This window comes from Gossypium hirsutum, chromosome D09, assembly GCF_007990345.1.
Source record: "Gossypium hirsutum isolate 1008001.06 chromosome D09, Gossypium_hirsutum_v2.1, whole genome shotgun sequence".
NCBI classification, from domain to species: Eukaryota; Viridiplantae; Streptophyta; class Magnoliopsida; order Malvales; family Malvaceae; genus Gossypium; species Gossypium hirsutum.
In genome coordinates, this window is record NC_053445.1 from 46,276,636 (window position 1) to 46,530,673 (window position 254,038).

Genomic DNA, 254,038 nt, shown 5'->3' on the forward strand with positions numbered 1-254,038 from the left:
GTCTAATTAACATGTCAAGCTTGTAAATCATGATGAAAATATCAATAATTTTACTCATGGGACTGTGGTTTTTAAACTAGAAAAGAGAGGGGGCTTATGTTCAAGCCATTTATGTATATAGACTAGATTTTAAATCTTATCTAAGTATATGGACTAATAACATTTTTTTTTCTAATAACAAAAGAAACAATTAATAGCATGTTTTAACCCCAAAAAAATAATATCAATAATGGTAGCCAACTTGATTAGGTTAAATGTCATTTGATAAATGATCTGTAATAACCATTTTTAGCCATCTATTAAAAGCTAATAGCCGTTACTCTAGACTACCATAATGTTAATATCATATCACAGTATTTGTTCATGTAAGACGTCAATTATAGTCAACCTCGTGTGAGAGTAGTCTAATTAACATGTCAAGTTTTTAAATTTTGATTAAAATACTAATAAGTTTACTAAAAAGGTTGTGACTTTTAAATTAGTAAAGTAAGAGGCCTTATGTTTTAACCATTTAAGTACGGAGACTAACTTTTAAATCTTATCTAAGTATAATGACCAATGACATATTTTTTTTTATAATAACGAAAGAAACAACTAATAGCATGTTTTAACCAAGTAAAAAGAACATTAATAATGTCATCAAACACGGATTGAGTTGAGTGTCATTTGATAAATGATCTGTAATTATCATTTTTAACCATTTATTAAAAGCTTATAGACGTTGCTCTAGACTATCATAAGGATAAAAGTATATCATAATCTTTTTTCATGTAAGATGTCAATTATAGTCAAACTCATGTGAGAGTATTCTAATTAACAAGTCAAGTTTGTAAATCTTGATGAAAATACTAATAATTTTACTGACGGGGCTGTGATTTTTAAACTACAAAAGTGAGAGGGCTTATGTTTTAGCCATTTAAGTATATAGACATAATTTTAAATATTATCTAAGTATAAAGACCAATAACATAATATTTTTATAATAACAAGAGAAAGAACTAATAGCATGTTTTAAACAAATAAAAATAATATCAATAATGGTAGCAAACACGGATTGGGTTGAGTGTCATTTGATAAATGATCTGTAATTACCATTTTTAGCCATCTGTTAAAAGCTACTAGCCGTTACTCTTGACTACCATAAGGTTAATATTATATCATAGTCTTTCTTCATGTATAATGTCAATTATAGTCAACCACAAGTGAGAGTGGGCTAATTAACATGTCAAGTTTGTAAATATTGATGAAAATACAAATAATTTTATTGTTGGGGCTGTGATTTTTAAACGAGAAAAGCGAGAGGGCTTATGTTTTAGCCATTTAAGTTTATAGACTAAATTTTAAATATTAGCTAAGTATAAAGACGAATGCCATATATTTTTTATAATAACGAAAGAAACAACTAATATCATGTTTTAACCAAATAAAAATAAAGTGAATAATTGTAGTCAACGCTGATTGGGTTGAGTGTCATTTGTTAAATGATCTATAATTACCATTTCTAGCCATTTATTAAAAGCTAAAAGCCGTTACTCTAGACTACCAAAAGGTTAATATCATATCATAATCTTTCTTCATGTAAGATGCCAATTATAGTCAACCTCATGTGAGAGTAATCTAATTAACATGTCAAGTTTGTAAATTTTGATGAAAAATACTAATAATTTTACTGCCGAGACTGTGATTTTTAAATTAAAAAAGCAAGAGGGCTTATGTTTTAGCCATTTAAGTATATAGACTAAATTTTAAATCTTATCTAAGTATAAGGACCAATAACATATGTTTTTTATAATAACGAAAGGAACATTTAATAGCATGTTTTAAATTAGAAAAGCAAGAGGGCTTATGTTTTAAACATTTTAGTATAGAGACTAAATTTTAAATCTTATCTAAGTATGATGACCAATAACATATTTTTTTATAATAACGAAAGAAACTACCAATAATATGTTTTAACCAAGTAAAAATAACATTAATAATGGTAGCGAACACAGATTGGGTTGAGTGTCGTTTGATAAATGATCTGTAATTACCATTTTTAGCTGCCTACTAAAAGCTAATAGTTGTTACTTTAAACTACCATAAGGTTAATAGCATATCATAGTTTTTCTTCATGTAAGATACCAATTAACATGTCAAGTTTGTAAATCTTGATAAAAAAACCAATAATTTTAGTCATGGGGCTGTGATTTTCAGACTAAGAAAGCGAGAGGGCTTATGTTTTAGTAATTTAAGTATATAGACTAAATTTTAAATCTTATAAGACCGATAACATAATTTTTTATAATATTGAAAGAAACGACTTATAGCATGTTTTAACCAAGTAAAAATAACATCAATAATGGTAGCGAACGTAGATTGGGTTTAGTGTCGTTTGATAAATGATTTGTAATTACCATTTTTAGCTATATACTAAAAGTTAATAGTCGTTATTCTAGACTACCACAATGTTAATAGCATATCATAGTTTTTCTTCATGTAAGAGTTCAATTATGGTCAACCTCGGGTGAGAGTAATTTAATTAACATGTCAAGTTTGTAAATTTTGATGAAAATGCTTGTAATTTTACTGATGGGGCTGTGATTTTTAAACTAAAAAAGCAAGAGGGCTTATGTTTTAGCCATTTAAGTATATAGACTAAATTTTAAATCTTATCTATGTATAAGGTTCAATAACATATATATATATGTTTTTATAATAACAAATGAAACAACTAATAACATGTTTTAAGTACATAAAAATAACATCAATAATGGTAGCCAACGCGGATTAAGTTGAGTGTCATTTGATAAATGATCTGTAATTACCATTTTTAGCCATATATTAAAAGGTAATAACCTTTACTCTAGAAGCTAATAGCCGTTACTCTAGACTACCATAAGGTTAATAGCCTACCATAACTTTTCTTAATGTAAGATTATATGGTGGAATAGTGAAAATGCTATACTACTTTGCTTGGTTCATTTGGTCGAAATGTAATATTTTGATGTTTGGTTGATGTAATGTAAAATTACCTAGAAGCGTATTTTTATTAAATTGTGCTTGTTATAGAATTTGTTTTTATAACAAGTTTAGATCATTTAATATTTTTCAATCTCAACTTTCATAAACATGTGATACATTATGATAAATTGTTTCGTATGACATGTTATATATTAACGAGTGAATATACGATATTGAAATAAAAATTTATAAATTATAATTATTGTCTTAATTAATAGGTGAAAATATAAATATTTATGTTAGAGTTGTGACTCAAATTTTTATTAAAATAAAATGTAAGTGGCAAAATAAGGGAATCCACAAGGGTGAAGGCCGAGGTTTCCTTCCTCTGTTTGATTTTGATTTGAATAATGTGTTTCAACCTTACTACATTACTTCTAGTAGATGTTGATTAGAATAATGTTTTCTAAACCTATAGACGCAGACTATATTTCTTATAATAATTTGAATTCGAAATTGTAAATTTTCTTCTTTTCTGCCCGTAGTTTTTCCACGAAAGGATTTTCATGTAAAATCAGCGTGTTATAGTTTTCTCTCTTTTTTTGCTATTATCGATTCTATTTTTACAATTTAAAATAAATACAATAATTATAATTTTAAAAATTGACCTTTATTATTTGACTGTTAAGAAATAGGAGAAAATTTTATTTTTAATTAGATTTGAAAGTTTTTTTGGAAAAAAGTAACAAGTTTACTAAAATAATAAAAACAAAAGATAAATTAGTCCCAAATCTAAGATTACATCAATCATATTTGATGAATTGAGATTTTGACATATTAACATTGATTAAAATGCAATGTAATTTTAGTTTGAAATGGAAACTCACCCTTTAATGTTACTCATGGCCCTCCAAAATTGTTTACACTTTATTTAAATACTTTCAAAAATATTTTAAAAAATTAATCGTATAATAATAAATCAAAATTGAATAGACAAAGAAATATGTGGAAACCCTAGTTGGGAAAGGGATTGTATCCCTGCACTGCCAAGTGGACAGAATATGCATGACAAATGTCTGCAATGTTGGTGAACCATAGCCCCCATGTCGTGGCCCTAAGGCCATTAAGAGAAACTCGTGAATTCTGGGATTTTATTTTTTGCTATAGATAATTAGGGGGAAAAAATGCTTAAATCTGAAACTATCGAAAGTAAGGGAAAGAAAATGGTGAACCTCTCACATGTTGCTGCAAATGCTTCCACTTACCTGGCTTCAACTCTACCATGGACCCTACACTCGGTGCCCGTGTCTTTCACCTTCCTACCCATTCGCGTTGTATACTCGTCCCGCTTTTTTTTTTTCAATACTCTCTCTCCTTTTTTACTCTACATATACAAATCCTTCCCCTATTTTCCCCCTATTTCTTTTATGCTCATTTGTTGACAGTTACTACGCCCTTTAGCACTCAGTTATTTGGTTTCGTCTCATACATTTTCTTTTTTCTTTTTCGCTTTTTTCTCTTTGGCTGGGCCCGATCTCTGCCACAGCCAGCAATATCAACAGGGCTGCAACTGCTTATTATATTAATTCTTACCCATAAGCGCCGAGCTCCCTACTCTCACCAAATGCTCCCTTCTTTTCCCTTCTAATAACCTCTCTTTGCTGCATTTCTTTGGGCTTTTTCTTTTCTTTTTTTCTCTTGCGGGTTATGGCGGAGGTTTTGGACGACGGTAAGTTTTGGCTTCCGTCCCAGTTCTTAACCGACGATGGCTTTTTCGCTGACGGAGTTAAGACTACCAACAATACCAATAATCTTAAAGATGGGTTCGGGTTAGAGCTTGATGGTTCCAAGTCTTTGTTTCCCTTTGAGATCCCCGGTGGGTTTGGGTCTCTCGGGTTGTCTCCGGATCTAGGTTCTCCTGTTGATTCTGTGCTGGGTTCAACTGAAACAGAGAGTGATGAAGATTATCTCGCTGGCTTAACTCGCCAAATGGTTCACTCCACTCTCGAAGACGATTCCCGCCGAAACGACCGCTCGTTTGCCGCTGAAAATACCAAGGTTAGTTGAACTACTAAAAGTGAAACTTGTTGAGTGAAGTTGTTTGTTAAGTGTTATTTCTTATTCTGTTTTCGGTTTTTGCTTTGATTTTTAGGGTTGGGTCTTGTCCAGTTCACCGCAGTCTACCCTATGTGCGTTACCGAGCGGTTGTGGTTGTAAGCAAGGCTCTAGTCGTGCAAGCCCGAACTGTCAATCTCGAGTTTCGTCGCCGCCGGGAACCTGGGACTTGCTTTATGCAGCGGCCGGTGAAGTGGAAAGGTTGCGAATGAATGAAGAAGGGTATGGTGGATTCAGCAACAGAGGCCTTTTGGGTCCACCAGCTAGAAAACCCTCTCCAAATCTCGATGTTTCTGGGTTTTACACTCAACAGTCACTTTCTCACAATAAGCTGCGGACCACTCATGTAAGATCCTCAAAACAGAGTTTTCAGATTTTTTTCACTGCAGGATATTAATATTTTGGACTTCTTTGTTGCAGTTCCAGCAACTGAAGCAACAACAGCTAATGAAGCAACAAAACGCGTTGGCGTGGGGAGGATTGAAGCAGCAACAAGAAAACCATGTGGTCCAAAACAGAGGAAGGTATGCCAGTAGGACTTTAGGTTTGGCCCCATCTGCGTGGCCCCCTCTGCAGCAGCAACAGCAACCCCAGCCACCGAACGGGTCGGGTATGCGGGCAGTTTTCTTGGGCAATCCAAATGGGAAAAGGGAATGTGCTGGAACTGGTGTTTTCTTGCCTCGTCGCGTTGGAAGCTTTTCTGAACCTCGCAAGAAGTCAGGTTGGTATCCATTTGTTAATCTTTTGTTAAATAAAAGTATAGTTCACTCAAAATTTCATATAGATCTGATACGTGTAATCTTATTTTGCAGCTTGTCCTACTGTTTTGGTTCCAGCTAGAGTGGCTCAGGCCTTGAACTTGAATCTGGATGAGATTGGGGCTCAACCCCAGCCTCAGCACCCTCGGTTCAACCCAAGCTTCACTTCTGGTAGCAATAGTACTTAATTGATCCCTGAAATCCGAATCGATTCATTTTTGTTTATATCCTTTTTAACTGTTTAGTTATTTGGTTTTTGGATTTGTATGTAATTGTAGATGCTGCTGCTTTGAGGCTTCGAAGTGGGGGAAATTTTGTTGGAAATCAAAAGCAGCGGAGTTTGAGGCCACAGCAAGAGATGAGTCATGAAGTTCGTTTACCGCTGGAGTGGACTTATTGACTCAAACCTGCATGCGGTGGTGGCTTACTAATTGTTGGTTCTCTTGTTTTAAACGTTTTTTTTTATAGTTTAGAAATTTTAAGGTTAGAAGAAAGAAAATGGGAAGAAGTTTGATAGTTTGCTATAGGGAAAATAGTAGTATAGTGGGTATATAGGGTTTAAGATGGAAAATGGGAATGAAAAAGAAAGGGTTGGTTTTTTGGGGTTAGGTTTTTAGGGTGAAGAAGGAAAATAAAGAATTTTCCAGTTTCAGTGATGGGTACAGCACAAACCAGCAGCTTTTGTTCCTTTTGGTTGGGGCTGGGCTAACTAGGGGAGAACAGTGAAAAAGTTCAATGGGGGGGGGTGGTTACTCTTTTATTGTAATTCTGGCGTTTGGGTCAATAAGTTTTTGAATTTTGTTGGAAAAAGAAACGAAATGTTGATGAAATGAAAGGCTTCTTTTTTTCTCTGCATAGCACATGGGGGTGTTCAGATTTATTGCCATTCGATTTGTAGAATTTGTTGCCCTTTCCAACCTGTCCAACCAACTGCATTGCTGTTTAAAGTACCAAAAAAGGATTATGGATTTGTCCTCCATGAGCTATAAATTTATCTAGGATTGAAGTGGTCAAACAACAACAGAAAAAGTTTTTCAATCTATGAACTTTGTCTTTGGATGTTGGAATTTTATCTATTATTAATAACAATATTAATATAATTAGAAGGATCTTTTGCACTCCCCAAGGTCTGGCTGTTTGGATTTTCATTTTCTAATCACCATTTTCATTTTTTAATTAAAAAATCCCACTAGTTTTACTTTTAATCAAGAATAAGATAAATGAGGAGGAATTTTCCTTAGGAGGGAAGCATAAAAATACATGATGATGGAAGTGGACCAAAGCGTATGGGTATTTTGTACACGTGTCCAACATTAAGGTTACCTTCACTCTTTTGTGATCTTTTCCATTCCACTTTTATTATTATCTCGAGTGGCAGAGATATTTTCTTCTTGCCATTTGCTTTCTTTATCAAATTTCAAAGAGGGTCTTGGAACTCGTCCCTATTGTTGCAATCAATGCGTGGGCATGGCACCGCATTGCCACCATGCACCAGCTGCAGCTACTGCTGCTATCGAATCTTTGGCTCGAGTCATGCACCTTCGTGTCTCAACTCTCATCCCACATGCTGCCCACTACTTTCGCTTACGTGACGGTTTTTTCACGCACCCAAGTTTCGCGTATGTTACGCATGGTTGGTTCATGTATTTTAGGTCGGTTCATATGTCCTTTCTCCTTACTGCTCTTAATGCTGCTAATATTGTGCTGCTTCTGATTCTGTTTCATTTTTACATGTGGTGGGTTTTGGGGTGTTTGTTTGACTACTTCAATATGTTTGCTGAATTACCCTACAGATTCTTGTTTTGCTTATATTTTCTTCATCACCTAAAAACCAATAACGACCTTTCAATTTCATCCATGCTTTCTTTTTTCTTCTCTTCTTTTAATCCCTAAAAAGTTGTACATTACATTCCACTGTTGATATCAAATCTTCTTGTGATTTTTATTTTTTGCTTTCACATCAACTCAGTCTAATCTTTGGCTTGTAGCTATAGCCATTAGCCACCCATGAATAACAGTGGCTTTAACATTTATTGGGCAACCATTTGAAGGACTCTTGGTAGTACACGCCTCCCCCATTCCTTTGAAACATTAATGAATTTGGAATGCATATCTACCTTAAAAAGCTATTGCATTAGCTAAATGTATTGCCCTCTGACTAAGAGCTGGATCGGCGGATAGAACATAAACCGACCCCATGTCAGTTGCCTATAAATGTGCCCAGGTTACGGCACTGTACAAGATATTTGTAATATACTGCTTACTGAACCCAACAAACACTGCTACCATGGACCACGGCCTACAATTTAGTTTAAATGGTATAATTTATTTCAGTTTAAATCCAAATTCGAGAGATACAAATTCTTCTACCATTGTTTTTACAATATTCAAACTTGAAATTTCATTTAAAATGCATCAAATGTTTTTATTAGTCGTGGAAAAATAGGTTAAATAATTGAATATCAAGTATCCTAAGAAATTTGGGTGGAAATTATGTGTGCGCAAAAGGGCTGAGGAAGGACCACCCTACATCTTACAATTTCAACGGTTTGCTCAACCAACCAACCAACCAAACCTCTTATTTGGGAGCTGTCGACACAACATTGAAGCCAGAAAATAGACAAAAATGTAAAACCTTAATGGAAAATAATGGAGTAGGGTGATGGTTTTATTGGAAGGGTTTATTGCTGACAGATAAGGTGGTCTGATCCTGTCAACAACAACACAATGTTTATACTAGCGTACGGCTTGGTTTCATAGCTCAATGGGTTGGACTTAGTTGGATTAGGCTACCTTACATTTATTTTAAGGATAAAATTTGAATATAATATACAGTGTTATTGGTTCCATACAATTCTCACACATTATTATTTTATCTTTACATATTGCATATCCAAAAAAATTATATTTATCAAATATAAAAATAAATTGAGACAATTTTTTAAAATATATACAATTGAATAAAAATTAAAATTTTATGTATATAATTATACCAAATCAAAGTTTACCTTTAAAATTATACATTGAATTTTTTAAAATTTTACCAACTAAGTTGGTGTTGTTGAATCAAGTTATACCAAGCTCAGCCAAAAGTATTTATAAAGCAAATATAAAAATAATAAAAAAATTATAAAAATATTAAAACTTTTTATAAATTTGTAGAAATGATAAAATTTATAAAAACTTATAAAGAAATTCTAATGATATTTTAAAAATATACAAAACTAATAAAACGGAAAACATATTAAAAAGATTTAAATTTTAAAATTCATAAAAAACTTATAAATATTACCAACACTATCTAGCACAATTCTAATAAATTATATAAAAAAATTGTAACAAAAAAAGTCACTTATTGCTCCCTCATTTTAGAAATTAAACCCCTAAAACCAAAATGAATACATGATATCAGACCAATTGTTAGATAAAGAGAATAGTCATTAGATCGTTGGGGTCATTTTCTTATTAAATCAAATGTTCTTGACCTTCCACGATAAAACGACAATTCTGGGGCACTCTCCTTTTTATTGATACTTATAGTTTGGACCTTGAAAAGTTGAAATTTGTTTACTAAGTATTGTATGCTATAAAGTATTCTAGGTATGATTAGATACTATAAAACCAAAATTTTATTATCCAGCTATTGCAAATATTAACATATGTCAACATGAAATATTTTTAGAACTATTCTCGTTATCCAACGGTTAGATTGATACCACATGTTCATTTTGATTTTAAGTGTTTAATTTTCAAATAAGAAATCAAGAAATGCCTTTTATTATAATTTGTAAATATATATATTTTTATAAGTTTTTATGGATGTTTTTTTTAGTTTTTACAAGTTTATATAATTTTTTTTAGTACTTTTTATAAGTGTTTACAATTTTATCTTTATAAGTTTATATAATATTTCTAGATAATTTATAATTTTTATTAGAAAAATACATTAATATTTAATAAAAATATATTTTGATGTCTCAAAAATTTATTATTGAATGTCAGAAAACATAAGCTTTTCAATTTTTGGCATAGAGAAACCTATATATTTCCTCGAAAATTTTATATTTTTGCGGATTTTCTTTTGATATGGAGAAAAAACATTGGGATTCTTGCCTTCACGCAGGAAGTGGCTAGTCATGTTCTACTTTCTTTTTTGTTTTTTAAACCTTTTCCCGTAAGAAACAAAACGTTTTCTTCACTACATTCTTACTCCAATAAAAAATGCATCTTTTAAAAAAAAACACACCTGTAGCTGTCTTGTTGCTTTGCCTTTTTTTAAATCTCTGTGCGTATCTCTATATTCCTCGCCTGCGTTTTTCCGTCTTTTTTAGATTTAGTTCATCCTTACGCCGCCTTTGTCAAAGCCCTTTTTATTTTCTGTTTTCCTTATACTTACACATAACCACGTTTGATAGTTCATAATAATAAATAAATAAATTATAGGATGTTTTCAATGAAAGTGTGGAAAACGGTAATTACATAAACAACTACTTATAATGTATTTTGTTTCTTTTAACATTATCCATTAAATATTTTATCTCTAAGAAATTTTATTATTTATAATTATAAAAAAATCGTACTTATTTTAATAAATACACTAAACAAATTTTATAACTTAAATTCAATAATTATTTTTTAATTTATCAAATATCATTTTAATATATATTCATTTTCTCATCTTAATACCTAAACATTTTTTTATCACGAGTGTTACCTATACTACTTTTTTATTTTCCTAAAATAGTACCTACGTTAGTCAAACAAAAAAAATAATTATATACCACTTATAATAAAATAAATAATTAGATATCAAAATATGAAAAACGACATAGTTTAGATAACTTAAAGAAAAAACACCCTTGACTCCAAACCCAACAAGCAAGCCTAAACTGTTGGGTTCTAACTTGAATTGGGCCGGGTTAAAAAGTATTTAGACATTTTGGATCATTTGATTCTAAACAGGCTTTGACTCAATTAAACACCGAGTCAAATTTGAACTTTCTTTCGTAATAGAAACTCAAATTAATGGGATAAATCTTAAAATTATACGTGAACTTTGATTTAATATATAATTGTATACATGAACTTTAAATTGGTGCAATTATGCATGTGAAACTTCAATTGTGGTCCAAATGTATATTTGAAACTTTAATTTTGATTTAATCATACACATTTAAAGAAATAAATACATCAATTTATTTTTATATTGGATAAATATAATTATTCATGTATGCAATATATAGACATAAAATGATGTTATATCAATAATTGCATTAATAATTTACAAGAATTAGATCAAATCAAAATTTCATGTATAAAATTGCACAAAATCAAAGTTCATGTATACAATTGCACATTAAACCATAGTTAATGTATAATTTTGGTATGTATCCCTAATTAATTAATTTAAAATTAAAAAAATCTAATTTTACTTAAAAGTCATGAGATAAATGATTAGATTATATATGAATTTTATTTTGGTACAATTATACATAAAATTTAGATTGTAGTTCAAATTTATATAGGAGAATTCATATTTGATTCAATCATACATATTTACAGGAAAAAATACATTAATTTAGTTTTATATTTGATAAATATAATTACTTATGTATGCAATATATAAACATAAAATAATATTATATCAATAATTGTGTTAATAATTTGAACGAATTAGATCAAATAAAAAATTATGTGTAAAATTGTAAAAGAATCCAATTTTATATATAAAATTATAGATTAGGTCAAAATTCATATATAATTTTGAGGTTTATAAAAAAATTAATTATTAATAAATTTTTATGAAATTTATGGGTTTGTTCTTTGAGGGCCGATTTCCAAATATTCACCTCCATTTTGTCCGACTTTTACTAATACGTCAACTTAAATGGAAATTAATCTAGTTGGAATTTAATATTAATTTAAATAAAAAATAGAATAAAATTCGTTTTTATCCCAAGTTTTATAAAATTTAATTTGGCCCCAAAATGAAATTTTTGAATATTTATTTAATCCTTAAAAATAAAACAAAAAATTAATTTAATCCTATAATAAATAAAAATTGCAAATTAGGCCTAGACCCAATATAGAAGCCCATTCTCGAAGATTTTGAAGCCTAGTCATTGTAAGAATCATGATAAAGCCTAGACAAGGTTAACTGCGTACAACTACGGACTACCCCTCTTTGTACGCTTTGTGTGAAATAGGTTGTGTGCAATTGCAAAGAGGTACCGTGTACACTCTTATCCTACTATTTATTTATTTATTTTTATATTGAAAACCAAAACAAAAATCTATAAAAAATGAATATTTACAAAAACAAACTTTGCAACTACGACTTTAATCTGGAAAGTAAATAAACTTCCCAATAATTAGGACTTTAAATTGCAAAATAAATAGATTTAATATTGGATGTGCACCATAAATAAAGAAGCTGTTAATTAAAAATATAATTATTTTTTAACTCCACAAGCAAAATTAAAAACAATATGTAACATTGCTTTCAATTTTATTTTAATAAAAGGCCCCTCAAACTTACTACCCGACCAAAGTATATAATATAATATAATTAATTATTCTTATATATATATAAAATAGTCAATAGTTAAAAAATAGAAATTAAAATAAATAAAACCAAGTGACGAATAAAGTTTTGGTATGAAAAAAATCGTTTTTTGTTGGTATTTAATAAAAATGCATTGTTGTTCCATCCAACTAACATTGGTCGGAAATAAAGTATAGAGTCAATTAATCCCTTGTTTGTTGTTGCCGCGGCGTGCTTCCAGTTATGCTCTTTTACTCTCACTATTTAATGGATTGTTACTTTCCAATTTCCTTTGCTTCTTCCAATTACTAGTGACATTAGCAATGCTGATGGTTTATTTTTTCAATGGCACTACTGGAGCTGATTGATTTTGTTTTTGCTTAATAAGAAAAGAGAGAAATTGAGAAAGTTAACCATGAAGTAAACAATAATGATAGCATAAATAACGGCTTAAATGTTATAATGTAAATCGAATAATAAATACCTTCAGTTATTGTTTGAATAAAATGCCAAAATCTAAATGTTATTATACTATTGTTGAGCATGTTAAACCATAGACAAAGTTGTCAAATTTAACAGTACGAAAAATTGAAAATCAACAAAGTTTTCTAAACACTCGAAAATATTACCAGATAGAATATATACTTTTTTGTTTTGTTTTTCAATGCTTAGGGACATTACGTTAGTTGGTATTTATAGTGGTGGTTCTTCGTAAAAAAAACATTAATTACACACTCCACTTTCTCACGCAATAAAAGTAAACACGTGGGAGTGACCCCACGAAACATGAGAATGTGGGAGTCAACATAATAACCATTCTAACATTGCTTGGGAAAAAATAAAGAAAGAAAACTCTTGTAGGTGATGTATGGGGAAGTGAAAGACGAAATGAAAATGGATGGGCAGGTGAGATAATAATGTAATTGTCATTGTATTTAATAATGGTATCCAACCCTTAAAAAGGATCTTCAACTGGATTACAAAATCAAGTTTTTTTTTAATCGATGATTAAATTAAAAATTAACAATCTAATTTGAAAAAAGCCCAACATAAATCCACAACCGGTCTCATTTTCATAGTAATAAAACAAACCCAACGGCCCGTTTTTGGTCTGAATTAGGTGAGGCGAAAATAGCCGCCTAGACGCTGCTGGGCTGGCTATACTGGCCCACTCGCGTGCCTACCATTAATAATAGTATGGCGTCAAAGCTGGTGCACTAGTTAGCGGTTAGCACCTCATCTTGCTATGAAATTTCAACATCATCAACGGCTACGATTGGTCCATGATCTTCTTGTGAAGTGATCAATGATCGAATATTAGCTGACGGACTTTGTTGCGGCATTCGCCTGGACGCTTGGAAACATCAACGACATTTGGTCAACCACTCTTGAACATTCGCGAATTCCCGGTAATTATTTTAATTTTTTATTTAGTTTAATGTTCACAAGTTTTAATTTTTGGGTTCTTTTTTTCGGGTTTAATTTTGGTTACTAAGAAGAGGAAATGGAGCGACTTTCAAACAGTTAATTACGACTGTTTAGTTGAAATTAAGCTTAAACAAACTGCGATCATAGTGTAATATTGTTCAAATATTCAGTTAACGATGGCGTCAGAGGAAGATACCGAGCAGAGCTATGTACCGCAGAAGAAGAAATCGGAGTCTGAGGATGACAAGAGGTAGCTTTGTTTCTTCTTCAACCATATTTTTTTCGAACTTTTAGGAAAATAAAACAATACGGTTTTTATTTTGGGTTTGTAATTAATAGGAGAAAGAAAATTGTTCCTGGAAGCCTAATGAAAGCTTTGATGAGACCTGGAGGAGGAGAATCAAATCCTTCAGATGGTGATCAGGTTATATCTTTTTTGTTCATAATTGGATATGTGAAATGCGGATTTTTTTTTTTTTTTGCATTTGTAATAGAGAATATATAGTTTGAAAAACAATACAATGGGTTGAGTTGTGAATTGGTAGTTCTTTGTTTTCTTTTCTAATGTTTTGTAGATTATATATCATTGCACGGTTAGGACATTGGATGGAGTTGTCGTTGAGTCAACGAGATCAGAACATGGAGGTGAATACTAAGCGTTTGATTAGATTTAACTTTGAGGGATAATTTTGCGCCCTTGCTCTCTGGTGAATTGTGGAGTATTGAAGTTGGATAAGTTGGTCTTAAGTTAAAGAGTGTGCATAGTTGAATTGTCTAATGGTACTTGCTTTTCTAGAAAAAAAATGAATTGACATTCCTTTATGTGACAGGGAAAGGTATTCCGATAAGAAACGTATTGGGCAAGAGCAAAATGATATTGGGCTTGTTGGAAGGGATTCCAACAATGCTGAAGGGTGAAGTGGCAATGGTATTGTTGTCTTTGTAGTTCACTGAACTATATTTGTGTTTATTGCTCCAAAATTCTTTACCAAAAGTGAAAATAAAGGAACTTTGATTTCTCATTTCTTTTTATTTCTTAAAAGAATCTGGTGACATCTCTTGTTTCAGTTCAAAATGATGCCTCAAATGCACTATGGGGAGGAGGATTGCCCTGTTCCAGCTCCTAGTAGTTTCCCCAAAGAAGATGATCTCCATTTTGAGATTGAGTTGATAGATTTCTCCAAAGCCAAGGCAAGAATTGCTAAAGTTCAAATTTGCTATTTTTCTTTTTTGTTGTAGCATTTTCGCATAATGCAATTATTATCCCCTTACACAATGTGTATTCAGTGTTCCCATACATGCTTTCTTAGTAATGCCATTAGCATTCATATCATATTTTGAGGAGCTGGTGATATCTAGATGTTATTGATTAATTCGCATGTAGCCTATTTTTAGTTCTAATGGCTTGTTATTTTTTGCTGCCCATTTTCAGGTTGTGTCTGATGATTTGGGGGTTTTAAAGAAGGTAAAGTGCCATAGCAGCGCTTACATTTTGCTAGGAATATGGTGCTAGATGGAATTAGGAAGTATGCAAGGAAGATTGGACCATATTCCTAGTTTTTAAATTTGCTGTCAAATTTTAATGCTTTGCAGCTACATAGTTCATTATTATAATCATCATTTTTGGTTTGTTGTACTGTTGCTGTTTGGACTTCATTCTTTCCTTCATACTTGCACCATATTTATTTTATTCTGAAAGACATCACCTCATTAATACTTAATATAATTAGGTGATAGATGAAGGACAGGGTTGGGAATCACCAAGGGAACCATATGAAGTAAAAGCTTGGTAAACTTTTTCTCAAGCCTTTTTGTATTCTTTTGAGTGCATTGCACTAAGCTTTCCAGAATGGTTTAGATCATTTGTTAGATGTATCTTATGTGAACCTTTCAGGATTTCTGCAAAGACAGGTGATGGGAAATTGATTATGTCACACACTGAAGGAGAACCATATTTCTTTACTTTTGGGAAATGTGAGGTTGGTGATTTATGTCTTCTAGAGTTTTTTTTTTTTAATTAGTCATCCTGGTTTTCTTTATCTAATCACGCGCTTGTTCTATCCTGCTTCGTGTTGTCATGCTTAAGCTACTTTTGATATAGATTTTGTTCTTGATCCAATAATATTTAGGTACCTAAAGGTCTTGAGATGGGAATAGGAACAATGACACGGAAAGAGAAGGCGGTAGTTTATGTTACCAATCAATACTTAACCCCATCTCCTTTATTGCCCATGATAGAAGGCTATGAAGAAGTTCATTTTGAAGTTGAGCTTGTCCACTTCATCCAGGTAAGTCATTGCTCTGCTATAGATATTTCTCATGCATATGTTTAATTTTGAATTACCAAATTATGGATGTAAGTGAGCTCTAGAGTGTTTGACTTATAGGTGAGGGACATGCTGGGAGATGGTCGCCTAATTAAACGACGACTACATGATGGAAAAGGTGCTGTTTGTTATTTGGTTAAATATTGCCATAAAGAGATAGCTTTGTTAAAATCTCTTCAGTTTTCGCTTCCTTATTCCATGCGAGATTCATTCAATGAACAAATCTATTGTTGACATATCATTAGTTATGCTCATGTGACATTGTCATTCTATTTGTTCACTCATTTGAAAGTTTTATTTGGAATTACAGTTTCTACACTCATTCTTCTTTGATGGAAAGATACCTAGGATGATGCTTAAAATTATGATTTTCATATCTGCAATTTATGTGCTAGTTACCGATTCCATTTCATATTCCTGTAATTGTGTCTGTCTGTCGGCAATCCTCTTTGTGTGGGTGCGTGGATGATGATTTTCTTTGTTGTTTGGAACAATCAGGGGACTTTCCCATGGATTGCCCACTTCATGACAGTCTTTTACGAGTCCATTACAAGGGCATGCTTCTTAATGAAGAAAAGACAGCATTCTATGATACAAGAGTTGATAACCAGGGCGAACCTTTGGAGTTCAGTTCCGGAGAAGGGATGGTAAGTTCTCCCTATAAAGTTGAAAAGGTTTTGTGGATTCTTTTATCTTCATCTTGTTCTAGTTGAAAATCAAAATGTAATATCAATACCAATTATCCAAATTGCTTTGATCAAAATTACAATGTTAGATTGAGACTGTGCCTTGGATCTTGTGAACTTTTATTTTTCCTTACAGGTGCCTGAGGGATTTGAAATGTGTGTCCGTTTGATGCTACCTGGGGAGATTGCTCTTGTCACATGCCCTCCTGACTATGCATATGACAAATTCTCAAGGTTGCTCTTTTTATTTATTTATTTATTCTCTTTGAATATTATTATTTAATTTTCTTTTTTTGTGGATGACCAATGTACCTTGCTTCCAATTGTATTAGGCCACCTAGTGTTCCTGAAGGCGCTCATGTTCAATGGGAAATTGAGCTTCTTGGTTTTGAGATGCCAAAGGTAATGAAGTCATCTTATAGTAACAATTGGTTTTAGGCAGTGTTATCTGACATCTATTAAGTCTTGACTTTCATAACATTCCAGTTAGGTCCTTCTGCCTATAAACAATTGGTTTTAGGGTGGATGCTTAACATAATATCAAAGCTCAGGTGTGTTCTGTTCTTGCTTTGGTTAACTACCCCTTGTAAGGCTGTCCGCGTGTAGGCCCTCGTTGAGATGGATGTGAGAGGGAATGTTAAGTGGTGTTATCCCACATCTTTAAATTGGGTTTTCTGTAGGCTTATATTCAAGTTAGACCCTTCCACCTATAATTAATTGGTTTTAGGTTGGATAATATAGTCATTACATTGTCATTGTGCACTAATATTTGTCATGACAAATAGTGCATCCTAACTCAAATCTTCATTACAGGATTGGACTGGTTTGAACTTTCAGGAAATAATGGATGAAGCAGAAAAAATTCGAGTGACGGTATGTGGCATATTTTATGTTGCATTCTTCCTAAATGAGCCATTGTCTGGTCGTACACTTTACAGCCCCATTTCCATGTGTATGCTTGCAAGCTGTTGTGGTGATTCATATTAATTGTTTAATCTTTTGTTTTGTTGTGCTGTAAGACTATTAATTTGAATATTTAACCATTTGTCTGCAGGGTAACCGACTCTTCAAAGCGGGAAAATTTGAACTTGCCAAGGCAAAATATGAAAAGGTAGTATGTCAACTGTTTTAAATAGATCTTATATCTCCTTTGGGATCATGAACTATGTTTTAAGCATCAACCAAATATCTAAGCCCAATAAGAACAATTAAAAGAAATTGGCCTACATTGTGGTAAACAATTATGGTGATAAATGATAGAAAAACAAAATAAATAGCCCAGATCTGAAAACCAAGCTTAACATCCAATCCAAATGAATTGGTAATAGCTATAGGGTAAGCCTAAATACACTTTATTTAGTAGATGTTCATGTGAAATCAGTGAAAGTGTTTTCTACTGTGGTACATTGAAGTTCATATGTAACTCAATTCCATGTGTTGCTTTATTTATAGGTGCTTCGGGAGTTCAATCATGTTAATCCACAAACGGACGAGGAAGGAAAAGTGTTTTTAGACACAAGAGTAAGTTTCTTCCTGCTCGTGGTAACTGAAAGAATTTATCCTGTCCTTTGATCTATCAGTTGGTACATGATATTAGATAGCTGTTTCTGGATACTATTAATTTCTACTTTCCTGATTTATTGCATGAAGAATTCTTTACATCTGAATGTAGCTGCGTGCTTCCTCAAAATGGGAGAATGCAGAAAGTCCATTGACGCATGTAATAAGGTTTGTTATGACTTTAAATTGAAACTCTTTATCTTTCTCTCTTCCATTAGGAAGAAATTTTTGTGATTTTATTGGTGTTCATGTGAAGAGATGCATATTATTATCATAAATAACCAAAGGTAAAATATCATCTTTCATGCAAGAGTTAAAGGATATTCAAATTAATCAGATTGTTACCAAATAACGTGGTGATTGGTTTCTCAACTTCACGAGGAAAATTTTGTGTACATCTAATTTTGAGGTTTAAAGTTGAACTCAGGGAAGAAATAAAGATAAAAACAACCAACATAGTGGATCAGGAAAATGCTTTGCCATGAGCTGCTTTCTGTTTGACTTGTTTACGTATCTAAATAATAGATTGTTTGAGGATAGGCCATGGATTTGGTGATATTTTTTATTTAAACTATGTAGGTTTTAGATGCAACGCCTGTACATGCAAAGGCACTATACCGTCGTGGAATGGCTTACATGGCAGCTGGAGATTTCGAGGAAGCAAGAAGTGATTTCCAAATGGTACTGTAAATCTTTAAGCTTAGTGCACTCAAACTGGATTCTTGACCAATCTAAAACCCTGTTTCTGGATACTATCAGATGATCAAAGTTGATAAGTCATCAGAACCAGATGCAACTGCAGCTCTAGCAAAACTGAAGAAGCAAGAGCAGGTGTGTTAGTCGGTGATATGCTTTGTTTTCCATTCAACACAGTCGAAACATGGGAACTCATTATGTCTATTTGTCGAGTTTATGAGCAGGAAGTAGAGAGGAAGGCTCGGAAACAATTTAAAGGATTATTTGACAAGAAGCCAGGAGAAATTGCAGAAGTTCAAGTTGAAGATAGAGCTGGGGGTGAGATCACTGGTGAAAACCAGAAGAATGATTTGTCGGCGCCATTATTAGAAAGAGACGATTCTCAACATTGTAATGAAGCTGATGGTGGTCAATATGGAATGGCCTGGTTTTACAGCTTGTGGCCTCCTGGGAGAAGAACATTTTCAGCTCTTGGCCTTGATAGATGTACCATACTCTAAGATTCTAAGTTTCTCAGGGAAGAATAAAACTACTAGGTATAATTTTAGAAAAGAGCAAGGTTTCTTCCTGTCTTTCAACTCTTTTCCCATAGTTTTGTCAATCGAGTTGTGTTTCAGAGGTCTCTGATTCTTCAAAACTTTTAACTTTCTCTTCTCATATCGTTAGAATTGAAACCGAGGTACCAAAATTTATCAATAAGAAATGTGAAGGGTATCCAATGATCTTCTATATTTGTTGCAACGTATGTCATATGTGAATATTCTTTATCGCAAATTTTTTAAGCCTTCAAGCAGACTTGAGATGACAGACTGATAGTTGATTTTGGTATTTGAAGATGTAAAATATTACGGGGGATTCCATTAGAAATATCTTGTGCAATACTCAAAAGGGAACCCTTTATTTATCTATTACATGCACACATAATTCATGGGTAAAAGCTTTTAATGAGCACCGTTCACAAAGAAGTTGGTGGAGACGACACAAATTTCACAGAGCTTAATTATATCCTCGATCTTAGCAGCTAAGGCTGTAAAACCGGTTCCTTTTACGCCATCTTGGCAAACTCTAGTGGTATTTGCAGCATGATACAGACGAGCAATCATGGGATTGATGATCTTATTGTAAAGCAAACTGCTAGCAATCCAAAGGTCCTCCATGGTGTTCATGTTAGAATCCCAACATATTTGGAGAAGCTCTTTGGCCTGTAGAGGGTTCTTTGCTACTGGTAAGATGGAAGAAGAATCATTAAGTAGACTAGCTATGATGGTTCCGGCTTCCAGAGCTTTTATCTGTGCCCAACCCAAAGTGGTACTGGCGATCCTTTCCCCGGATAATGGCGGCTTTGGGACTATGGTATTGACGCAATATTCATTGTGGGATGTGTGGCGGCAAACCTCGTCAACGAGGGCTGTACCTTTCAAATGCTTAAGTCCGTATGAGGGATGGATGATGACCACCAAGGTCAGTAGAAAGAAAAGCTGAGGGGGGAGAAGTCGGGCCATTTCTTATTCAAAGTTGTTTGGGTCATTTTAATTAAGCCATAAACAGACCTTTTTAAATAGTTAGAAAAACATGATTTGGGGGATGATTCAGTGTCTCAGTTCATTACAACTTCTTCCAACTTGTTTAATAATGTCGTAATTTTTGTAACCGTTTCAGGAATATATGGCTTGCAAGTTCTTCATGATACTAAGGTATGGAAGATTATCATCTTGAAAAAACAAATATGATAGAAGAATTGAACCTTACTTCTGATATTAGTACAGACTATGAAAGTGATTAGATATTTCACTATTTTGTATGAGTCATAAAAATAAATTTATTTGTTATAAAAAGATATGAGTCAAAAAAGTAAATTTATTTACTCTCAACTCACACAAAAAATGCTTTGGCTCAAAATTCTGTTATGAGGACTGGCTTCTTTTTAATTTATCGCCCATAAATCTTTTATGGCAAAAGCCCATGCCCAATGATAATGACATCAACATTAATCCCATCATGTACATTTTTGGTTATTTTTTAAAATTAAAATCCTAATTTATCCAAAGCACGTGTTTAGGTTTTAATCTTTTGTCATGTATACTTCGCTTAGTTAATGACAACTGTCTTCATGTGTCAAATTGGGTTTAACCAAAATTTTAAGCTTGAATTCAACTAAAAAAATTGACATAAAATTTTGCTCAAACTCGATCTAGATAAAAATGCTATCATTATTTTTTTATGCTGCTATACTAAGGTGATATTGCTAATGTGGAAAATATATTTTTTTAGAATAACAAAAGTCTTTTCAATCACATTTTTAAGTCTTAAATGTCTCAAATTAAAGAGCTCGCGAGCTGTCTACGGTGCTTGTGTCTGGCACCATTCTCTCAAGTGATATCATACACCATGTTATAGTGTAAGAAAACTTTTCGTATTTGCATAATTAACACTGACCTTATAATATTTGGGTTCATAGTCCAAATAACTCATATTTTTAATTATAAAAACTAATATAAAATTAATTTGAAGAGAGACTTATGCTAGGTTGTATCTCTTTTTATAATACGTAAATTAAATAAATAATAATATACATTTATAAAAAAGATTTTATAAATTGTTTAGTAACTTTCATAACACTTCTTATAAATAATATATACATTTTACTTCTAAATTTATTTTTTATAAATAAGTTATAATTAAAAAAAGGCTTTAAATTTTTTTATGAATAAATTATTATTTTTATAATATATAGCATGGAGACATAGATAAGTTGTTGTCATGCTTTTTGGTCGTAAATTTTTATAAATAAATATATTATAACATTTTTTAACAAGTAAAATAAATTTTTAAATAATATATATTTTTATTAAATACGTAAATTATTCTTATAATATAATAAAATTTTGGCCATAACCACCCCAAATAGTTAATGTTTATAATATAATTTTTATAACTTGTATAAAAATAATTTTAAGATTAGATTTGAGATATGTGTAATTACTCAAAATTTTACCCCTCTTCTATAAAAATTGAAAGTCTCCAATTACATCAAATTAAGTGAGAACCATGTGATTGCAGTAATCACTCAAATACGCCATTATTATATAATTATTAGGTGGCTACCTTAAATCTCTCTCATCAGCTCAGCCAAATATGTATTTTTGAATTTTTATAATATAAATAGTATTTAATTTATCATACTAAATTATAAGAGCCAAAATATATATTGGCACTATTACAACAAAAGCACTCATAAGATTATATATATATATGATTCATAAAGACCTGGTCTCATTCCCTGCTGTCATTGTTAAGCAAAAGGGAAACACGAGATTACTGGACATGGATCTGAATGGTTCTTTTAGGGGGGTGTTTGAGCTCTTTCTTAGGAACTGTGACGGTGAGCACCCCCCGCTCCAAACACGCCGTCAGCTTATCAAGCTTGGCATCCTCAGGCAACCTGAAACGCCTTACGAACGCACCGCTGCTGCGTTCAACGCGATGCCACGTCCCGCCGCTCACTTCTTTCTCCACGCTCTTCTCCCCGCGAATGCAGAGAACTCGCCCCTCCTCTACTTCCACCTTCACCTCGTTCTTCTTCAGCCCTGGAAGGTCCGCTTTGAACACGTGAGCTTCCGGGGTTTCCTTCCAGTCTAGCTTCGTAAGCTCGAACCGTGATTCGGGCGAAGCAGCCGCAACCAAGCTGCTCCCGCCGTGCAGGACTTCTTGGAACGGATCCCAAACTGCTTGCTGCTGGTAGTAAGGCTCGTAAACACTGTGCCCACCGTAATACATACGTGGAATCATGGACATAGCTGTAAAAACAAACTAGGCAAGACGTGTAGATTATGTAAGAATACTCAAATGCTATTTTGCTATGAGAAAGAGGGTAAGATAGAGATGCATTTTTATAAGGGAAAAATGAGATATTCTTAAATTGATGCGTAATTATACAGTGGGTTTATAAATTTATATTGTAAAAATTGAATTACATATCATATTCACTCAACTATCCAGAGATCTGTTACAACTTTTGTTATTTTTAATTTATTTTGTTTTTCACCTTTGATATTAATATTCACCTCCTTATTTTTCATTCAAATCATTTATTTCCTTTTTAGTAGCCACAAAACGCATCATTTTCATTTTTTTAAAATCCTATTTTCTTACGGGATAATTTACAAGAAAAAAATAATAAGAATAACCTAATTTTGGATTGATTAACGGAAAATTTATTGTCTGTGCCTAAATTTATATATTGACGGTGCATGTAAGGGCGACGCTAGAGGCATCCTAAGTTTTAACCCTAAATTGATAAATTTTTCATTTTAATCTCTTTAAAAATAATTAAATTATAAACTAATACAATATAAATCATATTTTAATCTTCAAAATTTTATAATTCAATTTTGTGCTTAAAAAAATAAAATAGTGAGCGTGAAGATGTTGGAGACAGGAATAAGGAATCCTCTTTAGGGAAATGGTGCACATCCAGATGGAATTTTATCCATGATGAAGGGATTTAGACGAATATATATACTTATGGAGTTTCTGTTGCGTGGGGGGGAGTAGTCATTTTCAGAATATATTTGCATTACTAACAGTTCCTCAACAAAAGGGTGACGTAAGGGACATTGACGCCATGCCATTGCCATGTTCTGTTCTCAACCTAATTTGGTCTAAATTGGGTCTAAATGTCACTAAACAATCCACCATGAGAAAAACCAATGAATGGGCCGTCACAGTAATGTTTAAGCTTTTGTGAAGTCCTCGCAACCCCGTGGGCGTTATGTTGCCACGCACAAATATCAATCTCTTATTTTTAGATTAAGGCTTGTTTAGACTAACGGAGCATCTCAACGGAGAGTCTGAATAGAGGGATTTGATAGTTTAACAATGCTTTTAAGAAATATTTTTGGGATAAAAACTGTTTTTTTTTAAAACATTTTTTTGAAAAAAAATTCCTTAAACGTCAAAAATTGACTAAATGCAAAAATAAAAATTTTTGAGTTTTTGTCAGAAAAATTCTTTGTTAAATTAGTCTTTAGACGATGCCAGCTTGTAAATGAAATCAATGATTAAACATGCAAAAACCTAAAAGGTATCCAACCAACATTAGTATTCCAAGGAGAAAACTTATAATATGAAACAAAGAATAAAGGATGATATTAAGTACCTCACGGTCCACGTACCAAATAAAAACTCTCCGACTAATGAAGTAAACAATTGCCGATTCATCGACAGGCTTAGGGCCTCCTTCACATGACAAATGTCTTAGGTTGGGCTTGCTTAATCAAATCTTCTACAACCCAAAAATAAACAGAAAAATCTTTTAGTATCCGACATGCTCAAAACAGACATATGAATGCGGTTGGATGGGAGCCAATAATACTACAATGCTGGACTTCTTCATGAATCTTCCTCTCATTCAATGGATAACAGCTTGGAATACCAATCAATTATTCCATTTTTATTCCAAGTTTTTAACGTTTATGTCTATCAATATATTCATTATAATGGACTTTTGTTGAACAAGTTGCATACAAACTTGCCAAAAGTCATTCAATGCTATACAGTAAACTTTATTTACTATTAATATCGAAACTATTTTGGTAAATATTAATCATATTAGTTATTCAACATTGGATCGAATCGAGTCGAATTGAGTAAAAAAATTTTAAGTTAATCGAATTAATAGATTTTATTTTATCATCCTAACTCGATTTGAAATTATTTGGAATCAAGTTAAGTGAAATGAAATTTAAATCGAGTCGAATTGAGTGAACAGGTTCAAATTAAAATAAAAAATTAAACATGTCAAACTAAAATCTTTTTATAGTATAACTAATTTGAAACTATTTATATTTGAAAACTTTTTCAAAGCAAAATAAGAAAAATAAATGAGATACTTTAGTATGATAAACTTGAATCATTAATTAACTCATTTAGATCCCAAAATTATTATTTTAGAAAAAATTTAGACTAAATCATCTAATTGGGTAAACTTGGTAATTTAAAGATAAAATTGAACCAATTAGAAAATTGATAATTTTAGATCCTGAGAATTAATTATTTACAGGGCTATTAATCAACTACTACATTTTTCTCTGATTATTTTAATTGTAATTTTAGTCTTGTTATAATCCAATCCTTTAGCTGATAAGTTAGTTTAATTCGACAATTTTATGGTTTGTAGCGAGACTCTTTAATTGCATATGTTCTCTTTGTTAATTCTTCATATCATCTAATCTCCTTTAGGTTCAGTCCTTGAGATACTTTTTGTTCCATTGAAACACATAAATATTACAACTAGACCAATGATACATGCAAAACACCACACTTCACTTTATTTATTTACAATTTTCTCAGCTCAATGTACATATATCAAAGTGCGATTAGTTGCAGAAACTTTAACGATTCACCTTAAAACTTTTTAAATTGAGAAAAGAAAATGAAATGATGTGATGCTTGAATCTCACAAGAAACAATTTGATTGCATCTCTTTCTAGTGTTGGAATTCCGGTACTATTGAAGCTAAGATTTTTAATTAATTAGCCAGTTTCAAATGTACTCCTAGGTGTTGTAGCAAAGCTGCGAAACCGACAGCTAAATAGACTGATGCAATTCATGGGTAATGAATTCTTTGTTTTCTTTGCTAAAAGGAAATGCAATAATATGAATAAAGAAAATGGGAAGTTGATTACTTGATTTCCAAATTAGTGAAACCGAAAAGAAGATACGAGTTGTGTTTTTGGGACTAAATATTTTTAACTTCCCATCTTTTTATCAAAGATTTGAACTTTGAGGTTGAATGTAAAAGAAGATTGGAATAGGACCATCCAAAAAGATAGAAAGAGAAAATGATTCCAATTAAAAATATGGTTTTTTTTAAATAATATTCCGTCAATACGGACAATCTTATTTAATCTTTTTGGTTTGGGGTAATAATTCCTTTTTTAAGTAAATTTAAAAAATTTAATACGCTAAAAGTTTTTGTTTTACAAGTATATTTGAAATTTAATCTTTATAATTTTATTTTTAGAGATTTAGTCCCTCTACTCTTCAAATTTAAAAAGTAAAGTTTATTTTTTTAACATTGTTAATATTTTTCTATTGAATTTGTTATTGTGACATTTTAATTTTTTTTTAAAAAAAACCTTATTTGATATTCGTATAACAAAAACAATGGCATTATAATAAATATGAATTTAATAAAATATTTTAATGGTGTTAACAAATTTTAAAAATTCACATCACCATTTTAATTAGAATAAAGTATTTAAATTAAGTAATGATTAAATTTTAAATTTGAGAAAAACACGGGAATTAATGATTAAAAAGGTAGAGAGATTAGAATTGAGATTCGACCATTACCTTCTCATGTTAAAAAGAAAACACATGTTAGGGCCTTCATTTTATATGTAGTAGTATAGATTATCTAAAATAAAATGGTAAAAATGTCATTGTAAAATTTAAGAATATCAACCAAGTTATTAATTGAAAACAACAATTAATCAACCAAGTCCCTTTCATGTTTGTTAACTCCGTGTTTACTTTTATAAGTTTTATTTTTTTTATAATATTATAATTTTTAAAATTTTGTTAGATTTTTAAGAATTATTTTTTTAGTTTCTTAAAATGTGAGAAGAGCATCCCATGTTTAACGACCAGCATTGATCAAAGTTACTCGAGCAAGCACCTTGTTAACAGATCATCTAGTTCACTGAAAACAAACACACATTTAATTACCGTGTTGTTATTTTTTCTTTTTAACTTTCTCGTCATTATTTTTTCTTACTAGTTATCGTGCTATTATTTTTCACATGTAATTGTCATGTCATAATTTTTTTTCACGTTACCGAAATTTTGAGGGAATATTTTCCATTAAACATAAGTCAAAAGTATTTTAAAACATAATATTAAACTTAACTTTCAATGTTTATATATTCTATTAATTTTATTTTATTTTAGTTAAATTTAACACTTAGTTCTTTTTTAAAAAAAGTTAAATTACTTTTTTAAATGAAAATACTAATTAAAACATTAATTTTTTTAATGATGTTGACACGACAACATGTGTGGCAATCTACATGTATGTCATTCTAACATAATACTATTTGTCTAATATGTCCCATCAATTAATAATTTTAAAATATAAAATATTCAAAAGTTATAAATTATAAAAAGAAGTTCAAAAATTTAGAAAATAGCATGAAATAAATGTGTATTTGCTATACGAGCTGCCAAGTTTAAAAATTTAACGTTTTAGTCAATATTTTCGTTAAATTTTTTAACTCTTTTTCAAATATTGAAAGCTAAATTTAGCTTAAAATAATAAAATGCCAAATTGATAAAAAAAATATAAACATTGAGAGTTAAATTTAACATTACGCTTTTCCCCCCACATTTTGTGGGGCCAATAATGTCTTTGCCCTTTCTACGTGAGCGTAATTAAATTAAGATATATATGTTAATTTTATTAAAAAAATTCATCCAATTAATAATTTTATTAAGCCCTAGGCTTGGTTAAATTGATTTTAGGTTGAAAGACAGGTCTATAGATGTTTGATGGCATCCTTAATGAAGTTTTAAGAGTCCTACATCACGATAAAGTTAGTAGTGTTTTTGCTTAAATTAATTTGATGTAATTTTTAAATTATTTTATCACACGAAGAAAAAAAAAGCAAAATAGTAATAACACTAACTAAAAAAATAGAAAGTAAATAAGAAATTGGAATAAAAAATAAAAAAATAAAAGAGAGTTGCATAATAAGCACTTAAAAAGTTGGTAATTGTAGCAAAAAGAATGGATTGAATGTATGTTACAGATTTGTGTGAGGGGCAAGGTGTAAATGAAAATAATTGCGAACTATTTGTATAACGTTCGTTTAATAAATGAACGAACACGAATAGAGGTGTGTTCGGTTCATTTATTAAACGAACAAACTCGCTTATTGGCTCGTTTATAAGCTCGTTTATTTATTAATAACATTTTCTTATAAAAATTCCGTTAGTATATATTAATAAAATTATATTGGTTTGTATTTTTTCGTTTATAATATTTATATTTGACTATTTTATATCTAAACAATAGATATGTGTATGTATTTATTGTTTGTTTGTTTGTTTATTATTTATTAACATTGTTCGTGAACATGTTCAATTATATGTTCATGAACATATTCGTTTAATGTTTGTGAACATGTTCGATTAAGTTAAATGAACATATTCGTGAACATTAAACAAACGAACATGAACACATAATTTTAAATACACAAACATGAACATAAATTTAAAATTCTTAACGAACACAAACTGAACACGAACAAATTTAAAAATAAACAAACGAGCATGAATAGAGGTTTATTTATTTAAGCATGGTTCATTTGCAGGCCTAGTGAAGTGGAGGTAGCAATGTATGTTGATATAGAAAATGTGTGATATTTTTTCAATTTTATTTTAATTGAAGTTTAATAATGAAACTGAAATTATAACAATTAATTTGTTAATTAAGTATTGCAAACGTAAGTTTTAATTGTTAAGGTTTTTTTTTTCCTGAAACGTAATTACTAAAAAAAATATAAAAGAAGAACCATTATGATCTATTATTTATCATGATATTAAATTTTTTAAATTTTCTAACATTTGAAATTTTAAAAGGTGAGTTTTTTTTTAATTTGAAAATTTTAAATTTTAAAAAATTAAGTAAATGTTGAAATATTATCTATGTGCATGTCGGATCAATAAAATTAAAAACGTTAATTTTTTCATCCACCGTGAAGTGGTTTAAAAATATATATATAAATTTAAAACATAAAAAAATACTTAAAATAATATTTTTATATGTAAAATATTTAGCGTTCGGAGGAGCAGAAAAGACAAATATTAAAGTCACTAATTCACGACTTTATCCAATTGCCTCATGCTTAGGCTGAATTTGGATAAATAGAACGTCCAAAGTCAAATTAATTTGATATTAATTAAGAAATAAACAAATGCATAACTTTTTCTACGGAAATAAATAAAGTATTGTTATTTAATAAAAAATTTACAAGGGGTGATTAAATAATTATTTATTTTTTAAACTTTTTAGTATATATTTGGCAGTTTCTTCACATCATTTGTAAAACTAAAAAATTACACCATCAACTTATTAAATAATTAACATATATTAAACAATTATCCATAAACAAAATATATAACTAATAAAGAGAATATTAATTCAAAAACAATAAAGAGAGTAAATAAAATAATTATCAAATAATTATAATTGTCAATCGGAGAAATTATTTTATGAAACTTTCTCACCACATCATCCATGGCTCCTTTCTAATTATTTAATGACATTTTAACAAATTTTTTCATGTCATTGACACTTAATTTTAATAATTCTTTTACCTTAGACCTCGAACCTAGTATCTTAAACCTTAAATCTCAAGTTTTAAACCCCAAACCATGAATCTCAAACCTAAACACTGAATTCTAAACCTTAAACTTGGGATTCGAGATTCAAAGTTTAAGATTTTAAGTTCAAGGTTTAGGGTTCAAAAATTTGAGATTCAAGATTTAAGGCTTAAAGTTCAAAACTCAAATTCGAGGTTCAAAATTTAAAATAAAAAATCATTAAAATTATATGTCAATGATATAAAAATAATAATTGAAATGGTCGATAAAATAATTACAGTTGAGCACAAGTGATTAATCACTTTGTTAGCATCAGAATGACCTTAAATTACAATTATGATCCATATTACATGACATAATTAAAAAAATATAATTGATACAAGATATCACTTAAATTTAAAATCTCGAAATTTTAAAAATCTCAAAATTTTTTATTTTCCTGTTTTTTTAATTATAATTCATCTTAAAAATAAAATAATAATAAGAAAAAGAGCAAAGCGCTTAGCCTATAATAATTAATAATTTAGAGAGAAACAGTATAGGAAGAGTCCGCTGTTGTGGACCTGATAGTGAAAGGGGTGGCGAGTGGGACCCACGTTTATACATCGGGATCCGCACACGGGAGGAAATGGTCTCCAAAGTCACAAAAAGCGGGCCCACATTTATAGCAAAATCCCCCGCCCCGTCCCCGCTTTTTTTTTTAACCGTACGATCTAAATTATATAACGTCAACCTTTCTCACTCTCACTTACACTTCCCCCTTTCGCTCCCCAACAAAAAAAGAACTTGATTAGCCGCGGTTTTTTTTTTCTCCGCCACTTGATTGCTTCTTTTTTTTTCTGATCAAAATAATATAAGCAAAATTGATATTTTGTTGAAGAAGATAAAGATCGGTGATTGCTTTTGGTACAGAGATATATATCATTTCATTTGTTCCTTGTTCTCGATTTGAGGTAATTCTTAATTCTTTGCTTTGCTTAGAATCTACGTTTGAGTTTGTTTCTTTTTTTCTGGCGTTCGGGATTTTCGCCGACTTGCTTCTCTTCCGCAATCGATATCTTTTTCTAGATCGGCGAGGTTTTCAAGGTTTTCCTCGCTTTCTCCAACCTGCATTGCTTCCATTCCTAGCTGGTAATCAATTATTCTCTCCCTCACGCACACCTTTTTTATTTGATTAATTTCGCTTTATGTTTTCATTTTTCTTTTCTTGTTTGTTAATTAGTGCTGTGTTTGGTTGCCGGTAAACAAGAAGGGAATAAAGAAAAATAAAGGAATGGTTCTGTTTAAGTTCTTTTGTTGTTTTATTAATTTTGTTTCAGCTGAACTTTGTGACCGATGTTAGCTTTTTATCTCGACATTGGAAAGAATTCTTTCTTTCTTTCTTCTTTTTTTTTTTGGTTTTATCTTGCATTTTCCGTAAATTTCTCAACCGCTAAACGGAGGCTGGCTTCTGTGATCCTTAATTAGGATTCTTTATGGATCTGTGAGATTCTTTTGTTTTGGACTTGAATCAAACGAAGCTGATTGTGTTTGATTGTTGTCCGTAAATTTAAGTACGGTAAAAGAAACGTCGTTAAGAATATAGAATCTTTCTTGTTCTTTTTCTAGAGACCATAGTTGATTACTAGACCTAGAGATGGACTTCTGTTTAAATGATAAGGAAAAAGATTACATCTTTGGGACTTTTTCAATGGCAAATGACTCTGATCACTAGTGGTTTGTTGCATTTCTATTGATCGGTTGCCTTGCCTGCTGAGCTGCCATAGATTCTAATTACTGAAGCAGAACTAATCTTTTCTATTGATCCATTGATTTTGTGTTTGTTTTTTTTTCCGGAGGGAATTGGACTTATATCTGGGCAAATAGAAAAGATAAGCTTGGATTTGTTTGACCCTGGATGATTCGGATAAGATTTTTTGCTGCATTTGTTGGCCATTGATGATTAGAACAAAATTTTGTTTCAATAGGTTTTGAGAGGGAACTTGGCATGTTTTGTTAACATGACTTGCAAAAATAACAATAAATTTAGTACATTATGTCATTTATACATATTCAGCTATAATTCAATGAAATTGGTGAACAGCTCATGTGAGAAACTAAGTTTTGCAAATTTGCAGCTAACATGGGGCAGTAAAGCAAAAGAATATCATTGCCATTTGATAGAACAAAAAGCTAATGAATAATTAGAAAGTTTGAGGGACATGGGATTTGGTTCAAAGTCAGAAAGGAGTTCAAACCCACAGCAAAGTTCAAAGACAGGGAAGGAGAAAGTTCACTTGCCTCATGCAGGCCTGAGGTTAAAGAATAATGAGAAGTTAAATGTAAAGAACGGTATTACTTTTCCATATGGTAATCTGCCAGGTGAAATAGTAAAAAATCAAATTCAAAGCACCTTGGTTGAAACAAAACCTTTTGGGAATTGCCAGGGCCAGCATCTCAAGAGCAAGCCAACAAAAGAAGATGAGCTTGTTAGGTACATGTCAAACTTGCCGGGTTACCTACAGCGTGTAGACAGTTCAGATAACCTTCAAGAGAAGGCATTGAATGTCGGAGTTCTGGATTGGGCACGTCTAGAAAAATGGAAGTACCACCGAAAGCATATCCCAACAATAACTGGCAATGATGTATCATCCACAAACACCATTTTAACATCGAAAACAGATACCAAGTCCGCTTCCTTTTCTAGTGCTGTTACCAAGGTTGCCTCTGCCAATAAAAGTAAGCAACACTCTTCAGCTTCCTCAAGTCCTACCTCACCTCAAAAGGGTGGCATTCCTCGAGGTGCAAAACCATCTACTCCAAAGGTTAGACACTATCAAGATATTGATACTGCTTCCAAGAGTACCTTGGATCAGCAGAAGAAGACATCCAAGAGAAATAAATCCTTTGGCAAAATTCATTCCGATGTAATTCTTGAGAAGGGGAAGAAAAAAGAGTTAGATCAGAAAATCACTCCAGAAATGGGAAATATGTCATCAAACATGAGTAACCATGGGGTCTCACCTCTGCCAAAGGAAACTGCAAGTGTTTGTAATGGTGGAACGAAAAAGAGAGTAGAGAAAAGGCGGGAAACTGATGTAAACATAAAGGACTTGGATCAAAAAAGCACTTCAAATCTGGAGGCTTCTTTGTCAAAATCCAGAAGTTATGCAGCTCCACTGGGTCCTAGCAAAACACTAAGTGCTGAGAGCAACAAAACTAAGAACAAAGAGATGGAGGAATCCAAAATTGATCTTACTCATCAATTTTCCCCTGGTGAGCGCAAGAACGTTGTTCTTCTTCCAAGATCTGCCCGAGGCAGCTTTTCTGAAGAACTCCGAGATGGGACTTTGAATGACGCAAAACGGAATAGCTTTTCCTATGACCTACTTCAGAAGGATCATTTTCTGGAATTATGTTCTGATGTTCCTCATTCTTGTCCACTTCCTTCTGGAGTTGAGAGGAATCCTGAAACTAGAATTATGGCACAAGGTCTGAAGCCTTCTTCTGATGCATCTAGTAGGTCTGTGTTAAATAGCACAGGAAATATAAGATCTCAGGGCAAGTGTTCTGCAGAGAACAAGATCAAGTCTCAGGATGCTCATGTTGAAACTTTAAAGATACTGGAAGAAGAAATGGCTGAATTGACTACCAAAGGAAGCAGAACTAGCTCACCAAATCGCCGTTTTAGTTTCAGCTTAAGTCGTCTGAGTAGAAGTTTCAGTTTTAAGGAAAGTTCTGCAGTCCCACAAATGAACCCCGGTTATGTTTCTGTCAAGTCTGGCCCAGTGAGGTCTGATTCTTCTGGTTTTCTGGATGATATGAACAGAGATAAGTTGAATGGCCATACCAGAACTAGATCCAGCCCCTTAAGAAGGGTGCTAGATCCACTACTGAAGTCCAAGGGCTTAAATTCCTTCCGATCCACTGACACTGTTCAGCCATCAAAAGGAGGCTTGAACTCCTCTAATCCAGGGACCGTTAATACAAACGAATCCTTTCAGGCAGAAAAGTTGGGGCGATCAATGATTAAAGCTCTTCTAGAGGTTGCAACAAAGAATGGACTCCCACTGTTCAGATTTGTTGTCAACGATGGCAGTAACATGCTTGCAACTACCATGAGAAGTCTAGCATCATCTGCCAAGGGGGGATCTGATCAGATTTATGTATTCTCTTCAGTTAGTGAAATTAAGAAGAGTGGCAGCTGGTTAAGTAAAGGAAACAAGGATAAAAAATGTGGCTATATCTACAATATCATTGGACAAATGAAGATTTCGGACTCTCATATTTCAGATTTGGTAAAGGAGTCTGTTCTGTTCAGCGTGGAGCAAAGACAAGCAGATCAAGCATCAGCGAAGTTTACGCCAAGTACTGAGCTTGCTGCTGTTGTCATCAAAATACCTGGTGAAAGCAATGTACAGCAGGTTGAAGATATAACGAATAATGGCTCTACAGAATCTTTGGCTACATATGGATGCACTTGCAACTTTATAGAAAATTCGAGCTCCAATATTACTACTGCCATACTTCCTGGTGGTGTCCACAGCTTGCCTAACAAAGGAATACCTTCCCCATTGATTGACCGGTGGAGATTTGGTGGATTATGTGACTGTGGAGGTTGGGATGTTGGTTGTAAATTACATATTCTCTCCAACCAGAACTGCAGTTGCTGTAAGAATTCAAGGATGTATCAAGCATGCCCGGATCCCAACCATCTTGAACTTTATCCACAGGTATCCTCTTTTCTTTTTCATTACCATTTAGTTCACCACCGTATCATAATGTCGTTTGAATATCTAAATTAGTTCCTCTTTTGTACTTGATGCAGGGAGAAGCACAACAGGACATGCCTATCTTCAGCTTGGTTCCACATAAAAATGGAATCTATGCAATTGAGTTCAGTTCATCAATCACTGCATTACAAGCGTTCTTTATCTCAGTAACAATTATAAGTTGTCGGAAATCCTCTGGTTTTCCGGAATTTGGTGACCTGCCTGAAGGAAAACTTATAAAGGAGACAATGTTGAATGGCAGCCTTGGGATGGACAACAAACAAACCGTTGCCCTTGGAACCATGCCTGCAAGATATGCTCCGAACCCACCACATTCCCCGGTTGGGAGAGTATAGTTTCAAATGCCGGGACCAGCTTTGATTTTTCAGGTATAGTTATCAAAAATCTCAAAGGGTACAAAACACAGGGATGCCATGCTGAGAATCAAACCATTCATGAGCCATACAGGGAATTGGATTTGGGTGTAGACTTATTCAACATGGTTAATCATGATGATTTTGTTAAGAGTTGCACATCATCAATAGATCACTTGTATAAAGGAAATAATATTGGTAATTCATTATATACCGTTCACAGTTTTAATCAAGTGGGGTTTTCGTTTTAAGGTCAACAATTGCTTAGCTGTGTTAGCACTTAGCACAAACCTTTTAATAATATGCTTATGAAATATACCAATCGGTTATTTTCTTGCTATGATCATTGGATTGAGTAATATAAATGCACTTATTCTGAATGTAAAATCTTAAATTAATATTGATTTCTGTGTATGAATACAAGTAAACTAAAATGTAATGGTCAATTCAATAAAATATAAATTGTATAAAAGATTTTGCCACGTCTTATTATTTTTTTTAATTTTTTAAAATATAACTTAAAAACACGACACTTAATGGAGTTAAAACTTTCCACCAATGTACCAAATACTTATCCAATACCTTCTATATATATTTGAAGCAAAGATCAAACTTGATGTGATTATAAAGCAAATTGACTACCATCATATGAACAATGTAGACCACCACAGCAGCTAATCATTTTATTTCCAGATAATATTGATATCGGCAATGCATTAAAGAAATTATTTGCAAACATCCACCCAAATTACGAGGGAAAAGAAACCCAGACTTGATTGAAAAGGAAATGTTCACAATGTGTTCTACAGATGATCTTCCAAAAAGAAAAAAAAGAATGTATATAATAGGAGTACAAAACATAATGATAATGAAATATGATTCACAAGTCAGCTTGAGAAGCATGGTGAATGCATATATACCATTCACCATTAATCCTCTCAAACACATTTGTTACAAACTGTGCCCCCCAATTGTTACCTTTTGTTGTCTTCACAAATTCCATGCATGTAACATACCCGAAATCTCCTTTAACATGAACCCTAACATTTTTCAGCTCTATTTCTAGCGGAAATTCATAGTTCATCCACACAATTTCCCAGCTTTCCATTATGAAATCATAACCAGATATCCCATTTGCCGCTGGGTGCACGCAACAAACATCATCTCCTTTCGCCCAAAGGTTCTGCATTGTGGCTAGATCCCCTCTCCTAAAAGCATCATAAAACCGCGAATTTGCTGCCAGTACAGAAGCCTTACTATCCTCATGTAGGACTCGTAGATCGTCCCTGATTTTTGCTGCTTCAGCATAGTTTTCTTCCTCGATGGCAATTTGTAGGTCCCTCTGTAAGGTTTGCTCATCCGATATGATGCTTTCAGCACTCAGGTTACCCTCCACGTCATCGCCTTCGGCTTGACAAAGCATCGACAGTAGCACATGTGGATTTTGTCTGAAGGGTGCTGCACTAAATTAATCAGCCATTAGAACTATCTCAAACTCAAATCCCAACAAGAAAATACATTGGTAGAGTGAAGAAACCTAAATAAAAGTAAAATTCTTCCAACAAAATATATATATCGAAGAACTCATTGGAAGCTAAATATGAGTTCAATTCCAAATGTAGATAACCAACTTCACAATTACTTAATTTATATGAAAAAAAAACCCTCAGAAATATAATATATTCAGATAATTTACAAAGCCAAGAAACTCACGAGGTCTTCCATTAGGCAACTTGGAGAGGCACTGACCCGGAAACTTGGTCTTGTTTCCTCTTGAAGCCTTAGCTACTACCGTAATGCATGGCTTTGGAATTGGAAGTGGTTGAGACAAGCAACGAAGTCCCTGAAAACAATTAGTGCTTGAACATGGCATGCAATTAACATTTGCCTATACCAATTAAAAGAAGATTAAGGATAATTTAGTTGTAAATATCTCTGGAAATAAACAAAATCCCCCCGCCCCCGCCCTTTTATCTCAAGCAAATGGGAAATTTTCATCATTCATCATTTCAAGAATTCATTTTTTCCCAAATGAATAGATATATATATATATAAAAAGGTGATCTCAGTTGGAACCATATCTATAGGATTTGAATTTAAGAAATTGAATGGGGTTATTAACTAGATTAAACAATAAAAAAATGCCCATTTGTTCAAATTCAAGGAATTAACAGCAACTAAAACTTGAGCGAAATAGATTACAAAAACAAAGACACGTAGGAGTAGGGAAAATAAAATAAAACTTACATTGTAGCAAAAGCTAGATCCTTGGATTGCCATGAAAGTGAAACCCAAAGTTACTTACATAGAAAGATAAATATAAGAGAGGGAGGAAAGAAATATGGGTCTTGGGGTTTGAAAGGTAAAAGGGTTTTGCTGTATTTGCTCTATCTTGTGTAGGATCAGGACAGGCGCGTCTGGAAGCAGAAAATGGGAGAATTCATTATGGAGGGCATTTCATGTATTAGAAAATGAGTAAAAGGTTATGGGCCTCAAAGGTCCAGTTGAACATAAACTCAGACATGGGCTCCCTGGATTCACTCGACAAAAGATAAGCTAATGTAACAGACCTGGGTTTTGGGTTCACATAATTGAAGCCTGTTTGGTGGAATTATATGGCTCAAATTGAAGCCTACAGAGTAGAGGCTATGATGAATCCAGGAAGAGGAAGGCGACATTTGTGTTAGGTAATTGAAAGGTGCCGCTGTGTATTTGGTATTTGGCAATTGGTACCCACGCACTGCAAACAGGGAAGGGGAAGCAACAAACAAATTAGCCATCAAGCGAAGTCAGCCCTCCTTTCATCTGGAGTTTCCAGGGAAGGGTCCCCCACTGGCCTAACCCTGATACCACCCAGCAGCCTTTCTAATTTTGACATGCTTTGGAGCCTAGTTTAGGCCTTTGGAATAAACGATGCTTCAATATAGGGTTTAGGGTTTAGACTTTTTTTATCTAACCACCGTATGGTATAAAATTCAGGAGGTCACTCTAGGCTCCCAGCTAATTTTAATTTCTCTCAAAATCAATGAAGTGATTTAGTTTGTAACCTATTTAAAACTGAGAAAATAAATAAACAAATGAATATAATGTTAAGTATTTTGTTATCACATGTTACACCCTGCCATTATTGCTTGGAAGATAGACCTTGAGCTGTAGGACTCTTGTGAGAAAATTTGGCTTATAATTTGTCTACAAGTGGACATACTCATTAATCATCATATTAAGTCTAAGATCGCTCATGACACGTCTTAGTGTTACTTTATCGAGGCATATGGCATCAAGCCACTTGCTTCTAGCATACTAATAGCTAGTGGTGGAGTCAGGATATTAATCTTGGAGGGGCCAAGCTAAAATTAGATATGCTACGTAACAATCGATTTAAACACAAACAATCGGTTCAAAAGAAGCAATATTCCAATATAACAATCGATTTAAACATAAACAATCGATTCAAAAGAAATCATATTCCAACATGACAATAGATTCAAAAATAGTATTCCAACATAACAATCGATTTAAACATATAAACAATTGATATAAAGAAGAAGAAGCAGTATTCCACCATAACAACCGATTCAAAAGAAACAATATTCCAACATGACAATCGATTTAAACATATAAATAATTTATTCAAAAGAACTAATATTCCAACAAGACAATCGATTTAAACATAAAAATAATCGATCCAAAAGAAGTAATATTTTTGAGAATTTACAAAAGTCTTAAACCTTGGGGGGCCATAGTATATCTACAAAGAGCTAAATTGCAAAAATTTTAAACCTTAGGGGGCCATGGCCCTCCACGGGCCTCTACTAGGCTCGGCCATTGCTAATAGCAATTGAGCACATGGAATGTTGAGACAGAACATGACAATTATATAATGCCTTGAGTCTAAGGAGAGACCTAAGCAACCCAAATTCTTTTTCTCTTGACCTATCCCAAGCCTTATCATCTCATTCCTTCTCCCAACTAATTCAAACATTATCTTGCAGTTCTTTGTCTTGTCTTAAACAGCGTGAACCACCCATCTTCACGACACCTCTTGTATCATAATACACAAACACATGTCCAACAACAATTATTTTTTTTTCTTTGGTATAACTACAAGTGTTCTCGTTTGTTTTACGATTTAAGCCTGATACTATTCGGCGCTAGGATGGTATTCAAGTAAAACTCTTTCAACAATTATGACTTCAAGATTCAAATTCAAATTCAATTCAAATACTTGGATAAAATGTCCATTAAGACTTCTTCTAATCAATTAGTTTAATTTTGATTCTACATATTAACAAAAATATTTAACGCCAACTTCCATTGTGATTGTTTGTTTATATTTTAATTACTAGAAATCCTATTACATACATATGCGTGTGAAAATTACGGATTTAGAACACAAATGTATATTTAAAAATAAAATAAATAAAATAAAACATTATAAAACATTATAAAATGAAGCTATAGTTGAATGGTAAACTTAAAATTTTACTATTACAATTGACCTAGGTTTAAATTCCATCATTTTCATATTTTTATTAATTTATTTACGTATAAAGATTAAATTACCTTCAAATAATATAGTTTATTTTAAGGAATTAATTAAGGAATTTTTATTTATATTTATATGATTTCTATGTGTCAACAAATTATAAAAACAAATAACATTATTCTAGATATACTGTATGAACAAAATTTATTTATTTAAAAACAAATAACATTATTCTAGATATACTGTATGAACAAAATTTATTTATTTGTAGACCACCTTAATTTAGTGGGGCTAATTAGAAGAAAAGGTTGATTTTAAAATTTAATTAGAAAATTAGGTTATTTTTTCTTAAATTTAAGGAAATAGACTGATTTTAAAGAGAGACGAAATGGTTAAAAAATAATTTCTCATATATCGACAACTCCACTAGTGTCGTTGAAAGACAACAATGCGCGCGAGCATTCATTCTGAGGTTAATCGAGGGTCTTCTAATGCCAAATAAATCTCAAATTTTGGTACACTTAAAGTGGCTCCTACAACTAGTCAACTTAAAAGAAGCAAGACGACTCAATTAGGGATCAATTGTGTTGGCGACATTGTACCGAGAGATATGTCAGGCAACAGAAGCACAAAAATTTAAAATCGATGGTTGCATACTCTTTCTTTAGTCATGGGTATGGTACCACCTACCATTTTTACGTCCCCGAGTAAACACCCCTTATGGATTTCCACTCGTAATAAGGTAAAATTCATTTAATAATATAATTATCATAATATTTTTTCATTATTATATTTTTGAAATAACATATTATTTGAATAGATGGAACAATGACGTGAGTCATATGGGTATACCAGACGAGCTCGAAGATATCCGATTACTGTTAGATCAACAATCAGAAGTCGAGGTTTGTTTTTAAAATTTTTAATTATATAATATTTACATAAGGATTTGAAATTTAATATTAGGTACATAATAACATTTATAATTTCGTCACTAGCCTGGTATGTGAAACCGAACCGATGGGCCAATCAGTGGCAGAATTGGACTGGTTGGGCTGTCATTGTCCCAGACCAAACCGACTCGAGGTGCCGTGAGAGTGTTGCACTTGTAATGGCACCATCGGACCCTACGGTGCCGGTGATGGCGACATTATAGTGGCCAATGGGTGGTCCTTCGGCGGTTGAGCAATAGAGGAATCACACTTCTACTAGGACTCTACCAAATAATTTGATTTCAAATTAACTATTCCAAAAATAATAATATTTTAATAATTTAATATTAAATTAAATTAAATTAAATACTTATTTTGATAGTATTTTATTAATTTAATATTAAAGTGATTATCTTAATATTAAATTTAAGTTAATATTTATCTTGTAGATAAGTATTCTATTAATTTAATATTAAAATGATTAATTTTAATCATAGTTGAACTCTCTAAACTTTCTCTTTATAAAGAGAGCCACGAGTCATTATTTTTCACATACTAAAATTCAAGAGAAAGTTGTAAAGAGAAAATTCTCTAAAGAAATTATTTCAGAAGATTTCTAGAGATTTTTTTATTTACAACTTGGTCCAAAAGTTTAGAGAAATTACAAAATTACCTCATTGGTAATTTTGTGAATTTTTTTTATTCTAAACGATACCAATTGTAGTTTTTAGGATAACGAATAAGACTACTCGGCCGAAGCGTTCATCTTAAACGAATAAAAAAGGTACAATTTTGATTAAGTGATTATTACTTTATATATCCAACACTTTCACTAACCTTATTTGTTTTACATAAGCACCACATTATGCACCATTATGTCATGCATCAACACCTTCTCCAAGTATATTTTTTGCACCAGCTCCATCCCCAAGACCATATAACATGCCACTATCAACAATAACACCGATGTATCTGCCATCACCTACAATTCCAACATTCTATCCATAACTGGATTATTTGACACCATACACTTATTCGACGATAGTGCTGCAACTTTAGCATCATTGTTCTTTAGAGGTGGGTTATATTTGCAACCACATATTAATACCACAAACAATATACGATATGAACCTAGGACACAAATGCACTCTAGCATGGAGGAACGAGATGAAGATAAAGATCAAGAAGACGGTGGAGGTCAAGATGAAAATGAAGAAGATGAAGAGCTGGAACCCTAACTACGGCAAAATCCTCTTCGTAACTGGAACCCACTAGGTTATGGCACACATTCGGGCCGACGATGCTAATGAATTTTTTATTTTAAAAGTTTCTCATATAAATGATCATTTAGTTTGTGGACAAATTAGGTATTCTCCTCAATGTTGCCCCCAAGTGTGGACATGTTGGCTTACTATGCTCTGGGTTCCTACAATAACTACATAACCTTGGTTGGTCTATCCTCTCCCAAATGTCCATATTGTCGTGTACCCGAGTAGAATTAGATCGACCCGACTCGCGTTTCGGCTTTTTCTCCATCGTCATAATCACTTCCCACTGAAAGTCTTCTTGTCCCCACCTTTGACACAAGTTCCAAACAATGAGGCTAAGGATACTACTTTGATAGAGAAAAAGAATAAGTTGATGATATTGGTAACCCCCCTTTTCCCTATCATTATGATATAAAACTTATGTATAGATTTTATAAAGCATTCTCTTTTGATGGTATGAAACTTGAACTCGTTACCGCATAACCACTGCCAACTAGGGGCCCGAGTTATACTTGAATTTGTGACTGCATAACCACCATGTTAAACTAGCTTTATTTGATGAATTATTTTGATATAACAAATAAAAATATTTTTGAATAAAATTTGTTTTTAGACAAAGAAATTATAAAGTTCAAAACATAAAATTAATTTCAAGATTTCCAAATATCTTAGAAATTGTTTTGAACTCTTGGAAAAAATTTGGTCAAAGTTCAAAAACGGCTTAAACTCTTTTAACTCAATTGAAACATTTTTAAATTGATTGAAAAACTTCTCCCTACAAAAAGTATCAATATCGATACCTATTGTATTTTTTAGCGATAATGTTTTAAGCTTCGAAGTTGAAAAATATTGAGCAAAAATCAAAAGTATCGATACTTATCTGTAAGTATCGATACCTAGACTTTTTCTATCGATACCTTAGCTAGTATTGATACAAACTTTGGATTCTGACTTTGAGATTTTTGAACAATCACAAAAAGTGTCAATACATTTTATTAGGTCTCGATAATATTTCTTTTGTATCGTTGTAAACCAACTTTAATGGTCACTGAATTAGGCATTAAATGCTAATAGTATTGATACTCGTAGAAAAAAGTATCGATACCTTTTGTTGCAAGTGAATTTAATGATCTGGTATTTTCATCCCCAATGACTCTATTCAATTCCTCAACAATCACAACGGTTGGAAATCAATTAGAGGGTATAAATACTAGATTCTAAAGGTCCTACAACAATAAGTGAGATTATAATAGATCAAATGCTTCAAGATACAAAAAAATTCCATTACCAATCACTTTGTGCTTCAATTCTTTATCTTCTTCTTGTAAACACTTGTGAGCATTCATTGTGTTTTCTATTAGCTCAAGTGTTTTCTTTATATTTATGCTTAATTGGCAAGCATCCTAATCTTATGAGGAATATTTCTTTGTTTGCTTTTTGTTTCTCTATGAGAGGGTTTGTGTCTTAAGATTTGGATACAAATTTTAAGGGAGTTGTAAGGTTAAACCATGTCCTCAAAGGTTGATCAAATTAGTGAATTTAGGAAAATCCTCAGTTGTGGAAAGCTAAGGTAGTAGAGTAGGCAATTGGGGCCGAACCATTATAAATCATTGTGTTCAATTTTTCTGTAAATCAGATATCTATTTTTGGGACTCTGTTTTTGTAAATTGGACCCTTAATTATTTATAATAAATATTTACGAAGTTAGTTGTGTAGTTAATTAGGTTTTGGTTAAGTGAATTTGCATGAATTAAGAGTAATTAGGTATAAGGACTAAATTGCATAAAGGGTGAAAGTTTAATTATAGATTAAAGAATAATTAAAAGGACTAAAAAAGCAATTATGCCATTTTTTTAATTAATGTGGCGGCATATATATTATATTATAATAAAACAAATAAATAAAAGAAAAAAGAAAAGACAAGCAAAACGAAACAGAAAGGAAAAGAAAGAAAATAAAAAAGGGAAAGAAGGAGAAAGAATGAGACGAAGGGCCTTAAGGGCTTCAAAGTTTCAAAGTTCAATTGGTTAGTCAATTTAGTCCCATTTTCTTATAATTTTTATATTTTTGAAATCCAAGTGTTAAATACTACCCGAATCATGTCGAAATTTTAGAAATTATTGAGTTTTTAAGTGTTGTTAATGTTGAATAATTTTAATATTAGAGATTAAATTGATAGATTTTTAAGCTAGAAATGAAAAAGGATTGAATTGTAGAATAAATTGTAAATTTTGAGTAATAGGGACTAAATTGTAAAAAATCAAAATTTATGCATTTGAGTGAAAATAAGGAGTTAAATTTAGTCTAAAGTGGAATTTGTATGAAAATAAAGAATTAAATGTGAAGAATAAAAGTTAGTCTCGGTTTAGGGACTAAATTGGAATTTAGGAAAATATTGAGTAAAAATTAAAATATTCAATATGAAATTGAATTGTGTTGTATTGATGAATTTTAATTGTTTTAATTCCGTAGCTAACGTTATACCGAAATCCTTAACTAAAAAGGGAAAAGATAAAGTCGACGAGGAATAGCTCAAAATTTCCGGTTTGTATTTCTATAATCCGAAGCTAGTTATTAATTGTTGTAATTTTTATTTAATATATATGGTAAGTGTTGCGGTGAGTAATTGATATTTTGATAATTGATTGAATGAATTGAATTAGTAGATATATATATTAAAGGGATTGATTTTTGAATTGAAATGAATATATGTGTAATTATGTGATTATATGAAAAATCAGTATTGGATATTGATTATATCTTAAATGTGAAATTAAACCCTATTAATTGTATTGGGCTGAGTCAAATATAGATGGCATGCCATAGGATTGGAAGAGTTCAGGGATTTCTTCGACTTTGAGTCGATGAGACACTAAGTGTCAATTTATTACTTCGAATTTATTCGATGAGACACTGGGTGTCAATTTACTTTGGTTTTAACCGATGAGACACTAGGTGTCAATTTAATACTTTGAATTATCCGATGAGGCACTGGGTGTCAATTTACTTCGGTTTTAACCGATGAGACACTAGGTGTCAATTTAATACTTTGAATTATCCGATGAGGCACTAGGTGCCAATTTGGTGTGTTTTGGTTGGATCCGTGTATCCGTCCGAGTCCGAGTCTGAGTCGTGTTAATAGGGGCAATTAAATGAAATGACACTATAATTGATATTGGATGATATTGTATGTGAAATGAAAATGAGACAATAAATTGAAATATGGATTGAGACACATGAATTGTGTATTCATGAATTGGATATGGAATAAACAATATTGTTGTTTAAATGATATGTGTATCATATTGTGAAAAGCTATTATATAACAAATGATGAGAATTGAGTATGGTATGAAATGATGTATTTATGAATTGAGTGTTGCATGATTGATGCCATTGTACGAATAAATATGGTTTGATATATGAATAACCATTTATATAGCAATTGTGTGAATTAGGATATTGTTTACTAAATGAAAAATGATAGTTATGATACTAGACATTAATATGTCATTATAATTTAATTGTGCCTATTATATTATCTTGTTTTTAAATATTCGGATTATAAAAATACCACTGAGTTTTTACTCAACATACGATTTTGTTTTCCGTGCGCAGATTAGGTACAATGATTTTGAAGAGTTGTAATTGAGGTTGTGAGCATCTTTCTCATCACATCTCCAAGTGCCTAGAGGGTATGTTTCAAAATTTTGAATAGAATGACATGTACTTAGAAAGATCAAGTGTGTTCCAAGTAGTAGGGACTAAAATATGAGTTATATAAAAAAAATTTATGTTCAAATATATTAGTGATTAGCCAAAATCACTTTGGCACCAAATATAATATTCCTATATTAGGTTCATTGGGTCGAACCGGGTACAGGGGTGTTACATTTTCTATCCTTTCTTTCAAGTTTTCACAAAATTTTTAAAAGGTCAATTCACCCCCTATTGGTTATTTCTAGTGATCAATCGAGCTAACACACTGTCAATTGGGAGCACGAGTTTCAATGCAACACCTTATAAAGTGATGGTGCACTCCCCGCACGAGAAATAAAATATATAGGTCTCCAAACGCCACCGCATCACCGTGAACTCAAAGATACCTTAAAATTATCACAATATCTCCCTAAAATACATACACAAATAAATCTTTCTCTCGAAATTTCCAGCACCCAACACGAAAATTTTTGTTGGAAGGAAGAAAACACGCTTTGTTGAATGCATTTTCTATTTATCCCTTCAAAATCAAACCATTTCCCTAAATTTGAGAAAAAAACCTAATTTTCTAATTAAATTCTAAAATCAGCCTTTTCTACTAATTTCCCCTACTTTAGTGCATATATATATATATAATTAATTAAATTTATTTTACTTTGAAGGGTAGTAAACTAGTCCCATTATTCATTCATCCCCCCCTCCAAATTCTGACATCATATATTTTAAATTTCGAAACTTTATTGACTTTTGGATTCATAATTTGTCACGCGGAACAGGTTTTCAACTGTAAATAATCCTTTCCAAGAAAAGTGGCTTAAATCAAAATATTATCTGCTAAGATAGGCTTTATTAATTACTATTTCTCAACAATCACATCCCCACTTGACACTACTTTATATCATCTTAAATTCTTTAGCGGGTAAGTTTAGGAGTTAATCACTATCTTCATCTGCACACTTAATTTCAAAACCACTTCAAACTCATTGATGAAACCATTTTAATTTAAAAATCACATCTAAATAATTAATTTCCACTCTACCAAATTTTAAAAAGAAGAGAAAAATATTTATATGAAAAAATATAACCATGTTGTATTTATATAAGCTTTGCCATGTTTGAATTTATGTCAATAATTAATTAGATACCGGTTTAAATAGTAAATGACTTAAAAACCTTTCAATTTTTTGGCTTCTTTTATACTCGGGGTTTTGTGATTGTCCCTCTCAATAATATTGTCTTCAAGGTTCGAACATGAGTTTTCTCCTTAAAAATGCAATGTGCCTTATTACTGCATCAAACACTTCTTAGTAAAACTGTCACTTTAAAAAATTAACACATCTATAAAAAAATTGATATGAAAACCAAACGTGGCTATTGTTGAAATGGTATTATTAAAGAGAAGGAAGATTTTGAAGTATTGGGTTCAAATCTTGTATGTATTTTTTAAAAATTGTATATAAATAGATAAAAAATACCTTCAAATTTATATTTATGTTTTTATAAAAATATTGAGATTTTAACAATTTCACAACTAATTCAAGACTTTAAGGATGAGACTAATTCAGTAAAAAATTTAATTATGATATAAAAAATATTTTTAACTTTTTCATAAAATTTATAAAATCAATTCAAACAAAGAATAAATCTTAAAAGAATGCATTATAATACTTATATCTAAGCTATTAATTAATAGCCCCAAATCTTCAACTTATCATTTGAATCAAAATTTCATTAACCTTTTATATAATTTTTTGCATTGTTTTTTATTCACGTTACTGTGGGCTCTAATATTAATATATATATATTACAATATGTACAATAATTTATTTGAATCTCTAACTTCATAAAAAAATTATTTTAATTTTTTATTTAATTTTTCATCTCTTTTAATCCTTAAATTTCTGAATGAAAAAGTTAAAAAATATTAACTTTATTGATGTGACATCATGTCAGTAATTAATTAATTTTTAAAGTTTAAAAAATTAATAAAATTTTAAAAAAATAAAAATAATTAAGAATATTTAGAAAATATAAAAAAATTAAAAGTTTTTTTTAATTTTTTAAAAATTAATTGGTTCCTAACGTGATACATGTGCATGCCACATTTACAGATGTTAATTTTTTAAATTTATTTTAATATGATTTGAAAAAAATGTAAATTTAAAAAATTAAATAAATAACTAAAATGTTTTTTTTAGGTTTGTTTTTGGGTTAGGTCCGGCCATCGCCTCGCCTGTAGGTACATTGTTTGTTTTGATTTCATTGTTTTGTGGAGCCGTTAATTTGCAACGGTTTGCCCAAAAATGCGAAAAAGGAAGATCCCACCTTGAATGTGGAGAAGGGGCGGCAATAACGACCATTGACTATTGACTGCCTCCCACTATTCCTTCCCTGCATATTTTAAATAGCCACAGTTTCTTATTTGTTTTTTATAGTATAGTTAAAATACCATAAGCCAATTGAATATTAATTTAGTTGTATAATGATAAGATAACAAGTTATATTTTATGAGGATATTATTTTCTCTGTCTTTGTTTCATGTTACTTGTTTATAAGTAGTATTGAGGCTCAATTTTATTTTATTACCATTGTTTGCATCAAAGTCGGTCCACAAATGTTAGCTTAGTTTGTATTAAGTCATGCATGATAAAGTTAACTTGTTTGCTTGAAGTTGTTAACATCATTTTTGTATTCTATCTACAAATCTCTAAACACTTTCATCAACATTGTGCATTAAGTGTACAAATCTCTAAACACTTCCATCAACATTATGAATTAACACTTACTGACAAACAATTTTTGTTATGTTGCGTCAAATGTCAGTATCATGTTAACAATTAATAGTTGCTAGGTGATGAACATAATCAATTAAAATGTATCGTGCAATGATTATGTATATTATGCAATTTTCAAACATATCATGTAAATTACAATTCGATGAAAACAACACAAATATGTGTCTCACAAATGATTCGGATACCATATGTTGGGACATTAGAGAATAGTTGATGTAACGGAATTTAAAAATATGACAATCCCTCGCCATGGAGCCATGTGCAATATAATAGATCCGAGGAGATAAAAAATTCAAAATATTTCTTTTTGAGTGGAGGATTTGAGTCTAATAGAGTATTCTCAACTCGAAAAATGAATTGCAAATGCAACCTTTTCGATCCAACCTTTACTATATCCACCCAATCAACACGGTTGAAAGTCCGGTGAACTTTTCAAAAAGTCATCTTGAAAATAATTTTGGGTGACTTAAAAAAAAATGGGATGACAAAGTTTTATTTTTTTCAAATTGTTTTGAATAATGAAAATAACGTTATGAGAAGATCAAAGAGATTTAAAAATAAATGTAATATCTTATTTTCTTTTAGAATCCTATAAGATCTCTTTAATCAAATTATTTAAATATCTTATTTAAATGATTTCAATAAATAAGAATTTTCACTAATTAAAACTACATCAAATATGTTTCTTATACCCTCTTAACATATGTGTCATGCACAAATATATTTCGTGCCCAATTGTAATCATGTTGAATTAAATTTATTATATGAACATTTCTATATAGATAATTTCATATAATTAATTTAACTTTATGTGACAGATTGACATAATCTTGATTTTCTTTGGATCTCAACTATTCCATTATTGGGTGTGACCTTGTAGGGTCCTATAACATTGATAATAAAATTAAAATACTTCCGTTAGGCCCGTAATATTAAGAGAGGGTGAATTGATATTTTGAAAATTCTTTACAAACTATTCCAAAATAAAAGAACAATAGAGAATAGTTTCGACACTTCAATTTATAGTGGTTCAACCTTAATTACTTACCTCCATTACCTTAGCTTTCCACCACTAAGGATTTCTCAATTCACTGGTAGAATTGATACCTTTCAAGGCGAAGGCATAACCTTTACAACTCAACCTTTTTCTTAAGGCTTAGATAAAACCTTTTCCTCTAGCTTCTATGGCTAAACTAGAACCCTTTTTAGTTTTTGTGGCCTAACTAAAACCCTCCCAATTTATAGTTGGTGATATGAAAGAGAGTAAACAAAGATTTAACAAGAGAAAATGAAATAAAGCTCTCAAAGAAATGAAACGAGAGTGATCAAAGATCTAACAATCAACTCCTAGAGATATATATATATATATAAGAGAAAATGAAAGAATAAAGAATTTTAAGGCTTTTCTCTTGACTTTGTTGCTTAAGGATGTTTCTTTTGTGTCTTGATGTGTCTTTGAAGTGTATTTATACCAAGGAATAAGTTTGTGGACGTTTATGGCCGTTGGGGATTATTTAGAGCCGTTGCAAGCATTAATTTCGGGCTAAAAATGTGTTCCTATAACTTAAGTCTCGATACTTATCAAGGAGGTATCGGTACTTGATATAAAATTAATCATTTATAGCTATTGCAGGGCTAAGTCGTGAGACTTATAGTCCCAAGTCTCCATACTTGCCTGGAAAGTCTCCGTACCTTTCCCCTCTAGAAAGTGTTGTTATCTACTAACTTGCAGGTATCAATACTTAGACCTCAAGTATCTATAGTTGGCTACCAAAATGCCTTGAAAAACATGTTAAACACCTTAAAACACTTTGATATTGACTAAAAAATATTTGGAACATTATGAAACACATAACATATTTTTGAGTTTTTGCAAGTCATTGAAATGCTTTGAAAATGTTTGATAAAATTTTCATAGTTTCAACAAATGACTTAAGGCTTTAAAAGCTTGGGACTTCAAAGCTAACAACTTCTAATATTACAAACAATGAATGACATCTAGCAATACATCACTGATGCTCGAGTTGCAGGAAATTATGGTTCGAAATAACCTTTTCGTGATAATGTTACTATGTAGTCCATCATTTTGTTCATGATGTCAATTGAACGTGAGTCTTGACACAATTACACTATTATAGCTCAATCTTTTATTTATTGAATCTTGAATAAACTAATATATACAAATAGTTTGATATCTCATATCGACTAATTTGATCATGATCATGCATTTTTAATCTAATTCTATCAGGTGGCCCAAGATATTACTCCAATTATATAGGAGAGACAAATTATATCTCAGCCACTATTATCCCACTACATAGTTTATGGTACATACAATAACAATCTATTTAGTACATCTAGCCACAAAAGACGTTTATCTGCGTCAAAATAAACGACTCTCGATGTGGAAACTATGTGACCTCAAGTCTAAATATCACATAAATTAATATCACTATGAGAATTATTGTGATCATTACATAATTATCTAAGAAGAGTTCTCATAGTAGGTCAATTTAGTACATTGTTCTTCTAACATGTATCCATGTGTTGACTTAATATCCAATATGCATGAAAAATTCTTATCATCAATCAACTGCACAGTAGCCTAAACATATTATTGTTATCCCGATTCACAATAAATCTTGGCTAAGAATAATTTAATAATAATCATATTATTTAGGGACTTTATTATTAATCTATTTACTTAATACATAAAAATAATAAGTGAAATAATAATGGGAATACTTGTATGACAAGGTAAATTATTATGATATTATAATCATATTATAATTAGTCTTTGGACATACTCCAAAACATAGAGGCAAACTCATTAGTGAATAGAGTTAAAAAATAGTGTAATATTTCGTTCTTCTACAGAAATAGAATACAAAGCTTGACAAATACTATGTTTGAATTTTGATACTATATGGTTAAATTCGCTACTGAGCAAACTAGGGGTTTCTCTATCATCAATTTCGATTGTTTAGTATGATTATACCAGTAATGTTGTGCACTTTGCTAACTCAATATAGCATGCTCGTATAAAACATGTTGAACTCGATTTTGTGTTTTGCACGAGAAAAAAGTCATGAAGAGCTAGTTCGAATCAACTATGTGCCTACTATTGATCAGGTGGTTGGTGCCTTTAACATTGTTAATTTCATTAATTTTATTCAATATTGTTAATTTTATAAATTCACAATATATCATCAGGAAAGTGTTAAGTGTACCAAGTGTGTTAATGTAATACTTGCCAATGTATATCAAACATTGTAAAGTAACTCTCCCAACAATGATTACTAACAATTACGTATAAAAGAATCACATTTCATTTAAATCATAACACATGGAACATCAAACATCTAGATGCATTTAATTAATGGAATGTGGAATTATGAGTGATAATAATACGATATTACCAATAGTGCCAAGATTTGAAAATATATAAGATAATCTCATTATCACTTATTTCTTAAGTAATTTTAATTACTTTACTAAAGCGACATTTGTGTTAGTTTTACCCTTTCTTTAATATATTTCATGAACTACCATTTTGTATATTATTATCTTAATTTTTTTCTATATTTTTATGATAAGTTTTACTCCAAGCATTTTTAATAAAATTTCTCATTCTTATTTTTTTTATTAAAAATGATTTTGAAAAAAATACTTAAATAGTAAAATTTTACCTTTCAATTAAATAAGATAATGTAATTAAATTATATAAAAAAAAAATAAAAACAGTCATATATCATTCATTTGACCCTATTTAACAATAAACAAAATAACAATCTACAGGGGCGAAGCTAAAAAAATATTTTTAGGAGACCGAAATTAAATTGTAATCTTTACGATAATAAAAATGTAATTTTATCATTTTAATAGCCTATATCTTTATAATTTTTAAAAGATTAAATCAAATTTTTATTATTTTTAGGGGGACAAAGTGAAATTTTACATTTATTAATTTAAAATTTTAAAAATTTCAAAGAGCCTAAATGAAAAAATTTCTACTTTAGGGGGACTGGGACCCCTGCTAGCCCCTGGTTTCGCGCAATCTATACATAATTAAAAAAATTTAACATTTCCTTTTTACATAGAATTAAGCAAAGTCGAAACTTGAATTATTAGGACCCAAAGCACATGTTTTAAATGTTAATAATTTTTTTTCAAAAAAAATCAAGATGAGTAGCGGTTTCAGCCATTTCAATAACCTATAATCTATAATATTTATTCAGTGTTGAGTTAGTATTTCTAAATGGGTCGCCAACTCAATTAAGAAAATTATAGAATGCCTTCCTGTAATTAAAATAATTTATATTATTTAAAGGTATTTTAATCTTTTCATTTTAACAAAAACTAATAAAAACATGCATATGATATGATTTAAACCCGCACCAATTGCATTAATAAAATTTTAATTTGTCATTCAACTAAAGTTTTATTTTAATATTTTTATACATTTTAATTTAATTATGCAAATTTTATTATCTCCATCAGTTGTATATTTATACTCAAGTCCACCGCCCACCAACTCAATTAGGAAGTTATGAGAATGTTTTTACGTAATTAAAATAAGTAATACTATTCGAAGGTATTGTAGTTTTTTTACTCTAAAGAATACAATAAAAATATGTATATGATGTAATTTGAACTCACGCTAATTGTATTAGTAAAATCTTTAATTTATCATTTAGCTAAAACTTTATTTTGATATTTTTGATATGTTTTAATTTTTTATTCACACTTCATTACTTCCATTAGTTGTATATATCTATACTATCTATAAAACCTCCGACTGAGTTGGTATCACGAGTTAATCGGGTGCCAACTTGGTTAGGAAATTATTACTATACCTTTTTAATAAATGATTACTATTATTATTTTGATGACATCTTTATCTTTTCATACTTTTATATCATTTTTAAATAAAAGAATTAAAAATTAACATATTTAGGAATTAAACTCATATTTAATGGAGTTAATTCTTTACCGCTACACCAATAATAATTCTTAAATAAATTTAAAGAAGTCAGCTTTTAACATAAAATGTTTTCTCTCACTAAATTTGTAGTTTCCACACGCATACTCATGTGATAGAATTTCTAATATATATTAATGTATTAACTGAGATAGTCTCACCCATTAATCAGGTCCTAACTTAGTTAAGAATCACCAAATACTCCTTAGTTTTATAAAAATAAAATAAAAAATATTTTGAGGGCATTTATATTTTATATATGTATTGATATATAAACAAATGAATGCATATAAACATGAATAATGAGGTTTAAACCCAAGATATCATAATTTTACTTATATCAAGTTTACAATTTCAAGAAAAATCACAATTAGTTTTTATGTTAATTTTACTAATTGAGTCTTAGTTTGATTGGTATTGTCATTGTTGCAAATGCAAAAGAGCATGGGTTCAAATATGTTGAAGCTTGATTATTTTTCTATTTAAGGGTTAGTGAGAGGTTATGATTTTTTTTGTATTCTTCTTGTCTATTTTTACGGTTCATTATTATCCCTTTCAATATCATTTTTTAGATTCAAACAAATATACTGCAACGTATTTAAATATTAAAAAGAGATTATAAATTTTATTTATCCTCTATATCTATTTTTAGAATTCATATTCAAAGTCAATAATAACAAATTCAAACTTAGATCTCCCATAATTATATTAACACTTGGATGACTATTCAATAAAAAAGAAAAAGCAAATTAGAAGAGAGTAATGGTAAGCAAGAAATGACATAATGACAGACAGACAGACAGACATACATACTGGCAAAAATAACAAAATCTGAGTATTTGCAGTTTGCACATTCACAGTTTGGCAGTTGGGAAATGGTCGAAAAAGAAAAGAAAAGAAAATGGAACCCATCTATCAATCAAATGGTGCGTTCAACATGGCATCTCCACGTGGATTTGTCCCCTTTAATCATTAAACTTAATCACCCTCTAAACCTCAAATAATCCCCTCTGACAGTTTCTTTTTCTTTTTTTTTTTTAGAAAAATCAAATCCAACCGTTCAATTAAATCGATTGAAATTGTTGATTTATATTTGGCCGGAAAATTGGAAATTGAAAAAAGGGCAAACCAGAGTTTCTGCTTTCTGTTTTTATTATTTTTACAATTTTGATTTGTTAAAACAAATTTTTATAAATGTTTTAATTGCTTTTTAAGTTGTGTATTTTTTTAAAAGAAAAAATCAGGCAGCTCAACTTTGAATTTGATTTTTCAAAATTTGAAAATCGTAAGACGAGTCAAACAGAGACCCAAGACCACGAGGCTGCTTCATAATTATCGTAAGCCGAGACGCTCGTGAACTGCATATTTACCCGAAATTACAGGCCGAAAACGGAGCTCACAATGGATGGACGTGTAAAATCAAAGTTCACTGCCTTTCCAAAGTCCAGTAAGTAAGTAAAAGTTAAATAAAGAAAAAGCAACAAAATTTATGAATTACCGTTTCTCCCGTCTCTTTCACTTTCGTAATAAGGTTTAAATATACTTTTTCAACCTTTAAACTTAAATTTTCTGATTTAAAAAATTAAGATTTAATCGATCAGGCATTCAAATTTAACTTGTAAATCTTCTTAAAATTAAAAATGATTCAATTTTAAGAGTTGAAAGCGTACAGGGACCGAGACAGAATTAAACCACGCAATAATAGTAGGAATAGGCTAATAGCGGTGAAAATATTTAAAAATAATTGAAAATAAAAGTCTCATTGTAATGTCCTTCTCCGTGTTCAACTCGCGTCGCGTTCTCTACTAGGAAAAAAAAATTAATAATAAGCGAATCCATAACCCAAAAAGAAGATACACAGGGATAAATCCAGCGAAAGTGTTTCGCAAAGTTTTTTTTTTCAAAGAAAAGTTTCCTTCATATTTATATCGAAGCTGAAGAAGCCTTAATTCAACACTTTATTCCCTCGTTCATTTTCTTTGTCTTCCTTATTTGTCGATCTCGATCGAGGGATCGCGTTGTCCTTGATGATCGCTTGAAGAATCGATAAGAGGGGCGTCGATTTTCAGTTAATTATTGGTGGAAGGAAATAGAAGCTTAAATAAATTTCGCCCACTTAAGTTTTTTTCTTTTTTGGCGGCGGTTAACTTGTTAAGGTTTTGGGTAAAAGGGGATTTTTCTTTTCAAAAGATCGAGTTGTTTTTAGTTTTAATGATGTTAGCCTTAACTGCTGGGTTTTGAAGTGCTATGGACCTTGTTGTTACACCGCAATAAAGATGACGCTTTACATTGGTCGCGAAGCTTCAAAGGTTTTTTTCTCTTAGTTTACGAGAAATGAAAAGCATAAGGGATTTTTATTAAATTGTGAGTATTCTTTTATTTTCTTTTTTGTAGTTATGGAAGAGAATTTGTTCAGAGACAACTACAGAGATCAACCTTCTTCTTGATAACTGGAAATACCTTCTTGCTGGTCTCATCTTTCAGGTTTCATTTTGTTCAAATTAAACCCATTTTCTATTTTCAGTATCTATTTCGTTTGAATAATTAAAAAAAAATCCAACTAGCGAACTTTTTTAGCGTTTTAAGTATTGATGGGCAGTGGAAAAACTAACATTTTACTCTCTTTTCTTTTTTTTTTCTAAAAAAAAAAAAGTGAGTTGCTTGTTTTGATTGAAAAATGGTAGGATCTGGTAAACTGTAATGATCGTAGTTTCATATACTTGGAGAAACGGAGCTTATGCCTTTAGCATAAGATAAATCTCTAACGTGGTTCATACAGATAACGCTGCTTTAGCAACGAAAATTTTCACCTAAATGGATTTCATGGTCTACTGATTAAGCTTTTCTGTATAGCTTAGTGTTTTTATTTTCCAAAAAAAAGTATGCTTAATTTATGGTCATTCCATAACTAGATTGTGTCTTCTGTTCTGGGTCTGAAATGTGCATTTTTTACCTCTGCAGTATATTCATGGTCTAGCTGCTCGAGGAGTTCATTACCTTCATAGGCCTGGGCCAACACTTCAGGATCTTGGGTTCTATATTCTTCCAGTAAGAACTAGTTTTGTTTTTGTTTTCGTTTTTGCTCTTTGATTATCTCTATTATCTGCCAATTGTTTGGCGAAATGCATTCTTATATTTAATTATCTTGTAAATTTAGGAGCTTGGGCAAGATAAAGCCTACATCAGTGAGACTGTGTTCACCTTTGTCTTTTTATCATTTTTATTGGTAAAGTTATCTTGATACTGTCCTTTTCTATTTTACTTCTCTTGGGGTAGTCCTTTCACTTTTTTAGTACTTGATATTGCAGTTCTCTTATTTCAGTTCTGTTAGCAACATTTATTTCTCTGACTTCTAACATATTAATGGATATTGCAGTGGACTTTCCATCCATTCATCTTCAAGAGTAAAAAGATCTACACTGTTCTTGTTTGGTGCAGGGTGCTAGCATTTCTAGTTGTGAGTACTGATGCTTAGTTTCTATTTGTTCTGATTATATGTGCACCTAACATAGAGTCTTGTTCTAGTATTACCGTTTTCATCAGTAATATGTCTAATAAAACTGAACTCATTGCTGAAGACTACCTGTACTAATTTATCTTGATAACTTTTGAAACATTGAGCATTTCTTCAGTATTTTACTTAGAATTGTTTCTTTTCTTTGTTTATGTATTTGCTGCAGGCTTCTCAGATTCTCCGAATCATCACATTCTATTCTACTCAGCTTCCTGGACCAAATTATCATTGCCGAGAGGTATAGTCTTGAAATTATATGGGAGCTTGCCCTTACCTTTATTTCTACATTTTGAATTTTATGATCATATATTAAACAACTCTGTTTTTTGTAGGGTTCTAAGCTTGCCAGATTGCCAAAACCAGAGAGTGTGTTGGAAGTCCTCTTAATTAATTGTATGTCTGTTTTGTTGAAATTTTCAATTATTGCTTTTAAAGATAATGGCATGTTTTTGTAATAAATATTTTGGCTGATTTGCTTGTCAAATTTGCAGTTCCTCGTGGTGTAATATATGGTTGTGGTGACTTGATTTTTTCATCACACATGATCTTCACCCTGGTCTTTGTGCTCACCTATCAAAAATATGGCACTCGAAGGTAAAAGAGATAGCTTACTCTTTTTACTTGATTTTAGCTATTAGCCCCCAAAAGGAAAAAGAATTAAATGAATATAAACGTTGGTAACACCTAAAAAATATTGTATTGAATAGTATTCTTATAAACTTTTTTATTCGCAATAGCCATGTTTAGATGTGGTAACGGGCAATGCATTCTAGCTTGCTATGTTGACATACATACGTGTAAATAATCGATAGTTTTCTGATGGTATTGTTGTCTAATTGCAGCTTCATAAAGCACTTTGCTTGGTTGGTAGCTATTGTTCAAAGTCTCTTGATTGTGGCATCCCGCAAACATTACACGGTTGATGTAGTTGTTGCATGGTATGGAGTACACTTTTGAAATTTCTATCTATGATCGATATTTTATTTCTTTTCAATTTGGTTTGACAATGGTATAATTTTTCCGCAGGTACACTGTTAATTTAGTGGTATTCTTCATAGACAAGAAACTGCCAGGTCTGAATATTCTGTGATCTTATTGAACTTTCGTCTAATCTTATTTCAATTGCATAATGTTCTAACAGTAAGATATTACTGCAGAATTGCCTGACAGAAGCAGTGGAAGCTCACCAATGTTGCTACCATTGAGCACCAAAGACAAGGATAGTAAAACCAAAGAAGAGAACCACAAGCTCTTGAATGGGAATTCTGTAGATCCTGCAGATTGGGTATAGTAATTTTATTTGGTTAATTCTTTGAATACCTTCATGACAATATCCAAATTAGATTCTCGTATTTACGTTTCCTTCTTCATTTGTTTAGAGGCCGAGAACTCAAGTAAATGGCAAGATTCAGGAAGATGGAAATGGAATCCATGATACTGCAATGAACGGGGCATAGATGATGGAAATTACATGCTGTCACCGTAATGGGGCTGCCTGCTTGAATCCTTTATGTTTCTTCCAAGGCTGGCAAATTTGAATTTGTAATCATAAGAAAACTGAACCTTAGTGCAGCTGTAAATTGTGCAGTCCTCCTAAAGTGTGTTTGTTAAAACCATCATCAGCATCAACATGTATCATGGAATTTCCCTATTCTCTCTAAACAAATGTCGAATTGGTGAAATATAATTTGTTGGTCTCTCTCAATGCCGAAGGCCATTGAGATAAGAATGCTTTCAATTGACTTGAAAATCTTTATGTTTCCCATTTCAAGATAGGATTTTTGGTAGGGACTTGGGCCCTTTAATGTTCATATAGCAGTGGCAGCCTGGCTTTAACAATAATTACTTCAACAAACTAAAAAGACCGATATCGCGTTGGCAGGATCTGATTCTAATGTAAGCTAATGCGCATTGCCTGAACGTCCCCGAGCGCCAGTTGTCTACAGGCTTTGCACCCTCTTTTTAGTACACTTTTTTTATACGTTTGGAAGGTACAATAATGTGCCAGGGAAGGCTTATTTTTCCTCCACACAACCAAGCCAGGCTGCTTATGTTTTTTTTTTTTTTGGGTGTAGGAAAATCTTTTCCTATACTTTAATTAATTTAGTATGTTTATTTTTTACTTTTTGAATTTTAAAATTTTGATTCTAATCAAATAATTCATTAAGTTATGCTATTTTTAAATTTTGATATGACAAACTTATTATGTGTAATGATCATGTCAATTTGTTATTTCCACATACTACACACATAAATTAGTTAATAGATTTAACAACCGTTATTTGCATTAAGATTAAAAATTTTAAATTTGAGAAATATAAAGAAAAAAAATAATTCAATCGGAGAACATTAACTAAATTTACAACTTTGTGTAATACGAGATTAATAGTAGAATTTGGCCAAATAGATTTAGTTGCTACCATTTGATTAGGAATAAAATTTAAAAATTTAAAAAGTACAGGAACTAAATCAATGCAGAAAGCATAAGATTAAAATTAATCAAATTAAAGTATAAAGATTAAATAGAATACAATGACTAATAGCAAGATTTTGCCCTTTTTTATCCAATCATACTTTCGGCAACGTTTAACTGCAGCGTATTATAGCCAACGAATCTCAACGGAGTTTAACAATTATCCAACCGTAGTGCTGTAACCTTTTTCTTCATAAAAATATCATGAAAGATTTTTGTTTTAAGAGTCAGAAAATTGTCAAATTAATTTTTATAAATTAGTACAAAAAGTAAATTAGTACTTTCTGTAGAAATTAGTGTGCCTGGCAAAATAACTCGACAATGATATGTGACATGTCACACATGTAGGGATCGTTTTTAACTATAGAAATGGATAGAATTTGTAATAGAAGGATCAATTTACTCTTTAATCTAACAAACATACATTTATTTACTTTTTTTAGTAAAGAAAAAAATACAATCTAATTTCTAATATAGTTACTTCTATAATATTTTAGGGTGAAGTTAGAACCATTTCATGCTCCCAGCTGTATGCTTAGGTTAAATCATATTTTCCTCCTTGTATTATATTTAAATTGAGAATTTAATCTATGTAATTTAATTTTGTATAATTTGTATTTTTACTATTATTAATATTAAGATTAGTTTCAAATCACTAACACAGTAAAAAGAACTAGTTAGTCAGCTCATGTGATTTGTTTTTCTGGAAGTTAAATTTTTTTATGACTACAAAAAAGTTGAGGTTTGTTAATTTTAGATTATTATGTAAGTAATTAATGTATTTTTTAAAAATTACAAAAAATATTATTTTAAATATTAAAAAATTAAAATTGTTAATGTAGCATATATGTGGGCTACCATGTGGATGTCACATTAGCAAAGTTAACAAATTTATTTGAAGGTAATTTGACAAAAATACAAATTCAAATACTAAAACAATATTTTTTATAAAGTTATAAGATAAAATAAGCCATTATGCCTGAATTAAACTAGAACAACTAAATACTCAAATCGAGTATTTAAGCTCATATATCCATAGTAGAGTTTGAAGGGTATGGGGTAGAGTCGAGGACAAGTTGACAGCAAAGAGGCCCCATAAATGTTGGGTGATATTATAAGCAAAGGGGAAGTGGTGTGGGGGATGTGTGAGTAGAAAAGCGAAGCATGCAGGGGCGCGATTAAAGCTATGGAAAAGTTGGTCAATAAAGAGAAGAAGCAACAACGGCGTGTCTGATTTAGAGAAAAAGCAAAACAGCAGGCTGCAATTTTCATCATTGTTGGTTGCATAGCATTGCATGTCTCCTTTTGCATGCTCTCCCCGTTGGGTCCTCTTGAACCCTAAGTGGGTGCTTCTAATTATGTCAGACATGGATGCTCTCTTTTCATCCTTTTATTTTTATATTTATCCCTCGGCCGTTGGTGCAATATATGTGATCCATCGCTGCTATTATGATAACGGTCCGAGTCTTGAAAATAGCAATATTTTCAATATTTAACTCTTTTTGAACCATGTGTTTATATTCATATTTAAATAATATTCAACACAAATTTCGAATATTTTAATCTTGTAAGGAGGGCATGGTTAAATTGCGACATGGACCTTTATGTTTTCAGTTTCATATGAAATCTTGTGCTTAAATTATTTTTTTATTGGTTAAATTATTTGATAAAAGTCAGCAATTTAAGGGTTATACTTAATTTTAAATTAATGAGTGAATTTTTAGTACACTGTCACTAAATTATAACATGATATCTCACTAGTGATATAAAAAACAGTAAATGACGAATAGCACATAAATCCTAAGCTCAAAACCCTAAATCTCAAACCCAAAAATTTTTAAATTTTAAATCACAAACTTTAAACTCGAAAAAAATATAATAATGATAACTAATATTTAATTATGATTAAATAAAGTTATTAATATTTTTTAAAAAAATATGTTTTTTTTTTGTCTTATCCAAGACTCATGTGTCTTGTTATTATTCTCTAATGGTGTAGGAAACTCATGCACTAATAGTACATCAAATATTATTCCTTAATCAATTATATTTTATGTTATATATCCTATCTAAATGGACTAGATCCATTTAAAGTCTAAACAACAGCCTAAATGCACTTCGACTCGATAAGGGCACAAAGCCTACACATTGTTATAGGCAAGATTTTCAGAACTGGACTGGTGTCGAATTGGTCAAGTTATCAATTTGTCAGATCGATCAATACAGTTCAATTAAATAAATCATTAGAAAATATTAAAAATCTAGTTCAACCGTTCCTATGTCAACTAATTTAATACATTTATGTAAATCGATACCTCAACTAATTCTCAATTCGACCAACCATTCCAATTAAGTTCAAACAAGGATCTTAACCTATCTAGTGATCCAAACAACTTCAGCTCAACTAAGGCACATAGCTTGTCACGAGTCTAGACTCAATTTGATATACTAGCGTAAGAAAACGTGACGTGGCATCAGTAAATTCCCTCCTCCAATAGGGGGAAGGTTCTACATAGCCTTCCTAACTCAGCCGAAGTAGCAAAGAAGAATGAGCAACTAACGTCCCTAAAAGGGCAGGATGCTGCAATGTGCAATCATGGCATGTTTCTAATTTCTTCTTTATCAATGCTAAATTGTTGTATCACTCAGGCACTTGATTCAATACATTTAACATTTTTTTTTATCAATTCTTCATTTGATTACTGATTTAAGTATCAAAAAGTATTTTGGAATACTAACTCCAACATTTCTTAATTCATTTATGTTTTGTAAATTTTTATCTATATAATCCATAATTCAACCTATGATCCAATTTGTCATTAAAAGGTATCAACACTACAAAGATACTTCAGATGAGTGTTTTTTTCCTTAGACTCTTCGATACAAAGTTGTCATATTAAGCGACCAACCAAATTAGGCCTTTGAATGGGGCTCAAAAATTCTAATTGTCTTTTCCATCACAAAACTATAATCCAAGCCATTGATACAACAACATGGAGGTCATAGTTTCGAGCGCACATTTAAAAATTTGGGGAAGACTATTGGTATTACTTGATACGATACCTACTTTTACTCATAACACCTTCTTGACCTTTAGATCGAAGAAAAACATACTCGAATCAACATCCTCTTCAAGGTTGGCACCATGAGACTAGTAGGGGCCTAACTTTTATAGCCCTTTAAAATTTCTAAAATTTTAAATTAGTACATAGTAAAATTATATTTTGACCCCTAAAACGATAACATTTTAATTTTGTCTTTTAAAAAAGTATTAAAATAATAAAATTATATTTTAACTCTGATAAAAATATACAATTTAATTTTGTCCCGATTTCACCACCAATGCTCAAATCCGATTGAGAATCAAACTCGTTAATAATTATCATAATAATTTATAAATGGTAATAAAATCTCCTTCAAAAAGACATCCACCTTTTTTCCTTTGATTATGGCTTCTTGGAATCACATTATTTAAATTCCGAAAAAAGAAAAAAGAGTGAAAAAACAAGAGGTTGACGAGTCAAATTACACGACAATTTCGCTTCATTGTCAATGATCACATGCCTTTCCACCATTTCCTACAATCATCAATGGAGTCTATAATTTCAAATTTTCCTAAAGAAATTGTTTTAATAATATCAACAATCATTTTCTAGATGATCATGCTCACATACATAGTCATACAACACTATTCTTGTTTTCATGGTGGATTTGTCATGCAAAGTGTGTAGAATATACAATATATTTTCATTTCTCACTTAAATTTTTTAACAAATCAACCCATCAACTTTGAGCCAAAGCAGGAAAATTTAACCCAAAAAAATGGTGAATTGGTCTCTGTCAAAGCTAGATATGATCTAAAGACCAAACCAACCCACATACTCACATAAATCCGCTTCCCACGTCAGTGACCAGACCAGACCAAACTATACCATCCTTTGATCTTGTCAAACTTTTACCTCTACGCGTTTGAAGAACACTGTGTTTCTGAATCTTTTTTACACCATTAAAGGCCAAAGAATATTTTCAAAATGACCCTCTAATCATAACATATTTTCCAGAAAAAAACCACCTACAAAGTTGAAAACAGAATGAGAGGGAAAAGGGAACTCAAATGATGAGATTGCAGAAAAAGCTGAAAAACTCAAAAACAAAAAATAAATTTAAAAAAGAGCTTTTTCTTTCCTTTTAGAATCGGTTAGATAATTACTTAAAAGCGAACATTTTTATTTTGCTGTAAAATTTCCCATTTTTATAGTAAAGATAGGGGGAAAAAAGGGAAACTTTGGATTCACGACGATCAGAGTTCGGGATTGTTGCAGAAATGTACGGAATCTGATTATTTGACTTTCCGTTGATTCTCCGTCTTTTGATCGTTTGACTTGAAAGAAAAAAAAAATGGGAGCTCGTTGTTCTAAATTCTCTATCTGCTGGTTTCATTCTCACCTTAAAACTTCTGTCCTCGAATCCTCCGATCTCGGTACTGCATTTTTTATCTTCAGGTTCTCGTTCTTTGTTAAAAAAAAGCTTCGTGTTTTTTTTTTGGAGTAAAAAGTTAAATGAAATGCAGAGAATGGGGGCAAAGGTGAGAAGAATGCATGGCCGAGTTTCGGTGAGTTTAGCTTGGAGCAACTCAAAGTTGCTACGTCTGGGTTTTCTTCCGATAACATAGTGTCGGAACACGGTGAAAAAGCTCCTAACGTTGTTTACAAAGGGAAACTCGACAATGACCGCTGGGTTGCCGTTAAACGGTTTAACAAGTTCGCCTGGCCCGATTCTCGCCAATTCCTCGTCCGTTTAATTCATTTCGCTGCTCACCGCTTCATTTTGTTTACTAACTGTTTGATCATTAAACTGAGTAAAGATTACTTTGAAATTTTCATGTTTTTAGGAAGAAGCCAAAGCTGTTGGGAGTTTAAGGAGTGAGCGGTTGGCAAATCTGATCGGTTGTTGTTGTGAAGGCGATGAGAGATTGTTGGTCGCCGAGTTTATGCCCAATGAAACGCTGGCTAAGCATCTTTTTCACTGTAAGTTACTCAAAAGTGAAGCTTGGGATTGAAGTTAATGAAAGTTACTTACAGGGTTAATTTTGTCAGGGGAAAATCAGCCAATGAAATGGGCAATGAGGTTGAGGGTGGCACTCTACTTGGCACAAGCTTTGGAGTATTGTAGCAGTAAAGGAAGAGCTTTATACCATGATCTCAATGCTTATAGGATTCTGTTTGATAATGTACTTATTAAGTTCAAGATTTTGCTTGTAAAATCAAATGACCCTTTGATTATGATTTCTGAATTGGGTTTTTTTCTTTGGTAAAAGGATGGTAATCCCAGGCTGTCTTGTTTTGGGCTCATGAAGAACAGCAGAGATGGCAAGAGTTACAGTACAAACTTAGCTTTTACACCACCTGAATACCTGAGAACAGGTTAATCATGTTCAAACCACTCATTTAATCTTTTATTTAAGAAATCTATTTCTTTGAATCTAAACTCAAAGTCTGGATGTGCTTCTATGGCAGGTCGAGTGACTCCGGAAAGTGTCGTGTATAGCTTTGGAACCTTGCTGCTAGATCTTATGAGCGGCAAACATATTCCTCCCAGCCATGTAAATTCTCTTTGTCATAGCATTATTTTTTACTCCAATTATGATCTTTATGTTACTGCAAGAGAAAGCTTGGTGATGTGAACTTAAAAATCAGTGTTTCATTCATATTGTGAATCTGGTTGTACCAGTTTTTGGTTGGATAATTAGAATTTACTGTTATTTGTGCTCTGTGATATGATTTCTTAAGTGAGTTAAAGGTTCTGCAGTAACTGCATGCTGGAGATGAAGATGTGATGTCAACATTTGGATGCTGTTTGCTTTTAGTGTATCTTGGTTGAATTATCCATGGTATTTTAGTTTGTTTGCTTCGTTATAGGCACTTGATTTGATCCGCGGTAAGAATTTTCTCATGTTGATGGATTCTGCTTTGGAGGGCCATTTCTCAAACGAAGACGGAATGGAGTTAGTGCGGTTAGCTTCTCGCTGTTTGCAGTATGAAGCTCGTGAGAGGCCAAATGCCAAATCCCTCGTCATATCTCTCATGTCTGTTCAGAAGGAAGCAGAGGTACATACAATAATTGCTGATTGAATTAAATACTGCAAATTCATAATCTCCAACCATTAATTCTGTGCAGTTTGGTATCTCCCCAACTCGATGTCTTTCATTATTAAGGATTTATGTTTTGTAAACACCATTAAATTTCTCATTAATTAGATGGAATTTTGCTAGGTACCATCATATGTGTTGATGGGTATTCCACATGGAACTGCTTCTTCAAAGCAGCCATTGTCATTGACACCTTTTGGAGAGGCTTGCATGAGGATAGATCTGACTGCTATACATGAAATATTGGAGAAGATGGGATACAAAGACGATGAGGGAATTGCTAATGAGGTTTGGTAACTCTGTCCTCGATATTCTACTTTTATGAGGTGCAAAATACCTTGTAGGTCAAGGGGCAAAGGACCATTACCCGACTTCTTTGGTTATCTTGAGTCTACTTATCTTGAGTCTACTTTTATTTTTACATGTTTAATGTTACTTCACCTATCATGTAATTTGTATGCGAATTCTCTGGTTCCTTTCAGCTTTCTTTTCAAATGTGGACCAGCCAAATGCAGGAAACCTTGAACTCCAAGAAACATGGTGATACCGCTTTCCGAGCTAAGGATTTTGCAACTGCAATTGATTGCTACACGCGAGTGAGTTTCTCACTTACAAATCTATACTGCTTGTGATTGTTGCTCTATAACAACGTACTGAGTTCAATACTGCCTATTTGAAATAATAGACACCATGTTTCAAACGCAAGGAAACAAGATCATACTACTGTTCATTCGATTTTCTCAGTTCTTTTTTTCTCTTTGCACTAACAACTAGTGCATTAATATGCCATAGAAGAAATATACTTTTTGATGGTTTGAACAGCATGATAAATAGACTGAAGATGTTGACCGTTCTTATGTAGTTCATCGATGGCGGGACCATAGTGTCACCAACAGTCTATGCCAGACGCTGCTTGTCCTACTTGATGAATGATAGGCCCCAAGAGGCCCTTGCAGATGCGATGCAAGCCCAGGTGGTGTCGCCACAGTGGCCCACTGCTTTGTATTTACAAGCGACTTGCCTGTTTAGCCTAGGGATGGAAGGTGATGCTCAAGAAACCCTCAAAGATGGCACCAACTTGGAAGCCAAAAGGAGTAAAAACTGAAAATTGTATAGGTTTTCAATTTGTTTTATTTAATTTCTCTTTTTTTTTTCTTCTGGCTATTGTATTTATTCTGGGTTTTCACCGCATTGCAGGATTCTTCAATGTTTTTATGGTTGGTTTTTTATATTTAACGTTTGTTCAATCTCCCATTGAAAGGACAATAGCTCCTGCAACTCAAAATGGCTAGCTTAGGTTAGATTCTATAAGACAATCACTTCAAACATAAAGAAAACAACTATCTCACTGATCACATGGAAAGGAAAATTTGGTTAAATTTTCCCACTGGATATTTTCTTGAAATCACAACCGTGTTTAAATGCAAAACCCGATATAACAACACCCCACACAGCCAGAGCATAACCATCAAGAGCTCTTCTAAAACCAGATATGGTGGTCGTCTACTAAAGCAAGATAACACATCTTTGGTAACTATGATGAATGTGCATAATATAACAAGCTTTGTACACGTATGAAGAAGAGAGATGTATATAATTCCTATTAACCACCACGAGAGTCTAGGCTAATTCCATTGCTCATCATCACAGCAACAAGTTTCCCCAGGCTCCTTTACAGTAATTCTGTTCCTTTTTTTTTTTTTCCTTCTTTGGATTTTGTTTGACAACTGCGCGGAAAGAAGTTTTAGGATGACGGTACATTGAAGTGGAAGAGCCATGATATGACAAATGCAAATACCATGCAAGCGAGGAGAAAGTTGAGGAAGCGATGACCAAGCCAGAAGCTTCGAGACTCTGTATAGGATGCTGCTCCCAAGACTGCAGTGGTTGCAGTGGAACTGTTTGTCTCGTTTGGTTGCTCTGTCGACTCGACCTCGTTCACTCCAACTACGTTCCGTGCAATAGAATGACAAATTTCACAGGTCCTAAATGATTTAAGCAGATTGAGTGAGTACATAATACAATAATCCACAAAAGAAAAGGAATGCATTATCAGTTACAGATACAATGATTTGATATACGATCATTACACTTTACATATCACTTAAATGCTTTAAATACAAGAATCTATGTATCACATAAATTATTATGATGTCATTGTATATAAAGAATCATGCTCCCGTGTAAAGATAACAAGTTCATTCATTGTTCTAACAGCTGAACGTTAACTTGGATATCATAGTTGACATTCTTCAATTCCAAATGCCTGTCTCTTTTGGTATGTGATTACATCAGAAAACACTTTGTTGCCTATGACCTTTCATTTGCAACATATAAGACGGATACCTTGTAAATTCTTATCCAAAACCAGTAAACTTAGATGATCAATAGAAGAGTTGTATTAGGAGCACAACAGATCATTTGTTAGAAAGTTCTAAATCCAATCTAATCAATTACAAAGGTCAATGATGGAGGGACCAATTAACCACATAATTGGAACTTCGATGGTACAATAGCTAGCAAACACTGTTCAGTTCACTGCAATCGTGGTAGTCACCGTGTCAACAATTGTTTCGCCAATGCAGGCAGGCATGAAGTGCAGAACATGGCAATGCAAGATGTGCTAAAACTTTAGAATCAAGGAATTCCTTGCACCAATGGTTTGGCACCTAAAATATCACTAATCCCTAATCATGTCAAGCAAGAAATCTAGAATTTGCAATTGCGAATTAAAAATTCACAAAGTGATGCACCACCAAACAATGATCATCAACCAAAAATTAGATAATGCATCAATAAAAGGTCAAATCCCCACTTTCCTACATGGAAAGAGAACATAAAGTAACAAAAAGAAGAAAAAAAAAGAAAACAAAAGAGAGATTCCTAAACCTAAAAAAAAGCACATAACAGCACAGAATCGTCGGTGTAGTTAGACTGACAAAAGAATCGTCTTAGTCTTTAGCTTTATTTTCAACCTCCTTTATAAATCTAATATCCATCCCACTTTCTTTCACATTAAGCAAATTTCACCTTTTCACATGCATATTTTCACCTTACACCTTATTTTTTAACTAGGATTGTAAAACTAACATCTAAAATAATCCACCTTTTTAACTATCAAGAAAGAGTAACTCTCAATTCCCAAGTCCAAGCAATCATCAAAAGAACAATACATAGAAATCTCAATTATGATCCATGAAAAAAAAGATGGTTTTTTACTAAAAAGTTAACAATGTTAAGAAAATTGAACCAGAAAAAGAGAAAAGGGTTGGGAATTGGAATTGTTTTAACTTACTTATTTCCTCTGATCTTAAACCATGCTTCAGCACAGTGTTTATGAGCAGCAGCAAGGTCATCCTTGCAAGAACAACCCAATTCAATAGGGGCACCAGATTCATGGCTGTTGCTCTCTAAACCCAAATGGCAAATTCTACAATCTTTCTCAACTTTGGCCAAATGCAGCTTGAGTTCATTAGCTCCACTTGGGGCCCGCACCTCCACCGAGCAATCCGAGGCCGAAGACACCCTCCTGGAATCCGAATCGCCACCAATCTCGCAACCGAAGCTGTACTCATCGTAAGAACCACCCGTGGTGGAATAAAACTGAGAGTAGCAAGATCCCTCGTCGGCGTCCGAGAAGCACACGCTAGCTTCGCCGGTGCTGACTTCGCTCTCGTTCCGGCGGTGAGTTCCTTGCTCTAAATCGATATGGGACATCTCTAATGATGACATTTTGGAAAGACCCAGAAGCTGAAGAGCATTAGCAGGCTTAAAGTTTCAAGCTTTGAAGATCATCAAGTGTTTCTGTACTCAACAGTCTCAAAGTTCAAGCTTTTGAAAGGGCTTTGAACAGGGTTCGTATAAAATGTTAAAATTTAAACAAGTTACAATTGGATTAGATTACCCTTTACCTCCATTACCCTTTCATTAAACAAGAAAAGTTACAATAAAATGGAAGAAAATAAGGACTGACACAGAGAACCAAAAGTTGAAAACATGGCAAGCTTTTACAGAGCCATGGCTTCTCACTTAAGAAAAATGCATAGAAAAGAAATATAAAGACAGAAAGAGAGTGAAAGAGAAGCTTAAAGAGGAGAAGGGGTCTTCCGTTCAAAGCCAAAAAAAAAAAAAGAAAAGACGGAGAAACAAAGTTGTTGGAAGATTTGGTGTTGGTACTTGAGGATCTCTGTCCTAAGCAGATTCTGTACATCCGATGGTATCAATATAGTGATGTGTGAATCTTGAAGATAATCAGGCGGTTAAGAATTGAGGTAGGCATACTCCATATGAGTAGCGCAGTCCTTTTCATTACAATAGAATTTCGAGGTTAACAAACAAAATTACATGTCGGAAAATTGCCAATTTCAGTCTTTTTTATTTTAATATTTATTGGTGTCTCTCTCTTTCTCTGTTTCCATTTTCACATATTTATGTTGGGTTTTTTTAGGTTGTATTGTCGGTATTTCTTAAATAGATATTTTAGCATTTAAAACTTAAATATAGAAACGAAACTGTAACATATTCATCACTTGGCTTTTCCATCTTTACAAAGCTAATAAAAGTAATTACTTCAACTCCATTTCCATCTCTAAATTCTGTGCATCGATTTGACTAAACTTTGATCGCTCATCTTCTCAAGCAAAGGGAACAGTGATGATGATTTGATGTATGGAAGGGTAGACTGGAGTAAGCCTGCATGGAGTCTGATAAACATGCGAAACATCTGATAAATATGTTACAAGGCAGCGGTTTGACTGGACGAGGACCACCACTGACTCACGGCCTCACGCTTATATGGTCAAATTCTAGTCTTGGTCCTTTTATTAAGTTAAAATTCGAGGTTTAGTCACTATATTTTTAGTTAATCGAAATTGTTGTGCACAGCCCCCCACACCCTTAATTTTTTAAATTCTTTTATTATCCGTTTAAAAACTTATATGATTACTTATATTTATGCTAAAATTATGGGGTTAAATACAGAAAAATACTGATTTCTTTTGGAAAATTATTGGATTCGGTCGATTTTTCTAAAATTTACTTGATTAGGCCGAAAAAATGACACGTTTTCAATGGACCGACAGGCTGGAAGTGTTTTTCATAACGGGTACCCCACACGCCAATGGTCAAAAACCCAACGGCTCCCCTACCCCCAACGACTATTTCAACGGCCATTTAACCCCCCTAACGTCTCTTTTTTTCCCTATATAAACCCCTAATTCTTTTTCTTTTTCAATTCAATCTCAACTCAACTCTCTCTCACATTCTCAATTCTCCCTCAAATCTCTTTTAAATGTCTCTTAATTCTCACTCAATTTTTATTCCTTTCTCAACTCTCTTTTTTTATTAAAATTGTATTAAGGTTTTTTAAATTAATTTTGTATTACAATTAATTTTGTATTTATTGAAATTAGTAATGACAAAATCTCTAATTTGTTTGGCTGACAAACACATTTCAATCGATCAATTGCAAATGGTAATAATTTTTATTATTATATTTAATCTAATCTAATTTAAATATTTTGTTGTTATATTGAAATTTAATATTTTGTATGGTTTTTATATATAGTCGAAAGAATGAATTTTGGAGATGTATATTCATAATCTACCCGCTCCTCTATCGTTTTTAATTGAATCATACTTGAAAGATGCGGGATTTTTGCACGTGGCCCGTATGAGTATAGGTGTGAATTGGACCCCACACTTATAAGTGTGTTGGTGGAAAGATGGAGACCTGAGACACACAAATTTCATCTTCCATACGACGAGTGTACTATCACACTTGAGAAGTCCAATATAAATGAGTAGAATTACCTGACTTCAAGCTCCACCAATAAGAATTCATCAACTTTTGAAGGCCATCACAAATGCTAAGTGGAAGCAAAAGACACTCATGTAGTAGACTGGTAAAGCTTGAGTGATCGGTTTCAATAGAATCTCCTTACCGTCCCGTGAGAGGAGTCCGTCCTTCCAATTGAAAAGACACTTACAAAGCCAATCCCAAAGAAATGAGAATACCTGCTTCTTGTTTCACCCAATAAGAAATGAAAGGCCTAAATAACAACTATGATCAAGAAACGCAAAAACTCCCAAAATTGAATGCACCGTTTGCCTAACACTTGACAAAATGTTCAAGCTAAACATAACACCTGACTTTTACAGATTAATAGCTTAAGCAAAAGCAAATTCATATGTGGCTAATCTACCGAAATTTAATATGTCAAGTTAGGCTCTCTAAAACATTTAATGAGTTTGTTCTCAAACAGTTTACAAGTCTTTTTTATACTTTTCATTGATTTTTAGTTTTAAAAATCGTTTTTATTTAGTTTTAGGCCTTTTGAGGTCCAAATTGGCAAAATGGTGCAGTTGGGAATCTAATGGTGCATTTGAGTTGGTGTAAGAAGATGACAACGACCAAACCTTAAGGAGAACTACTTCTGATATGGGTGTTGTAACACCCTTAACCTATATCCATCACCGAAACAGGGTTACGGAGCATTACCAGAATATACAGATCAAATACAGACATTTCATATTTTTAACATTCATGTCAGAAATTATTCATAAAGCTCCATATATGAGCCCTCGAAGCCCAAAACATAAATTAGAAACAAGTCAGGACTAAACTGGGTACTCAGAGAATTTTTCGCAAAATCTCAAAAATTTTCCAAGGTGCAAGGGACACACGCTCGTGTGGTTATGCCGTGTGGGCATTCGAAATAGGGCACACAGTTGTGTCTCAGCCTGTGTCCGTACCCGTGTAACTCTCTGACTTGGGTCACATGGTCAAGTCACACGCCCGTGTGTTAAACCGTATGAACATGAAAATTTGCATTAAATAGGTGCAGGGGTCACACGGCCAAGCCACACGCCCGTGTGCCAGGCCGTGTGATTAGTTTTGAGCATTCTGTTTTTAAATTTTAAAGATGCAAAGGACACACGGCTAAGTCACACGCCCATGTGCTAGGCCATGTGTCACACACGGCTGAGACACACGCTTGTGTCTCTGTCGTGTGGACAAAATAAGGTCATTTTCAAGCCTTATTTCTCACCCAAACTTGTCTTCCACCTACATTAACACTTAAACACATTCTCAGTCCAATATAAAACATTTGAATCAAACCAAAACCAAGTCTTATGCATATCATATCATCTTATATAATTAAGTAACCATGCTTAACAATTTGATCACTTACATATATATTCATATTTGTACCAACTATACCAACTCAAGCCATGTTACAATTTGCCAATTAGTTAACCATCAATCAATTATACCAAAACACATATCAACCATAATTAGGTCATATACTTATATATATCAAAAGGTATCAAACATAAGCCATTCAAATGGCTAATCACAACAAAACATTTACATGCTATCAATGACCAAGTTAACCTATACATGCCATTATACCAAAGTTGATTTAATAAATATACCGAAAAATGGCGATTGATAGTGTGATGTGGCTCCGACCAGCTTCCAACCTTAACAAGCTTCCAGGTTACTATAAAACAGAGGAAATAAAACAAAGTAAGTGTAACAGCCCGATTTAGACCCTAGACGACACAGTGGTTTAGAAACCATAAATTTGAGGCCGTAAAATTATTTTAATATTATTTTTGGTATTTACAGCATATTATTTGATATGTGTGAAATTTTCAAAAAGTAATTTTATCGATTGGTTGGTTAATTTGATAAAAGGACTTAATCGCGCAAAATACAAAAGTTATATGCTATTTGTTAATATGCTATATTGCTATGGCTTATTAACCATGAAGTCCTTTTTATGAAAATGGACCATTGATATGGTTAATGGACAATAATGACCATCCACTAAGTGTTTATAAAATATATTAATTAAGGTTGAATAAGTAATTTTAGAAATAAGGTTATTATTAAATAAAACAAAGTTAAAATATGCTTATATTCTTGCATGTTCAACCGAATATAGAGAAAAGAAATAAGGTTTGAAGCTTGGTTTCGGCACCTTTAAATCTTGATTTAGATCAAGAAAAGAGGAGATCGGATTTGGATCGGGGAAAAATCAAAAATTTTTGAATAGTCGTCCAGTTCATTCGTGTCCGTACGAGGTAAGTTCATAAGTAAATAAATATTGTTAAATTCAAAAGTATGTGTGTTATATGTGCTGAATTGAATTATAATAAGTATATGTGCATATGTCGAAATGAATTAAGCACTGGAGAACTAGTTACGAGGTTGAATCGATTGAATTATGACATTCGAAAGCCCTGTACGAACCATAGGAATAGTATATGATACATATGTCATGACATAGGATTCCAATATGAGTTATCGTGTAATACCACGTCTGGGACGTTGGCGTCGATTTGAGATTTACGTGTAAGACCATGTCTGGGACATCGGCATCGTATACGATTTGTGTAAGACCCTATCTGGGACAGTGGCATCGATATTTGATTACATGTAAGACTACATCTGGAACATTGGCATTGTAAGAGCTTTTGAGCTATCCGAGTATCCTTATTGATTCCGAACAGTTCAACGGGCAATATCGAGAAATGAATGACTATATGAAAGTATATCTGATTCAGGTACGTACGAAGTGTATATGATATTCAAGAATGAAATGTGAGTATGTTTCAAATGATGATATGTGAAATACATGACAATGAATGAAATGAATGTATATAAATGAACGTTGTGATACATATGCTAATTATATGAAATTGTAATGAAATAAGCTTAATTGTATTCAAGAGTTCGAATACCATGAAATTGTGGTCCTATGTTTCAAACATGAGATTTATGAAACATGAAACATGGTTTTGAGGTATGCTAGTTTGGTTTGAAAGATGATTAGATAAATGTTATTGATCAGGTTAAATTATTAAATATGTTATGTATATGTGAAAGAGTTAAATAAGCATGTTTTGATTTGTTGGTTATGTGTTTTGTATGACTGAATGTGATATATTTGAATGAGGAGTATATATGGTTCGAACAGTGGAATTATGAAGCATGTGTAATTTGACTTTGATGTATGGTAGTTAATTTGAATTTTGAATTGATAAATGAGATTGAAATGGTTGAATCTTAAAGCATGGTTTATATGTTCATTGATAAATAAGGTAAGTGAAGTTGTGTAATATGACAATATGGATTATATGAGAAAAGTGGTTGTATATGCGTATGAGATTAACTAAATTCAGTCTATTCGAATTGTAACACCCCTAACCTATATCCGTCGCCGAATTAGGGTTACGAGGCATTACTGAACAAACACAAGCATCTCAAAATCAATGCATATTATATATATTATATATATTTAAATATAATAAGCTTGGTCTATTATAAAACAAAATGCAAAATTTTAAACTTCTCTCTTCTAACCATTTTTAATAAACAAAGACATTAAAATCTAACTAATAAAAACATTGCAAACTAGCAAATCCATAAGAAAATAAACCATTTTAGTATGGCTATAATAATCGTATACAATAAAACAAAATACGACCTTCAAAACATTTATCTAGTCTATACATGTAACAGCTAGATTCTGGGTCTAGTCGGAATAGTGGTTTCGGGACCACAAATCCGACGAGAGAAAATATGATTATTATTATATTTTCATGGTCTACAATTTTACGGAAAAATTTCGTAAAAATTTCGTTCGAAAATTTCGACGTTTGGGCACTCAACTTAGTCAAAAGGACTAAATTGTAAAAAGTGCAAAAGTTGAGTTCTACATGTTAGAAGTGTCTAATTGTTATGAAATTATAAATTGGGGGTCCTTATATGGTAATTAGACCATTAGTTAATTGATGGACAAAAATAGACATAAGAAATGGGTGAAATAGATTTTTTTAAATGGGGTCATTTTAGTCATTTAGTACTAAAAAGAATTAAAAAGGGAAAAAGATGGCAAAATGTGCTCATCTTCTTCATGGTGAACGAAATCAGTAAGGGGGAAGCCATAGTTAGGGTTTTTAAGCTTCCAAGCTCAATAATCAAGAGAGACAGGAAGATTATCTTAAACGAGGAAAAGAAAAGATAGTGGAGTGAATTGCAAAATTACGATATTTTGCACCGAGGTAAGTAAACATGTGACTTAATGTATTATTTTGATATTATTTGATTTGTGTTGAGATTTATTTGAATATAAAATAAATGTTTGGCAAGATTCCAAAAATGTTGTTAAATTGGGAAAGGTGGTAAGGGGTTGCAAAACACGGTTTTTGGTTGAACACTCGGAATAGGCCGAAGCATATTGCATATAAAGGGGTTGCTGTGTGCTGATTCCCCGATTCATTGGTGGTTGCTAAGTGCGGAATCCACCGATAACGGTTAACATTCCGAGTGTTCAACGAGTAAATTGGGAAGGTGAATATTCATATATGTGGTGGACAAGTTTATGGGAGAGATATTGGGTTTGATACTTAATCAACCCATGTATAAGATGGGAGGAAAATCAAAAATACAAAAAGAGACAATTTGAATGCAAAACTGTTTTGAATGGCAGCAGTTGGGCAACTATGAAAAATCACCATAAATGGTGGAAAATGAATTAGAGGTTAAATAATATATGAAATTGAAGCTGAATAAGTCTATTTTCATATGAAAGAAATAGAGCAAGCAAAAGAGTTTTATTTTTGGAGATATTTGAATTTTACTGAGACAGGGCTGGATTGATTTCGAAATCCCCTGTTCCAACTTTGGAAAATCACCAAAAATTCTAAAAAAATAATTATGGCTTGAAATCTATATTCCTGGATTCCTTTTGAGTCTATTTTTAATAGAAACAAACTAGAACATTGTTTGAAACTTTTACAGAGAGTTATGTGAATTTTTGTAAGGGGAGGTCAGGACTGTCGGGCAGTGAAACAGGGGAAGATTTAAAGAATAAACTGTACTAATTGGCTTGACAAAAAATTCTGAAAATTTTATGATAGAAAGATATATGGGTCTAGTTTCAGGGAAAATTTACGGAATTCAATTTGGAGCCCTGTAGCTCCAGATAAAAATAAATTAGTGGTCATGACGCAGAAAACCAGCTTGCTGGAAATTACACAAACAATGAAATTTATTTGTGAATAAATTTATACTATGGTGTAGTCATGTGAGAAATTTATTTATTTGTCATATGTTTACTTACTAAGCTATATGCTAACTCGTTTTTATTTTTCTCTGGATTATAGTGATTTCCATCAACTCGGAATTGGGACGGAGTCAGACAATCATCTACACTATCATCCACGTTTGGGTATTTTGCTACTAGTATTCCGGAAATTATGGCATGTATAGACGACTTATGTAATGGGGCGTCACCATGTAAATATATGTTATGGCTCGATTTAAAATGTAGTGTTTATTAATGGTTAAATTGTGTATGTTTATACAACTGAACTTGGTTGGAATATTGAATTGTGTTTGAAAACTTGCAGGAGGTTTAAGCAAAAATAAGCAGAAATGCTGTCGAAATTTTTTTTAAAATTTTGTAGTACCTCATACTCTGTTCCGATCAGGAATGCGAGTAAGGGGTGTTACATTTTAGTGGTATCAGAGCTATGGTTTAGTCGGTTCTCGGATCAATAAAATGTGTGAAAGTCAGTCTATACATGCCATAAATATATTGTGATAGTGTGATGATTTCTGACAATTTAAAATTTTGTTTTATATAGTAAATGGACCCTGACCGAAGTGTGGCAGATGATGTTGAAAGTAACGCGCCGGCTCCCGCACAAGGGACCGCGCATGAAGAGAGTAGACATGAGACACATGGACAGGATGAGGCTCGGGAAGCCTTCCACCGGATGATGAGTGATTGGTATACAGAATATGTCCGTGCAAATCCGAATGTTTCACCTCCTCCACCCCCTCCTATTCCTCAACCGGTCCCCGTAGCTCCACGAAGTGCTGAATTGGTGAGATCAAGTAAACCACCCGTTGACAGAATTCGAAAGCATGGGGTTGAAGATTTCAGGGCTAATGTTGATGATGATCCGAAAAAAGCCGAGTTTTGGCTTGAAAATACTATTCGGGTATTTGATGAATTATCTTGTACTCCTGAGGAATGTTTGAAATGTGCTGTATCTTTATTGAAGGATTCGACATACCGTTGGTGGAAAACATTAATATCGGAGGTTCCAAAAGAAAGAGTTACCTGGGACTTCTTCCAAGAGGAATTCAGAAAGAAATATATAAGCCAGCGGTTTATTGATCAGAAACGCAAGGAGTTTCTCGAATTGAAACAGGGCCGAATGTCGGTGGCAGAATATGAACGGGAGTTTGTCCGGCTTAGTAAATATGCCCAAGAATGTGTACCTACAGAGGCTATTATGTGTAAAAGATTTGAAGAGGGGCTAAACGAAGATATCAGATTGCATGTTGGAGTTTTAGAGTTAAAAGAATTTGTGGTATTAGTTGATCGGGCCTGCAAGGCTGAAGAGCTGAGTAGATAAAAGAGAAAGGCGGAGATGGAAGCTCGAGATGTAAGAAAGAGGTCAATGGGCAGGACATTTAAATCCCAATCGAAGAAGTTTAAAGGGATGGATCCACGACCAACTGGTTCAGTTGGGTATTCACGCAGAGACCGAGAGAGATCATATTCCGGAGTTAAAACTCGAGCTACCTTAGTGGCAAGTGTGAGCAATGTAGGAAACACCAGACCTGAATGTCAACAGTGTGGCAGACGACATACTGGTGAGTGTTGGGGATTTAAACGAGCTTGTTTCAGGTGTGGTTCTCAAGAGCATTATGTAAAAGATTGCCCTGAAAGAATAGAGGAAGAAAAATTACAAAGAACTGGATCGGGTGATATTGTCAGTAGAGGCAGACCACCGAGAAATGTGGGGAGCAAAGCCAGTGGTAAAAGTGTGGTAAAAGATGCAACTGGAAGATCAGAAACTAGAACGCCTGCCAGGACTTATGCCATACGCACTCGAGAGGATGCCTCATCTCCCGACGTGATTACTGGTACATTTTCTCTTCATGATATTGATGTTATTGCTTTGATTGACCCTGGCTCTACTCATTCATATGTATGCGTGAATTTGGTATCTAGTAAGAAATTGTCTGTTGAAAACACTGAATTTGTAGTTAAAGTATCAAATCCTTTAGGCAAATGTGTCTTAGTCGATAAGGTTTGCAAGAATTGTCCCCTGATGATTTAAGGTCACTGTTTCCCGGCTAATTTGATGTTGTTACTATTTGATGAGTTTGATGTTATTTTGGGGATGGATTGGTTGATATTGCATGATGCCAAGGTAAATTGTAGACAGAAAATCCTTGAATTAAAGTGTGAAAACAGTGAAATTCTCCGGGTTGAAACAGATGAGCCGAATAAATTGCCTATGGTGATTTCGCACATGTCTACTCAGAAATGCTTGAGAAAAGGATGTGAAGCTTATCTTGCTTATGTGCTGAATACTGATATAACTGGGTCGAAGCTTGAATCAGTGCCGGTAGTCTGTGAATTTCCAGACGTATTTCCAGAGGAATTGCCTGGGTTACCTCCGATTAGAGAAGTTGAGTTTTCTATTGACTTGTTACCTGGTACTGCACCGATTTCTATTGCACCGTATCGGATGGCTCCGACTGAGTTGAAAGAATTAAAAGCTCAGTTACAAGAGTTGATAGATAAAGGATTTGTGAGACCGAGTTTTTCTCTTTGGGGTGCTCCTGTGTTATTTGTGAAAAAGAAGGACGGCTCTATGAGACTTTGTATTGACTATCGTCAGCTCAATAAGGTGACTATAAAGAACAAGTATCCTTTGCCGAGAATTGATGATTTGTTTGACCAATTAAAAGGGGCAATAGTGTTTTCCAAGATCGATCTGAGGTCTGGTTACTATCAGTTGAGAGTTAAAGAGTCTGATGTGCCGAAAACCGCCTTTAGAACGAGGAATGGACACTATGAATTTCTGGTAATGCCTTTTGGGTTGACTAATGCTCCGGCTATTTTTATGGACTTGATGAACCGAATTTTCCGGCCGTACTTGTATAAGTTCGTGGTGGTGTTCATAGATGATATTTTAATCTATTCTCGGGATGAATCTGAGCATGCAGAACATTTGAGAACTGTATTACAGATTCTGAGAGAAAAGAAATTGTATGCTAAATTCAGAAAAAGTGAGTTTTGGCTTCGTGAGGTTGGATTCTTGGGACATATAGTTTCAAGTGAAGGTATTCGGGTTGATCCAAGCAAAATTTCAGCAATTGTTGATTGGGAACCACCAAAGAATGTGACCGAGATTAGAAGCTTTCTGGGCTTAGCTGGGTATTACAGACGCTTTGTCAAGGGATTTTCGATGATTGCTTCTCCTATGACTAAGTTACTACAGAAGAATGTCAAATTTGAATGGACCGATAAATGTCAGCAAAGTTTCGAGAAATTGAAGGCATTGTTGACTGAGGCGCTAGTGCTGGTGCAACCTGAATCATGGAAAGAGTTTGTAATTTACAGTGATGCATCGTTGAATGGTCTTGGGTGTGTGTTAATGCAAGAGGGCAAAGTAATGGCTTATGCTTCAAGACAGCTGAAACCGCATGAGAAGAATTATCCGACGCATGATTTAGAATTGGCTGCTATTGTTTTTGCTTTAAAAATTTGGCACCATTATTTGTATGGTGAAAAGTGCCGAATCTTCACTGATCATAAGAGTTTGAAGTAATTGATGAGCCAAAAAGACTTGAATTTGCTGCAACGAATGTGGCTCGAGCTAATTAAAGACTATGAGCTAGTGATTGATTATCACCCCGGGAAAGCTAATGTGGTTGCTGATGCCTTGAGCAGAAAATATTTATTTGCTTTGAGAGCTATGAGTACGAGATTAACTTTATCTGATGATGGTTCAATTTTGGCTGAATTGAGAGTTAGACCGTTATTTCTTCAGCAGATTCGGGAAGCTCAAAAGAATGACAATAAATTGCAAGCCAGAAGAGCTCAGGGTGAAGTAGGCGTTGATTCAGATTTTCAAATTGGTTCAGATGACTGCCTAATGTTCCGGGACAGAATATGTGTACTGAGAAATGATGAGCTAATTCAGACCATTTTATGTGAGGCACATAATGGTGATTTATCAGTCCATCCAGGTAGTGTGAAAATGTATAATGATTTGAAGAAGTTGTATTGGTGGCCGGGCATGAAAAAGGATATCTCGGAATTTGTATCAAAGTGTTTAATCTATCAACAAGTGAAGGCTGAGCATCAAGTACCATCGGGTTTACTTCAGCCGGTAACGATTCCAGAGTGGAAGTGGGATAGTATTACGATGGATTTTGTGACAGGATTGCCTTTAACTCTAAAGAAGAAAGATGCTATTTGGGTAATTGTTGATAGATTGACAAAGTCAACCCATTTTATCTCGATACGCATTGATTACTCACTTGACAGGTTGGCGGAATTATATGTTGCTGAAATAGTGAGATTACACCGGGTGCCTAAATCTATTATATCGGATAGAGATCCGAGATTTACTTCGAGGTTTTGGATAAAGTTGCAGGAAGCCTTGGGTACGAAATTGAATTTCAGTACTGCGTTTCATCCGCAAACTGAGGGGCAATCAGAAAGAGTGATTCAAGTTCTTGAAGACATGCTCCGGTGTTGTATTTTAGAATTGGAAGGCAGTTGGGAGAAATATCTACCATTGGTTGAATTTGCTTATAACAATAGCTATCAGTCAAGTATACGAATGGCACCGTATGAAGCATTATATGGGCGTAAGTGTAGAACTCCTTTATATTGGACTGAGCTCGGTGAGAACCGGATTCATGGAGTCGACTTGGTGAAAGAAACTGAAGAAAAGGTGAAAATAATCCGTGACTGCTTAAAGGCTGCTTCAGATCACCAAAAGTCGTATACGGATTTAAAGAGGAAAGAAATTGAGTTTCAAGTAGGTGATAAAGTGTTCTTGAAAGTATCTCCATGGAAGAAGATTCTGAGATTTGGTCGTAAAGGCAAATTGAGTCCACGTTTTATTGGACCATATGAAGTTATTGAAAGAGTTGGTCCTGTAGCTTATTGGTTAGCTTTACCGCCGGAGTTGGAAAAGATACATAATGTATTTCATGTGTCGATGTTGCGACGTTATCGTTCAGATCCTTCACATATAGTTTCTCATACAGAGATTGAGGTTCGACCAGATATGACTTATGAGGAGGAACCGATAAAAATTCTGGCTCGGGAGGTCAAACAGTTAAGGAATAAAAGTGTAGCCTTAGTGAAAGTGTTGTGGCAAAAACATGGAATGGAAGAGGCTACGTGGGAACCGGAGGAAATTATGAGGAAACAGTACCCAAACCTCTTTTCCGGTAAGATTTTTGGGGACGAAAATCCCTAAGGGGGAGAGTTGTAACAGCTCGATTCTGGGTCTAGTCGGAATAGTGGTTTCGGGACCACAAATTCGACGAGAGAAAATATGATTATTATTATATTTTCATGGTCTACAATTTTACGGAAAAATTTCGTTCGAAAATTTCGACGTTTGGGCACTCAACTTAGTCAAAAGGACTAAATTGTAAAAAGTGCAAAAGTTGAGTTCTACATGTTAGAAGTGTCTAATTGTTATGAAATTATAAATTGGGGGTCCTTATATGGTAATTAGACCATTAGTTAATTGATGGACAAAAATAGACATAAGAAATGGGTGAAATAGATTTTTTTTAAATGGGGGCATTTTAGTCATTTAGTAATAAAAAGAATTAAAAAGGGAAAAAGATGGCAAAATGTGCTCATCTTCTTCATGGTGAACGAAATCAGTAAGGGGGAAGTCATAGTTAGGGTTTTTAAGCTTCCAAGCTCAATAATCAAGAGAGACGGGAAGATTATCTTAAACGAGGAAAAGAAAAGATAGTGGAGTGAATTGCAAAATTACGATATTTTGCACCGAGGTAAGTAAACATGTGACTTAATGTATTATTTTGATATTATTTGATTTGTGTTGAGATTTATTTGAATATAAAATAAATGTTTGGCAAGATTCCAAAAATGTTGTTAAATTGGGAAAGGTGGTAAGGGGTTGCAAAACACGGTTTTTGGTTGAACACTCGGAATAGGCCGAAGCATATTGCATATAAAGGGGTTGCTGTGTGCTGATTCCCCGATTCATTGGTGGTTGCTAAGTGCGGAATCCACCGATAACGGTTAACATTCCGAGTGTTCAACGAGTAAATTGGGAAGGTGAATATTCATATATGTGGTGGACAAGTTTATGGGAGAGATATTGGGTTTGATACTTAATCAACCCGTGTATAAGATGGGAGGAAAATCAAAAATACAAAAAGAGACAATTTGAATGCAAAACTGTTTTGAATGGCAGCAGTTGGGCAACTATGAAAAATCACCATAAATGGTGGAAAATGAATTAGAGGTTAAATAATATATGAAATTGAAGCTGAATGAGTCTATTTTCATATGAAAGAAATAGAGCAAGCAAAAGAGTTGTATTTTTGGAGATATTTGAATTTTACTGAGACAGGGCTGGATTGATTTCGAAATCCCCTGTTCCAACTTTGGAAAATCACCAAAAATTCTAAAAAAATAATTATGGCTTGAAATCTATATGCCTGGATTCCTTTTGAGTATATTTTTAATAGAAACAAACTAGAACATTGTTTGAAACTTTTACAGAGAGTTATGTGAATTTTTGTAAGGGGAGGTCAGGACTGTCGGGCAGTGAAACAGGGGAAGATTTAAAGAATAAACTGTATTAATTGGCTTGACAAAAAATTCTGAAAATTTTATGATAGAAAGATATATGGGTCTAGTTTCAGGGAAAATTTACGGAATTCAATTTGGAGCCCTGTAGCTCCAGATAAAAATAAATTAGTGGTCATGACGCAGAAAACCAGCTTGCTGGAAATTACACAAACAATGAAATTTATTTGTGAATAAATTTATACTATGGTGTAGTCATGTGAGAAATTTATTTATTTGTCATATGTTTACTTACTAAGCTATATACTTACAACTTGCTGACGATCCCCGAGCTTGAAGCTTGATCTAAAGTCTATAAAACAGAGAGAGGTAAACGAACAAAGTAAGCTTATATAGCTTAGTAAGTCTATAGCATAACTAAAATATATATATAGAAGTCATATAATTTCCAAATCAAATTCACTGAAATCATAAATAACACAAATAATTATTATATTAGCATTTGCTGTCCTTAAACCATTTTATTTATAATCAAATATATATACCTGTCGAATGCATACATCTGAATATATGTATACAGATACATCATATGCATATAACCGATCATATATATATATATATACTAAATAAACATTATAACCGAATGCATTTGACCAAACATGTATATATATACTTATTGAGTGCATTTGCCGAATATATATTTATCAATTGCTTAGCAAATGCATATACCTATTGCATATATATTTAATATATGCATATACCGAATGCACATATATATATTTAATAATTGCTTAGACCGAATATATATATGCTCATCAATTTAATATAACCAAAATCATATGACTGAACATTTGTATACTCATCAAACACATGTAACTGAAAAATAGATCGAACGTTTATGTATTCATCAATTCCATATAATCAAAATCATAGATATATCAATTGCATATTCTCACATAATTTAAACAGATTCACCGGCACTTAGCCTGCTAGGTTTTAAAACCTGATTCGGTACACCGGCTTTTAGCCTGCTAGACTTATTGTCCGAAATGTATCACCGGCATTAAGCCTGCCAGACATATAGTTTGAATAATTTCACTAACAATAAACCTGATAGGCACTGAGCCTGAAAATCTCAATTCACAGAAGTTGTTACTCATGTTCGAACTATATTTGTATATACTGTCCATACATAAAAATTTAGCTGAATAATTTATAAACTATATTTTTAAACCACATAGATATATAAAGATCAAATACTAAATTCAGCTAAATAATTTAATTATACATTCGTACACTCACATATATATATACATATAACTTAATAAATTAAATTCTACTATTAAAATCTTATCATTTAACTTATATCATACCTTAAGTAATATACATTTACTAATCGAATCACTTAAATTTATATATATTTCATAACATTGAAAAAATCAATTCAAAGAAAATATATATCATACATTCTAATACCTTATAGATAATCTAAGCTAACAATTTCATACCTTTAATTCAATACAAAAATTTGTACATGTATATACACACATATTCGAAATTACATATACATACATAAGATTCATACCTTTAAATATATTCAAGACTTATTCATGAGTATACATATATATTACAACTCACGTGTACATATATATACACATTCATACCTTTAACCAAGTCCAAGGGTTTATACATATATATGCTTATATATATATTCGGACTTTATGTATACATATATATTATATATATAAAAACCTTTGATTAAAAACAAGTATTTATACATAAATATATTTTCGAACATGATACATATATATATACATATCATTCATACTTAAACCAAATTCAATCCATATACTTTCAATTTCAGCTCATCAAAATACAATAGATATACATGCATATATATTGATTTAATAACCTCAAATTGCTAATAGACTTACCTCGTACGTTGAAAAGTCGAAACCAGACGATTAATTGACAACTTTATTTTTTCCCCGATCCAACTCTGATTTCTTCGATTCTTGATCTTAATTTGAGCTCATTAATGGCCGAACCTAGCTAGGTTTTATTTTTTTTATTTTTTTCTTGTTTCAAATTCGACAATAGGAAGATGATGATGAATTTATTTTCTTTTTGTTTTATTTAACATATAATAAAATATATATTTTTGGTTTACTATTTTAACCTTATTTAATTTAATTATAAAACATATAATACAAGGGCAATGTTGACCATTGCCACCCACTATCATCTAAATGGCCCAATTTTCATTTAAATCCCCCATTTTCAAAAGACAACAACAATTAGGTGCTTTTAAGATTGACCCTTAAATTGTTAATTTTACACGATTAAGTCATTTTCTTTAATCAGTCATTCAAACGATAAAATTTAAACATGGAAATTTCACACAATCAAATTCATACATAATAAACTCTCTAAATAATATTAAAATATTTTTTTGACTCAAATTTGTGGTCCCGAAATCACTCTGTCTGATTAGGGTCAAAATTGGGCTGTTACACGAATTGAATTATATATGTTACTGTGATGAATTATTTGCTTATTGTAATGCCCCGAAAATTACTACAGTAAGAAAGTAAGATAATATACTTGATATAGTAAAATAAGGAAATAAAGTGATAAAAAGGGTAATATTGAGTTATGTCAACATTGAGAAGTATATTCTGACATATTAATTCAAGAAAGGATTAAATTGTAAAAGTGAGAAAAGTTTTGTTGCCCAAGAGTAAATACTCAAAATTTGAGGGGTTAAAGTGTAAATACAAAAAATTTAAAGGACTAATAGTGTAAATATTTTAGGTTAGAATAATCTAGAAACTAAGGAAAATGGATGAATTAGGACCAAATTGAAAAGGTGAAGAATTTTGAGGGACTAAATTGCAATTTTATCAAATTAAGTGATGACTCAATGATGGAATTTAAAAAATTTATTAAGGGCAAAATGGTCAAATAGAGAGAGAATTTTAGAAGGTAATGATGATGTTTGTGATATTTTTAATTAATTAATTAGATAAATATTATTTAATTAATATTTTATTAAGATTTTTAGTATTATTTTATTATTAAATGATTAATATAAAAGGGAGGAAAGATGATGAAAAATCATCATCTTTCCATGCAACCAACGTTAGAAGAGAAGAGAAGAAAGAAAATTTTGCTTTCTTTATAATTTGGTCCTTTCACCAAAAATTCACTATTTTCACCTAGAAATCAAAAGAATTTCCATAGCTTCCAAGAGAGAAAAATAATAAGGAGACAATGGGGAGCTAGAATGTCAAGTTAGATTCAAGAAATAGAAGCTGGAGGAGAGATAAAATCAAGTTAAAGTTTGAAATCAATAGCACAAGGTAAGAACATCAAGATTTCAATATATTTTTAAGTTTTTTATTGTTGAAAAAGCATGTAAATGATGTTATAGTAGAGTTTTCTTAAATAAAGTCTTATGTTCTTGATACATTAGTGAAGGGAAATAAGTGAAAATGATGGGAAATATTATAGAGAAAGGGAATAAGGGAGTTATAAATTTAGTAATCAACATGTTGCACTAAAACAGTTTTGGATAGCAGCAGTAGGTTAAATTTGAAAAATCACCATAAAGTGTGGAAATCGAATTAGAGGATGAAAAAAATATTAAATTAAATCTTATTAAGTCTAGTATCTCATAGAAGAAACGGTGTAAGTAATAGAATTGGAAATCATGAGATATAATAAATTTTGTGAGACAATGTCAGAATGAATTCGGGTTCCCCTGTTCTGACTTTGGAAAATCATAAAAAAATTGAATAAAAATAAATAGAGGCTTAAATTTATATGTTTAAAATTCAGAATGAGTCTATTTTCAATAGAAACAAATAGAAACATCATCCAAATTCTGTACAAAGAGATAATTAATTTTTAGTGAAGAGGGGTCGGAACTGTCAAATAGTGAAATAGGGGAAACTTTAAAGAATAAACTGTACTTATTGGATAAACCAAAAATTTTGAAAATCTTATGGTAAGAAGATATGTGAGTCTAGTTTCATAGGAATTTAGCAGATCTTATTTTGGAGTTTCGTAGCTCAAGATATAAATAATTTAGTGACTATGACTCAAGTGGACAGCTTTGCATTAATATATAAATAAATGGTGGAATTATATATAATGTTACATATAAGCATATTATACATTAAGGATGTGAAATGGAGAGGAGGAGGAGGAAAATAAATGATTATTCAACTAGCATGAGTTCTCATTAAAAATAACCAATTTGCATGTTTTAGGTTCGAGGACTAAATTGAATAAAAGTATTATTTTAAGGGTAAATTGGTAAAAATGTCAAAAAGTGACCAAATTGCATGAAATGAATTGTTTTATTATTTAAATTAATAAATTGAATGAAATATTAATTTATATCAAGATTGGGTGGAAATTCGAGGAAAATGGAAAATTACCAAAATGTCCCTGAATTTTGGTATTTCTGCAATTTAGCATGGTAAGTTCGTGTAACTTGAATTATATTCTTAGATGATTGAAATATATATATTGGATTGAGAAATTGATTTGAATTGTGAACATGAGAAATTGTGAATTGAATGAAATGGAAATGAAGCTTTGAATTACATGAGTAAATATCGGGTCTCGTAGGCCCTATTGGTTATGAATATAATATTTCGAGGATATGTTGTAAAGAATTATAAAAGCACGTTAATAATTTAAAAGTTTTAATTCAGATGAAATTTTGTAACTCGGTTTAATACGTATGCAAATGTATGTCTTCTAGTAATGCCTCATACCCTATTCCGGCGTCGAATACGGGTAAGGGTTGTTACAATGTGACATCGCCAGATTCGTTCATAACGTTTAGACCGGGTTTGGGGTGTTACACTTATGTCTTACTAAGCTTTCAAAGCTTACTTTGTGTATTTTTCTATGTTTACAGAGTTTTGGAGACTTGCTCAAATTGGAAGTCATAGGAGACCACATCATACTATCCAGTTTTCGCTTCGGTAAATAAATGCTTTGAGTTTTGGTTATGTGGCATGTATAGGCTAGTTTTGATATACTGGTTTTGGAATTTGTGTATATATATAGACATGTGAAAATGGCTTTATCATGATGTTAATGCTTGTGTGTATTCGGTCATATCTCAAGATTATTATGGAAGTATGTTTCATGGTGTATATATGTGTGGTATTTGGTTATATGATTCGGTTTGAATAATGAGTTAGTTGATGGTTGTGTTTTGCTAAAATGCATGAGTTTCTATAAACTAAGTTTGGTATAATCTATGGCTTATATATTGGCTGTTTAGGTACGGCTGGTGATGGCAAAGTATGCACATGTTTTATGCTTGAATGGTTGGTCATTTAGGTTCGGTTTTTAAATGACTCATTGGATGGTTGAAAAGGGTGATGTCTAGACATGACTTTAGAATGCGAACTAGGCATGATATGTCTATTTATTAGTGTTCGAAAATGGTTCAAATTGATATGTAATATGCGCATAATTTTGTAATGTGAAAAGAGATATATTTTGGTAATATGATAATGCTAGTTATTATCTATTTTGTTAATGGAAATTAAGTCGTGGGAAATGGTCGAATTGGTATAATATACAAATGTGTAAAGCTTATAAATTTGGTATACTTGATTCGGCAACTGGGTTTAGGAATAGCTATTGTCACTGTAGCATATTGCGCATGAAATTATAATGTATTAAAACTATATTTGATCAGCTGGTGATATTTGATAATGACCTATATTTGGATAATTAATAGGTCATATAATATGGATTGGTTTGACTTGATTTGCTAACGCACTTAGGTTTATGAAATGATACATTTAATAATTAGCCATTGAATTAGATGTATACAAAAGAATGAGATGAAATATGTGATTGTTATATGGAATAAAATATATTTGATTATATTTTAGGTATTTGAATACCATGAATAGGTCGACATATGCTTTGAACATTGAATTTATGAAGCATAAGAAACAGGATATGGATATATATTAGTTGGTACGAATATTTGAATAAGTAAATGGTAATGACTTGGTTGAGTTTCAGAGCATGGTTTGTAATGCGAATTTGGTTTATGTGATTGAGTGAATTATGGCTACTTGGTTCGTGAATGATTCATGATTTATTTAATTGGATATGTGATATATATATGTAATGACTTGACATTTCTGAATGATTGGTGAGATGTTATTTGAGCTTGAGAATTTTGATAAAGAAGTTGATAAAATTTTATACATGAATTTTAGTAAGTGATTGTTCAAAATTTTTTTTTGTCCGGTAACGCCTCGTAACGCTAATCTGACAACGGATATGGGATAGGGGTTTTACAGTAAGCATTTAATGCTTAGTAAGTTCGTATAACACGAATTAACTTACCATTTAATTCACATTTAAGGTAATCTAACTAAACATGTTCAAACCAATTTGGCCAATTGCCTAAACACATATCCTCATCAAGCATGTTAGTCATGTAATTCACATATATGAGCTCAACAATAATCAATAATCAATTTCCTTATACTTATACTTATACTTATACTTTTCACATCAAGTATTCATGAAACTTGTACAAATAATATCCTTATATTTCAAATATATACTCGTAACAATTCATCTCAGATTCATATTATTCCATATCAGAACTTTGCCCGTTGAATCATTTAAAATATCGATGGATATACGAGTAGTACACACTAGGTGTACAAATTTTGTATTCCGTTAATTCATTTTCGGGAATGCTCATACGAGAACATAAACGGGAAACTCATGTGAGCCATGTAACGGGAAGCTCCAGAGAGCCATTAGCGAAAAGCTCATACGAGCCAATATCGGGAAGGTTCAAGCGAGCCAATATCGAGAAGCTCTGGAGAGCCAATTAATCGGGAAGCTCATTAAAGAGCCTTTAATTGGGAAGCTCCGAAGAGCCATATATCTGGACGCTTATAATAGCTGCGGTGTGTCCACAACACATGCAAAATCACAACTGATCGGGATGCTCCGAAGAGTTATTAACGGAAAGCTCACAAGAACCATTAACGGGAAGCTCATGAAAGCTAATAACAGGACGCTCTTTCTTGTTATGGTGTGTCTGCAACATATGCAGGACCACAACCAATTCGGGAACCCTGTATTCATCGAATCTCATTAATCCAAACGGGAATTTATTATTTATTGGGCATTATCGGATATGTGATCAATTTCATATATATATGACATTTATATAATTTACATATACAACATTAAATTCAAACATACAAATATACATAATTTAGTTACACGAACTTACCTCGACAATTGTACATTGATTTGTTGTCTATTATTCCGACACTTTTTCTTTTCCTCGATCTAATTCCGTATTTTGTCTATCCAGATTTATACAAGTAAATTTAAATCAATTTAATACAATTCATATTCAATTCAATTCAATTCACATCTAAGGCAAAATTACCATTTTGCCCCTATACTTTTATTTAATTACGATTTCATCCCTAGGATCGAAAAATGAAATTCATGCAATTTAATCCTTATTTCAAGCCTATCCGATTTTTACATGTAACATTATCAGCCTATGTATTTCATAAAATTTAGAATTTTTCCATGAATTTTACATATTTATAATTTAGTCCCTAAATCACAATTTCATCAAAATTCCCTTTACAAAAGTTGTTTATCTATCAACAACCTTTCATTTTCTACCATAAAACTTCATAATTAATGCATACTCATCCATGGAAAAACCCTAGTACTTTGATAACTTTACAAATTAATCCCCGAGATAGCTAAATTAAGCTTTTACGATCTCGGAAACATAAAAATCATTAAAAACGGGACTTGAATACTCACCTAATTGAGCAATATAAGCTTTTATATTCTTCAAGCTTCAAACTAGTATTTTCATGTATTTTTATTTGGGAAATATTATGAAAAAGATGATATTTTGTTATTTAATCATTTATCATATTTTACTATTTCTACTTTCCAATTTAGTCATTTTCTTTATCAAATTTTCCATTGATGACTAATCATACTTATCTACTAACTCTTCTTAATGTTCTATTTGTCATATAAGGACCTCAAATTTTGAATTCCATAGTTATTTGATACTTATAGCTACTAGAACTCAACTTTTGCATTTTATGCAATTTGGTCCTTTCCATCTAATTAAACATGTAATCGGTAAAATTTTCTTAACAAAATTTTCATACTACATTCCTATCATAATGCAGACCATGCAATAATATTAAAATAAATTTTCTTCCGGACTCGAATTTGCTGTCCCGAAACCACTGTTCCGATTTCACTGAAAACGAGTTGTTATAGGTGTCGCAACACTGATGCTAGGATGTCACAACACTGAGCCTCCATTACCTCAAGGGTGTAAGACTTCAACAAGAAATCAACTTGGAGCAAACTGTCGAGGGTGTTGCGACATTAAACCCATAGTCGCGACACCACGCTTCCAAGATCGCGATACCACTGCTATTTGTTAAAGTGAAGAAGTCATAGCCACTGATAAAGATGTCGTAACATCAACTAGTCCATGTTGCGACATCAAGAACCCCTAGAGCCAAGAGCGTGCCACTGTTATGGGTGTCGTGTCATCGTTGCTTGATGGGCTGAAAAATATTACAGAGGTAGTTTTATATCCAACACAAATCCAAGTCAACCCATACACTCCAAAGGTAATTTTGTAAATTTTAAGGTTGAAATTTCTGTTGTACAAAAGATACTTTTGGTTGTCAACCTTAAAAGATGAACCTTCATCTTTATCATCTTTTTAGCTAAGTAGTTATTATCTTCATCATTTTTAGGTTTTAGTTCTTTACTTTTTTAAGCTTAGTGCTTGTAGTTGGTAGTTTTCTCCGTTTTTACTGTAGTTTTTCTTTTCTTTGCACTTAAATACACAAACTCTACTTTGTATTTTGATTTCTCTTTGAACCCTTTAATATATTTCAACTTTGTTAACCTTAAAAAGTGTAAAAATATTTGCTTTAGATGTGTTTTATTCTTCATTATTACTGTTGTCATATTCTCCAAAGAACTCATCAAGAGTCACTAAGATTTAAGATTTCTCTAACATTGTTTTTTATACTACTTTCGTGAATCATTTGAGCATGTATTTGACTGATGTTGTTATGTTGATGATGGATAGTAGCCAAACTTCATGTTGTTGGTTGATGGAAATGTTGCATGATTAGTTTTTGGGTGAGGGACTAATTCATAAAAACTAGACTAAATTGAATAAACTTTAAAACCTAGAATTGATGCTTTTAGGTGAACAATTAAATAGGTAAAACTGAGAGGAGAACCTATTGGGAACCAATTTGATCGTCCCGTTTTAGTTTAGTGAGATTAAGAGATAAATCAGACTAAATCATTTAATTAGATAAAATGGTAACCGAAAGGTAAAAATGAACCAATTAAGAGTTCAAACCTTTTAGATTCCTAATCCAAGAATTAATTAGCAACATGGAAGTCAACCGGTCACTTTAGCTCTTTGAATTATTTTTTTGTACACTTTTGATTATTTTGCAATTTAATTATTTTAGGTATTAGATAGCATAGTTAATCATTGATAATGATTTGTCGTATAATATTTAATGAGTAGCTAGCTGGACTTCTTGTTTGCATGCATTTTTATTGTTAATCACATTTTCACTAAAACTCTCTTGGGTTCAATCCCAGAAATACTTAATGTTCTGTTGTAACACAAAAATATTACAACTGACCTATCACACTCATAATTACTATATTTCTGATTATATTTGTGTCGATTCTCCTTACCTTGGTGTACGCACGTCAAGATGTGGTCAAAGACTTGCAAACGCTTCACAACACGAATTTCCAACTCCTCGGCCCGAAAAAGTAAGGAACTATAATAGGAGATGGGAAACAACTAGGCTACTACAATAAACCGAAACACCATGCAGCTCCCCGTGAAGTTCCGTGTAACATCCACGTTTTAACTCAGGGTTAGGTATAGTGATGGATCAAGTCAAGAATTAGTATAAATATTTTTTGAAATATAATAAATAGGAATTTTGAGTATTAAATTAGGAAGTATATATATCCAATAAAAAATAAAAAATACTCTTTAGATAGGAAATTTTAAAATAGATACATTGATTTAGTTGAAAGAAAAAAGAAATTGTTGCGGCCAAAGCAGGAAAAATATTAAGTTAAGAGACATATAATAGTAAAGGAAAGGAATGAAGGATTAAAAAGAAATTTAACCAAAGTGTTGTATGAGTCATACTAGGAAACATGAAAAATGAGAAAGGACAAAGTGATAATTAGCCAAGTGGATATTTATTAAGTGTAATGATGATGGGTAAAAATAAAAAGATGGATGGCTTAAGGACTTAGTAGCAATTTGACCATTTTAATTAAAAATGTGAGATATTTTAGTGGAATGGTGTAGAGAAGTGGAGAAGTGATGAAAATATATCATCTTTTCTCAACATAAACCGTCACTACTTAGGGCCAGTTCTTCATTGCTTTTAAAAAGTGCTGTGGAAAAGTGCTTTTGAGAAGTACTTTTGAAAATTTTGAGTGTTTGATATTGCTGTCAAAAAGTACTTTTAAAGAATAAAATGTCCATTTTAGACATGATATTATAAAGTAACAAATATGTATTTAAATAATGTTCAAATTAGTTAATATTATGATATTTTAGCAAAAATATAAAAAATAATTTATTATAACTTATTGTTAATATTTTAATATATAATATTAATTTTAAATATTTCTAAGTAATTAGTATTAATTATTTATTAAATTTAATTAGAATATATAAACTATATTTAAATATTTAAATATAATAATTAAATATTTGTAATTAGATATTGACACAATTGTATTATTATAAAAAATATTTTTTATTTTTAATTAATGCTTTTAACACATTTGTATTACTTTATTTTAAAATGTATTTGAATATATAACTCATATTAGATATTAACATAACATAGAAAATATAAACATAACAAATTAAAATATTACATATATTTGGATTGAAGTTTTAAAAAGGGGATAATATTTATATATAAGATATAAATACTAAAAATTTTACAATAGCATTTACAATTTTAAGTGAATTCATTAAACTAGAAGCTATAGCATCTCTTGTTAGTTCCATTTTAAAACCAGTAAAATTGTTTGATTCACCGTCATCATCACTATCATCGTCGTCGTCGTCGTCATCATCACTTTCTCGACCATGCGCATTTTCTGAATCAATATTATTCTCATATGCCCAGTTAATATCTTCATATTCCATAAAATCTGCATCATTTCGACCGACATGTTTTCGGATAAAATTGTGTATCGTCATTGTAGTAACAACGATCATCGTTTGCTTTTCAAAACTATAACTTGGCATATCTCTTAAAATGGCCCATTTTTTTTCAAAACACCAAAAGTTCGTTTAATCACACTACGTAATGATGAATGTGAATGATTGAATATCTCTTCTTTACCAGATATCGGTCTACCTCTACGAAAGTCAGGTAAATGATATCGCTGACCTCTATATGATCCAAGATAACCTTTCATTTGAGGATATCCAGAATCAACAAGATAATATTTTCCTACAAGTCATAATATAACAAACAATTAATTCAAGAATTTTTTTTATAAAAATTATCAATTAAAGAACTTATACTTTATTATTTAAAAAATCACATATAAATAAAATACCTAACCATTTGGTGGGTGCGAAAATTTGTATTTTGGATCTCGAATAACATCAAGAAATATTCTAGTGTCATGTGCCAATCCTTCCCATCTAGCCATGACAAATGTGAAACACATATTAAAATCACATACTGCCATAACATTTTGAGTCGGGATACATTTTCTTCCAATATAGGGAATTTGTTCATTTGGTGGAAGAATAGCCGCAATGTGAGTACCATCAATTGCACTTATGCAATCCTGAACAAATAATCATATTACTCTCGTGCATATTTTTAGCTGGCCAAATATATCAAACTATAATAATATAAAATTAAATTTTAACCTTAAAAATGCGGCATATATCTAGAATCTTTACGTATTTGTTCGCGTATTGAGCTAAAAAAAGGATCTTCAGGTGCAATTAGATCAGTGGCCATCCTTGAAACTTTCTCAAGCACATTTGCAAAGTGTCGACTTATTGTTGATCCAAACCTTTGAAATCTTTCTCGACATTGGGAAACTTTTGCTCCGGTGCCCAAGATGTATAAAAAAATTCTCAACATTTCACTAAAAGATATGTTTCTTGAAGTTTGCAAGTTGTATCTTTTCTCCAAAACTCTCAAAACAAACTTGTGAATATCGTTTTTGACATCCTAAAATTAATCATACAACGTGATTCGTGACCATCAAGGATCTCTCGGATTCATGTCTCACCTGACTGTTTTGAATCCATGCATGGTTGCCTCAATATATACTTCTCGTAATATAATTGCACAGAAGAAGATGCAATAACAAATAATCGGTTAAAACATTCTATGCGTTGTAAAATCTCTTTCTTTTCTCTTTCTTCATCACTTTCATCACCGCTGTAATCGTCAACTACACTCATCACCTATGAATAAATTTACGTTGTAAAATCATATATAAATAACAATTGATAACACTAATTTAATAAAAATAAGTAGAACATAAATTCATTATCTAAAGACCAAACATAAACAACTATTAATAAAACTAGATTACAGATAAATAAGTAGAACATAAATTCAATATCCAAAAACCAAACATAAATAACTATTGATAAAACTAGTTTAGCACTGTCAGCTAGTCACATAATAGATATCTTTGCACCCTAGAAGATCAGAAAATTTTCAACTATCATCCATTTTCGTCTTAAGACACAAAGCTCTAATCTCGGGATTAATTGATAAAAACATAATTAGCTTGTCCTTATTGAGCAGTAATTTAAGTGCAAAAAAGTATAGCGGACTAGCTTCTAGAACTTCTTCCGACATGCTGTCAAGCATTTTGACTGCTTGTGGAATACCATATGGATCCATAACAGGAGTCAAACTAGATGTGGCTTGACTCATATTGTCAGCTGCACTGCATAATTTTTCTATTTGACTAGATAATCTTGCAGCCCCTCCAATTTGCTTTGAGGATTTCTTTCTTTTAGTTTTAAAACGTGAACTTGATATCTCAGGGTTTTTTCTTTTTTGACCATTTCCATCAATTTGAACATCATTTGAGATGTGAACATCATTTAAAATGTGAACATCATTTCTCATATTTTCTTCTTCATTCTCTTTAGGTATTTCGTTGTTAACATCCTCAAAAAAATCACTACGGAGTGTACCAGAAGAAGGTGCCTATGCTTTATCACCTGTTGCAACTATCCCCATGAACATTTGGTCCAACTTCGCTTCGAATTCAGGATCAATGCCCGATGTTCTAAATTTTTTAGCTTCATGCACAACCTACATATAAAATGATAGTTTAATAACAGTAATTATCAATAACCTCATAAATAAGGAAAAAATAAAAAATATTCAGAATTATTAATGTACCTGGAGCCTACTCTCCCACCAATCATCCGATGCATCAACAGTTCTTTTTATAGGATTCCACCCTAGACTAGTATCTTCGCCTTTAAGTTTCTTCCAAGCTTTCCATTCTTTTTTTAGGGCATCCCACCTATTTTTAAGTTGTCTTTGTGAAAAACCCTTGCCCGTTTCTTTCTCAAAGGTGGTCATTATTTTTAACCATCCATCTTTTTTGAAATGAGTACCAGGCCTATTGCCTTTCAATATCTTTTTAATACAAATATCACAAAATATTTCAGTCAATCTCTTATCCCACATTGCTTTCACTTTTTCATCACTAACTTCAACTGCCGAAGTACTCATCTATTGTGTATACGAACAGATTCGTTTCAGCCAGTAAAGCAATTAAGAAAATCAAATGTCACATAAGTATATTTGTTTACATATGTATCAAAATTTTAACTATACGCATGAACAAATAACAGTAAAAGATATGTATGTCCTTATTCTAAGGGAAACGTCTATTTTTTGTATCAATTAACTATTTAAAAAATATTATGGGTGACTCTATTTTGATACACTCTCCCACCATTAATTAATAATAATAGCAGAATATACACATTAGTGTTATATATAGGTATAATATTAAAATAACCAACAGAACTGACAATGCTACTCAACAAAGAAAGAGAAAGATAAAAGAAGCAACTTTTGCTCAAGTAAATGGAGTTTTTCGTATAAATATTTTGGGTAAAACTTCTTGCTCAAAAACATGGAAAAACTGTCCATTGCATAGTAAATGGAGTTTTTTCGTATAAATATTTTACTAGAGGATTAATATAATTTTTCATAATAGATTTATTATCATTAATAGAGTTTTAATAAATATAATATATAATCCTTGTCGATTCATCATATTTTCTTAATTTCCATCAAATAGGCATCAAAGCTTATGTTAGAAATTGTTTTTAAAGCTATGATTGGATGCCCAGTGTTCAAGATGAGGTGCAGACTGAAGAATTGTTGTAGATAATACAAGCTTTGTGACAACAAAATGACGTGCATATTCAAATGGGCACGAATGGAGGTTCCACTTATAACCCTTGTCTTCATAGATTTTGCAAGAGATGAATTGGAAGAACCCTAGAATTGAGTGGTCGATGAGTAAAGATCAAAAGTGGATAATTTTCATTGGAAGGTACACGTTGAAGAATATTAGGATTGGAAGTCATGGTAGAAGTTTATTTTAAGTGAAAACCTACGGTTGAACCTAGAAAGGTTATATTTTTGAAGCTGTAATTCAATGGTGGAACAGAGTTGAGGAGCAACAATCACGTCAATGAAAGCAGAAATTCAGTAGTTTAGAACCAAAGAGTACTCAAACCGAATCAAATTATTAATAAATCAATTTAGAATAATATAAAAATCAATTGGTTTTTCTCTTTTATTCCTTCAATGTCTATATTTTTCTCAATAACCTCATAAATAAGAAAAAATAAAAAATATTCAGAATTTCCCAAGACATCACCAACAGTAAAAGAAATGTGAAAAAAAATGGAGTTACCCAGACGAAAAAAAAGATAAACTCACCGGCGGTGGGGAGAAGAGGAACAAAGAACCAGAGGCTTTTGAGAAGTGGAAAAGAGGAACAAAGAACAAGCACCAGCAGAGGAACAAAGAACCAGCAAGCAGAGGAACACCAGCACCAGTAGAGAACAAAATTTGGAGGAAAAAGGGTAGCCGTCGGGAACACCAGCACTAGCAGAGAAGAACCAGCAGAGAAGAACAAATGTGTGGTATGGCTAAAAATGTAAAAGAACAACCCAAAAGTTCTTTTTAGCTGGAAAAGCTAAATTTTTCTGCTTTTCATCTGCTGAAAAAGCACTTGCAATAAGTTAAAATTTTAGTTCCAAATGAAATGGGTTCTTTATTGCTTTTGATGGAAAAGTGTTTTTTCATATAAAAGCCCATCACTTAAGCATAGGAGAACAGGGCCTTAGTCATCTCCCCCCCCCAACTTCCATCCAACTTTTCTTTTAATTCCCTACATGTCCTACCATCATAGTTGAACCATCCAAGCTTCAAACTTTCATTTTTCTTTAAAATTTCCATAGTAAAAATTAAAGGGCTAATGTAAGAAATGATGAAATTATCATACCATACGTGTTTATTTTTATTAAATAGTATAGGAAAGTCACTTGATTATTTTTTTTAACATATAAATGTTATATGTTTTATATGAAATTGAAGAGAAAGAAAAGAAAGGAGAGGACCTAATTAAAGAAAAGGGAAAGAGAAGGCTAATGAGTGAAGGAAGAAGAAAATACATCATCTCAACCTTTTTGTTGTAAGTACAACAAGATTTTTAAATTATTTTTATTTAAATACTTATATTGTAGTATGAAATTACTTAGAATAGAAATGTAAAATATATGTTTAAATTTGTAAAAAAAAATAGATTAGATTATGAAATTATAAAATTATAAAATTTGTAAAGAAAATTATAGGTGGAGAATATGAAATGGTATATTGTTTGAACACTAAGTAATGATGTGGTGGTAAAAGTATATGTGTGAAAAAGGTGTGATATTTGTGATTTGTGAAATGGGGACTAAATTGTAGATGATGGAGAAATGAGAATTTTTTTCGAAATATTTATGTAAAGTATTTAAATATATGAAATTCAGCTTTAATGCCTAAGTAGACGGAATTTAGAACTACTAAGATATTAGTGACATGCCATTAAGGGACCTTAGCGTGCTCTCTGATTATTAGCACATTAGTGCTCTCCATTTAGCACATTCGTGCTCTCTGTATAGCACTTTAGTGCTCTCTGTTCAATAGTGCATAATAATGCACCTCAATATTTGTTTCGTATATCCAATATATTCTATAAAGTCTACTTTGGGCTAAGAATATGAGTTCTACTTTGGGCTAAGAATATGAGTTGTGAACAAAAAGTGAATCACCAATGTGTTAAGGTAAGTTTGATAACTTACAAAAAGGTAAGTTAAATTTTTATTAAAGCAACGCATAGCTGAAGAAACTTATATGTGTGTAAATATGTATTAATTGAATAAGTTTAAAATATTTTGTTATGATTCATTTACTTATTTATTCCTATAGTGCTTACTAAGTCTTCACCGGCTTAACGCGTTTATTTTTTATGCGTAGGTACAGTTAGACTCGAAGAGGTAGAATCGGGTTAGGAGATCTCTCATCTCATCACATCCTCAAGAGCTTCAAGAGTAGGTACCATATTTTGAATTAAAATGACATGTAGACCAAATGTGTTTCCATGTGTTAGGGACCCAAATGCAAACTCTTGAAATTCTATTTATTTTGGGTTGCTTGAAGTATTTTGGTCTATATGAAATGAATTAGTGAAACTATAAGTATGTTTGCAAATGTGGTTTGGTAAGTTAAAATACTATGTATAAATGTTTAAATTAAACAATATTTAACCAAAACCGTTTTGGCACTAAATGTAATAATCTTATACTGAGTCCGTATGATTGGACAGGGTATAGGGGTGTTACATGCCGCTTGCCTAAACAAGAAACTAAACCCTTCCACGCATAAAATGAACAAAGAGAGAGAAAGCGAATCAACTTAATGGAGACCCCGATAAGGAATAATTGGAGTATTGGACAAAGCCAGAGTATTGAACAGTAGTAACGCACATCATAACCCATTAGATCCAAGAAAATTACAATTAAACAAATAAGAATTAGTAATTTAGTGATAAATTATCATTATCATATTATTATATATCAATTAAAATGAAAATTAACACTGTAAATAGATGCATTACTTTCAAGCAGCACTTAGAAAAACAAAATTTAGTATCTCAAAAAGAATAAAATATTAAAGTACAAAATACTGAGTCATGTTGAAATGGAAATAGGATAGGGGTGAAAGGTTAGTTCAATTGATGCTGAGGCAATTTTAATATATTTATACTTTAAATTAATTTTATATTTATATTTAAATTTCAAGGAATCAAAATTCAAACTATGAAGTTTGATGTTGATATAAAATGATACATTAAAGTAAATTATTAAAATTTTACATATGCAACATTAATAATAATATTTAAATATCATTTTTTATTGAACTAGAATAAATTTATGTATTATTTGTAATATTTATAATACATAATATTCTAAATTAAATATTTTCAAATTAACAGTATGTTCGATAAATCATTGAAAATAAAAATTTTCAACATTTAATATTTTACATATGTTTGATAATCATTATAATTTTTTACTTAACATAAAATTTTAGACAAAAAAGTGTTGAATAAGATAAATAGGTAGGTTGTTACTTATGTAGAAAATATTAAATTGATTTTATTTTATTAAAAAATTGAAACGCATTAACTTTTTTTTAAATATTGAAATATTTCAATTTATCATATTTATCTTTTATCCAAAACTATCCAAAATAAAAAAAATAGATTAATAAGATAAAAATTTAAAATAAATAATATTTTTAAAATAAGTATTTATTTTTATCAAACAATAAAATTATATTTTGTACTTATATATTATATTTACTAATTTACTAAACAGTTTTTTAAGATAAATTTAGCACTTATAAAATTTAGTATTAAAAATTTAGAACCTAATTTTTCAACACTCAAAATTTTAGTTTATTAAATGTTCCCTAAATTTTGAATAGGAGAAAATTTAAGTTGTAGGAAGTTTAAAACGTTAATACTTTGGAATAATTAATTGCATCAAATTAAAGTATAAAGATTAAATTTTAAAGTTTAACATAATAAAGGGACCAGGATTAAATTTTACTCATTTATATTTATAGTATGATCTGCGTTTGCGTGAATAACACAAAAGCTAGTGTATGGAATTTAGGATGTAGGCAAGTATATATATACGCAAAAGGAAATGAGGAATAAAGAAAAAGAAAAAGAAAACCACAAAAATTAGAGAAAAAAAATCCAAATGGAAGAGTTTTGCAATAAAGCCAACTTGGGAATGTAATGACAATAAGAATATGATAAAGATAGGAGTAGAGAGTGGCCGACGCCGTATTAAGAAAACGACAGCCTATTTTTATATTTTTAAATATAAATCAAGAATAAGTATCATTTTATTAATTTAACCTGTATTTCAATATAAAAATATATATCATTACTTTGTATTTGAATGAGAATAATGCCTCATTTATCTACCAATTGCTAATGTAATTGTGGGAAATCTGGAATTGAGATTTGGGGATATTGTCAGAATTAGATTAAATTAATAGGATGAATGGATTGAATTGATAAAATATAAAAAGTCTATTCGATGTTGGATTCCATTGTTGAAAATTTGGGTAGTGCCTACTTTGGATCCAAAGGCACATGTTTATTTGCAAATAAAGGCAAAATGGGTCAGTACAAATATTGCAATCTAAGTAGAGGTTGAAAGGACTTTTTTTTTTTCTCATTTTTCAATGTATTTGTGCTGACACTGAAAATTATTTGCACTCAACAACACCCCAAAAGTAACAAGAGTCAAGTAAAAACCGTTTTGGATCGCTTTCAAGTGTCAAAAGTTGAATCTGCCGTCCCAGTTCTGCAATCTCCACATAGAAACCAAAGTGGAGCAAGTGAAAAAACAGGGTGGGGAGGTGGTGGGGGCTGCTAACCATGTTGTTGTTCAATCTGCCATCTTTGTTTTTCCTTATGTTTTCTTTTTTATATTTGCTTCTTTTTGTCCAGGGAATAGTTTCTTTTTGAGCTGTTAAAGTAGAAGACAAGCATCTAACAAATTGACCAAGAATTCTCTCCCTTTTATTTTTTGGTCTTTAAAATCAATAATATATTATAATAACTCAAAGTTGTACCTCAATCATCTTGAAATATTTTAGAGCTTATGTATGAACATATGTATTGGTTTTGGTTTGATGATGAATCATTGTTAATCTATTATTTCCTTAAAGGTATTCCTTGGTGGTTTTGTTGAAACACAGCAGAGTAGGCATAATCCATCAAGTTTGACGGGGTCAATTATAAAAACAGGCAAATATTCAATTCATTTTGGTTAAACAAACACCAAATAAAGAAAAAGGATCCCTTAAGTGCATAAAGTTGAATCTTTCTATTCAAAAACCATCAGAATAAGCACTAAAACGGACTTGATAGGTATTCAGAGTTAGGCACCACATTCTGATAATTCACATTTGGTTTCAATCAGAAAGCAGCTCTGCAAATGCAATACCACATGTTTATCTCTTTCAAGCAGCCCCCTAGCATGCGTATTTTTCAGGGTTTGAATCCTGGAAAGATTAAAAGGGCATTCCCTTTTTTGCCCTTATTTTTTCTAGTTTAAGTCTGAATCACTGAAACCTGAAAGGGTACATCAACATGTTTCTTTCACTAGCGATGGACACTCGTTATTAGTGAACCAGATGTCTTCCACTTCTATATCAGCTCCCATCACCACCTTTAAAAGCCATTCAATCTCATTTGCTACCAAAGATAATAAACATAACTGGCCCTAATTACCTGTTTCAATCTAACATGACTAAAACATCAAAGAAGCTTTGTCCTACACCCCGTGTTAAACTTTGGCACCGAAGGTCATTCAAGCACTAAATACCATCAATTCACCTTGGTGACTACTTGTCATGTCCCATGTTCTCATCAACTTTCTGCAACCTAAATGCCATAGAGTCCTAGTTCAATATGAATCACAATTAGAGGCTTTTCCCACTATGACTTATTCTAGGATAAGCCATGCCTCTGCCACATACTAATCAGCCAATGAGTTATTTATTTGGGCAGGCTTAAGTATCAAAAATAGTCCTCATTAGTAGGCAGAGATGTCACCATTTATTGTTCTAACAAGATTAGAAAATGAGATGGGTGAAAGATATATACATATTAAGATTGTTTTGAGGCTCTCAAAACAAACTATACTAGATCTAAAAGCAGGCCCAACAAAGACTGATAAACGAGGCATTAGTTTTTCAAGAAGAGAATGGTAGAACAGGATTATAAGGCCAACATGGATACTTGGAAAGATATTTAAGATGCTAAGAAAGTTAAGGGAAATGTCAACAGAAAACAACTACATACGGAGCAAAAACGATGACTAGTAGTAATTAGATTGTAAATCAATATTTTCCAAGCTTTATCATCAATTCATGCTGGTACAAGGATGTTAATAGGCATTGTTTGTAAAACGAATACGTAAACAAGCTCCCCTGCATCAAACTTATCAGCCACTATGTCCATTTAAGCATCTAGGTCAAGCATAGCAATGAACATGAAACAATTGAGCCCTTCTTATAATTCAGTACCATATGGCGATTACCTTGAACACAAGAAATCAGGATCCCATTCCAGCATCACTCTCAAGCTAATTTGAAGGCCAAGACTACCATCTTTCATAATTTTTTTGACCACCTTCTCTCGACTTAGAAGTAGAGTTGCCTCATATTCTATGTTGACAGCAGGTTGGTCATAGTGCCCATAAACTTGCTGTTTCTCTCTTCAATACGTAAACGATCGCTCATTTGGCTCTCCTCAAAATGTCCCATGTGCACTTGAGATCTATGAGATGTACCAGCAGTTGCATCATCCATTGCCCTGACGCTGTTATTTTCCAATCCACTTTTCAGCCATGCAAGGTTGCTTATATCAGTGGCTATTGCAGCCAACTCGTAATTTGGAAAAGATGGAGGTTCTGAAAATTCCACAAATTCTGGCCCCAGCAAAGACTTTTGACCATTTTGAGTTCCACAACAGCCATGACCACAATGCAGAGGTACTAAACGATCAGTGTAAACTCCTTCAAGCAATTTGCATGTTCCAACATCTGGCTTTGATGTTTGAATGGAAGGGCCTAGCACCGGAACTGGCCTTGAACATGGTGAAACAAATTCAGGTGCATCCATGTTATTATAAACATTAAAAGCACTGATACGGGCCACAGGACGGAAAAGAGTTGGTAGTTCAATTAATTCATGGTTAGATTGAGTCCCTGTTAGTGCTTTGCCCTTTGATTGATTATCTAACTTTTCCGAGGAGCTTGCGTCTTTCCATTCCAGGGATCTGAAAGAACTGTCCTCCGCACAAGACAGAGTTTCTTCAGATGATGCCTTGGTTTTGTCCAAGCAGCCAGCATCTTCCATCATATTTGCAGATTCCGTGTTTATTCTACCAAGATCCATGTACCGGCGCCGCAATGTGGAATTCCAATGATTTTTTATAGCATTATCTGTTCTTCCAGGTAGAAGCCTTGCAATCACGGCCCATTTGTTCCCATGTACTGCATGTGCTGAAATAATCATCCGATCCTCCTCATCTGCCACAGACATGATGATCAGTTCCATTTATCAGAAAGAAGTACACACACTCTTGTTAAAGTGAAATGTTTATAAACCGAAATGCACAAACTAACTAAAGAAATGCAAAGTTATGTTTAAAGGTAAAAAAAAACTTATAAAGTGAAAGTTGCAAACTAATACTGACTGCTGCCATGTGAGTATGAGTAGAATGTTCATTGACACTTTCTTATATGTAATGACACTTCCCCAAGTTACAAGCAGTTTCTCTAATGCTCACCAAAATTACTGCCATTTCCGAACAACTAGACTCCTGCCCAATTTCAACAAGACACATGTGATTCAAGATTTGACATTAAAAGGCTAACTACTTTGTTTCAATTTGAACATTATCATCTCTGTTTCTCGATTGAACCAAAGGTAGAGTGGCAAAGGACTTGTGTTTAGGTCTTCAATTGACACCAGCCCTAAAGTCCAACCCTTAGTAAAAGAAAAAAAAAACATCTTTGTTTCTCTCAAACATTTCCCTAAAATCTCCCAAAAGTACAGCATTGAGAAATTTTGGGAATTGACATGATTGGTTACTTAAAGCATAGTTCTTAGGAGATTGTGGGTTCTAAACACATTTTAAGAAAAAAGACACTAAATTTTGCTAATCATTAGATGGCATAACTTGAACATCCAAAAGCAAAGTAGTCTAAAGTCTAAACTTGAAACTGTTACACAAATCTAACATGCAAAAACATCCGAGCAGGTACTAAAATTTAAGAAAAATAGATAACCAGATCGACAGATCGAAAAAAACAAAACAAAGGTGTAGACTTGGTACCAGTAAATGGCTTGCGCTTAACGGCCGGGTCAAGCTGATTACACCAACGAAGCCGACACGACTTCCCAGAACGACCGGCGATTCCACGCGCAATCAAGCTCCAATTCCTCGCCCCAAACTTGCTCACAAGTTCGCTCAGAATCGCATCTTCCTCAGGGGACCAGGGCCCCTTCACTCGCTGTTTACGCGCTCGCCCTCCCGCCGCCGAATCGTCGCGGCTTCCACAATCGCCCCCTTCGCCGCCATCTAGGGGTGGTGGTGATGGGACGTTGATTTCAGCAACAGTGGTGCCGTTGCCGTTATCAACGGCTTCCACTTCTGTTTCCATTTAGTGGTGAGAGTGATGACGGTCCCCTCGAGTACCAGACTTAACGGCAAAGAGTCTTTGTTACGTGAAAAATGAAGTGACAACTTAGAAACAGATTTTATCGAGCAAAATGTTGTTGGGATCTTTCTTATTTGACAGTTTTATCCTCCAAATTTTTTTATCTTGACGGATTTGTCCTACCTTCGATTCACTATCAAATTCAAAATCAGGGTTTTCTTTTTCTCAATTGCCCTTGAATTTAGAAATATCTAAGAATTAAAAAAAATTGTTCCCAAATTTTACATTACTTGAACTTCCCCTTCGTTATAGCAACATGCTTTTAATTCCTTTTTTTTTTTTGACCGAAAACATGCTTTTAATTCCTTGTTAATGGCTTTGAGGGCCAAAAAAGGGAGGAGGATAAAAGGGAGGGGCGTTTTGTAATTTGAGTCTGATAATTCGGACAATTCATTCGTAAAACATAGTAATAATAAAGTTGACCCTGGGCTGGACAAGCACAGCACAGCAGGGTTTTATTATATTGGCGGGAAAACAGAGAAGGTAAATGGCAATGGGCCAAGTTTCAAATGGGTTGATCATGGGTCAGTGAGCTTGCGTCTCATCATGGTTAACCACACCTTCCATGCCCATTTCTCGGATAACCTTAGATTAATTTGTCAATTTTATTTTGATATAACCACACAATATGCCATTTTTTTCTATTTTGATACTTAAATTGTTTTTTTTTCAAGTTGGTACTCATACATAGTCAAACTTTAAATCTATTTAAAAAAAGCTTAACTCATAAATTAGTATCTAAATTATACTTTTTTTTTCTCAAATTGATACCTACATTTTTTTTTGCCATAAGTGGTACCTAAATTATTCTTCCATCACTTATTTTACACCAAATTGTTATATCCATTAAAAAAGTTTTCATTGAATAATAGATTGTTATGTCATATAACCTTTTAAAAGATGATTTTTTATTATTATTTTCTTTTGCATGATTTTTCTCTTTATTTTTTTTCTTCCTTTATAATGTCTCACAATATCAATGTCGAAACCGTTTTTTGAAAACAAAATTTTGGTTGTCGACTTTAAAAACGAAAATTGGAGTCGCCACCGATCCTTTATTAAGGTGTGATCGGCCCACCTTAAAAATAATTTTGGTCTGCGAAATTTGAGAAAATAGGTTCGGGAGTCAGTTACGCACGAGGAAGGATTAGCCCCTCGTAACGCCCAAAATTGGTACCAAATTGATTTTTTTTAATGTCTTGGTGTCGAAAATTTGAAAAGATTTTAAAAGGAAACTTTTTATTTCATGAATGAATCAAAATAATAAGACATTCTTATTTCAAAGAAATAAAACACCACACCCAGTGAGTTAGGGCACAATGTTTTTAAATCTTCAAAATACTCGAATATTGTCTTTTGTTTTTGAAAATTCTTATTTCGAGAAGAAAATGTCATGACCAGTAAGTTAGGACCCAACATTTTGAATTCCCGAGAATAAGCTTTTATTTAAAATTTGCGAATTTATTGCAAAACAAATACTTGGCTTTCTAAATTCATCGAAAAATAATCGCAATCCAGTAAGTTAGGACACAATCTTTCCCGAGAATCATGAATGCCAAATATTTTGGAAATTTGTAAAAATATGATGATTTTAATGCTTCGATAAAACCCAAAATATATTTCCCAAAAGGTATGTCAAAAGTTAATGTATAATAAGAAACAAAACTTTAATTTAAAAAATACATGAATAAGCATTTACAAAAATATATATACAAGTACAATTTGCAAATATGTGCATGCATTTATTTGGCTCACATATACAAGTATACATATAAAAGCAGAAATGGGATATATAAAAAAACAAAATAAAAATGCATGTATTGAAAATAAAATAAAGGTATAAAAACATGCATGTGGATATGTTTGCAGAAAATATAAGTATGCATGTATCGGTAAAACACGAAAATATATGTATAATATACAAAAGATAATTGAATATGTGAAATGATAAAAAATTTTATAATGGTTTTTTAAAATGGGAACACGAGTATATTAAAAAAAATACCCATGTTATAAAGCGTGTATGTATATATATATAGTATAAAGTATAAAGTATAAAAAATAAGGAGAGTAAAAAAAACAGAAAAAAGAGTACGTGTATATGTAATATATGCGCAGAAAGCTTAGAAAATATATATTATTTAAAGAGCATGTGTATGTATGTAGGCCTAATAATTATAATATATAATATTATAGTAATAAATAAAATAAAACAAAATAATAGTATGGCATTATTGTGATAAAACTAAAAAATGGATTAAATTGAATTAAAAACGAAAAAAATGGGGGGAATTTAAATGAAATTTTAAAAAATAGGACCAACTTGAATACGCGCATAACAGTGGAGGACCAAAAAGGAATATGCCCATTAATTCCACGGCGCCGTTTCAACGCAATCTGTGAACCTGGTCAATGGACCAAATTGAAACAAGCACGAAATTTTGTGGCAAAATTGCAAACGCGCGAAATACTGCATTTAAAATCAAAATAAAATAGGAGGGACCAAACACGAAAATTTCCCACCTGACGTCAGAGCGCGCGGATCCTCCCCTTCGGGTCGGGTCACCGCGAAGGTCAGGCCTGGGAAAACGACGCCGTTTTGATCTGTTATTAAAACAATTTTAAAAAAAAACCATTTCATCAGATTGAAAGGAAAAAAAACAAGGTTCCCCCCTTTTTTGCTCTGCTAGGGCTTCGCACCCAAACCCCGTCGCACTGCCATTCGCCTGGCCAGCGCTCCAATCATGACGGAGCCGGCTACCAGGTAAGCGCTCCCCTTTTCTTTTTATGTTATTTCCTTTTCTTTTCTAAATAAATAATAATAATAGAAACAAACAGAACAAAAAATAGCGAGGAAAAACAAAGAATCCCGATTTCACCTTGAAAAACAAAGGATCTGTACTTTCAATGTTCTTTTTCTATTTTCTTGTCTATTTCTCTGTGTGTTTTTACACTAAAATCTGTTGCAGGTTCGTAGGAGACGTGTACAGCGTGTGCAACGTTTGCGGAGGTGCGCGAGGGAGAGCCAACATGCAAAACGTTGTGTCGTTGGGGCGAGGCGGCTGCGGCGCTAAGCATACTGCTACTAGGGTTTCTGAAGGCTTGTTTTGGGTCACATTGTATTTGGGCTAGGGTCTAGTATTTAGGCTGATTTAATTTGGGTTTTGTAAAAACTTGGACTGCTTACTTTTTTTGTTTTGTAAGGGCCCGGGTGAATTGGGCTTATTACAATCAATAATGCTTGAAATTTGCCCTCCGAAGATCGAGATGTCAACAATTAATTATGTTTTCGAACTTCATCGCCTACTTCACTTGTTAGGATAAAAAAAATTTCTTTCATTAATCAAAACCAATTTTTTTTCAAACCGAATCAACTAGTCGGACTGAGGACCGACAAGGTATCGATCGAGAAATTGGGATTGAACCAATTGATTCATAGCCTATATAGACAAGTTGAACTGGCTAAAAAGCTAGTTGAACCTACTGAATCATTTTTCTTTATTTTTTAAATATATATATTTTTAATTGTTATGAATATTTAATGATATATTTAATCAAATTGGACGAATTGATCAAACCAGAAAGTGGTTACTTGACCAGTCGACCAATGATTCGATTTTGAAAACATTGATCAAAGCATGAAGCCCAAAATGCTTACACTTAGAGAAAAAAACATGCTTTAGTGCCAATAGTACTATATTATATTTCAAACTTTGATCCTTAAATGTTTTATCGGCCAACTTCACTCCTTAATATTATCAAACATTCCCGATTCAATCATTTGGGCGTTAAAAAATCGGTCAAGATAGTCAATTAATCATAAATTGTCACATATCATACGTCGACATCGTCATTCAAGAAAAATCTTTTAAAAATATTTTAAAATATAAAAAAAATTACAAAAAAATAGAAATAAAATTATAAGAATATATAATTTAAAAAATAATTTTTTAAATTTTTTTTAAAAATGACAAAAAATATAGAAGTATTAGAAATTGTAAAAATTTATTATAAATTTTTAAAAAATAGTAAAAATTATTGTATTTTTTGAATAAAATATACCTTAGATAATCACATTTAAAATATAAAAAATTGGTATAAATATTGTATATAGATAAAAACACAATTAATTTTTATAAAAATTGTACCAAAGCTTTTTAGAATGGTCAAGCACTAATGAAGGTTTCAACTTAGAGAAAAATTGTAATTTAAATATCACTTGTGATAAGAAAATGTTGAATACCAATATGGAAAAAAAATATAGTTTAAATACTATTCTGTGAGTGAACTTTATATATATATATATAATATAACGATAACTAAAGCATTCACATAATACTTTACTAGTATCAGCAGCGGAGAGCAATTTTCAGTTTCAATCGAAAAAATCAACTCATTTAATTTTTTTTATTTTGATTTTGTCGAGTGGGACGAGTTGGTCGATTTTGACCTCGGTTTAATTGGTTAATTCAATTAATTATCAATTTTTTAATATAAGAATCAAATTAACAAAAAAAAACTAACTTATTTTATAATGTTATTAAATTATTTAAAATATATTTATATTTTATAATAGATATATAACCATATAAACCTAACCTAATGACCCATAAAATCTAATTAAACCTAAATCAATTAAACCCAAATAAAAATAAAAATTAAACAAAAAAACTCAAAAAAAAGCTCTCAGCATTCATTCCCTTCTCCAAAACATCCCCGACATTTCTAGCAAAAAGAAAACCCTAAACCACCATTATACCGTTCGTAGTCATTCTGTAGGAGCTTCACTGTTGTTTAGCTTGGGGGTACATCTTTCTCTATTTTTTGCTTGTGGGTTAAAAAAAATGTTATATTGTACCAACTATGATTTGTTCTTTCTCTATTTGTTTCTCGTGGGTTAAGGAAAATGTTGCACAACTGTTATTGTTATACCATATGTCAATATAGAGTAGGAATTATCGTAAAATAATAAAAAATAAAAATAAAAGTACATAAATTTTACGTAGAAAACTTTTATCGAAAAAAATCACGGGCAAATGAAGAAAAATTCACTAATATTAAAAAAAATATTAGAGGTTTTTGTCTATGCACAGTTTTGAAGGGTTAAACAAGTGTTTTTTTTATTTTTATAACCAACATCTTTTAGAAGAAGTATAGTCCTATACGGATTCAACTTGTGTGGCAAGGTCTGTACGGGCAGAGGTGTTCGGCCCTTAGACCTTCGCCCCCAAAAATCCCAAATTTTGCCTCTTTGTTTTATTTCTTTAAAAAATGAGTTACACATCGAACTTTTTAGGTCACATCAAACGAGATTCGGATCACACAACTCTAATAGTTCTTACTCGCAAGAGCTTCACCGCCGTTTAGTTTGTTTGTTCATTATAAGGGAACAAAAAAGGAAAAGAAAAAAATTTGGGCTAGTTAACTCCAAAAACCAACCGTACCGACTAAATAAAAGTCGGTTCCATTTGATCATTTTTTCAATTAAAGTTGGTCAAATTAATTTTTTCATGTTAAAGTCGGTTTAAAAAAACAACCACCAAACTAATTAATTAACCTAATTGTTCTCTCTTAAGTATCAGAACATCTATAAATATAAAATAGAAATAAAGTATATTTAATTTTTTAAAAAAATAAATTTATAATTAAAAAGTTTTTAAAATTGTATTCCACTCAAAAAAATCATTAACCATGGTATATAAAGTGTTGTGATCAAAGGGAAAGAGAAAAAAAAAGTGAAAGCCAGTAAGAAAAAGATTTTTTTTTATAGTTGTTTATGCTAATAAACAATTACTATCTATATTTTCATTACTTTTAAAGTATTTAAGGAATTTAGTTGATTTAGTTGATATCACTTAGGTTATGTTTGGTAGGATTATTATTAATTTTATATGTTTTAGTGGTGGATTAGTTATAAACTACATTCACATGACTTGTTTGTGGCAAGGAGAATGAAAACATTTTACTTATTTTTAAGAGGACTTTTTTTCTACAAAAATTATTATCTATCTTTCTAATTTCAAGTTTAAATTTATACAAATTATTTTTTACTTTATCTTTTATAAAACATATATAATAAATAATTTTTTATATTATTACATTAATAAGCAAACGTAGTATAATTCATACCAATCAAAATTTATCATATTAAAGATAGATATATGTTGCGGTCAGATATATATGCAATAAAGTTAGTTAATATATGGAAAATTTTATTTTTACAGAAAATGTACATACATAAATACAATACTATAGCTAAATGTGCTCTTTAATTAGGAAAAGAAAGAAAATATTAATGGATGTAGGTAGCTAAGTGTGTGACATGACTGTCGGTTGAAATCTAGGTATAAACCAAACTTTAAAACTTTGGGTAGAAAATAATTTAAATATGGAATTGACAAGTCACTGGAAAAGAGCTGAATCATCATCTAACTAAACACTAAGGGTGCGTTTGGTTCGCTGTATTGGATTAGAGGTGTATTGGATTAGAGATGTATTGGATTAGAGGTGTAATAGCAAATCAACTGTTTGGTTGAATGTAATGGAATAGAGGCGTAATAGTAATCTTGTATTTGGTTGAATGGAATAGAGGTGTAATAGCATAATAGAAAAAACTAAAATGACTAGAATACCCTTAGCATAAATTTGTTTTGGTAAATGATTATTGTTATTGTTATTTAAATTATAATAAGATTATTATTATCAATAATAAATAATTTAATCATATTTAAACATAATTATTATTAAATATATTTTAATTAAAATATATAATTTAATAAAATTCTTAATAATGAATATTCTTATATTAATTTACTGAAATCATAATATATGATACTGTAAAATATAAATTAACATAATTATTATTAAATATATTTTAATTAAAATATATAATTTAGTAAAATTCTTAATAATTAATATTCTTATATTAATTTACTGAAATCATAATATATGATACTGTAAAATATAAATTAACATAATTATTATTAAATATATTTTAATTAAAATATATAATTTAATAAAATTCTTAATAATTAATATTCTTATATTAATTTACTGAAATCATAATATATGATACTGTAAAATATAAATTAACATAATTATTATTAAATATATTTTAATTAAAATATATAATTTAATAAAATTCTTAATAATTAATATTCTTATATTAATTTACTGAAATCATAATATATGATACTGTAAAATATAAATTAACATAATTATTATTAAATATATTTTAATTAAAATATATAATTTAATAAAATTCTTAATAATTAATATTCTTATATTAATTTACTGAAATCATAATATATGATACTGTAAAATATAAATTAACATAATTATTATTAAATATATTTTAATTAAAATATATAATTTAATAAAATTCTTAGACAACTGCCAGATAAATATTAGTCCAGGAAAGTTCCTCAAATTCCAATATTTACAATCCTTTCCAATTTTCTCAATTGCTGGAACCTCCTTTATATTGTCATGGTACATGCTTTCCTGGTTAAGTATGGTATCCATTGTTCTGCAACATTAGTAGATAATGTTCGATACAAAAAAACATGTTAAATAACATGTCACAAACTATATTAACATTAAAAAAAAGGCATACTAGGATTGTTTGTTCCCCTGGTAACAACTAACTGATGAAAACTTTTGGGGTAAAACCAAAAAAATATGTAAAATATAAAATCAAAGGAGGGAAAGATAAAGCTCAACATCTGATGTTTGGTTGTAATGGTGGCCACCCTGATATCATTACAGTTCAAAAAAAAGTGGGATCATTGTTACAACTATAACAAGGCCTTGATTTAAGTGAATCCGAGTATTGAACCGAGTTCTAAGAATCACAGATTCACAGGTGGGGTTTTTATGTCACTCTGTCTTGTCTTCTTCCAAATCACCATTAGAGGATGCTCCATTGCTGCCCTGCGCCGTTCTAGTTTCCGGTACAGTTCTAAAATCTTTTGAAGGTGTTGGAGAGGGTTTTATAAGTGTCAAATTAGTATCATCTTTGTCAAAATCTTCATTTGCTTCACCAGAGTAAGCATACCTATTAAGATCGGAATAACAAAACGGTGAACTATAAGAAACTGCAAAGACATTGAAATAAAATTCTCAAAGATCAACACTGAAACTAAAATATGCGGGAAAATCAACCACAATATAAAACAGCCATACATCTTTAAATTCCGTAACACAGAGGAACTAGCTACAAATTAAACAAGTAATCAAGCCTACACAGACATCTCAAGTTGCCGAGTTTTATCTTTATTAACGATCAGGAAATATCTTAAACAATTGAGGGTGTGAGTATGAAGTTTTTTCTTCTTTCATTTTAAATGTCCATAAAACAGTTCATAAACAACCGTAGTAGAAAAGGAAAGGCAGAAAGAGAAGCTTAGGGCTCAATAAGTTAGATATTTACCGCGTAGAATTCTGAGAAGGAGCCCAAAGAACACAGATGACACATAGCAGAGAGAAAGATAAGATTTGCCAGAAGGCTGGGATGATCCAAGCATTCTACCACTGCTCGTTGTAAACATCATTTGCCTTGAAGTAAATCTGAAAAGGCAGAGTTTCGCAGTTGTAAGGTGCAGCAGGTTTTTGATAATGATGCTATTTCTAAAATGCTATATTTTCATCACACTATATGTTGCAGTTTTTGATTACTCTACCCTATACTTCCCATCATAAAGATACCAGACTACACTTAAATTGCTAGCATGTCCTTTGCTTTCTTCTACATTATATGCTGAAGTCTATTGATAAAGCAGCCTAAAGAAAGCATCAAAGGTAATAGACTTGATTTACCTCGTAGCAAATCCAACCGATAGAGACAATAACTGCTACTGCCAATGCATTTGTGAACTTCCTGTATATATCCAGCTTTGCCACCATCCTTTTAGTCTGTTGCATCCATTAGTGAGAAAATTTCATATATTGTTATTAACTTGATCTGCCGATGAAGTTGAAGAAAGAAAAAATACCTGAAGTTTATTTAAAGTTGAAGAGAGAGAAGTAAATATCCAAAAAATGAAGAAGGCATCTAAGATTGCAACCAGAAGAACCAAAAATAGTCTTGCCTTTCCAGAAAGATCACTCACAGCACCAACATTTTCTACTAGCTCAAGAATTTCAGATGCCAGAAAGAAGGTTGCTCCAAGCATGGTTACCTTTAAAGTAAGGCCACCAAGAGTAGGTCTCACAACACCATAACCCATGGAAACCATCAAAATAATAATCCGTGCAATTGTACGTTTAATAGTATCAAAGGCGACTGCCCACATGGTGATTCCAATAGGCCTGGTTCCACTCCCATTGAACTCAGCGTAATCAAAATACCAAAGAGCCATCTCAAGCATGCCAAGGGTTATCACTAATGTTATAAAATTTTGCAAAGGAAGAAATTCTCTCCAAAATCTTGCATATTGCATGAACCAAAAGATTCCGAGGATCACAAAAACGAGGGACATGAAGCCATAGAAGTTCATCAGAGGTGCCATTCTACCAGACAGATAGCCAGTAGGGTTTTTCCATACAGTTTTCCCTTCAACAATCAAATCTTTAAGATTTAAATCACAGTGAATGAAGTACAAGTTATACATCCCGGTTTTAGTAATTTGTATAGATTTTAATGGCAATGTTGTAACCTCATCATCTTCACTAAATGAGATGCCGAACACTTTAGGCCAACCAGGATTCTTTGTGGAAGGGCGATGAATCATTTCTCCTTCTGGACAGACACCGAGTTTTGCAAGATCTGCGGTGCAACAAACAGCTCTTTGTCCCCCAAAAGCTGAACCCCCAATCGCCTCTCTATCTTCCACCTAAAAAACGATTGCTTGGATCAAGTGTGAGCTAAAGTTAGAAGATTCTTTGGGTCTACGGAATGTAATTTTCTCAAAACTATTTCAAGATTTAGCCACAAATTCAGGATGCAAAAAAAGGCGAAAGAGGAAAATCTTCAATGTTCCTTAGCTTTCAAATACTAAATACATGTCGACAGCAATTTAAGAATGTACTAAAAAATAACCTTTTTTTTAGCCTCTCTAATAGTTAGTACTAAGTCAAAATTGACTTAAGCAGACCACTGAACTAAAGAAATTTCAGCAAGATTGAGAAAAAAAATAGATCTTTCATTCCTTTAGGTTCAAAAAGTTTGATATTTTTGTTTCGTTTCACTCAACATATATGAACTTCAAATTTGTCAGCACTGTTTCAACTCAAATTCGTTTTGCCACCCAATTCTAATTCACTAGATCCTACCAATTCTCAAATCCCACACAATTCAAAACAAAACCCCACTAAAATTATCAGAAAATTAAAGAGATCTAAAATCTATAATCAGCAGATAGTTCATTAAAAATGTGAACTCCAAATAAGAAAGAAAAGGGAAATCGAGAAATTACCGGACGAAAGAGTCACCAGCAGTGGGAGTTACATTGTGGGTGTCAGCAAAAGAAGAATGAACATTTCAATCGAGGGAGCAAATCGGTAGAAAAGAAAAAAAAGAAACAGAGGGAGCAAATCGGTAGAAACTGGAGCAAATCGGCAGAAGCAAAATGAAGGAACAGAAGACGCTTGGATTAGAAATCGGGAGGGTAAAACAGGGAGGTAAACTGAAGCAGCACCTAAACTGAGCAAATGGGAGGGATTAGAAATCGGTGGATTTCACCGATTAGGTCAGTAATGGTTTAGCCCTGTAATAGCAATACATTGAACCAAACAACGGATTAGAGGCGTAATAAGTGGGGTCCACCGATTAGCCAATACACCCAACCAAACATAGTGTAAATGGTCCTGGTGGTGGTTCATTTTCATCTTTGCTTCCATTTGATGCTCACATGATATAATCTTGTCAATTTTCTTTTACCCATGAATAGGAGTAGATATCTCCCTTCCCCTTCTTCATTGTTTGTCTCTATCTCTATGGTTCAACATTGCAGAGGTTATTTACTTATTTGGTTGTCACATACATTATGATTGGATGAAAATTATTTGGGTAAATTGCATTACTCGTTATCTAATAATAAATTTACTTTTTAGTTATTTAATTATAAAAAATTATAAAATAGTCACTCAATTATTTATAAATTTCTTTTTTATCACCAAACTATGAAAATAATTTTATCTTTTTTCATCACCGACTAGCTAACGATGGTAGCTTTTGAAATTAACATAATAGTAACTTTAACTCTCAATATTTATATATTATGTCCATTTAGTCTTGATTCTAAAAAATTTAACACTCAACATTTACACATTGTGTAATTTGATCTTTTTGTAGTTGTGTTTTTTTTTTGTGACCCTTTCACTTAAAAATCTAAAAAATAAATTTAACAACTAAATTTAATTGAAAATATACAAAAAAAACAGAAACACCCAAAAATCTAAGATAATAATATATTTTATCATTCTTTTAAAATTAACCCTCAATATCACTAAAAAAACTAAAAAAAAAGAGAGACCAAATTACATCATGTATAAATGTTGAGGATTATTATTTTTTAATAATTTATCATTATTAAGGGTTAAAGTTACTATTATGCTCATTTTAAAAGTTGTTATCTTTAGTCAGTTGGTGATTAGAAAAATAAAACAAAATTAAACAGTTGAATGATCATTTTATAACTTTTCATAGTGAGTTGACCAAATTTTTTTACTAATAATTAGATGATTAAAAAATTTTATTAATAATTTGGAGACTACTAACATATTTTACCCAAACAATTTCTCTTATTATAGGAAAAAATGTATTTTTTGTTAATCTAATTACAACCCAGAAACATATGTAAAGATGGTAGAATACAAGCATGTAGGCAAGTGTCTTGATTTTCAAAAATGAAAAATTGTAATTTAGTCTCGTTACAAATTATTAAATTATAAATTTATGATAACATTTTATTTTAACTCTTTTAGAAAAGAAAAAATCTCTATATTTTTTTAAATATAAATTTATAAACGATAAAATCATGTTTTAAACTCTAAATAACTTATAATTTAATTTCTAAAGAGTTAATTGAAAACCAGCCAAAAAAAACCGATAGGTTTTCAAATAACAGCCAATAAAGAAGCAGTGGTCACAAGATTCATTTAAGACCTCAAAAGCCAATGGTCCCCTCCCCTTCCATGTTTTCAAATTCCATGCACAACCCTATCACAATGCTTCTAAACTTTGTTGCATTATGCAATTCGTTTAATTTATTCTTAAAATTTTTAACGGCACATTAAATATAAACTTATATATTTTAAAAACAAGTACGATTAATGAATGCAAAGGTTCCTTTACCCACCAAAAATCATATCATCCTAGGGCTTGAGTGAAGTCATTAATGCAACGAGTGACTGCCAACCCTTTTACTCAAGTCTCCTATTAAATGCTGCTGAGAGAGAGAGACAAGAAGGGTCAATTTCCAAGCACATTGTTCAACCTTCTTTCCAATTCTATGTTTCAAATAGATACTAAAACTCAACCTTCTTAATCATTAACAATGAATTCCTTCAATAAGATTGTGTGAATAAAATACCTATTTTCCATTTAATGATTTAATTTAAGTGTAATTACCGAAATTTCAAACCAAAAAAGAAAGATAAAAAGTTAGAGGCTTAAAGCACGCCGATTTGTTTTTTTTAATGTTGGTGGTTGGGTTTATCGACGCCTGACCCTTCGCACGTTAGAAAATGGTCCTTCTCTTCCAACAACAGAGAATCTCATTCTTTTCCTCTTGTTAAAATAAAGGCTAAATTGTTTTAATATTCATTCAATTATAATTTTTTTTATTTTATATACTTAAATAAAAAAATTATAATTTAAGCACATTTCGTAATTTGGTGATTTTGATGACTTCTATTAAAATTACAAACGGTAAACTAATGTGGCAGTTAAAAAAATAATACAATAACAATTTTAACCCTTAATTTTTACATATTATATCAATTTTATCATGATTTAAAAAAATTAACTATCAAAATTTACAAATAATATTCTAATTCTAAAAATAAAAAAAATAAAAAAAACACAAATATTTTCAAAAATAAAATAATAAATTTTAACACACTTGTCTTCGTTTGTCAATAACCACTCCTTCGCCATGTCAGTCCGGCCGCCTCCGGTGTTTATCTCTCTCTTTTTATTCATCTTTGTTATTTCTTCTGTAAAGTCTGATGGATTGGAGATATTGCTCAAGTTTAAGTCCCCAGTAGAAAAGTCAGATTCTAATGTATTCAGTTCATAGACACGGGAGCTCTACATGTTACTTCGGCGGAGTTGTTTGCAATTCCACTGGATTCGTCAACGGAATCAATCTTCCCTAACAACAAATTGTTATTTTATTTTATTTAATATTAATATAAAATTTAAATTTATTATTATATTTTTTAAAATATTTATTTTTATACAACAATATTTTTTATTTTTATTTATTTTTTAAATTTATTATTATATTTTTAAAAAAATATTTATGTATTTTTATATTATAATATGTAAAAATTAAACGCTAAATTTTTTTTATTATATCAATATTTTATGTTTAAATTATAAAAATTTTATTTTAAGTGCCTAAAATAAAATTTTTTGATAATTAAATAACTATTTTTATAATTTACTCTAAAATAAACAAAAAAAACAATTGAAAACAAAAAGGGAAATTGAAAGTGGAGTATTTTGGCTAGAATTGATAAAGACCTGAGAATTGTGACACTTACTTTTCACAGGCCATTGTCTATGCTTTGACAAAACATTTATCTTTCCTTTTTAACCTCCTTTTTTGTTGTTGCGCTTTAACACATTGGTAACTCTTCAATCCAACAAATTCCAAATTTACCCACATTTGTTTCCAATTTTTTAATTTACACCCGAAATGATTTGGAAGTTGGAACTAACAAAAAAATGAAATCTGGGGGCAAAACACCATTAAAAGTCTCTTTTTTTAAATTTACCGAAATATGTTCGGTATTTTATTATTTACCGGAATGGCCTTTTTCCTCGAAAGCGCGTCCACGTCAGCGCAATGTCAGGGGACGTGGCAGAAAAACACGTCCTTGAGGGCGCGCTTTGCCTACGTGGATATAAATCACTCCCTCAAGGGCGCGTTTTGCTGCCACATAAGCGCTCCATTGGGGACGCGTTTTGCCCGTTTCTCCCACGTTAGTTTTTGGGTTTTTAGGGTTAGGGTTTTTAGGATTTTTAAGGTTTTAGAGAAAAATTAAACGAATAAGGGATTAGGGTTTATTAATTACATTAATTATAATTTTTTCAAAATTGGATTAGGTTTCGTGTTTATGGTTTTTTAATAAAAAATCAATTAAATTAGGGTTTAGGATTACGTGAGTAATTTAATTAAAAATTTATTAAGGAAATTGCTCCCACGTGGACGCGTTTTTGATACAATAGGTCCTGAAAAAATAATTTCGAGTTTACGTTTCTGAGCAAATAGTATAAAAACGCTTCAAGCAGGATGCTTTATAAGAATAATTTCTGAAATCGCTCTCACGTGGACGCGCTTTTGCTACAATAGGTCCTGAAAAAATAATTTCGAGTTAACGTTTCTGAGCAAATAGTATAAAAACGCTTCAAGCAGGATGCTTTATCAGAAGAATTTTGAAATCGCTCCCACGTAGACGCGCTTTTGCTACAGTAGGTCCTGAAAAAATAATTTTGATTGACGTTTCTGAGCAAATAGTATAAAAAACGCTTCAAGTAGGATGCTTTATCAGAAGAATTTTTGAAATCGCTCTTACGTGAACGCGCTTTTGCTACAATAGCATGTTTGGGCTAAGGCTATAAATGAGGCAAAAAATGTTCTCAGATTGCATAAGTTACAGCAAAAACAATTTAGAGAGGCTAAGAATGTTAGAAATTAAAGATGAGTGAACGTATTAGTGCTGTTATTTACTATGATGGTGAGGTTTGTCACACCGAGAACGGTGTTGTTTTTTATCAGAGAATACAGTACGACTGGTTATGAAATAAATAAATACCGCTTTCACGAGATGTTGGCAGTTTTGCGTTCAATTAACAGCAAAGGCGTGGACTACCTTTGCAACATACGTTTCGAACAGTGGGCACAAACATACGACGGCGGCCTACGATATGGTCATATGACCTCAAACCTAGCTGAATGCATAAATTATGTTCTAAAAGGAACACGCCATCTACCGATAACATCGGTTGTGCGAAAGACATATTTTCGTTTGGCGGCGCTATTTCCAAAGCGAGCAGTGAGTTATGCAGGCCAGATGCAGGGAGGCCATGTATGGTGCAGTAAGGTAGTGCAAGAAATTAACAAGGCCAAGGCACGGGCGAACACCATGCACACAGTGTGTCACGATCGAGACAACTTATGGTTTCGCGTGACAGAGTTTGACAGACCGCACCAAGGTGTTATTGGCGGGTAATATCGTGTACACTTGCGAAATAGGACTTGCGACTGTGGGATGTTTGATGCACTTCGTTATCCATGCGCTTATGTAATTGCAGCTTGTCAGAATCTCCGTCTGGATCCAATGAGCTATGTCGACGAAGTGTACAAATTAGAAAATAGATACAACGTCTGGAGACACGTTTTCCCACCGGTCCTAGATGAACATAAGTGGCCGCCCGTATCACTTGCTCCTTTTAAGCTGTTACCGGATAGAGAATTGCGTCGCAAATCGAAGGGTCGACCTTGCTCGACTAGAATACGTAACAATATGGATATCCGAGAAACAGCCGGTCAAGGCAAGTTGTGCGGATGGTGTAGGAATCCAGGTCATACAAGCCGATCATGCCCAAATCGCAATAGTTGAACGTCATTGTAAACAACTTTGTATTATTAGGAATATTTGCCTATTTTGTGAAATGAAATAATGTTCCAAGTGTTCAACATATTGAATTATTTAAAATATATTTTTATTATTAAGAATATTAACTATTTTGTATTTTATTACATCAAATAATATCAAAATATTCAAAATAAATTATTTTGTATTTTATTACATCAAATAATATCAAAATATTCAAATTAAACTACTTTGTATTTTATTACATTAATATAAACTATTTTGTACAAATATTTTAAAATAAAAATCAATTTTTGTGCCCACCAGATTCAATGCCACATGGCGGTTGTCGACGGTTACGCGCTGGATTCCTTTTTTGTCCAGCTTCCGGCGGGGGTTGTGGTTGCTCCGGTGGGGATTCTGGTTCATCCGGTTGGGGATCTGGTTGTCGGTGTTGGGACGATGAGCCACCTTGATAGAATAGTGAATGTGGAGGTGTTTGCATCACCAACGACGAAGGTGTTTGAAACTCATACGGTGATGCGTTTAGTAAAAAGAAAAGTTTTCCGACGGCCCCTCTTGCAATCCCTCCTGCGACGATGGCCTATACATCGGCGGTCCAATCAGCGTAGTCGAAAATGGAGATGAACCGGGCCATTGGCTCTAACCTTCCATGAGACTAGAAAAAGGAAACATATAAGGGTTAGGATACATAAAAGGGCTAGGATACGCACCTGGCATCATTTGAAAAGGCTGTACCGTGGGTATCGTCGGTTGAACTACTGGGTCGGGTGACTGTGTCAATGTTGTTGCTGGGCTTGATGAAGTTATGGGCGCTGATGATGGGTCGGGTGAATTTCTAGGCCTTGTTGATGGGCATGTGTCGTCGTCCATTCTTCTTGGATTTAAAGGGTCACGTCATTCCCTTTGGACACGCAATTGTCGCTGCCTCTCCTCTGGCGAGAGTAAATACGGCTTCCTATTGATCCTAAACCATGGCATATATTCCAGCACGCACGCTAATTCTGGAACGATGATCGATTTTCGAGTAGGTATATAGTCATACCGATCTTCCCACATTTGGATGTAGTGTGACCAGAATCTCGGCCAATCCGTATGCAATTGCCGTAGGTCGATTTTGTGATGATCATCCAACACCTCAGGTGCCACGAGAATCGGTTGTCGGAATCTAAATTACCGTAATACTCTGTTCGACTGGTGCATCTCCACAGTCGCAAAGTTGATCAATGGGACTTTCACATGCCAACCGTTTCGATTTTGGAAGTACTCATCCGAAATTACTGCCCGAATTACCGGATCCTCGTATGGTGTCCATTCAAACTATATGACCATTATGGAAATATTAGTTACGTACTAAATACTAAATACCAATCGACTATCTCATTATGGAAATATCTATTTTATTTAATACTTACTTATGCTTTCGACCGTTGGTCCAATAGAAGCCATATATCTTCAAGAGAGGTAGGTAATCGAGGATAATTGCCGGATGGTTCCACCTAGTTAAATAAACTTTATAGCATACTATTATTTTTAAAAATCTACGTAATAATTGTAAAATCTAATATAAAATTTACCTCGTTATGAGTGGAATGTATATGGACGGTACACTCGAGGACGTAAAAATGGAAAGCGAAACCGTGCCCATAACTGCAGTAGTGACAAGCAACCTCCGATTTTTGCTTTACTCGGTCGCGTCGCCCCACACATCTTTCGATATAATGTTGCCAACACGGCAGACCCCCAACTCAATTCACCAGCTACTCTAAAATTAACGAGTTTCAGCAGCCATCTTAGATGTACGAGGTTCCGTAACAAGTCCTGCATTAGATGACCCCCAATTATCTGAAGAATGTATGCCCGAGCATTTCAGATTCTTTCTACTTCGGTTGAATCATCATCCGGATCCGGGAATGTGTCTCGTAACCAGCCCATCTCGATTTGACCTTTGTTAATTTTCTCCAGAATAGCGCCCAAAAGCTCGTAGCACACCGCTCCCCAATCGCCAAATTGAACAGACCCGGTGACTGGGTACCCGTCCACCGGTAATCCAATTGCAGATTGACATCTTCCAAAGTGATAGTGCACTCTCTACATGGAAGATGAAATGTGTGCATCTCGGGTCTCCACCTCTCAACCAATGTACTGATAAGTTTCGGGTCCAACTTGCATCCCAAGCCTACCGTCGCCACGTGCCAAAAACCCGCTTCCCGCAGATAATTCTCTACCAATGGTGATGGAGGACCATGCAATTCCAGATATAGCATTCCAATATCCGATCTACAGACTTTTATAACAAATAATAAATTAATACTTATTTAAAAATGCATAAATAAAAAAATCTTAAATAATATTTAAAAAATAACTTTAACACTTACCATTTTCATTTGTTCGACGGATATGTGCTTGTTATCAAGACGAATCAATTCTCCGGCCATTGCTAAATTCGTACAAATTTTTACGATTTAAAAAAAATTTAAAAAATAAATTTTTTTAAAATAATTAAAAATAGAGATTTAAGAGAAATTTAAGAGAAAATTGAGATTAAATATGGATTTGAGAGAAATTTGGAAGGAAACTGAGAGCAATTTGAGAGGAAATTGAGAGAAAATTGAGAAAGGATTAATTTGTGAAAAAAAATTAAGGGGTGGGGGTTTTTATAGTTTTTTTTTACCGTTGGAGGGGGCCAACAGTAAAAAAAATGACCGTTGGCACTGTTCACGCGCGGGAAAATGCGTCTATTGGGACGCGCTGACGTGGCAACAAAACACGTCCACGTCAGCGCACTTTCTGTCCACGTGGACAAAGCGTGCCCTTGAGGACGCGTTTTCTTGTCACGTATCCTGACATCGTGCTGACGTGGATGCGTTTTCGGGGAAAATGGCACATTCCGATAAATTTTTAAAAAAAAAGGGTTTTACTTGTATTTTGCTCGAAATCTGGGTTTTTAGATAAAATTGTAAATTGTCAAAATAAAAATAAAAATGAAGTACAATTTGAGAAGTTAGAAAAAAAAGTAGCAAGTGCAAAACTGAAAAATGTTGATTATAATAATATTCCCTCAGTCAGCAACCACTTGCAGAGGGAGAAAATGAAAAGGAGTTGCAGAAACGAGTAAAGTTTGTATTTAATTTTCACAACCTCCAAACCAACCTCTAGTTTCTTTTCTCTGCTGCTTCTTCACCCATAACCCTAATTTGTGAAGGGAATCATCAACCGGCAATTTCTAGCAGTCCAACCAAAACGAAGCTTCAGATTTAGCTCTAAACCTCTAACCCATTTCAGCAATGGCCTCATTCACCATTCCCATGTACTTCTTCACTGCCCTTATCCTTTTCCATTTAAAATTCGTTGCTGCAGTACAAAGTTCCTCCTTTTCCTTCAAAACTTTTGGTGAAGATCCCAACTTTGAGTCTAAGATTGCTTTATATGGGGATGCACATGTTGCTAATCATGGCTCTGTGATTCAACTCACTAACTCTGTGAAATGGAGTGCTGGGAGGGTCATGTATAAGAAACCTATCAAGCTTGTTGAAGGTAAAGTTAGGAACTTTGCTTCTTTTTCAACCTACTTTTCTTTCTCAATGTCACATGAGAAGGGTGATGGTTTGGCTTTTGTTATGGTTCCTAGAATTTTTAATGTTAATGTATTGGGCAATAGTTCGTTTGGGATTTCCTTTGGGTTGAAGGAGAAAAGTAAAAGGGGTATTTTTGATGTAGAATTTGATACCTCCAAAGATGGAAAGTATGGTGATTTGAATGAAAACCATGTGGGGATTGATGTGGGTAGTCTTGTTTCAGTTAAAGTGAGAAATTTATCATCTGTCAATTTGGTATTAAACAATGGGGAAAAGTTGCATTCTTGGATTGATTATGAGGCAACTTCAAAGAGACTAGAGATTAGGTTGAGTGAATCTAGTAGTACCAGGCCTAATGAACCATTGCTTTCACACTCAATCGACTTGGCCACCCTGTGGAAGGATGAGGAAGTGTTTGTGGGCTTAAGCTCTTCAAATGGGAACTCTTCTCAGACATGCTTTATTCACTTGTGGAGCTTTAAGCTAAGGCAGGTTCCAAATTGGATGCATTCTCAACCACTTGATCCTGAGGCTATTTCAAAGAACCCCAAGCCTTCAACAACGGCACACAAGAGTAGCAATTGTTTATGGAAAGTGCTTGCCGTGTTCATCTTCGGTTGCGCTTGTGGAGTGCTGACAGCTTCTTGCCTGCTATATCTATGGACCACACTTGGTGCTAGGCGTCCGGTAGCGCCTGAAGAGTGTAGTGTGCACCCTGTGGAATTTGAATACAAGAAAGTCAAAATAGTAGTAGACGAAGTTGTCAAAGATGACAAGAAATAGATGTTTTATGTTGTAAATTGATCATCTTTTTTTTTCTGTAATTGTAGTTGCAGGTTTTGTGTGCGCTTGTAGCTGATGACCAATTGTGAAAAATGTAACTGTTTGTTAATTAGCGTTTAATGATGAAAGCATTGAGATTTACTTATGTTGCTTGTCGTAGCCTTAATTGTAAATGCATGATTTTTTAGCAAGTTGTGTAAGAAATCTGTAACTGTGACCTGAATTGAGGAAACATGCATGAATTAGACAAAGAGTGGTGTGAGCACCTTGTGGATTTTGAATACAAGAAAGGCAAAACAGTAGTAGACAAAGTTGTCAAAGATGTTTTTTTTTTCTTTTTGGTAATTGTAGTTGCAGGTTTTGTGGTGCTTGTAGCTGGTGATCAATTGTGAAAAAATATGTAGCTCTTTGTTGAGATTTATCTTAAAATATAGATTGCAAAGTTGCTTGTTGTAACCTTAATTATAAATGCATAAATTCCAGAGCAAGTTGTGTAAACAAAACTATGAGCGTGAGCTGAATTATTGTCTCTGGAAGTATATGCCACATGCCTATCTCGTGGTTTAGGTAGGCTGACTTACATATGTGCTTTATTTCGTACTGTTAGATGATTGATGCTTTGATTTCACATTTAATAATAATGCCTTTGTTGGCATAGATGCTCTTGATGGAAGAAATGAGTGAAAAAATGAAAAACAAAATTTTAGAAGTTCTTTTGGAGGAAATTAAATGAGAGAGGAGAAATTTTCACCATAATGCATAAAAACAAGTCCTTTCTATTTTATAAAAAAGTTCATTTTCTTTCCTCAAATTTTTTCTATTTTATAAGCAATGAAGGGTTCAACTTTTGCCTTCTCTCTACATACACATTACTGAATAAAGCCTTGGTGAAATTTGCAGAATAGTGAACGATTTATAGCATTTTTGTACTAATAGATGGGAGCTGTCGATTTTCTGCAGGTTGAGCACATTTTGATGACAGACCACCTATGTTTCTGTTTGATAACATGAAAGGCTCCAAAGGATCAGGTAATTTGAGAGATTGTTTGCCAAGTCCATAGTTTAGATTAGATTGGCTTATATATGCTTGCATATGTCATTCGCACTTGAAGTTGGAATATTGAAAGAAGAGGGCTGGAATTATTAATATTGGCACTTGAATTCATATTGCATACAGACATCCAATCGGTAATTGGTATTTCTTTTAGCATTGTTCTACATTGAAAAAGCTATCTATATAGAACCGAACTAGTCTTGATACAACTCCTCTTCCTCCTCATACTCTTCCTCATCGTCTGCAGTTGCATCCTGGTACTGCTGATACTCCGACACCAGATCATTCATGTTGCTTTCTGCTTCTGTGAACTCCATCTCGTCCATACCTTCGCCCGTGTACCAATGCAAGAAAGCCTTTCTCCTAAACATGGCTGTGAACTGTTCACTCACACGCCTGAACATCTCCTGTATCGAAGTTGAGTTTCCAATGAATGTTGATGCCATTTTCAACCCATTCGGAGGGATATCGCACACTGTTGATTTGACATTGTTTGGGATCCATTCCACAAAGTAGGATGAATTCTTGTTCTGGACATTGAGCATCTGCTCATCGACTTCCTTGGTGCTCATTTTGCCCCTGAACATAGCCGATGCTGTAAGGTACCTTCCATGGCGTGGATCAGCAGCGCACATCATGTTCTTGGCATCCCACATTTGTTGGGTGAGCTCAGGTACAGTTAAGGCTCGGTATTGCTGCGATCCACGAGAGGTAAGAGGCGCAAAACCGACCATGAAGAAGTGAAGCCTGGGGAAGGGAATGAGATTCACAGCGAGCTTCCTAAGATCGGAATTCAGCTGACCAGGAAACCTCAAACAACATGTTACTCCAGACATTGTAGCAGATATCAAATGGTTCAGATCTCCAACTGCACCAACAAGCAGACCAAACAAATCATTAGTTCAATCCACATTAAAGATTAAATGAAACCCAGAAAGGAAAAGCATGTTCTTACAGCTAGGAGTGGTGAGCTTGAGAGTACGGAAGCAGATGTCGTAGAGAGCTTCATTGTCGAGAACCATACACTCATCCGCATTTTCAACAAGCTGGTGTACTGATAAAGTAGCATTGTAAGGCTCAACCACTGTATCAGAGACCTTTGGAGATGGGAAAACAGAGAAAGTAAGCATCATCCGGTCCGGGTACTCCTCTCTGATCTTTGAAATTAAAAGAGTTCCCATTCCTGATCCTGTGCCTCCACCAAGCGAGTGGCAAACCTGAAACCCTGCAAACATACATACCAATAGAATCCTAAGAACACATACATGGAAAGAAAAGAAGAAGAAAAGAAAAGAAGAAAGCTTACCCTGCAAGCAGTCACAGTTCTCTGCTTCTTTTCGGACAACATCAAGAACGGAATCAATGAGTTCAGCACCTTCGGTGTAATGGCCTTTAGCCCAGTTGTTTCCAGCACCGGATTGACCGAAGACAAAGTTGTCTGGTCTGAAAATCTGACCATAAGGACCAGACCTGACACTATCCATGGTACCAGGTTCAAGATCCATGAGGACAGCCCTGGGAACATACCTCCCACAACTAGCTTCATTGTAATAAACATTGATCCTTTCGAGTTGAAGATCAGAGTCCCCATGGTATTTCCCGGTGGAGTCAATGCCGTGTTCGGCACAGACCATTTCCCAGAACTTAGCCCCAATTTGGTTACCGCATTGGCCTCCCTGGATGTGAAGGATTTCACGCATTTTCGGGATTGAATAAAACACGCAGTTAGAAACAGAGATTGAAAATAAAGAAATGAAGAAAGGGAGCGGGGCAGGTTAGAGAGGAGGAAAGTGGGGGCGGAGGGACGGAGCTTTTATAGAAAAAAGTAGAGGTGTTAACGGTAAACAAATTTGTGGGGTTATTTTTGAATTTTGAATGACCAAGCGGGATCTATCTATACTTGCTTTTGTATTTTAATTTTCTTTGCTTCTCTTTTCAAGGATGATTAGGGCTAGTTTTCCTAAAGTTTTTTTAGAAAAATTACTTTTGTAAAGTATGGGAAAAAAATGTGATTTCTTAAAAATTGCAGTTGAAAATTAAAATAATTTTTTAATATGATAGTAGAAAGTAAAAAATTAATTAAGTTACATGATATTTAAATAATTTAATATAATGATACATGAAATATAAATTAATATAATGATAAATGATTTAATATAATTTTTTGCAAAATTAATGATATATAAAACATTTCAAAAAAAATAAATATAATAATAAATAAGATTTAAATAATTTAATATAATGATAAATGATATTTAAGTAATTTAATATAATGATATATAAAATATAAAGTAATGCAATTTTTTTATACATTTTAAATAGTTAATATAACTAAATGTTTTTTTTTTTGGATAATTTTCTGTATTAAACATAAAAACCAAAGCAACTTAAATATTAAGCTTGAGTAGAAAAACAAACTAATGAATTACAAAAAGCATAAAAACTGCTTGTATGCCTATCCCTATCGATAAAGGAACTAGTAATTTTGGGTGGAACATCAAACACCTGCAGGTTAGTTTTTTTCCATCAAAGCTTGCTTAGTTAAGCAATCCCCAACCTGATTATACTCCCTCGAAATATATCTTAGAATCCAATGATTTTCTTGAGACAAAATATTGCAGATTCACTTAATCAAAGCTGAGTTGGATTTAGTAGAAGAGCTGCCGAGGATGCTCTTGACAACTTCTAAGCTATCAGTCTGAATAGTGACATGAACATATCCTTTGCGTTGGATAATTTTAAGACCGTTGAGAATGCCCCAAAGTTCCGCCATCAAAATTGAACATTTGCCCAGGAAGCGATGATATATCCAATTTCCTTCCTTATCAAGAACAACTCCCCCTGCAGCAGCAAGACCAGATCCCAATTGCACTGCTCCATCAGTGTTGAGAAGAATCAAATCCTCAAATGTATGCACTTCCATAGGGAGTTGAATGGATCCGTTATAAGCCTTACGCGGTACAGAAAAAAAACTGAATCGCCCAACTATAAGTTCTTTGAATAATCTCCTTTGAATTCTAAGGTTTGCCTTGAAAGATGTATAAGTTCCGATTTTTCCAAATGCACCAAATAATCAGACCATAAAGACATGCCCAGCTAGCTCCTCCCTCGTGAACCAACCTATTCTCCTACAAATTAAGAAAGAACCAGTCCTGAAGAGAGAAAAAATTTGGAAGAAACTTACCTGGGTTAACTTGGAACCAAACATCCTTAGCAGCCGGACAATCGCGTAGAATGTGCAAAATATCCTTTGTATGAGAACCACAAATGGAACAGGAGGGATCATCCGAAAGACCCCTTCTAACTCTTTCAACATTATTAAGAACTCTTCCTTGTAAAATCGTCCAAATGAAAATACGAACCCTTTGGTGACCAGGAAACTTCCATACATATTTCTACTTCTCATCTACCGGATAAATTACACAACAACTAAGTAAAAAATTACACTACAACAACTTCTTAATAATAAATTTTTTTTAAAGAAAGGACATTTACAAATACCATTTAAGCTTTATATTTATGAGTATATCTCGGAGCTATTATAAAGTTGAATCAAATCAATAATATATAAATAGGTAAAAAACAAGAAATAATTTGCAATTGCACATGATAAAATTGAGGACCTAAACATACGCAATTGCATATAGTGGAACTCGAATCTGGATACTCAAGATGTCATACTTAATAATAGTTCAATTTCATAGTGCAGGTATCACATTAAATTTTTTTAAAAATAAGCTTACTTATCGACAAATTCATCAAATTCTGAGAGTTATTTCTAAAACACAAGAAAGAAATTGTAAAAATAAAATATCAAATTTCAAGTTTGTTAAATATCTTCGTTTCGAATTTTCTGAATAAATGGTAACAAATCTCATGTTTATGAGTTGAGCCATATGACCACACTTCTATTCTTATATTGCTTTGACATTATTAATTGATGGTGCATGAGATCAATGCATCAATTATTCTCCTAAATGCAGTTTAGTACAAGTTATGGTCCCATGTTGTAGAATTAGCACTAACTAACTATTCACATGACAGCCAGCTAAACCTACGTGCAACAAACACATGGAAACCAGCATTAGCCAACTGAGGCAATTTCTAATAAAACTTCATCTTTATTCTTTTAGAGGGGAAAAAAAGAGAAAAACAATGGTACAATCACCACGTTCCAGGTCATATTTGTTTTTGAATGTTATAAAATTTCAGTGCACATGGTGAAGGATCTAAATCTAGTACTCAACAGACCAATAATCATTCCAAAGTCAACATCCAGTTCCCCAGCAGTTAGTAAGATCGAAAAAGGGCTTCTCAGCATGCTGCATGCAACTGCACATGGTTGCTACAATTTCCTAGTTCGATAGTACCTGCAAAGCCTCAAATTGATCCTAAAACGAAGATATAAACAATGCAAAAGATGGATTCCATTTAAACAAGATATTGGTTAAATATGGACTTTTATATCTAATCTTTAATCAAATGCAAAATACAAATCATGTCCAAGTGATTAATGTGCCCGTGAGTGATCAAACAAATCAAGTTTTGATGTAAATCTACAGGAAAAAGCAGGCATTGTTCATATAAAAAGTGAATGTCAACTGACAAAAACACTAATTTATCCATTAAGAGTGAACATGTTAACCCTTACTGTAATTGGACTAATAAACATAGCTCTAATGCTATTGAACTTAACCTGAAAGAGACGTATATATATGCAGTGAACATGTTACAAAAGGTCTGGATCTCAGAATGGAACATCATCTTCAATCCCTTGAACAGGAAGTTCGGATAGATGATGCCAGTTTTGAAAAGTAGCATCATGGATCCAATGCAATCATCTCACTAACCATTGTAACATAGATCAACACTCGCAAGGGTTTCGATTTAAGCCGACTACCATAACAAAAGAAGAAAATTGAAGTTATTAGTGTTACCATCATTTCCTTTCAAAGAAAGTATTATCAGATTGGTAAGACTATGAAAGTAGCATCTTTAATCCAAAGAAAGATTTCGGAGAAAAGAAAAAAAGATCTCAGAGAGAACATGCCCATTTTATTTCTTGTGCGACAATCAAAGTGCAAGGATAATTCTTTTAGTATCTCCTTATTGATGCCCTGTTTTAAAATCTAAGTGCCAAAAAACAAAGAAAAACATACCAGTCATCCACTACTGTTATTCATTCACAACATGCAACCATTACCCCATCATTACATCAGCTTGATTTGCCTACCTGATTTCTGGCATCATGTTTGGCCATACACACGATATTTCTGTCTGGTTCACTTTTTGTTAATAAAGTAGAGCAGATAGAAGACTACAACCGCGACAAAGTTAGGCAAAGTTGAGTAACTGTGAATAAAAAAAAAGGACCTTCACATTAACATGGTAGACTCTTTCCTGAGAAAATTTTTAATAATAGTTACCTTTTATCGGTGGATGTCAAATGCCTCAAGTGTTGCACCCCATCCTATTAGTACAAACTGTCAAACAGGAAAAATGACATCCATGTATTAACCCAATGATCTGCCACATTAGCCCTCGTTTAGTAAGGAACCTACCTTCATTCAGTATTGCTAACGCATTGCAAAGAACAGCACAAAATAAGGTTTAAGTTCTCAAATTCGGTACAAACACTGGGCCTCATATACAATAGTGAGAACTCAAAACTTCTTATTGGATTGGGGTATAATAATATCTTGCATTCCCTGTAAAATACTAGAAGGTGCTTGCAGTTGTTACTCCAATTATTGTGTCTACTTGTTGCAACATGATGAACAACAAGTAGTCGACAACCTGAGAGTTACTTGGAAGTTTCTGACTTTTGTATTTATCCATATGTTTTTCTGTAAAGGAAGCTTGATGCAGCATGCTTTAGAACTTAGAAGAGTCCCAGTTCAACTACATTTCAATCAATCAGGATGAGTGTCACATTGGATAGGCTTTTGGATTGGGTTAATTTTTCTAGATAAATCATCTCAGTAGTTGATGATACGTCGAAGCTACAAACCCTATTTATCAAAGCTTCACTTAAATGAGATTTAAGAAAAATAGAAACCATTTCCAGTATTAGGAACTACAGAAGTGCATTTATCATATACCTTTTGAGTGTTTTTGGTTTTGTAGAGCTACCTTCAATTGGTAAGGTGAGTTGAGTGAGTGAATTCATTCTAAATGTACACAAGTGAGGCCGCAACAGTTGAGTGATGGGTCGAGCTTAAATCATTGATTGTCTTGTGGTTTTATAGTGGATTTATCATATACCCTTGGATATGTCCTGTTGTTTCTTACATGACCCGAAAATTAAGGCCCATAAAACATGACCCGATAAAGTTTATCAGACGAAGGACAAGGAACGAAAAACCCCAATGGATAAACCCTACAAGATTTGAATCAGAAGAATGGCATCACTTCTTCAACTTCCTCACTCTTTCTCACCATTTTTAAACTCCCAGAACCCAAGAATTCAGTTTCTAAGTTCTGCGAAGGTAGTAGCTTTACCAAGAGCCTCAGCTGAAACCAACGGAGCCGTTGAAACTCCAAAACCAACTCGTCGAGGCAGGAAAAAGAAGCCAACTTCATCTTCCCCAGAAACTCCAACAGCGAAGAGAACAGGGCGCAAGAGAAAAACCCAGACTGAAAATGGCTCAGTTGAATCCGAAAGTGAGGGAGAAGAAGAGGAGCTATCGGATTTCGACGATGGCATGGATTTTCCGTACGATGAACCTCCTTTGATCTGCTGCTTCGGCGCTGCACAGAAGGAGTTTGTACCCACAGTTCGAGTGAACGAAGAGCAGATGCACCCGGACAAATACTCCACCTGGAAAATGCTTCAATGGGACCCACCGGAGTTCGGGAGGGCTCCAGGTGGGCCACCTTCCAACGTGGCGATATCCCACGTTAGGCTTGGAGGGAGAGCTGCATTCATGGGGAAAGTTGGGGAAGATGAGTTTGGCGATGAGCTTGTTTTGATGATGAATAAAGAGAGAGTGCAAACTAGAGGTGTTAAGTTTGATGAGAGTGTAAAGACTGGGTGTACTTATATGAAGGTTAAGTTTGATGAGAATGGGAAGTTGAAGATGGAGACTGTTAAGGAATCTGCTGAGGACTCTCTTCTTAGCTCTGAATTGAATCTTGCTGTTCTCAAAGAGGTAACTTTTACAACTTTTTGTTGATCTTTATGCAATGAAATCCCACATAATATTATAGGAAAAGTTCCAAATTTTGTTTTTGGAACATTTTATGATGAAGTGAAATTGATTAGGCTGCTGATTGAATAGTGGGCACTTGATATTTGAATCTTTTATTCTCTTAATGTAGAAACCAGTTTGGTCTTAGATGATTGAAGTGAAACATATGATTGCATTGAATTTCTTGATTGAATATCCAACATTAATGCAGGCTAGGATTTTCCACTTCAATTCAGAGGTTTTAACTTCCCCTTCCATGCGATCTACACTTTTTAAAGCAATTGCATGGTCCAAGAAGTTTGGGGGCTCATATTTTTCGATTTGAACTTACCATTACCTTTGTGGAGATCACGTGACAAAACAAGGGAGGTGATCAAGAAAGCCTGGAACAAAGCAGACATCATTGAGGTATCAAGGCAGGAGCTGGAGTTTCTACTGGATGAAGAGTATTATGAGAGGAAGAGAAATTACAGGCCTCAATATTACGCCGAAAGTTTTGATCAAACCAAGAAAAGGCGAGAATACTATCATTATACACGCGAGGAAATCTCTCCATTGTGGCACGATGGACTTAAATTTCTGTTCGTGACTGATGGAACACTCAGAATACATTATTATACACCTTTGTTTGATGGTGTGGTTGTTGGAACAGAAGATGTGCTAATAACACCGTTCACTTGTGATCGAACTGGTTCTGGTGATGCTGTTGTAGCTGGTATTATGAGGAAACTGACCACTTACCCTGAGATGTTTGAAAATCAAGATGTCTTAGAGAGGCAGCTCCGCTTCGCAGTTGCAGCAGGAATTATATCACAATGGACAATTGGTGCTGTGAGAGGTTTTCCTACCGAGAGTGCCACACAAAATCTGAAAGAACAGGTTTATGTACCTTCAATGTGGTAGTTGAGAACCAGAAAACATGATATCAGGTTTTTACTGTTTTTCTATTAGACTATGAGGCTTTGTAACCAATGACTATTTATGAAAAGAGGAAAAGGCTGCATAAAATATTTTCATTCCATCTTGAGTGACTTCTCCATAGGCAAAGCCTTTGCTACTTGTAGAGTAGTATTTGTCAATATGTTCTTGTGTTGAATTATATTTTCTGTAATCAGAAGTTTTCCATCTAAGATCCCATATTGTTTAAGCCATTGAAAATAGTGTCTGCCAGACAGTGGAGGCTGCCCAAGCCAAATTACTTTGGTAATATTATATTCAATCAACTTTTGTCTAGGTGTCTTGCTATTGATGAACAACCCCTTTTTCTTTTGGCCTTTTGCCGTTAATGTCTAGGAAATTTGCTTCATCTTCTGTTGTTTTCTGATTATCTTATAACTTTCTGCAATGTTAGAACATCTATGAAGGTGACAAAAGCACAAACTGCACGTTATAATAAAAACAGAATCAAGCAGGCCAACGAAAACGTCAATTCAAGCTTTCTGCCATTCGGCATGCAATGAATTACAGCTATTTCCTTGGAACTTAGGCCCATAGGAGGAGAATGAAAAAGATGCATCAACATTTGAACGTTGGTTCTTCAGCCTTTTCTCACTCCAATAATACTACTGGATAATATGAGCTAAAAATGATTGTATATCCAGCTGTTTGCCGGATTTCAATTCCCTTTTTCATTACTTTAAACCTGATATTGCGGCATAATCAATATGGAAAGGCAACTGCTACTTCTGAATTCATCTGATAGACTGCTTCATTGCATTGTAGCATTATTTTTGTATGAAAATGGAATATCAGCTAGGGAAAATCGAGAACTAGTCCCAGTTATGTAAGAGACTAATTTGGCAAATGTTATGTTTCTACAATCAAATTATTGAAAGAATAACGAATAAATCAATATCATGATTCCAGTGTGACATATATTCGTGTGCCTGTAGAACTAGCCTGATTTGCCCCAGAATTATTCATCATCTTCTCTGCTTACCTAAGTTGCTGGTTTCGGTCCTCTAACAAAAACTGAAATCGCTACTGTATAATTCAAGTGAGAAATCGGAAACCACAAGATTTCACAGCCTAGTAGGTGATTGCTGCAAGTCTCTTTACCAGGGGAAAGCACCAGAATCAAAGAATGTAAAATGCAGTGTATAATTCAACTGACACGATTGACTACCTTAAATACCGTCTTTGAACTGAACTCAAGGTCCGCTCAAGCTTCAGGCTGCTAGTTTGCTTTTCCTGGGATCTTTTGCAGATGCATCCAGGAAGAGGATTTGCATAAAAATTCTCCTCCAGTCGTGGTGACTCCCCCGGCTGTCTTAGGTACGGCGCTCCAAGCCTTTCGAAATGTAAACTCTTTACTTCCAAAGAAAACTCTTCCCAATATATTACACCCGCATCCAGCTGATCGATGAGTTTGACAAAATTTTGTCTGAAAGAAAATATATTATTGTTATGTCAGCTTCAAGAAAGAAATTGTGCATGCATCCAACATCCTAATATGAACAGACCTGTCGGGGTTGATTGTCTTTCGAAATCCTTCAAACCTTCGGTGACCCTGCGTTGCTTTAGCCATATTCCCATCATAGGTATAAACAAAGACATCGCTTTCAAATGCCACAATATAATCCAATGCAGCTAAGCGATTCTGGTATGGCTTGACCAATTCCAACTCTTCCTCAGTTGCCAAAGTAGAATGAGAAAAGATATTTGGATACTCGGCACGTAATGTTGCCATGCTATTGCTGCCATAAATTTCTCCGGCAACAATATAGACAGGCGTGGTGGAAGGGTAACCCATTGCCTTGAGAAACATGGCTGCTTCCCTAGGGGTCATTGGACATCCCCCTTGGCTTCGCCGTTCTTCACTATCTATCTCTTTCTCCTTCCAATGTTTGACATTGTATCTCATTACCGTGAGTTCATCACCTTCTTCACCAGTAAGGTTATGGATGCAGCCCGTGAAAGCAAGCATATCTTTCTCATACCTGCAATTAAGATTCGAGTTTGACTGTTTGGCTTTGACACTTCATAAGGAGAAATACTACTAGATGGCAGTAATGACAGTACCTTAAATGTAAAGCAATGTATGGCTCATTATTTTTCCTTAGTCTGTCAACTAAAGTCTGCCCAAGATCCTCTATCTCTTTCGTATAGCGGAGAGCCTCATAATTGGCACGGCACCTTAGCCTTTGAATGGAGGTTGCAAGGCCATTATCAGCGAGCCTCGAATCAGTGTGAGTGAACTTGACCACCTTATGTCGCTTTAGTAACGGAAGCACCTCCCTTCTGTAGTAACTAGCCTGCAAATGAAGCCATCTAAGACACCGTTCCACTAACAGAAAATCAAATGAAGAATTCATCATGCATTTAAAAAATTTCAAGTTTTTTTTCCATACCTGTGACCAGGAAACAGGAGCCATTACAAAGGGCTTCATTGTTCTGTAACTAAGGGGTAGATGCTCAACAATCTCAATGTCATCTTTCAGCACATTGATGAAGTGCTTCCAGTCAAAAATATCCTTGAAATCACTGTGCAAAATTTACTATGAAAAAATTTAACATTTCTGAATCTCACGAAGAAAAAAAACTGATATCAAACAATTACAACCTTGGGTCTTTCCAAAATGAATCATGATCAAGAGAAGGAAGAACCAAAGTGGCATTCATTATCCTGGCAACAGCAACCATATCACAAATCTGTAAATCAATAGAGCCAAAATATTATTAGCTAATGAAATTATTAAAAAGCTAAAAATTAAAACCAAAGGCCTTGTTAAGTCTAGGAAAAACAAAGTTGTCAAGAGTTAAACTTACTCCCGTTCTCATTTGATTTAGTCCACCATTGGCATGAACGATAATATAGCCATTAGTCTTTGATCCTGTCCCTGAAGTGAACTCAGGGTATTAATAAAAAATACATATGAAATCCTTACAAGTTGAGGGAGGAACATGACATACTTATCCGATTCTTAGGTCGGGATAAACATTGATGATAATTTTCACTGTCTGGTTTCCTCCAAATTTCTGGGGTCTGCAAAAGAAAAGAAAAAAAGGGTAAGAATTTTACTGCGAGCTATAGATTTCCATAGAAAGGAAGTCAAAGAGACATCACACATAATATTCATGTAAATGCACAATTGAACGTCATCGCAGAACATAACACCAAGTAAACAAAGGTTCAAGATGAAGTTAGCCAAAGAAAGTGGAAATCAGCTGTTCAATATTGATTCAAAAAGAAATACGGACCCTTTCAATAACGCCTTTAGGCATGGAGTGTTCAGCTTGGGATTCTACATTGGTCTCGGCAATAATGTGTTGGGCCAAGGTCCGATCCTCTGTGAACGTTTGCAAGATCAACAAGCCGTTATCTCTTCCCCATTTGGCGTGATTACTGAGACGCGAGGCTTTGAGAAAAAACAAAACAACCGCCACCAACAGCAGAGCTGAGAGGATGTTACGGCCAGCGTTCCTGCCGGATCTTAAACTGCGAGCCATAACAAACGCCCAATGACACGTATCAGAGACCCAAGAGAATAATGACAATAACTTCCTGCGAAGCAGCAGATTCCTTATCATGGATTGCAAGAAATGGGACCCGCAGGAGTAAGGAATGTAGCCGTTGGGGTTGTCGGCCTCTTCATCGTTATAGGCAAGGGCGTGGTGGTCCGAAGACGAAGATGAGTTATTGCTGTCGGACTCCGGTGTTATTGGAAGATCTGAGACCCGTCGTCTTGTAGTGGAGGGACAACCTAATACTGGGTTCCCGTTTGCACAGTCGCTGGCAACTCCCGACGACATGGCGTCGCCGGAAGTTTATGAAAAAAAGCAAAGGAAGAAGAAGAAGAAACAACTAGACGGAAAAGGATAGGAGAGAAAGGATTGTTCCGCAATGTTTGGCAGAAACAGAGGTCTGAAAAGATTTTGCTTTTTAAATATATATTTTTGCCATTGCCACTGCCACTGCCTGCCTTTCTGTTTATAATCTATACCATCTTATTTTATTTCTTCACTGAGAGAATCGGATGTTTTTTTTTGAGTGTGCAATCATGCCAAATATTTTACCGTCCTTTGAAAAAGAAAATCGTAAATAGGGTATTTATTTATTTTTTACTGTTTATAAAATTAAAATAATAATAAATAAAACATTTTCTGATTTCTGCTTGTGAATTTCTTTTATATCTATATAAATTGAATTATTGTTTTAGAAAATTAGAAATTATTTAGATTCTAAACTTTAAATATTTTTTATTGAAATTTTATATTCTTTTTTGTAGGTAATGGATTTGAATATAAATATTTATTATTCAAATTAATTTTAGTTTTACAGAATCAAATTTGAATATAAGAATCTATTATCCATTTGACTTTTAAAATTTTATGTTTTAAATTTGTTTGTCTTATTAAATTTGAATAGTTTGCAAATGTAAATTTTTATTTAATTTATATTCATATAATAAACTCGAATATAATAAAATAATAAATAATTTTAAATTTTAAAATATGTTTAGTATTAATTCCATGGTTAAAAAATACTATGGAATTTACCACAAATTTAACATCAATATGTAAATGAAAAAAAAAGTACCTAAAATTTTAAAAAAATTAAATTTAATATTGATAAAATTTAGATTTAGGAGTTGTATCCTAAACACTATCTTATTTACTTCCATATTTTATTTCCTAAATAAGCTTCCCCTTTTTAACCAAATCCATATAACTGTAACAGTTAGAGGTGCTGGGCGGTCTTGGATGGGTTTGTTTTTAGATTTTGATTGTTTTTGTTTGGATTTTTTAAATTTCAGTTTTTTCATATTTGAGTTTTTTTAAGTTTAAATTTCAGTTAGATTTTGATTGTAATAATTACTTTTATTTTTATGTAATAATAATAAAATTTTTATATAAATATCTTAATTTTAATAGAAATATTGCATATAATATAAGCTAAAAAATGCTTATTAGATATTAGACCTGATCATGGGTTAGGTCACCTGTCCAGGTTTGAAGACTCACTCGAAGAGTGGAAAGGTTCGGGCAAAAATATAAGCTTAAAAATGAGCTTGAACAAAAAAATAAGACTCATTTTCTAAACGGGAAAAGCCTCGGATAAGATGCGGAAGCAACACCACGATCTTTTTCATAAGTCTCCACCAATGCGTTTAGGAGTAGAGCCATCTTATTACCTTATGTAAGCCTCTTCCTATGTGTCTGGAGCAAGGTCATTTTACTACTTTCTGTAAGTCTCCCCCGTGCGTCTAAAGCAGTGTCACTTTACGACTTTCCATAAGCATCCCCCTATGAATATAAAAGTAGGGCAATTATTACCATCTTTCGTAAGTCTCGCCCTATCCATCTGAGAGTAGGTCATTTATTATCACTTTCCGTAAGCCTCCTCCCATGTGTATGGGAGTAAGGCTTTTATTACTTTTCGTGAGTCTCCCCTATATGTCTAGGAGTAGGGTCGCTTTAATACCTTACGCAAGCTTCCCCACACGAGTTTGGGAGTAGAGTTGCTTTAATACATTCTATAAGTCTCCCCACATGCGTCTGGGAGCAGGGCCTTTATTACTACCTTTCATAAGCCTCTTCCCATGCGTCTAAGAGCAATGCCTTTATTACCACCTACCATGTGCCTCCTACCATGTGTTTGGAAGCAGAGTCGCTTTAATACCTTCCGTAAGCCTCCCCCCATGCATCTAGAAGTAGGACATTTGTTACTCTCCAAGTAATTTCGAGCTGCGAGAGCCTACGGTAGTGCTATCGACGTACATTTTGGCCATTTCGTGAACCCTTTGGGCTCTCAGTAAAAGTGAGACGTACCTTTTTCATTAAAATCAGAGTTAGGTTAACAAATAAATTTTATAATTACAAGTACACACACTTTATTTATTCAAATCAACAATTATTTTCATTCAACATTATGATACCTCTTTTCGTAAGCACTTATCCAATATTACTTGTCAAAAACTCATTTCTTACATTTTATATCGTCAAACGGATAGTATGCATTTCCACATTTCATATTACCAACGAATGAGTTGCATCTCTTACATTTTATATTTCCAACGAATGGCTTGAACTTCTTTTATTTTACATTTCCAATAAGTGCATCCGCGATATACATAGTACACATCTCCATTGTATAAATTTGGATCCTTTAATTGACAACTGCACCACTTGAGTATGTGTTATACATTTTTAGATTATCGAGGAAATGGACATATCACTCGTTAAATCATAAAGCAATATTTATATGAACCAACCATGAATAGAAACATCATCTGCCACCACATTATTAAGGGTATAAATGAATTTCAATAGCCTCGCAAAGCATCATATATTCTTAGGTCATCCGACCAATAAATTGCACCCTCCACCCCATTACTTTATTTGCAATAGCTACCACCCGCGGGAGTAACTTGCGGATGGTCTTAAGGCAATGTCACTTTATATCCTACCTCTCGATTGGAGGGGACTATTATTATATCTCTACCTTAATTTGGACCTAGTTAGACCCTCCATTAAGCCATTTAGGGCTCAATGAGTAACATAATTGGGTAGGAACTCTCACTTACCAATAAATACCCATATGTATCAAAATTGTAGGGGGACTCTTCTCTACACAAACTGTAATACCCCTAACCCGTATCCGTCGCCGGAACATGGTTTAGGAGCATTACCAAAATTTATAGATCATATTCAAATATTTCATGTTATTTTACAATCGTATAGAAAATTAATTATAATTTAACCATATCGTCCCTTCTATGGGCCCTCGAGGCCCAAATCAAATATTAGAAACGAGTCAGGACTAAATCGGGAACTTAGAGAATTTTTCACAAAATTTCAAAAATTTTCCTAGGTTCAGGGATCATTCACCTGTGTGGTCAGGTCGTGTAGCTCACACGGCCAAGTGACATGCTCATGTCTCAGGCCATATGGCATATGAGGTAGGGCACACGCCCGTGTCCTTAACCCGTGTAACTCTCTGACTTGCAACTTAATTAAGTGCAGGGGTCACACGGCCAAGTCACACGCCCGTGTGCCAGGCCGTGTGATCAATTTCAAGTACTCTGTTTTACAATTTTAAAATGCAGGGGACACAAGGCTGGAACACATGCCCATGTGCTAGGCCATGTGCCACATACGGCTGAGACACACACCCGTGTCTCTGCCTGTGTGGACAAAATAAGACCATTTCCAAGCCTTATTTCTAACACATTTGATCATTCATTTACACAAACATTTTAACACATCCAAAAGCCAATCCAAAACATTTAAAAACATGCAAAACTCAAGTCTCATACTTACCATATCACTTCATAATCCATGTTTGTGAATTTATCTATTTGACCACATTTACTTAATATCATAATAATATTCATAAACCAAATTAAGCACTTATACCAAACATGAAATTAACTCATATGTTAATATGCTAAAACACATTCATCACAAGCCATTCCAATGGCTATTTACAACCAAAATATTTGTATGCCAACTTTGGCTAACCAAACCTATACATGCCATTATATCCAAAAATAATGTCACAAATATACCGAAGTGAGCCGATGGATAGTGTGAGTGATCTCCACCAAGCTTCCAGCCCAACGAGCTTCAAAGTACTATAAAACAGAGAAAATGAAACAGAGTTGGCCATTCATTTGTATAACGGGAAGTAAACTTACCATTCATTTGTACACTAAGTAAACATACTTATGCATTCCAAACAAGTTGGCCATAGCCTAAGCACGTAATATCATCAAATATGTTAGTTAATCATTTCACGTAAATATCAATACCAAATACGAGCTCATCAAATATCAAGTTCCATGCATTTCATATATTTTTCAAATATTGATTTCATTTTGATTTTCACTTGTCTTCATGTCAAAATTTCACTTGTTGAATCGTTTGAAATCTCGATGGATACAAGGGTAGTACACATAAAGTGTACAAATCAGAAATCTGTCAATTCATGTCCGGGAGTACTCATTAGAGCACTTAAACAAAAAGCTCTCTTTCAAGCACTATAACGGAAAGCTCATTGAGCCATGTAGCGGGAAGCTTATCCGAGCTTAATAACGAGAAGCTCACAAAGAGCCTATATTTGGTAGCTCTAAATAGCAGTTTAACAGAGAGCATCGGATAGCCATATAACGGGAAGTTCAAGCGAGCACTAACGGGAAGCTCTGAAGAGCACTTTAACAGGAGGTTCACAAATAACCTATAAACAGAACGCCCATAAGAGTGTGGGTGTGTCTACAACATATGCAAAACACAACCAGTCGGGATGCTAAGAAGAGCATTTAATGGGAAGCTCGCAAGAACACTATAACGAGAAGCTTGAGAGGGTTTGTAACGGGACGCTCTTTCGAGCTACGGTACGTCCGCATCATATGTAGGAACATTACCATTTTGGAAAACAGAACCTTGTATCCAATCGTGTTTCATTCATTTTATCGGGACTTATTCATTTATCAAGAATTATCAGATATGAGGTAAATTATATACACATACATGACATTTATACAATTTACATATTTAACATTCAAATTTAAGTATATAAATATACACAATTTAGTTATGCGAACTTACCTCGACAAGTGTTCATGAATTAATGTCTACTAATCTGTCACTTTTTCTTTCCCTCGATCTAGCTCTGTATTTGATCTATCCGGATCTATATGAGTAAATTTAACATCAATTTAATATAATTTACATTCAACTCTATCCAAGCCACATCTTAGGAAAAATTACTATTTTGCCCCTACATTTTTACTAAATGATGATTTTATCCCTAGGCTCGGAAAATGAAATTCATGTAATTTATTCCTTATTCCAAGCCTAAATACTTTCACATATATCAATAGAAGCCCATAAATTCCATGAAATTTCATAATTTCACATAAATTCAACAACTTTACAAATTAGTCCCTAAAACATGATTTCATCTAAAATTCCTTAATAAAATACATTTAAATACCCATCAACATCTCAATTTCATCATCTAATAACTAAAATCATATGAACTTATCAATGGTATCTTCCTTAACTTTCAAAAAAATCAAAAACTAATGAAATAGTAAGTTGGACCTAGTTGTAAAAGTCCAAAAACATAATAATTTCAAGGAAAAAGAAAGAATTAAACTTACATGAAGCTAAAATATGAAAAGCCAGTTTAAACCCTCTTCAATGGTAGTTTTTGAGCTGTAAATGATGATCAATTTGTCTAGAATTTTCAATTTTCTATTTATTTCTCTTTAATTTGGAAAATTTTACAATTTTGCCCTTATTTCACATAAAATCCTTGATTTTTTTCATGATATGCCGCCTTAGCCATTCATATGGGTCTATTTTCCCTTTTAGTCCTCCTTTATTTACTATTTAGACTATTTAATCACTTTAGCAAGTTTTGTACCTTTTCAATTTAGTCTTTTTTAATTAATTGATTATCAAAGCGTTAAAATTTCCTAATGAAATTTAATACTACCTTTTAGACACTTCATAAATATTTACAAAAATATTTACGGCTCAGTTTATAACACCGAGGTCTCGATACCTCTTTTTCTAAATTAATTAATCTAATAAATCCTTATAACCACAAACTTACTAATTCAAAAATATTTTAAAAATCTCATTTGGCTCGTAAATATTAAATAATAAAACTTATGAGATCATTTTCTAGATTTGGTGGTCTCGGACCACTGTTTCTGACATCACTGAAAATCAGTCTATTACACAAACATAATCCTAATACATTGAGCATTCATCCTGGGTCCCTCTACTTTTTTCTAGCTCTCGACCCAAAAATGGGGGAACTGGCCTTCCTCAACATCACCTCTCTCCTCCTCTATCTTCGTTGATACATGTATAATTTTTTTTATACATATTTTGAAGTTTATATGTTGTTTTAGAAAATATTTCATGTGGTAAACCAATTTTCAAGATTCCAAATTTATCATTCTAACCAAACCTTCATTTATTTTTGCAAGGACCCGATTTCCAGTGGTGTCAGAAAATACGGTTTTGGGACTCTATTTCTGTAACCCGAGTCTGTAAATATTAAATAGAAATATTTGCGAAGTTAGTGTATAAGTGAATTGAAATTTGGATAGTTAATTTAGCAGAAATTGTGATTAGTTAAGGCTCAGTAACTAAATTGTAAAATCTAATTGCTATAGATTTTTAATTAGAAAATGACTTGGGGACTTAAATTGAAATTAACCAAAGGTCAAAAATAGCAATTAGACCGTACTTAATTGAAACTTAGTGGACAATATGATATTATTAAACTAAATAAGTAAAATTAAGGTTAATTATAGTCAAAACATAATTAACTAAAACTAATCAATTGTAAACTCAAATATAAAAGAAAGAAAGTTGTGGAAAGAAAGAGAAATGATATCATTTTCTTTCTCACCAAAACCGTACACCATCGTTGAGTTAGAAACCTTCCAATCTTGAACTTTCGACCATAATTTGATAAGTTCATTTAGGTCATTTTCTTGTAATTTTTATAGATTTGAGGTCATGATAGATTGATTTATCTAGCCCATGTACCAATTTGCAAAACTGTTAAAGTTTTAGAAAGTTGTCATTGTTGCTTTTTTGAAGATTTAGGTATGAAATTGATAGGAATTAAGCTTAGTTTAAGAAAGGGGACTAAATTGTAAAGCTTAATTGTTAGTTTCGTACATTAGGAACCAAATTGAATAAAATGCAAAACTATCATGGAATTTCGATAGGAATAGAAAATAGAAGGTCTCTAATGAATATATGTAAAATTAGATTTCAATCCGAAGGACTTGATTTGAAGTTATGCTTGTCCCGGGTTTAGGGACTAAATTAAATAAATTAAAAATATGTATGACTTTTTAATTGAATGCAATTTGACATAGAATTTGATATTGTGTATTTCCGGATTATTATTCGCAGCTAAAGACGAAGTGGGAATGGTGGGAACGTTGAGAAGGGAAGAAAATGCGAGAGCCGACAACGAGTAGTTCAAAATTTCGATTTGTATTTCTATAATTTGAGTCACTATAATTGTTACATATTTATATTGTTTTGCGTAGAATGATATCGAGGTAAGTTGAAAATGTTTATTTGAAATTGAAAATTGTTTATCGAAATAGAGTACTAAATTGAATAGAATAGAAAATAATGTAATTTGATGATTATATGAATTTGACATCTAATTGAATTGAAATACGTTATGACATATAATGAGATGATGAATTGATTTATGAATTAAGAAAGATGAAATGTGAAATGAGCTACATGTTATACCCAAAACCTAACAAAACATGCACATAATTAACACAAGCATATACACCATTTTTTTATCATTATAAACATATGCAACGAAACCAAATTAAATCATAGGAAATAAGCCATTTTCGCATGGCTATTAATTTCATGTACAAAATTTAGAATGTAACATTCAAAACCTCATCCAGCCTATACATGCCATAAGTTGGGTTCAAATATTTAAGCACCGGAATAGTAGATAGAATGATGAACTTCGCTGCCGATCCCCGAGCTTGTAACTTGATTTTAGAAAAAAAAATATAAAACAGATAAACGTAAACACACCAAGTAAGCTTTTATAGCTTAGTGAGTCTTTAAGAAATTAAGTGTTTTAATAATCATAATCATTTCGTATAATTTAAATTAATCACATCAATTTTATAAACTTCATCTCAAACTATCAAAACTCATAATTAAGAGATTTCCTTATTCAAATACCACTAGGCCGAATACTCACCTAGTCAATTTAATAATTGTTACTCAATATCTAATCTAATTAATCAAATAATCCACACATATGATTAACCATATACATAAGTTCAAGATTTGTAGTAAACTATCTCACATACAATTATAGTATACATAGTCGATTACATCTAATCACATTTGCACATATTTATAAAAACAATTCAATGATATACCAAATATATATTAATAACCGAATATATATAAATATATATTTTTCATTAACAAAGTACATAATTTGTAATAGGTATCAAATCACATACGTACCCACAAGTTAATTCATACTTGGTCTTCTGATTCGTTTTACATATCCTTTATCACATCGGCATATAGCCTTCTAGGCAATAAGCCTATAATATTACACCGGTATAAAACCTGCTAGGCACAAGCCTGATAAAAGTTCACCGGCACTACGCCTGCTAGGCTTTTAGCCTGATATATCACACCAACACGAGGCTTGCTAGGCACGGAGCCCGATAACCACTGACACATAGTTTATTCTAACACATATTTTATATATATCAAAATCCATAACACATATTTCATATAAATTTTCCATTACATTCATATGGTTTTTCATATGTAAAAACATAATTTATATATTACTTTAAACACCATACATTTCATATTCGGCAATTACTTTATTGTTCTCATAAATATCATTTCAGCATATATATTTTACATTTAATTAAATTAAATACTACTATTAGTTTAAAGACTTACCTTGGTGATGTAAAACGGAATGGAACTGCTAGTCGACAACTTTAGTTTTCCCCCGATCTAAATCCGAATTTTTATTTTCTTGATCTAAAAATATTCAAATTAAACTCATTCAAACATATTTTCACTCAATTTAATCCAGAAACACATAAATGGGAAAATTACCAATTTACCCCTAACATTTTACATTTTTCACAAATTAGTCCAAATTACACAAAACACAAAACATTCAAATTTTGACTATACTATGCTTAGGCCGAATCTTTATTATACTCATACAAGTCCATGAATTTCATTTATTTCGCATTTTAGTCCCTCAAAAATTTATTTTCACAATTTAGCCGTAAATACTAAAATTCATCAAAAATCCCAAGACAAAACATGTTAATCTAAGACATATATTTCATTATTCATCATCAAACATCACAAAACACAAATATTCATCAATGGCATAACTCAAAATATTCATCAAAATCAGAAATTCAAGCATGGATCGGGTAGTATTCAAAGCAATGATCTCAAAAACGTAAAAATCATCAAAAACCGAAGCAAAAACATACATTAATTAGACCTAGAGATAGCCGAACCTTGTTGTTCTCTTTTCTTTTCTTTTTCTTTTCTATATTCGGCCAAGATGAACACTTTGCATGTTATTTTTCTATTTTATGTTTTATTTTATTACATTAATTAACTAATTTACCATAATAACCTTTAATATTTAATTAACCAACATTCTATCATAAGCCTATTACCGTCCATCAACATATTCCATGGTATAATTACAATATAAATACCTTCCATTAAAAGAACAAGTCAATTTAGCACTTTAAAAATTAGTTAGCAATTTTTTACTTTTTACGCGATTAAATCCTTTTATTTAATCAGTCGTTCAAACGATAAAATTTAAACACGAAAATTTCACACAATCAAATTCACACATAATAAACACTCAAAATAATATTAAAATATTTTTTTGACTCGGATTTGTGGTCTCGAAACTACTATATCCGATTAGAGTCGAAATCGGACTGTTACAAGTCGGGAAACCAATTTGGTAAGATAAGAAATGAATCGTTTGACTTGATAATGGAACGAAGCATGATTATATGTTACAAGTTGAGTAATTATGCAAATTTAACTAGCATTATAATAATGGTGCGAAATATTCTTATGGATTGCTAGTACATGAACTGTTTAGATAATTCATTGTAAGTATGGACATAATGGTGATATATGCATAATTAGATGTGTTGAATAAGATTAGTTATATGGTGCATTTGTATTGAATGATAGTATAAACATGGAAATTGTATGCAATTGACTATTTCATATGTTATATTGATTTGAAATATAGAAATACCACTGAGCTTTATTGCTTATCCAATTAAAGGTCTCAGACTCAATAATGTTTGTGTATTTTCTTTCATTAGAATTACCACTAAGTCCTGTTAGGTATGAGAGTTTAAGTCCAGTTAGTCTCACTCTGAAAAAAAAAAAGAAAAAAAAGAGACACTTTAGTATTTGAACCAAGAATTGATTGATAAAATGACCTCAACAAAGTGGTTAAATCGATTGTTTTGAACGTTGCTTGAAATTAGTAACAATAAAAAACCGAGACAAAAATCGACAATAGAACATGTTGACATGGTTTAATAAAAAAATTTATTTTAGTTTTTATATTTTCATTATTTTTAAATTATTTATTTAATTATTGTTGGCTTGACAGTTGAACCAGTCGAACTAGTTGAATCGAAAATTGATGGTCTGACTTATTCAACTATTGATCTGACTATGAAAATACTGAATGTAACATTTTGAGATTGTACCACATTATCACCTAAAAATTTAGAAATTTTATATATGTGACACAATCTTAAAGCGTTACATCGTCAAACTTTTATATTTTTTTATGTTCAAGAACCAAAATGGACCTAATTGTTAAGTTCAAGTGTCAAAGTGGACAAAAAAGAATACAAATACCGAAGTGCACCTAATTATCAAATTTATGGCAAAAAATTACATTATCCCTTAAAAAATATACTTTATATAAATAATAAAATCAAAACGAGAATTTAAACACTAAAGTTTTCCTGAATCTTTGAATATCCGAATTTAAGCCTTACCATACATGAGTTTCTAATTTAAATAAATTTTATCTGATTCTATGTTAATTATATTTTATAATATTTTAATTCTACATTCATACATTTCTTTAAAATGTTGGCGGTAACTTTCCCCTTACTCCAAATACAAATGGCCAATAGGTAAAAAGGTTTAAAAGCCCAATAGAAGATGGGCTAAATCCAGCAGTCCAGAAAGGTTAGAAAGCCGTCGTTAGATTATCAAACAGACCAAACCACTATTTAACAAATTCGAGCACTCGAGTCGATGAAATTTGATACGATTTGCACCTGGGAATAGAGAGAAAAAAAGAGGAAGAAAGTTGTTCGAATTTGATATTCGTGGAAGGGAAAGCCGAAGAAACGAGTGGAAATAAAGATGCTTCAAATCAGACTAAGCAAGGGCTCCTCCTCGGATGCCGGCGGTTCCGTTAAGCCATTGCCCGTTGAGACGGTGACGGTGGCCTGCCCCGACCATCTCGTTCTCGCCGACCTACCCGTTGCCAAGAGCATTGGTGCCGCTACCTCCTCCACTCACGTGAAGACCGTCGGTCGGAGATCCCGCCGCCAGCTTGGCGAGCGAGTCCACTTCTGCGTTCGCTGCGATTTTCCGATAGCGATTTACGGCCGCTTGGTACGTTTTAGTAATTATTACTAGTACTACTTTTTTACCTTTTAATTAATTAGTTAATTCAAAATAAGTTGAGTAAACAATTAATTAGATAACTTATGCCTAATCTGTGGAAAATAGATAACAATGAATTGCTAGGTATTGAATGTTACATTCAGACTAAAGTTGAAAATTTGAAACAATTTAAATGGTAAGGTGATTTTCATCGATGGCTAAGGGTCGCAATTGTTAAAAAAATTATTGTTAGGACTTAAAGAGTTTCTTAAAAATTTGGAATTTGTTTTCTGTATATGAAAATATATGCTCTTTTCCTTTGGTTGCAGAGTCCTTGTGAGCATGCTTTCTGCCTTGATTGCGCGAGGAGCGATTCGATTTGCTATCTGTAAGTGATTGCTTCTTAATTCTTTAATGAAAAGTGGTGTTTAAAGAATCATAGAGTTTCATATCTAGCCTTATCCATTTACTTTTTTGGTGGTGTTCATGAGTTATCCCAACTAGGATCAAATAGTTGACTGGGGTTTTACTAGGAGCAATATCATTAAGATGTGGAAATGTAAATGGTGGTTGTCTGTGTTTGTGGCAGTTTGATTTTAGCTGATTTTTGAACTGACCTTTATTCAAGCTTAAACATAAGTAATTTGACTTTGACTAAAAAGTAATTGTTTCTTATGTTTCTTGCATAGTTGTGATGATCGTATACAGAAGATTCAGACAATCAAGATAATGGAGGGGATATACATCTGTGCAGCTCCTCATTGTCTTAAATCGTTTTTGAAGAAGACTGACTTTGAATCTCATATACATGCAAGCCACACTGACCTTTTACAACCTAATGCCGAGAAAGAAGATGGTAAAGAATCAGAGGTTCAGAGTGGTAACCAACCTACAGGTTCAGATTCCACTGTTCGAGGTCCTCCAAGGCCTGCCATTTCTCCTGGTTCAAACCCACAGCTTCATGATACTGACGACAAAGCTCGTTGGCAGCAGCCGAGGGAACAACTGCCTCCAAGGCCAATGATGCCAAAGGGACCACCAGTAGACAATAACCAACCCCCAGGCTTTGACAGGACTGGCCCTCACAACCACTTTCAGCAAGGCTTTGACAGGCAGGGCACCCCACAACCAGAATCAAGTCAGTTTTCAGACAAACCACAGGGACTTTTATCTGAGAACCAGTTTCCTGAATACCCGCCGATGCATTCCATGCAACCACCTAATTTTGCTATGCCAATGAATTCAAACCCTATGTTAACTCCATATGGTATTCCTCCATTTCCAACTGATGGGGCTCAACAGTTTTATGGTGCTCCCTATGAGATGGCTCGGCAGAGTTCAGCTCCAGGTGTTGGTTCCGAACAGGGATCTTTTATGGGTTACCCACCAGGTCCAATGGGGGGTGTAAATTACCCAGCAGCTTACCCTCAGCCCTGGAACGGAGGGCAACCTGGTGTCCGTTTTGAAGCCACACCAGGTAGTCACATGATGGCAGACAGTTTTGCAAATTATCAAGGTGATTATGGTCGAAATCCTGGAGGTTTACCAATGATTCCTTCCCAACAATCAGCCAACAAAGGGATGGAAGCTGTGCAGGGCAGTAATGCCATGGACCCCAGGGATGGCGTAGGTATATTGGCACCACAGCCTATGCAGGTTCAGCCACCACCTCTCCCACATCCACATCATATGTCACAACATAAACGAGGCAAGTTCCACTCGGGTGATATGGGTCGTGATGCACAAGGGTTTGGTTGGCAGCAAGAGAACCGTGATGGCTTTGCAGGTAGCCAGGACTAGAAATTGTTTGTATTTTTGCGGTTGAGATGTAATCTTTTTCACTTTTTGGATCTTTGATTAAGCATCGCAACGTGCTGTCAATTATCTTAAGTTCTTTATTCTACTCTGTTTTATATGATAATTAATAGTTTCCAAGCTTATATAATTTGCATCTAGGTTCCTCATTACAGCATACGGAGCGAGTTTTATTGTGTAAATGGGATTCCCGAGAGCCTTTAATATTCGAGAGGAAATTGGTTTTGAGGGTAGCAGCATCCAACAGCTTAGTTCATCGTCATTTTGCTTCCTCCTGTAACAGTTGCTGTACCATGTCGTGTAAAGTCAGCAATCAAATTGGATAAATTTTATTACAATTTAAAGTAATCATTAAAAATTACAATAGATGCATATCATAGCTGACGTGAAATTATTTTTACTTTTATGTGCAACATCAATGAATCGTTTAAAAATTATAAAAAACTAATAATAACTTCAAAATAAAAATTAAGAAGCCATAAAAACTTCATACAGATTGATCCCTCTATTGTCGGAATAGCGATGTATATGCATATGCCACATTATTTGGTTAAAAAAACAAGTCAACGAAAAAAATCTAATTAGAAACAAAGGATTTCAACTAAATCCTTACCAACAAAAAGCTCATAATGATTGAGTGCGATTTTACTTTTTAATACATTTGATTTTTTTTTATCAAGTGGCATAGTATATGCATATACGAATATGTAAAACCACATAACAACCAAATAATTGGATGGAAAAAAATATATATATATATACATCATATGGAGCGTGAGGTTGTTTATCATTGTTTTGGAAAACGCATAATAATAAATTTAATTTTAAATATTTATATCTTTTGTTAATTGTGGACTTAAATTATGACAAAAAAAATTCAAAATCGACGGATTTCGAACTAACCCGCCTTGATAGGGTCTTTTTTTTATGAAATCAAGTTTACAGATGGGTCGGGTTAGTTTTAGAGAATAGTCAAGTCGAGTTTAGCAAGAAACTGCCTCATCCTTGATATTTACTAAATTAACCTGATATATTTAACATTAATTAGATTAAAAAGTCCTTAAATTTTATTAGTACCAATATCATTTATTCCCATTTAACAGCAATTTCTTTTCTCTCATTTTAATTTAATTTTCCATGCCTCCCTCTCATTTTTATTCCCTATTTTTTTCTATAATGTAATATATATTTTTTAGTTAATCATCTCAAGCGGTCTTTTTAAAATATATATTTGAATTTAATTAACTATAATTTAAAAAATAAATAATTAGAGTTAAGTATGCAATTAATTTTTGAATTTAAATTTAGGACAGGTTAAATTATTTTAAGGTTGGATCAGGGTATTGTGGTAAAGTATCAGGTCGGGGCCGGGCCGGGCTGGGAGAAAACCCGTCCTGTCCTGCCATGCTCGTTGCTATCACTAATTTCAATTGCTAAATCAAAAGAGTAGCGATGAAATTAAAAGTAGATGAACTAAATTTCAAATGTACTAATAGTACAAGGAGTATATCATAATTAGTCCTTTTAAACACTAGCTGCTAGATTTGATTGTACGCAGTAAAGAAGGCGTCAAAAATCGCCAATGTTACGACCTTGTTTTCTGCTCGAAAATCTTTGAGAGGAAGACGGGAACTGGATATTTACAACTCTAGCCCAGGGTTTATTCATCCCCTTCTCCGATTTTCCTCTTCTCTTTCTCCAATTTACAATATTTATTTTCCTTTTTTTTTTCCTTTTTCTCTCACCAAATTCTGCAGTGAAACGAAGATCACAACATGAGACTCTTGGAGATTAGGGTTTTTTGGATACTCTTCCTTTTGATTAGTCGCTCCGGTTTCTCTCTCGGTGAGGACTCCAATAATAAATTCCGTCAACGAAAGGCCACCGATGACGAGCTTGGTTATCCCGATATGCAAGTCCTTTTATCTCAATTTTATTCCTTTTCATTTTTGGATTCAATCACAGGGTTTATTGTTATATGAAAATTTTGTGTGTATATGAATGTGTAGGGATGAAGATGCCTCGTTGAACACACAATGCCCTAGAAATTTAGAACTTAGATGGCAAACGGAGGTCAGCTCCAGCATTTATGCAACTCCGTTAATCGCTGATATCAATAGGTCAAGTTTTACTCTACCTCTAATTTCATGTCTTTATCGCATCTAAGCCTTGACTACTGCTCTTCTTATGTGAGTAAATTCATCATTTAAAACAATTTAGCTGATTCTCGTATGATTGTATATTTTTTAGTGATGGGAAGCTTGATATAGTGGTTCCTTCTTTCCTTCACTACCTTGAAGTTCTAGAAGGTTCTGATGGCGACAAAATGCCAGGTACTAGTGCTTCATTTTCCTCTAATCATGTTCATTTGAACTTATCAAAATGAATCTAGAGTAATCCAATAGAAGTTGGTGCATTGAGTTTTCAATAATTTTTCAGGTTGGCCTGCTTTTCACCAGTCAACCGTGCATTCTAGTCCTCTCTTGTATGATATTGATAAAGATGGTGTGAGGGAAATTGCTCTAGCTACCTACAATGGTGAAGTTCTTTTTTTCAGGTTAATTTTCTTAGTTAATTGCTCATTATAGGGACTATTCTCCAGGTCACCCAGGAATTCATTATTGTGATGTTGGAATACTAATTTGTCCAAGGGTTATTGTTTTTAGGGTTTCAGGGTACTTGATGACTGATAAATTGGAGGTACCTCGTAGAAAAGTTCGAAAAGATTGGCATGTGGGGTTGCATACTGATCCGGTGGACCGTTCTCATCCAGATGTTGATGATGATTTACTAATCCAGGAGGCTGCTAAAATGAATGCTGTGAACCGTATGCTATTCCCGAATTTCAGTAGTTTTATACCCCTGTTATTTCTTTCTTAATCTTTCAAATTATATTAGTTGCTAAGGTAGCTCCATTGCACTCCACTTCATAAGGGTAGTATGCAGACAATGAACTGATTCTTTCCTTATTCTGCCACTAAGTTGCAGTACTTGTTTCTAATTTTATTTATGTTTCCTGTTACATTGCTTTCATCTTGGAAAGGAAATCTGAAACAACTTTAGAAGATCATGGTTTTATTAATATTTTGAATAATTGTTCCCATGAAATGAATCATACCATTACCTGTTGGGTTCCTTGCAGAAACAAATAAAACTATACCTGAATCTAACCTCACTGAGCCAACACTAATAGGCAACCACTCTAGCAAGGTTAACTTGTCTGAGGCAGTGAATGAAAAGAAAACGAATGGAAATCAAATAGAAGATACCATCAAGCTGCCTACTAGTGTTGATAATCCTTCTGGGAACACTGGATCAGTGGGAAGCAATGAAACGCATATGAAAACAAGTTCTGGGAGACGCCTTCTAGAAGATGACACTTCAAAAGGTTCCCAGGAAGGTAGCTCTGATTCAAAAGAGAATGCTAAGGAAGCTACCGTGGAAAATGATCAAGGGTTAGAAGCAGATGCAGATTCATCTTTTGATTTATTCCGTGATAGTGATGAGTTGGCTGATGAATATAACTATGATTATGATGATTATGTTGATGAGTCCATGTGGGGAGATGAGGAATGGGTGGAAGGACAACATGAGAAACTGGAGGATTATGTGAATATTGATTCTCACATCTTGTCTACTCCTGTGAGTATAAATTTCAATTAGATAATGTGTTTCTTTATAGTGAAGGAACAACATTGGTAGACACTAGTGGAATTCTAATACAGAAGTCATAATTTTTTTTTCTCTATTGTCATCAGGTCATAGCAGACATTGATAATGATGGTGTATCAGAAATGATTGTTGCTGTTTCCTACTTTTTTGATCATGAGTGAGTTCTCTTCCTTACCTTTCAATCTGACTTCGGAGTCTAGGTTACTCCCAAATGCCACTTGAAATTCATTCATGGAAAATTTTAGCTTTTTTCTTCCTCTTTCATATTTAACTTTTGCAAATATGTTTTATGTTCATTTATATTTTGTGGAAGGAGGGATGAGGGATGCCCTTTTACAATTGAAGTGACTGAAAAACTGAATTATTTGTTAGGTACTATGACAACCCTGAGCATAGGAAGGAACTTGGAGATATTGATATTGGAAAATACGTTGCTGGTGGTATTGTTGTATTCAATCTTGATACAAAGCAGGTTAAGTGGACAAAAGATTTAGATTTGAGCACAGATACTGCCGACTTCCATGCACATATATACTCTTCACCAAATGTTGTTGATTTGGATGGTGATGGAAACTTGGACATCCTTGTGGGAACTTCATTTGGTTTGTTCTATGTATTGGATCACCATGGTAATCCCTTTAAATTGATGAGCTTTTTCCTGTATTTTTAGTTAGATTTCTTACTGTTGGTCTTGTATAGGTGACTCATACTTTAGAACATAGCTAATCAATATTTCCCACCTTTGTGCATATGCAAATTCAAGTAGTTGCCTAATCTACTCCAGTGTTGAAACTACTTTAGCTTATATTCAATTTTTTACCAAATCCCCTTTAAGATTCTTCTTTGTCTAGATTAGTTTATTTCATTAAATATGATTTTGGTTCAATTATATGGGTTTCGCATGTGAATTTTTTGAAAATGTAACACTCTGGAATTTTCTGCTTGAACCCTGATTAGTATCTACTCACTGCAGGCTTGCACATCATCCCTTGTATCATAGTACTCTGTTTCATGTTCCTTTTTTTGAAGTTTTCGTCCTCACGGAACTTGGTGTTGTTTCATTAGAAATAACGTTCTGCGCAAAGATCTTCCATCATTGTTTTTCTCTTTTGATATGACTTTAATTATAAGCAACTATTTTCACCAATTAATCTAATTGGATTGTTCATTTTCATTCAGGAAATGTCAGAGAAAAGTTTCCTCTTGAAATGGCAGAAATTCAAAGTGCTGTAATTGCAGCTGATATCAATGATGATGGCAAGATAGAGCTAGTGACGACAGATACACATGGGAATGTTGCTGCATGGACTGCACAAGGGAAAGAAATTTGGCAAGTTCACGTGAAGAGTCTAATTCCCCAGGTGAGTTGTAGCACCCTTTCTGTATGCATTTATAATTTGGTATTGTTCTGTCACTTTCTTTTCATTCCTGACAAATTCCATAGCTTGTTATCACTACTGATTATAGTTGCAGTAAGGGATATGATATGTTCATCGTTGCATGCCCCGGGTGCATGTTAGCCATCTTTCAAGCATCTTTCCTCTAGTTTTAAACCTCTAATTGAACTAAATATCACATTGAGAAACTAGTGCTGAGCTGATATACATCAAGAATCATGCCTATTTGATGTACTAAATATCTTTCAAGCATCTTTCAGGGTCCTGCTGTTGGTGATGTTGATGGAGATGGCCACACAGATGTTGTAATTCCCACATTATCGGGGAATATTTATGTTCTGAGTGGAAAGGATGGTTCAGTGGTTCGTCCATTTCCGTATAGAACTCATGGGAGAGTAATGAATCAAGTTCTTCTAGTGGACTTAAGTAAACGAAGGGAGAAAAGCAAGGGACTCACTATTGTTACAACATCCTTCGATGGTTATCTGTATCTGATAGATGGACCAACATCATGTGCTGACGTTGTTGATATCGGTGAAACTTCGTAAGTTATTTGTGCTTGGTTCAGTACCTTACCCAATGCTCCTTTTGGTTTCTTTGTCTTATATTTGTACCATTTCTTGACAGGTATAGCATGGTGTTAGCAGACAATGTTGATGGTGGTGATGATCTAGATCTTATCGTTACAACTATGAATGGAAATGTCTTTTGCTTCTCGACCCCTGCCCCGCATCATCCTCTCAAGGCAGGATAGACTTAACCCGACATGATTGAATTCTTGTGCATTTGCTAAGAATTATATTAATTAATTTCAATTTATTTCAGGCATGGAGATCAAATAACCAAGGAAGAAACAATGTCGCAAACAGGTACAACCGTGAGGGCGTCTACGTTACCCATTCATCCCGAGCTTTCCGTGATGAGGAAGGCAAAAGCTTCTGGGTGGAGATTGAGATTGTGGATAAACATAGATATCCTTCAGGGTTCCAAGCACCTTATAATGTCACAGTAAGCCGCCATTTCACACACAAATCGCTAAAAGCGATTCAGGTGTTTCTTAACTTTTTAAAGCAGTTTAGTTTTTCGTTCTTTTCTTTTTTGTTGATTTTGTGCTGAAACAATGCAGACAACATTGTTAGTCCCGGGTAACTACCAAGGAGAAAGAAGGATAAAGCAAAGCCAGATCTTTGAGCGTCCGGGAAAATATCGGATTAAACTTCCAACGGTAGGGGTGAGGACTACAGGGACTGTTGTTGTGGAAATGGTTGATAAAAACGGACTCTATTTCTCAGACGACTTCTCCCTCACATTCCATATGTATTACTACAAACTGCTGAAGTGGCTTCTTGTCATACCAATGCTTGGGATGTTCGCTGTGCTAGTCATCTTTCGCCCACAGGAAGCCATGCCTTTGCCGTCATTCTCCCGAAACACTGACTTGTGACAACTGTACCGAATTGAGCCTCAACACGTGCTATACTTCACATCACTTAAATCAAGGCCCCTGATATAAGATGTCTTCTAAGTCTTAGTTACAGAGAGAGATAGAGAGACAGACTACCTCAAGTTTGATTTTTCTGTTGTCTAAAATGTTGGCCTTTACAACGTATTTGATTAAGGATGTCGAAAATTGTAATATTGTTGCGGAATTTGAGGTTCTTTTTAGAGGTAGTCAAAAAGTTAATTTTGACACGCTGCTTTGTGCAGTGAAGCAATGTCGACCGGTTTTTGCCCCAACATTCCTGAGTTTGAGGGAAAAGAAAAAATTGACTGAAACAAAAATATTGCAAATCTAATGTACATAAAGGCTAAAAATCAGGTTTAAATGGGTACTATTATTAGGGGGTGACGATTTGATTTTGGAGAAAAATTACAATCCCTTTCGGGCATTTAGGAAATCAAATTGAATATCAAAAGTGAACAAAGTGAATTTGGTTTAGTTGATCATTTTTTATAATTTTTAATATCATTTTTACTAGTTTATATTAAATAAAAATTAAGTTGATTCAATCTGTATCATAGTGATTTATCCTGAAACCTGAAAAACAACGAATCGATTTAATAAAACCATATGGAAGCCGCGTCCATTTGCCTTTCGGTCTTTTTGCTCAGCTTGCTCGAGGGAAAACAATTGCTCCCCGAAAGATGCATCGACCGACAACAAATGTTTTCTTTTTTTTTTTTTACTGTTTTGTTTTACAAGTATGAGGCATCGGCGAGACACCCACACGAAAGAAAAAGAGAGGAGAGCGTTCGTCAACGCCACTCAAAACAGGCGATTGGTTGATGGTACTTCACATCCACAACCAAACTCACTACTATAAACAACAGTCTTTTTATCTATTAATTTAACACGTCTTAAAATTTTGGTCCTACAAAAAATACATGTCTTATTGCTCCAAAACCAGAATGGGGGGGGGGGTCATCACTTCATCACACCACACAATCTTCAATGCATCCTATTTTAAAAGTTTAGGTGCTACATTAAACATTCAGCTGGAATACATCTACCATTTATGCCATTATCCCTTAAATATATTACCAAATTAACTCCGGGACTAGCCAGCAACTAACAGTAATACATTCACTACCTAGAGATTATATCCCTTAAATATATGGAAGGTTTACCCAAACACCATGGCTGAGCAAATGCTTTCTTAAAATAAGTTGAGCTGACCGATGCTCATGACTGCAAACAAAGTTCTAGAAAAGCAAGACTGTGGGATGAACAATGGTGAACCACATATTTGTTCACTTGCACTACATGTCCTTCACTGCTATATCGGCACCATTATTCCTCAAACTCAACAATCTAAATGTTTCCTCTATGAATTTTAAAACACCTAAATCAGAAACCAAACCTGAAATCTAAGCCTTTCACAAAGTGGTCTCTGCACAAACTGATTCTTCAGCTAACATGAAAGCTTTAACAGCATAATATCACTCAGAAAGACCACAATTATATTTACACCAACAATCATCCAGCTGAGTCTCAAATTATTGGTGTTCATCAATCAATTCTACTCAATTATTCATCATAAGTTTAACAGAAACGTGATTAAACATTGTCAGAGGCAAGATGTAAAACAAGAGTTCAACTAGAGCTGACAGCATCCTAGAAAACAGATGAAATACAAGTAATTGTATCATGAATTAAACAGAAAGAAGGGGGGGGGGAGGTTTTTACATAAGAACCCTCAGAAGCCCTGTAAGATAGGTCTCTTTCCAAGCCTCTTGATCTCTCTATCCATTTTCCCAGTAAGCATCAACCCAAACATCCTGAAGTCACATAAAAGTGACCAAAAGGGATGCCCAAAAGTGGCAGGAACATTCCCTTCCACAAAGAAATGACTGTACCAGGCAAATCCATAACCACATATTGGCACAAACACCAAGAACCACCAGTTAAACAACATAGAATATATAAACAACACAATACTCATGAGTGTGCCAGCAAAGTGCCAGCGTCTTGTCGATGGTTTCGAGTGCTGATTCACATAAAAGGCCCAAAAGTCCTCCAGGCTCCTGAAATTCATCTCTTTGAAATCAACAAAAAGTACCCCCCAATCGAGAAAGTTGATCCCTTGAATCACCTGATCAACCAAAAAAAAAACCTCACAAGAAATTAAGCCAAGAAAATTCCAATATTGATTTGATGGGTTTTGGTTAAAAATCACACAAAATCATGAAATGATATAGGAAATAGAAAAAAGAGAGTTTGACTGGGGTATTTCCCAAATCCAAATCGAGGGTAATTACAAAGAAGAGGATGGGATTTTTCACTCAGTGTTCGGAGAAATGATGGAAAGAAGAAGGAAGGCGAAGGGTGTAAGAGGGTTGAAAAAGGGTGAATAGTTGTTGTCTATGGGGGTGAAGGAATCAAAGGTAGGTTCGGAGGCTCTTCTTCAACAGTTATATGGGCTTTGTCAGCTGAGATATGTGATGGATAAAGATTTGGACTTTCTTTTCTGTTTTTTATCTTTATTTTTTGAGCTGACGAATAATGTACAAACATTTTCTTTTTCTTATGAAGCTTGTATACTTTTGGTGAAATAATTTAGTTTTGTCTACAGTAGACGTGGAGTTTTATATATTTTCACATGTTTTAATAATTAAATTAGAATATCTATATAAACTTAAAGTATTCATCATCTCAAACGTGATTTGAGTTCGAGTCGTATTGTTGTTAGTATGACTCACAATTAAACATTTTCATTAGCATCATAAAATTTGGATCGAAACCATTGTAAATTATACAATCACAATTTTACCATTGCAACTAAACCCATATTTAATTTTTATATTAATTTATATAAATTTGTTACATATTTTTTACCAACATTCCAATGAATCTGATTTTATGATTTAATTTAAAAGATATATTGAAATTACTTAAATACAATTTTTAATATTAATTTAATAATATGGACAAACAATTAAAAATGTTATTTTAATTTTAAAATGTCTTAAAATTCGTGCTGAAGCAGAGTCGGTTAGTATTTAAAATTAATTAGTAACAACACAAATTATTTGGAGGAAAGGTCAAAGGTATGGCTGAATTTTATATGCATTACTGGAAAGGCATATCTTTTATTGGGTAAATATAGCTTCGTTACACACAATGGTATCTACGACAAACCATCTTAACAAATAAAAATAAAAAATATTAAACTTTTAAAATATTATAAAAACTAAGAATATTTTTATAAATATTTCATAAAAATCAAAATCAAAATATTTTTTAATAATTTTCATATAGTATAACTTTTATATAAAAATCATTTTTAAATAATTTTGTAAATAAAATTAAATCAAAATCATGAAAACATTCATTCACCTTCTACTTTTTTATATAAAAAAGATATTCCTTTTCTACTTAAAATGACTTTTTACTTTTTAGAATTTTTAATATTTTTAATATTTTTAAATTTTTAAACGAGGACATTATCACTGCATGTCAAATATTTATTTAACCATATAAAAAATTAATATTATTTATGTAACGAAATTTAAATATAAGTATCACTTTTTTTTAAAAAAAATATACCAAAATCAATATTAAAATCAAGCATAGGTAACAAGAAGTATATATTTTTGGCAAATGATTCTTTTTGGCCTTTCAATTTTACAAAAAATGTCATTTTAACCTTCCATTTTATTTTTCACCTCTTTTAGTTTTTGAATTTGTATTTTTTTGTCAAATTATCTCAAAATGGATGAAAAAGTTAACATTTGTTAACTTTCCTAACATGGCATATACGTGGATTGTCACATAAATGACATATTAGCGTTTAATTAAATTTTAATATTTTAAAATATTTTTTATATTTTTAATAATTTTAATGATTTTTAAATTTTAAATATATTTTTTTGAATTTTTAAAAATTTTAAAAAATAATATTGACGTGTCATCCACTTGGCAATCTATATCAACAAAATTAAAAACGTTAACTTTTGCATTTATTTTGGGGTGATTTTAAAAAAACACAAGTTTAAGGGCAAAATGAATCATTATGCACAATTTTTTATCCTTCTCGATAAAGTTGCAAAGTTGAGTCAAAGTGCGGTAAGTGGTCCTAACTTGTTTGTTAACCGGGTAAATTTTCATTTTCATGATTCAGTCACTTTGATAAAGTCCATTGCCAAGTTTCAGTAGCAGGGATCAAACATATAAATGAACAGTGAGTGGAAAAATAAACTCTAGCAAATATTTTTATTCACTCTTCTAAGATTTGAAGAGATTTCTTATGTATACATCTAGCATGGCAAAGAAAAGATGTAAAATGCGAAACATGAGGCATTTTTGCCACAAGCAAACACAAAGAATGAAGTGGAGATATATATGTTATTCGCTAAATATACTTACTAATTACTATTTCAATCATGAAATCATGCCTAAAAAGATTACACCCCCAAAATCTTGAATGTTGAACTTCAGTTCCCAAGCACGAGCCCTGTTTTTTCTGATGATTTATGTTCGTTGACAACACTAGAAAACTCGCTCCCCAGTTGCAAAGAGGTTCCAGAAAATGGTTGTAATGAAATACAGGCAAGCTGTTAAACTGAGGAATGCTTGGAAAGATCCTAACCACTGTACAAAATAGCCGGTTCCTATGGTGCTGATTATGGCTGCCAATGTCCCTGCTGAATTTGCTATGCCTGTCCCCACATTCCCATTAAGCAAATATGTCATTATTGTTAGGTGAAAGTTAAATCATCAGCTTAGTATTAGATAGAATTGGCTTTAACATACCATGGAGAAATCCTGCATATTGAGGTGCAATATCCTGATGATATAAACCAAGTAAACAGCATTAGTTTGGTGATCAATCCTTTTCTTTTGATAAGTTTATTTAATATTTTCATGATTGAATGGACAAAATGAAACTTACTTGCATATTGAGAAGAAAACCAGCTTGGCTAAAAGAACTCAAGCTCAGGGCTGCGGTGATACATACAGCAGCCATTTCAGGTGACTTTGCAAAATTCAGGCAGAGCAGGGACACTCCAGGGCCGATGAAGCCTATAGACTGTTTCATTTGCAATTACACATCAACAACAGTTGCCATTTTCAGAAAAGTAAGATGTTAAGCTAAATAAAAAATCGATTTGCTAAGGACCGAGCTTCCAGCTTCTAAAGGTCTTTTACAATTGCTTTTTCAATCTTTTCATCAGATCATGGTTATTCTTCTATGATTAACTTCCTTACATCTTCCATGTATTATCTTTCTATTGTATTTTTCTGTTGTGGCTAATATTCAATGAGCAGAATAAGAATTTGAGAGTGCAATATGTCCCATGAGATCTTATCATTTTAAGATATTAAACAGCTTGGGAAGTACCTGCATGATCTTCCGAACGGATGTTATAGAGTAGCCTGCCTTGACTAGAGAATCCGATATCGCTCCTGCAATGTAACCTGAAACAGCCATTGTACCCCATGGAACCGCACTAAACCAAGCTGCTTGTTTCAAGTTCACATTAAACACCTACATTCATTCAATGAGGAACGTTTATTATACCAACATGGATGCTCAAACACCACTCTTAAATTTATAAAAGAAATTGAACAAAAGATGTAAGATAGATCCATATGTAAGCTTGACAAAAAACTGTGTGCCAACGTGTGTGTATGTGTATCTATACTCACTATGTTGATCTCTACAAAGTTATCAGGTCCCAGAGTATGCCAACAAATATAATTTAAAAGCGAACTACTTACAGTCTTGAAATAAACTGGCATCCATGAGAGAAGAACAAAGTATCCCTGAAATAAGAAAGTGCAGCTTTATTATGTTGTAAAAGAAATAATGAAGCCAATGAGAAGTTTTACATATGATGAGAAGGCTCACCCAATTGTTGGTTACATTAGCGAATATGATTGCCCATGTGGGTAACTTTGATAGGAGGAGGCCTATAGGTGGAAACTCAGCTGTAGTTGTGGGAGGATCAGTTTTACCAGCCTGGATTGATGTTAGCTCAGATTTGGTGATAAAAGGACTTTCTCTGGGATCACTTGTAACTTTATAAACCCATGATGACAACCATAGCAACCCAAGAGATGAAAAGAGAATGAAAGGCGCAGCAATTCCAATGGTGGACAACATGATTGGTGTCAGAATTAAGCCCACAACGTTTCCAAGATGAAATCCAGCCATGGAAAATCCAACTGCACTTGCTCTTTCATGCCCTGGAAACCACCTAAACAACAGTCTTATGGTCCATCAAGGCTCAATTCTTTATTCATTACTATAAATTATATAAACCGCTATTAGTGTATGACATTATTTAAGAGCTGAGCAGTAGGTATTACCTAGATAAGATGGTGCTCATGGAGGGAAGGGCAACGCCTTCAGCTAGACCAAAGAAGGCACGAATGGCCAAGAGAGCAAAGGTGGAGTGATTGGCAGCCCATGGGGTGAGAAGTGTAGCCAAAGACCACAAGGCCACACCCCACGCCATCACTCGTTTGCCTCCATACTTGTCCACCAAAGCTCCTCCAATCACAGAAGAGAATATGTATCCCCAAAGGAAAGATGACTTCAACCAATTAAAACCATACTCATAAGCATCACCAGTGAAGAAATAAGACGCCATTAAATAAAGGCTTTGATATTTGAACACATGTTTCATTGCATGTGCTTGGGTTTGGTTCATAGTTAAAATAGAACAGCCCATTTAAGGTTTATCCAAGGCCCGCTCTTCTCTCTTAAAGTCCAAACGTCAAATATTTTAGGTTAAAACTACTTGGCAGATTCCTAAAATATTCCAATTTAAGTGAGGAATAAAATCTATTTATAGTAAAAATAACAATTTTTTTTTGTAATTTTAATATATTTTCATTTTAATTTCTTAATATTTTAAATTTTAAATTTTAAATTTTAAAATGATATTTATGAACTAAACATAAATATTTATGATAGGGAGTAGCTAGGGACCAATTTAATCAAAAAAGTATTTTCAATTTATGGCGGCTGACGTTGGTGGAAACACCCTCTCACAGTTTCTCAACCACCACCAGATGTCTCACCTGCTACCACCACTACCATTCTTTTTTTTTTTTCCCTTCTGATTTTCACATCACAAATTAACAATCCCCCTTTTTATCTGTTTCCTATGGATGGAGCTCTAAAAAACTTGGAAAAAGAAAGATTAATTTATATTTACCTGAACAATGCCGAGGAAAGAACTGGACCAACCAAGCTTATCGGCGAGAGGAACAATGGCAACTGACATGACAACTCTATCAGCATTACATAAACACATAACACAAGCCATTAAAGCCACCACCTTGAACCTTTCCGGTACCCTCACGGTGGCTTCCCCGGGGATCAACATCCTTCTTTCTATCCCCTCCGCCGTGCATCTCACCACTCCTCCTCTCTCCTTCTTCGAAAACTCTCTTCTTGATGTTAACCCCAAGCTCTCCCATTTGACCTGCTTTCCAAGCACCACTTTACGCTCAAACCGGAGGTTGGTTGTCCTGGATTCGGTCCAACATGGTTGAGGATTGCTCAAATAACAACGAGGTTTGGTGGAAGAATAAGAAGAATGAAGCAGCATAGATTCGGCGGCCATTGGTAGGTGAGGACAACAAGAAGGTTTTGGATATGAAAAATTTGTTAAATATAGGAATTGTTTAAAAGATATTCTTTATAATATATGTTATTTAACACAAGAAGCAAATATCATATTACGTTGCTAAAGATTTAGCCTTCTGTTGAATAATAATAACAATAAAATAATCGGTCGTCGTTTTATCTATTATTTTGAAGTTTAGTTCACGCCGAATTATATATACCAAACTCACCCTAAAAATGACTATACACCTAACTCTTCAATAACTTAATATATTAATAATACATCACATATTAATATTTTTATTAAAAATTAATATAAATAAAAGTAAAAAATTTTATTTAGTAAATTTATAAAAATTACATAACATAAATCAAATATTTACTTGAAATGGTAAAATATAAATAGTCAAGTTGATTGAGTGTTAGTTCAATTGGCATCGATATTGTTGTCAGTGCAGGAGAATGTGAATTCAAGTACGCATATTATCTCTTATTTAAGGGTTGTGGAGGGATTATGAGTAGTTTTGGACATTATATTAAAAAGAATAAGATATAATAACAATTTATAATAAGATTAATATTTAAAAAATAGTTAACCGTGTTTGATTTAAATGATTATTTTTATGCATATTAAAATATAAAAAATTGTAATAATATTTTTAAATTGAAACTCGATTAATCAATCCCTTACGTATTTATTATAGTTATGAATAAATATAAAAACTTTTATCACGTCACATACTTTAGTATAAACTATATATTATTTTATGTTTGCTTTTGTTTTCCATGACCGAACGCTCTTGCGTGGCGAGACATGTCGCACACCCATTTTGCTCACCTACTGTTACTTCCAATGTGTTTACTTGTCACTGGGATTTGCCGGTTCCATAGAATATTTTTTTAATCACATTAGTCTCTAAATTCAATATTCATTCTGCAAATTCATCCTTATGATTAACACCATTAATTTTTAACATTTAAGTGATGCCGTTAAATTATGATGTGACTCATGATTAAGGAAACAACATGTGTTTTCCTTTTTAATTTTTCTAAAATTTATTAAAAAAATACATAAATTAGAAAACAAGTTTTTTACAAAAATATAAGAAAAATACATTAGTTATAAAAATTCAAATAAATTAATATATGCAATTCAAAACATAAAACTAAAAAAAATAGTTAAAACTTCAAAATTACAAAAAAAATCAAAGAATATTTTGAAAAATTCAATAAAAATTATAAAATTTTAGAAATTAAAAAAAGTAAAAAAAATTGACCGGTCAATTTTTTTATCTTTATTTTCTTATTTTGTAAAAATTTTCAAACATTTTAACTATATTTTTTTTGGAATTATTCAAAAAAATTTTAATTTAACTTTTTTATTATATATTTATTTTTTTGAATTTTTATGATTTACATATATTTTTATAATTTAAAATTTGTGTACCTTTTTTAATTTATATTTTTTTAATTTTTTTAGAATAATTATTGAAGAAAACAATACCACCTTCGTGTTTGGCCACGTCACTCAACTATTAAAAAACTAACGGGGTTAATCATAGAGACCAATTTATGTAATAGATACCAACATTAGGGACCAATGCAATCTGAGAAAAAAAGTTTAGAAGTTAATTTGAGAAAATTTGTTAGGTTCAAGGGCTAATTTATTTATTAAGCCTTTTCTGGAGATTATTATTAGAGATAATAGTAAGATTTACTCTTATATTTTAACAAAAATTACCAATGTAATACGTTGATCATTTGATTTATCCAATTTAATACATATACTTTTTATTCGTCCATCGTATTCTAATCATAAGTTAATAGGGGTGTTGTTTGGATGATCCGAGTATCCGTCCAAGTCCAAGTGAAATTAATAGGAGTTACAAATCATAAGTTAGTAAATAATCTGGATATGATAATATTTGATACTATTGAGCCAAACTTATAACTATGTGAATTGAAATAAAGAAAATATATGGTCATATTGTGATTTAATTGAAAATGAGGCCTAGGGGTCAAAGTGAATGCGAATGAGTTGTCAGACTCTAGAATCGATCCAAATGATATAAAAACCAAAGCAAAAGAGGTGAATGTCTTGGTACATAAATGATATGATGATATTGACATATTGTATAAATGCATAAATGAGTGTTTGATCATTGAATGATATGAAATTGGTATGAATTCAACGATAGTTAATGGTTAAATAAGTTGAAAATAGTACATATATGATGAAATGTTAGTAAAGTTGTTTTGGACCAAGTATGTTACATATGCAAATTGATGGTTGAAAATTGCTTGTCGCTTTAGAACATGAATTGGTTGATTTATTTTGTGCATATAAACATGTTTTTATATTGAGATGTATTGTTAATGCATGTTATATTTATCTTGAATCATAAATGTACCATTGAACCCTATTGCTCAAAGTACAGTTTGTTTTTTCCGTGCGCAGGTTCAAGTATCCCTTGAAGCCCCAATACTTGAAATCAACCTCAGAAGTCGCGACGTCAACTCAAAATTTTGTATCATTTACAATTTTATCCTTTTTTACACCAAGTTAATATAAAAGCTTTCGTAGGCTCATATAGGGCCTGGAAAAATAACGCATTGTTTAATTAGCATGGAATGCTTTTATTTAAATATATATTGACATTGAATTGAAAATTATCAATTGTAATTGTTTCGACAATGAATGTGACACATTATAACTCTGACCCAACAATCGGATTGGGTAACGAGGTGTTACAAAATTCCAATACTCAAATATTCAAAATTTGTAATTTGGACACATTCAGAACTTTCAACCAGAACACTTTTTAGTGTTTTGATTATTTCTCGAGCTCCATGACTCCATTTTGGGTATGTTTTATATCGTTAGAAAGGGAATTTGAAGATCTACTCAAATATCATAACACCAATACCAAAATGCATTAAGAAGAAATCCAAAATTAAAAAAGAAAATTACAAGTTTCACATTGATGGATAGTTTTGACGTATTTTCATATTTGGATCATATCTCCTAACATACTTGTAGTTTGGAGCTGAAATTTCTACGGTGAATGTACAATATACAGATATTCAATTCACTTTCTTGGCTTTTCCCATTGGGAGTCGAATTTGGACAAAAGAAGTCATCAATTAACGTGTAAAAAATGACTCCAAAAGATGACAAAGAAGTGGGCCCAACAATTTATTACTAGTAAGTCATTTGCATTGTTATTTTTCTCTTCACAAACCTCTATAAATAGCCTTTTGTTTCATGATGTATGGTATATTGGAGTTTATATGAATATCATTTTCTTGTTAGTGTTGGTTTTTTTTCTTTATCCTTGTAAAATATCAAATTTCTTATATCTAATATGTCTTTTTCATATAATTTTGAGTTGTTTAATTTTGTTATGTTATTTTAAGTTTTCAATGTTGGAGCGGAAGGGAAACTTTAAGCAAATATTAAAATAAATTTCATTTTAATTAAGTAATAACATTGAGTACTGAAATTTAATTTTAATATGACACCAAAAGTGTTGGTAATGCAAAGAAATTGAAAAAAAAACAATATTTTTAAACGATTACGATTTGAAAAAATCAAAATTTAATTTCTAAACGGTTACAATTTGACAAAATTAGAATTTGACTATTGAGATTTTTTGCGAAACTTAATTTACTGTTTGTCCCTTCAGAAAACAGTATAAATAGGAGGTCATTCTCCTCATTTTTCATAGAACACAACAAGAGAAAAATAGCTTCTCTCATCCTTTTGTTCTTTAAATTTTGGTGTTCTGCGAATTTACATGAAAGGAAATTTTTTTTAGAAGATTGGATCTTAAGCGAGACTATCTATGATCCCTCCAACTCTACTGGGAATTGAATCTAGTGTGGTTTCGCAGGTTTTCTTCCAATTTATTTTCTGATCAGATTTTCAACCAACTGCTTTAGTTTTTTCAGTTTAAATTCTTTTTGAGAAGAGCAATACTAATTGTGTTTCACTTTTCTTTATTCGGGTGTACAAATATTGAAGTACTGTGTTAACCTTTGGGGACGACGTCCACTACACGATTACACCGATTAGGACGAATTTACTTCTAAGGCAGTGGTTCTTTCACGACACAGTGATTGCTTTATTTATTTACACTCAATTTGATTTCCTGTCAGCGCTAACAGTTTTATTTTGTAGTAGTATATTTCCAACAATTTAGAAGCAAATTATACTACTGTTTAAACATGAGAATAGTTTCCATTTCCCGCTGCTGAAATAAATGAAGGCTCCTACAGGCAACGAGCTAGAGTACACTTGAGGATCGTTGGAGCAAGTGAAGTGTCTTATTGAGGCAACCAGTTTAAGGGCACTTGAGTAGTGCAAGAGTGTACCTAAGTTAATTTCTTTCGTTGATTTTTATTTTTATTTCTAATGTTTCTTGCTCCTACTTTTATTTTCAACACTCATTCCAAAGTTAAATGTTAAATATTTGTTCTAACATAATACTTGTAATATTGTAAGTTCTAATCAACTTCTCTGTGAATTGACCTCTGGACTCCTGATATTTTATTACTTGAATATATCCGGCACTTGTGTTTTAGACCTAGAAAGTTTGTGTCCACTCTTGTTTGGGACATACACACAGAAATAACAAAATGGTACCCTGAGCAATAAGGCTCAATAGTGTTATCTTGATTTCAAACAATAATTAATTAAAATCAAAATAAACATGTACATTCTAAATCCCTTATCCAAACACGCCATTATAATTTTATTTCATTTTATATACATGGTTCCATGTAAGACAAATATTAAAACTTAAAAAATCATTTTTATTTAATTCTAATATATAATTATAAAAATTTTATTTTATTGAAATTATTTATAAATATAATGATATGCCTATTGAATATTTTTACATTATTTATGTAACAGTCCGTTTTAAGTGAAATCGAATACCAGTTTTGGGACCACAAATCTAAGTCCCAAAGAAAATTTATTTTAATATTATTTTATGGTCTGCATTATGATAGGAATATCGTATAAAAATTTCGTTAAGAAAAAATTATCGATTATATGATTAATTGATAAAATGACCAAATTGCATAGAATGCAAAAGTTGAATTCTAGTAGCTAAAAGGATCAAATAGCTATAGAATTCAAAATTGGAGGTCTTTATATGACAAATATGTAACAGCTCGTTTTCAGTGAAATCAGAATAGTGGTTTCGGGACCACAAATTCGAGTCTGAAAGAGAATTTAATTTAATATTATTTATGATCTACCATATGATAGGAATAACGTATAAAAATTTTGTTAAGAAAAATTTTACCGATTACATGTTTAATTGTTAGAAAGGACCAAATTGCATAAAGTACAAAAGTTGAATTCAAGTAGCTAGCGGGATCAAATAGCTATGGAATTCAAAATTTAAGGTCCTTATAAGGCAAATAGACCATTAAGAGGAGTTAGTAGGCGAATAGACCATTAAGAGGAGTTAGTAGATAATTATAATGATTCATCCATGGAAAATTGAGTAAAGAAAAGGACTAAATTGGAAAGTGGAAATAATAAAAGATGATAATTAATTAAATAACAAAATATCATCTTTTTCATCATCTTTCCCCAAATATTTTCATGGAAACCCTAGCTAAGAGAAAAACATTTAAGAAAACTTACTTGGCTTAATTGGCTAAGTAATCTTATCTCGTTTTTAGTATTTTTTATATTTTCGAGATCGTAATAACCTAATCTAGCTATTTTGAGGATTAATTTGCAAAGTTATCAAAGTATTAAAGTTTTTCCATTGATGAATATGCATGAATTATGAAGTTTTATGGTAGAAATGGAAAGGTTGTTGATAGATAAACAATTTTTGTAAAGAAAATTTTGATGAAATCGTGATTTAGGGATTAAATTGTAAATATGTAAAATACATGGAAATTTCTAAATTTTGTGAAATACATGGGCTGTAAATGTTATATGAAAAATTCGGCTATACTTGGAATAAGGATTAAATTGCATGAATTTCATTTTTCAAGCCTAGGGACGAAATCAAAATTAATTAAAATATAGGGGAAAAATGGTACTTTTGCCTAAGATGTGAATTTGATTGAATAGAATATAAAATGTATTAAATTGATGTTAAATTCATTTATATAGATTCAGAAAGATCAAATAAGGAGTTAGATCGAGGAAAAGAAAAAGTGTCGGATTAGTAGATTTCTGTACACGAGCAAGTGTCGAGGTAAGTTTGTGTAACTAAATTGAGAATTTATATGTGTTAATTGAATTATATGTATGTGATTGTATTGTTGCTATGTATATTAAATTAATCGCATATCTGAGAATGCCCGACAAACATTAAGTTCTGATTGAATAAATGAAATTTGATGGATATAGGGTTCCCGTATTGGTTGTGGTCATGCATATGTTGCGGACACACCATAGCTCGAAAGAACGTCCCGTTATTATTTTTTCATGGATAATATGCATGAATTATGAAAATTATGGTAGAAAATGAAAGGTTGTTGATAGATAAATAACTTTTGTAAAGTGAATTTTGATGAAATTGTGATTTAGGGACTAAATTGTAAAGATGTAAAATTTATGGAAAAATTCTAAATTTTATGAAATACATGAGCTATTAATGTTACATTTAAAAATTGTTTAGGCTTGGAATAAGGATTAAATAGTATGAATTCATTTTCCGAGCCTAGGGATGAAATCATCATTGATTAAAAGTATAGGGGTAAAATGGTAATTTTGCCTAAGATATGAATTGAATTGAATATGAATTGTATTAAATTGAGCTAAATTTACTCATATAGATCCGGATAGATCAAATACGGAGCTGGATCGAGGTAAAAAAAGTAACGGATTAGTAACATACAAGTTCACGAACAGTGTCGAGGTAAGTTCGTGTAACTAAATTGTATCTTTATATATTTAAATTGAATGTTGTGTATTTGAATTGTGTAATTGCTATTTATATGAAATTGATTACATATCCGATAAAGCCCGATAAACATTAAGTCTCGTTTGAATAGATGAAATTCTATGGATACAGGGTTCCCGAATTGGTTGTGGTCTTGCATATATTGCGGACATATCACAGCTCGAAAGAGCGTCCCATTATTAGCCCTCTCGAGCTTTCCGTTATATGGATCCTGCGAGCTTCCCGTTAATAGCTCTTCGGAGCTTCCCGATCAGTTGTGATTCTGCATGTGTTGTAGACACACCGCAGCTCTTATGAGCGTCCCGATATATGACTCTTCATGAGCTTCCCGATTAAAGGCTCTTTGTGAGCTTCCTGATTAATGGTTCTTCGGAGCTTCTTGATATTGACTCGCTTGAACTTCCCGATATATGGCTATCTAAAGCTTCTCGATTAATGGCTCTTCGGAGCTACCCGTTATTGGCTTGCATGAGCTTCCTGAATATGGCTCTTATGAGCTTCCTATTATATAGCCTGTATAAGTTTCCCGTTACATGACTCACATGAGCTTCCTGTTATATGGCTCGAGAGAGGGTTTCCCGATTATGTGCTTTAATGAGCACTCCTGAATATGAATTGATAGATTACAGTTTGTACACTTCAAGTGTACTACATGTGTATCCATCGATATTTTTAATAAATTCAACGGGCAAAGTTCTAACATGGAATAATATGAATATGAGATGAATTTTTACGAGTATATACTTGAAATACAAGGATATGATTTGTACATGTTTCATGATTACTTAATGTGAAAAGTATAAGTATAAGGAGATTGATTATTGATGAGCTCATATATATTTCTTGATATTCATACGAATTACATGACTCACATGCTTGATGAGGATATGTGTTTAGGCAATTGGCCAAATTATTTTTGATGTATTTTATATGCTTACCTTAAATGTAAATGAATGGTAAGTTAATTTCCCGTTATATGAACTTACTAAGCTTTAAAACTTACCCTGTTTATTTTCCCTGTTTTATAGTATTCGGAAGCTCGTAAAGGTTGGAAGCTGGTCGGAGCTACATTACACTATCCTTCAACTCGTTTCGGTATAAATAGTAATTTTTTTTTAGGTATAATGGCATGTATAGGCTAAAGTTGATCAAACGATGGCATGTATGTGTTTAGTTGTGAATTGCCATTGGTATGGCTTATGTTTAATACATTTTGATATATATAAGTTTATGATATTATCAAGGTTGATGTGTGTTTTAGTATAATTGATTAATGGTTAACTAATAGACAAATTGTAGCATGGCTTGAGTAGGTACAAATATGAATACATATATGTGTAAGTAATCAAATTGTTAAACATGGATACTTGATTATATAAGATGAAATGTTATGCATAAGACTTGGTTTTGGTTTGATTCAAATGTTTTATATTGGATTGGGAATATGTTTTAAGTGTTAGTGTAGGTGGAAGACATGTTTGAGTGAGGAATAAGACTTAGAAAAGGCCTTATTTTGTCCACATGGGCAGAGACATGGGTGTGTGTCTTGACCGTGTGTCCCCTGCATCTTTAAAATTCAAAACAAAATGTTTAGAATTTTTCACACGGGCACGTGGCTTAGCTGTGTAACCCCTGCACCTACACATGACCTGGCATACGGGTGTGTAACTTGGCCGTGTGACCAAGTCAGAGAGTTACATGGGTACGGGCACGGGTTGGGACACGATCGTGTGCCCTATTTCGAATGCCCATACGGCCTGACCACACGGGCATGTGTCCCCTGCACCTACGAAAATTTTGAAATTTCGCGAAAAATTCTCTGAGTACCCGATTTAGTCCCGACTTGTTTCTAATGTATGTTTTGGGCCTTATGGGCTCATTTAAGAGATTGGTGGCGACTCCCAATTTTAATTTTTTTTAAAAAATCGACAACCTAAAATTTTTTTTTTTCAAAAAAATGGTTTCGACATCTGTATTTGATCTGTTTATTTCGGTAATGCTCCGTAACCCTGTTTCGGCGACAGATGCGGGTTAGGGGTGTTACAATTTATTTTAAATATAATTATTATTCTTTCATTGTTATTTTTTAATTCATACAAATTTAATAATCTAATTTTTCTTAAACAAGTATTTATCAAAATAAAATAATTATAATTGTTAATATTTTGAATTGATGAAATCGAAGATGTTAGGATTTTAAAAATCTTCAAATTTTTAAAATTGTTCGTCCAAACACACTCTGGGGGAATATTTTAGTTATTGTCTATATTATTATTTAAGCATGGACACCAACTCAATTACAGTAATTACGAAAATATTATTCTTTAATTAAAATAAATTATATTATTTGAGGGTAATTTAGTCTTTTTATTTAACAAATGAAAAATAAAAATATGCATATGATGGGATCTGAACCCACACTAATTGAATTGGTAAATTTTTAAATTTACCACTCAATCAAAACTTCAATTTATTATATTTTATACATTTTTTATTTAAGTATGCAAATTTATTTTCTCCATAATTTATATATATTAATAATGTTGTTGATTAAAATAAGTATTCCAAGTCAATTCGACACTAACTCGTGATTGAAGATAACACTATGATAAACAATTGTAGTGCATTTAATATTGTTAATTTAATGTATTTACTATTTATGTGTTTAAATTTCGTTATACACTTATACTCACAATTTAATCTAATTTTTATTTTAATATTATACATATTTCGTATATTATTAATAATTAATTTGAAACTATACATTTAATTATTTATTAAACATATATCCTTTACCAGAATTGGTGTTTACCAATTATCAAAATATCTTTTATTAAAATATCTTAAAATTTTTGATAAATCAATGATATACCCTTAAATATTTTGATAAATATATTTTAGTAAAAGGGTTTTTAGTGATAATTTCAGTCGATTAAAATCTTCATTAATAGAGTTAATTTTACAAATTCCACCCAACAGGAAAAGCGGGCCTGAAACTCACACGTGTTTTATTTTCATAACGCATATTTTTTCCTTTTACTAGTGTTTTGATTTGCAAAGATTTCCCGCCCCCATGCCCAATCCCTATTCATTCGAAGTTCGAACGTTACCAGTAGACCGTAAACAACTTCACTTCCCCCAAAAATATTAGCAATTTCTCCCCTTCCAATATGAAAACTAATCGAAAGCTCAAGAAATCAGATCCAGCGTCATCCAAGGTACGTAGCGTTTAGATGCCTAATCTATCCTAAATTTTGTTTACAGTAATAGAAGAGTCGTGGAATATATATATCTTCATCGATTCTGATTTTGGTTTGCTATTGCAGCTGGTTTTGAAAGAGATCATCGGATTAACTACGAAGAACGCCAACGGATTAGCTGCCGCCGTATCGACCTCGAGCTTCGTTTACGTTGCCGGTTGCGTTGCGGTCGTTTACGATGCAGAATCTGGAACCCAATTGCATCTCATGCTCTCTCATCGAATGGCTAAACCTTTGAGCTGCGTTGCCATGTCGCGTGACGGTCGCTTCATAGCCGCCGGGGAGGTACCGAAATGATTTTAACCGAAGATTTTAGTTTAATCTGCTCATCGATTACTTCCTATTGCGGTGCGATTGGGTTTTAAAAAGTATATATTGAACTGGTAGTACGTTTAATGTTTCAATGATATGAAACGAGAATTTGTTTGTTTATTTGTAATTATTCATAAATTCATTATTTGGTTTAAAAACTGCAACGGCGAATTCCTTATGTTTGTGTTTTATTACTATGTGTACGGATCTAATGTTGTTTTGCAGTCAGGGCCTCAACCTTCGGTGTTGGTATGGGACTACGTAACTCGTACGTTCATATCTGAGCTGAAAGGTCATATATATGGAATTGAGTGCATTGCTTTTTCACCAGATGGTTAGTTACTATATATCAATGGGTTTGGGAAATCTATGTTGCGGTTATATTCATATTTACATGACCAACATTTATACATTCTAAATTTCTGTTTGGTTTTTGTAGGGAAACATCTGGTGTCTGTTGGAGGGTACATTTACCTTTGGGATTGGCGGAGTGGGATTTTGGTTACAAAGCTTAAAGCGAGTTCATCATGTTCTTCAGTTACGTCTGTCACTTTCTCTTCAGATGCCAATTACATTGTTACTGCTGGAAAGAAGCACCTGAAATTCTGGGCTGTTGGTGCATCTCCTAGGACTCGCATGAATAAAGGGACAGTGTCACTGTCTATTCATGCGAAGCCTATTAATCTTGGCCCTCAGAAAGGCAGTTCATTTATATCTGTCTCGTCCGCCATCTGGACAGATGGTAGTGTTGTGAACTGTGATCAGGCTGATGAGCTCTTTCCTATATACGCACTGACTGATGCAGGTTACGTATTTCTTTCCATTGTATATATGAGTTAAATTGATTAGAGATTCTGAAGCATAGTCAAAATTTTCAATCTTTCTTCTTTTACGTACAGGAGTTCTATGCCTAATAGATTCTGGGCTGTCATTAAGAAATTCGGTTGATTTAAAGGTACGTTTGAGACTTCTGAATTCTGATGTTATGTTTTTTCGTTTTGGATGTAAATGAACCAGCATACCAAGGATTTATCATTCCACAATTTTGAATTTTTGATCTGACGGAGATTTTAGTTCTGCTTTAAGGTTAACATATTTGGATACTATGGTAAGATTTTAGTTAGTCATTAAGCTGGAAAGTTGTCACTGAGGTCTGAAGCTTCTAAATTACAGAATGTGGTATGGATGTGTAGAACTGCATCAAATATAACTCAACTATTGCAATTTGGGTCACGTTTGAGTTTGATGCATTCCAAAATTAACTTTCAGGTTGAAAAAGGATTTGCACTATCTGCATCCAGCAAGTTAATTGCTTGTGCTTGTAGTAACGGACAAGTACAGCTCTTCAATGGTGTGGATCTTGGATATGTGGGCAGCCTATTGTACTCTAAGGCCAAATCATGCCATGGAGAAATTGATCTTTTTTGCCCTAAAGCTGGTGAAAATAATTTTCAGTTAGCCCCTACTCTTCCTGATGCAGTTGCTTGTCAGTTCATCTCAGAAAAGCTTGGTGCGCTTTTTAACTCAACTGGTTCTCTACCTCTTTGTAACTCATAATGGTACATTTTCAAATTTTCTCTTTTGCAGTTGTGATCTATGGAGATCATAGTCTCCATATATGGAATTTCCATCAAGAGAATGAGGTGATTGTTTCATATTAGTGATATTCATTTTTTATTTGTTCTGAGGAAGAAACCACCTAATTCTACAAGAAACTTAATTAGTTACAACCTAAGGTCTTCTCCTTTAGTTGGTATTTTGAGCTTATTTATAGATTAGAACTTGATTAAGTGAACTTTTATTGGTATCTTTCCAGGCTACCAGGTCCTTTGCTCTTATTTCTCATTCGGCTTGTATATGGGATATCAAGAATCTCTGTTGTGAAAAAATGCACGATCCATCTCTTATGTGTGCTGCGAAGGGATGTTCCGGAGGAGTCTCTTTTGCAACCTGTTCAGCTGATGGCACAGTTAGGTTATGGGATCTTGTCTTACAACCTGATCTATTAAGGGATAATGCTGACAATAATTATTTGATCACTGAAGCAGAGGGGATTATTAATATAGGTAAAGGCCTCAGTTATAATAGGTCCTAGCATAAGTTGGAAGCATGTTAAAATGTGCAGATTTGTTTAGTTATCATTCCAGGCACTTTATCTTTTTTTTTTTTTTGGATTTATTATGAATTGGAATGTGTTTTAGTAAGTTAATTTATATTTGTACTTTCCACCCTGCAACTGTTGGATTAAATTTCTTTTTTTCTTTTGCCTGAAGCAGTGAGTGCCGGAAGTTTTGAGATCGCCACTGAGGATACAGCTTTTGGCAATCTAGGTTTGCGGTCAATGGCAATTAGTTCAGATGGAAAATACATGGCTGTTGGTGATTGTGAGGGAAACCTCCATATCTATGATCTTCACAATTCTGATTATACATGCATTAAGGTAAACTTGAGGCAACCATAATGCATTAAGATATTTATTTTAAAAAGAATTTAGTGCTGTGAGTACTTTAACTATGTCTGCAACTAGCTTACTATGTTCTGTCTGTCTTACAAATTATATTCTTTAATGCCACAGGATTCCCATGATGCAGAGATTCTCTCATTGAGTTTTAGCGTGTCAAGTACAAAGGATATAGATTCTGGAGGAAATGACAATCATTACTTGCTTGCTTCTGGGGGACGGGATCGAATAATCCATCTCTATGATGTTAAAAGGTTTTAATTGAATATTTAATGTCTCTTTTTCTCTTTTTGAAATTTATTGGAGCTTCTTGGATCTGTATGCTGAATGATCTAATACCCTTCATGTCAGGAACTTTGAGGTCATTGGAAGTATAGATGACCACTCAGCTGCTGTGACTTCTGTTAAACTTGTTTGCAATGGATGTAAGATTCTGAGTTGCAGTGCTGATAGGTATATTGCTTTATATATAAAAATGAGACCTGGTTGATTAGGAAACTACTTGAGAAAATGACGAAGAGAGACAAAATCACTGTTAGTTTGTACTCTAGATAGTTTAATTTTGTTCAATGGCATTTGAAATGGCTTTAATTTGTTTTAATTGCTTTCAACTAAAACCAAAAGATTATGGTTTGCATTTAATATTTATATCTTGCAATTTTTATTTTTATCAAATGATTACTTACCATGGGCGTCCATAAGGCTAATCTTAGCTAATGTCCCTTTTTTTATCCCCCATAGGTCCCTTGTGTTCCGTGATGTCTGTTTAACTGATAACAGATGTAAGGTTTCACGTCGTCACCACCAAATGGCATCTAATGGAACTGTCTATGATATGTCCATAGACCCAGAGATGGAGGCTGTTGTCACTGCTGGGCAAGTAAGTTTAAACATCTTGTTATCTCCGGGGGAGTAATTGGCATATTCCAATGGCAGTTTCAAGAGCTGCCTCAAATGATTTTCGTGCAACCAGGCCCTTAAATCCATCATATGGTTAAATGCTACTCATTAACAAGTAACCTTTAGTTGACTGTTTGACATAATTTGCAGATGCCTCATGTTTGAAACCCCAATTCTTTGAATTAATTATTAGATCATTCAAGCAAAACAATTTTGCATATGCCTCATGTTTGAAATCCCAGTTCTTTGAATTAATTATGTGGTTTCTTTCAGGATAAGAAGATAAACATATTTGACATGGCTAGTGGAAAGCTTATTAGATCATTCAAGCAAAACAAAGACTTTGGTGATCCAATAAAGGTGAGTTATGACTTATGAGTGAATAATTAGGAGGATTTGACCATAAATGTTTCTGCTGCTGAAACTTTATGTTCGTCAGGTTACAATGGACCCTAGCGGCAGCTACTTTGTATGTTCATTTTCAAACAAGTCTATGTGTGTGTATGATTTTACGACTGGAGAGATGATTGCCCAAGCTGTAGGACATGGAGAAGTTGTGACAGGTGTCATCTTTTTACCAGATTGCAAGCATATAGTTTCTGTGAGTTTTCTCATGGTTAACTATCCCTTTTGACATTGTGTGTATCGTGTATTTCACTGAATTTGAACTAATTCAAGGTAACTTATGTTTGTTTACATGAATTCTTCTCAATTTTATGATGCATTCAGGTAGGTGGTGATGGTTGTATTTTCGTGTGGAAACTTCCCTCTCGCTTGGCTTCCAGGATGTTGCAGAAAGTGAAGGAAAAATCTCTTTCATTGTCCCCAAGAACCATATGCATGCCAGCGGCTTTTAATCAAACCATAAATGATGGAGAGGGAAACAAGTCATGCAGAATTGATTTGAAGGATTCATTGCTAGCTGAGAGGTCAAGCCAACTTAAACAAAGAGCGAATTATCATGGATGGGATTCCCAAGAGACCTATGCATTTAAATTAAGCATTTCCAGACTTCCAAAATGGGCACAAGACAAAGTAACAAGGTCTGATTTTGTCCAGAGAAATCTTGAGTTCACTTCACCTCAGGTATTCTTGATGGTAGACTTTGACATGTTGATTTGCAGTCATACTTCCAAAGTAAAAAATCAATGGAAAAAGAAATGGTTTTCTAGATCCTCATTTTTCGGATTAATAATATTCTCCCCACATTTTTTCTGTTGTCATAGTAATGTAACCAATAAGATTTTTGGAGCTCCGTAAACTTCCATCAGGATTTAGGGATAATCTGAATGATGGATACCTATATTGTTTGTGTTCTGGAAATTTTTAGTGACCAGTTATCTTGAAAGCTGGCAGCGATAGTACTTTGCATTTCTGTTACCATGTGCACTGGCACACAATCGATTTTCTGAGTCTCAGTTTAGTTCTGTTCAGCCATTTTTCTTTCATTTTTGACTGGACTTGTTCATGGATATGAACTGATCACTTTATTCCTGTAAGGAACTGGGAGAATTTCATCTTCCCTTATACCAAAAGAACATTTTGCTTCAGCTGAATGGTTTTGAATTTCATCGAGCCTAATTTATCTTTCTCGTTAATCCCTCCAGCAAATGCAGGAAGAACCAAAAATTTCATCTCGTTTGATTAGCAGTGGTGGGGATCATGGTTCATTGTGCCATGAACATCAAAATCCATCTGGTCCTTGGTCAGGAGGCAACAACTCGTGCCTCAGTAGCTTACACAGTTCGTCCAATGTTACTAAAAGTGAAAGTTCTGCATCACCAGATGAAATAGTTAGGTGAGGTTTAAATAATTTTATCGCTGCTGCTCTGCATAAGCTAGGTCCAGCATTCACTATTAGCTTCTATCCTAATGCCTCATGATACTTTATTATTACTTAAGCAGCTCTGCAGTGGAAGATCATTGGTTCACTGTCTACAATGTACGTTTGGATCTACTGAATTCCCCAGAGGTTCAAAATCTTAAAGACATACAGATGCCAGTGTCATCGCCAAAGCTAGGTAAAACCCAATTTTTGTCTTGAAATTGAAGTTTCTTTTATTGCTCTTCTGAATGGCTGCAAGGTTGAAGAGATAGGTACAAGCTTCTCAAGGTCAGTTTGTTGTAACTCATTATGATGAAAAGATTCCAATGAAATTCATGATGGAACTGAAGATAGCAAACAGCAATGCATATATTGGACCTGATATATTAAAGTGCAGTGTCAAGCAGGAAAATTAATGAATCCAGATATTGTAAAGGGGAAAACTAACTAAAGTTAATCGTAGCCTAAAATGAGCTATTATTAACCTTTTTGGTATATCTCTTGCAGTGCAAGGCCTAGCTGAGATGCCAAGTGAGAGTGAAAAATCTTTAGGTCACAGGGTCCATTTCATAGATGCAGGTAAGACTTTCTACCTCAAAACATCTTGTCTTAGCAGTTTTGCTTTCCTAAGCAAGAATCAGAATAATCTTGGCATGGAGAGAACAAAAGTTTGCCACAAGGCAGTTCCTGAATTGATAGTGCAAGTTTATTCTGATTAAACAGAGCCAAGCGCCATGAATGTTGCTACCTTCCATATTAAGTCTGAGGGCAGTGATCTGTTCAAGGAGCATTTTGGCAACCTGTCTGCAATACTCAAGGTTAGTTTTCGTACCTGCTATTTTTTAAATTAAAGTCTCAAAATGTTTTTCCATTCAGAATTTTGGCAGAAAAGAGCAGAAAGGTGGCCAGAACTGGGGTGGATCTGGGAACCTGAATTATTCAGTTGTTTCTTTCATTTATGCCCAGGGTCAGGCTAGGAGTAGATTTATTTCAAATTAAACCACTTTTCTTGGTTTGAAGGAAAGAAAAAGAGTTATTATGGGTCTTCTTCCAAAAACCATATATATTTCACATTACATAAAGTACCTAACAGACCATATAAACCATTTGGTCGACCCCAAATCTTTTGAAGTTTCATTAAATTCTGTTTACAGGTTGAGAAAAGGCAATCATCTACTAGGAGAAGATACTCTTCACAATATTTTGTACGGCGGGATTATTTAGTGGGTTGCAAAAGACTGTTTAACCCATCTAGTCAAAAGAACGAATCAGCCACTAATGTGAGTTTGGAGGAAGTGGCAGGCTCTATTGATCAGGTACATCTATCATTGTCTATGTCATTGTTTATATCTTTTCCCCTGTAGTTAATGTATTGAAAGACTATTACGAGTAAACTGAAGATAGAAATGTTGTTTTAGTAAATATAAACACAAATTATTGAACATATCAAAATCTAAACACGGATATAATATTTGTAAATCTGTCATGTTAATTGTGTTTAAACATACCGAGTTGTGTTCATTACATTGTTTTTGTATCTGTTAAACATATTCTGTTCATATCGTGTCTATAGTTATTATGTTTCACGTTTGAACCTTGTCACAGGGCATAAACTCAACAAAATGCTCGCTTACACAAAGTTATGCTCTTTCTTATGATGAAAAGGATGAAGAAGATTCATCAACCATTGATGAAGAAAGTGAAGTAGGGGAGAAAATCAGAGCATGTAGAGAAGCATTACTAAGCCTGGACATTGCTGCCGAGAATGTTTTCCAGTTATTTACGAAATTAGGAACAGAATATCCCATGGAAGAGGGTTCAAGTGGATGTAGAGCTCAATTATACGATGAAGCAACTGAGCTACTTCCAAAAATTGCTGAAAAAATCAATGCAGTAGCCAAAGGATTACAAAAGAACACTACTGGCAACTTTGGTTCTTCCGCAAGTAATATTGAAGGAGATTCAACATTTGGACCTATGTTAGGAACACTGGCTGAGAGCTTATCGCAAAGAGTCGTCGAAATAGTAAAACAGAATCTCAGCTCTGTTTAACTCGTTTAATTCTACGAGATTAATCATGTATAGTGAAACGATTTTCTTGTTTCAATTTATTAAGATTTTATCTTTCGACAGCATTAAATTGTAGAGTTGTTGCTTGTTGTCAAATTATGGGGTTGGATTGAACTTAGTGGGAATCATTAGAGAACAATTAGTAACAGATTGGCGGATAAAGGTATCATACACTTCACGATCAGTGAATATAATTATAAATTTTTTAGTAAAATTAAGCAAGAATGATCCTCTTGGTTTGAAAATTTGAGTATCCTCCTAATCAAATTACTAGGGTTGTGTTATAAGAAAGTATTGGTGACTACTACAAATTTAATTATGTCTAGTTGTAATTAGCTTCTTTATTTACAAAATAAAATAAAAAAAATCCTTCCATTAGAAGTTTGATGGTAATTTGAATTTAAAATAAATTTTATTACTGGCTAATAAAATTTATCAAATTTATAACTAAAAAATTTAATTTTATTAAAACACTTTGTTTGTAGTTTAAATTTATAATAAATTTATATCTTGTAAGACATAGACTTTATCATAAATTAATAAGTTATATTTAATTTAGACCTCGTATGAAAAATATATAATTAAAAAAATTGATTAAAAACTTAATCAGTTAAATATTCAATTTACTTATCGAATATTTATTTAAATTAAAATTTTACAAAAAAATAATTATTAAACCAATCAATGTTTTATTCCGACTCCACGATCCAATCTAATATTTAGAACTTAATCTAAGCTTTAAAACAAAATCCAAAATTACGGTCCTTTTTTTCTTCTTAATTGGCAAGAAAAAAAAATCATTTTTATTTATTAAAAAAACCAAGGAACAATGAAGTGTGAAGTGAGTTCAGTAGTGTGTGCCGTGGGCCAGTCTAAATTTTACGCAGAGATTTTCTTTTTCTTTTTATTTTAGGTTAAAATATGTTCTTGGTCCCTGTACTCTAATAAATTGAAATTTAGTCTTCCTACTTATATGTTTAGTAATTTGGTCCCTCTACTTTTAAGATTTTAAAATTTAGTTCTAATTGTTAATACTGTTAAAATTATATTATTAAATTCACTAGTGCAACATTTTAAAATAACAAAATACTTACTTGATAGGTGGTAACTATGTAACAAAAAGAAAATCATAATAAACTTGAAATTAATTGAAAACTATAAGGATTAAATTGTAACTTTTTGGAGAGTATAGGGATTTGAAGCAGATTTTAACCTTTATTTTACTGCTTTTTTTAATTAATTTTTTCCGTCGCTTCCAACCATAATTCTGATTCTCTTTCTGTTGGAACCAAACAGTTATGACACGCTCAATACAGAAAAAAAGAATCTCACTGGGTCTCATATTTTTCAAGTTTCTCTTCCCTTTTCTGAACCTAATAATATGAGCAGAGTGCTCATTTCGTACTACTACTCGTTATGAATCCCAACATATAGCAGCCTCCTCCAGCATTAGCACCGTCGCCACAACAGCCGTGACCCCACCGTCCTTCTACTTCCTGTGACCGCCATCCTGAAGAGCATTTTACTAGCTTTTTCCTTTCATACCTCTGCAAACGTCTTGCTCTTCTCGAATTTTCTTCTAGTTCTCCGAAATCTCCAATCGCCGCCACTACTTCCACCTCTACAGCCGCATTTAAAGCCGTTTTCAAGCCTTCCAGAGGAGGCGGTAATCGAATTAGGTTTTTGCCCGAGCTACAACGAGTAAAGTCTTTCTCGGCCTCGAAAAAGGAGGGTTCTCAAAAAACGCTTTGGTCACTCTTCTATCGAGATGCCGAGAGAAACCCACATAAGAAAGAAACAGCTGGAAACGGAAGGCCTTTTGAAATTGATGAAGTTGAAGCCCCAAATTTGGGTTCTTCTTCAAATGTCTTTCAAGGTCCTGTTTTTGAAAGCAAAGAAGAAGGCCGAACCTAGAGTGGAATCGATGACGCAGGTGTGATAGAGATCATAGAAGAACAGCCCAATGTATCAGTTGCTAACGCGAGTTTAATTGAATAGAAATTTGAAGATATTGTAGAGGAATAAGAAACGGAACTCTGTCAAGAAGTGGAGCTGAAGCCCATGAAGGAACATGTAGATCTTGATTCTCAAACAAAAAGGCTTTCGAAAGTGATCTTAAAGAGATTGCAAGGAGTTTCTGGTCTGCTGCTTCAATTTTCAGTAAGAAATTGCAGAAATGGAGGCAAGAACGAAAGCTTAAAAAGAGGAGAAATGGAGTGGGATAGAGAGATTGCTTGTAGAGAAGCCGATTGGGAGACACTACAGGGAAACCCAGTCTGAAATTGTGGATTATGGGTTCGGGAGAAGGTCTTGTGACATGGATCCAAGGTTTTCTCTCGATGCTGGGAGGATGTCTTTAGATGCAGCAAGGATGTCGTGTCAAACATTGCCCAGTGGTATGGCTATTGACCGGTCAAAATTTTAAAAAAAAATTATAATATTCTAAAATTATAAAAAGTAAAATTATTCAAAATGTAAAAAATATTTTAAAACTATTAAAAAATTTATAGCATTAATTAAAAGTCAAATTCTTGCTTTGAGGTTATTTCTAGAAAAGGCAAAGCTTTCCTTCCATCATTTCTTTCTTAAAAAATTCAAAAAAAAGTAAAGGCAAAACAAAGCCAGAAATAAAACTAAAAGAAGTCCATTAAACCACATAGCATAGCAGATTTAGAAAATCTTCAATTTTATCCTTCGTGAAAGCAAAAAAGTGTTGATTTTTTTTTCTTTTTAAATTTGGGTTGATGGGAGAGTGAAGAAGAAGAAGGCAAAATCATCCTAATCATCATCTCCTTTTTCAAGAATTTATTGTGGTCTCAAAATTCACAATTCAATCGATTTTATCCAAGCTAAAGTTAAAAAAGCTTCTTAATTTATTTGAGTCTCCGAAACTTTCATCATTTTCATTGAGCTTTAGTCCTAAACAATCTTTTTCTAAGACTGTTTTGAGACCCATAAAATCAATTGCGTAATTATTTTCGGAGATAATATTATCCGGAATTGAAGATTGAGTTGTTATTTATTTAAGCAATAAATTTTTTATTTAATTTATAATTTTTCAATATTTTTTACAATTTATTATCATTTTTAATTTTTTTTAAAAATATAATTTTTAATGATTTTTGACTAATCAAAGTTAATGAATGAAAAGTCAACTTCAATAACTGTACATGTCATCAATCAATAACAATAGTTGAGGTATTAAAGTGCATAATTTTTTTTTAAATACCAGTATAAGAAAATGAGTATAATTTAAAGGTGAAATTGTGGAGAAAACCTTAATTCAATTAACGGGGATGAATTACTTTCTGGAGGGTTAGCTCAGACGAGATTATTATTCAAATTCTTCATCTAGGAGAAGAAAGAGTCTCGATAGGTCCAGTTCTATAATAAACACTGCTGCAGCTGTAGTGGTTGAGATGGATGAAATGAAATGAGTTTCTAATGCAAAGGTCTCTCCCGCAACTGTTTATTATGTCAAAGGACCTAAGCTTGATGTGCTAGATATTGATTCCAACTCCGATTCTTTGAGGGGTGAATCACTTCCCGGAGATCCAACTCAAACAAGGGATTATTATTTTGATTCTTCTTCTAGGAGAAGAAAGTCTTGATAGGTCCAGTTCTATTGGTAAGTTTACTGCAGCTATAGTAGGTCAGATGGATGAATTGAAATTGGTTTCTAATGCAAAGGTCTTTCCTGCAACTGTTGATTACATCAATGGATCTAAGCTCGGTGTTCTAGATGGTGATTCTAACTCCAATTCTTTGAGGGATGAATCACTGCCTGGAGGGCTAACTCGGACAAGGATTATTATTTTGAATCTTCTTCTAGGAGAAGAAAGAGTCTTGATATGTCCAGTTCTATTAGTAAGACTGTTGCAGCTGTAGCGGTTGAGATGGATGAAATGAAATTGGTTTCTAATGTTGATTACATTCATGGACCTCGGTGTGCCGGATAGGGATTCTAACTCCCATTCTTTGAGGGATGAATCACTTCCTCAAGGGTCTGATCAGATGAGATTATTATTCTAATTCTTCTTCTAGGAGACGAAAGAGTCGCGATAGGTCCGGTTCTATTAGGAAGACTGCGGCATCTATAGTGGTTGAGACCGATGAAATGAAATTGGTTTCTAATGTTGAAGCCTCTCCTGCAACTGTTGATTACGTTAGTGGACCTAAGCTTTCTTTGAGAGATGAATCACTTCATGGAGGGTCAGCTTCATTACTTTGGTTCTTCTAGGAGAAGAAAGAGTCTCGATAGGTCTAGTTCTATTAGGAAGACTGTCGCAGCTATAGTGGCTGAGATGGATGAAATGAAATTGATTTCTAATGCTAAGGTCTCTGCTGCAACTGTTGATTACATCAATGGTGCTAAGCTTGTTGTTCCAGATAAAGATTCTAACTCCAATTCTTCGAGGGATCATCGTTTTGGGAGCAGAGAACGCAAAGGGTTGTCTAAGAAGTCATGGAGATGGTGTAAAGCTTGGAACATTTTCTGGTTTATTAAGAGGAGTGTTAAGAAAGATGAGGACGGAGATAGGATATCAGAACTAAGGACGTGTCGAGAGGGTCTTATTCGGAATCTTGGCCAAAGTTGAGAGGGGAACGGAACGGAGATGTGAGAGGAGGTTTTGATCCGAAGATTTGAGGAGCAGTTGGAGGAGTTCGAGCAGTTTTGGTGGACCATTTGTCGGTGCAAGGAAGAGCTGCGTCGAGTCAAATGGGCACTGTAAGAGGAAGAGAGATGAGTTTGTGTTGGAGTGCAACGTATTGGCCAAATAACATCGATAACGGACTGTTAAGGTTCTACTTGAACCTATGGAACTGCTATAGAAGAGCTGCAATGAAGGCATATTGGATTGAAATATAATTCACAAATTTCAAGAAAAAAAAATTAAAACCATAATATACTGATATCGCCAAAAGCAAGTCTACAAATTTCAACGAGTCATGTGGGAGTCCTAGGCTTAAATTATTCAGGGTATCCAGCTACCTTTTTGTATGTATACCACTTCGCAATCCAGAGATAGACTATGAAGTTAAGCAGACTTAGAATAGCCAGGAGCCAAAAGAAATAGTCAAGATGACCCCTATTCAAGTTATCCGGAATCCATCCAAGCTTCCCGTTTTGTGTGGTTATCTTCGTCACGGCGGTAACGAGCAGAGTGCTCAAATAGTTGCCTAATGCAACAGTTGTTAGTGAAAGAGCTGAGGACAGGCTTCTCATTGCATCAGGTGCTTGGTCGTAGAAAAACTCTATCTGTCCAACAAATGTGAAAACTTCGGCGCATCCGACTAGAAAATATTCAGGGACTTGCCAGAAGATTGACATTGGAATAGACTTAAGATCATAGTAGTTGTTCTTCCGGACAATTTGAAGCCGGACCACTTCTAAGATACCTGCAGTGATCATTGCAAAGATAGAAATGACAAGGCCAATGCCCATCCTTTGGAGTGTGGTGAAGCCTCGTTCCTTGCCTGTGAACTTCCTTGCGCATGGGACAATGATTTTGTCATAAACAGGAGCCCAAAAGATAACGCTGAGAGTGTCGAAGAGGGAGAGAGATGCTGAAGGAATCTTAAAATTCGGGCCCATGTGTTGGTCCATTGTGTTGCCTTGCAAAACAAACATAGTGTTCATTTGGCTGTAGACAGTAGCGAAGATGATTCCAGATGCCCATACTGGAAGCAATCTGATAACTGATTTAAGCTCCTCGACTTGGGTAACAGTGCACAGTCTCCATGGGTTTAATGATTCCTTATCATGGTCATTTTCAGTCTCTACAGCAGCCTTGTCAAAGAACCTACAAGTTTAAAAGATCAATGGCTAGATCAACATTCAAATAACCAAAAAAGTTGCCTATGTGAACAAAGTCTAAGCAAATCATATAAACAGCAAGGTTGCCTATGTAAACAAAGTATAAGTAGGTTGTTAAGCTTTAACAACATACTTTAACTTATCTGTGTGCTCTAGCTTTCGGCTCCCTTGAATATTGGATTCATTGTCAGCAACCTCGTAAAGAAGAGACTTATCTGCAGGAACTTTCACGTTGAGTTTTTTGAAGGATGCAACTATAACCTGAGCTATCCTTGTAAGCGGACTTCCCCCAGGTTTTTGAAGGCGATATGTTCGACTACCAGCAAAGAAGAATACAACTGCAATAGCCATTGCAACAGCTGGGATTCCAAAACCCCAGTCCCACCCCACATTCATTTGTATCCATACCAGAACAGAAGAAGCAACAAGTGCTCCAATATTGATTGAGAAGTAAAACCAATTGAAAAAAGAGCTTTTCCTTTTTCTCTCAACTTCATCAGTTTCATCAAACTGATCAGCACCAAAAGATGAGACACATGGCTTAATCCCACCAGTACCAAGAGCAATCATGTATAAAGCTACAAAGAACACTGCGATTTGTTCTTGTGTTGGGTGGCAGACATCTCCAGTGCATGATGGCTTTAGTCCAGGGATAGAAGAAGACAATGTTAAGAGTGTCATACCCTTCAAGAAAACAAATAATCATCAATCAAGGCATCGAGTATAGTTGTTTTTATTTGAAAGAACTAGATGTCTCTATAAAAATACCATCAGGATATGCATTCCAAGAACCTAATTGCTTAAAAAAGAGAAAATTGAGTGTTGAAGCCAAACTTACAAAGAAGTAGATGATTGAGAAAATAGCAATTGTCCAGTATCTACCCAAATATGCATCAGCTACAAAGGCTCCGATCAATGGTGTAATATAGCAGGTTCCAGACCAATTCGTAACATTGTTTGATGCAGTGACATTTCCTTGATTGAGTTGTTCTTGGAGATAGTTGACTAAATTAGTCCCCATCCCATAGTATGCCAACCGTTCACAGCATTCATTTCCTGATGAAATTTTCGGGTTCGAAAAATGCAAAGCAAACCAGAAGGAATAAATAAAGAACAGAATACTAATGAATATGTTTAAAACAAGTATAAACCCGGAAAACCTTAAAATCATACCAAGAATGAAAGAGCAAGCTTTCCAATTCCCAGTTTTTTTCTTGTTGGCAGGCTTCTTATTGATATCCACTGTCCCATCCTTTGTATAGATGTCATCAGTCACCACCATCTTATATTTGGAGCGATCTTTCTACCCTTTGAAGGCTGGCAATCAATTCGATTTTAGAAGGAATATGAATACAGTAAGCAGGTATATCTTGAAGTTAATGAAACAATCAGTCATTAACACATTATAGCAAGCATATTAAGAACTAAAGTAAGCATCTCGATAAATGAAATAAAGCAGTTCTCAGGAATTCCAAAACAGCAATTTGCATTCCCTTTCCGGAATTCAATCTAAGGTACAGGGATTAACAGGGCATAATAGTACCTTAATACCCCATCATCGACCTTTACCATGGATTCTGCCAAAATCAAAACTGATGCCCAACCAATCCCATAAAATCCCGTCATACTAAATTCCTGGGCTTATTAGGCGGAGCACACTTCAAATAAGAGATACTATTTTAATGGTTAAAAGAATGGGGTATCAAGTTGAATCACAAGAGAAGAGAGGCCAACAAAAGCGGCAAAATAACCCATAAGCTACTGCCAAAAAGAATCCAAATTTTCAGATAATTAAAGGAAACAATTGTCCAGCTTATCATTATGTTCAAATCATTGCCAAAGCTTAAAACGTCATCAATTTAAAGCTTACAGTAACCATAAGTATAATGTTGATAAATCAAAAACCTATAATAACTCAACATATTTCCTCGCCGCAAAAGGAAAATCTGGTGAGTACCGAAAAGACAAGTTTAAACCAAGATACTACACACACAAAAAAAAAAAATCTGTAACCCATAAGAAATCTGAGTGTTTGGTATATCTCAGATCCATGGAAGGTTCACTCAAACATTAAAAAACAGAGTATGTAATATTCCAAGACAAAAAAAAACCCATAAATCCGCATGTTTGGGCATGCATGCAAAAGTAGGAAACCCAGGAAACAAGGGAGAATTTCGATAGAAAGAAGCGAAAAACACAAGAATCAAAAGTCTATGAACGTGACGTACCTTTGAAGAAAAAGTGCAGAAGAGAAGAGAAAAGAAGATAAGAGGAGTTAATAGGAGAGAAACAAGGAGAAGGGAAGCCCGGTTCCAACTCCGGTACACAGCCAACGGGGTTAGACTTCAAACCTCAGACGATTTGTCACCATTTGGCAACCTTTCTATACTATATACTATAATGCAATATTTTCAGATTCTTTGCTTTCTAGTCCCCATACTGCTTTGGGATTTGCATTTAGGGTCATTATTACAAATCGGTTCCATTATTAGAGAATGTCATGGTGAGTCCAAGGCTTCATTATAAAACTGTTGACCAAGCTCGTTGGTTGCTTATGCAATTTTCATAAAAAATGAGTTAAGAGGAGACCATAGACAGTTTATTCAGATTCATAAGGGACTGATGTGAAAAATTATAAATATTGATAGCTGGTCTTTTCTAAAATTGGATTCCGCAACCTGAATATTCCAATCCAAGTTGGCCTTTGTATCTAGACATTTTACTGGCATTGTTAAAAAATAGAAAACATTAAACATTTTCCCTTTTAAATCTAAATCATAAAAAGCCCATTCATAATTATGTTTAGGATAATGCTTTTGGAAAGAATCTGTGGACTCTTCAATTATTTTGATGTTATATGGGATATTCTTTTATATAATTTCACTCCCTTTTTTTTCGTTAAAAAAAAAAGGTAAGATTCCATCAAATTTGCAGTTAACCAAGAACAGAACTAGGTGTCTTTGATAAGATAAGTGGAGACTAGGTCCACTTCATGTTCACACCTAACTCCCAATTTTTTCTCATAAAACAATTAACTCTAATCGGGTAAACTATTAAAATAGTCATTTTTGTTTACCTTAAGTTATATTTTAGTTATTTATGTTTTAAATGTTACGTTTTAGTCACTTTTGTTATCATGTTGTAATATTTTAGTCACTGATCCGTTAATAGTGTAACGGTAAGTTGATGTGGCATGTTAAATCATTATTTTAAAAGAAACTTTTAGGTTAAATTCTACAATTGATCCTTATATTTTTTATTTTGAGCAATTTATTTTTTTCTTTTATGTTCTTTTAACTTCCCTTTTTTTTCATTCATTTCTGTTTCTCCCTCTGTTTTCCTCCCTTCTTTATTTCTTTTAATGTAGTTTTTTTATATTTTTCATTTGTTAAAATTAGTCCACAAGCCCACCTCATTCGAAAAAATGAAATTGTTCAAAAAAAATAAAAGTATAGGGATTAGTTTTTAAAAAATGAAAAACATAAAAAAAACTACGTGAAAAGAAATAGGGAAGAGAAGAAAACAGAGTGAGAAAAAGAAGAGGATAGAAAAAAAAGAAAAAAAAGTTAAAAGAATATAAAAAAATTAAATTGCTCAAAACGAAAAAATATGGTGACCGATTTATAAATTAATCTAAAATTTTTGTTTGAAAAAATATGGCAATTAACGGTTCAGTGACTAAAATATTACAACACGATAACGTAAGTAATTAAAACATAACATTTAAAACTTAAGTTCATATCTACTTTTTTTTACACAATGTTTAAAATTACCTATAACCCCTCTCAACCTATGAATAGGAGAATAATGCACTTTAACACACTCGAACTTATGTATTCTTACATTGACAATAATACTTATGCTAATCGAGCTAAGAACTAATGAACGGTTAAATATTTTTTTTAAATGAATTGAATCTCGAATTTAATATTAATCCATGTATGTTTGTTTTGGTGATCCGTTGCTTGATGCCTAAGACCCAACTGCTATTGCTAGAGGCGAAGGCGAGGTCCCCAGGCTTGGTTTTGAGGCTATTTTACATGGTCAATTTATGCGCATGCCGGTTTTAGATTCCAAAAAGGATCAAGTAGAAATGATGGTGATCCATCATGGCCTTGACCGCATTGCGTTTTGAAGTTGATAACCCATACTTGGCCTTAATGATGTTGACAAAGAGTCGTGCAGAGGGATGACTATTAAAACTTTGGGAAATTAAAAATCCATATCAACCTTATCTTTAAAATTAGACGTAATCATTTTTTTCCATTAATTTAACTTTTAAGATATTTAAATAATTTTTAAGATGAAATTGTTGTTTTATTTTTATTCAAATTCATAATAAGTGTTTAATTACATTTTCATTATAATTTAAACTACTCAATTTAATCAATCTTATTATTTTAAATCATTTATCACTTGGTTCACATTAACATTATTATTAGTGTAGGAGGATATGGGTCGAGTGTGTTAAAACACGTTTATCCTCCTATTTAAAGATTGATGAGAGATTATAGATAATTATAGATATTGTATAAAAAATTTAAAATTTAAAAAATATTATTATTTAAATAGAGATTAATTCTAGTATTCGAACAAAAACACAAAAAAATGCAATATACAAAGAGGTGTTCCTACAAAGTAAACACATGTAATGCATTTATTTTAAAAATGAAAATAACATTATTATTTAAAACATGAATAATATCGTTATTTTATTCGCATCGATTTTTTAGAGATTAAAAATAAATAAGATTGAAGAATAAAAAATATAAATATATAGTATGTCCATTTTTAAACATTGTACATATATATATTTTTAATATTGTACAATTATTTAATTACAATTTGAAAGTCTTTAAAGGAAACAAACTGCAATTATTTAATATTGTACAATTATTTAATCATCTTTAATCTAGGTTGTTAGTTAAAAGTGTAAGCAATCTCGCATTGTTTAGGAACACATTGCAAATAGATTATGAGTCTATATTGATCCATATCCCACATGGTTTAAGAAAATAAGAAAAATGACACTTGGAGTCTATATAAATATATGTTTTGTAAATTTTATTTTTACAAGAGGTGGCACCAAAAACCAAAAATATTGATTTTTTGTCAATATGCTGAAAAAACGTTTTCCAGTAAATTTTTTTTTTTTAGAAAATGACATTTTTGGGAAATTTACTCATTTTTTAATACTAACTTCTAATGTCACATGTGATTTTATGCATTGTTTCGAATACTAACTTCAAAGATTATAATAGAACATTTTCACATAATAATTAAAGCATTTTTAACATGTTCAACTGATAATATGGTTTTACTTTATGTAATTAAGGCAAAGTAAAATTATTCAAAAGAATAACTAATTAACATAATTAAATATAATATTAATTAAGTAATAATCAATATGCTTAGAATTCTATTCAAATAATAATTTTATTTTACATCAATAAAATTAAAATTAGCACAACTTTATTCATATATTTTATGCTTAGAGTTCTATTCAAGTAATAGCTCCAATTTAAAATTAACAAAAATTTTTAATTTGTAATTGTAAATTAAATTATAATTAATTTTAAATATATAATTATCTCAGCTTCTATTTTATTTCAATTTTTAACTTATAATTCTAAATTAAATATTGTAATTATTTTTAAATGTGAATTTAGTAATATGATAGAAAATAAAAATGTATTCTTATCAATTCAAAAGTTTTTCAAACTTGTGCTCTTATATATATTATAGATAATGTTATTAAATATTTTTAATAATAATTACGAAATAAAAATATTTTTTAAATAATAAAAATATAATCATACATATTCAAGTTCAACATATATGATATAAAAAACTATTAATATTTAAAAGTTATAAAATAAGACTAAATTAGTTGAATATGCTAAAAAAAATTAATTGGCCAAATAGACTTTTAAGGAAATAAATCATTTTTGGAGAGAGTATGAAAGCGCATTCGCGCTCAACTAGATACGTTTTTCGATAATTACAAAAAAAAATGCATTTAACTGGGTGCGCTTTCCTTGACATGTCAGTAAGAAAGCTCGTTCGCTTTCACACATTTTCTCCAAAAACGGTCTATGCGTCCAACTGGGTGTGCTTTCCTTAGCATGTCAGTAAGAAAGCTCATCTGCTTTCACACACTCTATCTAAAAACAGTCTATTTTCTTACATTAAAAAAAGAATCACTTATTTGGCTGATAAATTTTTTTGACATATTCAACTAATTTAGCCATAAAATAAAACTTATTTTGTTAAAATAAATAAAAATCCAAAACTCAAAATTAAAATGACAAAGAAAAACTCAACTAGATAAAAGTGATCATAAAAAATTTAAAAAATAAAAAATTCAACCAACCGAATCTTACTTGTGCATAAAATATTAGTATATCATCAGCAGGTCTATTTATTGTTGGAAACTAGATGCGCTAATGCTTACATCTACTCTACGCAACAAACACACTAAACTACGATAAAAACTAATTCATCTTCAAACAAGGTTTTTTTACCTAAATATATTAAAAAAAATTAAATACCTAAATAAGTTGTCAGCTAGATTAATTATTGACTTTTTTTTAATCGCGTCTATCTAACAGGCACAGATCAATTTTTTATATTAAAATATTTTATTTTTTTCTCATTTAATAAAATATTATTAATTTTTTTCTCGAATCAGTATATAACCTGGGTATAGATACGAAATACAAGTTGCGGCTATTTGATAGTTGCGACTAGTTGAGCCTATCTCAGAGGTGCGAATGGTGGGGCTCACTGCTACTTATTTTTTCTCCTATATATCGTATGTTGATAATCAATCAACTAAATTCATTATATAAATATGAAGTTATTTATATTACAAAACTTCCTAAAATTGATGGTTTGATAGTGTGGTTCTAGGGGTATATTATTGTGGAGCTCGACGTTCACGTTGCGGACGATTATGGTGATCAACGTTCTCGTCATCCGTATGTAGGGGTGTGCGAAACATAGATGAAAAATCATATGTCTCAAATGCCATTGATGAACTTGAGCCGGGAGGAGTGGAGTATGGCGGTGGATACGGGCCGGAAGGAGCGGAGTACTGAGGTGGATACGAGCTAGGATGACTGGAGTACTAAGGTGGTAGTGGGCAGAAGATGTCAAACTCTGAATGATATCCGTGGCCTGGCGAGCCTGGGAAATAGTATCGCCCCCCAAATCTGGATGATAAGAACTATCCCTAGAATGTAGTTCCGTCTCTGCCTTCGGCTCCGGCTCTGGCTCTGGTGCATGATGCGGATCTGGAAGAGGTTACCCAATTCGTGTCGTACGCGGAGGGGCTACCATCGACCGCCCACCAAACAAAATGGTCGTATGCAGATGGAGCGGGGGAGGGGGGGCATGCATGCAGCAACAACAGACCATTCGCGCCTACTTGTCAGGCTCGATTAGTCGCGCCTATCTGACAGACACGACCCCTTTTTTACCTGTTGACCGTATTTTTACCTGTATATATATTTAAATATTTTTAATAAAAATAAAAAATTAATATTTTATTTAAACAAAAAATATATATTTTAATATAAAAAATTGATTCGCGCCTGTCAGATAGGCGCGGTTAAAGAAAACGGACCATTTCGATAATTAATCTAGCTGACAACCTATTTAGGTATTTAATTTTTTTAATATATCGAAGTAAAAAACCCTTCAAACAGTACAACATATTACTATCTAACAAATAAAAGAAGTCATTTAAACTTTAATTATGAATTGCATAATCAACAATCAACAATGGCACCAATATGTTTACTGTTATTGAATTGCATAAATAATTAGTCAAAGCTAGAAAGGGGGCCGGGGGAGCGACAAGTTTGTTACTTGCTCTCGCTTGGTTTAAGTGATGGCTTTCAAGCAAGACATTGTACTCTGTTTTGGGTTGCCATCTGATGGACAATTTGAAAGCCATGTCTCAACCTTCGGTTTTCTTGGTTCATAAGATAACATCCAATAGATCGGATTCCCATGCTAGCGACCTTGTGACTATACATGTAAGTACTTAGATTATCGGGGTGCATTTCTTAAGTGTGATTTGTTGTTATACAAAATATTTTCAAATAAAATATATATTACTAAAGTTTTATATTCTTACAACAATCATATATATATAATGGAAAAGATGGAAATAATGTAATTGACGAAAAGTATTTTTATGTAAATAAAGATAACTATTCATAAATTTATCTAAAGAAAAAGTTGCGTCCTTCTGAAAAATATAAGATTCCATCAAATTTGTAATTAATCAAGAACAAAATCAGGTGTCATTGATAAGATAAGTGGATGGCAGGTCTAGTTCATATTCACACCTAACTCCCAATTCTTTTTCCCAAAACTACTAACTCTAATTGGATAAGCTGGTGCTTTTATTTGCCTTAAAGTTACATTTTAATAATTTATGTGTTAAATGTTATGTTTTAGTTACTTATGTTATAATGTTGTAACATTTTAGTCACTGAATCGTTAATGGTGTAACAGTAAGCTGACTGCCATATTAAATGATCATTTTAAATGAAACTTTTAGGTTAAATTCTACAATTGATCCTTACACTTTTTTTTTCAGCAATTTATTTTTTCTTTTATGTTCTTTTAACTTTCTTTTCATTCTCTTTTATTTCTCCCTCTATTTTCCTCCCTTCTTCATTTCTTTTAACATACTTTTTATATATTTTTCTTTTGTTAAAATTAATCCACAAACTCGCTTCATTTGAAAAAAATAAAATTGTTCAAAAAAATAAAAATATAGGGACTAATTTTAAAAAATGAAAAACAAAAAAAACTACGTGAAAAGAAATAGAAAAGAGAGGAAAACAAAGTGAGAAACAGAAGAGGACAGAAAATAAAGAAAAAAAGTTAAAAGAAAATACATTTTTTAAAATTGCTCAAAACGAAAAAATATGGTGATCGATTGTATAAGTTAACCTAAAATTTTTATTTGAAAAAATATGACAATTAACGACTTAATAACTAAAATATTATAACACGATAACGTAAGTAACTAAAACATAACGTTTCAAGCATAATTTTTGATTATATCTATTCTTTTAGAATAATGTTTAGAACTACTTATAAACCTTTCACACCCTATATCTATACCTACTGTGCACCCCCCGGTGACGTTAGCAAACAAGGGAAAAGTTAATTTGACGGAACGGGCGCACTTTAGCAAGGAAATATCTATACCTATTCCTACTTAAAATATTTCTGTTTGAGTTAAATCCTAAGTTAATTTGGGTATCAATTTAATTTTACAAAATTATAATTTTTTTGTTTTATTTTGAATTGAGTAATTTTTAATATTAATATTATATTTTTATAATATTCTATTGTATTAATTTTTTTCGTAAAAAATTTATACAACTTATTGATTTATATTCAAATTCGGGACATAGAATATAAAAATTAAATTATGTAATATTATTTCTGGTATTTCATAATCAGTGTTGTTTATTTTGGCGAAATTTTTTTATAACCCCTTTAGTGTTTGTGTTTTTATAATTTAATTTATAATCTTATTATAAATCTTTTTTTGTTTATAACCCCTTTAATTTTTGAGTTTTTATAATTTAATTTAAAATATTATTATAATTCTTTTTTGTTTTGCCTATATTCATAGTTTTAATCTTGAATTTTTTATTACAATCAAAGTTTATATTAGAATTTAAATAAGTTTTTTTAATGCCATATTGTGTCACTGGCATTTGTCTTGTATTTGTCAATGTAGAAGGAGTTCTAAAAGGCACATTCTCTCTCACTAAACACTTTATACATATAAAAAAGATTCAATTTTCGATTAACATGATAAACATTGTGGTTGTAAATCATTAGCCAAATTGTAGCACTGTTGATTGTTGTCTCTGAAGGCAACTTCAAAGTCTTATTTTAAGGTTTTCTTGGGGCTGGTCCTTCCATTTCCCATACCAAATACATCATTATAGATTTATATTATTTCTCCTAATAATACCGTTTTCAATATTCAAACTCTAAATAAAGATTTTATTATTATTTATTAAGATCCTAAAAAAGTCATGCACTCGAACAATCATGTAGAGCTCTCACTTGAGATTTCTGGTGAAGATGGCGGACTTACTCATCAACCATCATATTAAGTTCCAATCACACTTAATTTAAGGTGACATGAGATGAGACACATCAAAATGCCATTCTACGAAACCTATAAAGTTAAGCCAATTACTTTTACTCACCGATATCAATTCAATACGTGATATCTCAAGATACAAAACAATCTGTATATAAAAGATTAAGAGCCTGAAGTGAGGGAAGAAATCATTATCCTCCTTCCTTCTCTCCAAAACCTTCACTCCCTTCCCTTACAACTCTTGCCACTCTTTCCATCGATCAATAAATCCTATCTTAAACGAAGTGAACCAATCATCTCTACAACCAATCCATCAACACAAATGACAGAATCATAAGTTGCTAAAATTTTTAGGAGCATTTTGGTTTTAGTTTACAACAACGCATAACACTGTTAACTTTTGTTCTCCATTGGTAAAGCATCAAACTCTTGCATTGCGCTCTCAATTTTAAAAAAGAAAAAACAAGACATTGATATTGTAATAACTTTCACCTTTAGCTTTTAAGAATAATGTCCATACCCTAAGGTTTAATATGCTTTTCAGATCTTTCCATTGATATCTTCGTTCATTGAGAGCTGCATATGTTTGGGTTTCTCCTGGATATTATTATGCTCTAATCTCCTGGATATTATATGTTATTCCTCTTTTCCTATATTTGCAGTAGAGTCCAAGTTGCGATATGCCCAAGGGGAGGCCAACCAGATTTGGTGACTGCCATATATAATAACATATAAACTGTGTGTCAGAAAAAAAACATTTATTGATCTTTGTAAAAATTTTGTAAAAATCAAATGAAGCTTTCTTTTGAAATGATAAAATCCAAGGTTAATTTAACTACTATGATGTTAGTTCAAATGTTGTTATGCATCAGTTTTTTATATATAAAATATAAATAGTTAAAAATATGTTTGTAATAATATTTTTTTATTATATTTTTATAAGTGTAATTTATTTTAAAAAAATATGTTAATAAAAAAATTTATGAGACTTAAATTTAAAACTTTAAACATTCAACTGTTATTTTTTATTTTTATCAATCTCGATGCGCCATAATGTAATAAATATAATACGAACCGCTAGAAGGAGATCGTGACTCAGTAGTCCATAAGCCAACCAAAGAACACTAGCCAAGAACGAGAAAAAAGATAAATAGAACGGCATAAATTCCACACTCTTTGTCATTATCACTTGTTTCTGCAAATTTAAAATAAAGAAAAATAATCAATTCCCACACGAAGATGACACGAATCATGCTGAAAAAAATTAGAATTTTCTTTTCTTTTTTAAAGGGCTTACCACGACGACAAGTGGAGCAACATACATTGCCACTGAAGCCACCAGCCCAATAGTCCCAACAAAAACTTTCCGATGATGATGATCATGAAATACAAATGCCGATATAATTGCAGTTACGGTAAATATTACCATAACCATCGTCGTTATGGTACCAGCTTCAATCTGCAAATTTTTTCACCAAGCTACCATCAATGGTGATCACATGACAATGAAAGAAGAAAAAGAAAAACAGGGTTTTATTAAGAAACTCGCCTTTCCTCTTGCTGGAGCAAACCAAAGATAGATGAAGATGAAAGATAACTCTAAGATGATCCCTAAACCATTAATGGTGAAGACAGGGAAATTTTCCCACTTGTAGCTCACAACAGGCAATCCATACCATGTGTAAAGGAGACAATTCGATAGTGCAACGATGTATGGGATGCATGAGAATTCTTCAGTGCTTCTTTTCCTTATTACCCTTGTAAAAGTCAGGCTGTACAACACATATATTTGTTTATCACGTATATATGTACGTATGTATGTGTATATATATGTATGCATGTATGTATGTGTAGGGATATATTGACATTACATTGGTGCAGCATAAAGCAACAAAGAAGAAGCATTGCCTGCAAGAGAAAGATCGTGCAGGTATTATGCTTTTTGTATCAGCAAAAAACTAAATAAAAAAAAAAAGTATAGATCAGGAGATGAGAGAATTAATACCCATGATACCAACTGCTAGGCGTAGCCTATCACCCATGATTTTGGACCTAAAAAGAAACAAAAAATGGTCACTAAGATTGAGAAATAAAATGGTCCAAAAGGTGTGAAAAGCTTCATAAAAAAACTACATAATTTAGTTATGTCTTATGGATTGTTTTAATGAGCTTGAAGGGATATAAATAGCAGTGAGATATTGGATTTTTTTCATGAAAAAAAGTGGGGGAAGAAGAATAGGAATAATTATATATATATAAATTGAGAGAATTTAAGAATAGGAAGTGCTGTCTACGTCTTATAGGGACTTGTGGATGCCAATAGCTTGATTTTAATAAGAATGAAAAAATAAAATAAAGATTTTTCTTCCAATTGTTCTGTTAGGTTTGATAATAAGGTCAAATGGAAAATGGAAAATGGAAAATGAAGTATATATCTGCTGTTTATGGTTAGTGGAATCAAGTTGAATCACAAGAGACCAGAGGACAACAAAAGGGGCAAATTAAATAGCTGTTGAGCATTGGCCTGCAATGCAACAAGAGACCAGCAGCAGTTCAGCATGGAGACCAGCAGCAGTTCAGCATGGAGACCAGCAGCAGTTCAGCATGGAGACCAGCATTGGAGTTGAACCGAATGCAATAGCTTCTTTAGTTCATTTTGTTCCTATGTAACTTTACTTAGTTTCCTTGTCATTTGTATTAGTCATGCATGCATTAGTGGGAGCAGTTATGTCATTACTCATTAGGTAACTGTCCAATTATCATGTAACTTACATATATTTTCAAATTTTCAATGAGATCAATAAGAATTTTCGGTTATCTTCTTGTTCAAACTCTTTCCTCTCGATTTTGCTTCTGTCCTTGTTTTTGCTTTTGTTTTATTTTGTTTTGCTGCCAAAAACTCCAACAATAGCCCATAAGCTACTGCCAAAAAGAATCCAACTTTTCAGATAATTAAAGGAAACAATTGTCCTGCTTATCATTATGTTAGCATTGCCAGGCTTAAAACGTCATCAATTTAAAGCTTACAGTAACCATAAGTATAATGGTGGTAAATCAGAAACTTATAATAACTCAACATATTTCCTCGCCGCAAAAGGAAAATCTAGTGAGTACCAAAAAGACAAGTTTAAACCAAGATACTACACACACACAAAAAAAAAATCTGTAACCCATAAGAAATCTGAGTGTTTGGTATATCTCAGATCCATGGAAGGTTCACTCAAACGTTAAAAATCAGAGTATGTAATATTCCAAGACAAAAAAAACCCATAAATCCGCATGTATGGGCATGCATGCAAAAGTAGGAAACCCAGGAAACAAGGGAGAATTTCGATAGAAAGAAGCTAAAAACACAAGAATCAAAAGTCTATGAACGTGACGTATCTTTGAAGAAAAAGGACAGAAGAAAAGAGAAAAGAATATAAGAGGAGTTAATAGGAGAGAAACAAGGAGAAGGGAAGCCCGGTTCCAACTCCGGTACACAGCCAACGGGGTTAGACTTCAAACCTCAGACGATATGTCACCATCTGGCAACCTGTCTATACTATATATACTATAATTTGCAATATTTTCAGATTCTTTGCTTTCTAGTCCCCATACTGCTTTGGGATTTGCATTTGGGGTCATTATTACAAATCGGTTCCATTATTAGAGAATATCATGGTGAGTCCAAGGTTTAATTATAAAACTATTGACTAAGCTCATTAGTCGTTTAGGAAATTTTCATAAAAAAAGGAGTTAGAGGAGGATATAGACAGTTTGTTCATATTCATAAGCGATTAATGTGAAAATTCATGAATATTAATAGTTGGCATTTTCTAAAATTGGATTTGCAACTTGAATATTCCAATTTCCAATCCAGGTTGCATTGTTAAAAATTAGAAAACATTAAACCTCTTTCCTTTTAAATCTAAATCATAAAAAGCTGTAGAATCCTCAATTATTTTGATGTTATATCGGATATTCTTTTATATACTTTCACTCCCCCTTTTTTCGTAAAAAGACTAAAATTCCATCAAATTTGTAATTAATCCAAGAACAGAACTAGGTATCTCTTTCGTTAAAAAAGGTAAGTGGAAGGCAATGAGTTCATGTTCACACCTAAATCCCAATTCTTTTTCCTAAAACAACTAATTAAAAATGGAAAATGTAAGACTCAAATTTTGCCTGCGCCCAGACAAATAAAAACCAAACAAAATAATAAACAGTCCACAGTCCATTTACACCGGGCCCTAGCGCCGCACAAACTAAATTTTTCAGCAAAACCTAGTTGCTCCCCCAAGCCCTAGCGCCGCACGCCTCTGCCAGCCTCCCTCGCATGCCACCGCCACCGTCATCGCGTCCAATCGCCAGCCTCACACATCTGCCGCAGTCACTTCCATGCGCGTCAGACAACCTGCAAAACAACAAGGCAGAAAACGACAAACAAAGACAATCCAAATCGCAAACGACAAAATAGAAGTTTAAAGTAATTTTTCTTAAAATCGGTTATAAAAACCGAATACGGGCACTGTAACTTTCTTTTTTCTACTTTACAAATCTTGAGAAATAAAAAACAAAAACAATTTTGAAAGGTGATTTTTTTATTTTCGGTTGTTCCTTTTTCTTTTTATTTTTTTTCGTTTATCCTTTTTTAGGTATAAAAAAAAGAAAAAAAAAGAGGGACTCACCTAACTGATCCCGTGGCCATGCGCCGGAAACCGCCTTTCATCTTCGGAATCGGGTTCAAAGGGGTGACGAAGGGTCTCTTCTTTTGGGCTTTTTCAGGCTAGGAGGGCCTGGCCTTCGTTTGCGTTGTCAAACCGGGCTTTAAAACGCCTTTATACGCGACGCCGGCGGATCCACGGCGGCGCTACGGCGGCCCGGGGCGGGCTCTGGCCGGATTCGGAGAGGCCAATGTGAGGACTGAGATTTTGTTCTTTTTTGTTGTTGAAAAATGAAAGAGAAGTGTCCATTTTTTTTTCCTGATTTTTGCTATTTATATAGGGTTAAAAACGCCGTTTTGGGCTTAAGCAACAATGGCCAAAACGACGCCGTTTTAACTGACCCGAAAACCCGACTCGGTTAGCAGAGGATCCGCGCGTTTTCAAGGCCGAATGGAATATTATCTCTTCGGGTCCTTCTTATTTTTTACTTGTTTCCAATTCGGTCATTTTGTCCCTTTTTAGCATTTTCAATTTGACTTCATTGCTTTCGCGTTTGTTCCAATTTAGTCCTGCCCAAAAACGATGCGCTTATGGAATGGGGATATTTTTCATTCAGTCCCTCATACCTTAAGCGCGTCTTATTTCAGCCCCTTGCGACCTGTTTATGATTTTGCAATTAAAGCTTCAAATTTTAATCCCATTTCAACCTCATCCTTGGTCCTTTTAATTTATTTATTTATTAAAAATGCCTCTTTTATCATTATTTATTTATTTATTTTTTCTTTTCTTTTTGAAACTATTTCACATTAAATTCATCTAAAGTTTTATATATTATTTATTATATCTTTCAAAACCTATGTATGTATATATTTAAAAACTATTTTATATTTTTATATGTCATCTAGTTTTGATGGTATACATTGCTATTTTTTTAGTTGTTTTTTATATATATTCTGTTCATTTGGATTGCTTATTATTTATTTTATGTCTTTACAAATCATTCATTTTTAGCTGTTATTTTCTTTAAATTAATTTATATATATATTGTTCATTTTGTTTGTTGTGATTATTAGTATTTGTATTCGATGTGTTGTGTAATTATTGTCATTATGCGTATTATTTTGTTTACTCATATTTCTATGCTATGGTAATTTATTCGTATATCATGTTGTTCGAAAATTATTTCTCCATGCTGTAAATTGTCATTCCATCAACGTAACCCCTTTTTACACACTATTTTGAACGTTACATTAATTTTTACCTGAACGTGCAAAAATGAAAATTTCAAAAATAAGGTAATATTTTTGTGTTTTGGCGATTCGAGAAACTCGTATCCTAACTTATGGGGTTTTGGTTTTCTCGTTAAATCTAGAGAACAAAGTATTCTTTAAGATTTCAAAATAAAAGAATTCTCTATAAGACAATATTTTGCATTTGGAAATTCGAGAAAATGTGCCCTAACGTGCTAAGTTTCGATTTCTCGTTCAACCAACTAGCCAAATATCCTCTTAAAATTTCAAAGTGTGGGTTTTGGAAACCATAAGGTAATCTTGGTTTCGAGGGTTTAAAGTATTGTATCCTAACGTGCTGGATGTGATATTCCTTCAAAACAAGAGAATCCTAAATTCCAACCTATGTTATTCGAGTTTTTTTTAGGATCGTATTTTTTTTAAATCTCTTTAAAGTTTTCAATCTTCGACACTAAGACATTAATTAATCAACTAGGTACCAATTTTGGGAGTTACGAAGGTGCTAATTCTTCCTCGTACGTAACCGACTCCCGAACCCGTCTTTCTGAATTTCATGGACCAAAATCATTGTTTTAATAAAATCAAATTGTTTATTAAACACAACCACTTTTCGAGGTGGCCCGATCACACCTTATCAAAAAAGGATTGGTGGCGACTCCCATATTCGTTTTCATTTTTTTTAAATCCAAGTCGACCTCGTTTCATCAAAAAAATGGTTTCGACAGAAAACATTAAACATCCTTTTAAATTTGAATCATAAAAATCTCATTCATAATTATTGTATCCTAAAATTTAGGATAAAAATACTGATGTGACATAAAACTATTGGAAAGAGATACAGATGATATGGTGTCACTATTTTATACAATCCTTTCATGAATAGGATTTTTATGATTCAGATTTAAAAGGAAGGATGTTTAATGTTTTCCATTTTTTAACAATGGCAGTAAAATGTCCAAATACAAAGGCCAACCTGGATTGGAATATTCTGGTTACGGAATCCAATTTTAAAAAATACCAGTTATCAATATTTATGATTTTTCACATTAGTCCCTTATGAATCTGAATGAACTATCTATGTCATTCTCTAACTCCTTTTTTATGAAAATTGCATAAGCAACCAATGAGCTTGGTCAATAGTTTTATAATGAAACCTTGGACTCACCATGATATTCTCTAATAATGGAACCGATTTGCAAGATAAGAATACTGATGTGGCATAAAACTATTGGAAAAGGATACAGATGACGTGGTGTCACTGTTTTGTACAATCCTTTCCCTTTAGGCTTAATGATATTGACAAAGACTTGTGCAGAGAGATGACTATTAAAACTTTGGGAAATTAAAAATTCATATCAACCTTATCTTTAAAATTAGACATAATCACTTTTTTCCATTAATTTAACTTTTTAAGATATTTAAATAAATTTTCAAGATGAAATTATTGTTTTATTTTTATTTAAATTCATAATAAGTGTTAATTTATTTTTAATTACACTATCATTATAATTTAAACTATCAAATCTAAACTATCATTATAAAGGAAAATTAAAATTATTTAAAAGAATAACTAATTAACATAATTTAATATAGTATTAATTAAGTAATAATTAAGTAATAATTAATATGTTTAGAATTCTATTCAAATAATAAATTTATTTTACATCAATAAAATTAAAATTAGCACAACTTTGTTCCTATATTTTATGCTTAGAGTTCTATTCAAGTAATAACTCTAATTTAAAATTAGCAAATTTTTTTAATTAGTAATGTTAAATTAAATAACAATTAATTTTAAATGTATAATTATCTCAACTTCAATTTTATTTGAATTTTTAACTTATAATTATAAATTAAATATTATAATTATTTTTAAATGTGAATTTAATAATATGATAGAAAATAAAAGGGTATTCTTACCAATTCAAAAGTTTTCCAAACTTGTGCTCTTATATATATTATAAATAATGTATATTAAATGTTTTTAAGAATAATAATTATGAAATAAAAATATTTTTTAAAATAATAAAAATATAATTGTATATATTCTAGTGCAACATATATGATATAGAAAACTTGTAATATTTCAACAACAGAAAAATAGTAAAATTTAAAAGCTATAAAATAAGACTAAATTAGTTGAACATTCCAAAAAAAAGTTGATTAATTAAATAGACTTTTTTTTAATTAGAGAAATAAATCATTTTTGAAGAGAGTGTGAAAGCGTGTTCACACCCAACTTGGTGCGTGTTTCGATAATTACAAAGAAAGTATGTCAAGTTAGGTGCACTTTCCTTGACATGTCAATTGGAAAGCTCGTTTAGCTGAATGCGCTTTCACACACTCTTTCAAAAAACGGCCTAATTTTTAAATAAAAAAATTTACTCATTGGGCTGGTTAATTTCCTTTTGACATATTCAACTAATTTAACCATAAAATAAAACTCATTTTGTAAAAATAAATAAAAATCCAAAACTCAAAATGAAAAAGAAAAAGAAAGACTCAACTAGATAAAAATGATCATAAAAAATCCAAAAAATTCAACTTGTGCATAAAATATTAGGATATCATCAGCGGTGGAAAGTAGATACGCTAATGCTTTCATCTACTCTACGCAACAAACACACTACATGACTACACTATGATAAAAACCATTTCATCTTCAAACAATACAGCATATTACTATTTAACAAATAAAAGAAGTCATTTAAACTTTAATTATGAAGATGTATTAATATAAACTATGGTCGATTTTCGGATTGCACAATCAACACTGGCACCCATATTTTTATTGTTATTGAATTGCATAAATCATTAGTCAAAGCTAGAAAGGGGGCCGGGGGAGTGACAAGTTTGTTACTTGCTCTCGCTTGGTTTAAGTGATGGCTTTCAAGCAAGACATTGTACTCTGTTTTGGGTTGCCATGTCTCAACCTTCGGTTTTCTTGGTTCATAAGATAAACATCCAATAGATTGGATTCCCATGCTAGCGACCTTGTGACTATACATGTAAGTACTTAAATTATCGGGGTGCATTTCTTAAGTATGATTTGTTGTTATATAAAATATTTTCAAATAAAATATATATTACTAAGTTTTATATTCTTACAACAATCATATATATATGTAAAATGTTTATATATAATAGAGAAAAAGGAAAAAATGTAATTGACGAACGGTATTTCTATGTAAATAGAGATAATTATTCATACATTTTTCTAAAGAAAAAGTTACGTCCTTTCAAAGAGACATATAGATACCTCTTGGAACTCTATATATAGACACTAAAAATGAGAATTGAATAAATGGAATTGAGTTTTAAGAGGACACCGTTAAAATTATATTTTTCTTTCTTGTGTGTCTCTATATTTAATTTTGGTTTTAAAATAATTGATAATGTAGTACCAATTCTTCTATTAAAGTAAAAGCATAGTATTCTAATAATAGTATTTCTTGATAGTTCTGCACAGAGAGAAAAAATTTATTATTAAATTAGGTTTTTTAAAATACCTTACTGATACGAGATCAAAGGCCCAACAAATGCGTTCCAAACTAAATGGGACCATTCAGGAGTTTGTTAGCAAGGCCTTAGATGCGTACACGAAAGAACGGGAAAATCAAGATTTCAAATCTTGGGAATCTTGGTCCAAGAAACCAAATATTGTAGCCAAAGCGCATTGGATCTCCGTTACGAGCATCAACGATTCAATTTCGGTAGGAGATGGATCACAATCCCAAATTCTTGAAGGCAAGGCCCAATAAAAAGATTCCAAGCCCAATCAAGAAAACCACCCATACTTAGTCGAAAATCAGACCAAATTGTCAAAGTGGCCCAAGTTGTAAAGTTTTATATTTATTTATTTATTTATTTTACTTAGTTTAAATTTTTATGTAAATATTCAGTTCAAGAGTCCCAAATAAAGACCATTGGCCGAATTTCCATATTAAAATAATTAGAAGTTTTTTTTTATTTTAGTTTTCTAATTAGATTAGGAAAACACTTGAGAGGCCTATATAAAGGCTTGGCCGGCCACCTTGTTATGTACTTCTCAAATATATCAAAAATTTCAGATTTGTTTAAGTGCAGAATTCTCTTTGAGTTTTTCTCCAAAAATTCTCTCTTGGGTTTTCTTTAGAAGTTGTTTTAACAATCTTTTGATTGTAGGAGCCATCTTCAGCCTTCCTCTTGCCATTGATATTCTTTGGAGGGGAGATTAGAGCCGTTTGAAGGGAGTTGTGAGATCTTTCGGGATTTCAAGGCTTCTTAGGACTTTAATTTAATTCTTGCTGTTCAAGTTCTTTTATTTGTTTCTGATTATGCCGAATCTTGATCTAATCTCTTTGTTGTTCTTTGTCACATTTCAGATTTGTTTAAACTCCAAGAACTCTTCGTTTAATCGATCTCTTGTCGGCAGCACATAATCGATTCAAAAAAATCCTCAATTTCTAGGGTTCTTGCCGATTCATCCATACTCTTTTTGGGTGAAATTAGATTGCCGAAATTTGGGGAAAACTATCTTAGTATTCAATTGGACAGAATCGCAATCTCCTTTAGGGTTTCAAGAACCCTTATTAACACTTATTTCTATTCTCAATTTGATTCTTTGCTGATTTGAAGATTTTATTTCAGATCTGGAAATTCAAAGTTCTAATTTTTTAATTTTCTGTTTCGTTTCAGATCTGATTGTTTAGGGTTTTCGTAGGAGTTTCCCGTGACTTGGCAACTCGATTTTGGTCCGCGCGCAACCCCCGTATCACTTACCTTAATAAAATATCAATAATCCAACTTTTTTTATTATTTACAACATGATCTACATTTAAAGTCACCAAAACCAACTCATTTATTATGCATTGTGTTGGTGTGAAGCTTCTATTGTTGGTAAGTCCAAAGGTGATAAGAAGCATTGCAATTCAATCATTAGAGGTCCTTGAAGCACTAAGCAAATCATTAGAGGAGGAAAAATCATGGAAAACTTGTTGGTTGCTGATAGAAATGGTGGTCGCCACAAACACCATAAAAAAACAATTTTGAGCCTTCCATATATTCCACCATAAAATGGGAATGAACAAGGTATGGATTGGAGTGAATTGGTAAGTGTCACGTATAGGACTTGTGAGGTGGATTGGTGGCAGCGATTGATAATCAAAGTTTACAATGGAATTTTCAAAATCTCAAAAGCCCGTGCCTCGTTGAATCTTAGTGTGGCGGGGCATAACCAACTCATCTAAAGTAATCGATGCCATTATGCACCTCCTCACCGTCACTAGTTAAAGCATCAAATTAACAATATGGCAGAGAATGTGCAGTAATTTGAAGCATTGCGTTGTGTAAAACAACTACTTTAAAAAGAACCTCTCTCCCTACTTGGGAAGGCAATTTTCCTTTTCATATTTGCGTTTTACCTTGTCTAAAACAAAGCAGAGAGATGCCTTCTAATTTTTGCCTCAAGTAGACGGTAATCCCAAATATTTGACCCTTTGCCTCATATTACACCTAAAGGTTTAGGTTTGAGTAAAATATTAGTTTCGAAAATTAAGTTTAGGTAAAAATATAATCCATTTAAAATATAAGTCGAATTTAAGTTTGAATACTTACATTTTTGCCACTCATCTATTACCTCCTGTTAAAATAATAACATGGCACGTTAATTTAAAGGGATAATTACCAATTTGATCCCTAAATATAAATAATAAATATAATTATTAAGAAAATAATTAAAAATGTTAAAATAATATTTTATTTATATTTCAAGGACCAAATTAGTCATTATCCCTTTAAATTAACGTCCCACCTCATCATTCTCATGGGAGATAACAGATGAGTGTAATAATTCGATAATGTTAATGGCTATTACATTAGTTTTAAAAGTTAAGTGGTCGAAACGTAATCTTAACAAAAATTCAAGGACAACCGATATAGTTAACCTATATATTAACATCATGCTTAAATCAGACCCGGCCCATAAACACATCTACTTCGTATCATTGACCCCAAGTAAGCCCAACTAGTCTCAGAGGTGTATTGATGGAGAAAAACTAAGGACATCCAGAGCTGATCCAAAATTCCTTTGCACAGCATGAGGGAACAAAACACAATTCATTACCTATTGAACCTAAAAATAACAAAATTCCAGCTTCGTTAAAAAGCGGTTGAAGCTCCAATCTTGATAATGATAACTCCAATTTCATAGCCATAACTCCTTAATTTCACATCTGGATTTCTGAGCTCAACTTATCTAAGGTGTTGGAGTATAACTGAAGACCAGTAATGACTGAGGCGGCTCATAATGGGGCCTTGTCGCAATATTTATTTTTCTTAAAAAAAATTAATTAGGTATTCAAATTTTGAAAATTCCCACCTTTTAATTTTTTTAAAAAAATTTAATTAAACTCTATCAAAATCTTTGAAAATTCTCATTAATATAAAAAAATTTCTTAAAAAATTTCTCATTAAACTCCCCCTTTTTTTTAATTTTACTAACCCAAAATTTAGTTTCAAAATCTGTCACGGAATAAGTTTTGAAGATTCTTATTCGATTATCTTAAATTTGATTTTATAATTAAAAATGTTAATAAATTATCAATTAAAGGTATTATAGTAAAATTGTAGAAAATTAAATCTTAATTAGTGTAATAAGTTCCGCACCAGTTCTAGTTATTCAGGCCAATGCGCACCATTCTAATAATATACTTATGCGATCCACTCCCTATTCTACACCAGTTAAATTTTCAGTCCGTATTGATTGAATTAGTCAGAACATTGAAATTCTAACTTTTTATCGTCATGGTAATAAACAATAAGAACTTTACTAGAACATTGTTTATTTGATATTTGTAAATATTTTCTAAACATTATTTAATATCGTTTATTTGATATTTGTAAATATTTTCTAAACATTATTAAATATTTTTTTCAAAAATATCGATAAGTTCAAAATGGTACATTGAAATAAATTGATACTAGTACACACCGTACCAATTCAAGTAGAAAAATGATGTATCCTTTGATGCTTTACTTATTATCACGTCTAAATTATTAAAAAAATGTTAAAATAATAAATTTAAAATTTAGCCTCTATATTTTTATTTTTAAAAATTTATTAGTGTAACATTTTAAAATAAAAAATATTCATTTAATAACCATATAATTAAAAAATAAAATAAACAATTCAACCTAAATATTAAAATGTTTTTTTTTGTAAATTATAACATTTTTAGGATAATGATGGAGAAACGTGTGCTACTGCCAAATTTCAAACACTCAACCGCAGATAGCACCACTTCCGTTCACCAACCAAACCCAAATCAAATGCCACATTCTCCTTTTCCCAACCTCCGCCCCCAATAACTTTGCTTTGGCTGCCTGTCACATTCACCAATCCAAACTCGCCTCCTTTCACACCCTCTCCATTTCACCAATCTCTGATTTTGGGTTTTGGAAAGTTACTTTTTGAGATGTGCTTTTTCTTTTCATACTGCTTCTCGAATTTTCCTTGGGTTTTGGAAAGTTACTTTTTGAGATTCCACTATTTGATCTTAGGTGAAAAGTAAGGGCTCCTGGGATTCCATTTAAATGCTTCCATGAGTTGATACTTCTTTGGTCATTTAAAACAGTCGCCATTTTTGAACATTTTTATTCAAAGAGAGAGCAAAGAAATGATGAACAGGGGATTTGAGATTCTCTCCCCACCTTCTTATTCACATGCTTCGAATTGGTTGTTTCAAGAGAGCAAAGATATAAAATGGACTCGCCAAGAGAACAAGCGTTTTGAAAATGCTCTGGCTTTGTATGACCAACAAACTCCTGACCGATGGTTTAATGTGGCTGCAATGATTCCAGGGAAAACAGTGGCTGATGTAATCAAACAGTACAGAGAACTGGAAGAGGATGTTAGTGATATAGAGGCAGGGTGTTGTTCCAATAGGGTCGGAAGCGTGTAAATTATTGTACTAAAAAATCACACAAACTTCAATTCCCAGGAAAGAAAGGTGGATCACATGGATCTCTTAAATACCAAGTCTTTCCTTAGACAGAATATCCCTTCTATAGTAATTTAATAGCACAATTAAATACTACTATTATACCCTCAAATATTGAAAGAAAAATAAGACAAGAAAGAACACAAGAGTTTTAACGAGGTTTGGTAAATTATACCTACGTCCTCGGGTACTAACACCAGATGATAACTTTACTATCTCCAAAATATTACAAACAAATAGAATTCCTTAAGAATTCTCAAATGGGAGAAGAGAGAAAACTAAGAGAGAAAGATTGGTTGGGATGGTTGAAATGAGAAATGGTTAGGCCTATTTATAGTTGATGTTCAGGGACTAACTTGCAAATGGCCTAAAAAATTAGGGACCAAAATTACAATTATCCCATTCAACTTTAAACAACTTGCCTATCACTTTTTTTCTTTCGGTGCCACTTGCACCTCCCATTTTTGACTTTTCAACAATCTCAAGGTGGAGATTGTTGAAAAGTCAAAAATGGGAGGTGCAAGTGGCACCGAAAGAAAAAAAGTGATAGGCAAGTTGTTTAAAGTTGAATGGGATAATTGCAATTTTGGTCCCTAATTTTTAGGCCATTTGCAAGTTAGTCCCTGAACCTCAACTATAAATAGGCCTAACCATTTCTCATTTCAACCATCCCAACCAATCTTTCTCTCTTGTACATCATCTGGTTTCTCTTCATCAATGGCAATGTCTAGACCCTGCTGAAAAAGGGCATCTAGAACCTCACTTTGCCACATACCAAAATGGTCTGTGCCATCAAAGATCTCCATGGCCAGTCTTGCATTTGCAATTGTCGGTCTTGTCCACATGGACGATGTTGAAGCTCCTACACCGACCGTTTTCTCCATAATCTTTCAATATACCTAAGGAAATCTTTTCTGATGTGGACGATCAGTTTAAACTGCAACCACAGAGCATACTACAATTAACCTTCGGCTCTTGATACCACTTGTTGTTCCAATAGGGTCGGAAGCGTGTAAATTATTGTACTAAAAAATCACACAAAGTTCAATTCCCAGGAAAGAGAGGTGGATCACATGGATCTCTTAAATACCAAGTCTTTCCTTAGACAGAATATCCCTTCTATAGTAATTTAATAGCACAATTAAATACTACTATTATACCCTCAACTATTGAAAGAAAAATAGGACAAGAAAGAACACAAGAGTTTTAACGAGGTTCGGTAAATTATACCTACGTCCTTGGGCACTAACACCAGATGATAACTTTACTATCTCCAAAATATTACAAACAAATAGAATTCCTTAAGAATTCTCAAATGGGAGAAGAGAGAAAACTAAGAGAGAAAGATTGGTTGGGATGGTTGAAATGAGAAATGGTTAGGCCTATTTATAGTTGAGGTTCAGGGACTAACTTGCAAATGGCCTAAAAAATCAGGGACCAAAATTGTAATTATCCCATTCAACTTTAAACAACTTGCCTATCACTTTTTTTCTTTCGGTGCCATTTGCACCTCCCATTTTTGACTTTTCAACACAGGGCTTATACCAATTCCTGGATACCTAACTGATTCTTTTACATTCAATTGGGTTAATAACCATACCCCGGGTGGAAAAACAGGGACTGGGACTCCACCTTGTGATCAAGAAAGGAATAAAGGTGTTCCATGGACTGAAGATGAACACAGGTATTTTTGCTTGTCTTTGTTTATTTTTTTAATGTCATTTAGTTATGATTGAATAAATCAGGATACATTACCAACTAATATAGGAAATTCCTGATTGATCACAATGTGCCCGTGCTTGGTTTATGAAGTTCCATTTGATGATTAAATGACAGGCAATTTCTAATGGGTCTTAGAAAGTATGGTAAAGGGGATTGGAGAAGTATATCGCGCAATTTCGTGACGACTACAACCCCAACTCAGGTGGCGAGTCATGCTCAAAAGTACTTCATCAGGCAGCTCACCGGAGGGAAGGACAAGAGGCGGTCGAGCATCCATGATGTCACAACACTTAACATCGCCAATACGCCCTCTTCTTCACCAGATCATGGAAAGCCTTCGTCTCCCAAAAATGCTTCTGCAGTATCCGGGGTAACAAATGAAGGAGCAGCCATTGTTTTTGACCAGAGGAGTAGTGGCAATGCCTTGCTGTCTCCTTTCTGTAAGGTTCCTTCATATGGACCGAAGCTGGATGAACAAAATTTGGCAAGTGGAACTCTGCCCACATCTCAATTCGGATCTTACCGTGGGATGTGAGGCTGTGAGCTATCTGTGCCCATGCCTCGTGTATAAACCTTGAATATGCATAATAGTCCATAACATGGTTTTAGTTTTGTTGTCACCAGCTTAGATTGATGATTCGTAAGTATGCCATGTCATTGCTGATGAGGTCTCTGTTTATCGGTTGTATATAAATTTGTTAAGAATTAAGAATTGTATTCTCGTTTCATCGTATGGAAGCAATCCTATTACAGGTAAGGTTGGTTTAATGATAAATTTGATCACTAAGGATTGCATTTTTTGTTAAAATAGTTCTAATTGTATTTTTGAGACTTTTTTTTGATAACTATGTTTATTTTTTTAATTAAGAGTTATATTTTAATTTAATGTATTATTTATTTTATTATTATGTAATTATTTTATTAGGTTATCTACGTAATAACTTACATCTCATTAAAAATATTTCACATATGAAATTTCACATCGATACTTACATCAAGTTTGTTAGAAAAAACAAATTGACACAAAGAATAAATGTTGATGGTAAGAGAAAAGGCTCAAAAATACAATTAGGGCTATTTTGACAAAACATGAAAATATTAGTGGCCAAATTTGTAATTAAGCCTTTTTTTAATAATTTCTTATGAAAGTTTAGGTCAATATTCTCGATAAGAAAATCCTAAGAAAATGGTTTGGAAAAAGTAGTAATATCATGGTTTTTCATGTTGGTAAAGAACACATAAAAAATGTAAGAAGCATCTCTCCCTGGTTAGTGCAGTGAGGAATCCTGATCTTACTTTTACCCAATATCAAAAGAGTTTACTGTTGCAAGAAAACTATCACTAGGTGACTATTCTAAAGAAAATAAAAAAAGTTCCAAAGGTCTTTTGGTTGTTGCTTTTTTTGTTGATGAAAATGATAAACAATGAAGTAGTGTTAATGCTCAAAACGTGGCAGAAAAATGAAGAGCAAAGCAAAGCAAGAGTTGCCATCGATGCTTTCCTGAAAAAATACAAAAACAAATAAATAAATTTTATTTTGGTCACTATTCAGGTTATAGGAGAGAAGGGTAATGAAGTTTACTTTTACGATTACTAATAAATTTCCGTTCTTTAGTTGTTTTCATTACTGCTTGTTACTGTTGCTGTTGCTGTTGCTGCATGCTTTAGTAAACCATGATGATGATGAAATGAAAAGGCCATATTGATTGCCCAATGCATATATAATTTTCTGGTCCCACCCGCTACACAAACACTATCTTTTTGGTTCAATACTACACTAACACTTTCAGGGCAACATCAAGGGATGGGCTAAAATTAGCACTACCTTAATAAAAGTGGATGCAACTGTTGTTATTAGCTTCATGATTAATATTGTAATTTTTAGTAGTTTTCTTGGTGTTTTAAATAATGGCTGGAGGACGTTTTTGACTGTGATCTCGAATACTAAAATCATGTATACCTTCAAAAAAGGGATTTGGCATGTTGATGCTTTGGCAAATTTAGGGAGTCATTTTCAGCTTTGTAGCTCCTCGGATAATAACTATTGTAATGATCTTATTTCCTTTTGTGATGAGCCCCCTCATGCCATCAAATTATATGTGTTGGAAAAGGTTTATAGATCTCCTTATATGCATACTATTATGTAATCATTGATGTTAACACTAGTTCCTTTATTTAAAAAAAAAACAAGGCAGTATAAACATGCTAGTTCCTTATTCTTGTTAGTGACAAAATTGTCCATTTTCATTTTCTTTTAAAGGAAAAGAAAACATCACCTTTAGTTTCATGCAAGTTGCATAGGTGAAGCACTTTGGGCTCCTTAGTATAATTTATCCCTACCTTAGATTGTGCTTGGTAAAATGAAAAAAAGAAAAGAAATTAGATTTCAATAATATATGTTTTCTCTGAAAGGATAAAGTCTTGGCCTAGCAACACGCCAATACCCATTGTATCCAAGCAAGAGTTGGTGTAAGGACGGCAACATCTCAGTCACTTTTTTTCCTTTGTAACCATTATACTCGAGCTTTATTTTCTTTTCACTTTTTAACTCCCTTTCTTTTTATATTTTTATTTTCATTCAACCAAGCATGTTTTAAGTCGTTTTAAGATCACACTGATCCCATTCTTACACCCCATTCTTCTCTAATCTTAACTTTTATTTCCCAAACTTTGATTCCTCTTTCCTCAAGCCATTCAAATATCATGTCCAACGTATATTTGATAGTATAAAAGTTTAAATCTCCAAATATATATAAAAAAAGTTATTGTACTTATCATGTAAGGAGCCCACTCTAGACTCTCATTCACGTATAAATATCCCCCTCTTCCAACATTATAGGACACACGAGATCAACTTTATAGTCCACTCTTGCTCAAATACCATCCTAACATATATAAACCACCATCTTTAATAGTTCTACCACCACATATGGTGTGAATCACCGCCATCTTTATTGGTTTTTCGCACTATCTACCGTAAAACCACGTTCATTATCTATAACATGATCTAAAGATTGTATGATGATGTTATTTTGATATTAGATTCCAACGATTGAATCTCAACTAAACAGATCTCTCCCAATTCGTGGCCAGAAAATTGTTAATGGTGTATTTTTGGGGATAATGGCAAGAAATATTTTCGTGCTTTAACAAATTTGCATGTAGTACTTATAGTTTCAATTTGTTCAATTTAATGCATGTGCTTTTTTAGTATTCCGGATTAATTATTGTCAGAAATTGAAAACCCCCATTATCTTCAATCATTCATATCACACAAAATGGACAGGCTAAGCTTGTCATTGGCAATTAGTAAAAGATTAATCCAAGAGTTAAAAAGGTAAAATTTGAAGTTTAATTAAAAAGAATTATCTGAAAATCTACACATAAGGGTGAACATGAGATACCATTTGTGCAAGTGACATTTCCTAGAGATGAGACCTCGTCAGAATAATGGTTCAGCCCAACCACCCAATCTACTTATTAGTCCAAAATTCCATTGGGCCAAACAAAAATGATTCGAACACCACAACTATCCCTTAAACAACAAAAGTGCTGAACGAACGGGGTAGAAAAGCCTAAGCCAATTCAGAGAATCCATTTAATTTAATGCTTAGCTTCACAAAGTCGTCCCAAAACTAAGGCCATTGCCCTAATGACACGGTCCATCCTCCACCCAGTAATTAGGACTGTCATCGCTTCACATCACAGGGACAAGAAAATTTATGACGGAAAACAGGAAATTCCAAGTGCTGAAAAATGGTCCCACATCTCAGTAATGACAATCGAAAACAAGCATTTATGGAGTTATTGTCACTCTTTGTCCCGCGGGGACTATGACCCTTAATCACGTTGAAAACCAAATCCCAAACCTCACATATTTTCTATGATGTACCTACCTCTGTTCCAACATTTTTATATCAACAAAGTTATTGCTTTGAAATCTCGTTCCACTGTCACCTTCATGCTTATCTCACCTACAGAATTCAACACTGGACATTAAAAACTTTGATTGGACCTTACAAGGAAAAAAAGGAAATGCAATCCTCTAGCCTCTAACCCCACTTCTTAAGTCATCGTCCTTTTTTATCCCTAAAATGAAATTGTCATTATGTTTATATATTATATCAGCATTAGATAAGCTAAGATAATGAGGGAAGTAAGTCGTGTGAGTGGCTAAAACTCACTTTTGCTGCTTTCCCTTTAATATTTGCTGTGCATTCAAAAAGCTTTATTTATGAACATGACGTCTTTGATTACTTGACCCATGAATGCACTCCAATAGAGATGCAAAAACTGAAAACTGGGGCCTTTTTCGGTCAAAAAATATCCTTAGCAGGCAACAAAGTTCAACATGAAATTGTCTTCTGCCAAAGTAGTAAAGGGGATGCGATGGTTGGTTGGTTTCCCTCGTATTCACGCCAATGCCCACACTCCCATATTCAAATAGATTCCCTCTTCTTTCTTTTTTCATGTTTGAAAAATGGGCCAATCTCTCAACCAATCTATTTCCAGAACAGGATCAAGAAATGGCCAACAAAAGAGAAATAAAGTAGGCCCTGACACCACCTCAAAACCAACGCTGATAAGAAGAGTATCGAGTGCTTGTCTCCCTGTGTTCCCTTCCCTTCCTACCTTCTGCTACTCTCTTTATTTTTGACCAACCCTGCACCCCCCCTTTTTTTTCCTCTTTGCTTCCCTTTCCCTACCTTCCATTTTCTCCTCTAATCTTCTTAATCTCAGGTTTAATAGTCTTATAACACTCTATATGGTTGTTTTCTTTCTTCCAAAGAAGTGGAATTATGAGCCAATTATGACAAACAATGTCATGCCGGTATTTGATTTTTTTGGGGGGGGGGAGTTGGGTATCAATAATTATAGTGAAAATAAACAGCAATTATATTTATACATTCCAATACGCCAGATGCATGGCTCATGCATTTAGATGTGAAAAAAATTGAAATGCTATGTTGAAAACCGTAATTAGCCCCTGCAGTCAACATCTATGAACATTATTAATACGCATTTGCTTTGCTCACCCACAAATTAAATTCCTCTGCCAATTACTCATTTCAATGACAAATCCTATCCTATCCCATCCCTTGCTTCAGTATTCTCCTTTTTTTTTCCTTTCTCTTTTCAGTTTTCACTTTATTCACAATAATTCGTCAATAAATTAAATACCCCTCTTAAACCTTAACAACTGCCCCTTCTTCCTTGTTCAAAGTTTCACATATCAGAGTTCCTTTCTCTTTTTCTCCTCTAGAATGTCGAGAAGAACAATCAAGCGAGTGAGTTTCAGTCCTGACGTCAGTGAAAGGCCTAAGCTGTTTGTGAAACATGGAGGCAGCGCCACAACTAGAGGAGGTAACCGAAGAAGGGTGGTTGTTGGGATTTTCACGTTTAGGCTTGTGGAAAGGTCAAGCTTTTCACCAGCAAGTTTTTTGAGACATGTTGGGGCTAAAGTTGCAGGCGCTTTGCGTTTCGTATCCATTCGAGGGAACTCTTCGCGTAAAGTTTCTTCTTCCAACCTACCCAGGTCTCGATCGTTGGCTGAATCTATCGACTCACATCGTGCTGAAGCTATTGAAGACTGCATCGAGTTCTTGAATTCTTCTTCCTCTTTGTCAAGGTCAAACTCGGTTACCACATGTTCTTGCTAGAAATTTGAGTAAAAATTTATATGTAAATGAAAGGGAAAAAGTAAAGGGATTCCATATAATTCATTGATCGCTTAGTTTCCAATATTTGACGTAGAAAAACACATGCATATCTATTCATTAGATGGTTATTAAAAATCATTTGCTACCATAAATTTTCATGGAAAACCATTCTATCGCTGGCTACGGCAGAGGGTTGAGCTTGAGGAAATATTCCAAAGGAAAAAGTCAGTGTTAGGACCCTTGAAAGCTCAGTAAAATACCCCACTTGGTTTCTCATTTATTTCAGTTCTTTGGATTTTAAGATTGTTTGGACAAAGTCCACCTGATTATGTAGTTTATAAAGGATTGAGACTAGAGAGAATTACAAATAAACTCTTGATAGTTTCATAACATGAATAACTCATATGATATACTATGGGTTTAGTTCAATGATTTAAACATTAGAATGGAAATCTTAACTTTGAATCATGATTTCTTACAAAAATACAATGGTCATTGTTTGGAACAAGATGCCAAGGGATTAAAGATGACGGATGGTTTGAGGGACAGAGAGGGCATAATGAGAGAAGAGCACTCCACTTCCTTTTCATAGAAAGAATGTAAATTGTATATAAAACAATAACAGTAATCATTGTTTCTACATTAAAAACTCCCATCTCACAATGGATTTACCCTTTTTTTTTTAAATTCAAGCATCCAAAGAAAGCTTTTCAAGGTCTCGGATACCATGACTGGAAGTTTTCTTCATCTCAAGAGCTCTCTTATAAGGGGGGGCAATGGGAGGCTGAACAGGATCCAAACTCTGGTAAGTTCCATCAGCAACTTTCGGCAGTGGATATGAACGGTCAGAATCGTACCCGCTTAGGTCCCCGCAAGCTAAAAATGGAATATAAACCTTATTTGGTCCTTCTAACCATCCACTACTGCAATCTGACAAATGAATAAAGGAAACAAGAAATACAATAAAGTATAAACCATTTACTAAAGAAAGAGGATTATCCAAGTATCTCAAAATCTTAAGTAGGAAATCGGATTCTTTGGCAACCATGATGTCCGTTTACCTAGATCATCTCCACCCGAGGGACTGCCAACCATTTCCAAGAGACGATGCAAGTCTTTTGGATTGAATCCTTCAGGTGGTGAATAATTCTCACAAACTGCAAATGCCTCTGTATTAGAAATAAGACAAGAATTAGCCACTTTCGACTTAACGTCAAGTTGTTTAGAAATTGCTATGAAGCAATAAAATCCAAAGAGGGTAAATGAAAGGAGGTGAGAACTAGATATAACATATAATGTCTAACTGCCCCTGCTTATACATAGCAATGTAGAGCATTCCACAGGTTCGATTATAATGCATGAGCCAATGTCTCATATACACCAAAGGTAAAAAACTATGTTGCTAAACAAACTTAAAAGCGTGAAAGATAAAGTCAGAAGATTCTAAGGATAATACAACCAATATATCAAATATGTTCTAAAAAGAGAAGGAACAAAAAAACAAACTGATGCAGCTGCCAAGGAGAAGTACATGTATGATCTACACATGTTATTCCTACCTATGCTGGAGTTTCTGCTGCTTTTTGGTTTTGCAAAAGTAACTACAGGGAAAAATAATTTCAGCTGCAAGAAAGAAGAAAAAAAAGGAAAGAGAGTTTATCAATTTAAGGTGTTTGATATTGAAATAAGCTTTGTTACTAAATCTCACAAAACTTAGACACTAAAATTAAGTGTTTTTGGAAAAACTTTACCTGGCAATACAGAAGACTTGTATCTTTTCCACGAAATATTTTTGCAATGAATTTTCCGCCTGGTCTAAGTATATGAGTAACAATTGTTAAACCCTGCATTAACATGCAAAATCATAAACAAAGACCGGCAAATTCAGGGAAACAAAAAGAAAGAATAAGATGTAATACACAGTAAAACTATATTATCAAGTTTTCACAAATGGTAAGATCTTGGTGGGAGTGGCCGTATATGATGAGGCGTATCACAATTCACATCCATGCACATCACACATCCAGAATTATTCACAAAACTGAGTTTCTCATTACAGATGCAGATCAACACAAGGAATTAGAACACTTACGGCGAGAATGAGTTGGGACTGAACAAATTCATCCATGTCATGAAGACCAGTTACTGCAAATCCAGAGAGAATAAAACAAGCTTAAGAAGCTTAAGGGGACAAAATAGAAACAACCAAAATGCTTTAGACCGTAGGCTAAGTTAGAAACCCTAAATATTGTTTTACCATCAGGAGCACCATCGCACACAACAAGATCAGCCTTACAGCCATCAAAATGTCTAATTACCTGCAAATGACTCAAATAAATAACAAATGAAATTGATGTCATATATACACATTCGATAAACAATATAGGGTCAAACAAATTAAACCTTAGCTCCAAAAAGTAAATCATATATATGCACTATCCATATTTTCTAACCATTTCACGATTCTAAAACAAGCACAGTGAGTACTGAATCATCTTAGATTTTAGAAGTGGATCAAGGTTTCCAATTTTCATGTAATTATCAACAGAATATTGGACCTAAGTAGAAAGCTAATAATTAAGACTCAACATCAAAACAACATGCAAACACTCCACTGAAGTAAAGAATTTTGCCTATAATAAATGGTTCTGTCCCAAAGCACTTTTGGCATTCAGGGATTCTCCTAATGTGACCATCCAAAATACAAGCATGGAAAATTTCTAATTATCATAAACTGGAAAGGCAGGTTAAAAACAAGTCAATTAAAATAAAAAAGGAAGTCCTCACCACTTCAGCTGTCCGGGCATTAGTTATATCACCCTGCACTTGGATTACGCCTTCAATTGGAGCCATTGGCTGCAAATCAATGGCTACAATTAGAGGAAGCTCACCATCCCTGCAAGTTATAATAAAGTTAACGAAAAATGGTAGCAGGAAATTAAATTTCAGGTGCAAAAGGAATGAGCAGGCAAAACCAAACTACAAGGTGTGTACTTCAGCATGCCTCCTAATTCCTTAAGCAAAGAAGTAGACACTAAACGCATGAATCAGGCAAATATAAACCAAAAAGTAAGCAGAAAAAGAAATTACTTTGAAACGGGTGATTGCTTCGAAGGAAGATACAATTTGCGGCTCAAAACCTGTAGGCATTATTAGCAAGCATGTTAACAAAGAAGACTAGTTACTTAAAAGTAGCCGATCGGGTTATCATCACTAAGTGCGTGCAAACCTGACTCCAGCTACCAGGGGCAGCACATAAATCTACCACGCGCTTAACTCCTACACACCAAAACAGAATCAAAACCAATGAATTCAATGTTCTACGCATGTATTTATGCATAGACATATATAAGAGAATTTGACCTTCAAAAATATTGAATTCTTCGTCAATCTGGAGAAGCTTAAAGGCACTCCGAGCACGCCAACCTTCTTCTTTTGCTTTCCGATAGTAAATATCCTGAATATCAAACAGCTTACCCTTGTTAAAAGTTGCAAAAATCACTGAAAATCCCAATAAAGAAATTAATACGAAAAAAAAAACTCACCCTCTTATCCCTGGAAGCTTTACCCATTAGTTTCAAAATATGATACGGTTTCTTTTTCTAAATACACGGAGGAATAGGGAAATTTCTTAGTTCTAACTTCAAAAACCCAGCCGTCGAGGTCGAGGTCGAGGTCGAGGTCGAGGGCTTTACAGTAAAAAGGGGGTGATCTGACAATCAAGAAGGAAAAGACTGGGCAAAACTACGTAGCCAGAAAAAGATAATTGGGCCGTGAAACAAGAAAAGGTTGGGAATGGAAACCGGTTCAACAAGCATGGGCTTATTTGCCTATTAAGCTATAACAAAAAAACCCACTAAGTTTGATCGAATAGACTTGTTTCCTTTCTTGGAGTGCCTTCCCATTCTTTTTGTAGTGATGTATACTATGCTTCAACTCCATACAGACTGTTTATAGCATAAACATAGTATATACCACTAATAGAGTCTGAATCACCTTACTGTCTCAGTAAAATTACCTTGAATTTCTCTCTGGACAGAAAGGGTCCTTAAATGTCTGTACAGATTTACTGGGTCTCTTTTATGTACGGTTACTGTACTCCCTTTTTATTTTAATTGGATGAATGGGGATTCTTTTTGAATACTGTCTTTTTTGGAGGACTGTTTGCTCAATCAAGTTTGTGTGGAGGATAGGCCAAAGCATGTACATGGTGTTTTCAATCATATTAATCGATTCTTGCTATAAGATTATCTAATAAAAAGGTTTCTGATTTTATGGGTCCAAATATCCTTTTTGTTTTTCTTTCAATAAATTATGCGAATGGTGAAGTAATTGGGTTTGGAGCTTCCACTCATTTTTTTCCTTTTGAGCAAGTGGAACTCAGAAGTTCAAAAGAGCCCTCTTGGCATACAAAGTAGATTTATCTATTATAAGCAGTTGTTGATTGGATTGTGAGATGGATTGAAGCAAACCCTATTGAGTAAACACTACTAACAACTCATGGATTTACTGATATAATAAATGTTGAGTCCATGCATTAAACAGGCCGAATTTAAGAGCTGCTGCAGTTGTGGGACTGCTTGACAGTGTGGCTAACATAACGGTGCCAGATTTGGAGTAACTGCAATGCAAGCTCAATTCTTTTTCTGTCATGGCCACGTGCATTATTACTGAATGAAAAGCAACACCCAAAGTTGTAATTTGAATATTAGGCAGGGGATCTAGAATTCCAACTGTTTGTAATCAAAGGTGGGGGAGAACATGGGGATTGGTCCCCATTTTCCAGGATGGACCACTCCATTTTAGATCAAACCAATGGTTTTTCTAATATTTTTGTTTAGCACTGAAGTAAGCCAAATCTGGATGTTTGTATATCACCCAACTCCTGGAATTCATGAGTGGTGGCCGTATTTATTCTTCTGCTTAAACAGTGGGAGAAATTCAAGCAATAAAATTGGGCTGGTGGGTGGAGACTGGAGAGGTAAGGGAAGATTCTGGTTTATGAGCTAATTTTGGAGACATTAATGGTCTGGTTTGGTCTATGGCTCTATACTAGGTCAATAAAACAGAGCTAGACAAGAAAACTAGTGTCCTGCAATTTCAACAAGTGCTGGTCACTATTCTTTGGCATTGAGACAGAAAAATTCTTATGTAAACTAGGTTCTAATTCAAGCATCTCACCCTAGCAAACAGGGAAATCAAAGGTGAAAAAAGCAGGTTGCAATTGCAGTATTCATCTCTCAACTTGAATTGAGGTTGGCGGCCCATTAAAAATAGAAAAAAGGAAACGATTTTAGTTCACCTATACCATCAAATCCATATGCTTAATCAATTCCGTTGACTCAAATGCATTGAATTTTATCACCTAACTAACTAACTAGGAGCCCGCAGCCGTGGCTTGATGTCTTCAACTTTATTTAGTAAACAATGAAAAGATAAATGTAAAAAAAATATCTTCATTACCGACTTTCTCATTAGAGGTAGATTGTATTCATAAGCTATTTATGTTTTAACTTGATGATTGTTTTCCTTCGTTGGAGATTCTTGAAGTTAAAAGAAGAAGAAGAAGAAGAAGAAACAATCACGTGACTCAAATCAATGCAGCGTCACTTGCTCTGTATCTAATCTCTGATAAGTCCTTATCGAGCCAAGCCAACCCTTAGGACCACAAAACAAAGCCAACATCTCATTTTCATCAATTCATCAAATGGTCATCACCAAAAACTACGGTGATATCCTAGAAGAATGAAGATGCAGAAAGATAGGGTAGCAATAGCAGAGAGCAACCAGTGACATTAGGCATTGGCCATTAAAACATTAAAGATTTGTATGTATTCAAATTACTAGCAAAATATACATATTTGTTATTTTTATAACTAGCATCACAAACAATTTTTTTATTTGTAAGACAAAGTTTTAACGTAATGAAAAACAATGGCCAAATTAATATAAATCATCTCTCTTTTTTTTAAAGTACTTGAGCCTTTTCCTTTTCCTTTTCTTTCATGGATGGAACCCGACCGTCCGTTCCTGCAAGCATGGCATACTTGTCCTTCCTTGTCAAGTTGGTGCACTCAAATCCCAATGTCCCAGCCAGCACCCTTTGGATGTAGTTTGCAACTTCAATGGCTGATTTTCCACCTTTGCAAGTAAGCTCTGTAGGCAGCTGGTTCAAGAAGGTGATCTCGTAAGTAGGCATGGGATTCATGAATACAAAATAAGGATCCAACAATTTGTGTCCCCGAACTGTTGTCCCGTGGAAAACTGTTTGTTTAGTGTTGATTGCGACCGGCACAATTCTATCAGTGAGTTCAGCGAACAGTGCACTGAATCTTAGCAGAAATGGTTCTCGGCAGGTAGTCCCTTCAGGACAAATAACCAAGTCACCTTCCTCGAGAAGGCGCTTGATGTCGGCAGCATCTTTTTCTCTTTCTCTCGATAATGCAACGGCCCGAATAGGCGAAATAATTTCAGTGAATTTGCTAATACTATAAGTAACACAACTGATTTTTCGGCCTAAGGCAACCGCTGTGACAACTGGGTCTAAAACTGTTCTATGGTTGCAAACAAAGAGGACTCCACTTTGGCCTTTCCTAGGTGCTGGTGGAGGGGTACCCTTAACAATCAATTTGATCCCCAGCAACCTGTAATTGTATCGAGCAATTCGCTCCGGCAACGGGATGTTGGTGTAGACCCTGAGTAGGGAGAGGATGAAGCCTATAGGAAGCCATAGGAAGGTCAACAGAGCAGCCAAAGGGGTTGGCCTTTGGACTAGGCGGCCCTCATGAAATATAACAGGGCTTAGAAGCTTGTTCCTTGGCAATGGTTCGCATTTGGTTCTTGGCACCATATATCCTTCCTGTACATAAACAAAATCAATGTAAAAAATGCCAATCAATTCCATAAGTTTATTCAATAAAACTTGAAACTTTTTGGTGTTCACTTCACCAACAATCATCTAACCATCTTGCCATGCACATGTTAATTTTTTGTTTTAATTATTATTACAGAGTTAATTCAAAAGTATTAGTACTATATTTATGACACATGTCAGTTTCATGTAAAAGCACTTTTCCTTTTCTTCTTATTATTAATTGGGAGACAACCCATTGAAAACATCACGTGGATGGCGCTGCTGCTTGGAACAAATGGATCATGATTTGTATAAAAACTAGAGGTACAAAAGAGTGGTTATGGCACGAGAAAGTTGTGTTCTTAATTAGAAAATTAATTGAAGAAAAACTGGCTTGAAAATTGAATTGCAATTTGTTCTTTGATAATCTTTTCAGCAAAAAGAAAAAAAGCTAGAGGAGAAAAAGCTTTCAGGATTAGGAAAGGTGTTGGGTAAAGGTAAACGTAAAATTAGGAGTATGGAACACTGTGGACCATTGAAGTATGAATTTTGTAACTATAAAAAGGCAATAGCAATCTAAAGATCTAAAGGGACAGGCATCTCAAGCAAAAACATTATTGGATCATAAACGCTCTCACCAAACATAATCTCATGTTTAAGGAATCTGTGTTAGACCCGATATTAAGAAACCATTTGTAAAATTGTTCAAATATGGCAGTGAAAAAGAGAAAGAAATGAGGGTTTAGTTAGTGAGACTGAACCTTGCATAATGACATGAAATCATGGTCGGTTTCTCTGTCTCCTAGCCCCAAATCTGGCAAGTTGGTCCCGAATTCTTTCAAAACGGCAGCCCTTTTGTGTTCTCCGACGAGAACTCCAGGTTTAATGGCAAAACCAGTTGCCCTGCCAGATTTCGTCACTTCCAACTCTGTTCCAATAACCTTGTCAGCTCCTAAATATGTCTTCGCAAAGGGTTCCACCATGATCCTAGGACTCGCTGTAATAATGTATCGTTTGCCAAAGGAGCTGAAAACTCTCCAGCTGTCTGGATGAACATCCTCGGCATAAAACTTGGGCAAGACCGACCTCGAAACGAGCTCAATGTCTCTAACTTTTAGCCCGGAGAAGGTGATGAAAATGAAGGTATTAATGGCTACGGACTCAGAGATGAACAAGTACGTAAAGTACACAAATGGAACGGATGTTAACAGAACAAGTGCTCTAACAAGGCTACCAGCTTCAAGAGCAACAAGCATGAAATAAGGAAAAGCACTTTGTGACACGAGAAGGGTCCCATCTAAATCCGCAGCCACCGTCTGATTCGATCTTCCGTCGCTGCTACATTTGGAAATCGGTTCGAAACAACGGTAAGCCCCCATGATTATGGAAGAGAAGTTAAAAGATAGCCTTAGCCTATTGGTTTTTGTCAGTAATGTCGAGAAAAGAGAAAGGAGAAAGGGGGCTTTAATAGGATTGGAGAAAGATGGCAAATGGCAATGATATTGTTGAAGCTATTCGTTAGCTTTTATAATTTAATAAAAATAAATAAATAAATAAGCAATCTAGTTGAGACTTTGAAGGATACGAAAATGAAATGTTTCTAATTAATAGATCCCTCGAAAAAAATGATTATTATTGTAGACTTGTGATTAACCTTTTCCACGACAAAAAGATTATATGCATAATATATATTTTACGTACAAATTTGGGCAGTTGAGTGAGAAGAGGGGTCCGTCCGAGTAGTTGGAAATCAGATGCCAATATCCACAGGGTCATTCAATTAGCCTATATTTTAGTTCTCGGACGCCGCCCACAGCCGCTTCACCAAAGCTCATATTTCGGCTCTCGATTGCTGCTAAATTTACCGTACCCTCTTTAGGTTAAATGAAATTTTCATGGTTTTCAAACTTCTTTCATTTTTAATAATCATTAATGTTTAATTTCGAGTTTGGGTTGAGCAGAAAGTGACCAATAACTAATTACCACGTGGCTTTAAGTTCTCAAATTAAAAAATATATATTAGCATGTGGTGACAAAATAATATAAAAAAAAAGAGTAAATAAGACATTAAATTCAATTAGATGTGGGGGGAGAAAAACAGCAGGATGAGGCTTCAGCAGTTGAGCCAACTGGAGACTGGAGGTGCTTGACTTTTAATTAATGCAAGGCTAACTAAATGGGCTTTATTTTCATTATCTTTTCTATATATTTCCGAGATATTATTTTATTTAATCTTTTTAATAATCCTGTTATAGAATTACTCATAATTCCTCCCCAACGGTCCAACCCATAAATGGGAAGATGATGCATTTCAACGCACTCGAGCTAAAAAAATATCGACTATTTTGCTTAATTTTTTAAAATATCAAAAATATAAAATTATTTATTAAAATGCGTTTTCTTTTTTTGATTTAACAAAACTTTGCTACCTTTCGTGAATGGAGAGAGTGCATATAGAGACTTGCCTTAAAATAAAATAAAAAATTTACTTTAAATTATAGTTTGGTCTCTCAAAAATAATAAAAATTTGATTTAATCTCTTTTAAAAATTATAAAAATATATGTGAATACAAATACAATAGTAAAATTATATTTTAAATTCTCATAAAAATATATAACTCAATCTCGATTCCCCAAATAAAATTTCACCTAGTGTCCATTTCCCCATACATTTTTTTGGGTACAATGCTTAAACTTGGAACTTTGGTTTGAAAATTTGGATTTGAATTTCATTTGTTATGTAAATGATAAGAATGAAATGTATATATTATGGATAAATTAGTTGGGATTCAATCTAATATATATTAGAAAAATGTAAAAATATGGATTTATTAAATCTAAAAATATTTTTAGGATTTCAAATTCATTACTAAATAGTTCTCTAGCAAATCCATGAATTTGAGATTTACATTATTTTTTAAATTCTAATTCTAAAATCCTAGTTCCCAAATGTTATTTAAATTATATTTTTTTTTATAAATTTAAAATAAATATGTTTGATTTTTATGTTCGAGGTTCGTAATATGTGCCTTACCACACCACTTGATATTTATTAATGTTATATGATATACATTTAATTTAATACATTTGAAGTGTTGTCTTTTTTGTGAAAAATAATTAATTTCGTTACCAACTAAATTAAATTTCTATTGTCTTATTGTAACTTAAAACAGGCATTTTCAGTTGAACCTGTTATGGAAATTTATAGACCTCGAAAAAGTAGGTAAAATTCCAAGGGGGTTAGATATTGACATCAACCAACTTCCACTCCTCTCTTGTAGCCAATAAGAAAGCGATTAACTAAAATAAGGTCATCAAAACAACATCTAATTAAAAGCAGGATTTTGTGGTTGAAAGGTAGGAAAGTTTTAGCCTTTTATTTTTCCTATCTATATTTTATTTTATTGGGTAAACTGTGAAAATGGACACTAATTATTCCCATGTTTCTGTTTTGGTTATTTAATTTTAAAAAATTTCAATCTAGGCACTAAACTTTGTATCTGTTCTTGTTTTGGTCACATGCCGTTAAATTGATAACGTAAATAATAACATGACGTTTTGTCTAATTGGTATAATAACACATTAGTCATCAATACTTACATATTCTATCAATTTGATCCTAATTCTAAATAATTCAATAAATTTAACTCTTCACATTTATAAATTCTATCAATTTGATCCATGCACTTCCTAGCCAAAGCTTTCAAAAAGCTTTGACAACAGAGGCCTTCCAAAACTCAAAAAAAAAAAACTTCTTCGATTGTGCAAATATAACATGCTTTACAAGGTTTATTGATGATTGAACTATATGGAGATTTTAGTTTCTAGGTCATTTAAATTTCTACTTTTTCTTGTATTTGATGGTTACCCAATTAAATCCATTGCTCAAATATAGGTTCTTTGTTATTAGAAAAACTGAAAAAATAGAATTTTTGTTGTTAATTGATTTTATTTTGTCTGTTAAATCATCCATAAAGAAGAACTGCAACTTTGCTATTAATTATTCTGAATTTTATTGAATTAATTAGTACCCACGGCTAGATTTTATGTTTCAATCCTGGTTTTTTGAATTTGGACGTTTAGTGGCGATCCGATTGTTTGGTTTCTAAGCAATAATATATTTGCACGTATTATTTATTACATGTTATATTTGCACAATTAGAAAATATATTTTTTTCTTTTTTAGGTTTTACAAATTTATAAACGTGGAATGCATTTGTTTTAAAAGTTGAAATTGTAAATGCGAAGGGTAAAATTTATAAAATTATTTAGAATTAAGATTTGATTACTTGGTGTCTAAGCAATGATATATTTGCACATGTTATTTATTACATGTTATATTTACCCAATTGAAGATTTTTTTTCTCTTTTTTGGGTTTTACAAATTTATAGATGTGGAATGTCTCTGTTTTAAAAGCTGAAAGCTTTGGTTACGAAATTTGAGAATCAAATTGATAGAATTTGTGAATGTGAAGGGTTAATTTTTTTGAATTATTTAGAATTAAGATCAAATTGATAGAATATGTAAGTATTGAGGACTAAATATGTTATTATACCAGTTAGAAAAAAGGTCATGTCATTATTTCTATTATCAATTTAACAGCGGATGACTAAAATAAGAACGAATACAAAATTTAGTGCTTAAAATTAAGTGATTAAAACAAGAATGTGATCATAGTTGAGTGACCATTTGTATAGTTTATCTTTTTTTTTTATATACAGCTATGTATATTTTATTAAGTTGCTCCCAAGTCCCAACGACTCGTGTGAACCCCCCTCCCCCGTTTTATATAAGGGATAGTAAAATAAATGACCCATCTGAAACCATATATTTTAAATTAGGTTACATGTTATTATAATTTTGAATAACATTATTATAATTAAAATAAAATAGTGTCATCGGTTAATTGCTTTATATTAATAATGCAAAAAAATAACCTATTTAAAAAAATATTTACCAATTTAGTACAAATTATCCTATTCAACATCCAAGAACAAACTACTCTTGGGAGGGTAAATAATGCAAATATTTTGCATAGAAACAAAATAAAATAATAAAATAATCAAGATATGATGAACGAGGGAATTGGCAGGGTCTCTAAAATGAAAAAAAATATATTTAAATTTTTTATTTTTTTTATTTTAAATTAATAAAAATAAAATTACATTTTAATTTCTTTAAAAATGATAAAAATATAAACTATTTAAATGATAAAATTATATTTTACTATCATAAAAATTAAAATTTAATTTCTAACTCCCTTAAAAAAAATTCCCTTCACCTTGGCTTGCTTCATTTCTATTACCAGATCAAGGAAAATCCATGAAAAAGCAAATGAAAATAGTCACTAAGTGCTTTAGAAATTTTAAGATTTTTTATTTTAATATTTGTATTTAATGCATTAAAATAGACTGAAATTTCCAATTTATATATTTGTTTGTAAATAATATAAAAGGAAAATGTTATGCTTAATGATATTTGGTATTGGTTAAGGTGATATTAACGAATTTTCTCTTCGATTCAATAAAATTAATACATTAAAAATAAAAATTAATTAATAAGAAAATAAAACTTTATTAATAAGGTAAATTGTAATAGTCATCCAACTACTAGTAATTTTTTTCTTCAACCAACCGTGAAAAATCCTTTTTTATCACCTAACTATCAATGCTTTCCTTTTTTGATCACTCAACTATTCAATTTTGTCTTTTTTATCATTTGCTCACTAGTAGTGGCAACTTTTAAATCTGGCATAATAATCACTTTAACCCTTAGCATTTATACATTATGTCAATTTAGTCTTGATTCTAAAAAATCTGACCCTCAACATTTACACATTATATAATTTGATTTTTTTTTTACAATTTTGCTTGACTCTTTCACCTAAAAAGCAAAACAATAAATAAATTATAAGCTAAATTTGATTGAAAATATTCAAAAGATGGAAACACCTAAAATCCAAGATAATAATTTTTATCTTTTCTTATTCTTTTAAAATTAATCATCAATGTCGTAAGAAAAGCAAAACTGGAAAAAAGAAGAAGAAGACATAATGACTTTTTTGGTGTTAAATTTAATAAAAAAATTTATTATCTTCTAAGATTGTAAATATAGTTTTAAATTATTAAATGAATTAATTATTTTTCAATTATAACCATTTTAAATAGGTAATAAATTTTATTCAAACATAATATTTTATTATTATGAGCAAATATAACCTAATTTTGGTCTAAATTTACTAACAAAATTAATTAATTAATTAAATGCATGGACCTAATCGAACATGTTAAATGCTTCAAATAGGGACATAGTTACATAAACAATATGGAACTAGCCCATTATTCATTTCCCTCAAATGCCAACATTTTCCTCTCTAGATTGGTGTCACCATGCGAATACCCATGGACACTCGTTCCCTATATAGTTTATTTTAAATTATAGAGCAAATATTTGAGGTAAAAATATGCTTGCAACCTCTATATAATTTCTACGTTTAGGGTTGGTGAGTCAGATTTTTTTAAGAAAATTAGTGACTTAAATAAAAAAAACTTACTATTTTGTAACTTTCTGAAATTAAATGATTAAAATGAAAATCTATAAATAGTTAAGTGATTTTGGGTGTAGTTTACCCACATTCAAATTATATATAATCATATAATATTTTAATAACACAATTAATGACTAATTAGTAATGTTATAAAAGAATTGACTTCTAGAAACAACGAAGAAACCAGAGGTGACAAAAAAAACATGGGAAAAATAGAAGAGTGGGAAGGCAAAGAAAAGCAGAAAGATGTGATTATAGAAAGAAAAACAAAAATTAAGGCCGTGTGTTTAAACCAAAATCCTTCAACGAGAAACTGGAGCTTAGCGTTTCCCATGAAAGTTGGCACGAAAGCATGTGTGGGATATTAATTTCTAGAAACAATCAATCATAAGCAAATGACAAGGCAGAGGTCAAAAACTATCTCAAATTTAAAAACACCAAAAACCAACAACCCTCAATAACTCTAAAACTCTTGTAAATCAAGAAAGATTTGCTTAGACAAAGCAGTCATGGATTTAGTTAGGTTAAGCCACCGGATTTAAAAAACAAATTGCTTTTGGTTTATACTAATATAGTTTGTATGAAAAAGTTGGAAATTAGCAGCCCAGGATATAATTTGTATTAAATTAGGAATGTTCATCGCAACTAACACAGCGGCCTAGTTCGGGAAGGTCCATTTTCATTAATTCTTTTATATACAATGTTGACATTAATTTGTTAGGTCATTAATGTATATTATATACATATTTTTTTGGATAAATATAATAGAAATATTTGTTATTTATATGATGTAAGTTAAGGCCTAAGGGTACATGTGGCTTTTTGCATTTGGTCTTACCTAATTTATCGGCACTTCTTCCAAACCCATTTTTCAGTACAGTTGATCATAATACAAGTAAGGAGTATTATTAAGCAGTTTAATTTATAAAATTCCATAAATATATAAAATAATATAGTCGGATTCAACGGCAAAGGAAGAGGGGCATTCCGCAAACATTTTTTTTTTTAACTATTATTCAACTTTTGAAAAATGATTCTTTGAATATGTTTATGAAAATCCATGAATTCAAAAATAATAATTTTTTATTTAACCAATTATCTTTTTTGGTTTCGCCCTTGATTAAATAAAAAATTTATTACATTTTAGTAACTTACGTTATCGTTTTGTTATGAAGTAGTCATTTTGTTGTTAAGCTCCGTTAACAACAATTCTAACTGGTTGTCTAAATGAATTTTAAATGCCAACTTAAATGTCCAACTGGGACGAGAATAGGTTTTTAATTAAAAACTTTAAATTAATTACACCTTAAACTGAAAAAAAATTGTTTGTCTTCTTTTTCTTTTAGTTTTCTTTTCTATTTTGATAGAAAAAATTAGTCTCATTCAAGTTGGCATTTAAAACTCATTTAGACTGCCACGTAGGATTGCCATTAGGGAGGTAACGGAGCTTAATGATAGAGTGGCAATTTCGTAACAAAACGATAACGTAAGTGACTAAAACGTAACATTTCAAACATAAGTGATTTGATCTAAAACAAACAAAAAAATAATTATTTTTATAATTTAACCTAATTATAAAATAGGTATAAATTATTAATGGGGGGAATAATTTAGAATAAGACATGCATGTCCTTAATGAGATTAACATGAATTCAATTGACAACAGTAACTTAATCATGTTATTTAAGCCTATCTTCCTTCAACATATACATGTGTAAATCACACGTCAATCAGCATTTCATTCTAATGTCATGTAAAAGAAGAAAGTGAATTAAATGCGGTAGAAATAGACATCATTTCATTTCTTTTTTGTCGTTAAACACATTATTTATTTTTATGGGAAAAGAAACTTTCTAGTATTTTTTCCTTCTTTTCTTTTTCAAGCAATTTCTTAAAACAGAAACTACTTTTTTTTTTTTAGAATAAAGTGAATTCGTTATCACGGTAAAAAACACAACAAAAAAGTTAAAATTCAGTCCTAGATACACTCAAGTTCTAGAGTCTTTCCGTAATGGGCACATTAGAAGCATCTATAGAAAGGAGATCATATAAACATAATAGAATACTGAAATGCGTATTTAATAAGGTCACCTTGAACATTGATTAATAGGCGATAATTTAATTTTTAAATTTTGATATTTCAATCATTCATATTATATGAATTTTGAAAAATCTCTTATATATATTGGGTTAGATTAATATAGATGTGAATTGTCATATAAATGCCATATTAGCAGCTAATTATTTTAAAAAATATATAAAAAATATAAATATTTAAAAACAATTAATTGCTTACATGGTATACAAGTAGATGTCACGTTAACAAAGTTCACAGACAGATAAATAATAAAAATTCAGGAGTTGAAAGAGGCGAAAATTAAAATATAGGGCTAAAATAACTTTTTTAATAAAGTTAGAGGACCAAATAAGTCATTACGCCAAAATAAATAAATAATCTAAATTTACGTACTAAATGATACATTAAGCAAGTGCATTTATGCTAACATTGAAGACGTTGTGTGTAATATTATCATGCTATTTAACCCTAACAGTAACAAGCACCACAAGCATGCAAACCAAACACGGGCCAAGGTCATAGGCTGTCAATGAAGAAGCCCACTAATAATTGTTTTGTGTTTGGCCCAAAAAGGGCATATATCGAAAAGTTTATATCCGATTGAATGGGAAATTTGTATTTTAAGCCACTTAATTTACCATTCATTTTAATATAGGTTACAAACTTTTAGTTTTATCAAATTATATCACTAAACTTCAACCATTATCAAATCAAGTCACTTAGGCTAATTCTATTAAGTGATTTGCATAGAAAAACCGGCTCAAAATGCATGATATCCCGAGATTGATTTTTTTTAAAAGATAAATAATGTATGCATGCTAAGATAGATTCTAGATTAAAATTATTGAATGGAGTTAGCATAAGTAATCAATGTTAGAGTAAAAAAGATGGATACAAAACCTAATAAACTAGGATTTGTCATATCAAATCCAGAAACATACCTAAATCCATTAATATTTTGAAATCTTTGAGTCTTGCAATTTTGATATTTTAAATTAACACAAATAATTTAAAGAAGATGAGATGTTATATATAATTTATAGTTTATAAAAAAAACAATTTAAACCTAAAATAAAATATACAAATGGTGAGAGTTGAGACTTTGAAACTTGACATTTGAACATCAATATCTCCAACGTTTCATCATTTCAAAGCTTTTTATTAATGTACTCTTACATAAGTAATTTTTTGACATGAGAAAGCTTTGCTTAGACAATGTATTTAAATTTATGTTATATTTGTTTTTTAGTTAGGGATGGAAGATGGAAAGGGTGCAAAATGCAAATCATATGGAGACGTTTCTGTGTGAATAGGCTTAGGGCGGTGATAGAGGAAACAATTATTTTGCTACCAACTCAGCCTATACGGCTGTACTAGAGATAGAGTGAAACAAGCCGGCAATTTATTTAAGAGTAGAAAATGGTCAATTTGCCTGCCTTAATCATAACTTTTATCGTGCATCAATTACATTCATATTAGAGAAAACCATTGACATTGAACCACCACTAGTACAATATAGGTGCCCATGCTTTGTTCCTTAACCGACCATTAATTACATAGATGAAAAATAAACATCAAACTCACTCCTTGGAAGAGAAAATGATAATGGAGAACACATCATCGTAGACTGACACTTATCAAGCACCTGTTTCCTTCCTCACTCCCTTACTTGGACTTGAAAGGGATGGCCCTTATCACTATTTGGTGGTACAAAGCTGCTAAGGCTGCTCCAATGAAAGGTCCTAACCAGAATATCCACTGCACTCAAAGGAGGATTTTGCATTAGATATAGATATCGTTTCCAAATCATATTTATTTGGCCTCTTCTACTTGCTTGAAATGAAAAAAAAAAATTAAAGAAATATGGGAAGACTTACATGGTCATCCCATGCTTGGTCCTTGTTGTATATAAGAGCTGCGCCGAGGCTCCTAGCTGGATTAATGCCTGTTCCAGTAACGGGAATTGTTGCCAAGTGGACCAGGAACACAGCAAACCCAATAGGCAGCGGTGCCAAGATCTGACATCCATTTTAGATTAAACAATGGGCAACTCTACAATAAATTTCAGATAGAAAGGAAAGGGAAGGTAGAGAAGCTGTAATTTTTGCTTACAGGGACGTGAGAGTCTCGTGCATTACGCTTAGCATCAGTGGCGGAGAAGACCGTATAGACCAGAACAAAGGTACCAACAATCTCAGCACCAAGGCCACTACTCTTGCTATATCCCGAGCTAACCGTGTTTGCACCGCCGCCTAGCCTTTCGTATTGGGTCTTTTGGAAGCTCTTTACGACGGCAGCGCCACATATAGCTCCAAGGCATTGCATTATCATGTAAAAGACTGCTCTTATCAGCGACAACTTCCTCGCTAAGAACAGCCCGAAAGTCACCGCTGGGTTAATATGACCCCCTGCCAACATACATAGATAACATTAGTACATATCCATGTTGCAACTAATCTCCAAGATTTTAACTCGAGTTGTGTACCTGAAATGCCAGCAGTGCAGTAGACAAGAGCAAAGATCATGCCACCAAAAGCCCAAGCAATGCCCTGAATCCCAACAGTTGAACACTTGGTTGAAGATTTAGCAACACCCATTACAGTTAAAACGGTGATGTAAAGAAACAAGAAAGTGGCAACGAATTCGGCAATGCCAGCCCTGTAAAAGGACCATGAGGTTAACTCGGCAGGCTCAACCAGCGGTGCAGCAGGTGGTTCCTTGTAGTCCTTGGTATCTTGGGTTTGAGCAGCTGTTCCTATAGGCTGCCTCTCCCTGTACTTATTTGCTCCCAGCCTAACATCTTCACCTTGTCCTTCCATTTTACCGACGATTAAAACTGTTTCAGGCTTTTGCTGGGATGGAAATGGATCAAGCAATGAACTTAAATAAAACCAAGGGCATGGCTTAGGAAGTGAGGGGATTGGGGGGTATTTATTTGTAGCGTGACTTTGGGACAAAGATTTGAGGGAGAGTAAGCCGAACCCTTCTGGAGTATTCTGATTGGTTGAAGAGGGAAATGGACTGTGTCACTGTGCACTGGTGTGACATGTGACCGACAGTTCATTCTCCACGCACATCAAGAAAAGGTCGCCTCTTTGCTGGATATCATGTAAAGATTTTGGATGTCCTTGTCCTCAGTTGTTTTTCTTGAGTAATTTTCACTTCATTAAATATGGACCTTGCATTTGAATATTGCATGCAGGAGTGGGAATCTTTTTCTTCTCAATATGTGGTTTGCAGTATGGTTATGATTCTAGCTTTCGGCGTAAATTATTAATGTTTATTTTGTAAGATAAGAAAAATGCTATGGAGGATTAATTTGTTAGAAGGGTTGGTGGAGTTTTCAAGTTCTCAACGTGCTCCATTAAAAAGTCTAGTGTTTTTTTTTTTGAATTTCTTACGACATAAACTCCAAATTGGTGTCATCTTCTTTGTAAAATACTACGCTTCATATAAGGGAATGATGGTACCAAATAATTTATATACTTTTAATTATTTTTAACCTATAAATGGAGTTAATAATTCAAAGAGAAAAAATGTAGGTGGTGCTATAGTAGTACAACTTTACTTAAAAATAAGAAGACAAAAGGTTATATAGCACGGGTTGGCAGATGTTGCGGTGGGCGCAGTCACATCCTGGGACCGAGGCGCACACCCTTGCGGGTCCCAAACTAGGACCCTCAAGAATGACTAGTGATCATCAACCATTTCACTAGCAATTTATTTATGAAACTAGATAAATTGTTTTCACGCCTACAACACCAGAGTCACAAACTACATTATAATTTATAGCAAATTCTTACTATGAGTCAAGTACTAAGGTTGAACCACGAACTAGATTATTGTTTCCATGGCAACACCACCAAAATCAATATTGTTTTAGTTAAAAATCTCTGTCCACATGCAACTCCATATATGTCTAAATTTAAGTGGTAGTCCATACCGGGACTTGGGAGGAATAAGATGACAATTAACAATTAGAAATGATTCTCTCCAAAGATGTGCTCGTTTTAACTGCTTAATCACTAACATTCCAAAGAGTAAAGACAATTATTTATGTCCTCAGAACTTAATAATTGGTTATGGAGGATGATGGGTTTCAGGCAACGGTCCAACCTAATAATCTAGTAACTAAAAAGCAATGTTGCTTTTACATTTATATTGGTTGTTGTTTTTCTCCCACTATAGTGAGAGGCTGCAGCTATAGGACCGACCTCATCCAAGGGGAGGATGATGGATGAAAAGTGTGAGTGGGTGTTAGGGCCCTAATGTTGCTTGCTTTTGGTTGAATAAGAGCCGCAAGATGAACAGACTCCTACTTCTAGTCACCAAATTGGGCATGGTGACCACCGACTTTTGCCGCCCTCTGTCTTAAACTAGTACAAAACTCATGTACGTCACGTTGCTAGGGAAAGGACATTGGGCACTACTCTCAATAATGACCCATTAGCTAAGGCTTCTTCTTCATTTTTTTTAGTAGTTTCTTGAGAATGAACCCACCACAGTCTGGGCTATGAGCCTATAATGTTTCATCATTATCTACTTCTGGGCTTGTCCTCCTCATAAATTTGCCAACCAAATGCAATGATACTTTGCTGACTACACCAATGCGATTTTTTGGTAAAAAATCCTCTCTGGTCCCTCTCAATTTTGTTATTAAACAAATTGGTCCATATCAAAAAAATCAAAGCAATTTGATCCCTTTTAATTTTGAAAGTGAGCAACTAATGACAATTAATCACAAATTTAATGTCTTTAGCAATTGTACACGTTTTTATTCATATAATAACAAATTTAACCCTCAAATTTTATACATTTTGTCAATTTGGTCCTAATTTAACCTACATTTGTTAACATTTAGACAAGATATGTAAACATTGAAGGTTAAATTTGTTATTACACCAATCAAAATTAAGTACAATTAACAAAAAAGAGTATTAACATCATAACTAATTATCTTTATTTGCTTACTTTTGAAATTGATAGAGATTAAATTGCTCCAATTGTTTCATAGGGACCAATTTGATCAATTTAAAAATTGACAGGGACTAAAAAGGTGTTTTTACTGAACTTTTTTGTAGTAGTTTTTAATCTGGAATTTCACTCGTAATATGTGGCCCAAAGCTGAGCCTGGTCAAGAAAACTCCTCTAGGCATCATTGATAAAACCCAAAAGTCAAAGGATTAAATTTAACGAGGCTTTGTATTCTTAGCCATAGTCGTTGGCCCAATTATGTCTAATTCTGGTTTTCTTACTTTACAAAAATTGAATTTTCATGATAATTGGATTAACTTTGAGGTAATTACTGACAAATTAAAATAAATGAATTAACTTATTAATTTCTGTAAAATTCAAGATTATGCATCTTTTCAAATACATGCTCCATGTATGATATTGAAAACACCCTCAAATCCATACTACTTCCTTCGGCTTCTTTAAATTTCTGGGCCTTCCTTGACCTTGTATGCTTCGTGTCGAAAACCATTTTTTAAAAAAAAAATTTAGTTGTCGACTTTAAAAAACAAAAAGCTGAAGTCGCCATCGATGCTTTATTGAAGTGTGATCGGCTCACCTAAAAATGATTTTGGTCTACGAAATTTGTGAAAACGAGTTCGGGAGCTAGTTACGCACGAGAAGGATAATCAAATGTTTAAGTCAGAAGAAGAAATCGAGACCCAAATTGATTATTTTAATATCTTAATGTCGAGGATTAAAAATATTTAAAAAAACTCAAATGATGAAATCTGAAAAGGATAATCAAATGTTTAAGTCAGACGAAGAAATCAAGACCCAATACGTTAGGGTACAATTTCTCAAAATCCCCAAACTTTGAATATCGATTTTATTTTATAAGAAAATCTTCATTTCAAGAAAGTAATATGTCATGCCGAATACGTTAGGACACAACAAGTTAAATTCCCGAAAATGATTCTTATACTCATGCATTTTGAATAAATAATATTCTCGGCTATTTAGGATTAATAAAGAAAATCGGAACCCTATACGTTAGGGCTCAATTTGCTCGAAAATCCCGAATATCGAATATTACATTATTTTAAAAGCCTTTGAATCAAAAGAAAATGATTTTAATGTTTTGACGAAACCAAAATATATATTTTAAAAGGTATGTCAAAAAGTTAATGTACCATATGAAACAAATACTTTAATTTAAATTATACATATATATGTGCATGGATTATGAAATATAAAAGCTGCATACGTATTATAAAATGTTAAAGCATATATATATGTATACAAAAGTCATGAAAATAAAACAATAATAAAATATACATAAAATATATACATGCATTTACAAAAAGTAAAAATGTATAAGTATAATATATTAGTAAATTATATAAAAAAATGCGGAAAATATATTTATAATAGTTTTGAATAGTGTATGAATATATATATAGATATTACAAAAAATATATATATAAACATATATATAGATTATAAAATATGGACAATGTATAAATATTATAAAATATAAATGTATATACATATATATATAAAAACTATGAAAATAAAATAAAATAAAAATAATAGTAAAATATGTATATGTATTTAAAAACATTTAAAATATATACATATATATTATAAAATACATATGCGTGTATATATGTAGGTATAATAATATATAATATAATAATAACAATATTAATAAAATAAACCCCCCAAAAATGAAAGATTAAGGATTAAATTAAAAATAACTGAAGTTTCAGGGGCAAATCTAGAATAAATAAAACACCAATGGATCAAATAGAACATGCAGTTAATAGCGGAGGACCAAAAGTGAAATTAATCCCTCCCTCCGAAACGCTACGCGACAACCCGAATTAAATTGAAACAGTAATAAAATATGTTGCAAAATTTAAAAGAAATAAAAAAATAATTTAAAATCACTGTAAAAACAAGAGGATCAATTGCGCAAAAGGCCCATTTTGAAGAAATGCACGGATCCTCTCCGGGTTGGATCGGGTTGCACACAGGCATAGGCTATACGCCGCCGTTTTGGGGCCATTGAAACAGGCCCTAAACGACGTCGTTTAATGTCCTATAAAAGCCCAAATTCTGAACCCTAAAATCTCATTCCCTCTGTCACTCAAAATAGTGCCGCGGCACTCCCCTCTTCCGTTTCGAACCCATTTTCGACCGGCCACAACAATAACGACGGCGCTTCGACGGTAAGTCCTCTTTCCCTTACCCTTTTTGTTTATTTCGTTTAGTTGTTTTTAAAAGAACAAGAAAGAAAAAAATCAAAAGGAACAAAATAGTAAACAGAAAAGGAAAAAAAAACTGATTCACCACCTTTAAAAATGGTTTCTTTTTATTCCTTGTTTCTGTGTTTTTTGGATCTCCAATCGTGTAACCCCTCTTACAAAAATCCCTTGGCTTTTTATAGCCAAATCTTTTACATAAATAAAAAAAAACTTATACAATTTGTTGTTGTATATTCGGTCACTACAAATGGTTCGTTGCAGGTGAAGGAGAACGTGGAACGGGCATTGCAGGGCTGCTGAACGTGCGAGCACGACGTGGGCAGTAGAACGATTGCTGCGGCATGGGGTGGTTGGTGCCAACTGCTGTTTAGGGTTAGGCTAGGGTTTGCACACTTAGGCCTTATTGGGCCAAATGTAATTGGGTCAAGATTGGCCCAAGTTTTATTGGGTTTGATTGGTTAATTTGGGCCCCGGGCAACAATTGGGTATTACAGCTGCCCCTCTTTGCTTGTTGTCATGTAATGGGAACATAGCAAAGACTCTAAAAATAACCAATTTTGCTCGGTCATGCTGGACTTTGGTGCGCTTTTTCTTCAAGTAGCCACATTCCAACCTACTGCGTCTTCAGAGGTATAGGAATTTATGCTTCGATCCACTCCATTGCAACATCAGGGAGATAGGATTTGCACATTGTAGCTTCTTAAAAGAACAAAATTTGCTATCTTTAGTCTGCTTCACTGCAACTTTAGGGAGATAAGACTTGTAATTTTAATTTATTCTGTTGCAACTTTAAAGATAAGTCTGATAAGATCTGCCCTACTGCAACCTCAGAGAGATGAGATCTATCATTTTGATCCGCTCCACTGCAACTTTAGGGAGATAAGATTGGTTTCTTCTGTCTACTCCACTGCAACTTCAGGGAGATAAGACTGGATGCGATCTACTCTACTGCAACTTCAGAGAGATAAGATCTGATTTTAATTCGTTCCACTGTAACTTCAGGGAAGTAAGATTTGCCGTCGTGACTTCAATCTATTCCACTACACCTCTAGGGAAGTAAGATCCGCCGTTGTGACTTCAATCTTTTTAATTGCAATGTCGGGGAAACCAGATCTGCCGTCGTAGCTTCAATCTGTTCTACTGCACCGCCAAGGAAGTAAGATCCACCGTTGTAGCTTCAATCTATTCCACTGTAATGCCAAAGAGATAGGATTCGCTGCCCAGAGCTTCAATTCGCTCCACTTCAACTAATCCAAGCCTTAACACCAAAGAGATAAGATTCTCCATCGTGGCTTCAATTTGCTCCGCTACAATGCAGTGAAGTAAGATTCGCCGTTGTGGCTTCAATATATTCCATTGCAACGTCAAGGCGATAAGACTGGTGTCTTCGATCTGCTTCGCTTCGAGTACAAGAAGACAAGATCTGCTATTTTCAACCTACTCCACTGCCACTCAGGGAGATAAAGCTGAAGTTTCATCGATTTGTTCTCTGGGGAACATGACCTGTATAATTCAATTTATGAACCTAATTATGCCTAGTGATTAGGATGTTATGATCAGAATGAATCAAATGCTCTTAACTAGACGTGTATGAATGTAGAATATTATTCTTTCCCGAGAATGATCTCGCTTAGGTTGTCATTACTCAAAGTTTATTAAGACTTTATCACTGACGTGTTACAACACATTTTTGCTCGGCTGACATCTCCAAAGAAACACTTAATCAAATTGCCCCCACTGTAAACCTCAAAGTTCAATCCATTGGGACGCAAAATTTGTACCATCTTTCCACTATAGCCCTAGAGTAGAAACCTGACTTTTCAATCCTCTATTATCACTATGTGAAGCACTTTGGTCTTTTATACCCTTCTTAGGTTGTCATACCAAATGTCTATGCAAAAATGAAGGATTTCTTTCTCCGTGGAAACCTCTCCTCATCGCAAGGTAAGCAAACTTTGTCACCAATACCACATCCTGCTATTTTGTCCAGTCAATGTTTGAACGACAAAATCCAAAAGGATAATCTTACTTTAGAATTTCCTTTTTAGACATTTCAACCTTTGAACTTGGTGTAATCTAAACAATGGCCCTGTTTCAGGTCCTTATATTATTTAAAAACTTCCAGAGTAATATGCAAAATTTCCTTTTTAAAAGTACTACTAACCCATTAATCGTCGTTTTAATGGAAAAATGTTTGAACAAAATTATCGCAAATGGACAAGATAAAATCTATTGAGAATAAAACTCAAAATAAATTATAAAGAATAAATAAGAATAAAAGAGAAAATAGAATGGAAACACAAATCTTGAAAAAGAATAAAGTATTCCAAGATATAAATACTGAGAAGACTAGGCGCTCCAGATATCGTTGTTTGAACTTCTCTGCGCAAACTTTCTGAAGACCACTCTGAGTTTGACATGTGCTTAGAAGATCTACAGTACTCTGTCGATGCCCCAAGATGTTGCGTCCCTTTTCCCACTGATTTAATCACTGCAAGATCACCGGATGCCCTACTTGATCAATATTTGAGCCGCCCTTTTTTGGATTTTCAACTCAAATCCCTTTTGGTCTAAAGGTGCCCTTTGCAGGTTTTCACCTTGGCCTCTCCTTTTTTTTTCTCTCTCTTTTTTCTTCTTTTTCTCTTTCTCTCTTTTTTTAAGAAAAGTATTTCTTAACTGAATCTGAGTTTGTAGGGTTTGGCAAATCTTTGCCATCCATCTTGCTCAAGATCAAAGCTCCCCTTGAAAAGGCTTTCTTTACAACATATGGACCTTCCCAATTTGACATCCATTTTCCTCTAAAATCCCTTTGTATAGGAAGGATATTTTTCAACACCAGCTCCCCCTCATGAAATTCTCTAGGACGAACCTTTTTGTTGTAGGCTTACATCATTCGCCTTTGATATATTTGACCATGCTGAATAGCCTTTAGCCTTTTCCCATCTATTAAGTTCAACTCATCATAACGAGATTGAGCCCATTCTACCTCATTCAATTTCAACTCAGCCAATACCCGAAGAGAAGGAATTTCCACCTCGATAGGTAAAACTGCTTTCATCCCATAAACCAGAGAAAAAAGTGTTGCTCCGGTTGTAGTCCTGACAGACGTTCTATAAACAAATAGGGCGAATGGTAATTTCTCTTGCCAGCCTTTGTAAGTTTCAATCTTCTTTCCCACAATTTTCTTGATATTCTTATTGGCTGCCTCCACTGCGCCATTCATCTTTGGGCGATAGGGCGATGAGTTATGATGTCTGATCCTGAATTGACTGCAGACTTCCGCTATTGTATTATTGTTCAAATTCAGCGCATTATCGGATATGATCCTCTCAGGAATTCTATATCGACATATAATCTCCTTTTTCAAGAATCTGTTAACTGCTGACTTCGTGACATTTGCATATTAAGAAGCTTCCACCCATTTGGTAAAGTAGTCAATAACCACAAAGATCAAGCGATACCCATTAGAAGCCTTTGGCGATATCGGCCCAATGACGTCCATACCCCACATAGAGAAAGGCCACGGAGAAGTCATAACATGAAGAGGCGAATGAGGTGCATACATTTTATCGCCATAAATTTGGCATAGTTGATGCAATCTTTTTCCATTGTTGACCAATAATACCCAAATCTCATGATCTGTCTGGCCATTGTGAAACCATTTGCATGCATTCAGCAGATACCCTCATGGACCTCTTCTAGAATTTTTCTAGCTTCCACTACGTCCACACATCTTAGCACTACCTGATCATTCCCTTTTTTGTACAGGATCTCTCCATCTAGAGCATAGTCAATAGCCATTCTTCTCAATGCTCTCTTATCATTATCCATTGTCTGATTTGGATATTCATGATTTTTCACATATCGCAATATATTCAAATACCAGGAATGGTCATCTTTTTCCTCTTCCTCAACATTATAGCAATGAGTCGAAGTTTCAGAAATACTCATCTGAATAGGCTTCATGTCCTCTAACCTATTCACTCGGATCATAGAGGCTATGGTAGCCAATGCATCAGCCATTTGGTTCTCATCTCGTGGAAGGTAACAAAAAGTAATATCATCAACTCGTCTATCAATTCAAGAACCATCTTTCGATAACTGATCAGTTTAGGGTCTCTTGTCTCCCATTCTCCTTTAAGTTGGTGTATCACCAATACGGAATCCCCATACACCTTTAACACTTTGATTTTACGTTCAATGACTGCACGAATGCCCATAATGCATGTTTCATATTCTGCAATATTGTTCGTACAATCAAAATCTAGTTTGCTAGTAATAGGATAATGATCTTCGCTTGGAGATACCAGGACTGCCTCAATTCCGTTACCCACAGCATTTGAGGCTCCCTCAAAATTTAACTTCCACACATGATCCACTTGGGGATTTTCTTTAGTGGTGGCCACATACATCAAATTCTCATTTAGAAAATCAAAATTCAAAGGCTCGTAATCCTCCAAGGCTCTACTAGCTAAGAAGTCAGCTATTGCGCTCCTTTTCACAACCTTCTGACTCACAAACACTATGTCAAATTCAGAAAGTAAGATCTGCCATCTAGCCATCCTCCCATTCAGAGCAGTCGACTCCATCATATACTTTAAGGGGTCGAACTTTGAAATCAGCCAAGTCGTGTGATACAACATATATTGCTGTAACCTTTGAGTTGTCCAAACCAAGGCACAACACAACTTCTCAATAGCCGAATACCTCATTTCACAATCAGTAAACTTCTTACTGAGGTAGTATATTACCCTTTCTTTCCTTCCCAAGGTACCCCATGGAACTGTCAAACACTGTTAAATACAATATTAATGACCTATCCGAATTAGGAGGTGATAGCACTGGAGTGTTGGACAAATACTATTTTATTTTATCAAAAGCCTTTTGACATTCTTCATCCCATATACTCGAATTATGCTTCTTTAGAAGATGGAATATGGTGTCACATTTATCAGTTAGTTGTGAAATAAATCGAGTAATGAAATTCAACCGTCCTAGAAAACCTCGTACTTCTTTCTGAGTGTGTGGTGGAGGCAAATATCGTATTGCCTTGACCTTGTCTGGGTCAACCTCAATTCCTTTCCCACTGACTATGAAGCCCAACAACTTCTCTGATCTGGCGCTAAAGGTACACTTTGTTGGATTAAGCTTGAGCTGGAAATTTCTTAGTCTCAAAAACAATCTCCTCAAAACTTGAACATGCTCTTCTTCCGTTCTGGATTTTGCAATCATATCATCAACATAAACCTCAATCTCATTGTGCATATCATGTCATGAAACAAAGTCACCATGGCTCTTTGATAAGTTGCTCCTGCATTCTTTAATCCATAAGGCATCACTTTATAACAGAACATTCCCCACAAAGTGATGAATGTGGTCTTTCTCATGTCTTCTAGATACATCTTAATTTGATTGTCTCTAGAAAAATCGTCCATAAAAGAAAATAGTGAATAGCATGCCGTATTATCTACCAAAGTATCAATGTGAGGTAATGAAAAATTATCTTTTGGACTTGCCTTGTTCAAATCCCTGTAATCCAAACACATTCGCACCTTCTCATCATTTTTAGGGACAGGGACAACATTGGCTACCCATTCTGAATATTTGACTTCTTGCAGGAACCCAGCATCAAACTGCTTTTTGACTTCTTCTTTTACTTTTAGCACAATGTCAGGCCTCATTCTTCCGAGCTTCTGCTGAACTGGCTTGTAATCTTCTTTTATAGGAAGACGGTGTACCACAATATCAATGCTTAACCCAGGCATATCCTAATATGACCATACAAAGACATCTTTGAATTTACGGAGTAATTCAATGAGGTCTCGCCTTGTCTTGGCGGTAATGTCAGTTCCCATCTTTACCTCCCTTCTTTCCTCTAAACTTACAATCTCCAATGATTCTTTGTGAGGTAAATTTTGCTTATCCTCTTGTTCTACCATTCTCAATAAGTCCGAAGATACCCCACAGTCTACGTCATCTTCAAAATCATGTGATCCCTCTAAACACATGTCTTGCTCAAAAGGGGATTCTGAGTCTGAAGTAGCGTTATTCATATCATTGATATCTGGGGACCTATGATAGGTTCCAAAGAATATACAAAGAATGTATGAATTTATGAACAAATATGATTATGAATGAATAAAAGAATGATGTGGAAAAATAATAATTTCTCGAAAAAAAATGAAAGGAGTACTGGCTCAAAAATGAATATGAAAAGTGTATTTATTAGAAACATAATATTTCACATGTGCATATTCCATAAAGAAATTCCTATTTTAAAGTTAAAAAATAACAAGGATGTTCTGAACATTTACTCTGAACAAGCTCTAAAAACTATAAGAATCTCTCCCGCAGTCCAATTGTTCAGCTCGTTTCCAGGTTCATAAGGGCGAATCTCTGGCAATGTCTCTCTCTCAATTGCGTCTATGGCATTAATGTTTACTTCACCCAATATTTCTTCAAGTCCTTCCTCTTTAAGCATTCTTTGTTCAGGATAAATGAACCGCCTAGATACAAAGGTCTTGGATATATGAGGAAACACCATAGGCTCCCTCTTAACTTCATCTCCACTCAGGCGTGCCCTTCTCCTCTCATGTCTTTTTTCTATTTCCCTTCTCCTTTGTTTTATATCTAGTCTATAGCCTAGACCAAAACGGTCAAACTTCTCTTTCATTACAGGTGCCTCAACTCCTCCCTGCAGATGCCTTCCCAATCATCTTCCTAATACAACTCCTCTTCCTACCATTAATTGGAGACCTATTCTTGTAGTCCTGGATATCTTTGGCACTGAGATTCTATTCCCCTCAGTAATAAATATTGCATTCACAAGCTCTAGAGATCGAAAAGAACATTCCACCGCCTCCTCATTAGTCTCCACGTATGGTGCATTACTAGTTACTGACGCGATAATACCCTCATCGGTATTTATGGTCACTAACCGTCCCTCTGACACTAATTTTAACTACTAATGCAGCGATGAAGGTACAACCCATGCCGTGTGTATCTAAGGTCTCCCCAACAAACAGTTATAAAAATGCTTGATAACCATTACAATGAAATCCACTTCATAATATTTGGGCCAATCAGTAATGGTATCTCAATTCTCCCCAAAATCTTTCTTTCCGTTCCATCGAACGCCCTTACTACATTTTGACATGTTTTTATATGTGAACTATCCACAGGTAGCCTATTGAGAGTAAATAAGGGCAATACATTCAATGCGGATCCATTATCAATCAAAACTCCCGGTAGCATGTACCCTTTACACCGAGTAGTAATGTGTAGAGCTTTAGTGGACCCCGTACCTCCAGATGGTATTTCCTCATCATTGAAAAAGATAAAATTATCAGCGCTTATATTGTTGACCAACCGATCCAACTTGTTGACAGAAATATCACTTGCCACATATATTTCGTTCAACACCTTCATTAGCGCATTTCGATGCACCTCTGAACTCATGAGCAACGATAACACAGATATACGAGCTGGTTACTTATGCAGCTGCTCTACCACGCTATACTCACTGTGTTTCAAAAATTCAAAAAATTCAGTGGCTTCTTCCTCCTCTATTGGCTCATTAATCAATGGTCTTAATTCAACCATTTTCTCTTCCTTTTGCTCTGCCGCATGAACTTTCCCTTTCGCCGATTCTGCTTGGGCATTTATCCAACCGCAGTGCTTCTTAGTATTCATATAAGAACCTATCTTTTGGTTTTCTTTTGCAACACTAACTAAAGTTTCCTTCCCCGAGACTGTTACATTGCATTCATAATTCCAGGGGACCTTTTTACTATCCTTATACAAAAAATTTACTGGCTTCTGAATTACAATCTTCGGTGTCACCTGTGCTCTAGCCTCATTAGCCTTAGGGCGTGAGATGATAATCATAGGATGATTAACTTTCGGAATCCTCTTCATTGACTCTGATGCACATATACTTTCTTTTTTCCTCCACTTATTCAAAAAACTTCATTTCTCTATTATCCATCATGCTTTGGATCAGAGCTCTGAACTCCTCACATATCTGAATTTCGTGTCCTACCTCCTAATGGAACTCACAATAATTTTGGGTCTCACCACCTCCCTCTGAATCCGAGACGATTAACCCTCTTCCCGCCATTTCTCTCCAAACTCACCTGAAAGGGATTTTTACTTCAGCAACGCTCTCATTGACCCTTCTCCCTACATTTTCAATTATCAAGTTTACCCCACTATCAGTGTGATTGGGTAACAGATTCCTGCCCATACTGATGAGCTTTTCAACAATCTTTTTAAAAGTTGTACAATGTTCTATGGAATGCCCCGTTATTCCTGCATGGTAATCGAATTGTGCATTCGCGTCATACCATTTGGGATACGGAAGCTGTAAATGGGTCAAGTAAAAATGGGGAACAACGTGTGCGTTGAATAGATTCTGATACAACTCTTTATATGACATTAGAATTGGTGTGAACTGGGACCTCTCAGTACTTGGCCTCCCATCAGATTTCTGCTTTGATAAACCCTGTTGACTTTCTAGGCTGATTCACCGTAATCGATTTGTTGTATGCGTTCACGTTGTTCACCCCACTTTCTTTTTTCTTCTAGGCTTGCCTTCTATTATTCTCTCTCATGTCAATTTTCCGGCACCTTATAGCACTCTCCATCATCTCACCACTCATGACTATGTCAGAAAAGCTTTTTGTGGCACTTCCCAACATATGTGTGATGGATGGGGCCTTCAGTGTATTTATAAAGAGCATCGCCATTTCTCTTTCAAGGAGTGGTGGTTGGACCTGAACTGCAACCCCCCTCCATCTCTAAGCGTACTGGCTGAAACTTTCATTCGACTTCTCCTCCATGTTTTGCAAAGTAATTCTGTCGGGAACCATTTCTGCCACGTGACTAATCTTAGCACAGCTCAATTGATTATACCATTTGGATGCTGCTCCTGTGACGCTATTCTGAAAGCAGTATATCAAAAGTTGGACGATGGAATGCACCAAGTCTGGAACCAAACACAAATCCTTAGCATTAATCCCACCATATCTCTCAGTGCATTCCATCGCCCTAAATTTCTCTTCCACCCACTTCCACCTTTCTTCAAATTGCCTTGGCAATTCTTCTTTTGCTTTTTCTTTTTCAACCGCCTCATCGAAGTCAGGGATAACAGGATTGATAGGATTATTCTCAGGACTAGAGTCTGATTCCGCCTGGAAGTTCATTGACCTTGAAGCATCGGTCTAAAACCGTTGAGGCCTAATTGTAACAGTAAATTTGCGTGGGTAAACCTCAACTTGGGGCTGTGCATGTGGAGGAGTAAAGCCTGGGGGATACAAGAGTCCATCCTCTCCTTCCTCTTCAATATTGGCTACAAGGCTCTTTCCTTTATCCTTCCCGTCAGTCAACAATCGCGTTAACTGTGTCATCATGCTCCCTTGAGATTCTATCATTTTCTCCATCATTTTCTGTTGGATCTTCTCGAGTTGCTTTGCATCTGCTGCTGAAGTTGATCATACATTTATTTTTGGAATTGCTTGATATTTTCTAATCTTTGGTCCATATTTCTTGATTTCGCTCTTGTACCGTAACGGTGTTGGGTTAGCTGGTTGGTTTCCAGGTTAACTAAGGAATGATTTTGATTAATCAGAACCCTTTAGTAGTTTTTAATGCATATGATGCAATGTATGAAAATGAATGCAAAAATACGTTAATTCTAATTTCAATTACTTTCAGAAAACTTTATTAGAAAATAAATCTCTTTACATAGAATGGGCTACAAATAAGGCTTTGCCCTAATACTTAAGACCTTGATCTTTTTAAGCAACAAGGCTAACTCTTGTCCTCGATCTGACTCCAACTCATACTTCACTCTCAACGTGTCGGCTTGTACTGCCAAAGTTTGTAGGTGATATGCTACTTCTCGAATCTAAATCACAGCTTCTCCCATAACACAATCCTTGTTTCTGACTTGATTCTGGAAATAATGAAGTTGCTCATTCTAACGACTTTCCTTTACCTCTAGATGCTTAATCCGAACCTCACAATTTCACAATGCTGCTTTTAACTCTTCTACTTTACTCTTCATCTCTTCAATCTTGCTTAGACTTGCCTTTAGCTCTACTACAAAATTTCGACTTCTATGTTGACGAAGAGACCTTTCTAACTCAACCACTCTGCCTTTTAGTTCACCCTTTTCCTTTTGGCTCTCTGACAAGCTCTTCTCTAAGGCTTTATTTCATGCTTGCACTTCTTAAAATTTCCTT

At 33.0% G+C, this 254,038-nt stretch overlaps 26 protein-coding genes, 2 long non-coding RNA genes, 2 other non-coding genes and 3 pseudogenes across 43 annotated transcripts; 14 read left to right on the forward strand and 19 right to left on the reverse strand.

Moving 5' to 3' along the window:
• Positions 1-4,364: 4,364 nt before the first annotated feature.
• LOC107891000 (uncharacterized) lies at positions 4,365-6,676 on the forward strand. Of its 2 annotated transcripts, none has more exons than XM_016815618.2 (5): positions 4,365-5,001; positions 5,096-5,404; positions 5,479-5,779; positions 5,871-5,996; positions 6,095-6,676. In XM_016815618.2, the coding sequence occupies exons 1-5, from the start codon at positions 4,651-4,653 to the stop codon at positions 6,214-6,216; spliced, it is 1,209 nt and encodes a 402-aa protein (XP_016671107.1). In that variant the 5' UTR covers positions 4,365-4,650; the 3' UTR covers positions 6,217-6,676. The 2 variants fall into 2 exon arrangements, with proteins under 2 accessions (XP_016671107.1, XP_016671108.1); XM_016815619.2 differs by having other exon boundaries at positions 5,871-5,987.
• A 6,899-nt stretch (positions 6,677-13,575) lies between these two features.
• Positions 13,576-19,786, forward strand: LOC107890999 (peptidyl-prolyl cis-trans isomerase PASTICCINO1). The gene is made up of 21 exons (XM_016815617.2): positions 13,576-13,769; positions 13,959-14,038; positions 14,128-14,212; positions 14,364-14,433; positions 14,619-14,716; positions 14,857-14,979; positions 15,221-15,253; positions 15,519-15,577; positions 15,683-15,767; positions 15,918-16,076; positions 16,176-16,233; positions 16,614-16,762; positions 16,938-17,035; positions 17,134-17,203; positions 17,615-17,674; positions 17,856-17,912; positions 18,254-18,322; positions 18,452-18,529; positions 18,941-19,042; positions 19,121-19,192; positions 19,282-19,786. Exons 2-21 carry the CDS (start codon positions 13,965-13,967, stop codon positions 19,555-19,557), a joined length of 1,875 nt encoding a protein of 624 aa, XP_016671106.1. The 5' UTR covers positions 13,576-13,769; positions 13,959-13,964; the 3' UTR covers positions 19,558-19,786.
• Positions 19,787-22,182: 2,396 nt separating this feature from the next.
• Positions 22,183-23,099, reverse strand: LOC107890998 (18.1 kDa class I heat shock protein). The gene has a single exon (XM_016815616.2). It carries the CDS (start codon positions 22,850-22,852, stop codon positions 22,373-22,375), a length of 480 nt encoding a protein of 159 aa, XP_016671105.1. The 5' UTR covers positions 22,853-23,099; the 3' UTR covers positions 22,183-22,372.
• A 7,041-nt stretch (positions 23,100-30,140) lies between these two features.
• LOC107890997 (uncharacterized) lies at positions 30,141-34,825 on the forward strand. 2 transcript variants are annotated; one of them, XM_016815615.2, is made up of 4 exons: positions 30,141-30,396; positions 30,512-30,574; positions 31,561-34,155; positions 34,251-34,825. In XM_016815615.2, exons 3-4 carry the CDS (start codon positions 31,645-31,647, stop codon positions 34,548-34,550), a joined length of 2,811 nt encoding a protein of 936 aa, XP_016671104.2. In that variant the 5' UTR covers positions 30,141-30,396; positions 30,512-30,574; positions 31,561-31,644; the 3' UTR covers positions 34,551-34,825. The 2 variants fall into 2 exon arrangements, with proteins under 2 accessions (XP_016671104.2, XP_040956925.1); XM_041100991.1 differs by having other exon boundaries at positions 30,197-30,349.
• Positions 34,826-35,316: 491 nt separating this feature from the next.
• On the reverse strand, positions 35,317-37,085 carry LOC107890996 (uncharacterized). 3 transcript variants are annotated; one of them, XM_016815613.2, is made up of 3 exons: positions 36,816-37,085; positions 36,282-36,411; positions 35,317-36,026 (listed from the first exon to the last, which is right to left on the reverse strand). In XM_016815613.2, exons 1-3 carry the CDS (start codon positions 36,846-36,848, stop codon positions 35,449-35,451), a joined length of 741 nt encoding a protein of 246 aa, XP_016671102.1. In that variant the 5' UTR covers positions 36,849-37,085; the 3' UTR covers positions 35,317-35,448. The 3 variants fall into 3 exon arrangements, with proteins under 3 accessions (XP_016671102.1, XP_016671101.1, XP_016671103.1); XM_016815612.2 differs by having other exon boundaries at positions 36,282-36,456; positions 36,816-37,015; XM_016815614.2 differs by having other exon boundaries at positions 36,282-36,372; positions 36,816-37,014.
• A 17,430-nt stretch (positions 37,086-54,515) lies between these two features.
• LOC107890994 (phosphatidylinositol:ceramide inositolphosphotransferase 1) lies at positions 54,516-57,945 on the forward strand. The gene is made up of 12 exons (XM_041100992.1): positions 54,516-55,058; positions 55,144-55,233; positions 55,711-55,797; positions 55,907-55,975; positions 56,126-56,206; positions 56,430-56,501; positions 56,596-56,656; positions 56,755-56,857; positions 57,106-57,201; positions 57,290-57,336; positions 57,421-57,548; positions 57,643-57,945. Exons 1-12 carry the CDS (start codon positions 55,026-55,028, stop codon positions 57,718-57,720), a joined length of 945 nt encoding a protein of 314 aa, XP_040956926.1. The 5' UTR covers positions 54,516-55,025; the 3' UTR covers positions 57,721-57,945.
• A 4,476-nt stretch (positions 57,946-62,421) lies between these two features.
• Positions 62,422-66,137, forward strand: LOC107890992 (serine/threonine-protein kinase BSK6). Its single transcript, XM_016815606.2, has 10 exons — positions 62,422-63,216; positions 63,307-63,527; positions 63,628-63,763; positions 63,833-63,966; positions 64,054-64,159; positions 64,253-64,338; positions 64,655-64,843; positions 65,009-65,173; positions 65,368-65,481; positions 65,748-66,137. The coding sequence occupies exons 1-10, from the start codon at positions 63,135-63,137 to the stop codon at positions 65,988-65,990; spliced, it is 1,476 nt and encodes a 491-aa protein (XP_016671095.2). The 5' UTR covers positions 62,422-63,134; the 3' UTR covers positions 65,991-66,137.
• A 107-nt stretch (positions 66,138-66,244) lies between these two features.
• On the reverse strand, positions 66,245-69,282 carry LOC107890993 (uncharacterized). Of its 2 annotated transcripts, XM_016815607.2 has the most exons (3): positions 68,181-69,131; positions 66,684-66,870; positions 66,245-66,612 (listed from the first exon to the last, which is right to left on the reverse strand). In XM_016815607.2, exons 1-3 carry the CDS (start codon positions 68,615-68,617, stop codon positions 66,511-66,513), a joined length of 726 nt encoding a protein of 241 aa, XP_016671096.1. In that variant the 5' UTR covers positions 68,618-69,131; the 3' UTR covers positions 66,245-66,510. The 2 variants fall into 2 exon arrangements, with proteins under 2 accessions (XP_016671096.1, XP_016671097.1); XM_016815608.2 differs by having other exon boundaries at positions 66,245-66,870; positions 68,181-69,282.
• Positions 69,283-94,349: 25,067 nt separating this feature from the next.
• Positions 94,350-98,055, reverse strand: LOC121220949 (L10-interacting MYB domain-containing protein-like). Its single transcript, XM_041100993.1, has 4 exons — positions 97,632-98,055; positions 96,066-96,404; positions 95,882-95,975; positions 94,350-95,107 (listed from the first exon to the last, which is right to left on the reverse strand). The coding sequence occupies exons 2-4, from the start codon at positions 96,402-96,404 to the stop codon at positions 95,091-95,093; spliced, it is 450 nt and encodes a 149-aa protein (XP_040956927.1). The 5' UTR covers positions 97,632-98,055; the 3' UTR covers positions 94,350-95,090.
• Positions 98,056-103,129: 5,074 nt separating this feature from the next.
• On the reverse strand, positions 103,130-105,785 carry LOC107890991 (transcription factor MYB1). The gene is made up of 2 exons (XM_016815605.2): positions 105,169-105,785; positions 103,130-104,359 (listed from the first exon to the last, which is right to left on the reverse strand). Exons 1-2 carry the CDS (start codon positions 105,494-105,496, stop codon positions 103,494-103,496), a joined length of 1,194 nt encoding a protein of 397 aa, XP_016671094.1. The 5' UTR covers positions 105,497-105,785; the 3' UTR covers positions 103,130-103,493.
• A 7,433-nt stretch (positions 105,786-113,218) lies between these two features.
• On the reverse strand, positions 113,219-116,316 carry LOC121220950 (transmembrane protein 87A-like; annotated as a pseudogene).
• A 5,309-nt stretch (positions 116,317-121,625) lies between these two features.
• Positions 121,626-122,212, reverse strand: LOC107892495 (proline-rich receptor-like protein kinase PERK9). The gene is made up of 2 exons (XM_016817571.1): positions 122,053-122,212; positions 121,626-121,789 (listed from the first exon to the last, which is right to left on the reverse strand). Exons 1-2 carry the CDS (start codon positions 122,210-122,212, stop codon positions 121,626-121,628), a joined length of 324 nt encoding a protein of 107 aa, XP_016673060.1.
• Positions 122,213-124,324: 2,112 nt separating this feature from the next.
• LOC107890989 (L-type lectin-domain containing receptor kinase VIII.2) lies at positions 124,325-125,845 on the forward strand. Its single transcript, XM_016815603.2, has one exon. The coding sequence runs from the start codon at positions 124,627-124,629 to the stop codon at positions 125,698-125,700; it is 1,074 nt and encodes a 357-aa protein (XP_016671092.1). The 5' UTR covers positions 124,325-124,626; the 3' UTR covers positions 125,701-125,845.
• A 975-nt stretch (positions 125,846-126,820) lies between these two features.
• Positions 126,821-130,199, reverse strand: LOC107890988 (tubulin beta-2 chain). Its single transcript, XM_016815602.2, has 3 exons — positions 128,061-130,199; positions 127,710-127,979; positions 126,821-127,622 (listed from the first exon to the last, which is right to left on the reverse strand). Exons 1-3 carry the CDS (start codon positions 128,452-128,454, stop codon positions 126,949-126,951), a joined length of 1,338 nt encoding a protein of 445 aa, XP_016671091.1. The 5' UTR covers positions 128,455-130,199; the 3' UTR covers positions 126,821-126,948.
• Positions 130,200-131,493: 1,294 nt separating this feature from the next.
• LOC121221565 (small nucleolar RNA snoR27) lies at positions 131,494-131,587 on the reverse strand. Its single transcript, XR_005918953.1, has one exon. It is a non-coding gene; the product is annotated as a small nucleolar RNA snoR27 (small nucleolar RNA).
• Positions 131,588-131,782: 195 nt separating this feature from the next.
• LOC121221564 (small nucleolar RNA snoR26) lies at positions 131,783-131,873 on the reverse strand. The gene has a single exon (XR_005918952.1). It is a non-coding gene; the product is annotated as a small nucleolar RNA snoR26 (small nucleolar RNA).
• A 1,116-nt stretch (positions 131,874-132,989) lies between these two features.
• LOC107890987 (fructokinase-like 1, chloroplastic) lies at positions 132,990-135,074 on the forward strand (annotated as a pseudogene).
• A 264-nt stretch (positions 135,075-135,338) lies between these two features.
• Positions 135,339-138,961, reverse strand: LOC107890985 (O-fucosyltransferase 19). The gene is made up of 8 exons (XM_016815601.2): positions 138,145-138,961; positions 137,857-137,929; positions 137,713-137,783; positions 137,507-137,595; positions 137,295-137,427; positions 136,966-137,198; positions 136,407-136,883; positions 135,339-136,327 (listed from the first exon to the last, which is right to left on the reverse strand). The coding sequence occupies exons 1-8, from the start codon at positions 138,694-138,696 to the stop codon at positions 136,066-136,068; spliced, it is 1,890 nt and encodes a 629-aa protein (XP_016671090.2). The 5' UTR covers positions 138,697-138,961; the 3' UTR covers positions 135,339-136,065.
• Positions 138,962-149,746: 10,785 nt separating this feature from the next.
• LOC107890984 (E3 ubiquitin-protein ligase HAKAI homolog) lies at positions 149,747-152,078 on the forward strand. The gene is made up of 3 exons (XM_016815600.2): positions 149,747-150,147; positions 150,468-150,526; positions 150,828-152,078. The coding sequence occupies exons 1-3, from the start codon at positions 149,893-149,895 to the stop codon at positions 151,936-151,938; spliced, it is 1,425 nt and encodes a 474-aa protein (XP_016671089.2). The 5' UTR covers positions 149,747-149,892; the 3' UTR covers positions 151,939-152,078.
• A 1,189-nt stretch (positions 152,079-153,267) lies between these two features.
• Positions 153,268-158,671, forward strand: LOC107890982 (protein DEFECTIVE IN EXINE FORMATION 1). Of its 2 annotated transcripts, XM_016815597.2 has the most exons (14): positions 153,417-153,611; positions 153,711-153,865; positions 153,963-154,073; positions 154,204-154,286; positions 154,393-154,510; positions 154,620-154,780; positions 155,096-155,595; positions 155,712-155,782; positions 155,998-156,254; positions 156,805-156,986; positions 157,283-157,566; positions 157,650-157,767; positions 157,848-158,030; positions 158,149-158,671. In XM_016815597.2, exons 2-14 carry the CDS (start codon positions 153,729-153,731, stop codon positions 158,464-158,466), a joined length of 2,523 nt encoding a protein of 840 aa, XP_016671086.2. In that variant the 5' UTR covers positions 153,417-153,611; positions 153,711-153,728; the 3' UTR covers positions 158,467-158,671. The 2 variants fall into 2 exon arrangements, with proteins under 2 accessions (XP_040956929.1, XP_016671086.2); XM_041100995.1 differs by having other exon boundaries at positions 153,268-153,865.
• Positions 158,672-160,064: 1,393 nt separating this feature from the next.
• Positions 160,065-160,836, reverse strand: LOC107890983 (uncharacterized). The gene has a single exon (XM_016815599.2). It carries the CDS (start codon positions 160,556-160,558, stop codon positions 160,220-160,222), a length of 339 nt encoding a protein of 112 aa, XP_016671088.1. The 5' UTR covers positions 160,559-160,836; the 3' UTR covers positions 160,065-160,219.
• Positions 160,837-162,708: 1,872 nt separating this feature from the next.
• On the reverse strand, positions 162,709-166,249 carry LOC107890981 (probable anion transporter 3, chloroplastic). 2 transcript variants are annotated; one of them, XM_016815596.2, is made up of 8 exons: positions 165,690-166,249; positions 164,836-165,062; positions 164,375-164,723; positions 164,245-164,289; positions 163,865-164,011; positions 163,415-163,552; positions 163,276-163,309; positions 162,709-163,181 (listed from the first exon to the last, which is right to left on the reverse strand). In XM_016815596.2, exons 1-8 carry the CDS (start codon positions 166,098-166,100, stop codon positions 163,012-163,014), a joined length of 1,521 nt encoding a protein of 506 aa, XP_016671085.1. In that variant the 5' UTR covers positions 166,101-166,249; the 3' UTR covers positions 162,709-163,011. The 2 variants fall into 2 exon arrangements, with proteins under 2 accessions (XP_016671085.1, XP_016671084.1); XM_016815595.2 differs by having other exon boundaries at positions 164,375-164,735; positions 165,690-166,217.
• A 9,848-nt stretch (positions 166,250-176,097) lies between these two features.
• On the forward strand, positions 176,098-183,967 carry LOC107890980 (mitogen-activated protein kinase-binding protein 1). Of its 6 annotated transcripts, none has more exons than XM_041100996.1 (21): positions 176,098-176,261; positions 176,370-176,588; positions 176,841-176,949; positions 177,055-177,420; positions 177,515-177,570; positions 177,885-178,125; positions 178,203-178,258; positions 178,432-178,681; positions 178,889-179,055; positions 179,191-179,330; positions 179,428-179,529; positions 179,818-179,956; positions 180,250-180,336; positions 180,416-180,577; positions 180,706-181,062; positions 181,584-181,774; positions 181,879-181,997; positions 182,309-182,380; positions 182,525-182,619; positions 182,956-183,117; positions 183,407-183,967. In XM_041100996.1, exons 1-21 carry the CDS (start codon positions 176,214-176,216, stop codon positions 183,851-183,853), a joined length of 3,585 nt encoding a protein of 1,194 aa, XP_040956930.1. In that variant the 5' UTR covers positions 176,098-176,213; the 3' UTR covers positions 183,854-183,967. The 6 variants fall into 6 exon arrangements, with proteins under 6 accessions (XP_040956930.1, XP_040956932.1, XP_040956931.1 ...); XM_041100998.1 differs by having other exon boundaries at positions 183,467-183,967; XM_041100997.1 differs by having other exon boundaries at positions 181,882-181,997.
• Positions 183,968-184,700: 733 nt separating this feature from the next.
• Positions 184,701-189,400, forward strand: LOC107892494 (protein OCTOPUS-like; annotated as a pseudogene).
• LOC107890979 (protein NRT1/ PTR FAMILY 8.1) lies at positions 188,750-192,289 on the reverse strand. Of its 2 annotated transcripts, none has more exons than XM_016815590.2 (5): positions 191,918-192,289; positions 190,863-191,006; positions 190,528-190,745; positions 189,823-190,373; positions 188,750-189,675 (listed from the first exon to the last, which is right to left on the reverse strand). In XM_016815590.2, exons 2-5 carry the CDS (start codon positions 190,969-190,971, stop codon positions 188,844-188,846), a joined length of 1,710 nt encoding a protein of 569 aa, XP_016671079.2. In that variant the 5' UTR covers positions 190,972-191,006; positions 191,918-192,289; the 3' UTR covers positions 188,750-188,843. The 2 variants fall into 2 exon arrangements, with proteins under 2 accessions (XP_016671079.2, XP_040956935.1); XM_041101001.1 differs by lacking the exon at positions 191,918-192,289 and adding an exon at positions 191,233-191,810.
• A 7,875-nt stretch (positions 192,290-200,164) lies between these two features.
• Positions 200,165-202,224, reverse strand: LOC107892857 (bidirectional sugar transporter SWEET3). Its single transcript, XM_041101002.1, has 6 exons — positions 201,842-202,224; positions 201,708-201,744; positions 201,386-201,608; positions 201,134-201,295; positions 200,912-201,031; positions 200,165-200,548 (listed from the first exon to the last, which is right to left on the reverse strand). The coding sequence occupies exons 1-6, from the start codon at positions 201,876-201,878 to the stop codon at positions 200,444-200,446; spliced, it is 684 nt and encodes a 227-aa protein (XP_040956936.1). The 5' UTR covers positions 201,879-202,224; the 3' UTR covers positions 200,165-200,443.
• On the forward strand, positions 201,602-202,653 carry LOC121220952 (uncharacterized). The gene is made up of 2 exons (XR_005918226.1): positions 201,602-201,766; positions 202,220-202,653. It is a non-coding gene; the product is annotated as an uncharacterized lncRNA (long non-coding RNA).
• A 1,210-nt stretch (positions 202,654-203,863) lies between these two features.
• LOC107890978 (uncharacterized) lies at positions 203,864-205,169 on the reverse strand. The gene is made up of 2 exons (XR_001682101.2): positions 204,507-205,169; positions 203,864-204,232 (listed from the first exon to the last, which is right to left on the reverse strand). It is a non-coding gene; the product is annotated as an uncharacterized lncRNA (long non-coding RNA).
• Positions 205,170-212,192: 7,023 nt separating this feature from the next.
• On the forward strand, positions 212,193-216,166 carry LOC107892493 (transcription factor DIVARICATA). The gene is made up of 3 exons (XM_041100237.1): positions 212,193-213,641; positions 215,237-215,395; positions 215,548-216,166. The coding sequence occupies exons 1-3, from the start codon at positions 213,388-213,390 to the stop codon at positions 215,966-215,968; spliced, it is 834 nt and encodes a 277-aa protein (XP_040956171.1). The 5' UTR covers positions 212,193-213,387; the 3' UTR covers positions 215,969-216,166.
• Positions 216,167-219,714: 3,548 nt separating this feature from the next.
• Positions 219,715-221,147, forward strand: LOC107890977 (josephin-like protein). Its single transcript, XM_016815589.2, has one exon. The coding sequence runs from the start codon at positions 220,698-220,700 to the stop codon at positions 221,091-221,093; it is 396 nt and encodes a 131-aa protein (XP_016671078.1). The 5' UTR covers positions 219,715-220,697; the 3' UTR covers positions 221,094-221,147.
• A 506-nt stretch (positions 221,148-221,653) lies between these two features.
• LOC107890976 (putative tRNA (cytidine(32)/guanosine(34)-2'-O)-methyltransferase) lies at positions 221,654-225,284 on the reverse strand. Its single transcript, XM_016815588.2, has 11 exons — positions 224,639-225,284; positions 224,457-224,550; positions 224,323-224,372; positions 224,184-224,233; positions 223,881-223,989; positions 223,351-223,411; positions 223,186-223,238; positions 222,845-222,937; positions 222,653-222,716; positions 222,155-222,262; positions 221,654-222,023 (listed from the first exon to the last, which is right to left on the reverse strand). Exons 1-11 carry the CDS (start codon positions 224,663-224,665, stop codon positions 221,782-221,784), a joined length of 951 nt encoding a protein of 316 aa, XP_016671077.1. The 5' UTR covers positions 224,666-225,284; the 3' UTR covers positions 221,654-221,781.
• Positions 225,285-226,902: 1,618 nt separating this feature from the next.
• On the reverse strand, positions 226,903-229,592 carry LOC107890975 (glycerol-3-phosphate 2-O-acyltransferase 6). The gene is made up of 2 exons (XM_016815587.2): positions 228,708-229,592; positions 226,903-227,952 (listed from the first exon to the last, which is right to left on the reverse strand). The coding sequence occupies exons 1-2, from the start codon at positions 229,323-229,325 to the stop codon at positions 227,062-227,064; spliced, it is 1,509 nt and encodes a 502-aa protein (XP_016671076.1). The 5' UTR covers positions 229,326-229,592; the 3' UTR covers positions 226,903-227,061.
• An 8,364-nt stretch (positions 229,593-237,956) lies between these two features.
• On the reverse strand, positions 237,957-240,023 carry LOC107890974 (probable aquaporin PIP1-4). The gene is made up of 4 exons (XM_016815586.2): positions 239,057-240,023; positions 238,684-238,979; positions 238,449-238,589; positions 237,957-238,329 (listed from the first exon to the last, which is right to left on the reverse strand). The coding sequence occupies exons 1-4, from the start codon at positions 239,388-239,390 to the stop codon at positions 238,237-238,239; spliced, it is 864 nt and encodes a 287-aa protein (XP_016671075.1). The 5' UTR covers positions 239,391-240,023; the 3' UTR covers positions 237,957-238,236.
• Between the last annotated feature and the right edge of the window lie 14,015 nt (positions 240,024-254,038).

Excerpts from the sequence above, each read along its gene's own strand:
- LOC107891000 (XM_016815618.2), top strand. The coding sequence starts at position 4,651 with ATGGCGGAGGTTTTGGACGACGGTAAGTTTTGGCTTCCGTCCCAGTTC. Across the intron at positions 5,780-5,870 it reads TGAACCTCGCAAGAAGTCAG|CTTGTCCTACTGTTTTGGTT; the intron begins GTTGGTATCCAT and ends CTTATTTTGCAG. Across the intron at positions 5,997-6,094 it reads CTTCACTTCTGGTAGCAATA|ATGCTGCTGCTTTGAGGCTT; the intron begins GTACTTAATTGA and ends ATGTAATTGTAG.
- LOC107890999 (XM_016815617.2), top strand. The coding sequence starts at position 13,965 with ATGGCGTCAGAGGAAGATACCGAGCAGAGCTATGTACCGCAGAAGAAG. Across the intron at positions 14,434-14,618 it reads AACGAGATCAGAACATGGAG|GGAAAGGTATTCCGATAAGA; the intron begins GTGAATACTAAG and ends TTTATGTGACAG. Across the intron at positions 17,913-18,253 it reads CCAAGGCAAAATATGAAAAG|GTGCTTCGGGAGTTCAATCA; the intron begins GTAGTATGTCAA and ends CTTTATTTATAG.
- LOC107890998 (XM_016815616.2), bottom strand. The coding sequence starts at position 22,852 with ATGTCCATGATTCCACGTATGTATTACGGTGGGCACAGTGTTTACGAG.
- LOC107890997 (XM_016815615.2), top strand. The coding sequence starts at position 31,645 with ATGGGATTTGGTTCAAAGTCAGAAAGGAGTTCAAACCCACAGCAAAGT. Across the intron at positions 34,156-34,250 it reads ATCTTGAACTTTATCCACAG|GGAGAAGCACAACAGGACAT; the intron begins GTATCCTCTTTT and ends TACTTGATGCAG.
- LOC107890996 (XM_016815612.2), bottom strand. The coding sequence starts at position 36,848 with ATGGCAATCCAAGGATCTAGCTTTTGCTACAAT. Across the intron at positions 36,457-36,815 it reads GATCTAGCTTTTGCTACAAT|GCAAATGTTAATTGCATGCC; the intron begins GTAAGTTTTATT and ends TAATTGGTATAG. Across the intron at positions 36,027-36,281 it reads GTTGCCTAATGGAAGACCTC|CACCCTTCAGACAAAATCCA; the intron begins GTGAGTTTCTTG and ends AATTTAGTGCAG.
- LOC107890994 (XM_041100992.1), top strand. The coding sequence starts at position 55,026 with ATGACGCTTTACATTGGTCGCGAAGCTTCAAAG. Across the intron at positions 56,207-56,429 it reads GGGTGCTAGCATTTCTAGTT|GCTTCTCAGATTCTCCGAAT; the intron begins GTGAGTACTGAT and ends TATTTGCTGCAG. Across the intron at positions 57,337-57,420 it reads CATAGACAAGAAACTGCCAG|AATTGCCTGACAGAAGCAGT; the intron begins GTCTGAATATTC and ends ATATTACTGCAG.
- LOC107890992 (XM_016815606.2), top strand. The coding sequence starts at position 63,135 with ATGGGAGCTCGTTGTTCTAAATTCTCTATCTGCTGGTTTCATTCTCAC. Across the intron at positions 63,217-63,306 it reads CCTCGAATCCTCCGATCTCG|AGAATGGGGGCAAAGGTGAG; the intron begins GTACTGCATTTT and ends AATGAAATGCAG. Across the intron at positions 64,160-64,252 it reads ACCTGAATACCTGAGAACAG|GTCGAGTGACTCCGGAAAGT; the intron begins GTTAATCATGTT and ends CTTCTATGGCAG.
- LOC107890993 (XM_016815607.2), bottom strand. The coding sequence starts at position 68,617 with ATGTCATCATTAGAGATGTCCCATATCGATTTAGAGCAAGGAACTCAC. Across the intron at positions 66,871-68,180 it reads TTTAAGATCAGAGGAAATAA|GACCTGTGAAATTTGTCATT; the intron begins GTAAGTTAAAAC and ends TAAATCATTTAG. Across the intron at positions 66,613-66,683 it reads ACTTTCTCCTCGCTTGCATG|TTGTCAAACAAAATCCAAAG; the intron begins GTATTTGCATTT and ends CTTTCCGCGCAG.
- LOC121220949 (XM_041100993.1), bottom strand. The coding sequence starts at position 96,404 with ATGAGTACTTCGGCAGTTGAAGTTAGTGATGAAAAAGTGAAAGCAATG. Across the intron at positions 95,976-96,065 it reads GGTGGGAGAGTAGGCTCCAG|GTTGTGCATGAAGCTAAAAA; the intron begins GTACATTAATAA and ends TTTTATATGTAG.
- LOC107890991 (XM_016815605.2), bottom strand. The coding sequence starts at position 105,496 with ATGGAAACAGAAGTGGAAGCCGTTGATAACGGCAACGGCACCACTGTT. Across the intron at positions 104,360-105,168 it reads TAAGCGCAAGCCATTTACTG|ATGAGGAGGATCGGATGATT; the intron begins GTACCAAGTCTA and ends TGTCTGTGGCAG.
- LOC107892495 (XM_016817571.1), bottom strand. The coding sequence starts at position 122,212 with ATGGACGACGACACATGCCCATCAACAAGGCCTAGAAATTCACCCGAC. Across the intron at positions 121,790-122,052 it reads GCCTTTTCAAATGATGCCAG|GTGGCTCATCGTCCCAACAC; the intron begins GTGCGTATCCTA and ends TATTCTATCAAG.
- LOC107890989 (XM_016815603.2), top strand. The coding sequence starts at position 124,627 with ATGGCCTCATTCACCATTCCCATGTACTTCTTCACTGCCCTTATCCTT.
- LOC107890988 (XM_016815602.2), bottom strand. The coding sequence starts at position 128,454 with ATGCGTGAAATCCTTCACATCCAGGGAGGCCAATGCGGTAACCAAATT. Across the intron at positions 127,980-128,060 it reads GAACTGTGACTGCTTGCAGG|GGTTTCAGGTTTGCCACTCG; the intron begins GTAAGCTTTCTT and ends GTATGTTTGCAG. Across the intron at positions 127,623-127,709 it reads CAAGCTCACCACTCCTAGCT|TTGGAGATCTGAACCATTTG; the intron begins GTAAGAACATGC and ends TTGTTGGTGCAG.
- LOC107890985 (XM_016815601.2), bottom strand. The coding sequence starts at position 138,696 with ATGTCGTCGGGAGTTGCCAGCGACTGTGCAAACGGGAACCCAGTATTA. Across the intron at positions 137,199-137,294 it reads CTCCTGTTTCCTGGTCACAG|GCTAGTTACTACAGAAGGGA; the intron begins GTATGGAAAAAA and ends CTTCATTTGCAG. Across the intron at positions 136,884-136,965 it reads TACATTGCTTTACATTTAAG|GTATGAGAAAGATATGCTTG; the intron begins GTACTGTCATTA and ends TCTTAATTGCAG.
- LOC107890984 (XM_016815600.2), top strand. The coding sequence starts at position 149,893 with ATGCTTCAAATCAGACTAAGCAAGGGCTCCTCCTCGGATGCCGGCGGT. Across the intron at positions 150,148-150,467 it reads TAGCGATTTACGGCCGCTTG|AGTCCTTGTGAGCATGCTTT; the intron begins GTACGTTTTAGT and ends CTTTGGTTGCAG. Across the intron at positions 150,527-150,827 it reads AGCGATTCGATTTGCTATCT|TTGTGATGATCGTATACAGA; the intron begins GTAAGTGATTGC and ends TTTCTTGCATAG.
- LOC107890982 (XM_041100995.1), top strand. The coding sequence starts at position 153,729 with ATGAGACTCTTGGAGATTAGGGTTTTTTGGATACTCTTCCTTTTGATT. Across the intron at positions 157,567-157,649 it reads GTTGATATCGGTGAAACTTC|GTATAGCATGGTGTTAGCAG; the intron begins GTAAGTTATTTG and ends ATTTCTTGACAG. Across the intron at positions 157,768-157,847 it reads CCCCGCATCATCCTCTCAAG|GCATGGAGATCAAATAACCA; the intron begins GCAGGATAGACT and ends AATTTATTTCAG.
- LOC107890983 (XM_016815599.2), bottom strand. The coding sequence starts at position 160,558 with ATGAATTTCAGGAGCCTGGAGGACTTTTGGGCCTTTTATGTGAATCAG.
- LOC107890981 (XM_016815595.2), bottom strand. The coding sequence starts at position 166,100 with ATGGCCGCCGAATCTATGCTGCTTCATTCTTCTTATTCTTCCACCAAA. Across the intron at positions 165,063-165,689 it reads CTTTCCTCGGCATTGTTCAG|TCATCTTTCCTTTGGGGATA; the intron begins GTAAATATAAAT and ends AATTGGTTGAAG. Across the intron at positions 164,012-164,244 it reads TGCCAGTTTATTTCAAGACT|GTGTTTAATGTGAACTTGAA; the intron begins GTAAGTAGTTCG and ends GAATGAATGTAG.
- LOC107890980 (XM_041100996.1), top strand. The coding sequence starts at position 176,214 with ATGAAAACTAATCGAAAGCTCAAGAAATCAGATCCAGCGTCATCCAAG. Across the intron at positions 177,421-177,514 it reads ATACGCACTGACTGATGCAG|GAGTTCTATGCCTAATAGAT; the intron begins GTTACGTATTTC and ends TTTTACGTACAG. Across the intron at positions 180,337-180,415 it reads ACTTTGGTGATCCAATAAAG|GTTACAATGGACCCTAGCGG; the intron begins GTGAGTTATGAC and ends TATGTTCGTCAG.
- LOC107890979 (XM_016815590.2), bottom strand. The coding sequence starts at position 190,971 with ATGGTGGTGACTGATGACATCTATACAAAGGATGGGACAGTGGATATC. Across the intron at positions 190,746-190,862 it reads AGCTTGCTCTTTCATTCTTG|GAAATGAATGCTGTGAACGG; the intron begins GTATGATTTTAA and ends AAATTTCATCAG. Across the intron at positions 189,676-189,822 it reads GAGCACACAGATAAGTTAAA|GTTCTTTGACAAGGCTGCTG; the intron begins GTATGTTGTTAA and ends TTAAACTTGTAG.
- LOC107892857 (XM_041101002.1), bottom strand. The coding sequence starts at position 201,878 with ATGGGTGATAGGCTACGCCTAGCAGTTGGTATCATGG. Across the intron at positions 201,745-201,841 it reads CCTAGCAGTTGGTATCATGG|GCAATGCTTCTTCTTTGTTG; the intron begins GTATTAATTCTC and ends TTTCTCTTGCAG. Across the intron at positions 201,296-201,385 it reads TTGCTCCAGCAAGAGGAAAG|ATTGAAGCTGGTACCATAAC; the intron begins GCGAGTTTCTTA and ends AAAAATTTGCAG.
- LOC107892493 (XM_041100237.1), top strand. The coding sequence starts at position 213,388 with ATGATGAACAGGGGATTTGAGATTCTCTCCCCACCTTCTTATTCACAT. Across the intron at positions 213,642-215,236 it reads GTTAGTGATATAGAGGCAGG|TTTCAACACAGGGCTTATAC; the intron begins GTGTTGTTCCAA and ends CCATTTTTGACT. Across the intron at positions 215,396-215,547 it reads TGGACTGAAGATGAACACAG|GCAATTTCTAATGGGTCTTA; the intron begins GTATTTTTGCTT and ends ATTAAATGACAG.
- LOC107890977 (XM_016815589.2), top strand. The coding sequence starts at position 220,698 with ATGTCGAGAAGAACAATCAAGCGAGTGAGTTTCAGTCCTGACGTCAGT.
- LOC107890976 (XM_016815588.2), bottom strand. The coding sequence starts at position 224,665 with ATGGGTAAAGCTTCCAGGGATAAGAGG. Across the intron at positions 223,990-224,183 it reads AAGCAATCACCCGTTTCAAA|GGATGGTGAGCTTCCTCTAA; the intron begins GTAATTTCTTTT and ends TATAACTTGCAG. Across the intron at positions 222,024-222,154 it reads CTCGGGTGGAGATGATCTAG|ATTGCAGTAGTGGATGGTTA; the intron begins GTAAACGGACAT and ends TTCATTTGTCAG.
- LOC107890975 (XM_016815587.2), bottom strand. The coding sequence starts at position 229,325 with ATGGGGGCTTACCGTTGTTTCGAACCGATTTCCAAATGTAGCAGCGAC. Across the intron at positions 227,953-228,707 it reads ATTTCATGTCATTATGCAAG|GAAGGATATATGGTGCCAAG; the intron begins GTTCAGTCTCAC and ends GTTTATGTACAG.
- LOC107890974 (XM_016815586.2), bottom strand. The coding sequence starts at position 239,390 with ATGGAAGGACAAGGTGAAGATGTTAGGCTGGGAGCAAATAAGTACAGG. Across the intron at positions 238,590-238,683 it reads CACGAGACTCTCACGTCCCT|ATCTTGGCACCGCTGCCTAT; the intron begins GTAAGCAAAAAT and ends AATGGATGTCAG. Across the intron at positions 238,330-238,448 it reads ACCAAGCATGGGATGACCAT|TGGATATTCTGGTTAGGACC; the intron begins GTAAGTCTTCCC and ends CTTTGAGTGCAG.